Source organism: Paramormyrops kingsleyae, chromosome 1 (genome assembly GCF_048594095.1).
Source record: "Paramormyrops kingsleyae isolate MSU_618 chromosome 1, PKINGS_0.4, whole genome shotgun sequence".
NCBI lineage: Eukaryota > Metazoa > Chordata > Actinopteri > Osteoglossiformes > Mormyridae > Paramormyrops > Paramormyrops kingsleyae.
In genome coordinates, this window is record NC_132797.1 from 50,983,679 (window position 1) to 51,272,036 (window position 288,358).

At 44.5% G+C, this 288,358-nt stretch overlaps 5 protein-coding genes and 4 long non-coding RNA genes across 27 annotated transcripts; 5 read left to right on the top strand and 4 right to left on the bottom strand.

Annotated features, from left to right (window-relative positions):
- The first annotated feature begins 46,056 nt into the window (after positions 1-46,056).
- LOC140592612 (uncharacterized) lies at positions 46,057-48,796 on the top strand. The gene is made up of 6 exons (XM_072716328.1): positions 46,057-46,501; positions 46,585-46,688; positions 47,272-47,319; positions 47,818-48,003; positions 48,099-48,411; positions 48,570-48,796. Exons 1-6 carry the CDS (start codon positions 46,467-46,469, stop codon positions 48,613-48,615), a joined length of 732 nt encoding a protein of 243 aa, XP_072572429.1. The 5' UTR covers positions 46,057-46,466; the 3' UTR covers positions 48,616-48,796.
- Positions 48,797-65,050: 16,254 nt separating this feature from the next.
- On the bottom strand, positions 65,051-141,213 carry LOC111841633 (enoyl-CoA, hydratase/3-hydroxyacyl CoA dehydrogenase). Of its 2 annotated transcripts, XM_072716400.1 has the most exons (8): positions 141,081-141,213; positions 140,848-140,980; positions 137,288-137,391; positions 71,495-71,664; positions 70,991-71,102; positions 68,802-68,906; positions 67,827-68,165; positions 65,051-66,792 (listed from the first exon to the last, which is right to left on the bottom strand). In XM_072716400.1, exons 2-8 carry the CDS (start codon positions 140,919-140,921, stop codon positions 65,540-65,542), a joined length of 2,157 nt encoding a protein of 718 aa, XP_072572501.1. In that variant the 5' UTR covers positions 140,922-140,980; positions 141,081-141,213; the 3' UTR covers positions 65,051-65,539. The 2 variants fall into 2 exon arrangements, with proteins under 2 accessions (XP_072572501.1, XP_023663285.2); XM_023807517.2 differs by lacking the exons at positions 137,288-137,391; positions 140,848-140,980; positions 141,081-141,213 and adding an exon at positions 72,468-76,840.
- On the top strand, positions 124,850-127,087 carry LOC140592622 (uncharacterized). The gene is made up of 4 exons (XR_011992984.1): positions 124,850-124,915; positions 125,014-125,157; positions 126,204-126,384; positions 126,959-127,087. It is a non-coding gene; the product is annotated as an uncharacterized lncRNA (long non-coding RNA).
- Positions 130,845-131,813, top strand: LOC140592624 (uncharacterized). Its single transcript, XR_011992985.1, has 3 exons — positions 130,845-131,357; positions 131,464-131,632; positions 131,734-131,813. It is a non-coding gene; the product is annotated as an uncharacterized lncRNA (long non-coding RNA).
- A 291-nt stretch (positions 141,214-141,504) lies between the features above and the next one.
- On the top strand, positions 141,505-145,700 carry LOC111845380 (transmembrane protein 41A-B-like). Its single transcript, XM_023814769.2, has 5 exons — positions 141,505-141,933; positions 143,792-143,942; positions 144,327-144,488; positions 144,799-144,937; positions 145,030-145,700. Exons 1-5 carry the CDS (start codon positions 141,647-141,649, stop codon positions 145,251-145,253), a joined length of 963 nt encoding a protein of 320 aa, XP_023670537.2. The 5' UTR covers positions 141,505-141,646; the 3' UTR covers positions 145,254-145,700.
- A 767-nt stretch (positions 145,701-146,467) lies between these two features.
- Positions 146,468-150,834, bottom strand: LOC111845381 (transformer-2 protein homolog beta-like). The gene is made up of 8 exons (XM_023814770.2): positions 150,686-150,834; positions 148,214-148,383; positions 147,795-147,948; positions 147,348-147,536; positions 147,155-147,270; positions 146,958-147,071; positions 146,812-146,882; positions 146,468-146,729 (listed from the first exon to the last, which is right to left on the bottom strand). Exons 1-8 carry the CDS (start codon positions 150,716-150,718, stop codon positions 146,719-146,721), a joined length of 858 nt encoding a protein of 285 aa, XP_023670538.1. The 5' UTR covers positions 150,719-150,834; the 3' UTR covers positions 146,468-146,718.
- A 4,094-nt stretch (positions 150,835-154,928) lies between these two features.
- LOC111859975 (uncharacterized) lies at positions 154,929-162,944 on the bottom strand. Of its 3 annotated transcripts, none has more exons than XR_011992967.1 (4): positions 162,780-162,944; positions 162,490-162,602; positions 159,580-159,829; positions 154,929-158,930 (listed from the first exon to the last, which is right to left on the bottom strand). It is a non-coding gene; the product is annotated as an uncharacterized lncRNA (long non-coding RNA). The 3 variants fall into 3 exon arrangements; XR_011992966.1 differs by having other exon boundaries at positions 159,557-159,829; XR_011992965.1 differs by having other exon boundaries at positions 154,929-159,829.
- An 89-nt stretch (positions 162,945-163,033) lies between these two features.
- pcnt (pericentrin) lies at positions 163,034-226,487 on the top strand. 16 transcript variants are annotated; one of them, XM_072716383.1, is made up of 51 exons: positions 163,034-163,236; positions 172,208-172,339; positions 172,809-172,964; positions 178,006-178,155; positions 178,272-178,415; positions 178,515-180,458; positions 180,556-180,651; positions 182,690-182,833; positions 182,918-183,143; positions 183,426-183,505; positions 183,589-183,702; positions 183,863-183,908; positions 184,010-184,238; positions 184,319-184,388; positions 185,367-185,423; positions 195,855-196,162; positions 196,260-196,749; positions 196,940-197,116; positions 197,196-197,342; positions 197,446-197,514; positions 201,938-202,098; positions 202,190-202,335; positions 202,460-202,638; positions 202,751-202,880; positions 214,522-214,713; positions 215,318-215,553; positions 216,609-216,728; positions 216,802-216,822; positions 217,158-217,343; positions 217,426-217,593; positions 217,663-217,815; positions 217,894-218,052; positions 218,152-218,811; positions 219,080-219,229; positions 219,315-219,713; positions 219,796-219,880; positions 219,990-220,141; positions 220,223-220,390; positions 220,834-221,004; positions 221,113-221,296; positions 221,382-221,562; positions 221,645-222,041; positions 222,125-222,592; positions 222,748-222,926; positions 223,088-223,184; positions 223,291-223,389; positions 223,640-223,863; positions 223,952-224,037; positions 224,280-224,424; positions 224,497-224,588; positions 226,141-226,487. In XM_072716383.1, exons 2-51 carry the CDS (start codon positions 172,247-172,249, stop codon positions 226,191-226,193), a joined length of 10,581 nt encoding a protein of 3,526 aa, XP_072572484.1. In that variant the 5' UTR covers positions 163,034-163,236; positions 172,208-172,246; the 3' UTR covers positions 226,194-226,487. The 16 variants fall into 16 exon arrangements, 15 of the variants coding, with proteins under 15 accessions (XP_072572484.1, XP_072572451.1, XP_072572463.1 ...); XM_072716350.1 differs by lacking the exon at positions 163,034-163,236 and adding an exon at positions 163,272-164,432 and having other exon boundaries at positions 221,645-222,038; XM_072716362.1 differs by lacking the exon at positions 163,034-163,236 and adding an exon at positions 163,273-164,441 and having other exon boundaries at positions 172,259-172,339.
- Positions 226,488-244,117: 17,630 nt separating this feature from the next.
- Positions 244,118-244,857, bottom strand: LOC140592616 (uncharacterized). The gene is made up of 3 exons (XR_011992981.1): positions 244,460-244,857; positions 244,275-244,352; positions 244,118-244,186 (listed from the first exon to the last, which is right to left on the bottom strand). It is a non-coding gene; the product is annotated as an uncharacterized lncRNA (long non-coding RNA).
- Positions 244,858-288,358: the final 43,501 nt, after the last annotated feature.

The window sequence follows — 288,358 nt, forward strand, 5'->3', positions numbered from 1 at the left end:
GAAGCAGATGTACTGCCAATGCAGTGTAGTTTAGGTCTTCTCTGGGACCTGAAGAGAGACTGGTTCACCTTCAACGTGTCTGAAGAGACAAAACCCTTCACTCGACGCGGTGTCTTGTCCACCATAAACAGTCTCTATGATCCCCTAGGCTTCGTAGCGCCTGTCACAATCCAGGGCAAATCCATCCTCAGGGAGCTTGCTGCAGATAACAGTGACTGGGATACTCCGCTGCCCCCAGAAAGGAAAGAGTCATGGATTCTTTGGAGAGAGTCACTGAGTGCACTGTCCAACCTCTCGATCACCAGAACGTACACCAACATCTCACCAACAGAAGCAGCACTCAGAGGATTGTACATTTTCTGTGACACATCAACTAAAGCCATTGCAGCAGTGGCTTATTTGAAGGTAACTGATGCAGACAAGAACTGTGAAATTGGTTTTGTCATGGGGAAAGCAAAGCTAACACCACGCCCTGAACAAACTATTTCAAGATTGGAACTTTGTGCTGCTGTGCTAGCAGTAGAGCTGGCTGATTTGGTGACAGGAGAACTGGACGTTCAGCTGAATAGCACTCATTTCTATACAGACAGTAAAGTTGTCCTGGAATATATCTATAATGAGACCAGGCGCTTTTATGTCTATGTTAGTAATCGTGTAACTCGAATTAGGAGGTCTTCACAAGCAAGTCAGTGGCATTACGTCCCCACTAACCAGAACCCAGCAGATCTTGCGACACGGTTTGTTCCTGCACATCAACTTGCGCTCACTAACTGGTTCATTGGCCCCAAATTCCTGCTGAAAGACAATCAAAGTCATCTTCAAGACACCTATGACCTTGTCGAACCCAGTTCGGACACGGACATCAGACCCCAGGTCTCCACTCTGAAAATCGCAATCAGGACAAATCTACTTGGTGCCCAAAGATTCACTAGGTTTTCTCATTGGAGTTCCCTGCTTCGCGCTATGGCTCTTCTGTTGCACATTGTTCATGCTTTTAGATCAACCACAAATAAAGACGGTTCTTGTAAAGGTTGGCACCATTGTGGAACTGGAGTCACAGTGAAAGAGTTTGAGAAAGCCAAGAACAGTGTCATCCGAGCTGTGCAGGGAGAGGCATACTCTGAGGAGATCAGGTGCATTGGTGGGCAACAGGAGATTCCTAAGGGCAGTCCCATCAAAAATCTGGACCCCTTCTTAGACAACCAAGGTTTGCTTAGGGTGGGTGGCCGCATTGCTGAAGCAAATCTAAGTCAAACAGAAAAGCACCCACTCATTATTTCTGGCACACATTACGTTGCAACCCTCATTGTGAAGCATTGTCATGAAAAGACCCTCCACCAAGGCCGGCTCTTCACAGAGGGGGCTGTCCGCGTAGCTTGCTGGTGGATCGTGGGCGGCAGAAAGAGAGTGAGCTCTGTTATACACCACTGTGTAAGATGTAGAAGGTTGAGAGCCCCCCTCAATGTGCAAAAAATGTCCAATCTCCCAGCTGAACGTCTCTCAACCGAACCCCTATTTACAAATGTGGGCTTGGGATCTCCAGCAGGCACTGGGGCGGTTCGCAGCCGAGTGCGAAGCGGCAGGGATGAGGATTAGCACCTCCAAGTCCGAGACCATGGTTCTCAGCCGGAAACGGGTGGTTTGCCCTCTTCGGGTTGGGGAAGACGTACTGCCTCAAGTGGAGGAGTTTAAGTATCTCGGGGTCTTGTTCACGAGTGAGGGTAGGCGAGATCGGGAGCTGGATAGACGGATCGGAGCGGCGTCTGCAGTTCTGCAGGCGCTTAACCGGTCCGTCGTGGCTCTCGATCTATTGGTCCATCTTTGTCCCTACCCTCACCTATGGTCATGAGCTATGGGTAATGACCGAAAGAACGAGATCGCGAATACAAGCGGCCGAAATGAGGTTTCTCCACAGGGTGTCTGGGCTCTCCCTTAGGGATAGGGTGAGAAGTTCGGATATCCGGGAGGGCCGCAGAGTAGAACCACTGCTTCTTCACGTTGAAAGGAGCCAGTTGAGGTGGTTTGGACATCTGGTGCGGATGCCTCCTGGGCGGCTACCCGGAGAGGTTTTCCGTGCATGTCCTACAGGGAGGAGGCCCCGGGGCAGGCCCAGGACTCGCTGGAGGGATTATATCTCTCGGCTGGCCTGGGAACGCCTCGGTGTCCCCCCCGAGGAGCTGGTGGGGTTAGCTGGGGAGAGGGAGGTCTGGGTGCCTCTACTGAAGCTGCTACCCCCGCGACCCGAACCCCGGACAAGCGGCAGATGATGGATGGATGGATGGGCTTGGATGTGTTTGGCCCTTGGAGTATCTTTATGCGACGCACAAGAGGAGGTGTTACCCGAAACAAAAGGTGGGCTGTCCTCTTTACATGCTTGAGCATGAGGGCTGTTCATATTGAAATGATTGAATCCCTTGACACTTAGAGTTTTATCAATGCGCTCAGACGATTTTTGGCTATCAGGGGTCCGGTGAAGAGCATCCACTCAGACCGTGGCACCAATTTCATTGGTGCATGCAAAGAACTTCAGATACCTTCAAACATAAACATTACTGCAGTCAGAACTTACTTGTTGGAACAGGGATGTTCATGGACTTTTAATCCTCCTCACGCCTGTAGGAATTAATAGCTCAAATAAATGTTAATATTCTCCACCAATATGTTTGAATTAATTAAAGTTTAATTAATTATTATTTAATGCTGATTATTAATCAATTGTTATGCCGAATGGTCGGCTCCTCCAAACTCAATTGTGGTATCCCTGTGAGTCTGTTAATGTGAGACTTAAATGGGATTCACTAATTACCAGTATCGCTTAGTAACCTGGGTTAGAAGGCTCGTCCAGCGAACTGCATCACCAGGTAATGTACACGATTGGTAGCGAAGCTCCCCTCACGGCCAATGAGAGAGAGTCTCGCGATGTTTCAGGGGAGTTTGAGGTTCAGAGCGTGTAGCAAGATCGCACAATGGCAGGAACTTATTATGAGACACACAATGACGGAGGCTAAAGTTGTGTAAAAGACATGCATTTATTCCTAGCTAACACTACAACTGACATAAGACAGACATTACACCTAACACAAACAACAAACACGAAATAACGGAATAAAACAAACAATGTAATTATGAAAATGCAATGACCGGATTTAAATGAGTAACCTGAAATGGGAAATACTGTTCTGCAAAGCAAGCATAGTTTGTGGAAACACGACCCTAAAGTCTTATAGCAGGTTAAACAGAACAGCTTAAGTTGTTAGAATGAAAGGAAGTTGGTTTACTTGGTTGAAGAGTGGGGGGGGGGTCTTGGCAGTTGATGGCAGAGCTGCTGAGCTGATGGCACTCAGGAAGGCGCGGCGTTTGGAGCAGTGGAGTGGAGTCCCTTTAGATTCTCTCTCCTGGTGAAGCTTTGTCTTGGGTGCTGTTCTCTGTTCAGCTGGGCCTTCACCGGAGGGTTTCTGGTGGGCTTCTCTGCTCCCGGGCTGATGGTCTTTTCTGTACGGCTGCTGGGTGTTCTCTGCTCCGGTTGGCGGTTGTTCTGCTCCTTTGTTCTGAGGTGCCAGGATTTTTATGCTGTAAAGTCCATGAATAGGGATGACCAGGAATTCGACTCCTGGCCCAATGGCTGGCCATCCATTTGGCGGGCTTTCGGAAGGGGGTCTGTATCAGTCCTTTTGGGATTTATGGCCCGCCAGATTCTACCTTTACTGATGATTTTCATTAAGCTGTTATAACTTTTGATACATCCACTTTTATGGTAATCACTGACCAGATTTGGAATCAGGGGTGATTAACAATCAGTTTGATACCAAGCATGCCATACCAGCTTCACAGGTACATACCTCATACCATCTGTATTAATTGATTAAACAATTAATTATTTTATCTATGTGACTGATTCACATCAGTATAGGATACAGGTGTTTTGGGTTGCACCTCAACAGATGTTACACTTTGTGCAGATATTACATCAAATATTCATATTACAAACAGCACATCTTATCCATAGATAGGCATGGCCGTTAGTCTGTGGTAATATCAATATAAGTTGCACATCTGGAAACAACATATTTTGTTTGGTGTGGCTTATGCCAATTCATCTTCTCCAGAATGGATAAAATACACCTTAATTCAGTTCTTTTAACATAGCATGGTAGAAAGAAAGAAACTTGGTGAGGTCCACCAAGATCAGATAAGGACCACAAAGGAATGTTGGAAGAGAAGGGGGGGGGTTTTAACACAGAAGACTCTCTAAAAGTTAGGACACATACAAACATAACGTATCTGTATATTGAGACTAGTAGTCGTGAGTAAATCAATATACAGGGTATACAAAAGCCAAACTTAAATGAAATTTCCTTTAGGGTGTTTGTCTGTTGGGTGAGTGAAATGTAAGGCAGAATGTATGGGGAGGGGGTTGTGTGCCAAGTCGAGGGACCCCTGTCCGTGAAGTCCACTCTGCTTGTCTGTAGATCCCTAAATCTTTGGGCAATAAAAGTTGGAGTGCTAGCCTCCCTGGTTATCTGTGTGTGTGTGTTTGTGTGTGTAACCCCCCTTTGGTGCCTCTCGTACCAGGCTCGGCCTTGTCTCAGGCCACCTGGAATTTAGGCCCTGTGATATGTGCATGTGTGATCCTACACGCCTCCCATTTTGGTGGTTCATGGGAGAGGATGGTGGGTCTGGCTAGGAAAATTCTTGACTCTATGTTCTTTGAGCTCAAGACCACAAAACTTACACACGAGGTTCTCGTCACTCTTATGGCGGAGGTGTCCGCCATAATAAATGCACGGCCCCTTGTTCCAGTGTCGACAGATCCTACTGACCCATTTATACTCTCCCCAGCTGTTCTCCTCACACAGAAGGTCGACACGCTCCCAGCCCCTGCTGGCAACTTTGTTGCTTCTGATCTTTATAAGCACCAGTGGCGTCAAGTCCAGCATCTCGCCAACACTTTCTGGGACAAGTGGAAACGTCAGTTTCTCTCAACACTCCAAATCCGACACAAATGGCAGTCTACTCAACGGAATGTGAGCCCAGGGACTGTTGTTGTTCTGAAAGACATTCAATCACCAAGAAATGAGTGGCCTCTTGGACTTGTGACCAAAGTGTTTCCAAGCAAGGATGGTAAGGTACGCACTGTGGAGATAAAGGTACCTGGGTTACGAGGAAGTAAGCTATTTACCAGGCCTATCACAGAAATAGTGGTTCTTGTTCCCCCAGAATCATAAAGACTGAGATATATTGTTTTGACTTTCATAAAAGAGTGGTGACAATTAACGCCAGGCGGGGAGTGTTTTGTTCTAGTTTTACAAGTTGTAGTGTTTGAGTTATATATATATATAAAAATTGATGTATTTAATTTCATTCATTTCATTGTAATTTTTATGAAGAGAAATATTAGAAAGTGCGCCATCTACTGGTTTTTTTTAGTTTGGCCGACATAGCAGTTTGTTAGTTTTGAAACGAAAACTTTATCCAGGAAGTGAACGACGCAGTCACGGAGAAAGACGTCTCGGCAGCTCACATCGTTAGCCACTCCAGCATACATCTTGTTAAGGTTGCATCGTCAGTATGTACATGTCACGGTGCGGGGCGGGCGAGCCGTGGAAACAGGTGAGAGCAGCCAGGAAGTCAGGTAAACAGAACCCCCCCCCCAAAGGCGCGCACACCGGGCGCGCCCGAGAGGAGGCGACGGACGGGACGAGACCGGGGAACAGGACCTGGAAAACAAAAGCAAAACATCAACGAGACACCGGAAACAGGACAGAGACACAGAACAGGAACAAGGACCAACAGAAAGACAGGACCTGACAAAGAACAGGAAACGCAGACAGGCAGACAGAGAAAGGAGACACAGAGGGGACAGAAAACAGAGGAACAACAGGGCGAGGAGTGAACACAGGAGACACCGAGGGACGAGGAGCAAAGACAGGAGGGACAAAGGGACCAGAAGGGAATGGAGGAGACACAGAGGGAAGAGGAGCAGAAACAGACGGGACGGAGGGAAAGGGAGGAGGAGCCAGGGGAGCCCGAAGGAACCCAGGCGGGCGACAGGCAGCGGCCGGAGGGGCCACAGGCGAGAGGGAGGAGGGAGCAGGAGGGGACCACCCAGGGGCCAAGGGACGAGGGAGTGACGGAGGGGACACGGAGGGAGCAGGAGGGAACACCGGTGCAGGCAGGCAGGAGGGGGAAGCCGCGGCAGGCGGAGGCAGCCAGGGCCGCGGGCAGGACCGCGGGCGTGGTCGCAGGCGGGGCAGCCAGGGCCGCGGGCAGGACGGGAGAGACGGCCTCAGGCAGGGCCACGGGCAGGACGGGAGAGACGGCCTCAGGCAGGGCCGCGGGCAGGACGGGAGAGACGGCCTCAGGCAGGGCCGCGGGCAGGACGGGAGAGACAGGCAGTTCAGGAGCCGGCAGGACGGGCGAGACAGGCAGTTCAGGAGCCGGCAGGACGGGCGAGACAGGCAGTTCAGGAGCCGGCAGGACGGGCGAGACAGGCAGTTCAAGAGCCGGCAGGACGGGCGCCGCCGTCACGTGGCCAGCAAGGGGCGCCTCGGAGGGCACCTCGGGTGTGCGGCCAGCAGGGGGCGCCGCGGCGGGCGCCGCCATCACGCGGCCAGCAGGGGGCGCCGCAGCGGGCGCCGCCATCACGCGGCCAGCAGGGGGCGCCGCAGCGGTCACCGCGGGCAGTGCCGCAGGCAGAGCGGTGGCAGCTGCAGGGACTGCAGGCAGGTCAGGCAGGACAGGCGGGTCAGGCAGGACAGGCGGGTCAGGCGGTGCCGCGGGCATCGCGGCGGTGGCAGCAGCAGGCGGCGCAGCCGCGGGCATCGCGGCGGCGGCAGCAGCAGGCGGCGCAGCCGTGGGCAGATCGGCGGCGGCAGCAGCAGGCGGCGCAGCCGCGGGCAGATCGGCGGCGGCAGCAGCAGGCGGCGCAGCCGCGGGCAGATCGGCGGCGGCTGTAGCAGGCGGTGCCGCGGGCAGAGCGGCGGCAGCAGCAGCAGGCGGTGCCGCGGGCAGAGCGGCGACGGCAGCAGCAGCAGCAGCAGGCGCTGCTGGCAGGTCCGAAATCGGCACCAGGATGGGCGTCGGGCGAGCAGGCGTTGTCCCTTTAAGGGCTTTAGAGACCCGGGGAATGCCATCTCTTACGGCGCGAATTCCACCGTGCCCCAGACGCTCCGGCCGTTAAAAGTAAGCGTCCATCGGAGGTGGCTTCTCCGGATAGGAGCTGGCCAGGCGGGTAGCGGCGGTGTCATCCCAGGCGGGGAGTAAAGAGCAGGCCCCCAGGGAGACAGTCGGGGTCTCCTCCAGTCCTCTCCCCTTGCGCCTCCTCTTTTTCCGCTGGCTTTGGCAGGTCTGTTGAGGCGGGGTTGCCTCGGAGAGGGTGAGCGGCTGGAGCCGCTTCTCCGTCACCCTGTTGACGAGCAGCCGGAGGTTTTCGCGCACTTCCGCCATTAAGGGCGCGTTCCCGGACGGTGACATCTCGCTTAAGAGTGTCCCGCTCCGGCTGGCTAACTCCCGCAGGTGGGGGTCCTCTTGGACCTCCGGCAGGTTCAGCCAGTATATCACCTCGTTGAGCAGATCGAGGCGTTGGTCCGCGATCTGCCGAGGTGCGCTGAAGAGATCCGTCATTCTGTCACGGTGCGGGGCGGGCGAGCCGTGGAAACAGGTGAGAGCAGCCAGGAAGTCAGGTAAACTTGGTTTTATTAACCAAAAGACGGACATCCACGGACAATACAGACAATACAATGACAGATCTGGGGAAGACTGACTCAGACGAGGACTAAATACAAAAGACAAGCTAGACATAACAGGACTCAGGTGATCACAATCAGGGCGGAACACGAGGTAACGAGGTGGGCGTGGCACACATCAGGAGCGGACGGAGCGGATCATGACAGTACAGAGGAAATGCACATGTACTCTTGCTTTCATGTGTTTATTTATTTATTTTTAAGTTTAGTATGTATATTGATTGCTTGCAAGAAGTCAATTTCGTTTGCCTTTTTTTTTTTCTTCTTAGCATATGGTTTTCGCTAGTCATGCCTTTTGTTGATTAATATGGGGTGTCGATGCGGTTCAGAATTTGTTTATTTTATCTGTTTTCTTTTTAGTTTCACCTTTGCTTCAACGAATAAACCTGGCGATCTATATCCAGAGGTTTGAGTGGAGTAAAGCGTTTAGCTGTCTGTCAGTGAATGCACCGCACGCATAGAGGACAGAACAGTCCCTTTTAACATAAAATCATCACATTGGGTTGTTGTTGTAACAATAGGAACAATTGTTTTATGCCTGTTGTAGGAGGGGCCTGAAAAAGTGTAACACTGTTTTAGGAAAGAAGAGGCTCAGGTGAAGTGTGTATAGGACTCACAAGTTTATTAAAGAGAAGTTAGTCAAGTTAGTCTCAGCTGTCTGTCTTTATTGAATAGAAAAAAGACACATAAAACATGGTGGCAGCGTGGGCGCTTTTAGATTCTTAGTTTACAAGTTAAGAATTAGACGGCGGAGAGCTGCATCTGAACAGTTACAAGATGGACGGATTAAAGCCCCCATTACCGTTGTGCATGGATGCCGACAATCCATCCAAGTCCTGGAAATCCTGGAGGGACCAGTTTAATCTCTACTTGGAACTGACTATGTCGAACGCGGAGGAAAAGATGAAGGTCAAATTGTTTTACTATCTCATCGGCGAGAGCGGTCGGGCACTGCTAGAAACTCTGATGAGTGATGTAGCAGCGGATGCACGAACGGTAACGAACATTATCGCAAAGTTTGATGAACACTGTAATCCCAGTATAAACGAGACAGTAGAACGCTATCGATTCTTCTCACAAAGCCAGGGAGCTGAGCAGTAGAGTTTAGATCCTCTGCCCGAGCCCGAGCCCAGACCCGATATTTCCTGCCACTATCTTCGGGCCGGGCCGGGCCGGGCCGGGCTGGGCGGGGCCATGACCAAGCATTTGTGTGTGGTTTTTTTTTTTTTTAAATCATTACTTAATTAGCCTAATTGGGTGGAGAGCTATGCCATAATTATAAATGTAGCTCCCTCCCGTAAGACACGAGCACAAGAGTCCTTTGCATTTAACTGAGCCGACGGTTTATTCGAAAGACAGTGGCTTCGTTATTATCACCATCATGGCAGACGTGAGAACTAAATACAGATACGGAAACACAAAATCAAGCACATTTACTTACAATATTAGCTAACAAACATTGAAATTCAAATGAAATATAAACATAAACAACAATAAAGACAGCTTAGAGAATTCATATACAGTTAACACGAACCTCAGTTAGCATTTACATTTACATGGCTAAATACAACAAACTTAACTAAAACTTAATTAACACATACCTCGTTGGCTGCTTACGGAAGGATTTAACCTTTTTCTTAACCCTTTACTTAAAGTTCGATGCCGAGCACACAAACTGGTTCCAGCAGCAAGCGAACTGGATAAGTGAAAACGTGCTTTTCTTCTAAACGTGTCTCAAAAATCCATTCTGAATAAACAAACAATGCAGTTTACATGCTTCGTCCTTGTTGCATTTTTCATTAAGATAAATCTAAACTAATTTCTGTAGTTCAAACAACTTAGAATTGTAGTTGAGAACGTCTGTTACAACGGCTCATGTATTAAAAAATAGTCGGGTTTAAATCGGGCTCGGGCTCATAATTACAGTTAATGTGTCGGACCGGGTCGGGCTCGGACACAAGGTGCACGGGCTCGGGTAGGGTCGGGTTTAATTTTTTGGGCCCGATCTAAGCTCTACTGAGCAGTCGATCGATAACTACGTCACGGAGTTACGAATGCTTGCTAAAACATGCAACTTTGGAGAAATCAAAGACTCACTCATACGTGATAGAATAGTATGCGGAACTAACAACGAAGGACTGAGAGAGAGACTGCTTCGCGAGAAAGATTTAACACTACAGACGTGCATACGTATATGCAGAGCAGCGGAGCTGTCGCGGCAAAACAGCAAAGCCATTGCAGGTGCAGTGGTAGAAGAGGTGCATGCCGTCAGACAAGGAGCACGTCAAGATCGCTATCCACCCTGCAGTATGATAATGTGCAGATTCTGCGGTAAAGAGCATGAAAGGAACAAACAGAAATGCCCAGCTTTTGGTAAGAGATGTAAAAAGTGTGGAAAGACAAATCACTTTGCAGTTAAATGTAAAGCACAGCTGAGACAAGGAAATCATAAATCAGTAAACAAAGTGACTGAACAGGACAGTGATGAGTATGAAAACATCCTTACAGTTGATGTAGCACATCCAGAAACTGTAAATAAAAAAGAGGAGGTATCGATGGCTGCGTATGCCCATGGGCATAAGTCCAGCCCCTGAAATTTTTCAGAGGAAGCTCACGCTTGCATTAGAGGGCCTACCTGGAATATACATCATTGCTGATGATGTGCTCATAACAGGACAAGGAGAGACACAAGAATTGGCAGAGAGAGACCATGATGAAAAACTGAAAGCATTTCTAGTGCGATGCAGAGAGAAAGGTATCAAGCTAAATGCTGAAAAGTTCAAACTGAGACAACGGGAAGTCTCTTACATCGGACACCTCCTGACATCGGATGGATTGAAGATAGACCCAGAAAAGGTCCTGGCAATAACACAAATACAGAAACCAACGGATGTAAAAGCAGTTCAGAGGCTACTAGGGATGGTAAATTACCTCTCAAAGTTTTGTGCACATCTTTCAGACCATTGTGAAACCCTGAGACAGCTGACGCACAAAGACTGTGAATGGAGATGGACTGTGCAGCATGAAGAGGCATTTGGCAGAATAAAGGAAACAATCGCAAATGCTCCAGTGTTAAAGTATTACAGCCCTGATGAAGAACTTACCATCCAATGTGATGCCTCGGAGGGAGGCCTTGGTGCTGCACTCATGCAAGGAGGTAAGCCAGTAGCATTCACAAGCAGAGCACTAACACGCACAGAACGGGGCTACGCACAGATAGAGAAAGAGTTATTAGCCCTACTGTACGGGATGGAAAAATTTCACTATTATACATATGGACGAAAAGTAGCAGCACAAAGTGATCACAAACCCTTGGAAAACATCCTGCGTAAGCCACTACTGAGCGCACCCAAAAGACTCCAACGAATGATGCTGAGACTTCAGAAATATGATGTGGAAGTTGTGTATGTCCCAGGGCCAGAGATGTGGCTAGCAGACACGCTAAGTAGAGCATAGCTGCCTGACAGCTTGCCCAGTGGTGCTGTTGAAGCAGAGTTAGAGACAATTAACATGGCATGTACCGATCTCAGTGGACAGACTTGGGTCAATCCGTTCTACAACAAAAGAGGACAAAACTTTGCAGACACTGATTAACGCCATATTACAAGGTTGGCCAAAGAACAAGGCTGACATACCACAAGAAATAGGTCATTATTACCCATTTCAAGATGAGTTGAGTTACCAGGATGGCATTGTTTTCAGGGGTGAACGAGCTGTTATCCCTAAGCAGCTTTGGAAGTTAATAATGCAGTGCATACACGCTTCGCATTTAGGTGTGGAAGGATGCCTGAGGAGGGCCAGAGAGTGTGTGTATTGGCAAGGAATGAATGAGCAGATCAAAACATATGTACAGCAGTGCGACACCTGCCGCGCAGTGGACTGTAACCAGCAAAAGGAGACACTACGTCCACATGATATGCCGGACAGACCTTGGGCTAAGGTGGGCACGGACCTGTTTACCTTTGACAACAAGGACTACCTAATTACGGTAGACTATTATTCAAACTTTTGGGAAATTGATTATCTGACAGATACCAAATCTGCAACAGTTATAAGAAAACTGAAAGGTCATTTCGCACGTCAGGGTATTCCAGACATCGTCATCTCTGACAATGGCCCACAGTTTTCGTCACAGGAGTTCCAGAAGTTCAGTCACCACTGGGCATTCCTGCACAAAACCTCGTCACCTGGCTATCCTCAGAGTAATGGCAAGGCAGAATCAGCAGTCAAAACTGCCAAGAGGCTGATGCTTAAAGCATGGATGTCAAGACAGGATCCGTATTTAGCAATCCTAGACCACAGGAACACACCAACACACGGATTGTCAACCAGCCCGGCACAGAGGCTGTTAAGTCGTCGCACAAGAACGCTTCTGCCCACGAAAACCAGCCTATTAAAACCAGTATATTGTTCTTACTGTTTGGGTGTTTGTGCTGGTGGTGGGATGGGTGTGTCTTCCCTGTGCAGGCCCTGCCTACTGCCACGTGTCCTGCCTCCCAGTGGATGATCACTATATTGTTCTGGCCTCCTGTGTTGGGATGGGTTGGCTGTACATGGGACCACTTCTAAAGCCTCGTCCGACTACACCTCGAGAGAGACCTGTTCCATTGTTGTTTGTACATCTGTGTGTGAACTGACTTTTTGTGAATGACTTTCTGTTTTTCTCCTAGTTTTGGGTTAGACAGGGAGTGAGGGTAGATGGTGTATATTTCTTTTCTTTGGATTAGGTAAGTTAGTCTATTTTTCTGAATAGGTAGAGGTAGTTTTGTTTATTTTGGCCTTGTCGGCTTCTGAAGACTTTAACCACTTGGGACACAAAGAGCACTAATTAAATATACAGTAAACTTATCTCTGGTCTCATCCACTTTTGTATGTTGTGGCCCGGCCAAGACCGGCTCGTAACACTATTTACAATCAAAGCTTGTTGTGATGTTCTTTTAAATTTTTTATTTTGTCCCACTAACATTCCATCAACCAGGAACTTACAAAATCACAACTGAGAAATAAGTTTCTAGTGTGCTCCCAGTGGAACGAAATTAAGGTGTATTAAAATAACATTAACATAAACAAGGCTCACTCACACCAGGGACAGGTAAAACTGACCATACTATACAGTAAGCTAAATACATGTGAGAGTGGTGTTCATTAAATTTATTACATATGCAGATGAAATACGACAATTAACAAGAAGCAGACCTGAAACATATTACATGAATCGGGAAGAATGACTTTCTTACACATACATTGTGTTATATCTAAATCCGCATGGTGGCATGGACGTAATTAGACTAAATTTAAGTCGTGCACGATTTTAAAAAAACACAGACTGGAGTAGCATGGAGCACTACTTTACTTGTTGCTATTCAAGGAGCCTTAGTAGAATGTACCTAACTAGGTTTGAAGCTGACACAATCCTTTAAATTTGTGTTTTATGCATGTACATTTGACCTATGTAAAATCAGGCCTAATTGCGCGTTGGGGACACTATGTTCCTAACCCAGCAAACTTTTTGCTGACGCTTATTTGATATAAGTGGCACTTGTTGCTATTCAAGGAGCCTTAGTAGAATGTACCTAACTAGGTTTGAAGCTGACACAATCCTTTATTTGTGTTTTATGCATGTACATTTTACCTATGTAAAATCAGGCCTAATTGCGCGTTGGGGGGACTAGGTTTCAAATCCAGCAAATGTTTTCCTGACGATTACTTTTATGCAACAACATATGGTATAAATGTTTGTGCAGTTCTCTTACTTTTTTATCTTGGATGGTTAAAATTTACTTAAAATAAGTAAGGAAAGCTGTGTAATAAACAAAATAATTTACGTAGTTTAGGTATAAAATAAGGTAAATTTATATGTTTCTCAATTTTTTTATACATTTACTTTTATTTATGATAAAATTTGGCGATGTAAGTATAATATATCACAGCACTTATTATTATTATTGCACATAATTCACCATTCAATGGATTAATCGCCTATTAAAACCGAACTTTTATTTTGACACAATAAGCGGATATAGCGACCGGAAGTCTCCCTCTTATTCTTGCCAGCTTCACACTGCTGGTCCCAGCAATGGCCGGCCCCGGTGTATAAACTGGGAGACCGGGTTTGGTTGTCCACACAACATCTCTGGTTACCCCATGGTCATAAGCTGAGCCCGAAGTACATTGGTCTATTTCGAGGTGCGAGGGAGTGGTGTTGAGCTTGAGGGGTTAATCATATCATAATTTACTTACTAATTCTAATAATATGTCTAACATAATGCAGACATCAGATTTGGGAACTGATATTAGCCCGGTAGGACGGGGTGATCTCAGTTTGGAGAAATTGGGAACTGACGGTACGCCAGCAGGTCAGGACGACCTGGCACGAGACACGAGGAAAACAGGAACCCACCATAGAACGGATACTTATTTTTGCTTATGCTTAACAAAAGAAGGAAACACGTACTTACTGATCAATTAGGAACATGTACAGTACTCACTGGCTAACTAGAGCGAATGTCAAGATGTGTTGTCGTCACGCGAAGGGAAAATTACCGAGAAGGGGGGGGCGACACCCCAGAAGGCCTATAAAGGGACAGCCCCGATATTTATGGATTGAGCTGCTTTCTGTACATGCTGAATGTATGTCGGATGGTTGCTCCCGGATTGCAATCTGTCAGAGAATAAACTGGTGACTTGCAACTACTCCTCGACTGTGCAGTGAATCTCTTCTCATCAACAGATTCGGCGGAGCTCAGACTCCAACAATTTGGGGGCTCGTCCGGGATGAGCAGGAGATTCTCCAGGATTCAGATAAAGTGACGGCGCCTACTAGGACACCGAAAACTGAGGGCCCGAGTGAGAGAGGTGAGCAGAGCCAGTTAGGTCGAAATCTGCATATTGGAAATTTCAAATTAAGCAGTTTGAAGTGTCCAGTGGCCCGTCTGTAAATTAGCACAAAGAGGAGGCTGCGGGTACCAGGTGTATATGGGGTTTGTGTACTGTGTCGTGTGATGTGTATGCATTGTGCTTTGGGATAGTATGCAGCAAGAGAGTGTGTGAGAAAGTAGGATTTTAAGGAACGGAGGGTTTGGAACCCTGCCGTAAAATAGGATATTAAGGAATGGAGGGTTTGGAACCCTGCCGTAAAATAGGATAATAAGGAACGGAGGGTTTGGAACCCTGCCGTAAAATAGGATATTAAGGAACGGAGGGTTTGGAACCCTGCCTTAAAATAGGATAATAAGGAACGGAGGGTTTGGAACCCTGCCGTAGAGTAGGACCTTAAGGAGCGGAGGCTCCGGGACCCCCGCGTTGTCCTTGGTGTGGCAACCCCACTACTTGCTAACGAGCGGAAGAGAAGCTGGGTGTGATACCCGGGGAATTCAGGACCCCCGAACCCAAGATTGGCAAGAGGGAATAAGGTCCCCCTCTCTAAAACGGGTAGGAGACCCGAGAGGAATAGTCCTCAAAGTACCGGGTTGGAGTCCCTGGGTTAAAATCCCAAAAGTACCGGGTTGGAGTCCCTGGGTTAAAATCCCAAAAGTACCGGGTTGGAGTCCCTGGGTTAAAATCCCAAAAGTACCGGGTTGGAGTCCCTGGGGTAAAATCCCCAAAAGTACCAGGTTGGAATCCCGAGACTAGGAGTCTCATAGCAATTGCTGCTGATTTGTGTGTGAGCAACGCTGTGGGCTGTTCCTGTCTTGGGTGCTTATCACTCGCTCCCAGCTGGTTTGGCTGGGATTGAGCTTGTGAGGTGCGCCCTATTCAGGGGGAGACACGGCAGTAAGCTACGTGTGAATGCAGGCTCAGTGTGTGTGAAATTGTTGTTTCATGTATTGGTGGTGTTTAATAGCAGGACATTCCACTACAATAAAAAGGTGCACTAAGTGTGGTTGGGTGAACCCACACCCAGAGGCAAAAGCGCTCCTAGGTGAAAATACTAAAAGAAAAATAATAAAAATAATAATAAAAATAAATAAAAATAATAGATAGGAAAGATAATAAATAAATAATAAATAGATAAATCTAAAAAATAATATACCATAATAAATAACTACTAAGAATACTAATAAAATAATACTAACATAGCCGGTCCAATTAAAATGGACCACAAGTTTGATCGAGAGTTACATGACGGAGGATGGGCACCTCCTAAAAATAAAGTGTGGAAGTCCCTAGTAAGGCAGATTCAGGTGGTGAAGGAAGCAGTGACAGGGGCAAGCAGGGACAAAGGTAAGGAGAAGGAGGTGACGGATGCATGGCAGCGTATGTCTGGGGGCTCGGATGCCGAGGCTGACCCCCCCAGTCAAGTGAAAAAAGACAAGCCAGAATTACGGGACTGTACACGGGCACTAGAGCAGTCAGCGTTCTTTGACAGAGTATTGAGGGAACAACCACAGGTGGACCTACTGTTAGAGGAATTTGATGACGAACACTTAAAGGAGCGACTGATACAAGGACTGAGTAATAACTACACAGAGGGGGTGCAGGGCCCGTCAAAAAATAGATACGGCCTGCGCTCCAAAAGGCCGAAGCAGCTCCCCTTATTACAGGGAGCACGGGATGGAAAGGAGAGATACAAACCTTTTTCTATAGGAGATGTGCAGGTGTTAGCAGATAAAATGCCTCCCCCGGCTGAGGGAGGAGGACAGTGGATGAATAAGTTAGACCAATTCACTCAGGGCACGAAGCTTGCCCTGGGAGATTTCCGGGCGGTGGCAGCCCGTTGCATGACTAAACATTCCTTACAGGACATAGAAGACAGAGCAGGGACTATTACATGTGCAGACAGTGCGAGTCTGAGGACGGTGGTGATGGATTTGGGTGACGCCATGCAGGAGATATTCCCCGCCCCGAGCGGAGCAGCGATCCCAAAGTTTACATGGGATCCTAAGCTCCAACCCAGAGAATATTTGGATAAGTGTAAAGAGGATTGGACCCGTTGCACCGGGTGCCATCCAGGGAAGGATGGGATGCAGCGGGAATGGTTTAGACGGGCAGTGATGGAGGGAGTCCCAGAGGGAGTGAGGGCAGCTATATTGGACGACCCAGATCTCCCAGGAGCGGACTCACAGGTGTGGGACCGGCACGTAGTGCACCATTTGCAGAGGGCAAAGGAGGAAGCAGATAAGGAGGAGAGCGACCTTAGGGCACTGCAGACACAGTGGCTTAAGCTGCAGGTGGGCGAAGCAAGGCGAAAAGCTAATGAAACTAAAAAGAAAGGGCAGGGAAAGCAGATGGTGGCGGGGGTGTACCCAGAGGGACTACCCATATACCCGCCTGGCCTTTGGAATGGGCCACCCACCTACCGAAAGGGAAGGTGGGGCCAACAATGGAGAAGGGGCCGAGGCGGCTTGGGACGGGGCAACAGGGGCCGGGGCTGGGAGAGGGGCATTCCGCAAAGGGGACCGCTGTCAGGTGCCTGTTTTAGGTGTGGGGGGGAAGGACACTGGGCCAGGCATTGCCCAGCACCGGTCTCGGGCAAGGGGCGCAGCAGGAGAGGCCCTCCTGGGAACCGGGTGATGGCCCCAACCCACAGGCGGCTCCCACTGGAGGACAGAATCCGGCGATGGGCGAAGGGGAGTGGGACTGGGACCCCTCCTCCGCTCAGTGACAGTTCCCGCAAGCGGCCCAGGACGCAGGGGAGGCAGACCCCATGCGGTCCCTCATGGTCATGGACAAAGAACTGCCATTTTGGAAGACACGGGAGCCACGTATTCCATTCTTAACGTGGTCCCCGAACAACATCACCTGTCTACCTCAGCAGTGACCGTTGTGGGCTTCTCGGGGGGGGAACAGAGACTACCAGTGACTAAGCCGGTGAAGGTCGAGGTGGGAAAACAGACCTTTCTCCACCCGTCTTCTTCCGTTCCAGTGAACTTCCTGGGACGGGCTATGCTGGTGTGGCTGGGGGCCTCCATCCTGTGTTGTGCAGACGGACTGGGGGTTACCTTGCTGGAAGGCACTTGTCTGCGGTGTGACGCCCGGACTACGGGCTCGGGACAGTGGCTGGTGCAGCCAGTCCAGAGTCAGGCCCTGGCAGACATCTATTGGGGCCTACTGGAGCCCAGCCTGACTGGCATCCTGGCGGCCTACTCAGCGTGGCGGCCCTGGATCTCGCTCCTAGAGCCCTATGTGCCCCCACCTGACCCTCCTCATGTGACCCTTTTCTATGATAGGGAAAATATTGAGTGGTATGAGGAACTGTTTACTGAGCAACTGGAAGGCCGCCAATGGCAAGTTGCCTCTGAGAATATATACGTGGGTCCCGAAGGAGTAGCCTCAGCCACAGTGCTTTCCCCCGAACAAGGGCACTGGTTCATGATGGGGCAGGAGGCTGTCCCACATGTCTCTCTAGCCCTCCATCCTAAGCACCAGGCCAAAGATTTGGGCCCGATGGTTAAATGGGCCAGAGAGACCAAGGACTGGGTACCGACCCAGATCCCACAGATCTCCTATTCACCCTCCTGCAGTACTTATTGCATACAGGTCGCAGCACAGGACACAGCCCTCTTGCAGCATGAGCAGATAGCTAGAGATTCTGGGCGTGAAAAGATGGACCACCCTAAAGCGGCGGCCCTCTTGGCATCTTTACCAGACTCCTTGTGGTCCACCAGCCCCACAGATGTGGGCCTAATATCTTGTGCACCAGTGCAGTTTCAACTTCAGCCAGGGGAAGGCCCCCTCTGGCTCAGACAGTATCCCCATAAGCAGGCAGCAGAGGACGGGATAGCCGAGACAATAGACGGCCTTTTACAGGCTGGGGTGTTGGAGCCTTCCATGTCTCCGTGGAACACTCCCATTCTCCCGGTGGAAAAGGCCGGGACAGGGAAGTATCGGATGGCCCATGACCTGCGTGCCATAAACAACCTCCTGCTGACCCCCACTGTTCCAGTTCCAAACCCATATGTTGCCCTGACTAATTTGACCCCACAACAGAAATGTTTCACCTGCATTGACTTGGCAAATGCTTTTATCTGTCTCCCTTTAGCAGAGCACTGCAGAGACGTATTCTCTTTCACCTACAAGGGCAGTCAGCTGAGGTACACTTGCCTGCCTCAAGGGTTTGCCCTTTCTCCAGGTATTTTTAATCAGGCCCTAAAGCAGGCTTTCCAGGGATGTCCTCTCCCAGACGGTGTTACCCTCGTCCAATACGTGAATGATCTCCTGATTGCTGCCCCAACATCGGAGGTGGCCCTACAGGCTACTCAGTCAGTATTGCTCCGAAAGTCAGAAAAAGGGTTCAAGGTCAGTAAAGATAAATTGCAGGTTGCGCGGACAGTGGTGTCCTTTTTTAGGACGAATGTTGTCCAGCGCAGGCACAGGTCTCTCCCCAGCTCATCGTTCAGCTATCCTGCATCACCCAAAACCCACTACAGTAAAAGATATGTTGTCCTTTTTAGGTCTCACAGGGTACAGTCGCACTTACATTCCAGATTACACGGGGTTCACACAGCCCCTGAGGGCTCTGGTCCGAGAGCACGGCCTACAGTACGTCGCCTCAGTGCATCCCTTAATTGGGACCAGGCCTCAGAGGAGGCTTTTATAACCTTAAAGCAAAGACTAGCCCAGGCGGCAGACCTAGCCCTCCCAGATTACTTGCTCCCGCTCCATTTGGATGTTTCTGAAACGGGTGACGTGGTGAACGCCATCCTGTTTCAGAAAAAAGGGGGAGAAAGGAGAGTGCTGATGTACGTCAGTGTAAAACTTGACACTACAGAAAAAAGACATCCCGCATGCACAAGACACGCAGCGGGAGTGGCTAAAATTATTCAGAAAACAGCACACATAGTAATGGGACACGCGCTGCATATTTTGACTTCGCACAGCATGGTGGCCTATGTAAACTCACAAACGTTTACCATGACATCACTCAGGCAGCAGAGACTTAGCAAAATACTAGAAGCACCTAATTTGAATTTTTCCCATGACGAAATTAACATGGTCGACCGGATGAGCGGGGGAGAACCACATGTGTGTGAGTACCGGGTTCAGAAAGAAGAAAAGGTGAGGATAGATTTGGAAGTAGAAAAATAGAGGGGACGGAGGACTGGTTCACAGATGGGTGTTGTTTTAGAACAGACATAGGAGGGTTGCAGGCAGGATACGCAGTCATGGCCAGACAAGGTCAAGACTACGTGACCTTGAAGGCAGAAAGGCTGGAAGGAACCCAGTCAGCTCAAAGGGCAGAAGTGATAGCCGTGATTGAGGCGTTAAAATTAGCAGAGGGAAAGGAAGTCACTATACACTCAGACTCAGCATACGCTGTAGGCGCAGTGCATGTGGAACTTAGCCAATGGCTGAAAGCAGGATTTTTGACCGCGGGAAATAAGCCAATAAAACACGAAACAGAGATGAGAGAGCTGGCAGAGGCCCTAATGCTTCCTAAAAAAGTAGCAGTAGTGAAATGCAAGGGCCATGAGGGGTCAGGAACAAGGGTAGCACAGGGAAATCAGGTAGCAGACGAAGAAGCAAAAAGAGCAGCGGGATACCATGTGACCAAACAGATGGTCACGGTGGAGGAGGAAGTTAGGCTGAGTGATAGACTAACCCTGGAAAAAGTCCAGCGAGAACAGGACAAAGCCTCTCCAGAGGAGAATGCAAGAAGGGGGGGCTGTGGCAGAATAAGGAAGGAAAACCAGCCTTTCCCCCTGGGATTTGCCAGATAATTTTAACAGAGGCTCACAGGGTTGGTCATGGAAGGGTGAGACAGATGTTAGAGAATTTGACTGCTTGGTGGCACCCGTTTATGAAAGAAATGGTGCAGGGACACGTTCAGGAGTGTGTGACCTGTACCTTTCATAATTCAAGACCCACAGTTAAGCCGGAGAAAGGCCAATTTCCAACATGCACCAGGACAGGGGAAGAAATTATTATAGATTACACCGATATGATTATTCCAGTGGAAGGGTTTAGGTATGTGCTGATGTGTGTGGATGCATTCTCAGGCTGGCCAGAAGCATGGCCCACAAGAAAGGAGGATGGGGCATCCGTGATAAAGTGCTTGATCAATCAGTATATACCGCGACATGGGTTTCCCAAAAGGATTCGGTCAAACAATGGGTCCCACTTTAAGAACGAGGACCTCCGGATGGTGGAGAAAGCGTTGGGATTGAGACATGCGTTCGGAACTGTGTATCACCCGCAGTCCCAGGGAAAAGTGGAGCGAATGAACCAAACAATAAAACAAAAATTGGCAAAATCTGTGCACAGACTAAAATGAATTGGGTTGATGCTTTACCGCTGGCACTGATGTCAGTAAGGTGTTCCATAAACAGGGGGACAGGGTTCACCCCCTTTGAGCGTCAGACAGGCAGGCAGTTTCCAGGACCCCAGAGAGGGCTATCCTGGACCCCTGATGAAAAGGGGGAGCGAAATCCGAGGTCATATTATGATGGTTGGCAAGTTCTCGTTGCAGATTTCTCCAAACAGATCCAGGAAACGAGACCTGGGAATCAGCCACCCGAACCACACACGGCAGAGTGGGTCCTCCTGAAAGTCATCAAACGGAAGTGGTCAGAACCCAGGTGGACCGGCCCCTTCCGAGTTACTGAGAGGACGTCACACGCAGTTCGTCTAAAAGGCAAAGGTGACACGAGGTTCCATTGGAGCCAGTGTGCAGCTGCAGAGGAGCCAGGCAGGACAACCGCAGAGATACAGAAGGACCTCGGAGAAGACACACAGAGAGTCAGTTCGGCTGAACCAGACGCGACTCAGGTCTCAACAGAAGGGCAGAATAATCCCTTGACCTGAGCAGATCAACAGGGTAGTCTACCCCTGACTGATTGAAGAAGTCAACACATCATCCGTCGCAGATCATCAGGACCAGGATGCAGAGATTCAAAATAAAAAGGGGACTTGTGGGGGGAACCAATGTATTGTGTGTAATGCTTAAATTGTTGATGATTATATTGCTTTCCATTTTCCAGACTGGAGAAGCCGCTCAGTTCGAGTGCGTGGGATCAGGGGGAGAGGCCCCTCTGAAGCTTCAGTACATGAGAGGCACCCCCACCACTTTCGTGTTCGACTTATGTGACGTGATAAATTGCCAGGAACAGAACGCATCATACCGGAGTTATGCGGTGTGGCTTTGCTGGGATTATTACTCCGACGTGGGACCCTTACTTTTGATCCCACGGTAGATTTCCCAACATACATAGACGCCATAGGAATACCGAGAGGAGTGCCAGATGAGTTTAAATTGGCCGACCAGGTAGTCGCGGGATTTGAGAACCTTCCCATTATTGTTCCCCATCACCCCCAATAAAAATGTGTATCGGATTAACTATGTTCATTACAATGTTTTGCGTCTCTCAAATTTAACTAGAGACGCAGTGGCGGGCCTTGCGGAACAGTTAGGTCCGACCTCTCTTATGGCCGTGCAGAACAGGATGGCACTAGACATGTTACTAGCCGAAAAAAGGGGGGTGTGCGCGATATTCGGGGAAGTTTGTTGTACTTATATCCCTAAAAACACCGCACCAGATGGCTCCGTAACCAGGGCACTCGAGGGTCTCCGGATCCTCTCCACAACGATGCATGACCACTCCGGGATTTCTAACATCTGGGATGACTGGCTGATCTCCGTGTTTGGTAGATGGAAAGGTTTGATGGCTTCGATGTTAATATCCATTGCTACTTCTACTGGTATTATAGTTACTTGTGGATGTTGCTGTATTCCTTGTGTACGCGCACTGTCAGTTCGCCTCATCACCACGGTGATAGAGAAGCGTGATAACGTCTATGCGCAGATGATGCCTCTTCTCCCTCCCAGAAAGGAAGGGGAGGAAGGTCCTCCTCTTGGGATTGAGCTTTCCCGCCTGTGAGGTGATCTCCTTGCGGAGATCAAAAGGGGGAAGCAAATTTTTACTAATCATTGCCTATAATCAAGGTGATCTCCTAGCGGAGATCAAAAGGGGGAATTGAGGGGTTAATCATATCATAATTTACTTACTAATTCTAATAATATGTCTAACATAATGTAGACATCAGATTTGGGAACTGATATTAGCCCGGTAGGACGGGGTGATCTCACCCCACCCAGTTTGGAGAAATTGGGAACTGATGGTACGCCAGCAGGTCAGGTCGACCTGGCACGAGACACGAGGAAAACAGGAACCCACCATAGAACGGATACTTATTTTTGCTTATGCTTAATAAAAGAAGGAAACACGTACTTACTGATCAATTAGGAACATGTACTCACTGGCTAACTAGAGCGAATGTCAAGATGTGTTGTCGTCACGCGAAGGGAAAATTACCGAGAAGGGGGGGGCGACCCCCCAGAAGGCCTATAAAGGGACAGCCCCGATATTTATGGATTGAGCTGCTTCCTGTACATGCTGAATGTATGTCGGATGGTTGCTCCCGGATTGCAATCTGTCAGAGAATAAACTGGTGACTTGCAACTACTCCTCGACTGTGCAGTGAATCTCTTCTCATCAACGGACCCGGCGGAGCTCAGACTCTAACAAGCTGCAGCGATTGTTTTGGGATTGTTTTTTGGAGTGTTTTGAATGTATTTTGAACGTATATTTTGAGTGTTTGTGTGCTTTACCTGTTTACGTGGGTGGCTGTTTTATTTCTATTTATTGTTCTTATTTCGGTCGTCGTGAGTGCTTATCTGTCCTGTCTGTTAATTAACAGCCCGATTATTACCGACAGTGAGCTGCGGGTGTTGCGTGAGCGGCGTTTTCTGTCCGCGTTTAACTCCGTAACAAACACCCGCGGGGATATAATACATAATAATATCTAACGTCGGTATCATTACCCAGCGCCGTTAAAGGACAGTTGCTCCTGAGCTTTACTCAGTCGCCAGTCGGGGCCGGGAGGACATTTTCCACTTTTTCCTGCTCCGGCAGTAGCCTGCTGTGAGGGGGTTTTTGTGGTTTTTCAACCTCCCAAGAGCAACTTCAATTTCACTTTGTTTTTAGTTCATACTTGGTTCAGGCAGAAGTTCTTCTGGTAAGTAGTAGTAAATTTATCAGGTTTAAAATTTTAAATAAAAATAATAATTAAGTTAAGTTTTATAGGAGCTCAGCATTGCGGTGCAACTGCGCAGTCAATACAATACGGTTGTCCGAAATCGTATTGTTCTTAATGTTAACATTAATTTCATTGTTAATTTGTTAAACATGTGAAAATGTTCTATATATTATCTGTTGAGCGTTCTCTGGTCGAGGATAATCTGCATTTTTCCCCTCTCTTGTCCCGTCAGACATATGTGATACCAACGTCACCAGACATTCCAACCTGCAAAAACTCATTTCAGGGAGGTCCCCCCCCCCCCCCCAAGAAGGGAAATGACTTTATTTCACACAAGAGAATTTCTACATTGACCATATGTATAATTTTTTGTTAATTAATTTTTTCTAGTCAGCACACTAAATTTCGAAGGCTCCACTGAACCGATAACTTCGGTCCTCGAGAAGTTAGATAAAAGCCCGCCCGCACTGAAATCTGATTGGTCTACTTAGCAAAATAAACCAATCAGGATGCTGTCTGTCTAGCACGGGCTACATGAACAGGCACACACGCAGGGATCCATACATACGCACGCTCTCTCTCTCTCTCTCTCATTCCGTCGTGCGCGCGATTTTCTCAAGTGCGCGATGGACACGTTACTGTCTCGCGCGCATGCTTTTGTGTGCTTGCTCTAGTTTCCGGGACATTTTATTCAATTTGCGGGCATCAGGGAGCCGCTATCAATATGCGGGAGACTCCTGGAACTTCCGGAAGACTTGGGATGTCTGCGTCACTGTTCATGGATGCCTGTTCCTGACGAATAAAATAAATCATAATAAATCAATAAATAAATATGTCTTTCACCAAACATGTCAGTATTTCATTGTAATTCTGTATTTCTGTAGATCTCACATTCAAGCACTATTGAACTGTTTTGGTGTTATCTGATTAAATTTTCTCATATAAGCGTAGAAACGTGGTTGCCACTCTACAAGCCGTTTTATCAGAATTAATCCATGAAATAAATAAAAGAAAAAGGATATTGCAATTAAAACATCTGTTATATTGAAACATGGAAGTGCTACGTAGAAATCCTGCCCCGGGACATGTGATAGGAAGCTCGCAATTTGTACTATACGAAAATGCATGAAAGTTCCCGAGGCAGGATTTCTAAATGTGCATTTCGCCCTGTACACTGTATCCATGGGGAAGCTGCCATCCATAATCTTAAACTAAAAGTCCACGGAAGTGGCACGTAGAAATCCTGCGCCGGGATATGTCATATACTGCCGGAAAGCTCGCAATTTGTACTATACGAAAATGCATGAAAGTTCCCAGCGCAGGATTTCTAAATGTGCATTTCGCCCTGTACACTGTAACCATGGGGAAGCTGCCATCCATAATCTTAAACTAAAAGTCCACGGAAGTGGCATTTAGAAATCCTGTCCAGGGACATGTGATATACTGCCAGAAAGCTCGCAATTTGTACTATACGAAAATGCATGAAAGTTCCCGGTGCAGGGTTTCTAAATGTGCATTTCGCCCTGTACACTGTAACCATGGGGAAGCTGCCATCCATAATCTTAAACTAAAAGTCCACGGAAGTGGCACGTAGAAGTGAGGCCCCAGCACATGTGATATATTGCCAGGAAGGTCGGAATTTGTACTTTACGAAAATTCAAGATTGAAGATTCAAGATTCAAAAGGTTTATTTGTCACGTACACAGTTGTACACATACAACATGTAGTGGAATGTAACCCTGGTCACTCTGAGCAGCTGTGCATAATAAGAGAGTAACAAAATATAGAAAAAATAAGAAAAATAATAAGATAAAAAATATATGAAATGTTCAGCTGTACATAATCTATACATAAGTGATAGGTAAGAGGTATATAAGTGCAATGTGCAAGAGGCCTGAGGTATGTGCCAATGATTTGGACAGGGTGAAGCAGTACCTAGAGGCATTGAGTATTGTCCTGATTTAGGAGCATTATGACCTCGGGGAAAAAGCTCTTCCTTAACCTTTCCGTTCTGTGGTGCATTTCCCAAGACCATAGTTCGAACAAACGTTCGCAAACACTGTCCTTAAGTTGCGTATTTCAAACAACTCACGAGCTGTAGTTAGAAGCTTAGTCCCGGGTAAATACGTCAGCGATGGTGGAAAATGCATTCTAAGAAGGGTATAGTCAGTGCTTGAAGTGGGCCGGAACGCAGCGGAACGCAGTTCCGGAACTTCTGTATTTTCGTCTTTTGGGTTCCGCCACGTTTTTCTGCGTTCCGGTACTTACTGAAACTGATCCGACGCAGCGACAGTGGCCCGAGAAAATTAGAGTTCCTGCACTTATTTTTTCCCACTTCAAGCACTGGGTATAGTCACCGTGTAAGTAAAAAATTTAATAATCTTTCATAACTAATAGGGAATAATTTAGCTCTACGATCACGTATAATGTGAAGTTGTCTGAAAATGTAGTTTGAAACGTAATTGTTGTGTGGGTCTCTGGTCATAAGTACGGTAACTGTCGGTAGTGAGCAATAGGGTCACCTTGCTGGGTGATGCGGGAAGAGTCCTCTGTGTGACCCATCTGTACGTTGACATCAAACTTCAACTCACCAGTGGCACTTGCACTTTCATCTAGCACATATTGTATGTTCTAGTCACTCTTTGGCTTCTTCTCATGTTTAGAAACATGTGTGAACAGTTTTGAGTCAACAGTTTGAGTTGTATTAAATGTAGTCATTTGATAGATGGGAAAATATGGCAACACCGTGTCTGTACTGGCATGACCAAGAGCCAATTCAAACACATAACAAATGTTAAATGGTATTGCACAGCTTGTGAAGAGAAGTCTTCGCTATAAAAACGCAGCCACACTACAGTGGTATGCAAAAGTCTGCAACCGCTTGTTAATTTAGCATTTTTTCCAACTTTTGACCTTTTATTTTTAACCCCTTCGTTGAGCCAATGCATTTATTTGAAAAACAGTGTTACAGGGGACACAGTTGGCTATTAAAATCAAGTTTTTATTCTAGCTTGGCTTTACTTTTCTGAGTTTGTTAAAGTTCCCATGTCAATTGTCTTTTTGAGTAATTTGCGTAATGTACTTCTCTCGCCAAAGGTGCAAAATAAATGAGTAATACTATATAGTAGAACAGACATGCGTCAAGTTTTCTTCATGTTCGCATAGGTGGCCTTGAAAAAGGACATTTTGTGTCTCAGTGATGGCTCAGTATCTGGTGGGCCACACTTTGTTCTTGATCACCTGCCTGCACCGTGTTGGCTTTGAGTGAACCAGTTTGATGAGGTGATCATGGGTGATAACATGGTTCCAGGCTGCAATGAGTGACTCAATCAACTCATGTTTTGATTTTGGATGTCTCTTGGATATCTCCAAAGCCACCTTGTGCCACAAGTTCTCAATGAGATTCAGATCGGGGGATTGGGCAAGCCACTCAATTGATCGATGTTTTTCTGACGCTTCCAGTTGATCACCTGTTTGGAGCAATGGCACGGTGCATTGTCATCTTCAGGGGCGGATTAACGCACAGGCTAGATATGGCTTAAGCCTAGGGGCCCCACGTGTGCCAGCCTGCAAGGGGGCCCCCATTGGCGCGGAGCGGGGCTGGGTTGGGGGGCCCACAGACTACTGTAGCCTAGGGGCCTCCGTACACCTTAATCCGCCCCTGGTCATCTTGGAATAGGAACCAGCTTGTAAACAGCTGCTGCACTGATGGCACCATACACTTTTGCAGTACTGTGATGTACTTGGTCCCACTGACCATGCCGTCAACGATGTGCAGACGTCCGACGCCACTGGCAGCCATGCAGCCCCAGACCATGACCTTCAAAGGATGCTTCACAGTGAGGTTGAGGCACTCAGGCTTGAACTCCTCTCCAGGAAACCTCCTCACATAGGTGTCTGCCTGGCATGTCTTCTGACTGACTTTGCCTGAGTCACTTGCCCTTTATTGTGCTATTGTGGGTTTTTTCACTGTAACACAACTCAGTCTTCAAATGACTTTTACACATACAGTGTGATGTTATCTGTCATTGCAACCACACATCCATTCCTCTCACACTGTTTTTTGCATTATCGCAAATTAGTTCTACCCCTGACTTTTCCGGCTCAGATTCTGTGAAAACATAGCTAAAAGGCCCTTCTGTCAAAAGGGGCTGACAGATATTCGCTATAGTCATGTTAATATAATATAATATAATATAATATAATATAATATAATACAAAATTCTTTAAAACCTGTTAAGTCTAAAACTGTAAGAGTAGGTGTACTTGTTTACAAAACAAAAAACAAAAGTTCTCTTACATAACTTTTGTAGTATTTGAAGGATTTTATAACCCATTTTAAGCACAACTGTACAATTGATTAACCCTGCCCATAACAGCCTTTTACACCTAACTGTGCAGTATCTGTATAAACTGGACACATCTGGTTTGACCGCCCCAAAGAGCTTTGGTAAGTTAAAGTTTACCTTGCCTTATGTTTCTGTTACAGTTTTTCTGAATTGCTAAAAGACTAAACCTCATTCTTGGAACAAAACTTCCAATTGCCAAAACTCATTTATTGAATCAATCACTCTTTTGGTGAAACTTTAAACACAATTTGCAGATTTGAGCAAAACTCTAAACACATTCCCATTCATCAAAACACATTTTGCACTGTGGTGAACTTTGATGCAAAATAGAAAACACAGGCTGCAGAAGTTCAGCACAGCCACCATACAGTAGTCATCATTTAAACACAATGACTCAAAACTGTTCACACATGTTTCTAAACATGAGAAGAAGCCAAAGAGTGACTAGAACATACAATATGTGCTAGATGAGAGTGCAAGTGCCACTGGTGAGTTGAAGTTTGATGGCAATGTACAGATGGGTCACACAGAGGACTCTTCCCACATCACCCAGCAAGGTGTCCTTATTGCTCACTACCGCCAGTTACCGTACTTATGACCAGAGACCCACACAACAATTATGTTTCAAACTACATTTTCAGACAACTTCACATTATACGTGATCGTAGAGCTAAATTATTCCCTATTAGTTATGAAAGATTATTAAATTTCTTACTTACACGGTGACTATACCCTTCTTAGACTGCATTTTCCACCATCGCTGATGTATTTACCCGGGACTAAGCTTCTAACTACAGCTCAAGAACTGTAGTTCGAACTACGCAACTTTACAACAGTGTTGCTCCACTATGGTCTTGGGAAATGCATCCCAGAACGGACAGGTTAAAGAGGAGCTTTTTCCCCCAGGTCATAATGCTCCTAAATCAGGACAATACTCAATGCCACTAGGTGCTGCTTCACACTGTCCAAATCATTGGCACATACCTCAGGCCTCTTGCACATTGCACAGCAAAATACCTCTTACCTATCACTTATGTATAGATTATGTACAGCTGAACATTTCATATATTTTTTATCTTATTATTTTTCTTATATTTTTCTATATTTTGTTACTCTCTTATCATGCACAGCTGCTCAGAGTGACCAGGGTTACATTCCACTACATGTTGTGTGTGTACAACTGTGTACATGACGAATAAACCTTTTGAATCTTCAATCTTAAATTTTTGTAAAGTACAAATTCCGACCTTCCTGGCAATATATCACATGTTCTGGGGCCTCATTTCTACATGCCACTTCTGTGGACTTTTAGATTATGCAGGGCAGCTTCCCTATTGTTACAGTATATAGGACAAAATGGATAATTACAAATCCTGCCCCAAACACTTTTAAATGTTTTCGTAAAATACAAATTTAGCCTTTTCCACTACTATATGCCAAGCCTGGGGGACTTATTTCTACATGCTACTTCCATGTTTAAATGTAACACATCTGCTTTGCAATTTTCTTTTTCTTTCTTGTATTAATTCTGATATAATGACTTGTACAGTGCCAACCAATGTGACATTTCTATAATTCTGTAGATATTTCACATGAGTGTTTGCAAGGTGTACAGTAGCCTTACTTATATGAGAAAATGAAACCAGACAACACGAAGATATAGTTCGATAGTGTTTCGATATGAGATCTACAAAAATACTTAAGAATACACTTTTTTGGTGAAAGAAACATTTTTATTTATTGATTTATTACAATTTATTTTACTCATCCAGAACAGTCACCCACAAACAGTAACGTTCATGGTAGCTGGACGTCCAAATGCAAATTATACGCGACTAGAGAACGCTCAACAAATGATATATACTGTAGAACATTTTCAATTTTTTTTTTTCAAAAAAACCAACAATAAAATAATTGTTAAACATTAACAACAATAAGGATTTCGGACAATCATATTGTACCCTGTAATATGGATGACAAAATTGCACTGGCTGAACGCGCAGCTGCTGTGCCTTGCTGAGCTCCTCGAACACTCATTTGTTTACGTCCAGCATATACTCCACCCCTGCAGCCGACTGCAGATCACGCTCCACGTCACGTCAGCTGCAGACACACCTCGAACGCACCCCGTGATTAGGTAACGTCGCATGGGTTTCTTTCTATGCCACGTGATCTGTCTACGTGGCGTGCGTCTTTTGCGACACGTCTGTTTATAAACACGGAATCCGCTGTTTGTAAACGGTCCGCATTTTACCCTCACCCTTAAATGTGGAGCAGTGCTAACTGTTTGTTTTTTGTTTTGTGCAAATACCACTCTCTCTTTTTGAAATAAAGAACCAGTTTGTGAATTTGTATCTGTGGTTTGGATATTGTCAATCCTCCGCTCAGTTTACAATTACTTAGCAGCATATAATAGGTGACTTCTGAATTGTGTCGCAACTGTTAGCCTCTGTAATTATTAATTTATTTCAAATTCTTTTCAGAAAACACTTTATTGTCTAATACTCGGTCATGAGATATTTTAGACCACATTTTATGACCATGAAAATGTATGTATGCATTTTCTCCATCTGCAATACGTTGCCAACAAGCCTGCCTGCTTTTTTTGGCTGCCATGGTATTGGATTTTCTTTACAGGGTTAATTTAAACACCTCATAACCCTGCATAATTAGCATGCAGTCTTCCTCCGTGAAACATGGAGATCACGCCATGAGTCAAACGGTGCCTTGCGCTGCCGAACGTGCTCCATTTATGTGAACGTGCACAAACTCCAATGCAGTTAACACCGATTTAACAAATCGACTTCTTAACTGGTGTCGTAGTACTGATTAGCCCCGATTGAGTCAACCTGATTTTGTCAACCTCGCGTTCGCAAATTACCTCCAGGTTAAGTCTGATTTGATTAAACCCCCTTCATAGTACAGGCCACTGGCCACCAATAGCGCCTGGCTATGAGGCGAGTCGTCACTGCAACCCAGGGTGTCCGGAACCTAGAGAGGTATGAACCTATTGAAGGACGCAGCTGAGAAGGTACGTACGTACATGCATCCCGCGGGGCAGTCAGATGGTGGGGTCCATTTTTCATTGTACTGCTGGAGCTGATGTTCCAGATCCCACTGAATGGGCCCGACAAAGCATGTAGAAGGCAGGATCGGAGTAGGATCCTCGGACCCTTTGTGACAGGAGAAGCATCGGGACAGAGTGTCTGCTTTCACGTTCTTAGATCCAGGGATGAAAGATACCTGAAACTGAAACCTGTTTTTTTTTTTTTTTTTTTTTAAATAAAAAAAAGAGCCCATCTGACTTGATGTGGATTGAGAGGTTTAGCAGTTTACAGGTACTGTAGATTCTTATGGTCGGTGAGTACTCTGGAAGCGTGTTTAGCTCCTTCTAGCCAGTGTCGCCATTCTTCTAGGGCTCGCTTGATGGCTAGTAACTCACGATTACCCACGTCATAATTACACTTGGTGAGAGAAACGCACAGGGATGGATTTTACCTGACAGAGGCTCTCAGTGGGACAGCACAGCTCCGATCCCAACCTCAGAGGCGGTCACCTCTACAATGAAGGGCTCCTCGGGGTTCGGCTGTCATAGCACTGGAGCCATGCACAATCTCTCCTTCAATTCAGAGAAGGCATGTGCTGTTAGTCAAGGGAACCACTACCATACTAAATCCCAGAATGAAGCAACAGTAGAAATTCGCGAACCCCAGGAATCGCTGAAGTTCCTTAATGGTACCAGGTTGCGGCCACTCGAGGACCCCCTTGATCTTACTCGGGTCCATGGCTACCTCTCCCGGTCGGATGTGGTAGCCCAGGAAATTAATGGATGTGCAGTGGAATTCACACTTCTCCCCCTTGACATAGAGGTGGTGATCAGCTAGTCTCTGTAGAACCTGTTGAACATGAGTGATGTACTGGGCTGTGTCGTTAGAATATATGAGAATGTCGTCGATGTAGGTGATTACAAAACGATTCAACATATCCCAAAAGACATTGTTGATGAATGCTTGGAAAATGGAAGGACTATTTGCCAAACCATAAGGCATCGCAAGATATTCGTATTCGTATAAGAAAAGACGTTTTCCACTTAAGAACATAAGAACATAAGAAATTTACAAACGAGAGGAGGCCATTCGGCCCATCAAGCTCGTTTGGGGAGAACTTAGCTAATAGCTCAGAGTTGTTAAAATCTTATCTAGCTCTGATTTAAAGGAACCCATGGTTTTAGCTTCCACTACAATAGCAGGAAGACTATTCCATACTCTGACTACACGCTGTGTAAAGAAGTGCTTCCTCAAATTTGTTTTAAAATGTTCTCCCGCTAATTTCCACTTATGGCCACGAGTTCTAGTATTTTGACTAATATTGAAATAGTCATTTGGTTGAACAGCATCCAGACCCGTTAGAATCTTATAGACCTGAATCATATCCCCCCTTAGTCTCCTTTGCTCAAGGCTGAACAGATTCAGTTCCGCTAACCTCTCCTCGTAAGACATTCCTCTAAGACCAGGAATCATTCTCGTAGCTCTTCGTTGCACCTTTTCTAAGGCAGCAATGTCCTTCTTGAGGTATGGTGACGAAACCTGCACACAGTATTCTAGGTGGGGTCTTACCAAGGAATTATATAAGTGTAACATCACCTCCCTTGACTTAAACTCCACACATCTAGAGATATAACCCAACATTCTGTTCGCCTTTTTTATTGCTTCCCCACATTGGCGAGAGTGGGACATGGAAGCATCAACATACATACCGAGATCTTTCTCGTAATCAGCTACCTTTATTTCAGTGGAACCCATAAAATATCTGTACTGTATATTTCTGCTCCCTGCATGGATTACCTTACATTTATCTGTGTTAAATTTCATCTGCCAAGTATCAGCCCATTCGCTAATTAAATCCAGATCCCATTGAAGCCTCTCTGCTGCTAGATTAGTATCTGCTACCCCGCCCACCTTAGTGTCGTCTGCAAATTTAACCAGTTTACTGTATGTATTCGTGTCAATATCATTAATGTAAATTAGGAACAATAGTGGTCCTAAAATTGAACCCTGCGGTACCCCACTATAAACGGAGGCCCACTGTGACATAGTGCCTCTAATAACTACTTGCTGCTTCCTATCAGTTAGCCAGTTTTTGATCCAAGCTGCCACAGTTCCTAAAATTCCTGCAGCTTTAAGCTTTAACAAGAGCCGTTTGTGGGGGACAACATCAAAGGCTTTCTGGAAATCTAAGTAAATCACATCATAGGCCTTTTTGTGATCAATTTCACTTGTAGCTTCCTCAAAGAACTCAAGCAGATTCGTTAAGCAGGATCTACCTCTCCTAAATCCATGTTGGCTACCCTTTATAATGTTATTTGCATCTAGGTAATCTACCATTTTCACTTGAATTATAGCTTCCATTATTTTTCCAGTAATGCTAGTTAAACTGATTGGCCTATAGTTTGCTGGATTACTTCTATCCCCTTTTTTGAATATGGGTGTTATATTAGCATGCTTCCAATCTGATGGTACCACACCCGCAGATAACGATTTCTGGAATATTAAAGTCAAAGGTTGGCTAATAATATCCCTCATCTCTTTCAAGACTAAAGGTAAGATGCCATCAGGCCCCTGCGATTTATTTATTTTGAGTTTAGCTAGGCTTAGTATCACATCAACCTCAGTTATACATATATTGGTCATAGACGATGCTGTATTCGTATTAATTGGTGGTAAGTTACTTGTGTTCTCTATTGTGAACACCCTTGAAAAATAATCATTAAACTCGTTACCATATCAATTTCGTTATCAATTACAAGGCCCTTACTATCCTGCAAATTAGTGATTTCAGCTTTTAGTGCTCTCTTGGAGTTAAAATATTGGAAGAAACCTTTACTGTCATGCTTAGCCTCCAATGCAATTTTTCTTTCTACATCCCTCTCCCTTTCGGATTCAGATGAGATTGTAGGCATTGCGTAGATCTAATTTAGAGAAAATCTTAGCATGTTGAAATTGTTCTAGTGCTGAGGGAAGAAGAGGGAGAGGTTCATGTTGTTTCTTGGTTATAGCATTGAGCGCATGATAGTCGATGCATGGGCGAAGGCCACCATCCTTTTTTCCCACAAAGAACAATCCCGCGGCAATAGGAGAGGTGGATGGACGAATAATACCTTGTTCTAACGCCTCGGCAATGTATGTCTGCATGGCTTCATCCTCGAATCGGGAGAGGGCGTATAGGCGACTTCGGGGTAGAGTGGCTCCATCGAGGAGTTCGATGGCGCAGTCGGAGGGGCAATGCAGGGGAAGACCATATGCCTCCACCTTACTGAACACCTTAGAAAAGTGCCGATACTCCTAGGAAATCATTGAGAGGTCTTCTGGCAGGGGACTCTCTAGGGAAGACACTTGACACGGGAGAGACAAACAGGAATTGAAACATCTCGGGAACCAGGCTTGAATCTCTCCGGTTCTCCATAATATTTTGGGGTCATGCTCCCTTAACCAGGGGAATCCTAAAATTAAGGGTCTCTTGGAGAAGAAATAATTAAAAATTAAGGGTGACCGAACCAGTGTGGGGGGCGTCACTCGTCCTGACGTTAGTGGTTCTCCATCTATGCCCCGTACACACAAGGGTTGTTGTAGTGATTCCATTGGGAGGTGGTTCCTTCGGGCGAATTCTCTATCAATCAAGTTTCCCGCGGCCCCAGAATACGGCAAGACTTGACAGTGAACTCTATTATTCACCCAAAAAGGTTCCACTGGTACAGTCATTTGAGTTTGGGTTAGGGAGGAAAGAGGAAGGGTTCTCACCTGTGTCTCGCTGGAGCTGCATCGAGATGGTCGGATCAGACGGTTACGCAGCATGTGTCCTGCCTCTCCGCAATGCACACACAACCCCTTTCGCATCCTGTGCTCTCGCTCCTCCACCTACAGGGGTGCGCGTCCGACAACCATGGGCTCTGGATCCTCGGGAGTTGTCATGGTCCTCTCAGGGTGGTGTGATGACTGCCGTTGTTCCCGGATGATAGTATCGAGTTAGATGGACAGCCTCACGTACTCGTCCAATGACTGTGTCGGCAGGCCAGTTCCGCCTGCAACTCTGGTCGGAGAGCACGTCGATAGATCACCTGGAGGCAATCTGTTAGCCAATTCAACCCGGCGGCCAAAGTATGGAAATCCAGGGAGAATTTGGAAACTGTTCAATTCCCTTGGCACAGATCACCCAAGCCGGTGACCCGGTGGCGGGGTGGTCAAAGATCACCCAAAAGGCTTCTTGGAAGTCCCTGGTTGACCACAGAAGGGGATTTTGTTCAGCCCATAAGGCCGTGGCCCAGGTTAATACCCGTCCGCCAAGGAGGGATATAACAAAGTGGACACGGTCCTTCTCCGACCGGAAGTGGTCTGGGTGGTGGGTGATGTATAGTCCACATTGCATGAGGAAAGCTTGACACGCGTCAGGATCACCATCATAGTGGTGGGGAGGAGCTACCGGAACAGGTACACGAGGTGGTGAGCCCGGAAGAAGAACAGGCAAAGCTCTTGCTTGAAGGAGTTGTCCAACCAGTTCGGTCATGGATTGCACTTGTTCCTGTAGTTGGCTCATCGGTTCCTGTATGGCCATTGTTACGGTGAGGTATTCTGTTGTGACAGAACACTTGGGGTCATTCCAAGATCCTTTATTGGGAAGAAGCAAATCGTGGTCTAAATCACAAGTGGGGTAAGAGCCAGAAGTCAGTTTTTTACCTATGTGAACACTTGTGTGCACACCTGTGTGTGTGAGCGTGCTTGTGTTCATAAGGTTCCTCCATGTAAATGTGTAGTAGTGTGTGTGGGGAACCACAGCCCTGCCCCCCAGGACATGAAGCAGATATGGAGGAGACCTGGGCCCCAGACATCCAGAGGCCCCGCAGGGCCCAGGAGTCCCAGGAGGACCACCCCAGGGACAACTGCAGCCCCCACTCAGAAAAGGGCAGAGGAGAGCCCCAGAGGGGGGTCATTTGGCAGCCACAGTGCAGGAGCCCCAGGGGGCCACGGCGGTGAGCCCACAGGCTCCGCCAGCGACCGGCCACACCAGGGCAGACCGGTCCCTGGGCCCAGAGATCCAAGGGTCCCCGCACCCCCCAGCAGGGGCCGGACAGAGCCAGGAGGGCCAGGCCCCATCAAGCAATGGCCGAGAGTGAGCTAGTACTCACACGAGCATCCAGCCCCGGACATTAAAAACTACCAATGCAGCGGCAGCCAGGGGCCCCATCCACCGGCAGGGAGCATGGCAGGGGGGAATAGGGACCCACTCCTGGGGGAGCCTGAGATGTTATTTCAGGTGGAGTGTAAGATCTGACCTGACACATGCACATAGATAAACAGGCACACACATACACAAACATACGTTCCCACCCACACATTCGCCCCAACATGGAGACACACAGAAATGAACGCCGTACACACACTCACACTCCCCATATATACTCTATACTCCCAGATCCAGGCATCACTACCCCCAGCGGGGCAATCCACCCCGTCCCCGCAGCAGCAGAGAAACCCACCAGCCCAGACCACAACCGGATGGCCAGCTCATCCTCTCAGCCCCCAGCTCCAGACGGCGAACAGAGAACGGGGTGTGAAAAGACCCAATGCTCTACCTCGCCTGCTCAAATGTGGTATTGGTGCGTGTTGTTCTAAAGTGCTTTTTAAACAGGGGAAGGGCATGGCGCTAACCACCCTCTGCCAACCAACAGCTGGTGTCAGCTCGGCCCCTCCCCAGAACCTTCAATGTCTATGTGCGACTTAAAATTGAGAAGTGGGCACTGGCACCAGTGGTAAGGCTGAATGAACAGACCACCCTCTGGACGCCATTCCGTGTGCCCACCCCCAAGGCCCTATATGTATGTGTCATGAGAGAGTCAGTAATGAGAGTGTCTAAGTTGTGATGTATGATTGAAATACAGGTGGTCATGAGGGGACAGAGGAAGAATACCTCCCTGCATCCCAGCGACGCACCTGCACCTCAAAACCTAAATGTGTGTTGGTGTAATGGAGTGGGAGGAGGGAAGCATTTAGGGATTGGGAGGAAAGGACGGGGGGGGTCAAAGTACCCCCCCTCTGGAGCCAGCTCCCCCGCTGACCCCCCTAGGCTCCCCCGTTGCCCGAAATCCACCCAGGTCGGGGGACCCAGGCCCATCCAGACCGGGGCCTATGGCAGCGGCATCACCGGCCCCCACAGAGCCCGGGGCGGCCCACTGGACCACACCACAGAGGAAAAACTACACCCACCCCAACATTCAGTCAACTCTCAGACTACATAAGACAATAGACACCCAGGTTGAGTCCATCCTCCACCTCTATTGGATCCCCCCCCCCTGCAGAGTGGATACCTCTAAGGCAGGGACCACCTGCGGACAGACAGTAACAACCTCCCCGCCAGCTAAAGAGGCCCCCAGTTCCGCCGATGCGCTGAGGGCCCCTGCACCGGCACCAGGCCCCAGTGCATGCACCAACCCACAACCCCGGCGACACACCAACCAGGACCCAAACCCCCCCAGCCCAGCCGGAACCCCAGCCCGGAATGAGAGCGCCCGCAGACCTACCCAGGAGCGGTGCGGCTGCCAGGCCTGTAACCTACATCCGCCGGCACAGACTCCCCCAGCAGTGTTGCATGCAGCCACCAGAAAAACACCACCCAAGAGCCACCAAAGCGCCATCCAAGCCAGGACAGCCCCGATGCTGAACCCCCCAAGAATCCCACCCCCCAGGGAATCCCCAGATGCCCCAAGCCCATACGCCCCCCCCCACGTCAACAACATAGACCAAAGCGGAACAAAACCGTGACCCCCACCCCCACTAAGTGATGGAGCTGATCAAAGGAGCCCAGAGAGATTGATCTAATGTGGCGGCAGAAGCTGTATCAAGACTAATATGGCCCAACAAACTCTCTATATTGGTTGATATTAAGATTATTTTTATTTTTCCAGTTCATGAGGACAGTCTTCTTAGCAATGCATAAGGCAGTGAAAGCCATATGAATTGTGTTAATCTCTGTAGCGACACCATCTAGGTCGCCCAACAAGCAGACTGAAGGAGAGGCTGAAATGGTACATTTCAGACACTTTGATAAGTCCTCACAAATCCTGCGCCAGAACCTCTGAGCAGGTGGACAGAACCAAAGAGTGTGGATGTAACTGTCAGGTGTATTGCCTTGACAGTGTGAGCAGTTGTTAGAAGACGTAAAACCCATCCTGAACATCCGATGACCTGTATAGTGCACTCTATGCAGGATTTTGTATTGTTTTAATTGTAAACTGGCATTTCTAATCAGTTCAAAGGTTTTTAAACATATGAGACCAGAAATTGTGGTCCCAGCTGACTAATAGATCTGTCTCCCATTTTGCAATAGGAAGGGATATAGATTCATCAATTTTGGAAAGTGTCCTGTATTTTTTAGACAGTAATTTGGGGATTTTGAGATTAAGGAATTCTGCCACACTTGGTGGTATTTGTAATTTGATATGATTAGACTTGAATTTCCTTTTTACTTTAGATTTAATTTGTTGATACTCTAAAAACTATTCTTGTTAATCCCATATCGTTTAACTAATATGTCAAAGGGAATAAAGTCTATTCCTTTGAATATATGTTCCAAGTATTTAATACCTTTACAACTCCAATCTGGGAAGTTTATCATATTATTGTTTAGTAGTATGTCAGGGTTGTTCCAGATGGGAGTACGTTTGCATGGGATTAATGAAGACTCAGTCGTTTTTAGAAACTCCCACCATGCTGTCAGAGAAGAGCTGATACTGATGCTTTTGAAGCATTCGTGTCGTTTGATGTTTGAGCTAATGAATGGTAGATGCAAAATCCCTATATTATTGCACAGTGCCTGTTCTACGTCTATCCAAGGCTCATCTAAGAGGGTATATTTTAACCACCCTGAGATGTATTGAAGCCTGTTGGTTAAGAAATAGTGGTGAAAGTTAGGCAGATCTAGTCCTCCTTTGTCCTTGGTCTTTTGCAGCATTTTTAAGCTAATACGTGGGGGTTTATTTTTCCAAAGGAATTCTGAGATGGAGGAGTCCAGAGATCTAAACCAGTCAGGTGATGGTTTGCTCAGGATCATTGCACATAAATAATTAATTCTTGGTAAAACCATTATTTTTTACTGAGGTGACCCTTCCCATGAGTGATATGGGTAGTGACTTCCATCTAGCCAGATCATCTTCTACCTCCTTTAAGAGTGGGATGTGGTTTAATTTAGTTAAATCTGGCAGCCTAGGTGAAACATTAATACCTAAATATTTAATATCTCCAGACTGCAGTGGAGTGGAAGAATAATTCTGGAAGGAGCAATTAAATCGGAAGAACTGTAAATTTTAACCAGTTTATCGAATAATCTGAGACTTAAAGAGTTTATTAATGTAATTACCTCAGAGAGACTGACTATGTTCTACATTCTTGCATTTAATTCCTTAATCACTATAGCCTGTCTAATTGCTGCTGCTAGTGGTTCAGTAAAAATTGCAAACAGTGATGGGGAGAGAGGGCATCCCTGCCTGGTGCCCCTCTTCAGACAGAAGCTGGAGGATGTTTGGTCATTTGTCCTGACACATGCTGTTTGGAGAACTATATACGGTAATATATTTAATCAATTTATGAAAGTTTCCAATAAAGTACAATAAAGAATAATAATCCTTAAAATGTGCAGCAATACTTGTAGGGTCAGTGATCAAATTACCATCAGAGGATCGAATCTGAGAAATGACATTTTTAGCTGACTTTTCTTTTAATTAAAATGCAAGAAGTTTATTGGGCTTTTCCCCATGTTCAAAAAACACTTGTTTGGACTTAAGCAGTAACTTTTCAGCCTGGTGCGTTGATAACATTAAAATCAGACTGAAGTTTGGGTCTTTTTTTTAATAAATTTTAGGATCCGGAGAAGTTGCGTAGTTGAATTGAAGAATTTTAAGGGATAATTCCTCTAACTTCTTTCTTCGTTGTCTATTTATACAGGCTGAATATGAAATAATTTGACCCCGAGCATACGCTTTCAATGCCTCCCAAACCATAGAGGGTGAAGTCTCAGGAATAGTCTCCAAAAAACATCTAATTGGGTTTTAGTGACTCACAAAATGTTTTATCAGAAAGAAGCAGAGAATTAAATCTCCACCTTCCAGAATCAAACGTCTTATCTTGAAACAAAATAGAAGGTGTAAGAGGAGCATGATCTGATACAGCAATACTATTATATGAACAAGCTTTCACTTTAGACAACAGTTATTTGTCTAAAAAAAATAATCAATACGGGAGTAATTGTGGTGGACATAGGAGAAAAATTAATATTGTCGTGCTGAGGGGTTGAAAAAGTGACAAACATCAGTTTGCCCACAAATGTTTAGAAGTGACTTAAGTGTGATTGCAGATTTAGAGGGTTGAGTAGGTTTGGTGGATGAGCGATCCATAGTGGGATTTAGAGCACAGTTAAAGTCACCTCCCATAATAAGATAATGCGTATTCAGGTCAGGGAGTAAGGAAAATATTTTCTTAATAAAGCTTTCGTCATCATAATTCGGAGCATATATACAGTATTAGCCAATGTTACAGTTACACCATATAAAAGACCTGAGACAAACACGTATCTACCAGCCGAATCCAAAAAAGTTTGTGAAGGAGAAAACTGAATACACTTATTAATAATAATTGCCACTCCTCTAGATTTACTGATAAATTTAGAATGATATTCCTGTCCGATCCATTTCTTACAAAGTCTGGGATGGTCTGAGTTTTTTTAAATGGGTGTCTTGCAGAAAACCAATATGAGTATTTAAATGTTCTAAACGTGACAAAACCTTGCTACACTAAATTGCACTGTTTAAACCTTTAACATTCCAGCTGGTAACATTTATGCAGGATCCCCCTGGCATAACATTAGGTGTACTGGTCATTGGTTATAGCAATAAAAAAGAAAGAAAAAAGGAAACAGGAAAAAACATGCATGCTTTTGTTTTGACGTGTCTGCGTTTGAAGGACAAAAACAAACCAAAAAAACAACCCCACCCGTATACATTATGAACGTCAGCACACAACAAAAGTGTTCTCTCTGTAGAACATTCGGAGAGAGCTGCGTAATAACAATACAAGCATTAAGATAGGGAACGACAGAATTTAAAGACCATGTATAAAGATCCAGAACCTCAACGAAGTCAGTAACAAAGTCAGTAAATATTGGTAGAATAGAAAGTCAAAAGAGTTCTTTAATACCATGGCCAATTGGCCCACGTATAGTATCGTTACCTCACATACTGCAGTGAGTGGAACACTGTTCCAGATCAATCGGCTAATTACCTGTATCCACAGCGGGCATCTTACTGGACTGTTTAGGCTTAATCACGGTGGTAAGGAAGTTTTCGTAAAGCGTTTGACTCAGTTGATTGTGTTGCCCTGTGGGACCCCAGAGGAAAGGAAAATCAAACATGAGATCTCCTTCTCAACTCACATCTTTCTCCTAGACAGAAATGAGATCAAGTGAACATCAAACTGAGACATAAGGCTAAGTCTCCTGCTTCTCACATGTTTCTCCTGAGACAAAAAATGACATTCTTTTATGTTTGTCTCCTCTAAAGCTTCATAAGAGATCTCAGCTACATCACTCACTGTGCTCAGATTATTCTCCTTAGATAGAGACACTCACACTCTCACATTTATCTCCTCTAAAGCTTCATAAGAGATCTCAGCTACATCACTCACTGTGCTCAGATTATTCTCCTTAACCAGAGGCACTCACATTCTCACATTTATCTCCTCTAAAGCTTCATAAGAGATCTCAGCTACATCACTCACTGTGCTCAGATTATTCTCCTTAACCAGAGGCACTCACATTCTCACATTTACCTCCTCTAAAGCTTCATAAGAGATCTCAGCTACATCACTCACTGTGCTCAGATTATTCTCCTTAGATAGAGACACTCACATTCTCACATTTATCTCCTCTAAAGCTTCATAAGAGATCTTGGTAACATCTTGCACCATGCTCAGCCCTTACGAAACAATAATACATGGGAATATATTGAAAAATATATAATGTGACCCGATGCTAATATTTTCACTATACATCAATATATGCATTGACAATATAGTATGTATTGAACATATAAATATATTTAGAATCAAAGACTGAAATAAATCTCAGATTTGATCTTTTATTGGGTAAATTGCATATAGAGTTTTCCACATAAATGTGAATTAATTTATACACATACGTAGATATAGACTTATTCATGGAATGAGTCAAAGCAGATTTCTGGTTCCTTGCATGATTTGCATGAAAATGAATATAGGGGGAGATCTGCTAGTATTTATTGTTGTATTACTTTGAATTTTAGAAGACTTTGTGGTGTGTGTATATTCATGGAGTTACCGTGGTGCTGAAGAGTAGAGCCTGTATATAGAGTAACGATTGGACAAACACTTGTAAGATATGATATGTTTAAAAAGTAATGGCTGGGCATTTCACAGTGATTCCCTAAGTGCTTTAGTATAAGCAGGTGTGCTATTTTAAACTATATATGTTCGAAAATATAAAAAATGTATGCAACAGTTTGTAGAGATGGGAAGAAGGAGGCAGGAACCGGCGAACATTTAAAGACTTTAATCCAAATAAATAAACAAACTGAAAGTAATGCGGCAAGCCCCTCATGGACGACTGCCATGCGCACACATAATAAAAGATCAACAAAACACAACACAACATCAAATCCAGGCCTGGTCCTCTCTCGTCCTCGACTGGTGTCGCTCGTCCTTATATGCCTCCAAGCTCCCTCATGAGAGGACTCGAGACCGGTGTGACTCGCAGGTGACGCTCATTCTCAAATCACGCACCGGTCTCACTTGCTCCTCCTACAGTTACAGTACGTCTCTTGCTCGTCTACCTCACCAAAATGTATAATGTAAATGGTTGTTAAACTTAATAAATAAAAATTTCCATACATGTGTGCATATATAACATAGAGTAAATATATGTTCAATAAATTTTTACACATCCAGTACCAAATCTTATCCCATTTACATATATATATATATATAATATGAAGTATATTACTGGATATAAAATGACATTTTAAACTCCCAATCAAATTACATACATACATGATAATAAATAATAAAATCCATTGATTTTACTACAGATATATTAAACAAACAATGTTATGTAGCGACCATAAAGAAATTGTATATGTCAGGGTAGTCAGAAGGCTGGATGCCGGTGCAGAGTTAAAAGTTTATTCCAGAGCAGACAATACAAAATCGGCAGGCAATCTCAAGGTCGGTAAACTGGCGTGGGTCAGACGATCAGACAAACAGGGCAGAATAGACGAGACAGGCCAAAGTCAGAAAACGTAATCCAGGTCAATACACAGTTCAATAACCAATCAGAAGGGTCGGACAATCTTAAGGTCAAAAAAGGCAAAACGGGTCATACACGGATAAACTAGCAGAATAACAACGGCTTGGCGCAAGTATCACTGAGAAGTTAATTGTATTGCTTCGCAACTAGAGTCTGTTTGAGAGTCCCTTAAGAAGGCAGTCTGATTAAGCCAATGATTGGAGACACCTGTCTCCAATCAGAATTCCGGGGAGCTGGAGCGCATGCTCTGGTCGGCCATCTTGTTTGTAGTCCGAGTGCTCTGGGAGTTTGAGTTCATATTTGCACCAAGTTCAGAGTCCAGATTGTTGACAGTATACCATACCATACCATACCATTATTCATCTACAATTACAACAAATTCTTGTTGTGGTTATGCATTCATTCAATCAATCAATCCCTTTCCAATGTGTTTGGGAAATGTGCTGCATATGCGATGCCTGGCATTGAAGACAAATTTAAAAACATTAGTTTGCTTAAAATATTTTCAAGAACTACAACTTTTCTTTTTATAGGATTCTCAAGTAAGCTTACAATGTGAAAACAAGTTGCTCCTGTAACAATGTCCTGCTGGAGATCTAGTCCTGTGCATGAAAATTCATTCACAAAAGCAAGATGTCTCTCATGTGAAAAATTGTCTCCATCTTTATAAAAGAAAAAGAAGTCAATCTGACCGTGACATACTTCATTCCCATCATGAAATGTCACAGTGCAATTGTTTCTTCTTTTGGCTCTGACATACTGCTTTGAGGAATAAACAGTTCTGCCTATCTGAACTCTGCTAAATGCCTTCACAACATTACTATGTAAGCTATGTCCTAAAAACATTTCTAATGTAGACATGTCTGCGCAATCCAGCAAAAGATTGAAGGGAACACCCATTTCTTTCACTCTAAAGGCACCTGTGTTTGAAAAGCAAAAATGACTTGTGTCATTTGTCATCTTGGCAATGAAATCAGCAGTGGTATTACCAATTTTGGTGGTTTGAGCAATATTTGGGAGACACTGAATAAGTTTCACTGCATTTACCATTTGTAGAGGAATATTTTGAGTTCCATGAATGAGACGAAGCAAATGTCCATTTTTGTCCTCAAAGTGAAAGCAAGAATGGGTCCACAAAGGTCCAAGAGCTCTAACACTGTCTGCTAAATGAACTAATAAGTGAACATTGGCTGTCAGGTATCTGTCACCATAAAGGGCATTCATCTGAGAACAAAACTTCCACAGAAGTTTCTCAGCGTGATCTATTTGCGCAAAGGTTATGGAATCCAAAATAAGAATGAACATCCCCTTTCTCCTGTTTTAATTGTCTTGCCAGGCTGTTCACATTTTAAACATCCAAAATGTCCATTGTACTGAATAGTATTTAAAACTAAAGCTTTTGCAGGTAAATCACAAGTACCTGCAATGGTTAATACTCTGCATATAAAGGGACTATTTGATTCATAAAATTGAACAAGGACTCCATCTCTTTGTATATTATTAAGAGTGTCACACAGCGGTTTAAGGAAAGTCAGCATAGATGGTTTTGACTCACCAAACCAAAGACCTGCAAGAATCATGTTTTCTCTGTTTGTACGCTCAACAAAATTTAGTTCATTTATGATACAATAAAAAGGCCACACTGAGAATTTAGAGGACTTGAAAACAGGAATGCCGTCTGTGTTCCAGAGTAAGGAAATATTGTGGGAATCACTAAGTAACCCACCACCTGCCAAAAACTTCTGATATACTTGTCCATCATATATATCCTCTACATTGCACTGGCCCTTTTTTGTCTAATGAATCTAAATTTTAACTTTTCCTCAAAACCTTTTTTTGCGAACAATGCCTTAATTTGAGATTCAATTGGAACTTCAATGAAATATGAAGTTGATACCTTTGCTTCACAGACCTGACACTGGGCGTTATCGCTCTCTACTGACATATAACAACCGTTGCAATATTTGTGCACAATAAATGAGGGACCTGCATTATCAAAGATTTGTTTGATTTTTTTTAGATTTCCCAGGCACTCTGTTTGATGTTCTACTGGACAATGCAGGGAGATTAATTTGACCAAGTCACTCAGGGCTTTCCCTGTAATTTTGTGTCTATTAGCAAAAGCTAGTATAATGAGAACGCTTTCTGCAGTAGATACAGAAGCATTTTTGTAAAGTGAACAATCACCTGGCTTTTCCTTAAATTGAATTTCTGCATCATCATTAAGGTCATTGTCAAATAAAGTGCCATCATTCCACTCATCATCAATACCATAGTGAATAGGATCAAAATGCTCCACATCACAATCAGTAGTGTACGGAGTGTAGTCTTGTCTTGTATAAAACTCTTCATTAACATTACAAAGTTCAGGTCCGTACATCATAGAAGATCCCTCTGTCTGAGAAATGCCATTGTCCACTCCAAGCACTTCTGCACAGCAATAATCTGCTCTGTGGATTGACATGTCTCCTAAGGTTGCAGTGTTTTTTTGCTGCAAGAAAAGAACAAATACCAAAGTGTGCAAACTTTCAAAAAACAAACAAACAAACAAACAAACAATAAATTCTCACTTTGATGATTATTCTTATCTATATCTATAAAAATCTATATCTTTTGATTTTTGATTGGTCTTAATTTTCCTTCTCCAACGAGACTGATTAATGGTTATTTGTGCCATCCTTTCTCTTGTGACTCAAGAGTATATACTGTACTACTCAACCAAATAACTTGCTTACAAAATTAAAACAAACAATACTGTGGCAAGTTTATTTGCACTGCTTCTTTTATAAATTAGCCAAACACATCTGACATTGTTAGCTAAAGTATTTTGCCTCACTTGGCAGTATACTGTAGGTGTTGTACTGATTACATCAGGTGTGCAGTTCACCTGTGAGCAATGATTGCCATGAATGTCATGGTGCACTTAAGTAGGAGATGGTTCAAACCATAGATACAAATAACTATAAACACAACATTTATATTGCCCATTGTAAAAACTGGCATTTTACCACCAAGTGTAATGGCACTAAACAGTGAGGGAAGCAGAAAGAGAAGGTAAGTAGCCCACAAAGATCTTTTTATTAGGCATGGTTTATGGTACTGAGAATTTGTTTCTTATAATTTGGTCTTGTCCACAGAACAGAGATCAGTGTGATGGAGATACCTAAAAGAATCCGTTACCCAATCAAAAAAACAAAGGTCAGTGAGCCAGCCACTGCCCTACAAAATGAAGAACGAGAAGGTAAATAAGTTTAATAGTTTTGACAGTCAATTGTATTAAAGGCTTCATTTAAATTAAGTCTGTACATCAATAAGCCATTGTGTGTCCCTTAAACTTGCCTTGAACCCATGACTTTTTGAATAACTGACACTCTGCCAATTAAGCTATATGTCATATCCCGATCGTCCGCTCCTCCTGTGTGCCACGCCCTCTCGTTAACCCAGTATGGATTCCCCGTGTTTCACAGCTGTATTCAATCGTCTGTATTAGTTCGCTGTATTTAGGTCCACGTCAGAGTTTGTTTCCCGAGTTCTGTCATTGTAGTGTTGCGCGTTGTCTCGTTTAGCTCTTCCCTATGCCCTTGCGTTCCCCGATTAAACCCCTTTATTTTACCCCTATTCTGTTGTCCTTTGCCTGCTTCCCCGGTCCATGTTTTACGCGTCGTAACACTATATGCTTGCTTACAGTGTTTGGGAAATTTGTGGTGGTTGGATGTTAAATGTAATGTGCAAATATGTATTGGGGTTTATTATGAATCAAAAAGCTTCAATGTTGTATTCCTAGTGACTGTTTATTGACTTTGGATTTATTCTTACAATTACAGGACTTTATGTTCTTGTAACATTTGAAGATGGATATACTGCAAGAATTTGTAAGACCTGCGACATGCTTACAGAAAAGGAGTTGCCAATTACTAGCTTTGAGGGACTCATTCCAGGAGCTCGAGTTCTTGCAAGATGGTCAGACAACAAATTTTATAATGCCACTGTAGATCACATTGGGTTCTGTGACCAAAAGCAGGACCCGAGAAAGGGTGCAAAGAAGGACATAAAAAGAAATTATGCATCTGCTAAATCATTTTATAACCAGAATCGGGTCGCTTCTGCACCAGCTGAACATGGTCCTTCCTCTGCACTAACCCAGCCTCCGTCTCCAGGATTGCCACCAACCCAACATCAATCTGTGCAATTACCATGCCCTGTTAAGCCTTTTAATCCACAGACCATGACACCATCTGAGTATTGTAATCAAGACCAGTCAGGTTTATTAGATTTAGATGAACATCAAAGACAAACCATTACACATAATTTAACCGCAAAAGAAACATTTTTGGGGCTTCTGTATAACCCGTCTATACCTCACCCCTCAGCTGAAGTTACAATTCAGGATGACCAGCTTGGGTTAGAGCCTGAGGAGGAGTATGAAGAACCCCCAGTCAGATCACAGAACACATCCTATGAAAATGAACAATGGGAGCCATGTGAAACATGCAAGCTGGAGGTACAGGCATTACTTAAAGAGAATAAGATGATGAAAGATGTGCTGTCCAGCATGAGTAAGTAAAATTATTGCATGTAAAGGGACATTTCTGATTCATTAATAATTCCTCATCCACTGGAAAAACTTTTACTCCTACCTTTTCTGTTTCAGATCTTGAACACCTACAGGCACTCAGAGACTTTATAGATAAGATGGAAGACTACAAATCACGTGAAAGTGGAGTGCTGATGCCTCAAACCAGACCTGGCCAACAAGAACTTTACCCAGACAGTGGGCTGCTCTTGTCCTCTACCAAACTAGCAGCTATTCACCAAGAGTCAAAGAAGGACTGTCTTCGTCTTTTCCATCTTCTGTTTGATCAGTTCTTCACTCATGAAGAATGTTCAAAGTCTGTAGCGTTTGGAAAGCATGGCAAAGTCCCAGAGGGCAAGACAATTTTGGAGAAAAGTAAATGGAATACTAAGTAAGTTCCTAAATCCTTTTTATCAAATGTGTCAACTTCATGTTCCATACATTTAATCTAATGTTTGGTTAGTTATAGGCACAATGGGATTAAAAGTATAGCTACAGTATTTCCCTTGACCAGTTCATGTAACATTTCCCTTTTTTCCCCAATTGTAGCTTATGTCATGAGCTGCGGCAAATGTCATGGATGGAAACCAGTTGAAAAGTCAAAGCTGAAGAAAGCCCTTATAAACAAGTGTCGCATGAGATCAACTTAAATGTTGTAGGATCACACATGCACATATCACAGGGCCTAAATTCCAGGTGGCCTGAGACAAGGCCGAGCCTGGTACGAGAGGCACCAAAGGGGGGTTACACACACAAACACACACACACAGATAACCAGGGAGGCTAGCACTCCAACTTTTATTGCCCAAAGATTTAGGGACCTACAGACAAGCAGAGTGGACTTCACGGACAGGGGTCCCTCGACTTGGCACACAACCCCCTCCACATACACTCTGCCTTACATCTCACTCACCCAACAGACGAACACCCTAAAGGAAATTTCATTTAAGTTTGGCTTTTGTATACCCTGTATATTGATTTACTCACGACTACTAGTCTCAATATACAGATACGTTATGTTTGTATGTGTCCTAACTTTTAGAGAGTCTTCTGTGTTAGAAACCCCCCCTTTCTCTTCCAACATTCCTTTATGGTCCTTATCTGATCTTGGTGGACCTCACCAAGTTTCTTTGTTTCTACCATGCTATGTTAAAAGAACTGAATTAAGGTGTATCTTATCCATTCTGGAGAAGATGAATTGGCATAAGCCACACCAAACAAAATATGTTGTTTCCAGATGTGCAACTTATATTGATATTACCACAAACTAACGGCCACGCCTATCTATGGATAAGATGTGCTGTTTGAAATATGAATATTTGATGTAATATCTGCACAAAGTGTAACATTTGTTGAGGTGCAACCCAAAACACCTGTATCCTATACTGATGTGAATCAGTCACATAGATAAAATAATTAATTGTTTAATCCAGTGGTTTTCAACCTGTGGGCCGCGGCCCCCTAGTGGGCCGCGACGGTATTGCAGGGGGGCCGCCAATTATTATTAATAGAAATTGTAATATTGTTAATATAATAAAAAATGTCTAGTCAAAATCAAATAAATCATAATTTGATATATAATTAAATAAATTACCAGTTTATTCAATAAAGACAATTAACAGCCTTGCTTCCGAGTACTTAGTTAACCCGACACAAAAAGCGGGATCGTTTAAATTCTTTTGCAGTGGGCCGCGGAAACATATGTGTTTGGCTGTGTGGGCCGTGAGTTAAAAAAGGTTGGGAACCACTGGTTTAATCAATTAATGCAGATGGTATGAGGTATGTACCTGTGAAGCTGGTATGGCATATTTCGTGTCAAACTGATGGAAAATCACTCCTGATTGTAAATCTGGTCAGTGATTACCATAAAAGTGGATGTATCAAAAGTTATAACAGCTTAATGAAAATCATCAGTAAAGGGAGATTCAGTCGGGCCATAAATCTCAAAAGGACTGATACAGACCCCCTTCCGAAAGCCCGCCAAATCGATGGCCAGCCATTGGGCCAGGAGTCGAATTCCTGGTCATCCCTATTCATGAACTTTACAGCATAAAATCCTGGCACCTCAGAACAAAGGTGAGCAGAACAACCGCCAACCAGCGCAGAGAACAACCAGCAGCAGCGCAGAGAATAACCGCCAGCCCGAAGGAGAACATCAGCCCGGGAGGAGAGAAGCCCACAAGAAGCCCTCCGGTGAAGGCCCAGCTGAACAGAGAACAGCACCCAAGACAAAGCTTCACCAGGAAAGAGAATCTAAAGGGACTCCACTCCACTGCTCCAAACGCCGCGCCTTCCTGAGTGCCATCAGCTCAGCAACTCTGCCATCAACTGCCAAGACCCCCCCCCCCCTTCAACCAAGTAAACCAACTTCCTTTCATTCTAACCACTTAAGCTGTTCTGTTTAACCTGCTATAAGACTTTAGGGTCGTGTTTCCACAAACTATGCTTGCTTTGCAGAACAGTATTTCCCATTTAAGGTTACTCATTTAAATCCGGTCATTGCATTTTCATAATTACATTGTTTGTTTTATTCCGTTATTTCGTGTTTGTTGTTTGTGTTAGGTGTAATGTCTGTCTTATGTTAGTTGTAGTGTTAGTTAGGAATAAATGCATGTCTTTTACACAACTTCAGCCTCCGTTATTGAGTACTCACACTAAGTTCCTGCCTCTGTGCGATCTTGCTACATGCTCTGAACCTCAAACTCGCCTGAAACATCGCGAGACTCTCTCTCATTGGCCGTGAGGGGAGCTTCGCTACCAATCGTGTACATTACCTGGTGATGCAGCTCGCTGGACGAGCCTTCTAACCCAGGTTACTAAGCGATACTGGTAATTAGTGAATCCCATTTAAGTCTCACATTAACAGACTCACAGGGATACCACAATTGAGTTTGGAGGAGCCGACCATTCGGCATAACAATTGATTAATAATCAGCATTAAATAATAATTAATTAAGCTTTAATTAATTCAAACATATTGGTGGAGAATATTAAAATTTATTTGAGCTATTAATTCCTACATTAATGGTGGAGAATGTGGGTACAAGGTTCAAACTTTTTGTGAGCACACAATTTAAACTTTTTATGACCGAACGTGCAGTTGAATAAGCGCTACTGTGAACGGGTTGCAAAGTTGAGGATTAATTTAAACGGGATTATACGGGCTTATTATTTTTTATTTCTATTATTAGTAGTTATTTTCTTTTGTTTTAATTTTCGGTTATTTTATTTTAGGTTTCATTCGTTTTAAACTGCAGTAAACTTAAACCCTATATCTGACGAGATTCTCAGGTATAGCGCGTTGTTTCCAGGATCGATTTGGACGAGTTTCTCCGTATCTATAAATCCTGGCAGAGATCTCTCTCTCTATTAGCGAACAGGAATTCTTGTTAAGAGGTTCTAACCTGAATTCTGTTGCTAGGACTCCCTGAGATAAGACCGATAGCTTAGCTACCTATCAGGATCTTTCTCGTATGTGTGTGCCTGCTTTAGACAAAGCAAGTTTAACAACACTTTGCGCTGTGAGCCAAGTGTGTGTGTTATTTAGAATTTGGGAGTCTCCAGTGCTTGAGACCCGCTGTGGTTAAGCACCATTTGCGACGAGATATAGTGCACTCGCTATTTAGATCCGTCGCCGTAACGCGAGCGCTGTCTCGCTTCAGCAATTGTTTTAAGGGGTTTTAAACTGCGCAAGACACAGAAGTTAGCCGCAAGCGGCGTGTGCATACGTTAAAAGTGTATGTCACTCATCTAGCGTCGGCAATCGCCTAGCAACCGTCTTGGTTACGAGTGCAGTCAGCGAACGCCACTCTAACCACTTAAAGGTCAGAGCCCTGAAGGCCTGCCTGACGCCATTTGTTTTTTTCTCCTGGGTCACCAGTGACCCCACCCCTGAGGCTCACGTACCTGGGACCCCCCCCCCCCCCCACAGAGGGAGCAACGTCCCATTGAGCCTCTAGTGGTCAGGCATTGAACTACCACTCCATTTCGAAATTGCGCCTCTAGTGGTCAGGCATTGAACTACCACTCCATTTCGAAATTGCGCCTCTAGTGGTCAGCCATAGTAGTGTAACAACATCTGAGTTGGGTCTCTAGTGGTCAACACCGGTAATACCAACACACATAATTGGACACACAGGTTCTTGCCTGAAAGCAGGAATCAACTTCACAGACCAAATCGATTAGATCACAACACATTAACATCTAATTAGGTTATTGCTGCATAACTAATTGATGTTTACAATTAAACAATAAGAAACAATTTGGTTTGATTTCTGTTTTACCTTTTTGATTTATTTTAGGTTTTATTTCAATTTATGCTTTCATTCACTCTCTCTCCCCCAACAAGGAGACTTGCATAGAAGTTCAACCATTATTAATAACAGTAAACCAGTTACACATCAGGGAGGCATTGAGGTTTTGGACATGATCGGTTGAGCTTTTCCTGTGCTGAGTGCTTACCATTCGCTCTCTGTTGGTTGAGCTTACCTGTAGCTCTGCTGTCACTGCTTACGATCGTACAGTTTGTCAGAACCGAAGGGAAGTTCTCAGCAATTGGACGCCCAAAAGCGCGCCAGCTGGGCTGCACCCGCTGACTCATTAAGGGCAAGGTTGGCAGGTATCTCGGGAGGTCATTACAAGTTTGAGCAGGACCTCGTCTAGGGCGAAGTTCAGGAGAACAGCCCTAGCTTGGACTCTCAATCGGTTGGGTGACACCCGAGTGCCGTTGCGCCATCTCTTGTTCGAGTCAGGGCCAAAAGTGCGCCCGATAAGCTGAGCCCCACCTGGGTTGTTTCAGTTGTGCGTACAGAACACCCCCTTCCAAGTTGACAGTGCTGGGGATCGGGGGAGTGGGAGCTGGACTTGGGCCTGCTTGCCGGGGATTGAGCTTGTGGGATGTGCCCTACTCAGGAGGGACACCTGACAGCGTGCAAACCTCTCTCACTGCATGACTAGCTTAACACCGCAACACCTCATATAGGGACAAATAAAGCAGAACCTGCTAGTGGTCCCCCTTCTGGTCAAAGCGGAGTTGTACGACCGAGCCCAACCCAGGGATAATCTGATCTGCAACAGCAAGCTACGTTTGAATGCAGTCCCATTGGTTTGAAGCTGTTATTTCTCATTTCCTGTTCCCAACTTCTCCTGTGGTCTTCTGACACTGTCAATAGCCACAGATCTGCAATTTCCAGGATAAGGCTTTATCCTTTCCCCCTCACTAGGGCATCTCTCAGGCTCTAGAGTAACTCACACTGTTCTAACCTGCAACAACTTCTCCCAGGGAACAATTTTGCTTTGTTTATTTTGTCGTGGGTAACTATTCCCGTGGTTCACTACACCCGTCCAGTTACCCATTGACAGGCCCCAGTTCTACTTTATTTTATTTTGTTGGTTTTATTTGTTCGCCCAGATTTAGGTGTTAGGCCTCCCACCGAGGCAACAGCCAGCCTGAGTATAACAGATATCTGCGGCCACCCTCCTGTTGACCGAGTCACAATGACCCACATGGAAAGCCCACTGGACCAGTGGAAAGATTTTGGTATCTGGTCTGAAGATGTGACTCCCAACTTTCCGCCCGGTCATGTCGATCTCACATGGTCCAAAGAAGCTGACCAAATTGAGGACGACATTGCCGAACTTATGGACATGCCACCCACTCAGAAATGCGGGAGTAAAGAGCTAACCAAAATACTCGGCTCCCTCGCACACAAACTACTAGCCAGGCTGAAGATGAATGAAGAGGGAACGTCCCGTCTCCGCCCAGGCCCAGCATCACATTGGGAATCTGGAGCAAGAACTCCAAAAGAGAAGCTCTCCACCCCATGAGGAGGAAGAGACGGAAGAAGGCGAGATGCCACACACCAGCAAAAAGCTTCAACACGCCCTGGAAGAGCTCAGAGCTGAAGCTGACCAGCAAGAACAGCAAGCCAGAGCCACCAGAGAAAACCTCAAAGCCAGACTGGACCAGGCCGACACCCTGCTGGACAGAGCCCACGCGGAGCTCAAGAAAAAGGATGGTCAGATCCAGGCCCTGGAAAACCATCTGGCCGAGGCACAGAGACGTCTGCACAAGATGAATCACCAACTGATCAGCTCCCAGGAACAGCTCACCGATGCCAGAATGAAACATCGGGCTGACGCAGAAGAGATTGACCAGGTGAGACAGGAATTGAAGCAAGCATATGAGATGAAGTTGGAATTCGAGGCACCCTACGAATCAGCGATGGGACCGACGTCATCTCTAACAGTGCAGTCGCTCTCAAGGCACATGGGGATCTCTCATCGGGACAAGGTAACTCCCTGCCCATCACCAGACCTTGAGGAACCAAGAACCCAGAAGGTCTCTCTCAGAGAAGACACCACAGATGGAACAGGCCTACCAAAGCGAACGTTACACCAGCACCGTGCTACCACAAAGGAGCTTGATAAAGTAGCTCGGAATATCAACACGTTTACCCCGAATCCCGGAGGAGGCCACGACATTCACGCCTACCTCCAGGACATCGACTTCCACCTCCAAAGACTGGACAATGTGACCAATGAGGACAGAGTCTACCTCATCAGGATCACATCTAGTCTGGAGCTGCGCAGCTTCCTGGATCGACAGCCAAGTCGAATCAAGGCCGACTCCAAGCTGCTACACAAAGCCCTGATTCGAGAGTTCGCTGATCCTGAGTCAGAACAAGGTATCGCCATCGCCTTTGATGTTAAACAGAGCAGACAAGAAGCTCCCCAAGCCTACTACAATCGCCTTCGTCGGGCATATTTTGGGTCCAGAAATGAGCCAGACATGGAAGAAGATGCGAACTTCAAGGCTCTCTTCCTTCGGAACCTCCACCCAACCATTAACCACTACCTGGGGCTCATGGCTTGTCCCCGCACCATGACAAGTCAACAACTGCGAGACCTGGTGATCAAGGCGTACCACAAACAAAGAACAGCAGCTGAGAAGGCAACCAAGGCTCCGGCCGTGCTGAACCTTAGCACTACAGATCCCAACCTAGCGTTGGAAGGTGGTCACCCTCCTCATCAAACACCAATCCATGACCGAGGTTGGAGAGCAGCAAGCCACAGTGAGCGTTACCCTGGTGTGCCCCCACAGCAGTCAAAGACTCAGCCAGACTGGTGGGAGACACGGCGCTATCTTAACAAGGGTAAGCTAAGACCAATGGAACCATGGAACAAGTGGAGAGACCGACAGGGAAACCAGTTTCCTAAACCAAGCTCTCCCCCAAGTTCCCGACGGAATCCACCACGGAACTGGCAAGACAGAAGGAGAGGTTATGATCCAGACTCGAGGCCTGGACGAACCAAGGAAGAAGAAGAGGCTAATCTACTACAGTTGCTGCGTGATTTCTTTACTCAGCATCCCCTCAAGGGTCAAGAGGACTTTCGGAAGAAAGATCCAAAATGACTAGGACGGAAGCACAAATCACGCAGGACCCCACAACCCTCACCTGAACCCACACCAGACAATGCCTACAAACTCCCTCAGAGGTCAGCCCCAAATGACACTCAACAGTCATTGGCCTTCCCTACCAGAGATATTGGAACAACTGAAGAAGTCCCACCTCAATTAGAAAGTGCTACTGACTCATGCCCAGTAAGAGCACCTGATGTTGCCGTCACCAACACAGAGCTTGATCAAGGGGATGAGCCCCCGCTGATGCCCGGCAGCACTGTCCTGGTTGTGTGCCTTGACTCAGAGCACCAATCTGACTGTGGCGACGCCTCACCATTTCCTGGCCAGGCCCCTGTGCCACAGCTTCTGGGTGACCTGATGGAAAGGGGGGTAGCCAAGAAATTCTACCTCCATCACCCTGGAAGATGTTCTCACCCTCAAGGCCCTCATCGACACTGCAGCAGACATCACCCTCATGTCAGCCAGTCTCTTTTACCAGGTGCAGCACCTAGCCGCCCAGAAGAACAAAACCCTCCAGCCGAGGAAATGCTCTTTGGACGTGCAGGCATATTCACCAGTGGGCACCAGGATGGATCACATGATCCCCCTCAATTTGTCCATCGGCCCCATGAATGTAATGCACCCTGTATACATTTCCCAACTTGAGTCCATTCCATTCCTCATTGGGAAAGATTTGCTGAACCAGTTCGAGCCATTGTTAGACTTCCAACGTCTGAAAATTTGGGCTCAAGTTAGAGAACCGCTGCCACTGTGGACACCTGACACAGCCACATGGGAATGTCAAACCCTGGCTGTCTCCTCGGACCTCACTCCACACCATGGAGAGAACGCAGCAGGAGATCAGTGTCTTGACGCAAGAGACCCATACCAGCATCATGACCCTACCCCGGGATCCTTCTGCCCCAAGATCGGGAAATACATGTGGCCCCAAGGCATGGAAGTCACAGATGTGGTCATGACCATGGAGGTAGAAGAGTCACCAGTGACAAAAGAGACTGTATGTTACGTGGAGCTTGCTGACGACCAGCACCTGACAATCCATGCCATAACTGCCCAGCCTGACGCAGTACAGTCACCCAGCTGCCACAGCTATTCTCAGGAGGGACCAGCAGCACCCAACATTGTGGACACGCCCACACCAATGGAACTGTCGCGACACCACTACTTTGAGGAAAATGTCTGTCAAGACATGATCACCATTTATGTAGATGGGTGCGTATTCAAACATCAGGGGACCCTGAAAGCTGGAGCTGGCATTCTGTGGCTCAATGATGACCCTGTCCCACCACAACAGCTCAAGCTTGGTCCTCACACGTCACAGTACGCAGAGCTGGCAGCAATCTTAATCACCCTGGAGATGGCCTCCGAACGTGAAGTAAAGGACCTGCTGATCTGCAAAGACTTCAGCTATGCATGTCTCAGCTTCATGTGCCATCTCCCTCACTGGACACGAAATGGCTTCAAGACATCAGGGAACAAGCCGGTCAAACACAAAGACCTCCTGCATACGTGCGATGCTCTGATTACCGCACGAAACACGCAGATCTATTGGAAGAAGGTCAGCTGTCATTCCAGACTCCCAGGACTGGACAAGACATACTGTACAATGACCACACGGATGCACTCGCTGAAGCAGGAGCACTGCATGGTGACTGTCCCCTCCCACCCACCCATGCTGTCCAGGTCGTCACCCACAGCCGAGCGCCTACCTTGATGCCAGAGGCCTCACTGCTGAAACTTTCCCTTCAGGTCTCCAACTCTGACATCGTCTCCCTCCAGCCCACTGATGCTGTGCTCAGCAAGGTCTGTGATCATCTCTGCGACCTCTCTGCTAACTCGATCTCCACAACTGATCAGGCATCCCTTCCTGACCTCCATCACCTGATCATGGCTTTACCCTTTCTTCATCTTGCCGAGGGCGTACCTCTTGATGTCCCTGATGCCCACACTTCACCACGGCTCGTGGTCCCTCAGGCACAAAGGGGGGTCATGCTATTGTACGCCCACGACGCACCCTGTGCAGGACACCGCAATGCCAAAACAACCTACGAGGTACTTAGTCAAGTAGCCTACTGGCCTAACATGCGACAAGATGTAACAGAATATGTGAAAGGATGTCTGGTCTGCTGCCAATTTCAACCAGCAAACCCAAACCACAATGCACCTCTGCAGCGATGGGGTATCAATTTCCCATGGTCAGATCTACAGATTGACTGGGTAGGACCCCTGACGAGATCAGCTCGCGGAAACAAATACTTCCTCACAGTCACCTGTCAGTTCACTAAGTGGGTAGAATGCCTCCCGGCACCCAACGACACAGCCCGGACAACGGCATATCTGCTCACGAACCATGTGTTTTCCAGGTTTGGCCTCCCACTGAAAGTCAACTCAGACCGAGGCACCCACTTCACAGCCGAAGTGATGCAGGACATCTGGAAACTGTTGGGGATCAAAGCCCAGTTCCACATCAGCCACCATCCTATGGCATCCGGCCAAGTAGAACGGACCAACCGAACCGTCGTCGGTATGCTCAAGAAATATGTGGCATCCAGTCAGAAAGATTGGGATGTGAAATTGCCTCTGGTGCTCATGGCAATCAGAGCCACACCCCACAAGTCCACAGGAGTGTCCCCCTTTGAACTGAAGACGGGATGACAAATGACACTCCCTCTCCACCTGCTCTACCAACCTGGTGACAACAATCTCATCACAGCCTACACCACACAACAATATCTGGACAGCTTGCACCAGCATTTGAGAGCTTCCTTTGCATTCGCCCAACAAAACCTGCAAAGAACCGCAGAGGGCAGGAAAGCCTACTATGACCAGAAAACCTCACAAGATGAACTCCAAGTGGGAGACAAAATCTGGTACTATAGGTTTGTGCAACCAAACTCGGCACAAAGACTTTCCAGGAAGCTTCTACGACGCTGGTCAGGACCACATGAGATCGTGGACAAACTGTCACCTGTGGCCTACCGAATCCGAACCAACAAAGGCACCCAAGAAACGTGCCTCAAGTGGGTTCATCGGAATCAAATCAAGAAATACCAAGCCCAGAGAAAGCCTGAAACACCCACCAACCAGTCTTCTCAAGACGAAGCCAGCAGCTTGGAATAAACCACATTCCAACCAAAAGAAAGACATCTTTTCAGTCTGAAATCTCCCCAAACTCCCAAGAAGACCAAAGAGAAAGGGGAAGAAAGATGGTCACAGATAGGGTAGATTAAGGTGGTGGGCCTGACTACTGATATCTGGGTGACCTTTTCAGTTTTTGCCGTACTTATCTGTTTCTTTCTTTTGATAGCTTTTCATTTTATTTTGGTTGTTGTTTTTGGTAAGGACCTGGGGTGGCTCACGCGTGCCCAGGAAATTACTGAAGAGGATCCGGTTTTGCAATTTTCTTTGTCCTGTTTGTTTCTTTGCAATTGTTCTCTGGCCGAGAATTGTTGCCCATTATTTCTTTCTCCTTTTCCCTTTGCACCGGTGTGCACAACATTCAGAGTCTCGACTCACCCCCTCAATCCTAATCTGGTCTTTATTTTCTACCCCCTATTACTAGGATGATGCTGCCCCCGCTATTAGCATTGCTCTGCCTAGGAGGCTGAGGCTCCAGTCTGACACGGCGTTCCCTGGACCTCCGCCCAGCATCGTCTTCCGGGAACAGCCCGGTCTCTTGATTACCAACTGTTGTACCCACACAGAAAGAGTATTCGTCTGACGACGTCAACCAAGCCCATTACCTGCACGAGAGACCCCAAACTAGTGGGACAGGTGTCCGATGGACCCAGGATGCCCTGCATCATGCTGCCCCGGACACTACCCACAGGTTGGAGCAGACCCAAGCTGAGTCCAATCGACGGCCCAAGAGGCTCCTGAGCACCCTGCTGGGAGCTGCAGCACCTGTTGGCACCCTGTTCGACATAGGGTTCACCACTCCTCGCGGTCCCAGAAGCCAGGCGCCAGCCCCTGCGCCTCCTCCCTGTCCATCCTGTCACTGTGCCACCCAGAGTGCCAAACAATGGGATATCAACAATGCCTCGTTGCATGGTGGTGATCCTGTTTCAACTTCCGTCGCCTGAATGATGGCAATGCCATCATCAGCCGAAAGGGGGGATATGTAGGATCACACATGCACATATCACAGGGCCTAAATTCCAGGTGGCCTGAGACAAGGCCGAGCCTGGTACGAGAGGCACCAAAGGGGGGTTACACACACAAACACACACACACAGATAACCAGGGAGGCTAGCACTCCAACTTTTATTGCCCAAAGATTTAGGGACCTACAGACAAGCAGAGTGGACTTCACGGACAGGGGTCCCTCGACTTGGCACACAACCCCCTCCACATACACTCTGCCTTACATCTCACTCACCCAACAGACGAACACCCTAAAGGAAATTTCATTTAAGTTTGGCTTTTGTATACCCTGTATATTGATTTACTCACGACTACTAGTCTCAATATACAGATACGTTATGTTTGTATGTGTCCTAACTTTTAGAGAGTCTTCTGTGTTAGAAACCCCCCCTTTCTCTTCCAACATTCCTTTGTGGTCCTTATCTGATCTTGGTGGACCTCACCAAGTTTCTTTGTTTCTACCATGCTATGTTAAAAGAACTGAATTAAGGTGTATCTTATCCATTCTGGAGAAGATGAATTGGCATAAGCCACACCAAACAAAATATGTTGTTTCCAGATGTGCAACTTATATTGATATTACCACAAACTAACGGCCACGCCTATCTATGGATAAGATGTGCTGTTTGAAATATGAATATTTGATGTAATATCTGCACAAAGTGTAACATTTGTTGAGGTGCAACCCAAAACACCTGTATCCTATACTGATGTGAATCAGTCACATAGATAAAATAATTAATTGTTTAATCAATTAATGTAGATGGCATGAGGTATGTACCTGTGAAGCTGGTATGGCATATTTGGTGTCAAACTGATGGAAAATCACTCCTGATTGTAAATCTGGTCAGTGATTACCATAAAAGTGGATGTATCAAAAGTTATAACAGCTTAATGAAAATCATCAGTAAAGGGAGATTCAGCCGGGCCATAAATCTCAAAAGGACTGATACAGACCCCCTTCCGAAAGCCCGCCAAATCGATGGCCAGCCATTGGGCCAGGAGTCGAATTCCTGGTCATCCCTATTCATGAACTTTACAGCATAAAATCCTGGCACCTCAGAACAAAGGCGAGCAGAACAACCGCCAACCAGCGCAGAGAACAACCAGCAGCAGCGCAGAGAATAACCGCCAGCCCGAAGGAGAACATCAGCCCGGGAGGAGAGAAGCCCACAAGAAGCCCTCCGGTGAAGGCCCAGCTGAACAGAGAACAGCACCCAAGACAAAGCTTCACCAGGAAAGAGAATCTAAAGGGACTCCACTCCACTGCTCCAAATGCCGCGCCTTCCTGAGTGCCATCAGCTCAGCAACTCTGCCATCAACTGCCAAGACCCCCCCCCCCCCTTCAACCAAGTAAACCAACTTCCTTTCATTCTAACCACTTAAGCTGTTCTGTTTAACCTGCTATAAGACTTTAGGGTCGTGTTTCCACAAACTATGCTTGCTTTGCAGAACAGTATTTCCCATTTAAGGTTACTCATTTAAATCCGGTCATTGCATTTTCATAATTACATTGTTTGTTTTATTCCGTTATTTCGTGTTTGTTGTTTGTGTTAGGTGTAATGTCTGTCTTATGTTAGTTGTAGTGTTAGTTAGGAATAAATGCATGTCTTTTACACAACTTCAGCCTCCGTTATTGAGTACTCACACTAAGTTCCTGCCTCTGTGCGATCTTGCTACATGCTCTGAACCTCAAACTCGCCTGAAACATCGCGAGACTCTCTCTCATTGGCCGTGAGGGGAGCTTCGCTACCAATCGTGTACATTACCTGGTGATGCAGCTCGCTGGACGAGCCTTCTAACCCAGGTTACTAAGCGATACTGGTAATTAGTGAATCCCATTTAAGTCTCACATTAACAGACTCACAGGGATACCACAATTGAGTTTGGAGGAGCCGACCATTCGGCATAACAATTGATTAATAATCAGCATTAAATAATAATTAATTAAGCTTTAATTAATTCCAACATATTGGTGGAGAATATTAAAATTTATTTGAGCTATTAATTCCTACAATGTTTATGTAATTGTAGTGTTACATCAATGATGTTGTGTCATTTACTGGTCTTTTATTTTGCTGTTTCTGTATTTAAGTATCTATATGTAGCTGTGCTGCAGTCTAGTCTAGACATTTTTCTTTTTTTTTTGGAAATGCTGCTTATAAAGTGTAAAAAGAAACTGTATATATATATTTTAGTTTGATATTGTAGCAAATTTGTTTCTCTACGATTAAAATCTGTGTCTTTACAGAGATTGCAACGTATGAACATAGCTCATATGTGCAGTATCTAACACTATTTAATTTCTGTAAAAAAAAAATATTTTAAGTGCCTTGTAAAAGATTTCCATATTGTATTTTCTTGCCATTGTATTAAGCATGTAAAATGAAACTTGAAACCTACATGAGTAAAGAAAATGTTAACCTCATACTGAGCACAGTAAAAGCAGCCTAACGTCTGAGCAATAAAACTTTCTGCAAGACACTAAAGAGCTCTCTCATCTTCATTTTAATACAGTCTCATGGATGTCTTGTCTTCTCCAAGTTTACTTTAGTCTCATTTATGTCTATTTGTATGTTCCCTGGGCAATTTTATGAGTAAAATGTGAAGTGAAATCTGAAACCTAAAGTGGACACATATGAGAATCACAACCACAAATGCTGAGCTTAGTAAGAGCAATCTCTGAGTGAAAACACTTTCTCTAATGAGTCTTGAAAGAGATTACAGAAAGACAAAGAGAGTTTTAGAAAAAACATCTGAGACACTGCTGATACTACAACAAGAGCTAAATAAGAATCTCAATTAAGTCTCAGATATTTCTCATGTCTCAGTTGTGTCTACTCTTATTTCTCCTAATGGCATTTAGGAGAAACATCTGAGACACTGCTGATACTACAACAAGAGCTAAATAAGAATCTCAATTAAGTCTCAGATATTTCTCGTCTCAGTTGTCTACTCTTATTTCTCCTAATGGAGTTTAGGAGAAACATCTGATAAACAGCTGACACTTAATCAAGAAACATAGGAGAATCACAACTATGTCTCCTGAGCTTAGAAAAAGCAACCAATGAGCAAATAGTTTTTCCTCTGGGACATCCTGAGACTGGGATCCCCCCTGAATTTGCTGGACATCATGGCTGGCCTGTACACTGGTACTGTGAGTGCTGTGCAGAGTGGAGGGGGAACCTCTACGTTCTTGCCATTTCATTCTGGGGTCCACCAGGGGTGTGTTTTTGCTCCTACTCTGTTCAATGCTTGCATGGACTGGGTGTTAGGCAGGGTTGTGGGGTCCAGCAGCTATGGGGCATCTGTTGGTAAAGAAAGATTTACTGATCTTGACTTTGCCGATGATGCTGTGATCTTAGCAGAGTCAATGGAGGCTCTGATGGGGGCTCTCGAGAGACTGAGCGAGGAGTCTGAGTGTATGGGTTTGCGGGTGTCCTGGATAAAGACCAAGATCCAGGCATTCAATGACTTCTTGGGCACAGCCATCAGTAGTGTGTCTGTCTGCTGGGTGAATGTGGAACTTGTTGAGAGATTTACCTACCTCAGTAGTGACATTCATGTCCTTGGCGACTCTTCCTGGGGTCATGAGGTTGCTGGAAAGGGGTGTATGGCGCTCCAGATTTCCCATTCACCTTAGCAAAGGGGATTTTACTATCCAAAAGACTGACTAAAGAGGTACGTCTTAAGCCTTGACTTAAAAGCAGAGATTGTGTCTGAGTTCCGAACACTAATAGGAAGTTTATTCCATAATTTTGGTGCTTTGTGAGCAAATGTTCTTCCCCCAAAAGTAATGTTCTTTATTCTGGGTATGAATAGAAGACCTGCATCTTGCGATCGAAGCGTACGATTCGGAATGTAGTTGTAAATGAGATCACTCACATACTGCGGTGCAAGACCATTTACAGCTTTATAAGTTAAGAGTAGTATTTTGTAGCCAACATGAAATCTAACTGGCAGCCAGTGTAGTGAAGATAAAATTGGGGTAATATGATCATATTTTTTAGTTTTGGTGAGGACTTTGGCTGCTGCATTCTGGACTAGCTGGAGTTTATTTAATGACCTATTTGGACAGCCGGAGAATAAGACATTACAGTACTCGAGCCTGGAGGTAATAAACGCATGAACCGATTTCTCTGCATTTTGAAAGGATAGCGTGTTTCTTAACTTGGCAATATTATGCAGATGAAAGTAGGCAGTACGGCTAATGTTTGAAGCATGTACATCAAACAAAAGATCAGAATCTAGAATAACACCAAGGTTTTTAACAACAGTACTTGGTGCAATAGATAGTCCATCCAGATTGACTATGATGTCAGATAGTTTACTTCTGGTGGCTTTAGTGCCAGTAAGAAGAACCTCAGTCTTGTCTAGATTTAACTGGAGGACGCTGTCTGACATCCACTTTTTGATGTGAATTAAACATTCCTCCATTCTCTGAAGTTGCTGTCTATCTTCTTGTTTGGCCGATATATATAATTGTGTATCATCTGCAACGAAACGAAAGCTAACTCCATGATTACAAATAACTAAGCCTAAAGGTAACATGTATAGTGAAAATAGTAGGGGACCTAAAACTGAACATTATGGCACTCCATATCTGACCTTGACATGTTCTGAGAAATCACTATTTAAATTCACATAATGATAGCGGTCTGAGAGGTAAGATTTAAACCAAGAGAGTGCCACTCCCCTTATGCCTACAGTATGTTCAAGCCTGTGTAGGAGAATGGTATGGTCTATAGTATCAAAAGCAGCACTGGGATCAAGCAGCACTAGGAGCGAGGCACAACCTTAACCTGCATTGTGAAGGAGCATCAGTTACGGCACTGTGGCCATGTGGTGCAATTCCCTGAGGGTGATCCGGCTCACAGGATCCTCATTGCTGAGGACCCAAGAGGCTGGACCAGGCCAAGGGGACACCCATGTAACACCTGGCTGCGGCAGTTGGATGGCCATTTCTGGAGGGTGGGATTGGACCATGTATCTGCCTGGGGGATCGCTGGCCGGGATCCCAAGGAGTTTAGCTGTGTGGTGGGTGTGGCAATGCGCTGCATCAGCGCATGCTCCCCAACCTGACCTAACCTTAATTTTAGTTGCTTTTGTGTGTTTTTATTGATTTTCTAATCAGTTTATATTTTTATTTATTTATGTCTGGTGACAATCATACAACATAGAATCATTTCACCACTGAAATATCTGTGATTGATATGCATGTTATAGACTTATATATTAGGGTGACCAGGTAATCCATGTCAGGGAGGACACTTGGAGCTACTTCGGGTTTTACAAACATGAAAGGCTCCTGTGCTCAGCTTAGTAGATCAGTTCTTCTTGCGCTTTGATTGGTTTGTTTCCTTGACTGAAAGACTCATCCAGCTGTTTCATATTAGCATTAGTGACACATGCATGATTATAGGAGACTGACCAATTGGCACACAGCAAGAACTCAGTGCTCAAGTGAAATCCAGGTCTGTTTAATTGAAATGGTAATTTACAATTCCTGTCCTAGCTCAGAGTGTGACTTTAGTGCAGTAAGACTAGCAACTAGACAACTGTGACTATCATGTCTGAGTGTGTCTGTTGCATGTTAAATTATAATGCACCTTTTCTTAAACAGCCTTATAACAACTTGGAAAAAATACTGACAAATAACTCAGCTTCTTCCTCTCTGCCATGATGACTCTTATTTATGGAAATACTAGATGCATGTGTATGACGTGGTTAATATGCAATCAATGCGAACCCTGTTAATGTGCATAAAGGAGCTTTATCGCAAAACCTATGTAAGACTCCTGGTAGTCAGAAGCCATCAGTGCACCAGTATAAGTAAAATGTATTTATGAAAATAAAAGGCTTTTTAACAGTCACTACTTTATTGTAAGTATTAAGGCTTTACAGCTGTAGAAATTTATGTTTTATTCAGGGGCTGCCTGGGTTTGTCTAGGGCTCATAGGCGGCTGGACCCCTCCTCAATATGCCACATCCACTTGTGGATTGGGGGACTCCCCTTGGCCACCAGCTGTCTCAGCAAGGCACTGGGCCTCAGGTGTGGGATGTCTGGATGTACCCGCTGGTAGTATTCCAACCTCCCTAGGACCCTGGGCAGCCCTACTTCCCCAGCATAGTACATGGGTCCCCCTGTGTGGGCTGGCCAGCCATAACCCAAGACATAGATGACATCCAGTGCCACAGGGTCCATGACAATGCGGTCCTCCAGCACACGAAAACCCTCATTGATGAGCGCAAACAGGCAGCGTTCCAACACCTCCTGCTGGCCTATGCTACGTGGCTGCAGCCCATGCACTCGGCGGTATTCTTCCAGGAAGGCGTGCACCCAGGGATCCGGCCGTGCCATGTGTCCCCCTGGGCCTTCATACAGGTACCAGCCGCAGCCCGTCTTCTGGCCCAGACGACCTTTCTGACAGATGAGGTCAGCTAAGGGGCTATATCTGTACCCCTGCTGTGTCTGTAAGAGCTGCCCTTGGGGCACTCCAGGACCTGTAAGTCCTGCTGCTTTGCGCACTCTCCAGCCCACGTCCAGCCCTGAGAGGTCAGACATACGGAAGACACCCATGGCAAGCCCAAAATGCTCCAGGGCGCTATCTACCTGCTCAGGGGTGGCACCCTCCTCTAGCAGGAAGCCGGCCTGTTCTACGTAGGGCCTGAGCATGCGGTTCCCGACAAAGCCAGGGCAGTTGGCAACAGCGACGCTCACCTTCCCCAACCACTTCCCCAGCTGCATGGCTGTAGCCACAGCCTCAGGGGACGAGCGGCTTGTGAACACCACCTCCAGCAACTTTATCTTGTTTGCCGGGGCAAAGAAATGCATTCCTACCACCAGATCTGGTCTGCTGGTGGCAGTAGCAAGCTGGTCCACATCTAGCTGCGAGGTATTGGTGCACAGAAGGGTATCTGGATGGCACACAGATGACAGCTCGGCAAACAGCTGTTTCTTTAGAGCCAGATCCTCAAATACAGCCTCAATGACCAAGTCCACCTCACGCAGGTATCGTTGCTCTAACGTGAAGTGGATCAGCCCCAGGTGCAACCCCACAGCCAACTTCTGTACTTCTTTCTCCAGCAGTGCCATCACCACCCTCCTTGCAGCCTCCAGCTGCTTCTCATCTGTTTCCATGGCAATGACAGGAATACCTGCCAGAACCAGGCAGACAGCAATGCCTCTCCCCATGGTTCCCAAACCTGTGGGAAATAGGGGATATATTGATGTTGATTAGTGTTGCGCGGGTCGGCTTTTTTCAACACCCGCCCCAAATCGACCCGTCAGGAGATCCAAACCGCCCCACTCAACCCGCAAAAATACGCGTGGATAATGACCCAAAACCCGACCCGACCCGACCCGAGGAAAAAAATAAAACACCAGTGAGCCTGTATTGCCATGGAACCTACCAATGAAGTGTCATTTGTGACACTGTAACCCATAGATGACATAGATTTGTGCTAGTTTCGCATTGAAAATGATGACACAATTTTATGCAAGATTAACTGTGTACCAAACAACAACAAAGAAACCTAAAGATCGATTTTTACGTCGCTATTTATTGAAGGGTTGTGGAAAATTGCAGGAATTTGCATCTCTCGCACACACACAAACACACACAAGCGCGCATGTATGTAAAACACACTAGTTATCAAAACTGTAACATCTGATGTAACAGATCTGAGAACTCAGATTTGAATGAACTTAGTGAACTCTTATCAGATTTGAATGAACTTAGTAGAACTTAGGTCTTTTAACTTAATTTTGTCTAAAATGAAGTAGAGCAGAGCATACTTAACCATGATATTTCTCCAAACTAGTAGCTTAACCTACAAATTGAACACTCCAAAATTGAAAATTATATGCCGACTGCATTTATGACAACCTTTGCATCGCCCTTTCTTAACTTTTCTCTGATTAAGTTAGTCATGTCTTCATCAGAGGTCTAGGAGAGGTTTTGGCGGTGTAAACTAAAGCTACAGATAGCTTTTTTTCCTTTTATTTAACTGATTGTGATTGTGAGTGGAACTAAGTGATCCTCGTGGTAATTCGAACCCCGTTTACAACACGTTTTGATCGATAATGAAAAGCGGTTTGTAACTTTTTGACCCGCCCACCCGCACCCACGGGTGCCCTAAAACCGCCCGCACCCGCGGGTCACGGGTCGACCCTCGCATCACTAATGTTGATCATATACAACAACTAGTCCAGCCATAAAGATGCAGGGAGGTCCTACCGATGACAGCGGCCTTGCGGATGGGTCTAGCGGTGCTGTTGTCCCAGCAGGCCCCATTAGGCATGCTCCACTTGCCCACGGCCCTTTGGGAAAAAAAACAGTACTGCAGGGCACGAGCCTGAGGAGAAGCAAACAGCATGGACATCAGCTTCCCTTCTTGCTGCATGCCCTGGCTGTACGGCAGCCTAGCTGCCTGTACTGCTTGCACACAGGCCACGGGTGCCAGGGCACCTCGCCCACGCTGCCATGCTCTCGCCAGCGCCATCTGTAATATGTTGTCCAGGTCTGCAGGACACAAGGGTGGCCATGTGCTGAGGCGGCGTGAGACCAGTGGACAGTCTGAAACAAGGGTTAGAGTAGACTCCGTTAATATAATGAGAGCAAGCGCAAAGAGAATGCATAGAGCAAGAGCATGCTTTATCTGGACTGAGCAGGCTCAGTCCAGTCTAGTGCAGGGCAAGTGCAAAGAGCATGTTCAGTTCAGTGCAGTGCAAGTCCATTGAGCACGCACAGTCCAGTGCAGAGCAAATGCACAGAACACACACAGTTCAATGCAGTGCAAACTCACAGCGCATGCTCAGTCCAGTACAATGCAATGCAAGTGCAAAGAGCATACCCAGTCAAGTGCAGTACCATGCAAGCACCCATACCATGCTCAGTCCAGTCCAGTGCAGTATAAGTGCCCAGAGCATGCTCAGTCCAGTACAATGCAATGCAAGTACTGTATACAGAGTATACTCAGTCCTGTGCAGTGCAGGTCAAGCGGAGAGAGCATGCTCAGTCCAGTCCAGTGCAGGGCAAGTGCGCAGAGCATGCTCAGTTAATAAGGCCCAAAAAGTCTAGTCAACATGCTTATCATTTATTCAGAGAAAAACCTCATTAACAGTGCAGTACCCAAATGTACTTGAATTGTACCAGGTGTGAAGATGTGAACTGTGAAAAAAGCTGTGACGTTGTTTCACTGCGTTCACCTACCAACTACACTCCGAGCGAAGGCCACTGCCACTTCACCAGCATTTCTTTCTGTCACCTGGTCTACGATGCCCAGTTTCAGGGCGTCCCCAGCTGACACACGGCGACCTGATCAAGGCAAAACTGGATATGATCTGTACAGTTCCTAATTTTGGAAATATTTCTTATTTCCTCAATACACATAATAGTATGCAATTTTTCCATAAAGGGCAAATATTCCACATGTTAATTGTTAAAACATATGTTTACTTTTAAAATAGTCAGCTAAAGTCTTCTGACTACCAAGACATTTTAATATTAAATAAAAAGTATTAGTATATGTAGACTTCATGTCTCATCCTGTGTAAGGCAGCCAGTTTTGTTTGTTTCATTTTCTACTATTAGTACTGTTAAGGTGCTCTTATACTGTACTAGGTACTATACTTTTGGTACTTCAAAAAAGTAACAAAGGAAGGAGCCCATCCTTCAGGGTCCAGCAGAGGAAAGAGAACAAGAGGGCAAAATCCTAATTTACACAGAGCAAATTTTAAGATTTGAAACTCAGTGCAAATGGCAAGCAGGTGATGGCAGTTTCTGACAGCAGGATGAATGAGTGGTACAGCAGAGTAGGGCAGGAAGGAGAGATGTCACAGGCAGAAGGGTGGGCAGGCTGGATGGATGTCACAGATAGTACAGGTATTGCAGGCAGCAGGGTAGGCAGAATATTTAGATTTTTTTTGTTCTGTAGCTGGCCATAGCTATTTCTACTCTAGGTACTAATAGATATCCTGCTGCTGATTGAATTATTTAGTTTTTGTAGGAACTCTCTCTGCTGCATTTAGTAGTGGACAAAGACCAACAGTTAAAACAATTCAGGTGTGGACTGAGGAAGCCACCGCAGTCCTACAAGACTGCTTTGACACTACGGATTGGGGAATATTTGCAGAGGGAACAGAGGTTAGAGCCTAGAGCAGGGGTCTCCAACTCCGGTCCTGGAGAGCTACTATCCAGTAGGTTTTCTGTCCCACTTGGCTTCTGATGAGCCACACCTGTTCCTGGTGCTAAGTGGTTTTATTTCTCTGAAGGGATGAAAAAAACAGCTGTAAAGTTTTTTTTTCCAACATGCATTTTTTCAAGAAGTTATTTATATGTCCACTTTAGTGAACTGCAAGCATTTGACGTTAACTCTGGTGCACTTCAAATCTGTACATGTATCCTGAGGTTCCTGCTCTCACCCACATCTTCACTCCCCAGGGTTCGGGTTTTTTTTTTTTTGGAATGTACTGCATGAGTGACAGATGGCCTTTGAAGGGAATAATCTGCTCGTCAATTGCTTGAAAGTCTTCAGCTGTACACTGTAATGACCGCCATGCTGTGTATAAAGTGGTAATGCTGTGTGTATATAAGTGCTGAACGAAAAATAATTTCAGCATTGTCATCACGATGTGCATGTCAGTAATAATCATATCACATTTGTCAGCACTGCTTTGCTGCTTTTGCTGTTCTACACCAGCAACGTAATTGACACACTCTACTGTTAGATAAGTTTTGTTTGGTAGTAGTTTATCTCAGATAATTTTTCTCCTTTTTGGTTTTATAAATATTGCAATGTGATAATTGTGCAGCCCTATATATACATTTATATTTTTAATTAATTCTTCCATGTAGCACAAACCAAGTGGGTAAACAATATCCTCTCCAATCATACCATACTACTACATTTTCAAAGCACTTGATATTATGTATGTTATTTAATACTTTCACGTTGATACACTACCTTCCTTCAGCTGCATTTTCCGCCATCTTAACAACAGTGTTTAGAAACATTCATTTGAACTATGGTTTTGGGAAACACCTATATGGCTTTATCGCTGGTTCATATGATGTAAATTGCCAGCGTAGTTACCATCATAGTTGGTAGTTTTGGTTTAGGGAAACACTTGCATCACAACTGCCTTGTTCCAACTATGCAAATTGCTAATGTAATAAGCAACTATGCTTTAGGAAAATGCATCCCAGAAACCAGTGGAAAAGGGAAAGTACGAAAAGTACTGTACCAAAAGTATGGTACCTAGTGGAGTGGAAAAGCGCCCTTAAATGCTACCCATTTAACCGTGAGCATGTTGATTGCATCAAACTACACTGATAGCTACTCCAGCAAGCCACAACTCAGAGTGGAATGAAGAGGCTCTTGCTGCTGCTTTCACCGTCACCTGTGATAATCATGTCAAGAGCTGCAGGAAACCCAATGAGCCTGGGAAGGCGCTGTGTTCCTCCTGCAGCGGGAATGAGGCCCAGGGTCACCTCTGGGAGTCCAAGCTGCGCCTGCAGTTTCCCAGAGAGAAAGTGTCAGCTTTCCAAAACAGAAATGGAGCAACCCCTCCCCATCCACCCCAAGAAATCCAGGTCAGTGATCCAGAACACACACTGGCTGCTGATGCCAAACCCAGCTGTAACGGGGGCAGTGTGTGGCTCAGTGGGCTAAGTCTGTGTGCCTGTCATCAGAAAGTCACCAGTTCAGCCTCAGCACGTCTGTAGGTTCTTGAGCAAGGCCCTTAACCCCCAGCACCCCTGGGCGATACTACGGGTGGCTGCCCTTCACAAACAACTTACTCTACAAAGAGCAAGCTGAGGGAGGCGTAAAAACAATTTCCCCACGGGGACAATAAAGTATCAATTATTATTATTAACCTTCATAAGGAGGTAAACTGACTGACCTTCGAGTGGGCAATACGGTAGTGACACCCCAGAGCCAGCTCTAAGCCGCCGCCAAGTGCCATTCCCTCAATGGCAGCCACCACAGGCTTCTCTCCAGCTTCAATGGCATCAATCAGGGGGACAAGGGCTGGCCCAGTCATAGGCCTAGAAAACTCACGGATATCTGCCCCTGACATCAAAAGCAAGAAACAACGTCAGCCATGCCTTCCACAAGGTGGTGATGTTAATCACGATAAGGAAATATTCTAAATCAGTGAAGTTTGCTTTCTACAATGAGGATACTTTAAATAGGCATATTTCTAAGAGGCCGATTAGGGTTAAATATACACACTCACGCCACTTGAGCAGTCACATGAAACGCTTACTCACACACACTGCTTGCAAATATCTAAATACTACTTGCTTAAACACACATTAGGGTGGTCCTCAGCTATGACTCAAATTTTTTAAATGGCAGGTTTTCAAGCACTGACCCTTTTATCTTGGGATACATTGCAATTTTTTGTAGTTTTTTTATTCTTGTTTAGAGGTTGCTCAACAAGATTAAAGTCAGTAACTGTAAATGATCAAAATAAACAAAATATCAAACTTTTCATATTTTGAAAACAAAATGACTACAGTAATAAAGAATATTTATTTGTTTACCTGCAAAAAAATCACAAATAAGTAAGAACAAAAATGTCTGTAACCAGCGATCAATATATTGACACTATGGTTGAATATTCACGCTGGCTAAAGCCTAGGTTAGTTATTCACTGTCGGTAATACTTGTTAATCTCTTGGGTCATTCATTTTATTGTTAGCAAACATCGTGTTTTTTTTTTTTGCACTTTAGCGCCAAGGGTACCCTCTACCATATTTCTTAACATTTAGTTAATTTAACTACAAGAATCAAGAATCATTTGTCTGTTGTCGCAGTGTATGCTCCGACTGTGGTGAGTGATGTCTCGTTGAGGGAAACATTTTACTCACAACTTCGCTCAGTGGTTGATAGGTGCCCACGAGGTGATACTCCTCTGGTCATAGGTGACTTCATTGTGATTACAGGCACTGACAGGGCTGGCTATGAGGATTGTGCTTGTCCCCATGGGTCTGGAGAATGGGGTGAGAGTGGCTCCATGATCCTTGACTTTGTGAAAGGTCAGCGGCTGCAGGGTGCTGGATCCTGGTTCCAATGCCCTGAGCCACATTGTTGGACTTGGTACTCCAATCCTAGTGGTGTGGTGAAGGAGATTGATCACATCCTCGTGGGCAGATGCTGGAGGGTCCTGCAGAACTGCAGGGTCTACAGACGTGCCCAGTTTGTGAATTCTGGCCGCAGACTTCTGTTCTTGCTACTCTGAAGATTCAGCTTAGATCCAATAGGCTATAACCTACTAGGAGAATGAGGCTGGACTTGGCCAGAGTCCAAGATCAAGCTGTTTCTGATGAGTTTGCACGCATTTTGTTTGAGGAACTTGCAGACTTGGGTGCGACTGCCGACCTAATGTGATGTGGGAGACCTTCCGTTATATAACCCTAAAGGTTTCCAAGGGTTGTGTTGGTGTTGCTGGTGTTCCCAGAAGGAGATGTTCCATTTAGGAGTCAGGTGTGATCCCAACTGACTGGAAAACGAAACTCATAGTCCTTGTCTGGAAAGGGAAGGGTGATCATCTGGATTGTTGCAACTACAGGGGGATAACACTGCTCTCAGTGCCAGGTAAGGTTCTTGCGAGGGTCATCCTTAACAGGATCCATAATGACTTGCTTGCCTATCAGCGGCCGGAGCAGTCTGGTTTTACACCTAAGAAGTCTACCATCAACTGCATCCTTGCACTGAGGGTTCTCATTGAGCACGAATATTGGCAGAGATTCTTTTCAGCCTTTGTTGATCTTCGTAAAGCATTTGACTCAGTTGATCGAGTTACCCTGTGGGACATCCTAAGACTTCGCAGCATCCCCCTGAAGTTGCAGGACGTCATGGCCGGCCTGTACACTGGTACGGTGAGTGCTGTGCAGAGTGGAAGGAGAACCTCCGTGTTCTTCCCAGTTGATTTTAGGGTTTGCCTGGGGTGTGATCTTGCTCCTACTCTGTTCAATGTTTGTATGAACTGGTTGTTGGGCAGGGTTCTGGGGTCTAGCGGTTGTGGGGCATTTGTTAGTGAAGAAAGTTTTACTGATCTTGACTTTATCGACGATGCTGTGATCATCGCTGAGTCAATGGAGATTCTGATTGGGGCTCTTGAGAGACAGAGCGAGGAGTCAGTGCCTGAGATTGTGAGCGTCCTGGATAAAAACCAAGATCCATGCCTTTAATAACTTTTTAGGAACAGCCATCAGTAGTGTGTCTGTCTGTGGGAAAGATGTCGACTTATCTCGCCAGCGACATTCATGTCTCTGGTGACTCTTCCTATACAGTCAAGACAGACAAAGCTTTGGGGGTCATAAGGTTACTGGAAAAGCATGTGTAGCGATCCCGATATCTTTGCAAGGGGATGCCTGCGCAACACCTGGCTGCGGCAGATGGATGGTCATTTCCGGAGGGTAGGACTGAACCGTGTGTCTGCCTGGGCGGCTGCCAGCCGGGATCCTGAGGAGTTTTGCCATGTTGTGGGTGTGGCATCCACATATTGCACTGTTTTTAATGCATACAGGACAAGCCTGTGGACAGACACTTTGTTGAACTTGAGAACTACATGAGAACCATTCGATCCATGTGTAATGTCATCTGTCATGGGGAATTAACCAAATAGAGAGAATGTAACGCTGTACTAGAGTACTTATATCAGTATATGACAGTCATTTTACAATGATTATGAGGCCAAAGATCCATAGAAAGGGTGACTGAGATTGTTCCCACAACAATTCATAATAGCCTGTCTGGTCGCCCAAGGTATGAATTAAAAGCAGAACAAATTAACAATTGTTTGGAATTGGGATTTAATTGGCAAGGTATTGCTTCACATTTTGGAAGTGATCGACAGACTTTATTTCTACATACTGTAGACAACAGTATGTAGAAATACTCAAATACATGCCTTTATCAGATGTTAATCTGATTATATTAATTATTGTGATAAATTGTTCAGTGCCATCACCAGTATAAATTTCTGTAATAAATGGCCTGCAACTAGCCTGTAATTATTCTCAGATTTTAATGCCTGGAAAAAACTACAAAAATAGGCAGCAGCCTTTTGAGTGTTACAGATGGCCCGACATGCTTTGCCAATGTGTTCGGCATTTCTAAGAGGTTTCCAGTAGAAAGGCAATACATAAAGTACTGGCAATACATAACATTTGTAAAGATCCATCCATCCATCCATCCATTATCCTCTGCTTATCCAAGGTCGGGTCGCGGGGGCAGCGAACACCTCACCAGGAAGGCGTCCAGGAAGCACCCTAAGCAGATGCCCGAGCCACATCATCTGGCTCCTCTCAATGCAGAGGAGCAGAGGCTCTACTCTGAGTCTCTCCTGAATGACAAAGCTCCTCACCCTATCTCTAAGGGAGAGCCCAGCCACCCTGCGGAGGAAACTAATTTCGGCCGCTTGTACTCGCGATATCGTTCTTTCGGCCACTACCCATAGCTCTAGGACTCCTTCTTCAGCTTGACAGCATCCCTCACCACCGGTGTCCACCAGCGGGTTCGGGGATTGCTGCTGCAACAGGCACCAACCACCTTACGGTCACAGCTCCGATCAGCCGCCTCCACAATGGAGGCACGAAAAAAGGCCCATTCGGACTCAATGTCCCTTGCCTCCCCCAGGACATGGGAGATGCTCTGCTGGAGGTAGGAGTTGAAGCTCCTCCTGACAGGGGATTCCGGCAGACGTTCCCAGCAGACCCTCAATATACGCTTGGGCCTGCCAGGCCTGGCCGGCTTCCTTCCCCACCAGCGGAGCCAACCCACCAGCAGGTAGTGATCAGTTGACAGCTCCGTCCCTCTCTTCACCCAAGTGTCCAAGACATGCGACCGCAAGTCCGATGACACGACTACAAAGTTGATCATCAAACTGCGGCCTAGGGTGTCCAGGTGCCAAGTACACATATGGACACCCTTATCCTCCTGAGACCCAAGGAAAAAAGTGTCCTTCAATTGTAAGTTATTTGTCTTTGGAGGAAATAAGACATCTTACAATTTAGATTTTTTCAAATTTATTCTTATTTTAATTTCACAGCATGTCCTCTTTAGAGCACAACAAGAATAAATACGTTTCCCAACATCAGTGAAAAAATAAATGCAAAAATACAATGTCCACTACAATGGACATAAATGAATAGGTCGGGTCTCAGGAGGTTATGCTTGAACATGGTGTTCGTTATGGACAATCCGTGATGAGCACAGAAGTCCAATAACAAAACACGGGTTCAGATCGGGGGGGGGGCGTTCCTTCCAATCACGCCACTCCAGGTCTCACTGTCATTGCCCACATGAGCATTGAAGTCCCCCAGTAGAACAAGAGAGTCCCCAGGAGGAATGCTCTCCAATACCCCTTCCAAGGACTCCAAAAAGGGTAGGTATTCTGAACTGCCGTTTGGTGCATAAGCGCAAACAACAGTCAGGACCTGTCCCCCCACCCGAAGGCGAAGGGAGGCTATCCTCTCGTCCACTGCTGTAAACCCCAATGTGCAGGTGCCCAGGCAGGGGGCAATAAGTATGCCCACCCCTGCCCACGAGCAACTCCAGAATGGAAGAGTGTCCAACCCCCTTCAAGGAGATTGGTTCCAGAGCCCAAGCCGTGCGTCGAGGTGAGCCCGTCTATATCTAGTCGGAACTTCACAACCTCGCACACCAGCTCAGGCTCCTTCCCCATCACAGAGGTGACATTCCATGTCCCTAGAGCTAGTTTCTGCAGCTGAGGATCAGACCGCTAAGGTCCCCGCCTTTGGCCACTGCCCAACTCGCACTGCACCCTACCCCTATGGCCCCTCCTACAGGTGGTGAGCCCATTGGAGGGGGGACCCACGTGCCTTCTTTGGGCTATGCTCAACCAGGCCCCATGGGAGAAAGCCTGGCCACCAGGTGCTCACCATCAAGCCCCACCCCCAGGCCTGGCTCCGGGGGGGTCCCGGGCAAGGGAAATCGTGGATCCATTGTTTTTCTTGTGAGCCGCACTTCGTCTGGTTCCTCACCCAGGACCTGTTTGCCTTGGGTGACCCTACCAGGGGTATAAAGCCCCAGGTAAGTTAGCTCCTGGGATCATTGGAACATGCAAACCCCTCCACCATGATAAGGTGTCAGCTCCAGGAGAGGATCTGTAAAGATGTGAGTACAAATCCACAGTGTGCAATGTTTCAAATGAGAAAAGGGTGTGGTACGTAAGGAATAATTGACGACGGGCCGTTGAATTATTAGAAAAATAATGCACACCCGAGGTGGTAATGCGGCCACGACGCGAAGCGGAGTGGCCGTTACACCTCGGGTGTGCATTATTTTTCTAATAATTCAACGGTCCGGAGTCAATTATTCCGCTTATACTACGGTTGCCACACCTCAAGACATCGATCAGATGATATATTTCAAGGGATTCGTCCGGTTTTTCTACTTAAATCGCTATTGTGAGTAGGATTATTTCTTCCGCATCTCATCCAACGACTCTTTTGCTAGTTCCAAAACGTCATTAGCTGTTGTTTTTTTGGTGTTTTCTTCGTGCTTTTCTCCCTCGAGTATGTCTAGCTGTTCTTCGCTGATCGTTTTATGTCTTTTGTTGTTGCTGGTTGCCTTTGATGTCCGCTTCCGTTTATGTTGTTTTTCATCTGGACTGTCTAATACTGCTGCAGCCCAGTTGTTGAAAGTTTCATATTCACCGTAAATATTAAAATTTACTTTCGGAAAATCGTCTGTCATGTTGTTGTTTTTGTTAGTCCTGTGTGCTGTATAGGTACTGTATGCTAATTTTCGTTATTAAAGTTAACTATGCGAAGTGATATGGAACTGTAATACGGTCAAGAGAGCTGCCTGGAACTACGTTCGCCGTGCGTTTCCCTGAAAATAATTGCACACCTCAGAACGTTCGTCAGCCAATCAGATTCAAGCATTCAACGGTCCCGTAGTATAAGGTGCAAATAAAGCTGTCAAAAATAAGACAACCCCAATTTTTTAAATGTATTTTCTCTTAAAAAAACCCTGTCTTATATTCACCCCAATTAGTAGAAGAAAATGACAGGTATATTGTAATACCGTGGTTCACATGTGCATATTGAACCGTCGGGAGCATACACAATGGTTCAATAATACACTCTGTACTGTTACACTCCTACTATTCCCTTCCCTGCTAAGATTCATTCTTTCCATTCTTCCACTTGTCCTCCTCAAAAGCATGCTGCTTCCCTCCTTGACCATGGCCAGTATGTTTACATGCACACTAAGAAAATCAAATAGTTGTGTTATCTAACTAAAACTGGACTTTTAAAGTACATGTAAACCTGTTAGTCCAACTGAAATCATACTAAATCAGATTTTTCTAAGACACCCAGATAATGCGACTGGAAGTCGATTTACCCCCCCCCCCCCCCCCTGCATTTTGACCCAGAAGTAACACAAAAAACCAGTACACAGAAAAAGCTTGCATCATAGCAGAGGTTGTGTTACTGCCGCACTCCAGCTAATTAACTTCTGCACACAAGACTTCCCACTACATAAAAAAGCTTGTGCACACAATCGCGCATCTACGTCGACCACAGCTTGAAGAAATGGGAACATCAAATCAAATGAGAGACATATGGCTGCAACCAGGAGCCAAATGTTATGTGGGAGGGGTAATGTTGGAGGGGTTTACAACTTATCATCTGATATCCTAGCTGCAGTGATATATATATATATATATATATAAGTATATATATATACTTGAATCAAACTGCTGAACTCTGCTAACTCAACTGAACCGCCGCCATTTTAATTATGAGTTTGACCAGACCTGGATCTAGACTGCTCAGGTTGGAAGACAATTAGAAATTTTTGGTGGGAGCATTTCACACAATGGACTATACTACATTGCCGTAGCGACTTGTGACCAGAGAAATTGGTGGGGTACATGGACATTTCCATATTTTATGTTTGAACTATTTATGAGCTCTGCATTATGCTCTCATGGTCATCTCTCTAATCAGGAAAATTAATAATAATAAGTGATTTCTGTAAGGTGCTTTGGATAGAAGTGTCTGCTATCCAAACATAAAATTAAACATAAGCTTATCTACTAGCATACAGTATTAAACGCAAAGTTGGAACTGAAGCTCATTAACTGGTATATAAGAACATAAGAGCAGAACATATAACATGAACAGTAATATAGTATGTCTATCTTATCGTATATCTTAATACTCATTAAAGAGAAAAAGCATTAAATTATGATTACCAAACCAAACTGACTTTGGAGACAAATGTGGAAGTGACTTGCACTGCGTTGGTGCAGGGAAGGTGTAACATTACTGCCTGAACTGCCCGTAGTAGCAGCCCAATTGATTTGAAGGCACTGGTCCCCAAGCTTAGTTATTCAAGCTAAGAGCAGCTGTAACTGAACTGCTGGTAGCAAGCTTTACTTTGGGAACCAAAAATTGTTGCATGTTGTTTATGGTTGTGTATGACTAATTTACTTGAATTATAGCACGTCGTCTATCTAACCAGGTAACTTTATACTCAGCACTGACAGGGTTGCCAACTCACATGCATCTGGCAAGAAACTCACGCTATCAGATTCTAATGCAAGAAGTCTTACGGCAAATCTATATTATTCCATTATAAACCTAAAATTAGCTATATCGAAAGCTTTGGGGTAGTTTGCAAACCCTACAGACTATTTTTATTATTATTGTAATTTATTAAGGTAATAAAACTCTTGCATTCATGTAAATACGTGTGCATGTGTGTGCAGACTTGTCTCAAATTGAAAATCTCACTCCAGCCAGGTGACCAAAGTTGGCAACCCTGCGCTGATTTCAATGTTATCAAACTGTCGAGTTAAACACAGTAGTGCACCCGTACCCACAGGGGACATGTTCCAAGACCCACCACAGAGATCTGAAACCGTGAATAGTAGTGAACACTATAAATTACTTGTTTTCCATGTACTTACATACCTATCATAACGTTTAATTTATAAATTACACTGAGACCATGGTTACCAAAGCAATGGATTCAGGGGTTCCACTGTACTGTTATAGTGAGCTTGCTATCCTACAGTAGTGGTAGCTAGCTGGCTAACTATCTCAGAGTTACGTAAACCACTACAAGCAAAGATCCTTATTGAACACAATATTACAGCAAACTACAGCAAAAAAAAGATACATTTTAACAAGAAGGAGCTATATTAAGAATAAGGTAACATCCACCTCCTCTTTCATAGGCAACTGTAAATGTTCTGCAGAAGTACATCTGATGGGACGAAAGAAACAAACGTGATTCGCAGATTCAGATGGTGCAGGCTAAAACTGACTAGTTGGGTGGGCAGAGCAGAAATTTGGGTGGGCATTGTTCACCCCTGCCCACTTCTAGATCTGGCCATGAGTTTCACTGATCTAACCCATGGCCATGTAGGTTTAGTTATTAGCTTTCATTGCCACGGTCATTGCCTTACACTAGGTCAGTCTAATCTCGGTTTCTTGCAACAGAATGTGATTAGGTTCACATTTTAAACCCGTTTTGCGGAATACCCCCTGGATCACCACTTACCATAACACCAATAGGCAGCGTGGGTGATTTGTCGAACCATGCTACCAATCAACAATTGAGTTGTGCTTCTTGACTTTCAAGGTTAGGATTGGGTTTGAGTCCGCCTCTACGGAGTCTCTCCTTGTTTGCTGTGTTATTTGCATTGGGGTAGCAGAACTCAACAGATCACCGGTATTTCCCTATTTAGCTGTGTGCGTTCCCGTAATGTAGTTCTCAGCAGGCAAGCAGGTGGGGGCATGGGCGAATAAAAATTATTTAATAAATTACATAAAAGTAGCAAGAAGTGTGTAATGTAATGTAGTGGAGTATGAATACCCTGAATCTTCAAACTGTAACATCCTAACATCAAACCATGGAATAAATGGCCTTTCACTCTTCAGGAAATTTTCACACTCATTTACTTTCCAGAACACCACTTGTACGTGACCTATAACCTTAATCAATAGACCAAGACCAAGCACCCTGACGCTGCTGTTATTGTAGCGGGAGACTTCAATAAGGCGAAGCTTAAGCATGTCATGCCTAATTTCTACCAACACGTCACCTGCTCTACAAGGGGAAATTGGATCATTGCTACACACCGTTCAAACAAGGATACAAGTCAGTTTCACAGCCGGGTTTCAGGAAAAGTGACCACAACGCCATTTTTCTGGTCCCAGAATATAAACAAAAACTTGCACAGAAAGTTCCGGTGACGAAGACAGTGAGGCACTGGCCTGGTCAATCAGAGGCCACGCTACAAGACGCATTAGATGACGCTGACTGGGAGGCGTTCCGACACAGCTCGGCCGACGTCAGTGAGTTTACGGATGTAGCCGTGAACTTTGTTAGCACACTGGTCGACAAGATCGTCCCAACCGTTACCATTCGAGCCTTCCCGAACCAGAAGCCGTAGGTCGACAGATGCGTTCAGGAGACTGTGAATGCCCGCACCTCTGCTTACAACGAAGGACTGAGAACCGGGGACATGAGTCGGTACAAGACGGAGTCCTACAGAGTCCGGCAGGTGGTGAAAATGGCCAAGCAGGGGTACTGGTATGGAAGGCCAACGGGGCCAAAACATCTTAAAACTTTACGCCTAAAGACGTTAAATATTAACGGCCAGATACGTCAAATTTTCACGCCTTTAGATGTAAAAAAAATCAACACGTCGATTTTTCACATGCAAAAAAATCAACATGTAAATTTTTCACACCTTCAGACGTCAAAAACAGGCGGCATTTTGCAACGTGTGCTGATGTCGACAAAGCGACCCTTTCAAAATAAAAGCACCACCAACTCCTGTCCACAAACGTCCCTTAATTGAGTATTTCCCTCTTTTTTAATTATCCATTCATTATCCATTCATACATGCACACTGAACATAAAAAACATGGATATACTGGCTTTTTTTGCATACAAACTATCTGCTGTCACACACCTGCCTCAAGTACTTTTGTCCATTAGACAAACAATTGCACATACTTGTAACTTCCATCCAGTGACTACATTCAACATATTTATTCAGCTATCCCAGCACTGCTGGTATTTAATGGTGTCTATACTGAAGTCTTATTATCTATGTATAAATGGCTTTTTACATACAAGTTGTTGAGACCTGCGCGAACGAACGAGCAGGGAGTGGAGAATCAGACTAAGGAAGCCGTGAATATGGGTAAATGGGGTTTTATTAAAGCAGCACAGGACGAATGTTAATGACTGACCTGGGGAAAACGGACTCAGTCGCAGACTAAATACACAGGACAAGGCGAAAATAACAGGCAACAGGTGATCAGAATCGGGAATTAACACGAGGTAAGGAGGGGGGCGTGGCACACACGAGGATCGTACGAGCAGGTCATGACACAAGTCTCCAAACACAAGGACAGATCATTAAGATATTAGTTATTATTATTATTTTAATTCTTGTAATATACAGCTGTTACTTTTTCTCATCATTCGTTGTCCCACAGACATTATTTTAAAATGAGTCAACATGAAAATGTTGGAGCAAAAATGACTGCATTTTAAAAAATTTACATGTTAAAATGATGGCAGCATATTGTGCCTCTGACTACCATTTCGGGCATCAGTGAAAATGGTCGGATTGTGCAGAAAAACTGCAACGCGCAAATACATCATCCATGCAATGTCTGATCAGCACCCCTGATGAAGAAATCTGTCACATTAGTGCTTCATTCATCAAAATCGTTATCGGCATTTTGCGTTATTCTAGGCTCGTTTTCACTTTAAGTTGTAGATTTGAAGTTGTAAAACCAACATAATAAAGGCAGAATCACCTTGTGCTCTAATTTGAATAATCGAAAAGAGGAAATACGACAACATTAGTGGTAACACTTTGTTCCGTAGTTAACAGGTAAATATGCAGGAAGTAAGCAGCAACAAAGGAGTAGCGCTTCATTAACACCTAAATTGGTACTATTAACTACTAAGGAGTTATGCTTAATTACTCAATAGGTAATAGTGAACTAATTATTGTAGTAGTTCTCTATTACTTCATTAGGAACTATTGAGTATTGCTGGTCTCATTGGGAATTATGTACTAACTATGGATTATTTCTAATAACTACTAGTTCATTACTCATCAAATGAACAGTGCTTTTTTTTTGGACTAACAGGAACTTACAGCCTACTGTTCTGAATGGTTTTTGCCATTTTTTTTTCCTTTTGGAATAACAGGCTTGTTTCTTCCTACTTGTTTGTATGACATACAACTTATTCTACAAAATATTACTACCTAAAATATGTATACAGTACCTACATTTTAATTATTTACCTCACTTCAGTCCGTGTGCCAGTGTTCTTCAAACTGTGCTTTGAAATCCAACTGAAGGGATGGTCAAACAGAGACTCGTGTTTTGCCACATGCTGTGCTCCACCACATATTGTTGATATTTTCTAAACATTAAGAAATTAATGTATGCATTTTAAATAAGGAATGACGTCTTACTAATGACCTAAATAAAACTAATTGTAATTCATTAGTAATGAATGTGGCGTTACTGACTTCTTCCATAGGAGTTACTAAAGAACAAGAACAGTATTATAAAGTGAAACACACCGTAACTCATTAGTAATTAATGTGGCGTTACTGACTTCTTCCATAGTAGATACTAAAGAACAAGAACAGTATTATAAAGTGAAACACACTGTAACTCATTAGTAATGAATGTAGTGTTAGAGTAAGCTATTTCTTTCACAAACATTTACTGAGTTCTTTTTAAGCGGTTAATAAGAACAATGAATGTTAACATTATTTGTTTCACTTAAACATTTACCAATTTAGGTGTTAATGAAGCGCTACTCCTTTGTTGCTGCTTACTTCCTGCATATTTACCTGTTAACTACGGAACAGTATTGTAAAGTGTTACCACATTAGTTAACCTACATCCCTGTCAAGTGATTTGCAGTCACACCTCAACGATCCACGCGTGTACTTACATCATAGAAAAAAATTAACATATTATAAATATGTATTATTACGAAAATGGACGTTTCGTGTCGCAGCAATGAATATATAAATTATACTAATAAGCAGTGGGACGTATCGCCGTACGTGTTTAAACGTACTGTGACTAAGAGACAATGCAGGTCTTTGCCGCAGGTACGTATTTCTGCATCACTTTACGTTTTTGATTACGGATTCTTTGCGTGGTCGTGATGAGCCACAGAAGACTGTTTAATGGAGGTGTGCGTGCCATTAAACTACACTCACCTAAAGGATTATTAGGAACACCTGTTCAATTTCTCATTAATGCAATTATCTAATCAACCAATCATATGGCAGTTGCTTCAATGCATTTAGGGGTGTGGTCCTGGTCAAGACAATCTCCTGAACTCCAAACTGAATGTCAGAATGGGAAAGAAAGGTGATTTAAGCAATTATGAGCGTGGCATGGTTGTTGGTGCCAGATGGGTCAGTCTGAGTATTTCACAATCTGCTCAGTTACTGGGATTTTCACGCACAACCATTTCTAGGGTTTACAAAGAATGGTGTGCAAAGGGAAAAACATCCAGTATGCGGCAGTCCTGTGGGCGAAAATGCTTTGTTGATGCTAGAGGTCAGAGGAGAATGGGCCGACTCATTCAAGCTGATAGAAGAGCAACTTTGACTGAAATAACCACTCATTACAACCGAGGTATGCAGCAAAGCATTTGTGAAGCCACAACACGCACAACCTTGAGGCGGATGGGCTACAACAGCAGAAGACCCCACCGGGTACCACTCATCTCCACTACAAATAGGAAAAAGAGGCTACAATTTGCACGAGCTCACCAAAATTGGACAGTTGAAGACTGGAAAAATGTTGCCTGGTCTGATGAGTCTTGATTTCTGTTGAGACATTCAAATGGTAGAGTCAGAATTTGGCGTAAACAGAATGAGAACATGGATCCATCATGCCTTGTTACCACTGTGCAGGCTGGTGGTGGTGGTGTAATGGTGTGGGGGATGTTTTCTTGGCGCACTTTAGGCCCCTTAGTGCCAATTGGGCATCGTTTAAATGCCACGGCCTACCTGAGCATTGTTTCTGACCATGTCCATCCCTTTATGACCACCATGTACCCATCCTCTGATGGCTACTTCCAGCAGGATAATGCACCATGTCACAAAGCTCGAATCATTTCAAATTGGTTTCTTGAACATGACAATGAGTTCACTGTACTAGAATGGCCCCCACAGTCACCAGATCTCAACCCAATAGAGCATCTTTGGGATGTGGTGGAACGGGAGCTTCGTGCCCTGGATGTGCATCCCACAAATGTCCATCAACTGCAAGATGCTATCCTATCAATATGGGCCAACATTTCTAAAGAATGCTTTCAGCACCTTGTTGAATCAATGCCACGTAGAATTAAGGCAGTTCTGAAGGCGAAAGGGGGTCAAACACCGTATTAGTATGGTGTTCCTAATAATCCTTTAGGTGAGTGTAGATAGAGAACTTGGTTCGGAGCGCAAAGGAAAATGGCTCTTAGAAGCTTTCTTTTGAACTGCAATCAGATATTGTCAGGGTCAGCCTCCCGCTGTGGTCCTTCCGTGCCCCTTCCCCGTTTGACCAGCAGGTGGTGCTGGTCATCCCGTCCATACGTCAGTCCTTGTTTCTCCCCTATCTCTTGTCTGGTCTTGTGGCTCAATGTATTAAGCATGTGCTGTCTGTTTGCCCCTCGGTCCTGAGTTCCCTCTTGTTGTGAGTTCAAATCCCGCCTCCTCTGTTTTTGTATTTTGCTCCCTAGTGTTTCATTTGAGTTTCTTTAGTTCTTGTGTCTGATTTTGTAGTTGGTTTTGGTTTTGTCCCTTGTGCCCCTGCTTGTGTCTTTACCTGTTTTATTCCCTAGTGTTGGTTTCTGTTTCCTTGATTAATTCTTAGTTTCCCTGATTGTTAGTGTCTTTGAGTTAATTGGTTTCACCTGTGTCCTGTTTCCCTAGTCTTTGTTAATCAGCCTCACCTGCCCTGTGTTAGTCATTACCCCTGTAGTATATTAGTTCCTGCCTTTGTTCTGTTCCCCGCTGGAGGATGGACCGGAGGCTTTTGCTCGTCGGCTGAAGGCCTGGGTCCAGGGTCTCCGGTATCCAGTTACTGGCCCAGGAGAAGCCACGGCCGCCTCCGCCGCTCCACCCGAGCCCTGCCCAGGGGAAGCCACGGCCGCTTCCGTCGCTCAGTCCGAGCCCTGCCCAGGGGAAGCCACGGCCGCTTCCGTCGCTCAGTCCGAGCCCTGCCCAGGGGAAGCCACGGCCGCTTCCGTCGCTCAGTCCGAGCCCTGCCCGGGGGAAGCCACGGCCGCTTCCGTCGCTCAGTCCGAGCCCTGCCCGGGGGAAGCCACGGCCGCTTCCGTCGCTCAGTCCGAGCCCTGCCCGGGGGAAGCCACGCCCGCTTCCGTCGCCCTGCCCGGGGGAAGCCACGCCCGCTTCCGCCGCCCTGCCCGGGGGAAGCCACGGCCGCTTCCGCCGCTCTGCCCGAGCCCTGCCCGGGGGAAGCCACGGCCGCTTCCGCCGCTCTGCCCGAGCCCTGCCCAGGGGACGCCACGGCCGCTTCTGCCGCTCTGCCCGAGCCCTGCCCAGGGGAAGCCTCCGCTTCCGCCGCTCTGCCCGAGCCGCCCGTGCCTGGCCCACAGGGGGCCTCTGCTTCTGCTCTGCCCGCGCCCGGCCCACAGGGGGCCGCCGCCTCTGCTTCTGCTCTGCCCGCGCCCGGCCCACAGGGGGCCGCCGCCTCTGTTTCTGCTCTGCCCGCGCCCGGCCCACAGGGGGCCGCCGCTTCTGCTCTGTCTGCGCCCGGCCCACGGGAGGCCGCCGCCTCTGCGATGCCCCGGCCGCTCGCGCCCGGCCCACGGGGGGCCGCCGCCTCTGCTCTGTCTGCGCCCGGCCCACGGGGGGCCGCCGCCTCTGCTCTGCCTGCGCCCGGCCCACAGGAGGCCGCGCCTATGTACTCTGCCCCTGTTTCTCCATCCAAGCCCGTCCTGGCCCCATGCCCCGAGTTCTTGAGTCCGACCCCCATCCAATTGGACCGTTTTTGGCACTGGTGGGGGTCCAGCAAAGGACCGGCCTGGTTTTCTGTCTCCCGAAAGGGGAGACGGGGACATACCAAGCGGTCCAACCGCCCTGACCTAGTCCCTTCCGCATTGTCACCCTCTGGTCCCCATCCTTCATTCCCTTCTCCTTCGCCCTCCAGTCCCCGTTCCGGTCCTGTCCCTTCCTCGTCGGCGCCCTCTAGTCCTAGTTCCTGCCCCAGTCCTGTAGTCCCTTCCTCGTTGCCACCCTCTAGTCCCCATCCTACAGTCCCTTCCTTATCGCCCTCCAGTTCCCGTCCACATCCTGCAGTCCCTTCCTCACCGTCACCCTCCAGTTCCCGTCCTGCGGTCCCTTCCTCATTGTTCCCCTCTGGTCCCCATCCTTCCTTATCGTCCTCCAGTCCCCATTCCAGTCTTGTGCCCTCCTCGTCGTTCCCCAGTCTTGTAGTCCCCTCCTCGTTGTTGCCCTCCGTTCCCAGTTCCCGTCCTTGTCCTAGGGTCCCTTCCTCAGTGTCCTCCAGTCCTTCGCTCCCTTCCTTGTCACCCTCCGGTCCCTTTTCCCGTCCTGCCGTCATTGCCTCATCGCCCTCCAGTACCCGTCCTTGTTCACGTCCCACAGTCCCTTCCTTGTCACCCTCTGGTCCCAGTTCCCGTTCTCACTCCGCGGTCCCTTCCTCGTCGCCCTCCGGTCCCAGTTCCTGTCCTCGTCCTGCAGTCCCTTCCTCGCCGTCAACCTCCAGTTCCCGGCCTCCAGTCCATTCCTCATCGCCCTCCAGTTTCTGTCCCCGTCCTGCAGTCCCTTCCACCTCGCCCTCCAATCGGCCACCAGGCCCACACCCTACCCAACCTTTCCCTTTTATGTTTCCTGGCCAGCAGTCCCAAGGAGTCCCGTTGCTACCCTTCCCTTTCAGTTCATCTGCACCATTTCAGTCCCAGTCCCATGTTCCTGGTCCTTTCCCTTCTGTTTCCCCTCCATTTTGTTTTCCGCCTCATGCCCCAGGTTTTGTTCCTCCGTCCCCGCGTCCATTCCTGAGTCAGTTGGTTTTTGGTCCCCATGTTCTGTCTCCTGCTGTGTTTTCCCGTCTGGTCTTTTTGTCCCAGCTCCTGGTGTCTGCTCTGTCTATTTTCATGCCCTTCTTGTCTGAGTTTTTGGTTTTGTCTGTCCAGTTTCTCAGTTGTCGTTAGTCTGTTCCCTGTCCGGTTCTGCGTCTTGGTCCTGTCCATCCATCCTGTCTGTCCGGTTCCTTGGTTGTTGTTCGCTTGTTCCCCGTCCTACTCCGCGTCTGCGTCCTGTCTGCCTGTTCTCTGCGGCCCTGGCAGTGCCCCGGCGCGCGTCCGGTGTCCGCGCGTTAGGTGGGGGGTACTGTCAGGGTCAGCCTCCCACTGTGGTCCTTCCGTGCCCCTTCCCCGTTTGACCAGCAGGTGGTGCTGGTCATCCCGTCCATACGTCAGTCCTTGTTTCTCCCCTGTCTCTTGTCTGGTCTCGTGGCTCAATGTATTAAGCATGTGCTGTCTGTTTGCCCCTCGGTCCTGAGTTCCCTCTTGTTGTGAGTTCGAATCCCGCCTCCTCTGTTTTTGTATTTTGCTCCCTAGTGTTTCATTGGAGTTTCTTTAGTTCTTGTGTCTGATTTTGTAGTTGGTTTTGGTTTTGTCCCTTGTGCCCCTGCTTGTGTCTTTACCTGTTTTATTCCCTAGTGTTGGTTTCTGTTTCCTTGATTAATTCTTAGTTTCCCTGATTGTTAGTGTCTTTGAGTTAATTGGTTTCACCTGTGTCCTGTTTCCCTAGTCTTTGTTAATCAGCCTCACCTGCCCTGTGTTAGTCATTACCCCTGTAGTATATTAGTTCCTGCCTTTGTTCTGTTCCCCGCTGGTTCATCGCGTCGCGTCGTGTCTAAGCTATTGTCTAAGCTCGTGTCTCTGATGTCTACGGTTGTCTGTGGTATGCCCTTGTCTCTGGTTTTCCCCATGGTTGTGTCTTGCTTTTCTAGTTAGTTAGTTAGTTAGTTAGTTAGTCAGTTAGTTGTTTCATGTGTGTTATTTAGTCTGGTTTATTCCTCCCTCTTTAGTTTTGACCCCTCGTGGTCCTTTTGGTTGTGTTTGTAGTGTTTTCTGTTTTATTTAATAAACCCCGTTTTGTTTGCTGGAGCCGCAAGTGGGTCGTCCGCCCCTTCTTTGTGTACCATGCCTCGTTCCCATTCCCGTGCCGTCCGGATCCATGACAGATATTCACAGAATACACCCGGCTGGCATTGTCTAATAATGTACAAGCTAATGTAGGCACAATACTGACGAAGTAACTCATTTTTCACTACTTTAATATAACAGCTGTTAGTATGATTTATACCCTTAGCGTTTCCTTGAATATCTCTATTTTGCTATAATAGAATGACTACAATGGAAAGCAGTGTACATTGGGCAAGTGGGCGATTGATTGAAAATGAATTTGCTGATGAGAACAATTTCGGAGTTTGTTGCTGAGATTCAAACACTCACTCAGCAACAAGGTTTGTCAAGTTTATTATATTAAACATATACTGTATTAAAATCGTATATTATTACAGCATCAATTGTCCCAAAGCATAAAAAAATCACTACACACACGTGCACTGTGCTGTGGTGACGAATAATTACTCACTTTGATAAGAGTAGTAAAAATTGTTAAATACAACTACTAGTAGCAACAAGAATTGTAATTAAGAATATTATTAATACACGCATACATGCACATATTTCATTATATTTTTAAATAATTAAGTGTAAGTCCTCATTTAAAAAGAGAGAAATTCTACCTGTTTTTGACGTCTGAAGGTGTAAAAAAAATTACGTCTTTAGGCGTGAAAAATCGACATTTTTTGCATGTAAAAAATCAACACGTTGATTTTTCACATCTAAAATCATGCAAATTTGACGTCTCTGGCTGTTAATATTTGACATCTTTAGCCGTAAAGTTTTAAGACGTTTTGGCCCCGTTGGCCTTCCATATACTGGGAACGTGTAGAGTCACATTTCCACCTTCATGACTCCCATGGACTAAATACAATCACGGACTATAAGAGTAAACATGCTGTTGCTCTGAACACTGACGCGTTGAATGTTTTCTTCGCACGGTTTGAGATAAACAGCTCTCACCACCTCAGAGATAACAGTCTGATCCCGGTGAGTGAGGACAGCGGCGCTGATTAGTCTGGCAGAGCGCAATGTGCTGAAGCAGGTGAGCATCAGAAAAGCTGCGGGACCAGACGGGATTTCAGGACGTGTTCTGCGATGCTGCGCTGATCAGCTGACTGGTGTTTTCACCAATATCTTCAATGAGTCTCTGGTTCAGTCTTTTGTGTCAACGTGCTTGCATCGCAGGCTAAGGATGACATAAAAATTTTCTTCCAACATTTTAACTCCAAAAGAGCTCTAAAAACTGAAATCACTAATCTTCAGGATAGTTATGGGTCTTATAACTGAAAATGAAATTGATATAGTAAATGAGTTTAATGATCATTTTACACGGGTGTTCACAGTAGAGAACACAAGTAACCTGCCACCATTTAGTACAAATACAGCGTCGTCTATGACAAATATATGTATAACTGAGGCTGATATGGTACAAAGCCTAGCTAAGCTAAATAAATCACAGGGCCCTGATGGCATCTTACCTATAATTTTAAAAGAGATGTGGGATATTATTAGCCAACCTTTAACATTACTATTTCAGAAATCCTTATCTACTGGTTTATGGAAGTAAATTAATGACAAAAGTCGTTGATGAAAAAAAACACGTTGAATTACACTTATCGAATAAAAACGCATTGCATTAATGACGCTTTGAATTTTTGGGGACTGTAATTTAATATCTGCATACATTTAAACATTGAACATTTCAACTGAAAACATTTCAATCGTAATTTCATTGCTTAAATATTCAGTACAAAAATATTCAGCTTCCAAAATTCAGTTACAAAAGATACGTATTTTAAAGTGCATGTTTATAATGTAACCACATGAATTCAGTTAATTTAATTTCGCCTCAAAATAAATTTCAAAAGAACAAATTCAGTTGAAAATATTCCATGTGTTCTATTCGCATCTTTATTATTCAAGCAGTAACATTCAGTCCTCTTATTTCTGCTTTACAATATTCAGTCCCGTTATTTTCGCTGTTTCAAATACGCTGCCACAATTTCAGTGGTTTATAATACGATCCGAAATTCAACCCTCTACATCCGGGACTAGCAGGATGAGCCATAAATTGCCGATAGAGTTCTCTTCGGGAACCGCGATCAAAATGGAGCAAGCGATCAGTACAAGCAGGGGCGGATTGGCCATCTGGCAATTCTGGCAAATGCCAGAAGGGCCGGACCATTTTTTAAATGTGGGCCGGTCAGTTTTTTTTTTTTTTTTTAAATATGTATTGTTTTACATGCAGGCTGCTTTTATCTCTTGCAAGATGTGAATATTATGTTGATGATGATGATGATGACGATGATAATAATAGTAATAATAATAATAATAAATGTTAAGCATTTGGCCCAATCGGCGACAGCCGGCTGGTTTCGAGATGGGCTGACCCAATCCGACCCAATCAGAGGTTACGCGGACGTAATCAAAATCTGGCAAGAATGTCAAACAGTAAGTGTAACACAAGCTAATTGTCAGAGATGGACCGTAAACAATGGAAAGGCAGTGCCGAAAAGCTCAGAGAAAGCAAAAAAAAGGCTCTAAAATCAGACGCTGCCAAATGCATAAAATTAACTGAAATATTCTCCAAAGGTTTAAATTCGGCTGCTGCATCGGAGGACAGTAGCGCGGTAGAGGAGGTAAGAAGAAAACAGAAAATATACTTCTAAGTCATTATACTAAAATATACTAAGTAGTTTTCAGACCATTCACGCTACATCTGACAGTTTTTGACAGTAACCTACACTGTGTTTAACAGTTGTAAGCTTAGCGTAGAACTCCCGTACATTTTAAAATGTCATTATCAGCAGATAACGTGGGATTTAGGGTATACAGACTGCTGTATGCTACTAGCAATATAGTCTAACATGCAAAAGAACCTATAGCTATAGCCATAGTACTGTAGGCATTTGTAGTGAACTCTGAATACATAGCTAGTCTTTAAAGTAAAACATTAAATACATGCATAGGTTGCAGTATGTAATTAATCCTTTGGTAGGGTGGAACATAGACTTCTATTACAGGCAATAGTGTAATATATCTACTGTATGCAATAGTTAGACAATGTAAAATGAGACATTGGCTTGCTTATGTTCTCCCTTGACTGAATCGTGTGTTCATCTATTCAAAACTAGAATGTTTCTGGACCCAGTGCAGATACTGTAGCTCAGCTGCTGCAGCAGAGTCAAGTATCATGGAGGTAGGAAGACAGCAATGAGAGAGACACACCCTGACACAAATGCTGAGAGTTTCTTAATACTGTGTATAGAAAACTGATATAGAAACCAGTTAGGGGTTGCCAGTGGGGGACTAGTTCACCACAGATGTCTGATCAGAGACAATGAGATGCAATCAATCCAGAATTCTTTTGATTCTTTATTCTTTCCACAAAGTTTCCAACAAGTACTGAGCATGCAAGTGCTAACAATCACTTTGGGGTATCCATGTGGGTTGGTGTGTATGTGTGGTCTACAACAAATTAGAATAAACAAATTAAGGAATCAGAAAGGTGTGTGTGTGTGTGTGTGTGTGTGTGATACACATTCACAGGTTACTCCTATCATAAGTAATAGCAGACAAACGGCATAAACAGACAGCACACGGACTCTACAAGATTCACAGATTGTTTTTGTTCCAGTCACATACATTGCATGTTTAAATATCTATTACATATGGTACTGCTTATATTATTTCACCATCTGTACACCAATATAAGTAGTGAATGTGCGTGTCCGTGGGTGGGGCTGTGTCAGTGTGGTAATGTGGGCTGGTGTGGCTACAGTGCCAGGGCTGAATTTTTGTCCCAGTCCGCCCCTGAGTACAAGTACTAATTGACTTAATGGCAGCAGATTTTTGTTGATTGTGTTATTTATGTTTCTTGTCGTTTACTGGTCAATACAATAACTTATTGCAACCCCAACTAGTAGGTTTTTATGTAAGTAATTCGCTAGCTACATTAATTATCACCAAACTTATCTTGCTAACGTAAGATGCCTGCGGGCAACTACAAGGTTTACACACCCAAGAGTTTAAATCAGCGTGATAAATTTATGATATTGACAGTCAGTTATGAAAGCTGCTGGCAACAGGTATAATGGCAAGGGCACCAGCAACTGACTTATACCTTGATGGAATTTGTATAAATAGTGCATTATAACTATTATGTAAGAAAACAAATGTTTAGCACGATATTATACACTGATGACGATATGAATGTTCATAAACACGACGCGATATTTCACGGCCCAGCCCTGTCCGATGCCGTTTCATTGTCACCGTCTTTTCCTTAATTAATTAGGCATATTATACTTTCAAAGTGCTATTAAGGTCCCTTCTGGTGTCATCGCCGACGTCACGGACCTGTCAGTCCCCAAGTCGACGACTATATCCCCCTGTTCCCCTTGCAAGCTAGCAAAGTGCTATTAAGGTCCCTTCTGGTGTCATCGCCGACATCACAGACTTGTCAGTCACCAAGTCGACGACTATCCCCCTGTTCCCCTTGCAAGCTAGCAAAGTGCTATTAAGGTCCCTTCTGGTGTCATCGCCGACATCGCGCACCTGTCAGTCCCCAAGTCGACTACTATCCCATCCCAATAAGTTTTCGTATTGACCAGTAAACGACAAGAAACATAAATAACACAATCAACAAAAATCTGCTGCCAAGTCAATCAGTACTTGTACTGATCGCTTGCTCCATTTTGGTAGCGGTTCCCGAAGAGAACTCTATCGGCAATCTTTGGCTCATCCTGCTAGTCCCGGATGTAGAGGGTTGAATTTCGGATCGTATTTTAAACCACTGAAATTGTGGCAGCGTATTTGAAACAGCGAAAATAACGGGACTGAATATTGTAAAGCAGAAATAAGAGGACTGAATGTTACTGCTTGAATAATAAAGATGCGAATAAAACACATGGAATATTTTCAACTGAATTTGTTCTTTTGAAATTTATTTTGAGGCGAAATTAAATTAACTGAATTCATGTGGTTGAATTATAAACATGCACTTTAAAATACGTATCTTTTGTAACTGAATTTTGGAAGCCGAATATTTTTGTACTGAATATTTAAGCAATGAAATTACGATTGAAATGTTTTCAGTTGAAATGTTCAATGTTTAAATGTATGCAGATATTAAATTACAGTCCCCAAAAATTCAAAGCGTCATTAATGCAATCCCACTGCGCATAGTGACGTCGGAATGACATCTTTAATATGTCGTTTTTGGACGTCCAATTTTGGTCCACTGAAGGGGTTGTTTTGTAACGCCAGGCGACGTCTTTTTTTGACGTCTAATGAACGTCTAGTATTGACGGCCGTGGGACCTCCATGTATGGGCTATTTATAGTCCAAATGTGGTCGTTGTGGACGTCTTATAATACCAAAAGCAGACTAATTTTAGACATTGTGTATGTCGTGTCTCGACTAAATTCATATATAAATGAACAATTTCACCATGCTTTCAATTAAAACTTAAATTTAAATAACGTATTGCTGCGATGGGCAGATGGAGGTATCGCGAGCAGAGAAACACGAAGACTACTCTGTCGGGGAACATCCACTCAATTAATAATCCGTACAAGGATTACATCAGGCACCCAAAGAGCACCAAACATAATTATATGCAAGAAACACACAGTTGTCAGACAACGAACTGTAAGACGCATCCACGGTGGGACATTTGTGTAAGCTAATTACACACGAGGATCAGACCGGGTACACACAAGACACATATAAACACATGCGCAACAATAAGGAATTACCTATTAATTAACAATAACAGCAACAACACAACAATGGCTATTTACAACTGCACGCGGGGCATGCTGGGACATGAGCCCCGCCGGTGCTACAGTGTATACAACAGAACAGTACAGAGCTAAAGTATCATGAAAAGTAAAAAACATAATTTAGCATTAACCTGGTTTAGCAAGCTGGATGTTAATTTGTTCGACCGGGCATCAAGCTGCTGCCAGATTTTGAAATCCCGCGTTCTGCACGTGCACAAAAGTGTCCGCGAGGGACGTGGATAAAACTGTTACAGCTGCTCTGCACTACTCAGTTTTCACATGGTTTTCAGAACGAACATAAAATCATATCAGCGCAAATGCACATAAAATACGTACGCATTGGCATAATAAATCATGTTTGTTTCGAAATAATCATCTGTATTCACATTTATTATGTTGATAACAACAATGTTGATATTTGTAAATAAAACTATATTTCCTGCACCTGTCATAGTCGTCCAAATAACGTCAAAAAAATTACGTTCAAATGTTGAATGTCATATTGACGTGCAAGTTGGGTCATGGATGGACGTTCAAATTGTGGACCTAGTTTGGACGTTGTATAAATGTCCAGAATTGGTCATGGACTGACGGACCTAATATAGACATGATCTGCACGCCTATCCGACGTCCAATGTTTAGTGGGATGCGTTTTTATTCGATAAGTGTAATTCAACATGTTTTTTTTCATCAACGACTTTTGTCATTAATTTACTTCCATACTGGTTTGGTACCTTCTGATTGGAAGCATGCTAATATAGCACTCATATTCAAAAAAGGGGATAGACGTAATCCAGCAAACTATAGACCAATCAGTTTAACTTGCATAATTGGAATGGTAATGGAAGCTATAATCCAAGGGAAAATGGTAGATTACCAGGATTCAAATAACATTCTGAGGGATAGCCAACATGGATTTAGGAGAGGTAGGTCCTGTTTAACTAATCTACTTGAGATCTTTGAGGAAGTTACAAGAGAAATTAATCACAAAAAAGCTTATAACGTGATCTACTTAGATTTCCAGAAGGCCTTTGATGTTGTCCCCCACAAACAGTTCTTGCTTAAGCTCAAAGCTGCAGGGATTTTAGGAACTGTAGCAGCTTGAATCGAAAACTGGTTAACAAACAGGAAGCAGCAGGTAGTTATTAGAGGCACAATGTCACAGTGGGCCTGCGTTCATAGTTGGGTACCACAGGGTTCTGTTTTAGGACCATTATTGTTCCTAATTTACATTAATGATATTGACACGAATACATACAGTAAACTGGTTACATTTGCAGACGACACCAAGGTGGGTGGTGTAGCAGATACTAAATTAGCAGCACAGAGGCTACAGCGGGATCTTGATTTAATTAATTGTGGACCTAGTTTGGACTTTGTATAGATTTGTATACAGGGCGAGAGGGCTGATACCTGGCAGATGAAATTTAACATAGATAAATGTAAGGTAATCCTTGCAGGGAGCAGAAATATAAAGTACAGATATTTTATGGGTTCCACTGACATAAAGGTAGCTGATTATGAGAAAGACCTCGGTGTGTATGTTGATGCTTCCATGTCCCACTCCCGCCAGTGTGGGGAAGCAATAAAAAAGGCCAATAGGATGTTGGGAGTTTAAGTCAAGGGAGGTGATGCTACGATTATACAATTCCTAGGTAAGATCCCACCTATAATATTGTGTGCAGGTTTGGTCACCATACCTTAAAAAGGATATTGCTGCCTTGGAAAAGGTTCAGTGTAAGGCTACAAGAATGATTCCTGGTCTTAGAGGAATGTCTTATGATGAGAGGTTAGCTGAGCAGAATCTGTTCAGCCTCACACAAAGGAGATTAAGGGGGGACATGATCCAGGTATATAAGATTCTAACAGGTCTCGATGCTGTTCAGCCAAATGGCTACTTTAATATTAGTTTAAATACTAGAACTTGTGGCCATAGGTGGAAATTAGCGGGAGAACATTTTAAACTGAATTTAAGAAAACACTTCTTTACACAGCATGTATTTAGAGTATGGAATAGTCTTCCTGGTAGTGTAGTGCAAGCTAAAACCCTGGGTTCCTTTAACACTAGAAAGACTGACTGGGTCAATTGACCCAAATCAAACAAAATCACTGCTATTTCTCATTGAAGTTCTTGCTACAAAAATCTGAAAAAAGTTAGCTTCAGTTAGCTTTCGTTTGACAGCTCATGCATATTTTGGCCAAGCATTTGCCGCAAACAAGACGCTTGCACGTGTCACAGGTAGTGACAGTTTTGTTGCGTTTACAAGCGACCGTGACTTGACAGCTGACTCTTCTCTCAAGTTGCCCTGTCGGTGATGGTGTTATGACTATTATGTTATTGTTATTATGACTTGGTTATCTAATTCATTTGCATGACATTACGTCAATTGACCCAGTCAGTCTTTCTAGGTATATACTGCTGTAAAATACTAATTTCACCAGCAACTTCATTTGTGTTACCATGTTCTGTTCAAGAATGATAAAAAAATAAAAGTCAGATTTTTTCAGATTTTTGTAGCAAGAACTTCAATGAGAAATAGCAGTGATTTTGTTTGATTTGGGTCAATTGACCCAGTCAGTCTTTCTAGTGTTAAGTATTTTGTCTATTTATCCGCGGTCGTTACACGTCACTTCCTGTATGCCGGCGGGTCAGTTATGTGTGGACATAAGCGGCTCTGAAGTTTTCGAACTGCACAAGGAAGCAAAGGAATAATTTAGTAAGGATTTTTAGCTTCAAACTACCCTCTTAGCTCACAAGCAGGCAAAGTGGTACGTTGTACTTTGAGTTTTATCGTTGTTTGTATGTCATTTTTAGCGAATATGTAATTGATGTATTTTCTTTGTATTTGTCCTGTATCTTTAGTTTTACGGTGTTTACGGCGGTGCTTAGGCGCTGTAAATAAACATCTGTGTTCAAGACACTTGGGACTTCGCTTGGTGACTAAGAGCGGCACAGTAAAGCACTTATCTGCTTCGGCGAAAGCTCCGAGAGCAAGTCAGTGAAGCTGCGCACGAAGAACAGAAGTCTGCGAGCGATCGAGAGAGAAAGAGGCGCAGCACGCTCGGGAAAGGCCACATTTGGAACGGTAACATTTGAATATAGGAGCAAGCAGACAAGAGAAGGCTAAGCAAGCAAGAACCTTAAAGTTGTGTCTTGGAAGTAGCGCAAGTACTTGTAAACTGCAGCTAAATTTTCAATTGTGCCGTATCTTATTTGTGCTTAAAGGCAATTGTGAATATTTACGTCGTCCGTAACTAGTAAACTAGCAAAGCAACCATAAGTGCCGTATTTCTGAATTAGCCAATTTAAGATTTCTGCGTGAAACATTTAATAATTTATATAAGTTAATACAAGTGTGTCATTTATATTAACGTTGTTCTAAGGTCATGTTTAACATTTTCCACTGTTTGACCTTTATATAGTTCATTGTGATTTTCAAGTATTTAAGTCTGGCATTTGTAGTTTTGATGTGTGTTTATGTAAGGGTGTACCTAAGGCAATTTAAGTTATATTTATGCATTTATTGAAAGCCCCTAGTAACTTAAGGAAAGACACGTTTCTCCTGAACTCACATACTTAAGGTATTTGTCACAACACATTTAACATGTCAGCCACTAAGGAGTCCATCTATCAAGTAAGCCATGCTGGCCCTTCCACAGAAGATGTTAGCGATGCAGAGAACCACACCCTACCACCGCAGTTTGAACCCAGTATAGAAACTGAAGTAGCTGCTCAAGACGGTCAACCCCAGGCAGGAATAGTTATCATACAGCAGACTCCAGATTTCAAGAGGAGCCAACATACACGTAAACTAACCGAAAAGGGAAAGGAGCTGCTAGATGGCAAATTGAATAATCTGAAAAGGGATTTTGAAGGGTTGTATGGAAGGTGGAAGTATCATGTGAACGGTTTGAAAAGATCCATTAAGAATAATGATGATGCAGATTTAATTAATGAGGTTGTGAGCACGATTAATACCATACAATCTGATGTTGATAATATTTATGACAAAATCAGAGATATTACAAGTCCAGAACCTGAAATTCGGAGAAAAAATGACACATGCCATGCAATCACTAGGGTTGCCAATGAAAGGGCCCGATGCTACCTCGATGGAGTCTCTGACCTTGAAATCTTATCCTGGCCTGATGCTGAGTCAGTATTTGACACCACAGTGTCCAGTGTCATCTCTACAACTACCAGTAAGTCAAAGACTGGTTCTAAGGGATCCAAGCAATCTTTCTACAAGTTACTACAGAAGAAACCGCAAGCAGCAGCTGAGGTAGCAGCCACGCAAGAGGTAATCAAACTAATGAAGGCACAACATCAGTATGAGGAAGAAATTCGAAATCTTGAGGTGGAGCATCAAAGGTTAATGGCAGAGAGAGAAGTGGAAGAAAGGGAAATAGAAGCGGAGAAGGCAAGAAAAAGAGCTCAATTTATCTCAGGAAGCACAGCTAGAAAATTGAGATTGGAGGAGAAAAGGAAAGAAGTTGAATGGTTGAAGGAACTGAAAAGGCACAATGTAGCACTTAGGCTGCAAGTATATACCGAAAGCATTACCGGTGATGAAGAAGAATGCTTACCTTCTCCCTCTCAGCAAAGCCAAGAGGATTATCTTACTCAACCAAATTTACCAGTCTTTCTCCCTCAACCAGTTATGCCCACCAAAGTTTCTTCCTTGTATCCTCCCATGTTCACCTCAGCACCTTCCCTACAACAAAATAGATTTATACAAACCCCAACCCCACCACCAGCCACATTTGCCACCTTTCATGAATCTTCTAATGACCTTGTAAGAACACTTGCGGAAGCAATTACAGCCAATCGCATTCCAATTCCAGAACCTACTGTTTATTTAGGAGACCCTCTAAAATACAATGATTGGAAGCTGTCCTTCCAGACACTAATTGATCGTAAGAACCTGCCAACTCAAGAGAAACTGTTTTTTCTGCGTAAGTATGTTGGTGGTCCAGCCAAGAGAGCAATAGAAGGACATTTTTTGGTTGGAACAGAAACTGCTTACCGTGCTGCTTGGGACATACTTGAAGAAAGATTTGGAAATCCATTTGTAATTGGCAAGTCATATCGAGACAAGACACAATTATGGCATAAGATTAGCCCCAAAGACAGTAATGATCTACGTGAATTTGTAGATTTTCTGAGCAGCATTGAATCTGCCATGCCCTACTGTATGTTCAAGGTTTACAAGCTCTAGATGACTGTATCGAAAACCAAAGGATCGCATCCAAGTTACCAGATTGGTTGAGTTCACGCTGGAACAGAACAGTCACAAAGTTCCAGGATGAACACATGAGGTTCCCTGATTTTAAATATTTTGTAGCATTTCTCAACAAAGAAGCCCGAATTGTGTGCAACCCTATCACATCTTTGCAAGCAATGAAGTCATCGGATCATGAAAAGACCCAACGGACCCGAAGCTTCGGTGCCAAAACGCTTACCACTAATTCCTCCGAGAGAACAAATATTATGTGCATTTTTTGCAAGAAACAAGGCCACATTCTCCATAATTGTCGCAAGATTATGAGTAAGCCAGTTGAAGAAAGAGTTAAATTTGTACAAATGGAGAAGTTATGTTTTGGCTGTCTTAAGGGCGGTCATAACTCCAAAAGCTGCGCATCGAGAAGTGTATGTGAAAAATGTGGAAAACGTCACCCCACATGCCTACATCAGGACTGTGAGAAGAAGGATAAAGAACAAAGACTAAGAACCTATCAAGAACAACCAAAGATGAACCAAGAGTATAGGGAAAGGAGATCTGAACCAACAACAATACAAGAATTTAAGCAAGCAACCTCCAACAGAGTTGTACAAGAAAGAGGCAACACCCATACCTCACCAATTGTTCCAGTTTATGTTTCAACAGTAGCTGAACCAGACAAGGAAATTTTGGTGTATGCGTTGCTTGATAGCCAGAGCGACACTGCATTCATCCTCAGGGACATATCGGAGATGCTGAATGTCAAGAAAGAATGTGTGAAGCTTAGAATTTCCACTATAACTTCAAAAACAAAAGTTGTCATGCCAAAAAATGAAAGGACTTCAAGTTAGAGGCATTAAATCTGAAACAAAAATCAAGCTCCCAACCACTTATACAAGAAATTACATACCTGTAAATAGATCTCACATACCCACAAGCGAAACAGCACGATCTTGGCCTCATCTAGAACACTTAGCGGATGAAATGTCTCCTGAACTTGACTGTGAAGTAGGATTGTTAATTGGTTATAATTGTCCCCAAGCCTTACTTCCCAGAGATGTCATCAGTGGCAAAGAAGACCAGCCATTTGCACTGAAATCTGTGTTGGGTTGGAGCATCGTTGGTTACAACAATTCCAGCGATGACTATGAAGATGAAATAGGTGAGTCACCGTATCATCTCGAAGCAAGTTTTGCCAAGCATCACGCCTCCAGGCAAGCTCAAGTCTGACGTCCACTTTGTCTTTAGAAACCAAATAAAAGAAATGTTTGCTCTGACAGATATAATTAAACTCATTGAGTCAGATTTTAATGAAAGGACTAGTGAAATTTCAATATCACAAGAAGATATTCAGTTTTTAGCAAAGCTGAAGGAAGGGATCAAACAAAGGCAAGATGGGCACTATGAGATGCCATTGCCCTTTAAGGAAGTGAGGCCAAATCTGCCAAACAACAAGGCTTGTGCTGAACACCGATTAAAATGTTTGAAGAAACGTCTGATAAAGGATGAACAGTACTGCAAGGACTATGTGGCTTTCATTAAAGATATTTTAGTACAAGGCGACGCGGAAAAGGTTCCAGAGATGGAGTTAAACAATCAGCCGACATGGTATACCCTCATCATGGGGTTTAACACCCCCAGAAGCCAGGCAAGATCCGTGTTGTCTTCGACTGCTCTGCAAGATTTAAGAATACATCACTGAATGGACATCTGCTGACGGGACCAGATCTCACAAATACCATTGTAGGGGTCTTGTGTCGTTTCCGGAAGGGGAAGGTGGCCATTATGTGTGATGTGGAGCAAATGTTTCACCAATTTTATGTCGCACCACGAGATCAGGACTACCTCAGATTCCTGTGGTGGGAGGAAGGCAACATGGAAGCACCATCGTATGCCTCATATGCATTGTATGCATCGTATCGTGTTTCGTATGAAGGTACACCTGTTTGGCGCTGCCTCATCCCCTGGATGTGCAAATTTTGGCCTCAAGCATCTTGCTGCGCAGGGTGAAGACAAATTTAGTCAAGCTACAGTGAAGTTCATAAAACGTCATTTTTATGTCGACGATGGTTTGACTAGTGTGGACTCTGAGGTAGAATCTATCCAGCTTGTGAGAGAAGCAAGAGATCTCTGTAACATTGGGAGACTCCGCTTGCACAAATTCATCACCAACAGTAAAGATGTAAGTGGCACGATCCCAAGGGAGGAATGCGCAAAAGGTGCAACTGACATGAATATGGCTCTAGGAGAACCAAAAATTGAAAGGGCGCTTGGGGTCCAGTGGTGCATAGCTTCAGACACTTTACAATTTAGAGTATTAGTGAAGGAAAATCCATTCACCAGAAGAGGAGTGCTATCTACGGTGGCCTCCATATTTGATCCTCTTGGGTTTGTAGCCCCTTTCATACTGATAGGGAAAAAGATTCTACAAAGGATGTGTCAAGATAAGATGGATTGGGACGAGCCACTTCCTAACGACCTTAGGCTGCCTTGGGAAGCTTGGCTGCAAGACCTCCATAACCTGTCTTCAGTTCAGATACCAAGGTGGTATGTACCATTCACATTCACTGAAGTTCAACAGTATGAACTACATCATTTTTCTGATGCTAGTGTGTCCGGCTATGGAGGGTGTTCATACCTCCGAGCTGTGACTAAATCTGGAAAGGTCCACTGTGCTGTTGTTATGGGGAAAGCGAGAGTTGCCCCTACTAGGGTAACAACAATTCCAAGATTGGAGCTCTCGGCCGCAGTTGTGGTTGTGAGAATGAGTGATTTGCTCAAGAAAGAACTGGAGCTGGAAAATGCCCATGATTACTTTTGGACCGACTCCAAGGTTGTCCTTGGTTATATTAACAATGACGCTAGGCGGTTCCACGTGTTCGTGGCCAATAGAGTTCAGCGCATCCGGTCGAGCACAGAACCCAGCCAATGGAACTATGCTACCTCAGAAAATAATCCAGCTGACCACGCTTCTCGAGGGCTGACTGCGAGGGAACTTGTAGAGTCAAACTGGTTTACGGGACCAGGCTTTTTATGGCAAGGAGAACTCCCTGAAGAGGAAGAGACTAAGGCAGGGGAGATTCATGAAGAAGACCCAGAACTCAAAAGAGCCCACGTTTACATAACTGAAGCAGAGGAAGGGAGATCTTTATCAGATCATCTGCAAAGGTTCTCTGATTGGAAGAGGGTGACTAAAGCCATAGCAAGACTCAAACGCCATGCAAGGGTGGTAAAAATCCAATGAAGCTAGTACGCTTGAAGAAAGAATGGATGCTGAACGGTTCATAATTCGTATGGTTCAAGCAGAAGTGTTTAGTGATGAAATTAAGTCTCTAAAGCAAAGGAAGGAAGTATCTTTGAATAAATCAACCAAATTATACATGTTAAACCCATTTGTAGATGAACATGGTATCCTGAGGGTGGGAGGAAGACTAACACAAGCCGCACTCCATCCTCATGTTAAACACCCAGCCATCCTTCCGAATGGACATCACGTGTCTCGGTTGCTTATAAAACACTGCCATGAAAGGGTCAAGCACCAAGGTCGTGGAATGACCATTAATGAAGTACGCTCCAATGGAATTTGGGTTTTAGGATGCAGCAATGAAGTGTCATCCCTCATTTATAAATGCATTAAGTGCAGGAAGTTGAGAAGGGGTAATCAAGAACAAAAAATGGCTGATCTACCACCAGAAAGGATGGAAGCCACCCCTCCATTCACTTATAGTGGAATGGACTGCTTTGGGCCATTTTACGTTAAGGATGGGAGAAAGGAGCTGAAGAAATATGGGCTACTATTCACCTGCATGTGCTCAAGGGCTGTCCATTTGGAGGTATTGGATGACCTTAGTACTGATGCCTTCATAAATGCGCTTCGCTGCTTTGTCGCTATTCGCGGCAATGTAAGCCAACTCCAAAGCGACCAAGGCACCAATTTTGTAGGTGCAAGGAAGGAATTCTTGGAATTGATGAGGGGAATGGAACCGGAATGTGTGAAGGAGTTGGGATGCAACTTTGTTATGAACCCACCTGCTTCCAGTCATATGGGCGGTGTCTGGGAGAGACAGATCCGGACTGTACGGAGCATCCTAACTGCAATCTTAGACCAGTCTGCCAGAAGACTGGACAGCTCCTCATTAAGAACGTTCATGTATGAAGTGATGGCCATCGTGAACAGCCGACCATTATCTACAGAACACCTTAATAATCCGACAGGACCAGAACCCTTAACACCGAATCACTTATTGACGATGAAATCCTCAATTATTGCACCACCACCTGGACAGTTCGTGAGGGAAGATCTTTATCTTCAGAAGAGATGGAAAAGAGTTCAGCTTCTAGCAAATGAATTCTGGGTTAGGTGGAGGAAAGAATACCTTTTAAATTTGCAACAGAGAAGTAAATGGAACAAGAACCAAAGAAACACTAAAATAAATGACATTGTCCTACTTCAGGATGATGCTCTACCAAGGAATCAATGGAAGATGGCCAAGGTGGTTGAAGTCTTCCCAGGGAGTGATGGAAGGGTCAGAAGGCTTAAACTGCTGATGAGTGACATAACACTAGATAGTAAGGGCACACGCACAAGTAAACCTGTTTATCTTGAAAGACCATAAGACGGTACTATTACTTGAAGCTGATTAAATTTAAGCATAAAAATTGCCTTACGCAGTATAAGTGTGGTCATCCATTGAGATATTTTTGTATAATGTTCCTGTCAAAGCACTTAATTTAATAACTCTGTAATTCTGTTAAGAATCACACATTGTGTGATGGTGGGAGTGTGCTGACAGTTGTAAATCTTTGTTTTAAATTGTATCCATTTAGTTCCATTTTTTCAGTAGATTTGTCTGATTTTGATTAATTTCTTCTGTGTTACATTTTAATTTAATATTGCATACATTTCAGAATGGATAAGAATTTTATTTGATTAAGGGTTGTTTCCTTTAAGTATTTTGTCTATTTTACCGAGGTCGTTACACGTCACTTCCTGTATGCCGGTGGGTCAGTTATGTGTGGACATAAGCGGCTCTGAAGTTTTCGAACTGCACAAGGAAGCAAAGGAATAATTTAGTAAGGATTTTTAGCTTCAAACTACCCTCTTAGCTCACAAGCAGGCAAAGTGGTACGTTGTACTTTGAGTTTTATCGTTGTTTGTATGTCATTTTTAGCTAATATGTAATTGATGTATTTTCTTTGTATTTGTCCTGTATCTTTAGTTTTACGGTGTTTACAGCGGTGCTTAGGCGCTGTAAATAAACATCTGTGTTCAAGACACTTGGGACTTCGCTTGGTGACTAAGAGCGGCACAGCATGGTTTGTTAGTAGGTTACAATCTGAAGATTCTATTAAACAACAACCATTTTTAATGACCACAAATGCCTTCCCTTCATTTTTTTAAGAAAAAAAAGAGTGTGGAAAAATTAGACAGGATGTGGGAAACACGTTGAACTTAGTTTGATGTTGATTGGTTTAAAAATGAAGGAGTTATTACGATTTATCCTACTGCAATATTGATACTTGGTTATAGGTCACATACAGGTGGTGTATGGTGGAACAGGTGTTACGGGAAATTAAGTTCCCCCATGTTTCTCTGTCGCACGCTGATTCAAAATCATTATGTCACCCGCTATTTTATCGTTACACGGCTTCTCTTTAGTTAGACGGTTTCTTTGTCATTTTAATGTCTTTCTACTTAGTTCTTGAGGTAATCAAGCCATATATTTTAAAACATCACATGCCTTTTTGATGTCTCTTTGTTTTACAGATACTAAATTAAATTATTGAATTTGCTGGATAGAGATATTTCTTCATGAAAATGGTACTCTTGCTTGTAAGACTATATTATGCGTGACGATCTACTGTATTCACATGTAATAATGTGTCCGAATGATTTTCAGACATCATACATACCTTTTTGCCTAAATATTAGGGGAAACATTATTTCCTGACATCCAGGATATTTGGTTCCCCCTGTTAAAACAGGCATACAGCAACTCTGGACCTCAGTATTAATAAAACCACTGTATCCTCATGTAATTATATACCTGAGTGATTTTCAGACATCACACATACCTCTTTGCTTAAATATTAGGAGAAACATTATTTCCTGACATCCATTCTAAACCATTCTAAATATTGTATATAATATGGTCAGGTCAGGTCAGGTTGGGGAGCATGTGCTGATGCAGCATGTTCCCACACCCACCACACAGCGAAACTCCTCGGGATTCCGGCCAGTGATCCCTCAGACAGATACACAGTCCAGTCCCACCCTCCGGAAATGGCCATCCATCTGCCGCAGCCAGGTGGTAAGTGGGCGTCCCTTTCTCCTGGTCCAGCCGCATGGGTCCTCAGCAATGAGGATCCTGTGAGCCGAATCGCCCTCAAGGAAACGCACCACATGGACGTAGTGCCATAACTGACGCTCCCTCACAATGCAGGTAATGTGCCTCATTCGGGACTCCTCTAGCAACCGCTCATTCAACACAAAGTCAAACCAGCGTTGCCCAAGGACTCTCCAAAGAGACACAGTACCGAAGGAGTCCAGTCTTCGTCTCGGCTCACTGGATAGCGTCCATGTCTCACAGCCATATAGCAGGACAGGGAGCACCAGGACTCTAAAGACTTGGACCTTCGTCCTCTTGCAAAGATATCGGGAGTGCCACACACCCCTTTCCAGCGACCTCATGACCCCCCATGCTCTTCCAATCCGACTACTAGAAGAGAATGGGGGGGTCATGTTTATAATATAATGTATATATGTATATAATACAAATACATAATATTGCACACATATATGAACACAACATAATTGAAACCACTGGTCACAGTGGTTACATAAATCTGTTAAGCAAAATTACAAGGATTAGAAATTTATAGCTGTCTCATTAAGAACGCCTTGACTGTATAGATCCTATGAAATAATGTTGTGAGAACATTTACAGCTGTGCTTCATACAGTTATCAAAGTAATAAATAATACAGTATGTTTGTGTATGTATGTGTGTATTTGGTATCCATACATGTGTCTATTAAAAAAGTCTCTGTTGTGACTAAAACTATGTCCTAAGAAAAATGTATCTGTTTGAGGAAGACTAGATAAAACTTATATCTCTAGGTATTTTACAATATGACTGATAAAGAGACATTTAGAACATTTAAACCAGTTTACATTTGAAAGAAATTTGTGAAAAACATGTCAAGAATTTATTAACATATGCTCCATATCATTGGATTCAGGAGAACCAAGGCCTAATGAACTCCATTACATAGTCAATTAAAAAACTATTTTAAATGAATAAAACTGCAAGCAAGCAGGCAAAAAATAAAGAAAACATAATAAATGAAAGAATTAAAGAACGACAAAATAAATATAAATAAATAAATGTAAATGTATCATTACTAATAAATCTAATATATCTATTATATGTAATATTTTAATTAATGTAATAATCACTCCCAAGTAGGGCTGGGCGATAAAACGATTACGATATGTATCGCGATAGACACGTGATCTATATCAATAAAAAATGTGTTCGATATTTTTTATTCTTCGTCGGAAGAAAACAGAGGTTGCGAAGCTAGTTTGGATCCGTGCCGGAAACGCAGCTGTCATAAATGGTCTTAGCACAGCAAAACAACTGCTTTATGGAAGTTCTGCCGGTTTTTTGTGAATCACCGTGACGGTCGCCTCACCCTCCCCCAACGCCGCTCGTCTCCCGTCTCCTGAATATTAAGTTATAGGTCAGTATCCTTTCGTTTTGTATGTGTCATGTTGTCCGGTTTTTCGTGTCCCGTGTTTCGTTTCGAGTCTGCCGTGTCTTTGTTTCCCCTTCTCTCTTTCCTCTCTGTGTTTACGGCGCACTTCCGGGTTCCGGCTCCCTTCACTCCTTCCCTAACTAGTGATCCACTTTCCCTACGTATCGCGTCTTCCTCGTTAGTGTTTGCATGTGTGTCTTTTCCTAGCACAAAACCTGGACTGAAAATATACTTGAATAGTTCAACTTCAAGTATGATTAGATTAAGGAATAACTTGAAGAGTTACTTTTTCATATTTCTGCAGGTTTTATATTTCAAACAATGTTACTGTACTGTATCAGGTTTGTTTTTTTATATTACAGATGTATCTCAGTCTACGTCAGTTTTATTTATGTTTACAAAACACTGCACATATTTTAAAAACACTTTATTTACCAGAAGGTGAACAGCTAGTGAACTTCCTAGCACTAAACTTACACTAAATTCTCAGGTTTCTCTGTTTATATTTAACACTTTGCACTATTTTATTACACTTTATTAAGCATTTCTTACATTTTCTTTCATTTTGCACCTTAAATGTTGAGATAATTGTTAAGTGTTCATTGTGACTTTAGACTTATGTTTACATTTTAATTATTTGAGTTTTCCATGGTTGTTGACATGTTTAAAATAAAAATGTTTAAATGTAATATATTTTTCTCCTGGTCTTTATTTTAAATGGGTCATAAAAAATGTCAATAATTATCGATATCGACCGATATGAAACACTCATATCGTGATACAGTTTTCAGTCATATCGCCCAGCCCTACTCCCAAGTAATTTAAAACTAATAACTAATGAGTGATGCTGTAAACTACTTCACTATGCAAATGTGACGGAAATAAATGTTTCAATTTTGCCTTTCAACGATTTATGCACGTTCTGAGGGTAGTTGCGTGCAGTGAACCCAACTTTGTAGAATGAGGTTCTGATATATTTGAATTCTGGAAAATATCCAGAAAATCTGAGAAAGTTGGAAAGATATGTCATCTGACGACATGCACATTGGTATGCTGTCAAAGGTAAGCACATATAAAACCTATATTTTCTGCATATTTTTTATTTCTGAAAAGTAAAAATATTACATTAATAATAATTAAAAGTATATTTTTATTGCAATTGTTTGGTACGCTGGTCAGATTGTTCCCTTGCGCCCTAGGCTGTCTTAGAGAGGCTCTAGGCCACGCACACTAGCATGATAAAAGGATTGTTAGCACTGATTATAAGGCCTGTGTCACGCCCAGCTCCGTCTGATCCTTGTGTGCGCCACGCCCACCTCGTTACCTTGTGTTAATCACTGATTGTGATCACCTGTTACCTGTTATTTCGGCTTGTTTCATGTATATTAGTCCACGTCTTCCTTAGTTGGGTGTCCGTCATTGATGTTGGTTCGTTGCCGTCTGCCCCGTATTTCCCTTAATAAACCCATTTGTCAGCGGATTATCGCTTTCCTGCCTCATCCTTCCCCACGATTCTGACAGAATGACGGACCCGAAAGAAAGAACGCTTCTTCGGACCGAGGAGCAACGCCTTGGTCTGCTCCAGGAAGTGCTTTTCTGGCTGAAGCAGCCCGAGGTCCAAGAGAACCCAGTGGCACTAGACTTAGCCAGTCGGAGCGGCGACCTCCTGATGGAGATGTCCCTGCCCGAGGACATGCACCTCATGGCGGAAGTGCATGAAAACCTCTGGCTCCTAGTACAGCGCGTGACCGACAGGAGGCTGCTGCTGGTCACGCCGCTCGCAGCCGAAGTAAGGGAGCTGCTGCCCGTCCCTACGGAGACAACGCAGTCTCCCTCCGCAACCGTGAGCCGGACAAAAAAGAGAAGGAAGCCTAAAGAGAGACCGGAAGAAGCACCAACAATCTGCCTGGGAGCTGCCTTTCTCTCCCCAGCTTCTTTCCCTGCCAGTCATCGGGGGGAGTCCCTGATCGCCCCGGACATCACCCCCGTCACGAAGTCCCCCTTCAGGAGAACTCGTTTGGTGCTTAAAGAGGCCAGGGCAGTGCTGGACGCTATCCCGCGGGTCCCGCAATCCCTTAAAGAGACAGCGCACAGCCCGGAAGCACTGATCCTGGAAGCCCTGGCTGAGGTACTTGATCTCCTGCCTGATGCTGCTGCTCTGCCTGCGGCCCTCCTGCCTGATGCTGCCGCTCTGCCTGCGGCCCTCCTGCCTGATGCTGCCGCTCTGCCTGAGGCCCTCCTGCCTGATGCTGCCACTCTGCCTGCAGCCATCCTGCCTGAAGCTACCGCGCCTCCTGCTGCCGCACACCAGGCTCCTGCTGGAGCAGTTGCTGCTGTGGCGCCCCCTGCTTGCCGCGTGTTGGCGGTGCCTGCAGTGGCGCCCCCTGCTTGCCGCGTGCTGGCGGTGCCTGCTGAGGTGCCCCCTGCTGGCCACACGTCCGCTCTGCCCGCGGCCCTGCCTGAGGCCGCTGCTGTGCCCACGGCCCTGCCTGTCCTGCCCGTCCAGCCTGTCTCGCCTGTCTTGCCGGCGCCTGATCCGCCTGTCTCGCCTGTCCTGCCGGCGCCTGATCCGCCTGTCTCGCCTGTCCTGCCGGCGCCTCATCTGTCTGTCCCGCCTGTTTCGCCGGCGCCACCTGCCCTGTCTGTCCTGCTTCGTCCGGCGGCTGCTGTACCGCCCAGTGAGGTTCCTGCTGGGGCAGTTGCTGCTGCGACGCCCCTTGCTGGCCGTGTGTTGTCGGTGCCAGCTGAGGCGCCCCCTGCTGGCCACGAGTCGGCGTTGCCCGCTGCCACCACCACGCCTGCCTCACCTGTCTCGTCTGCCCTGTCCGCCTCACCAGCACCCCCTGCTGGCCATGAGGTGACAGTGCCCGCTGTCGCCGCTACACCTGCTACAGCTGCAGCGACCCCTGCTGGCCAAGAGTTGGCGGTGTTTGCTGTCGCCACACCCAAGGCAGCTGTGCCCGCTGCCACTCTGCCCATCCTACCTGCTCTTGCTGCAGATCCGCCCCCGCCGGCTGCGGTACCTGTGATCCGCTTGTCTGCTGCTGCCGGTACGCCCGCGGCACTCCATGCTCCGGCCCCGCCTTGGGCGCCGCTCTGCCCAAGGTGGCTCCTGCTGCGGCCACCGCTCTGCCCAAGACAGCCCCTGCTGCGGCTACGCCTGTCCTGCCTGTCCAGCCCTCAGCGCCGCCTGCAGTGACGCCTGCTGTTTTGTCTTGGTTTTTGCCCCTTTGCTTGTTTTGTGTTTCTGTTCTGTTCCCGGTCCCTCGTTGATGTTTTTGCTCTTGTTTTCCAGGTCCTGTTTCCCCGGTCTTGTCTCGTCCCTTTGGGGGGAGGTTCTGTCACGCCCAGCTCGTTACCTCGTGTTAATCCCCGATTGTGATCACCTGTTACCTGTTATTTCGGCTTGTTTCATGTATATTAGTCCACGTCTTCCTTAGTTGGGTGTCCGTCATTGATGTTGGTTCATTGCCGTCTGCCCCGTGTTTCCCTTAATAAACCCGTTTGTCAGCGGATAATTGCCTTCCTGCCTCATCCTTCCCCACGATTCTGACAGCCTGAATGGATGGTTTGATGTATAGCTGGATGGTTTTAAAATACAAATGCTGTGAACAATGTATGTTTTACCGTAAGAGACTGTAAATGGTAAATAGTGTAAATGGTGTAGTATTAAATAATTAGGCCTATGTCATATTGCTATTAATTATAATGTAGGGATCGGTATTTTTAAATGTTTGTATCAATAGTATATAATGCAGTTCTATAAAGATAATCATATTATTTTACATTTTATATTACAGATGACGTGCTGCATTATGTCCGCAATAAGAGCACAAATAAAGAGCTCCTAGTGAACGTTGTAAGTACAGATGTTCAACAGTGTTCAGCATGCCAGGGCAAGAGAACTGTCAAGCAGACAGAAACATATGTTCCTATAATTGTAATATATCATGTTAAATGTTTTTGTACATGTACGTGCAACTCTTCAAAACTCTGCTAATGTCTAATATATTTTATTTTAAAGGTAAATGAGCCGTGGGAGTTAGTTGGCATGGACCTCATAGAAAAACTGAGAAAGGAAATTAGTACATTTGTGTACTGATAGACTACTTCACAAGGTGGGTCGAGGCATTTCCATTAGTGTATAAAACAGCAGAGTAGGTCACAAGGTGCATTGTGGATTTGGTTTACCGTTTTGGAGCACCTAAGAGGATTTTAACAGATCAAGGGCGAGAGTTTGTCAATCAGGTTTGCCATATGTCTTTGGTAAATGAAAGTACACTTTAACCATATTTTCATGTTGTTCACTGTGGAGTTTTGTTAACAAAATTGTGCTTTTTCATGACCTTAATAACACCATAAAATATAACAAATGTACTAACCTAGAGTATTAATTAATATCAGACACTTGCTGTAACAACATGTAGTTATGATGTATCTAAAATCTGTGTTTTCATTCTGTTTGGTTTTTGTTTTACAAGTTAAACAAGGAAGTATGCAAGCTCTTTGGGATTTCACGGAGTCTGTGTTCCCCATACCACCCTCAGACAAATGGTCTTGTGGAGAAAATGAATGGAACCATACAGAGGTCTCATTTAAACTTTTATTTCTGCTTCACAATGACAATTATCATGTGATCTCTTCTATTTTATGTTTAGGGCGCTGGCAAAAGTTTGCCAAGACAGACTGAATAAATGGGACCTTTGTTGTTAGGTGTTTTTTTGTTCGTATGTTAAAAAGGACTGCATCCAGACAAGGTTTTCCCCTTACTTCCTCCTATTTGGACAGGAAGCATGTTATCTGTCTGAGGTCCCTGAGTCTTTTGACGTAAGTAGTCGAATTAGAACTTGTCTAGAAAAAAGGCAATTGTTATTTTTATGTCTTATTTAAAAACAATATTTTGTTTCTGTTAAAGTCAAAACCTTTAATTGTCTTTCTGTTGTTTAAGAACATAAGAACTACAGTATACAAACGAGAGGAGGCCATTCGGCCCATCGAGCTCGCTTGGGGAGAACTTAACTAATAGCTCAGAGTTGTTAAAATCTTATCTAGCTCTGATTTAAAGGAACCCAAGGATTCAGCTTGCACTATGTTATCAGGAAGACTATTCCATACTTTGACTACACGCTGTGTAAAGAAGTGCTTCCTTAAATCCAGTTTGAAATGTTCTCCCGCTAATTTCCACCTATGGCCACGAGTTCTTGTATTTGAACTAATGCTGAAGTAACTATTCGGTTGAACAGCATCCAAACCTGTTAGAATCTTATAGACCTGGATCATGTCCCCCCTCAGTCTCCTTTGCTTGAGGCTGAACAGATTTAGCTCAACTAACCTTTCCTCGTATGATATTCCCCTAAGACCAGGAATCATTCTTGTGGCCCTACGCTGCACCTATTCTAAGGCTGCAATGTCCTTTTTAAGATATGGTGACCAAACCTGCACACAATATTCTAGGTGAGGTCTCACCAAGGAATTGTATAATCTTAGCATTACCTCCCTAGACTTAAACTCCACACACCTGGAGATATACCCCAACATCCTATTGGCCTTTTTTATTGCCTCCCCGCACTGGCGAGAATGAGACATGGAAGCATCAACATACACACCAAGGTCTTTCTCATAATCAGCTACCTTTATTTCAGTAGGTCCCATAAAATACCTGTACTTTATATTTCTGCTCCCTACATGGAGTACCTTACATTTGTCTATGTTAAATTTCATTTGCCAGGTATCGGCCCAGTCACTAATTAAATCAAGATCCCGCTGTAGCTGCTGCAGCCGCTAGTTCAGTATCTGCTACACCACTCACCTTGGTGTCATCTGCAAATTTCACCAGTTTACTGTATATATTGGTGTCTATATCATTTATGTAAATTAGGAACAATAGTGGTCCTAAAATTGAACCCTGCGGTACCCCACTATGAACGCAGGCCTACTGTGACATTGTGTCTCTTATAACTACTCGCTGCTTCCTATCTGATAACCAGTTATCAATCCAGGTCGCTACAGTTCCTAAAATACCTGTCGCTTTGAGTTTAAGTAAGAGCCTCTTGTGGGGGACAACATCAAAAGCCTTTTGGAAATCTAAGTAGATGACGTCATAGGTCTTCTTATCATCAACTTCCTGAGTAGCTTCCTCAAAAAACTCCAACAGATTTGTTAAACAGGATCTACCTCTCCTAAATCCATGCTGGCTATTCTTCAAAATGTTATTTGAGTCCAGGTAATCTACCATTTTCTCTTTGATTATAGCCTCCATAATTTTACCAGTTATACAAGTTAGACTGATTGGCCTATAGTTTGACAAATTACTTCTATCCCCTTTTTTGAAAATGGGCATTATGTTTGGCATGCTTCCAATCAGAAGGTACCACACCTTCAGATAAGGATTTTTGAAACAGTAAAGTTAAGAAGAAGAAGAAGAAGCATTATTTGTCATTGCATAAAATACATGGTATGAAACACAACGAAATTTAGAGTTGCCACTCTTGGTCAGTGCTTCAATACTAATATAGATGAAAAATAACAAATATGAATAAAAAAAATAATAAATAAGTAACAGACAGGTAAAAACCCTTCCATTTCACTCTCTCACACACCCACCTTCTCAGCCCCAAGGCAGCCCACACTCACTCACTCATACACTCCCCCCAAGCCTATTCACCACTCTTCTCACCCAAAACATTAGTCCCTACCTTCCAGCCAAAACAAGACACTCCCCTGCACAAAGGTATAACATCGTAGCAAACATAGCAGCATCAGACTATAAAGTGCCTGGTGATAAAGTCCGAAGGTGATGAGGTTAAAGTGCTCAAATACAATTTCCAGAGACACAGTTAATCATTGCAGATGGTGGAGGGAGCGGGGGAGGGGGTTGGGGTGGTGGGTGGCCAATGTCTGCAGAGGGATATTGCTTTTGTTAAGTGAACGTATGGCCCAGGGAAAAAAGCTGTTGGAAAGTCTTGTAGTGCGGGCGTTTATTGACCTGAACCGCCTGCCGGAGGGAAGCGGGTTGAACAGGTGATGGGCTGGGTGGGTGAATCTTTGAGAATGGACCTGGACCTGGAGAGGCAGTGGGAGTCGGCGAGCTCTTCCAGGGAGGGCAGAGGGCGGCCTATGGTCTTTTGGGCTGTGTTAAATAATGACCCTCTGCAGAGCCTTCCTGTCTGCTGCCGAGCATCCTGCATACCACACTGTGATGCTGAAGGTGAGTATGCTTTCGAAGACTGACCGGTAGAAGGACACCAGCAGCTTCTGTTCCAGATGGTTTTTCCTGAGAATTCTCAGGAAGTGCATACGCTGCTGGGCCATCTTAGTTATTGCTTTAGTGTTGGTGGACCAAGTGAGATCTTGGGGGGAGCCAGTTCTGAGTGTGAGCGAGGGGGAAAGATGGCGACTGAGTCTCACTTGTTGTGGCCTATTGGAGAGTCTTTAATCCAAAGCGCAGGTTGAGGGGGGGAGGCCTAAATCCAGGAGTTTTTTGATCAGAATGTCCGGGTTTATTGTATTGAAGGCTGAGCTGAAAGCAGTCTTGCATAGTTACCCGGGTGGTCAAGGTGTCTCAGCGTCGCATGGAGGGTGATGGCAATGGCGTCCTCGGTAGAACGGTTTGCCCTGTAGGCTAACTGGTGGGGGTCAAATGATGGAGGGAGGTAGTCTTTGATGTGCTTGGCAACCAGCTTTTCCAGGCACTTCATTGCCACAGATGTTAATGCCACAGGCCTAAAGTCATTCAGGTTTTTGCAGGCAGATGTTTTTGGAACTGGAATGATGGTGGAGGATTTCCAGTATGGGACAATGGCTCGGGACAGGGAGATGTTGAAGATCTTGGTGAAAATTCCTGCTAGTTGGTCTGAGCATGCCTTGAGTACCTTGCCAGGACTCCGTCCGGTCCAGCTGCTTTCCTTGGGTTAACCTCCCTCAGGACCCTCCTCACCTGATGTTCCTGGAGGAGTAGCGGGGTGTTGGAAAAGGCTGGGGGGGGGGGTGCTGATTGACCATTTCCCTCGAACCAGGCAAAGAAGTTATTTAACTCCTCTGCCATAGTAGCATCGGTGGAAGGGGGTGTGATCTGTTGGCCCTTGCAGTTGGTGATGTTTTGCAATCCGTGCCACACTTGACGTGGGTTCCTGTCTGTGATGTATCCCTCTATTTTCCTTTTGTATGCGACCTTAGCAGCCCTGATGCCCTTCTTCAGGTTAGCTCTGGATGCGCTGTACAGTGCCCTGTCTCCTGACCTGAATGCTGTGTTACGGTCCCTGATGAGGTGCCGCACTTCACTCGTCATCCAGGGTTTTTGGTTGGGGAATACCCTAACGCGTTTGGTGATGGTGACCATATCAATACAGTAAACAATGTATGATAGCACAGTCACTGTAAATTCCTCCAAATCGTGGCTTTCAAAAAGACTCCAGTCCGTGGTTGTGAAGCAGTCTTGAAGCTGGGAGAGGGCGTCCCCGGGCAAGGTGTTGATCACCCTGGTGAATGGCTTGCTTTTCCTGATGTAGGGAATATAGGCGGGTACGAGATGCAGCGAGAGGTGGTCAGACTGGCCAATGTGAGGGTGTGGCTCTGTTTTATATGCATGTTGAATATTACAGTAAACATGGTCAAGGGTGTTGCTCTCCCTGGTGGCACATTTCACATATTGGGTGAATTTAGGGAGAACAGTTTTCAGGCAAGCCTGATTAAAATCCCCAGCTATTATGTGTACCCCATCCGGCTGGGCCTGTTGTTGTTTACTAATGCATCCATGAAGATAGCTTAGAGCTATGTCCACGTTAGCATCTGGGGGATATACACAGCCGAAATGGAGACAACAGTTAGCTCCCTAGGTAAGTAAAAAGGGCGGCAGATGACAGTTAATGCCTCAAGATCAGGGGAACAGTATTTATGAGTAACATGGCTTTGTGAGCACCAGTCATTGTTGATGTAAATGCAGAGACCACCTCCTCTTTTCTTACCGGAGTCACTGTTCCTGTCGTTTCGGTGAATGACGCGGCCTGCTAGCTGCACAGCGTTGTCGGGTATAGCAGGATGTAGCCAGGTTTCAGTTAGGATCAACACACAGCAGTCCCGGACGAAGTTGTTGTTTGCTATCCGTAGCTCTAGGTCATCCATTTTGTGCACGATGGATCTTACGTTTGCCAGGAAGACGCTAGGGAGCGGTGGTCTGTGAGGATCCTTCTTTAGCCTCTTTATCAGGCTGGCTCGACATCCCCGTTTCTGTTTCCTGTCCCGTCTCCGTCGTCGCTGTCTGTGAGAGCCGACAACAATCCATGGAGACCCCGGTGTCCTCGATATTTCAGGCGGTATGTTGTTGGCTTGTTGGAAATAGTCCGTGACGGGAATGCTGTTTTGAAAACCGATGCTGATCAGGTTTGCACGACTGTATACGCATTGTGCTTGGCAGAGTTCGCCATACAATTGCCGCGAAATACAAACTAAACACATTAAAAAGCACCAAACTAGAGGGCACCAAGCCGCAGCACTCACACGCGCCGCCATCTTGCCGAAGAGCAGTGAGAGCATGTCCCAGGGTCGGCAAAAAATATCCCTCATCTCTTTTAACACTATTGGTAAGATGCCATCAGGGCCCTGTGATTTATTTATTTTGAGCTTAGCTAGGCTTTGCAAAACATCAGCTTCAGTTATATATATATTAGTTATAGACAATGCTGGATTAGTAATAAGAACTGGTAAGTTACTAGTGTCCTCAACAGTGAATACCCGTGCATTGAACTCATTTACTATATCAATGTCGTTTTCAATTATAAGACCCTTACTATCCTGCAGATTAGTAATTTCAGCTTTTAGAGCTCTTTTAGAGTTAAAATACTGGAAGAAACTTTTAACGTCATCCTTAGCCTCCAATGCGATCTTCCTTTCGACGTTCCTTTTAGCTCGTCTAATGTCATTTTTTAATTCAGCCTGTAGATTTAGATACTCTTGCTTTATTCTGTCATCATCAGTTATTTTCCATTTCTGGAACAAAGCCATTTTCCTCCTTACTTTATACTTTATTTCCCTAGTAAACCACCTAGGTTGCAATTTCCTAGATTTATTCTTGCTGGAAACAGGTATGAAGTCCTCTTGCACTTGCAATAATGTGCTTTTAAAAAATTCCCATGCCTCTTCAACAGTTTTGTTATTTAACTCCATCCAGTTCACAGTTTCTAGTTTTAATCTCATACAATTGAAGTTAGTCTTCCTAACATTATATATTTTTGATTTGGACTTTGCTCTTCGGGCACTAACAGGGTTCCCGCTGGAGTTTGATTTCAATTCTACACTTTTCTTTGTATTTTTGCTTCTACTAATCAAATTCTTCACTTTTTTTCAGCATCCGTTTTTTTTAGTCACTCTCTCGCCGCTTCTTAATGAATTAATCATTAAACTCACTGAATATACATCTCTTCTGACAATCACACTGTGATTGGTCAACTAACGGCATGGGTGAGTCACGAGTCTACTTGATAAGGTTGGGAGATTCGTGAATACTGTGTAAAAATTTGCGTGCTGAAAACATGATGTATAGTACGCATTTCGGAAATAATGTTCTAATTACTATATATATAAGGTAAGCTAATACTTTCCCGGTGTTTCATAGTACCTTTGAGAGGGGCATTCTAAAACGCTTAATGTGAAAACGCTTAATGTGGTTTAATGTACCAAAATAGCGACCAATAATGTCCATATAAAGTCCACATTCCTTGTATTTCGGTTTAGATTTCTTGTCAGGTGAAAGTGTTTATGACCAGATATATGTGTGAGAAATATAGTGATTTTTGGTGGCTGTCTTGGTACTTTAAGTTACATTAAGCCTTTTCCTTATAATGGACGTCAATGGAGGGGAAAACGCTTAATGTAAAATAAAGTCCATATTCCTTGTATTTCGGTTTTGATTTTCTGTCAGGTGAAAGTCTTTATGACCAGATGTATGTGTGCGAAATTTGGTGATTATTGGTCGCTATTTTGGTACATTAAACCACATTAAGCATTTTAGAATGTCCCCACACCGATCGATAACATTTGCTACTTTTAGAACGGCCCATGCTCATTTGACATGGATGATCGACGATCGTGTGTCCGGGGCGCCGGGCCAGTTTTGATTAGGCGCTACGGATGCTACGGTTGAAAATTGGGGAAAAATGAAATTCAACTTTTCAAAAATTCAAAATTCGTCATTTGAAAATTGAATTCGCCAGAGTGACGATTTGATGCCGTTTTTCTTCGTCACCATGGGTTCCGTTTTCGTCAATGACGAAAGTGACGAGCGGCAGCGGGAACCCTGCACTAAACTTAACCTCAAATTTAACCATGTTATGATCGCTACTGTCAAGTGGTTCTAAAACGTCTAATTTACCAATCCTGTCCTGGTTATTAGAGAAAACAAGATCAAGAATGGCATCTCCCCTGGTAGGGGTGTTAACAAACTGAGTAAAAAAACAATCCTGTACTAATTCCACCATCTCCAGTTCATTTTCAGAAGAGCCAGCAACAATGTCCCACTGCATCCCCGGTAGATTAAAATCACCCATAACTACCACATCATTTTTATTGCTCATAATCCTAATATCACTGTATAACAATCTGCTTTCCTCGGCAGCTACATTAGGTGCTCTGTAACAAACACCGACAATTAGGCTATTTGAGTTTTTAGCATCTAATTTTACCCATATAGCTTCCGTAGTTTTACTTATATCAGTAAGCTCCCTTGCCTGCAAGTTTTCCTTTACATATACTGCAACACCACCTCCCTTCTTACCTATACGGTCTTTACGGAACAACGTGTAACCATCCATATTATACTCTTGTCCATCCTTTCCTCTCAACCACGTTTCAGATATTCCTATAATATCATAAGAGTCCTATGAGATAAATGCCTCTAAATCATGAATTTTATTCCTAATACTCCTGGCATTTAAATACAGACAACAAAGGGTAGGCCTATTACGGTGCCGACTTATAATATGATTTTTTGGGGCTTTCCGTTTCCCCCCACTTACATACTTAAATAACCTCCCTGCCCCCCCTTCTGACACCTCCTGCTTAAAACCCAAAAAGCCAGAGGGATCGTGACGCCCCGCTTTTTTTTAGATAAATGAAACAGTAGGGAAGGGCTACTGAAGGAAATAACAAGTCCCGCTTTGTAGATGCAGGACCAGGGGCCTCATGTATAATGACATGCGTAGAATTCACACTAAAACATGGCGTACGGACAAAACTAGGAATGTGCATACGCAAGAAAAATTGCAGATGCACAAAACTGTGTGTAAGCACAGATCTACACACATTCCCTTTATAAATCCCAATGAGCGTGAAATTTTATGCATGTGAATGAGCCCACAGCCAGTCCCCTGACCCGCCCACAATTATGTATATTTGCATATGGAAATCTGTATAAATAACCGCTTTGTTCTATGTTTTTCTTAAACAACAATGAATAAACCACGTGGGAAAAAGAAGTATTTCAGCAAGTGCGAAGTGGAGGTCATGTTAACAGAAATCGAGAAAAGAAAAGTGATATTATTTGGTGGTTTATGTAGTGGCATCAGCAATAAACGAAAGTTGACGGAGTGGCACAGCGTGGCGGAGTCAGTTAAAAGTGTTGGTTCCGAAATTCGCACAGTGGCCGAAATTAAAAAGAAGTGGTCGGACATTAAAGTCGACGTGAAGAAATAAGCCGCTCACCATAAGAGTCTTAACAGCATAGGCGGAGGTCTCGGGATTCCCGGTCTCACACTTTTATTGGGAGAGTGGGACACCGTGGTGTCAGCGCGGGTGAGTTTTTCTCGTACCATACTTGTTTGAATAACTTGCATGTTTATGAATAACAAGTAGGGTGCAGATGCGGTGTTACTTTTGTTTATTCTGTTTATTTATTCTTACAGGCAATAATACAAGAGGTGCCCCCAGTGCCGAGGACGACACAGGCAGTGATGGTGCTGCTGTGCCGAGCACATCTCTGGGCGCTGGCTGCACACAGTCCCGTGCCTCAGAAACTGGGGGGCGACCATCCGGCCATGTGCTGACTGAAGCTGTGCTGCAGTCACAAAAAGAAATCGTCAATGCTGTTGCCAATTAATTAAAACATTTAAATGATAAGCTGTGTGATACTGAAGTTGTAACGCTGTTCAATTTGGCGGAAAATTTGGTGGCTTGGGGTCAGGTTCATCTTGCCTAATCTCTTCAGATACCGGCAAGCCACGATTTTGTGCCAGATTATGCAACACGCTACATGCATGTACAACACGACACACTTTCTACGGGCTGTATAGCGGCACCCCAGCGTTCTTGTCCAGGCAGTGCCAGCAGCCTTTAAGCTACCAGACCGAGAATGGGTGTCATTATAACGCCGCTCCTGTTCATTCTGTGGGTTTGCGAGCGGCGTGAGAAGCCACGACTTCAGTGGGTACCCACTGTCCCCTAAGGAGTTGTCAAATGGTGAAATCAGACAAAGCTTACACTATTGGGCCAAATTATAAAATGGGAAAAATCTTCTTACCAAGCAGCCAGCCATCACATACCACGCCATTTTCTAGTTTGTTTCCAACACTACTGTTTCTGAGAATGAACGAATCATGGGTTGAGCCAGGCCATCTAGCCACAACATTAATGCAGGGGAGTCAAAAGCATTTTGAATGTGGGGGGGACACACTGGCATAAAACTAATATTTTATGTTAAATGTGGGGAGATTCAAAACGAATAATTATGAAATGTAAGGGAGACACATCCCCCTCAGATTTAATGGCGGCGACGCCCATGCATTAATGATACGCATGTTCAAATCGCACATAATTTGTACCTTAATAGAGTGAAAGTTATTTCTTTAATGTTTGCCTGTTCAACCACAGTGTAAGGAAATTTTATACATCTGTGTGACAAGCGGATTATGCCGTCCCATAAAGCTGGCATGGTGCGACTTGGTGTTCACTGAGAAATACCCGATCGGTCCGCAAGTTCTCCCTGAAAAGCACCTGGGGCTAAGAACCCGAGAGTGGACAGAACTTGTAAAGGAACAGGTATGGCGCAAATCCTCATCGTCTGCCGTTGTAATGCTGGCCCCAGTTCAGCACACAGCTCCAAATGGATTGCTCTTGGAAATCTGAATCGACTTAGAAGCCAGTCATCATCATGGGCCAAGAAATCACTATGATCCCTGAATACGGGCTCTCTTATAATTCTTCCATAAGCTATGTCTTCCAATAACACAAGAGCTGCCATAGTAGTAGTAATAGTTCGGTCATTTTCTGCACCGTTTTATTGCTACAAACTGATTAAAAATCAGGTGCCATACATTTGTAAACAACATACAATTAATGTCGGTGTATTGGATAAAGTCAGCGTCATGATTTAAAAAGTGAAACCACAGTAGCAATGACTTGCCACTGGGTGTCATCCATTTACAAAACCGAGCAGAAACGTGCGTACGCTCTGTCCGGAGCTGTCGTGAGAATGTGTGTAGCGGTACACCAAGTTTCATTTTTATACATCTCGACGTGAGCGTGAAAACAGACGTACGCAACATTTTCGTGCATGCGCAACGTTTATACATGAGGCCCCAGGTGTTCAACTATATTAAAGAGAACATGCAGACAGCCAGGGACAAAATTGGGCAAAGAAAGGACAAGAGTTCTGGTGCCAAGCCGTATCAATTCAAAATTGAAGATTTGGTACTCCGAAGGAATGTTAGGAGTCAACAGAGAAAAGGGGGGAAACTGGAGAAAGACCTTTTAGGGCCATTTAAGATTCTTGCAATAGAGGGGGAAAATGCAGACTTATTAGGGGAAGATGGAACAAAATTCCTGAAAATAAATGTGGATCATCTTGTTCCCTATGTGGAAGATGTTCCACGGATTCCTCACAAACTGTGAAAATCCTTCTCTATTGCCAAACAAAGTGATGGAGTTCTTTCACCATCTCCAGTCCCTCAGATCCCTCCCACTCCTACAAAGATAGCATCACGCCCACCTTCACCATCTCCAGTCCCTCAGATCCCTCCCACTCCTACAAAGACAGCATCACGCCCACCTTCACCATCTCCAGTCCCTCAGATCCCTTCCACTCTCACAAAAACAGCATCATGCCTACCTTCACCATCTCCAGTCCCTCAGATAAGTTTAGCATTTGCTGATAGTTATTATTTTTAGAAATTGACAGGTGTTGACAAAGGTTGGTCTGGAAGAGTGTGGGACAAAAAAAGTCAACTTCTTAGTAAAATTGGCCCTTATAAAATTTTCAACAGGAACATTGGACATCTTGCCCCTGGCAGCCAACTAGAAATAGAGGCCAGTTGTGTACTTATACTTTAGAAAATTGTGACATAAAATTCTGTTTAGAAAAGTTGTGTCATAAATATATATACTGTCCCTTTCACAGGTTATAAATGAATATATCTTTGCAATGGTCAGAAAACACAACCAAATCAGCAAGGACAAAGCTTTTATAACTGATTTGTTTGCTATGACCAAGGTGTGGCAGGGGTTATACAACATTCTCAGAAAGGTACCATTTCTTCTCTTGATTATATAACTATAAATTTGATTTATTTATTCTATTTATTATATCTACAAATACAATATTATATTTTAAAGAAGTGTGTAGTGCAGGGGCATCAGAAGCCTTTTGAATGTGGGGGGGGACACATTGGCAGGGTGAACTAATATTTTATGTTAAATGTGGGGGGGTCCAAACGAATAATTATGAAATGTGAGGGGGACGTGTCCCCCTCAGAATTAATGGTGGCAACACCCATGGTGTAGTGGATGTCTTAGTAATGTCAATGTCTTTTTTTGTCAGTGGAACCCCAAAGAGTACCAAATGGTGCTTGGAGTGATCGGTAAGCACGGACACTGGACTCTTGCTGTAAGTGGACAAACATATAAATTTTTTTGTATATACATTTGGCCTACCTTTAATATTACATTTATGTTTTATTATTCGTTTTAGGCAATGTATCCAACACAAAAAAAAAAACACTTGGAGAATCAAAGGCAAAGGTCGCTCGATGCCTTGATACAACAAGGTCAGAAATAATATGTCAGATTCTGTGACTATCAAAGCAAAAACGTAGAGACCTGCGCGGGACGGATTTTTCAGTCCTGCTCCTGCCCACTCCCGCAAGATTCTGTCCCGCTCCCGCCTGCTCCCGCAAAAAATATATATTATTTTCTCCCGCTCCCGCCAGCAGTATTCAAGCTTTGTCCCGCAAAATCCCGCAGGTAAACATATTAGTAGTTTTATTTTTACTGCTTCTTCCCGCTACTCTGTTATTTGTTTCACTTACTTCCCTTTTGAGTATATACTGTATAAAAAAGAAAATAAACAAATATGTTTTGTTTTATTTGAGTTTAATTAAATGGAATGATGAACATGGACACGAGCGAGGAGCTTTTCAGAACATGCCATCCCGTCCAAGCACCAGGCTGATTTCTTCTTGGGGTGTCCGGTTACGTCCCCCGGCACTCAGAGCGCGGAAATTGTAGTTTCTGCAGACGAATCGCCTGTAAATTGTTATTATTTTAATTTAGTGGTTCTTGTTGCTTTTGTGCAGTAGATAAATAATAGAGTATTTGTTTTTAATAAATTAATTTTAAGATAATTCCATTTTGCGGGAGTCCCACGATTAATTCTACTCTCCCGCAACCCGCACATACACTGTCAGAAAAAAAGGTACCGCAGGGGTACAATTTTGTTCTTAGGAGAACAAAAAATATAATGGTACCTTTAAAGGTCCACAATTGGTCCTTAGGGTACAATTATGTTCCCAAAACGAGTTATAAAGGTACAACTTTTCAGATTCAGATGTGAAAGGTACATTTTTGTTATTTTTATTCATATATTTATTTTAAGTTTAGCCCTAATTAGAGTAGATCTAACTATGTGTTTTTATTTTTTGTTTATTAATTTAATTTGTGTCAACTCATGATAAAATCAAGACACACATTAAAAGATATCAAGACACACATTTAAATATATAATTAACAAACATAATGCTAATGGAATTATTTAATAAAATATTTTGAACAACTGTTGATGTTGTTTTGTTGTAATATTATAGTCAGAAAATCTTTTTTATTAAATGTATTTTTATTATTTTACAACTTTTAAATTTTGACCTTTGCGTTATTTTTTAAGATGCTGAATGAAATTTGGAATAAGGACAATGCGGAATGGCTCAAGTAATTAGATTCAAAACTTGCTTAGGTAGACGTAAATGTTGTTGCCCCTTTAAGAAACTTTCCCGCGCTTGGCTGGAGCTGTGGGTGTTCGGACAGAACCTCGCACGGATTTCAACGCGAAGTCTGTTTTGGAGTTAATATTTCGGTAAATGCCGAATAATATAATAATATAAGCTTATTTTTACACGTGTGTCGCCATGTTCGGTTGATTTTTGTTGAACTTGGTGTTTCCTCTGCTCTAAGCCCGTTAAAAGTGCTTGCGTCAGACTGGCTGGTGTACGTTGGCCTACAGGATGGAGCTGACAATGATGTCTACCGCTCACTTAATAAAGGAGTTAATACAATTTGGTATCGAAGTCACTGAAGAGGAGAGGAAAAAATTTGAAGGTGAGTATGCTGTTATGTTTTTTTTTTAAAGTCTGGACCGTTTTCTTGAGGATTTTCCCGGTGTAACGTTAACGCACTTTAACTTTATATACTTTCCCTTTATCTCTTTAACTGCCTCTCATACCTTGTTGCTTAAATAATAATAACTTTGACCACCACGTAATATATTTGCAATATTAACACTTGTACGGCAATTAGTGATTAACATTTTACATTCTGAGGCAGTTTTTCCCGCCCATTTTGTAATAAGGCGCACTTAGAGTTGACCAACGCACTCGGTATACATAGCAATTTGTGGTGAGACGGCAAAGCAAGTGATTAATTAAGTAAAATGACGGCAGCCACGCTAATATTTATTTGTTACAAACATGAGAGTAGATGTTTGTATGCGGGGGGAGTAGTCTCCCTCACTTTTAATCTCACGTTTTTTTCCGGTAACGTTAGGTGTGTTCATTTTCATGGGCCAGTGTGAATAAATCTAGATTTAAATGCAAAGAGACAAAATCGTCAGGTCAAGCATAGACTTTTTATTCGTATCCAAAATGAGGGAATGTGTACATTATGGATTGAGCGCTGAACACTCTCATGCAGTGTTTTTTTATTCATAATCAAAGCCGGAGGGCGCTCTCCAACGGACCCAGAAGTAATAACTTGTGACCTGCCAGGAAATCCCTAATATGGACAAAGGCGTCTAGCTATAGCTGTAGCTAAACTGAATAAAAAACAGAAACATTTTGGACTGATAAAACAAATAGGCTAATGTTACTTGACAATAAATACACATTTGCAACCATATATGTTTTTTCCATCTCCAGGTAATAAAGTATAAGAATACTGCAATGCTTAATACTTAATATAAAATTTATTACAGTTTAAAAATAATTCAAGATAAAATATATATTTGCCTTATTCTGTGATTAAAGAAAATCCAACAGTGTATTTGATTTTTTTATCCAGTTAATAGAAAAAGCTTCAAAACTGGTTTAGTACATGCTTCAGTTTGATGGGTAATTAAATTATACTTTTCTTCTTTTTTACGTTATTAGACAATGACGTGGATGGAGAGACTGTTGACATTGGACTGACTGAGTCAATGATTTCATTCCTCTTTGAGGGATCATTTAAAAAACAAGCAAAATTTCATCGATTTATTCAGCAGATGAAGGAGACAGTGACATTAACTCTTGAACCTGTGCCTGTAGAATCCCAGTCATCAGCTGGAGCAAGGTAATTGCTGTTTAATAATATTTCATTTGTTTCAGTGAACTAATCTAATAACAAATCTTCAAAGTAGCTAGGTAGCTATTTCCCATGCTTCTCTACATATTGCTTTACTGTACTTCTACTAGTGCTTAGTTCATCAATTTCTTGTATCTGTAATATAATGTATTAGAGGTGCTCTAAAATTTCAGCCATTTTCTTCGTCAAAAATATCAACAAAAAATACTACTTGAGCAGATAAGATAACAGAACCTTTGACATGGACAATAAAACAGAGTGCACAGTCAGTGCAGCCAGTCTGCCCAGAATTTTTGGTGCATCACTATTATTTATGTTTACTGTATAATTATTTATTAGGTTACCACAGTGTATAAATTGACAACTAAGGTGATCAAGTAAAGGGTAGAGCACATATTTTAAATAAAACTTGTTTGGTAAAATTCTGAAGTTAGTGTTATTGTTTGTTAACGCAATAATTTGTATTTTCAGGACTGAAAATGCTACTTTACAGTATTTGTGCTATGTTATGTATACCTGCATCATTGCAGTGTCTAATTATTATTTTCTATTTTTGCCATAGTAATATCAGCCTGTCAACAGCTTTTCCTGCAGTTTTTGAAGTTCCGAAGTTTCCATTTGACGTTCAGGCCAAGTTGGACCAAAAAGAATGCCGACTAACGTCATCAGACCGAAACAAAATTATTAGAACATTGTATGAAAGCATGGCTCAGTACAAAATGTAAGTATTTCTCATTACCTATACCAAGGTTTTAATCTCTTACATTCAGTTTTATACAACATTTAATGCTACACTAATGTGTTTAAAATATTTTTGTAGGTATCCAACTAATGAAGAGTATGTTCAAGTGGCTAAAGCCCTGACTCTGAGGTATCCCTTTTTGAAAGACAAAGAGGGCAATGGATATGTAAGTAGCTGGTTTACCTTTAATGTTTTACTCTTGGTTCTTGGTTCATGCAGATTACTATTATTATTATTTATTGTTTTTTTGTTTTTTAATAGCACACTTGGCACATGTCTCTGAAACGCAAGTTTAAATTTGAGCGGACACCTTTGGCTGACATTGAAGAAGTAAAAAGACTTAAACAGAAGTTTGGTCATTCAAAAAAGTCTCTGCAACCTGAAGAAAGTAGTTCAAGTAAACAAATTACAAGGCCTTTGGTGAGAGCATATGTTTATAATATTTTTACACTTTTTACCAGTGTATTGCTCTTACATTAAGTGACGAGATGCAACATTTTCATTATTCTCTTGCCTAGAAATGCATCAGGGATGCATCAAAATAAAAATTCTTGGCCAAAATCGAAACTTCTAGATGCACAGAAATTTCCTGCAGTGAAATTAAATTCTACCTGATTTGTTTTTGTCTATGCACAAGGAGATTACTGCTTTTGGAGAGGATGCTACATCAGTAGAGGGACATGTGAAAGTCCTGCAGGACCAGTATAGAAGGACACAGCCAGATACTCGCATTGTTGAAGAGCGAATGAGGAGGCCTCTCCTGGAGCCGACACCTTATCGTGGTGGAGGGGTTTGCGTGTTCCAATGATCCCAGGAGCTAAGTTGCCTGGGGCTTTATGCCCCTGGTAGGGTCACCCAAGGCAAACAGGTCCTGGGTGAGGAACCAGACGAAGTGCGGCTCAAAAGACCCCTCATGAAGAAAAACATAATGGATTCACGGTTTCCCTTGCCCGGACGCGGGTCACCGGGGCCCCCCCCTGGAGCCAGGCCTGGGGGTGGGGCTCGATGGCGAGCGCCTGGTGGCCAGGCCTACACCCATGGGGCCTGGTCGGGCACAGCCCGAACAAGGCACGTGGGTCCCCCTTCCAATGGGCTCACCACCTGTAGGAGGGGCCATAGGGGTCGGGTGCAATGTGAGTTGGGCAGTGGCCGAAGGCGGGGACCTTGGCGATCCGATCCTCGGCTACAGAAGCTAGCTCTAGGGACATGGAATGTCACCTCTCTGGTGGGGAAGGAGCCTGAGCTGGTGCGCGAGGCTGTGAAGTTCCGACTAGATGTAGTCGGGCTCACCTCGATGCACGGCCTGGGCTCTGGAACCAGTCTCCTCGAAGGGGGCTGGACCCTCTTCCACTCTGGAGTTGCTCACGGGGAGAGGCGCCGAGCTGGGGTGGGCATACTTATTGCCACCTGGCTGGGCGCCTGTACATTGGGGTTTACCGCGGTGGACGAGAGGGTAGCCTCCCTTCGCCTTCGGGTGGGGGGACGGGTCCTGACTGTTGTTTGCGCTTATGCGCCAAATGGCAGTTCAGAATACCCACCCTTTTTGGAGTCCTTGGAAGGGGTGTTGGAGAGCGCTCCTCCCGGGGACTCTCTCGTTCTGCTGGGGGACTTCAATGCTCACGTGGGCAATGACAGTGAGACCTGGAGGGGCGTGATTGGGAGGAACGGCCCCCCCGATCTGAACCCGAGTGGTGTTTTATTATTGGACTTCTGTGCCCGTCACGGATTGTCCATAATGAACACCATGTTCAAGCATAAGGGTGTCCATATGTGCACTTGGCACCAGGACACCCTAGGCCGCAGTTCGATGATCGACTTTGTGGTCGTGTCATCGGACTTGCGGCCACATGTATTGGACACTCGGGTGAGGAGAGGGGCGGAGCTGTCAACCGATCACCACCTGGTGGTGGGTTGGCTCCGCTGGTGGGGGAGGAAGCCGGTCAGACCTGGCAGACCCAAGCGTATAGTGCGGGTCTGCTGGGAACGTCTGGCGGAATCCCCTGTCAGGGGGAGTTTCAACTCCTACCTCCGGCAGAACTTCGCCCATGTCCCGGGGGAGGCGGGGGACATTGAGTCCGAATGGGTCATGTTCCGCGCCTCCATTGTCGAGGCGGCTGACCGGAGCTGTGGCCGTAAGGTGGTCGGTGCTTGTCGCGGCGGCAATCCCCGAACCCGCTGGTGGACACCGGCGGTGAGGGATGCCGTCAAGCTGAAGAAGGAGTCCTATCGGGCCTTTTTGGCCTGTGGGACTCTGGAAGCAGCTGAAGAGTACCGGCGGGCCAAGCGGAACGCGGCTTCGGCGGTTGCTGAGGCAAAAACTCGGGTATGGGAGGAGTTTGGCGAAGCCATGGAGAACGACTTCCGTACGGCTTCGAGGAGATTCTGGTCCACCATCCGGTGTCTCAGGGCGGGAAAGCGGTGCAGCATCAACACTATTTATGGTGGGGATGGTGCACTGCTGACCTCAGCTCGGGATGTTGTGGGTCGGTGGAAGGAATACTTCGAAGACCTCCTCAATCCCACCGACACGCCTTCCAATGAGGAAGCAGAGTCTGGGGACTTGGGGGTGGACTCGCCTATCTCTGGGGCAGAGGTCGCTGAGGTGGTTAAAAAGCTCCTCGGTGGCCGGGCCCCGGGGGTGGATGAGATCCGCCCAGAGTTCCTCAAGGCTCTGGATGTTGCGGGGCTGTCTTGGTTGACACGCATCTGCGGCATCGCGTGGACATCGGGGGCGGTGCCTCTGGATTGGCAGACCGGGGTGGTGGTCCCCCTCTTCAAGAAAGGGGACCGGAGGGTGTGTTCCAACTATAGGGGGATCACACTCCTCAGCCTCCCTGGTAAGGTCTATTCCGGGGTGCTGGAGAGGAGGGTCTGTCGGATAGTCGAACCTCGGATTCAGGAGGAGCAGTGTGGTTTTCGTCCTGGCCGTGGAACAGTGGACCAGCTCTATACTCTCCGCAGAATCCTTGAGGGTGCGTGGGAGTTTGCCCAACCAGTCTACATGTGCTTTGTGGACTTGGAGAAGGCATTCGACCGCGTCCCTCGGGGAGTCCTGTGGGGAGTTCTCCGGGAGTATGGGGTGCCGGGCTGCCTTATAAGGGCTGTTCAGTCCCTGTACAACCGGTGTCAGAGCTTGGTCCGCATTGCCGGCAAGTCGGACTCGTTCCTGGTGAGGGTTGGACTCCGCCAGGGCTGCCCTTTATCACTGATTCTGTTCATAACTTTTATGGACAGAATTTCTAGGCGCAGCCGGGGCGTTGAGAGTGTCCGGTTTGGTGACCTCAGGATTGGGTCTCTGCTTTTTGCAGATGATGTGGTTCTGTTGGCTTCATCAGACCGCGACCTTCGGCTCTCACTGGAGCAGTTCGCAGTCGAGTGTGAAGCGGCTGGAATGAAAATCAGCACCTCCAAATCCGAGACCATGGTCCTCAGCCGGAAAAGGGTGGAGTGCTCTCTGCGGGTCAGGGAGGAGGTCCTTCCCCAAGTGGAGGAGTTTAAGTATCTCGGGGTCTTGTTCACGAGTGAGGGAAGGATGGAGCGGGAGATCGACAGGTGGATCGGTGCGGCGTCAGCAGTGATGCGGGCTCTGCATCGGTCTGTCGTGGTGAAGAAGGAGCTGAGTCAAAAGGCAAAGCTCTCGATTTACCAATCGATCTACGTTCCTACCCTCACCTATGGTCACGAGCTTTGGGTAGTAACCGAAAGAACGAGATCGCGAGTGCAAGCGGCCGAAATGAGCTTTCTCCGCAGGGTGGCTGGGCTCTCCCTTAGAGATAGGGTGAGGAGCTCAGTCATTCGGGAGGGACTCAGAGTAGAGTCGCTGCTCCTCCGCATTGAGAGGAGCCAGATGAGGTGGCTCGGGCATCTGCTTAGGATGCCTCCTGGACGCCTCCCTGGTGAGGTGTTCCGGGCATGTCCCACTGGGAGGAGGCCCCGGGGAAGACCCAGGACACGCTGGAGGGACTATGTCTCTCGGCTGGCCTGGGAACGCCTCGGGATTCCCCCAGAGGAGCTGGAGGAAGTGGCTGGGGAGAGGGAAGTCTGGGTTTCCCTGCTGAGGCTACTGCCCCCGCGACCCGACCTCGGATAAGCGGAAGTTAATGGATGGATGGATGGACGAATGAGGAGGACATTTGCCTGGAGGCGACAGGAGATTGCTAGTGGTATGACTGTTGAAGATGCCGTCAACAAATATCCATTCTTGAAGAGTCTATCAGGGGTTAGTGTGCAAATTACAATTCTGAAATTACACATGTAGAATGCTAAAAAAAAAGTGTATAAGATCCTCTGATTTATTTATGCTTGTCTTTTTCAATTAACTGCAGCTTTATCAAGAAACTGGTTTCCTGCATAAATGTGTTCATCTGAACCGCCACTTTCAAGAAAATTTTGGATACATTGCATCCAGTGTGCTACGGCTTGCTCAAGGGAAATCCCCTTTAGCAAAGCCGCACAAAGAAGCTCGAGAAGAATCTCTCATTGAAGACCATCTTGGTAATTGACTCCTAAACCTTATTTAGCACTTTATTAAGCCTATCAAATTCTTGCCTTTGGATAGATTTTTACATATTTGTTTATCACATCTTATGTTCCAGGAATTGATTTTAAGGCAGCACTTCTCATGTTGCCAGCCTTGTTCAGAGAGAAACTTGAACATTTCATTGTGCTTGGAGAGGTGCGTATATAGTACTCTGTTTTGTATTTCTGTGCAATTTTTAAACTGTATTTATTGTGGCCATATACAAATGGGTGAATAATAATTATCTTAGTCTTTATGCATGTCAATTTTCTCTCCATCAGTTTAGTCAACTGCTGAGAACATTTCACTGATACAGAATTTGTTTTGTGCTTTGTCATTTAGAGTGAACCATCTTCACCATATCCAACTGTTCAAGTACAGGAGACCACTGACTGGAAAACTGTGATTACAAGAAGAGTCACTGCAGTCATCAAAGTTGATGGGATTGAGATCTGCCGGGTGAGCGGTGTGGATGAATGGGCTCTTGCAGCATTTTGTGCTTATTTTGTTTTCAATTTGACATATCCATCTCATTTGAAGAACACCCTGATGTTTCTTCAGCGGTATGTGTTGAAACTTACTGTGGATGGTGATAAGCCTCTACCCACCCCAGTTACCAGAATAATCAACCTCTTACAGTAACATCAGCAAAAATGCCCTGCCATGCCGTAAATGTTCTCGAAGAACATTCACAATCATCAAGTTAATCCAGCACATTGGTCTCATTCATGCACATGAGCCAAATTTTTCAATAACTTGTGGTCTTAATAACTGTCAGAGATCATTTACAAAGTATGTGTCCTTTAGATGTCATGTTTACCGAAAACATAAAAATGCGGTGTTACAACAGACCACTACTACTACTACGACTACGACAGCGACTACTGACCCTCTGCCTCTGCTTGAGGAAGTTGAGGAAGAATGTACTACTGATGTTGCTTTTTTACCCCCAAACATGAACGAGCTGTTGCAGCAATTTAGAGAAAACCTTTTTGCCTTCATTTTGAAATGCAGAGGAAAAAATCACCTGCCTCAGTCAGTCCAGCAAGAAATTTTGGATGATGTTAATTTCCTGTTTAGTTTTTTTTAGAGAGAACTATGACGAATTTCTTGCATATCATCTAGAAAAAAATGGCTTTGATCTTGCAGCATGTCCAGAACTTCAAGAAGTGCTACAGTCCCCAGATTTTTTTTCAGAGGCCTCAAGACTCCACACATGTTAAAAGAGTTTTGTAAAGAAAAATTTGAGATGACTGAACCTGTACAGTACACACTAAGAGACTCAAGTGGTAACAAGACTGGAAGTTACTCTTATGTTCCTATTTGTGAGGTATTAAGGAAATACTGTTCTCATGAGGACATTTGGGACCAAATACAAACTGAGCTGAATGTAGAAAAAGATGAGCTTGTTCTAAATGATTATCGAGATGGACTTCATTTCAAAAACCACAAATTCTTTACAGGTAACCCACAAGCCCTAAGATTACATTTTTATGAAGATGAGTTCGAAGTATGTAATCCACTGGGGTCTAAACGTAACAAGCACAAATTGTGGAAATGTGAGTACAAAGTATTGCTCTCAGTTAAAACATATTCATTTAGCTTTACTTGTCCGCTACTGCCATGTAAAACAATTTGAATTGGATGAAATTTTGAAGCCATTGATCGATGATCTTAAAAAGCTTTCATCAGAAGGAATTAATATTCTTGTTGATGGTTCGGAAAAAAATGTTTGCGCAGCTGTTGCAGTTATATCTGCTGATAACCTTTCCTCTCACTTAATAGGTGGATTCAGTATGTCTTTTAATGCTGGTAGAATTTGTAGGTACTGCATGGCCACACATGGTGACATTAAGAGATGCTTTAATGAATCTGACTTTGTTTTAAGAACTACAGATGTCCACAGATACCACTTAGAGTGTGTAAAGGAAAATCCAGACACCAAAACCATTTATGGTGTTACGGGAGGCTGTCCTTTTGACAAACTAGAGTACTTTAATATTACAACGTCTCTACCTCCGGATGTGATGCATGATTTTCTGGAAGGCGTAGTTCCTTTAGTGTTGCAGCTTGTTTTAAGTAAAGCTCACAGAGAGAAAATCATAACCATACAAGAGTTCAACGAAGAGCTGAGAAAACTTACTATTGGACAGAATGATAAGAAAAATAAGCCTGCTCCTCTTTCTGAAAAAATTCTAAAAAACTGCAGTATAGTAGGATCTGCCTCACAGAAATGGTGTTTATTTCGCCTGCTGCCCTTCTTGGTAGCACACAGAATTCCTGAGGGCTGTAGCTACTGGCATGTCTACTTACTTTGTCGTGAAATTTCTGACATTGTAATGGCACCAGTTGTAAAAAAAGAATGGCTTCCCACTCTTGATCTCTTAGTTTCTGAGTTTTTGTCATGTACAGTTAAAGAATTTGGTGATGTTCTCACTCCAAAATGTCATTATTTAATCCATTACTCTCGTTTGATGTTATGTTATGGGCCTTTGCGTTTTTTATGGTGTTTAAGGTTTGAAGGAAAACATCAATATTTCAAACAGGTTGCCAGCACGTGTAGAAATTTTGTTAACATTTCATCCACTTTAAATAAGCGACATCAACATAGACAATGTTGGGAATTGTCTTCTGTTAATATGTTGGGGGAATATGAGAGAGTTGCTGGATGTTGTGTGAACACACCATTTCAATCTTTGCCTTTGGCTCTACAGCATTCAGTGAAAGTGAATAAGAAATACAGCCATGTAAATTTTGAAAGCAAACAACTTCAACGAGTAACAGAAGTAGTGCTTAATGATGTCAAATACGGTGTTAAAGATGTGTTTTTTTACGTTGCTCCTATAGGTTGCTCCTATAGGTTTCACCTATAGTAATGTTTTTTCAGAGCATAACGTTAGACCTTCTTATGCGTTAACATTAGCCTAATAACAAACCACACAGGCTAAGTGGCGAACTAATTTTAGAAAGGCACAATTTATTCGTGATAAAATAAGAATGGAAACATAGGGAGTTCATCTCCTTGGAAAATTACCATGATCGATTTTACCTGCCCAAATAAGCCTGGCTTAAATAGAGTACTTAGCTTATCTTGCTAGTTAACGTAACTAACATTGACTGTACCGGCGTTCTGTCCAGTTGAGCTACTTTGTCGAGGTAATCTATGGTTAGAGCTATCGATTAGCACTACGGTAGATTACCTAGGCAAAGTAGCTCAACGACAGAACACTGGCCTCAGAAGGACAATGGTAAGTAATTCAACTTATAAAGACATGAGCTTGCATCAGTAGATGAAACACTTAAACGAATAAATGAAGGTTGCAAAATAACACATTTTCAACAGGCTAGACTTCTGCTGGCTACTCACATTTACCAACGCACGACAAACAGTACCATGACAGACAAACACAACGAACAGGTCACTCAATGAGAATGAATGACGCAACCGACTGGCTGCTGCTAGCGCCAAGGTGGTTAAAATGGTACGGTCCACATTAGGGGTGACTGAAATCGTTTTACATAAAATTTTCCTACAAGGTGAGGTTATCTTTTTTTTTGTTACAACAACAGAAAAATGTTAAGACCCCCCCCCCCCCAAACTGCTATTTTTCTCTCTTTTGGGGGGGGGGGGTCTGGGTCTTGATCAGGGGGTATAGTACCCCCCGTCTTTTCTGAAGTAAAAAAACCATCTTTTCTGAAGTAAAGCTGCGTGATACTTCCATAATATGGAGAACAGAGCTGAGATTACTACATAATCAATAATAAAGCCTATAAAATCACATCTTAGCATTCCAATTAATTCCAAAATAATTACAATAAAATCCCGTTACAGTGGACTCGCTTATAACGGAATATTGTCTATAACGGACGAGGTCCGCTGGTCCAGGTGTTATGCCGAAAAAGGCATCCCTGCCTTAGAATGCATGCTGGTGTTCCGACGAGTTGAGCTTTTAAGGGTTTTTTGGGGTCAGGGGTTTTTTAGGGGTTAGGGTTAGGGTTTTAGGTGTGTTTTGGGGGTTAGGGTTTTAGGGGGGTTTTGGGGGTTAGGGTTTTAGAGGTTTTTTGGGGGTTAGGGTTAGAATTTTACGGGTATTGATTAGCACTACGGTAGCCTTACTCGACAAAGTAGCTCAACTCCTTTCAGATCAGCGACCAATTGGTCATTTAGAGACAGGCATGCATTCAACGGCAGGGATGCCTTTTTCGCCATAACACCGGCCGTGCGCCTTTACGAACATGCAGGAAAAGCATCGGATATAGTGGACTCGCATATAACGGAATTTCGCTTACAATGGACAAACATCGGTCCCCAGGGCCGCTTTTTAGCTGTAGTTCTGTTCGGCTTTAACGGACATGCAGTCGATCCGCCTACAAGGCGTGTGGGCGTGCCGGTGATATCCAGCGCAGGTACATACGTAGTCGGGATTATTAATAGTCACGCATCTGGTCAGGTAAAGTTGGATTAATATGTACAATATAATAATCTATACCACAAGTGTGTCCGCTGGGGTGTGGTGTGAGTAAATGTTGTCGTGCAGTTGTGTTCTGGGCATACAGCAACTCTGGATATAACGGACTGTTTTGCCAGGTCACTTGAAGTCAGTTATAACGGTATTTTACTGTAAAATAAAAGGTCAAACATGAAATGCGATGACTGAAATTGGAAGAAAATCTGTTAAAATAATATAAACAGGAAGATATTTTTTATATTTTTAGTCACGGTCTACTTTGAAAGTTTATTAGTGAAAAGCAAAGACAAGATATGGTAATTTGTGCAGAACATTTCACACGGATGTGATTGAAAGTATTTACGGAGATCAAATAATATTATACAGTAACAATGAAACGTGAACTCAACCCAGCTGGTTCCCCTTTGGCTATGGGAATCGAACTAGCAACTTTCGCTTTATAAGGCAGCAGTATAAACCACTGCACCGCCGTACCACGGTAACTAAGCGCACTTGTAACATTTACATAACTTATGCATTTAGTCTGTCTGCAATTCATTGCCAAGCCAACTCGATCCCTGGCTGTGTGTATGGCCATAGTATTGCCTTTTTTAAGGATTACATCTTTGTATTTTTCATACAGCTCCATCAGCAGTGTTTGTTCTGCGGCGGAAAGAAAACCCGCTCTCGTTTTACAGGCTTTCCGACTCATTTGGTCGATCTATCGGTCATCCATTCATTTGGGCTTCTTAAATATCGCGGGTGTGCGCACTAAGTGAGACTATACAAGTCTGTCTTGATTGAGCCTTGATTATAGTTAAAGCTGAACTGCGTTCGTGGAACGACCTGAGGCTAAGTTTAGAGATGGAGCTATAGGTTGAGTCTGACTTTCTTTAGCTACTTTCATGGAATACCCCCCTTCAGTTTTGCGTGAGCAGGATATTTGCGTCTTGCTTTGTATTTTCTATTCATACTACTGGAAAATGTAAAACTAATTAAAAGTGCAAAATTAATATTCCCCTCGTTTTGTTTTACAATCCGAGCCCAATCTGAAAGGAATTACTGCCATGTTCAGGAAGATACTGCCGGTATATACTGTTGGAATATAAAACCAACCGCGGTTGTTCGGAAAACGTTTTTACCGAAACGTTATGATTTTACCTGCACAAAAGTGATACTTACCTCCGCAAAGCTTCCCATTTTCACCACATATCACCACAGCTTTCACCATGGGATCCCCCAGGGCTCGGGCTACGGCATCTGAGAGCGCCTGCCGGACAGTGGAGCTGGCGGAATAGGAGCGCACGGTTTATTTTTATTTATTTAATACAGTATTTCATCTGTTTACATGGTCGTGCTGTTTCCACAGACTCATCCAGACGTTCAAAATGTGCTGGGGGGGTATTCCAGAAAGCTTGGTTAACTTACCATTTGGTAAATCATAACCTCTGGGTTGATATACCCCAAACCCGCATACCATGAGTATTCGTGCATTCCATTTGCCTCGGATTCCGATTTTCGGAATCCGAGATTACGTCACATCCGGTAAAAACTCGGAAAAACCGAGTTGGATACGTTCCATTTGCCAAAGAAGTAGCAATACCATCGACCCATATGAAAAAGCAAGATTTTTTGCTTAGCCGGACAACTTGTCGGATTTAAGGTACCTCAGTTTAAATGGCCTTTATTTTCGTTCACTTACAATTAGCCCGAACTACCTTAAATCCGACAAATAATCCGACTAATCATGAAATCCAATTCTAGACCGGTTAATTGGTAGCCATTGTTAGCCATATCACTTGATAACACATTACGCGCGGTGCTTCACGTATAAAACTCCGTAGCAACACGTCCACAGATAAGTTGGATGGTATAGTGTGTGCGACCGATTTAATGAGCCAGAAATGAGAAGTAGTGCTTAAACAGGATAAAACTACAACTTTCCCTTCTGTTGATAAAGGGCGCAGCCATCTTCGATTCTGAACTCGGGATCCTCTGCGTTATCCGAGATCATTCTCGGATCTCCGAGAAACGGGAGCGCGCATGTCGTCACTTCCGGCTTTGAAACTCGGAATCCAACTCGGAATCCGAGTTCCCAGGGCAAATGGAACGCACCATATGTCGGTTCCAAAACACCTGAGAAGAGTAAGTTCAATCAACCTCCTATTGGTTACCCAGCGTTATTACACGGCTCTCTGGAATGCTTGATTCTGATTGGTCAGTTGAGACATTTGCAGGTTCGTTCTTTTCAAATAATAACCGCTCCAAAGTAATAACGCATAGTCGGTACTACTTGTATGTTTAAAATCCCTCCGCGCCAACAAAGATTACCGTTTAAAAATGTTAATTTAAAACAAATATGCCAATAAAATGTTTCAAATTCATATTCATGTCCAGGTTTTTTCCTTATGTGGCAAGTAGCCGTGTAATAAGCGGGATAATATACAGGTAGCCGGTAGTTATCGCGAAATAAGCCCCTTCAGTGTGATACAAGACCCTCCGCTTCGCGTCGGGTCCTGATCACACTGTCGGGGCTTATTTCTGCGATAACTACCGGCTGCCTGTACATTATCCCTTACTTAATGCGCGAGCACCATGCATACATATAGACGTTTTCACGAGTCCAAATGTAAAATCGAAGTGAAAAAAAGAGAGCGGCATACTTCACAGAGGCGGAGTTGGAAGTTTTAATGCACGCATAGGAAGAATTCAAGCCAATAATAATGAAAAAAAGCAATACAGCTGCATCGGCTAAAGAAAGAGAGTTGGCTTGGCAAAAAATAACGGACAGAGTAAATGCGTGTGTATTAAATTGCAAATTTGACATCGCCTCCCCTTTTATTATACTGCAAAATAATTAAACACCGCTTCCGCATCCTTTTGACTGTTAAATCACTATGAAAGCATTTACTTGTCCAGCCATTCATTTCTTTAGGTTAAAATAACAATGTGTATCGACTAGGAATATATGGCTTCTTATTTAATAAGGTGTAATCCTTCTGGAGCCAGAAGAACTTTGAGCCAAGTCAAAATGAAACACAAAAACATTCTGCAAAAAGGTAATATTTGATTACACGATCACTGAACTATTTATTAAACACGATTTAGTATCTTCTTTCTGTCATGTAGCTAATAGAAAAAAGGCTGAAGCCCGTCTAACTGGCGGGGGCCCACCACCACCTCCCCTCACCCCATCTGAGGGCAACCAGTGGTAACCAGCATTGTACTGTCCTGTAATGATTACCTAGTGGAAAAAAGTAATGAGTTTGATGATTTTAACAAGGCAAAAAATTTAGGATACAAAATCAAGTTACCTGCACATTGATACTATGAATAGATTTCCTATTAACATAGTCTCCCTCATTTATTGAAGGAGCTTTAATAGGAATGTAGGTGTCATCAATGCACCCAATTATGAATGAATGAATGCCTTTTATTGTCACTATACATGTATTACATGTATTCCAAATTACATTTGGAAACCCTGAAACAGAAAGTCATATATAGTATCAAGTGTGTGTGTGTGCAGGATGAATACATGTATAGATATAAATAGTATGACTACATATTAAATATGCATCATAGATTTTACTACAAAGGACAAACCTACCAGTCTGTGGATTTCCTCTTTAATAACACGCAGAGCTTTATGGACAGGGAACTGTACAAACGTGTGTAAGAAGCGTTAAGTACCAGACATACTGTACTGTGCGAACGGCTCTACACACAGTTGCCTTTCCCACATGCTCTGCGTCGCCCATATTGTACAAAAAATGCCCTGACGCAAAAAACCGAAGTGCTATGTACAGAATGTTTTCTGTGCTAAGCGCAGACCCGCGGTTTGGGTTTGTGACATTTGCAATATGCGGTTTCAAGAGATGTTAAGTAAATTAACGATTCTTTTGAAAACCGATAACGCTTTTTCAAATAATCATTAGGAAATGAAAAGATATCAATACGCGGTCTTATAACTCTCTCCCGGCGAAAAAAAACTTGTATAATTTGTGCCTCCATGTCCACAGGATCGTCATCAAAAGGGCACGCCATGCTCAGTAACCTTCTGCAACAAACTGACCCTGGAACATAACCTGCTCAGTAGCAGGTTATCTTCAGAGAGTAAGCTAGCTGCTATGGTTACGTACATACCCAGAAAGTTAACCTCCGTTTTTGGAACCGAAAGATGAGGTTATCCACTAACTTACCCTTAAACTTACCCGGGTATTTCACATAACCTGCTTTCTGGAATACCCCCCTGGTTGCTTATATGCATGCTTTTGTCTGAATTCTGTGTTCGCGAGATATGCCTAGTTATAGACCCTATAGGTGTATCTGTTTTTAAAAACTAATTTTCCACAAGAAAGTTGTAAAAGTAGTGCTGATGCTGCGATGTGTCAGTGAGTAAAGTTATTTATTCAATAAATTAACATTTTCCCTGTAAGATCAGGAAAAAATGAACCTGTAGCCTACATGAAAAAAGTCTTCTATGTATTTTCGTATGTTTAATTATTGATCATTTGCTTATCTTTTAGAATGATACAATGATGTGATTGGAGTATAATATATATATATATATATATATATATATATATATATATATATATATATATATATATATATATATATATATATATATATATATATATATATATATATATATTATATCCGATAACCAAGGCCTCTGTAAACACGAAGACAGCCACAACTTAAATCGCCCGAAAACCTCTTGCAGTAGCGGGACTCACCTGAGCGCATTGACGGGCGGATTAATCAGGGTGATCAGAGCCACCGAGTGCGAAGCGACCGTGTAGTGAGCCATGCTGCCGGAGATCTGCACTCCACCGACGGCACTGGACTTTAACCGTGTTTGACTTTGAACTGTTATGCACACAGTATGTAGATACAGCTAATCAAGTGATAAAGTTTAAGAGCTATCTTTGGACAAAGATCGTGTGTATAAACACGACCTGAAACTTACATTTTAATGTTAGATAACCACACTTTGACTCCAACCCGAACCTGTGGACAGCTTATCCAGTTTTGTGAAATTCAAGTTTAATTTCTTCTTATTTTATATTTCTTATATCCGGGAACATGGTATTTATTAGGCGTCACAAAGCCACGTGGGTTATGACGTATGAAATGATCGAGTGGGTGTATTTCAAATCAAATCAAAGTTTATTTATAGAGCACTTCTAAACAACCGAGGTTGACGAAAGTGCTGTACAAATTTACATCAATGAAAGAAAAACAATGAAAGACATAAAATACGAAACATAAAACAAAGAACAACAGACACAGATAAATCTGTGAATTGAAATTGAAAGCCATCGAGAAAAGATATGTCTCCGGGGACGATTTAAAATTTTCCAGAGTCGGGCCAGATCTAACATGCTATTCTAAAGTCTAGGGGCTGCCACCCTAAAGGCTCGGTCGTCTCTGGTCTTTAGCCTGGTCTTGGGTACTTTGAGCAGAAGCTGCTGAGACGACCTAAGTTCTCTGGCCGGAGTATAAAAGTGTAGCAGTTCAGTTACGAAATATGAAATGAGTGGGTGTGTTTGCAGGACACGTGGTTTCTGTCTGTATGTTTGTATTCAGCTTCCGCTTGTCACTGCAATGATACTTCTGCCGGTGGTGTCGGGTTCCTGTGCGTCTCTTCATGGGACCATGCGCTCCGTGTTGGGCTTAATCAGCGTAGTCGCCGCGGCTACTGTGTATCTGTATCTCCTGTCCTCCTTTCTCCCCCCGGGACCACGGCAGCCAGTCAGACGAGATGAAACGGGGGGCATTACTGGTGACACGGACAGCGACATGGAGGTCAAAGAATACAGGTGACTGTCTGTCAGATGTAATGTATATTAATTTGTGCTTCACATTAATATGACTAGTTACTTTTTAATAGTTACTTTAACTTAAACTAAACTAAAAACGCGTAGTGCACTTTTTTTTTTGTCAAAGTGTCATTTATAAGTAGATCTATGTATTTCTAACCTGTGTGGGTCTTACACAGGATGCTGACATTTACATACTTTACATAAACTGCACGCACAAATACTGTCTTCCCAACATAAGTTTATGTGTGTCAAACTGCATCCATCCAGGACTGACAAAGAAACTTCTACCAGTCTTCAAAATCTGCTGAATTTGTAGGCCTATAAGTTTTTTATTCTTCCGACTTTAACTGTATGATTTATAATATGCTGTAACTGGTATTAAGGTTAACTTCATTTGAATAACTTAAGGTATATCTCAAAAGACAACATAATGACTAAATGATGTTGATCATTCTGAACCCAACAGTTAATTGAGATGCCTCCATGCCTTAGATATTACTGCTTGAATTACTAATATGTAAGTGACCAATGACTACTGATGAGTCTATAAATAAGCACAATAACCCTATACCAGTAAGAGATTGTAGGAAATGTATGGATGGAAGGATGTATAAAACTTCAGAAAAAAAAATCAACCAATGACCAATACACTTACACCCTGTATTAAGTAAAAAAGGTTAAAAGCAGAGGAACCTCCCCCTGTGGAATTATATACGATGGGGCCAGATTCCTGAACTAAGCCAGGGTTACTCGTCCCGTCAGCAGGACAGCTGGGCCTTGCAAATGAGTGCAGTGTCTACATTTCTCAACAGATGTGCGGAAACTGGAGACAGTGGGGGGGGAGGGGGGGTTTGTAACCATAACGACCAATAACATAGAAGAGCCCCAAAGAGCCAGGGCCCAGAGGGCAAACAGCCTGACCCCAACCCCAAGACTAAAAAATGAAAACACCAGGAGCGAGGAGCAAGCACCCAAATTGCCAGCAGGCCAGCAAACATTGACACTTAAGATAACTATTTAGTCACAAGACACTTTAAGACGTTAAGTACATCTTTAAAAACCTGGTTTCATTATTTTTTCCAGACTAAAATTAGTATTGCAGGATCTGTATCAGAGTGACTTACTGCGGTCTTCTATGATAGACGGGCTCCTCATACTTTCTTGGGGAAACATTTCAATTGTCATTTATGGTTTAAGACTTTCAAATTTATTTATTCAAAATGTAAACTTTGAAAATATATTTACTTTCTTTCAGTACCTTTAAGTACCTTGTTCAGAATAATGGGATTTGTCTCCAAATCAGCTCATTTAAGGCTTTTTAGCTGGTAGCTTAGCTGGAATGAAGGCAAGCATAAAAGTGTTTGAATTTCTATGCTGCACTGACCAATAGCAGAAGACTGTCTGGCCCTCTGATGAATTGGGGATTGCTTTGTGGCCCTCAAAGAAATGGGGAAGGATTGTCTGACCCACTGACCAATGGGATATGGTATTAGGCTGAACTCACTTTAAGAGAGACTCATGTGACTTTCTTGTACCCTGAAATAAGATAGCTAATGTTTCAGCAGTTTCATCCATTTTATCAGACATTTGATATTTCCCACGTCTGTAGGGTGGGAGGTAAAGTCCCATCTATTTCTGTTCTGATCACACTATTTCTGTCTTGAGCCCAAGGCGTTGCCTGAATCCTGTGGCAGCTGATGACGTTTACACCACATGCCACTCAGCGCCCCCTGCTGCCAGAAGCAGCCACACAGACATCTCTGTTTACTGACTCCATCTGCCTTCACTGACTTTATGTCTGTTTCCTAACTGCACATCTGTGATTGCTGGCTGTGTGTCTGTGTTTGTGTTGCAGACTTAAATTTCCCTCAGATCTTGATGACCTCCGAGAGCTGGCCGACACCCTACAGTTCTACAAGCAGGAGCACATCACCTACGTCATGCTGCTCTTTTGCAGCGCCTATCTGTACAAACAGTCCTTTGCCATACCTGGATCTTCCTTATTGGTGAGCATGCACACACACACACCCCAGGCATACACTTTCACACATCTGCTCAGTACATGAGTGTTAAAGAAGACCCCCCCTCCCACAGAATGTCTTTGCCCAGTGTGCAAAATACCCGTCAATATTCGGGGGGATCCTATTGTTGCACAATACCAATCTTGAGATCCCCTTTTGAAAATTTTGCTTTTGAGGCTTTCAGGGGGTCTCATGGGTTAATTGGGGGTGTCAGACCCCCCCATATTTCACACACTGTCTTTGCCCCTTGTCTGGTTGGAGGCTCCTTTACACACATTAAGCCACTAAGTCGGCTTCCACTGCTTTATGCAGAGCTGCCACAGTATTCTACTGGCTGTCTCTGCTGCTGCTATGTCTCCTCCTCTCCAGAACATGTTGGCGGGGGCTCTCTTTGGGCCCTGGGAGGGCCTGCTTCTGGCCTGCCTGCTAGCCACAGTTGGGTCCACCAACTGCTACTTCCTATCCCATGCATTCGGGAAGCAACACGTAGTGCGGCTCTTCCCTGAGAAGGTGACCATGTTACAGAGGAAGGTGAGATGTCCTGCATGAGAGCCACACTCTTTGTGGCTCTGGTTGTTCGTGTGAGATAGCCTTACTCTCGATAGCTGGTATTTGTGATGGTCATATTTGCTTTGCTCAGATTCAGGTGTATGTAAGGTACAGGGACCTTCTTCTACTGTATCGTTTTGGGATGCCGACCTCCAACTTGAGTATGTGTCATTGACTTTCTAAACTGTCATTTTCCTTCTCTGTACTACCCTCACTCCGTTATTCCATTCCCCTCTCTCTCATTCTCCATACGTCTTTGTCTCTCCTTCCTCTCTCACCCATCCTCCCTCAGGTTGAGGAGAACAGGAGCAGTCTCTTCTTCTTCCTGCTCTTCCTGCGCTTCTTCCCCATGACACCTAATTGGTTCCTGAATGTTACATCCCCCATCCTCAGTGTGCCTGTGCCTCTCTTCTTCTTCTCCGTTCTCATCGGTCAGCGCCTCCAGACACCTGCATACGTTCTGCTAGCTGCACTGAAGCCTCTGTCATCTGTTAAATGTGTCAACTTTATGTTCTTACCCCAGGTCTTATCCCCTACAACTTCATCTGTGTGCGCACGGGGGCCATGCTGTCTGAGATCTCCTCACTGAATGACATTTTCTCCTGGGAGACACTACTGCAGCTGCTGGCCATCGCCTGTGCAGCGCTGCTCCCAGGAGCACTGCTTCGCCACTATAGCCGCCATGCCCACCTTAAGCTGGATACACTGGAGCTGAACGGACACCCTCCTGACAAGAAGGCCAGATAGCTGGTCCTGCCTATTCCTAAAGCACTGCTGCCTCCTTGTGGGCAGTAGAAAAAAAACTCAACCAAATAAGTCTTAAATTCGTGAAGCCTATGTAGAATAAACATTGGATGGCAGATATTATTGGAATTTGCAGCTTGAGTAGAGACTAGTTTTTTAAATATTTTTGATTTTTTAAATTGTTTTTAAGGTATTTGTGTGATTTGAAATAGGGTTAATCTGGGTTATTATTTATCTCAAACACTGGGACATCATGGGAGCCCAGGTTTGACTCAACCTAGGCCTGTACTCTGGAGAATGAGCATCTGCCTGTCTAATAAACGTACTTTTAGCTTTCTGCAGTAAAAGCTGCGCATGGTATGGGGCATGATCGCATGCTCTGTCTAGGTCTCCAGTTAACCCTTCATGTTTTTGAGCTTAATTTTTATTAAAGAAACATGTTAAAAGCCATTAGGTTATAAAGTTAATGTATGAGCTCAAATGTGGTTGGGCCCTGAAAATCTTATCCTGCTGGTTGTGCAGGAGAGCAATTACAAACACAGCTATGGAATCACTGAAGCAGGCATCTGTGTGAGAAGCTCCCAGGCATCACTGGAGGAGGAGCTGCTCTGCTGGACCATCACAAATCGAAGTGTTCTCCTCAAGGTGATGCCATAAAACACATGGCACCTGAAAGCTGTCCAGCTTGCATTAGCCTATGCAAAGCTTGCAGTTTCTTCCTTCCTGGCAGTGAAACTTTGACCTTACAGGTTTTCTAGAAAGGGAAAAAATAAGGAAATGTCTAGATTTGCTAAACTGTAAGGGGGGGGGGGGATCAAGTATTTATGGGAAGACTGTTGTACCACACTCAATTCAGTCCATTCTTAGAGTGTCTGATATCAGCTGCACTGAGAATGATGCATGACTTTTGTCTGGACAGGGATCATAATTTGAGAGACAAATAAAATTCTTAACCCTAGAACTGGATCACAGACCTCAGCATGTCCCCCATGCCCCAGTCTCTAGACTGGGGCATGGGGGACAGGAATCCCCAGTGATTTGTTTAGCTTGGATGTTTAAACCACCCTGCTGTCAGTTTGAGGGCTGAGACTAAGTCCCAGGTGTCTTAATATCCAAGCAAGGCTCCTGATGAGAACTACAACGTCTGTTAAAAGGCACATGTCCACTCTTGGAAGTGTGGGCCATAAGCAGAAAAAAAGGATAAGCTGATCCTGCTCTGAGAAGACATACAGGCCTGTGTGTGGGTGCCGTTTATTACATGAATACTGCATAACTAAAAATGACACGGATGATGCTTGACCAAGCATTGTACACCAACTTGAATACAATTAAAAATTGGAAGACATTACAAATGCATCAAATTAACAGTAAAAATATCACGAAACTGCTCTGAACACCCGCACTTTCACCCCCTCCCACCCTATCCTGGTCCCCCTTGTATGTCCAGGTTGGAATGGAAACGGCACTCTCAGTAATGACCTAGAGAGGAAAGTGAGGCATCAGGAGAGCAACAATGGAGCACATAAACATTTAGGGTGGGACGTGGCTCTGCTGTACTCACGAGGCGAGTAGGAGCGTGACCGGGAGCGGGACCTGTATGCCCCTCTGTAGTATGGCGACGGGGACCTGCGTCTGAAAACAAAGACCCCATTCAACTGTGTGTCAGCCACTGTGCCACCGACATTCACTATGGCACTTTCTACCCACCTGTAGGACCGGTAGTACTCGCGGTCATCATAACGGTCATAGCCACGTTCATAGCCTCTTTCATAGCCACGGTCGTAGTAATCTCTGGAGCGCCGGGCAAAGCTGGGACCTCCACTGCACAGAGCACACAGAAGGTGATGCTGCAGCTGGTGGCCCCCACCCTCAGAAAGTGACCTGCTCCAGACAGATATACTCACTATGTGGGCCGGCCCATGTAAATCCCTGGTGTGGGGGTGTGCGGCCGTTTTGTGATTGAAAAATCCACTCGTATGCGGCGGCCGTCAAGCTCCATGCCATTGGCTTGCTCCTTTGCCTGAGAGCAGAGGCACAGCTTAGTGCATCCAAACCTACAGGGGCCATGCTTCAGTGCTGCTCCCCAGGCACACCAACCTCTTTGGAATCCTCTCTGTTCTCAAAGTAGACAAAAGCAAAGCCGCGCGACCTCCGGGACTGCTGATCGTACACAATGGTGACATCCGTTAGGGGGCCATATTTGGAGAAGACCTCCCTCAGGTCCCGCTCCGTGGTGTAAAGGCTGAGACCAAACACCCCAAGGCAGCAGTTAGGGTCCGGGTTTGCCTGTGGGGGGGTGGGGCTATCTTTCATAATGTGATCAACACTATAAGCTTCAATATGAACATACGGGTTCTTGAAGAGTCGACTAGGTATAAGTGTGGATAGGCTGAGCTTCCAAGGAATGCCCAGGTAAAAGTGTAAGCAGTACTGGAGCAGGAGTTACACAACTTCTTTATGGTTTTAACCATGAAGCCCTGTGGGCGGGCAGGCGGGCGGGCAGGCAGGTGGGTGGGTGGGTGGTTGGGTTGGAGAAGGTTGTACCCTGCTGCCAATGTGGCGCCGCCGGTTTGACATGGGTGAGCGGCTGTGGCTCCTCTCCCGGCGGTACTCAGCGCTGTAGGAGCGGCTCCGCGACCGCCGGTGGTGGGACCGTGACCGTGAATAACGACGGCGGGAACCTCTGTGTGACCTTGACCTGCAGGACACATCCACAAACAAACCCACCCATAACTTAAAGTAGTATTATTTCCCAACCGAGTCAATCCACATTTTTGCTCCCTTCCAGCTCTCAGCCAATCAAGAACACCGAATACCTGGTACAGGTGCATTGGGAGCTGAGAGGGAGCAAAACTGTGGATTGCCTGGGCATTCTCAAGGACTGATTTGGAAAACACCAACTTAAAGCATCAACTAAACATCACCTCCAGAAGGCATTCAATCATCCACACACACACACTCACCGAGATTTTGATCTTGAGCGAGAGCGAGACTGAGACTTGGATCTGGACTGTTGCGAGCCCTCCTTAGAATGGACAGGAGACTGGGCTGGGGAGTTACTGGCAGACTGAGCAGAATGAGCAGAATGGACAGAACCCTGAGGGCTGACACTCCTTGAGGGCGAGTGGGACTCCTAAATCAACAAAACAGCCTGAGTCACCAACACTCCAGCAAGACAAGCTTGTATAAATGCTAAGCTGATTCATTCAAGCATGATGATAGAAATAACAACCAGTATGACCCTAAAATCTAAATCAATTGTGGCAGCAGCAAAGTAAAACTATGAAGAGTGGTGCTGCACATGCTGATTTTTTAGAACAGGAACTTGAGCTCAGCAAGCCACCTTATGGTACTTTTGAGTGCAACCACCAGCTCTTATACACTTTTGCACTTTTTGTACACATACCCACACATACAAGTAAATATATTTCAGTGTTTCCATTGGTAACATTTCTCTGTGGCGGGCTGCCACACCAAAAAAAAAAAAAAATCTATCCAACCAATCAATCATCTACGGCAAGGCCTTATTGACACTCTTGGGAAGTCTGATTCCTACCCCTGCCCCAGTGCATGCATCATGGAATTCAGTAGGTTAACGGCACTAATAGACTATATTACGTTGTCATTTAGCAGATGGTCTTATAAAACTCTAATAAAATGTGCTTGTTTAGATATTTTCCAGGGAAAAAAACAAGGCAAGGTAGGTAAAGTATCGATTAAACAGTTCTGCCATTTGGTTAGGTGGGGGTGACGACGCATCTCTCTCATCACCTTCTTATACCCCATACACACACACACACACAATATGGCCTGCTTAAATATCGCTATTTCACGGAGAGGTTCTGTGGGAATGGGAGCAGAATGGTAAAGCCTACACATTATTCTATCCTCTGGCGATGGAAAAATTGTTGAGCACTTAATTTGGCAAGCGTTACAGGCACCGATGCACCAATCGATCGGCCAGCAATTGGAATGGGCTGATTTTCAGCCTGATCGGTGATCGGCTGATCAGTCTCACGTATTTCTAATTACGAACCGATCATGCGCATACGCATTAAATCATATGTGCAGTCACGCGCACTTTCAGACACGCAAAAATGTCCGTAATTTGGAAATTCTTCAGTGTGAGCAGATCCAAAATTCGCTATCTGCAGAAAATGTAAGGACCAGGTACACCGTGGGGGAACCAGTACAAAGACATTTAATACAACAAATTTAAATACACTTGACTTGACTTGACTATCTTTCGTTGGTATAAGCAGTAAAAAGATCAAAGAAATTATAAGGAAAATTACAGAATTCATGGCACTGGATGAGGTGTCTTGTTACATATTTTTCTTTTACTTGCTGCACCTATTATAATTTTAAAAGAATATATTAATGTTTAGTTGTAGTTGGGGTTTTATTTATTTGAATTTGTAAAGTTTAATAAGAGTTTATGATGAAAATAAAGGTAAAGAAAATGTTTTGCGTATATATTTTCTGTTCTCAGGGCAAAAATCGGTATCAGAAAAATCGGTATCGGCTGATCGCACATACCAAAAAATCGGTAATCGGGCCAAGAAAATTGCAATCGGTGCATCCATAGTTACAAGCAGTTATAACTGTCACGAAAAAATAACTAGCCTATATTAATTCACAGTTATGATATTAAGTGTTTGTTTAGCTCCATAGACAGATGAAACATGCCATCACTAAACAATACACATCCCTCATCATACTGCCCCCACACCTAACCTAAGAAACACTTGACAAAAACCTGAAAAACCATACTGCATGAGAACTCTGACCTGTATAAATATTCTACTGTATGTATAAAGGTCATTGACAATCGGAGATAAATTCCCCGTGTGAGAGAATTTCAGAATAAATCTGATCCAGATTAAACGTCTGGATGGAATCCACGCTTGTCACGTGGTCTAAATGTTTACTAATGTTTACGTCATCGATGCCGCGGCACATGCTCACAACAGGCCACAGCACATTTTACAAAAACGCTCGCATGACACCAACACGGGAAACAGCGAGCACAGCATATCAAAACGCGAGCTGGAGCCACTGCATATCCGCTCGCCTACCGTTCTGTGCTAATACTAAGATGTGGCGGCTGCTCCAGGCGCAGTACAAATGCTTATTAAAATGTGTTTCATATAATGCCATGAATCCCGTCTCATAATATTTAAAGAGTTTTCGTCAGACATAAAGGAAGGCTAATTCCCACTGCATACAAGTAAGAATTTTAAAACATTTTTGATTAAAAGGAAAATAACCAAATACGGCAATCTATCAAAGCATAGAACTAGAATACCGCGTCTAGGCGACGGATATCTGGCCTATGAAAGCGAGGGACGTATCTCACAGTGTCTCTGACAAAAACATAATATAAACACAAAGTGCTTCATGAAATCGCTTCCAAAAGCTTCCATCTTACGCACTCGTTCGACAAAATCCTTCTCAGCGTCGCTCATGTCTTCTTTATTGGGATTTATTTAATTAAACGAAAGCACAATGGCTGACTAATTCCTTTCCCTTGGATAAGCTACATCCACATTACCGGAAATGACGACACAAAGACTAACCCTGCTACAGTACCGCGACGATAGCAAGAGTAATGAATCTGAATGCAGATACGGGTACGACAATATTTAGAGTGTTCCTGGTGGTCTGCTTGTGCATATATATGTATGCATATATATATGTGTATGTGTATGTGTGTGTGTGTATATATATATATATATATATATTTTTTTTTTTCCGCTGGTATTAACGTATTTAATTCCAGGAGCAGATACTGACACAAGCATATTCCCATGTCATAATAGTACCACTGGTTTCTTTGTGTGTATACTGTTTGTGTGTGTCCCTGGATTTTATCTTTCAGATACAGCAACTGGTGTGATGATAGTGTCCAGCAGTAAGATGCAGAAGCTGTCCTTTTATTACTCTTTCTTTTTTGTTCTACTGTTTATGTATATTTCTCTTTCCCTGTCTCTCTCTCTGACCCCCCTCCTTATTTTATTTTTATTATGCATTTATTTATTTTTCTACTTCCTCTGTCTCTCACCCCTTTCTCTCCTTTCTCACTTTCTCTCTCTATTTTTTCCCCACTAACCCCCCCTGTCAGCTCCGGCTTTGTGGCGCAATGACATATAACCGATTAATAAAGAGTATACCTCAAGTAACAAGAGGAGCTTAAATCCGAAGCTCCACTTGGCAAAATAAAAGTGTTGGCACAATAAAGCACCCAGACTAACATCACTCTTGCTAGCAGTGTGAAGCTGGCAAGAATAAGAGGGAGACTTCCGGTCGCTATATCCGCTTATTGTGTCAAAATAAAAGTTCGGTTTTAATAGGCGATTAATCCATTGAATGGTGAATTATGTGCAAGAATAATAAGTGCTGTGATATATTATACTTACATCGCCAAATTTTATCATAAATAAAAGTAAATGTATAAAAATATTGAGAAACTTCTAAATTTACCTTATTTTATACATAAAATACGTAAATTATTTTGTTTATTATACAGCTTTCCTTACTTATTTTAAATAAATTTTAACCATCCAAGATAAAAAAGTAAGAGAACTGCACAAACATTTATACCATATGTTGTTGCATAAAAGTAATCGTCAGGAAAACATTTGCTGGATTTGAAACCTAGTCCCCCCAATGCGCAATTAGGCCTGATTTTACATAGGTCAAATGTACATGCATAAAACACAAATAAAGGATTGTGTCAGCTTCAAACCTAGTTAGGTACATTCTACTACGGCTTCTTGAATAGCAACAAGTGTCATTTATATCAAATAAGCGTCAGCAAAAAGTTTGCTGGGTTAGAGACATAGTGTCCCCAACGCGCAATTAGGTCTGATCTTACATAGGTCAAATGTACATGCATAAAACACAAATAAAGGATTGTGTCAGCTTCAAACCTAGTTAGGTACATTCTACTACGGCTCCTTGAATAGGAACAAGTGTCATTTATATCAAATAAGCGTCAGCAAAAAGTTTGCTGGGTTTGGAACATAGTGCCCCCAACGCGCAATTAGGCCTGATTTTACATAGGTCAAATGTACATGCATAAAACACAAATAAAGGATTGTGTCAGTTTCAAACCTAGTTAGTTACATTCTACTAAGGCTCCTTGAATAGGAACAAGTGTCATTTATATCAAATAAGCGTCAGTAAAAAGTTTGCTGGGTTAGGAACATAGTGTCCCCAACGCGCAATTAGGTCTGATTTTACATAGGTCAAATGTACATGCATAAAACACAAATATAGGATTGTGTCAGTTTCAAACCTAGTTAGTTACATTCTACTAAGGCTCCTTGAATAGGAACAAGTGTCATTTATATCAAATACACGTCAGCAAAAAGTTTGCTGGGTTTGGAACATAGTGTCCCCAACGCGTAATTAGGCCTGATTTTACATAGATCAAATGTACATGCATAAAACACAAATAAAGGATTGTGTCAGCTTCAAACCTAGTTAGTTACATTCTACTAAGGCTCCTTGAATAGGAAAAAGTGTCATTTATATCAAATAAGCGTCAGCAAAAAGTTTGCTGGGTTTGGAACATAGTGCCCCCAACGCGCAATTAGGCCTGATTTTACATAGGTCAAATGTACATGCATAAAACACAAATAAAGGATTGTGTCAGCTTCAAACCTAGTTAGGTACATTCTACTACGGCTCCTTGAATAGGAACAAGTGTCATTTATATCAAATAAACGTCAGCAAAAAGTTTGCTGGGTTTGGAACATAGTGCCCCCAACGCGTAATTAGGCCTGATTTTACATAGGTAAAAAGTGAGGAGAGGCAGGACAGCAGGAGGAGAGCAGGTGAGAAAGGTGAAGGTGAGGAGAGGCAGGACAGCAGGAGGAGAGCAGGTGAGAAAAGTGAAGGTGAGGAGGCAGGACAGCAGGAGGAGAGCAGGTGAGAAAGGTGAAGGTGAGGAGAGGCAGGACAGCAGGAGGAGAGCAGGTGAGAAAGGTGAAGGTGAGGAAAGGCAGGATAGCAGGAGGAGAGCAGGTGAGAAAGGTGAAGGTGAGGAAAGGCAGGATAGCAGGAGGAGTGCAGGTCAGAAAAAGTTTTACTATTCTGTAAAAAAACTGTTAGGTGGCACACCGAGTAAAAGCAATGTCCAAGTGGAAGCCATTAAACATAAATCATTTAAAGGCAAAAAGCATGCAACCTTAGAATATTTTGAAATTGCAAAAGCCATATGTTCTGTTAGGGAGTCAAATATGCATAAAGAGCTGGATTATGGATTTTGGAAAGATGTTGCTAAGTTTCTGTCTTGGCCATTTAGTCGCCCGGAAGCAGCAAAACGTAGTGTAAAGTTACTTCGTCAAATATGGAATGAAAACAGGAACGATATTCACAAACTAGTTGAAACACTAAATAGCAATATATCCACACAAACATTTGGGTTACACAATGACACATGTTCAAGTTCTACAACAGAAATTCAAAAATTTTCAAAGGAACCAAATGTAGGGAATAAGAGACCCAAAAAGAAAGTTGGTAAAAAGTTACATGACACTGATTTTTCTTCAGAGGCACTTGCAACAAAACAGTATTGTATTTGTAAATCTTCTAAAAAAAACAATCAACCCATGATCGCTTGTGATATTTGCAATCAGTGGTATCACTTTGATTGCATAGGCATTTCTAATGATAAATATTTTGATTTTGAGAATGTAGGCTATATTTGTTCTGCCACATCATGCAAATTGCAAATTGTAACTTTAAGAAAAGGGTTTATTTTGAAAAGTGAGAATGAACACAAAGACTATGTAACACATAAGCTGTTAGTGCACAGTGAAATGGAAAAGGGCAAAAAGAAACCTCAACAAGATGGAGAACATGGCAACATGCATCAAGACATGAAACACACAGAATGTGAAGCAGACCTGATACACAAGGACCTTGGAACAGGACAAAATATAGATCTCATAGACTCTGAAACAGACGTGGTACACATGGACCATGGAACAGGACAAAACATAGAACCCATAGATCCTAAAACAGACACAGTACACATGGACCATGGAACAGGACAAAACATAGAACCCACAGACCCTAAAACAGACACGGTACACATGGACCACGTAACAGAAGTAAACAACACCAGACATGGCTTTGAAACAGAGAATTACAAGACACAATTTCCTAGTAATAGCTGTGTGTCTCAATTTCAAAATTTCAGTTCATTTAACGATTTAAAAAAAATGCCCTCAGAAGAAGCTCTTATTTTAACTAAGGGTGCCATTGAACCAGTGAGAGAAGAAAACAAATTCATTTCTGAGGAAACTTTGAGGTGCATTCTTTCAAAAAATGCATCTTTTGGAGAATTTAAAACCTTTGCCCCAGAAAACTCAGATTTTACCCTTACCCAAGAGGAGTGGACATTCTTAAATGCCAAAAGAGCTGGTAAATACTTTCAAAAGTACACTTGGCAAAAAACATTTGTTGATAAAATTAAAAAGTCTAATCCTTACTGTGTAATTGTTTTTAAAAACCACATTTTAAGTCAAGCCAAAGTAAGAAAAAGAAATACCTTTCTTTTAAGAATACAGGGATACTGTGCTTATAAATCATGCACAATGGCTTTCTGTATAAACTTAGAAGATGAAACAAAATTACAGTTTACAATTACTTATAGTGGGATGATAATACACGCTTGTGATAAGCTAAAGGCACGGCCATTCAGAAGTAATGAACGAGAAGAAATAGCAGTGAAATTAGAAAATATAAAACCTTACCGAATGTATAATAATGCATTAGGAAACGCAGATCCAGATTCTTTGTCAGCTCAAAACAGATCAGGAATAGGAACCAGCACAGCAGTACTAAGAAAAATTAAATCTGAACACAAAATGAAAAATTTACTCGATTTGGATGAGATTAGATCTCTACAGATTCTAAAAGATAACCTGGAACAGAAACATACTAATGCTATGTGTATAAAGGGGTTTATTCAGGTAATACAAGCTGTACCACTTAAAGTAATATGTTTTACAGAGGGAGGCATAAGACTTTGGCATGAAATGGCTAAATGTACTCCTGTGTTCTGGGATGCAACTGGAGGGATAATAAAGTCAAACATCACTAAAAAACGGATTTTGTATTATGAAATCGTAGTGAGTAACCCAGCATTACAGCACATTACGGCACCAATTGCATTTATGATTTCTGAAGAACACACACAGAGTGCAGTACAACATTTACTTACAGCAGTTAGAGACCATGAAAGACAACTGTTTCAGAAGAACACTCTGCCAGTACAGATCAATAGTGACAGATCAATTGTTTTATTAAAGGCTGCAATGAATGTTTTGAATAATAATACCATGGAATCATTTATTACGCTGTTGGAGAATTGTCAGTGGTTGTGCATCACAGGAAGATTTAAAATTCTGTATAGTAAGATCCTGCAAAAGCCATCTGATGAGACAGGCAAGTGAAATTTGTAAGAAGCAGTACAGTGGTAAAGATAAGAGATACACTGTGGGGATGTACATATTCAGCATCCTGATAAAATCATCCTCTATGCAAGAAATTTGTTCTATTGTGCATGATGTTTGCATTGTACTAGGAAGCAAATACTATACACAATCTGTAGAGATGAGTATTTCAAATATCAAATCTAAAGTTCTAAAATTAAATGTACAACAAGAACCTGAAGACACAACATCATACATAAATGAAGAATGTTGTCCAGCTCTTGATACAGTAAAGTCCCCCTTCTTTAACTGGTTTCAATCAATTAGATTGAAATGTGAAGCTGAGACAAAATTAGAATCCTTTCAAAGGAATTTTTATTTTGGTCCCACACTCCTCGATAAATTATATAGCAATTTTCTCCCTGTTATCCCTTTATGGTCAAATTTGCTTTCTGGGGATTTGAGGAGATTTTGTCCTTCTTATAAAGTAATTCAAAGGTATGAAAATGAAACCACAGCAATATTTGAGGTAACCTTTAAAAATACAAAACACTTGTTTTTAAGTGAAGAAAAAATGAGAGTTGACGAATGTATAATTAAACTTTATGATTTACAGTATACAGAGCAAGAGAGAGAGAGTTCTGTGAAAAGGTACGACTTAAAGCACTAAAAAGACCTCTGTCATCAGAGGAGCCAGAGGAGACATGGAATAAAAAGAAAAAAATTCCGAAACATCTGAAAAAATCTTTTCAAAAGCCACCTCCAAAGCAGACAGATATTTTTAGTCTCAATAATAAATGCATTGTGAATAAGAATTCCTCAAGCGGTCAAGTGAAGAATCCCCCAGAGGCTACACTAACAGCAGACATTTGTAAATTTGAAAACATATACCAAAACTGTTGGTTTAATTCAGTTGTTCAATGTTTTCTACATATTACAATAGTTAGAGAAATATTTAAAATTTACAGTGTATCACATATTGTACAAAAATCATCAATGCAGGATCATTTAGCTAGTTTGTTACGGTTTGCCATCTTACATCCAGGGTGCACAATAAGCTCCACAGATCTAAAATGTGTCCTTAAAGAAATCTGTTCTTCTGTCTCAACTCTGCATTTCGGACAACAGAACGATCCCTTAGACTTTGTTTATCCTTTCATGTTATGGATAAATGCACTGCACATAAAAACAGAGGTCACAGTAGCATACAGGCTTCATTGTGTCAATTGCAATTGTGTAACAGTTAGAGAAATAAATTCAAATTCTATCATTTTTGTCAATGTGGGGAAAAAACCGACTTCCGTGCTTGAGCTCTTTAAGGATAAAGTTGAATGTGGTGACAACTTTGGGAGCTGTGAGAAATGCCATGGACAATTCAAAGTAGAAAAATGTTGGAAAAGTATTCCAGACATTTTAATCATTTATGTGTGCCGTGCAGGGTTATTAAAACCCATTCGTACCCAAGTTAAATCCTCACCCTTGATACAGTGCCCTTTAGTAGATGGCAAAATACAAACCTATAGGTTAAAATGTATTTCATGTCATACAGGGGAATCATCCAGACATGGACATTACTGGTCATTATTATTTGAAGAGAGTAATTGCAGAATCAGAGTTAATGATCTTAATATTTGTTTAGAATCAGTGTCTAACATGGAAGACGAAAGAAGTGGTGTATTGTACTTTTATGAAAAAGCAACCCCTTCACAGCAAACTAATTGCTTAAGTAAAAGTGTAGTTGTATATAAAAAGCAATCAGTGAGTTCTAGCGTAAGGTGTACGTCTAAATTACCAGATTCAGCACATAATGACTTTACTGAAGATGTCAATGCAGCTCCTATATTATTTTTTCTTAGATCTACCAAAGCTTTTAATCTATGTTATTGCCGACTAGAACATGCTACAGCCATGTCACCTTCTAAGCACTTGCACAATGCATGTACTGTATTGTTAAATGCTGGATCAATCAAAATTAACAACACTATTCAGCAATATAAAATATCAGAAAGTTATATCAAGAATGTGATAGGAGGTTTACTTTCACAAACACTGTCTGCAAATTTTCTTTCAGGTGATTTGTTTTATCTTCATATTTATGTACATCTTAGTTGCACAAAATGTAACAACATTCTGTTTCAGTATAGGCCAGAATATATTGTAACAGCAACAGAAATATCCCAAAAAGAATTTCTCGAGAGTGTCTGCACAAATCTCTGTAATACAGTTTTGTGCCAAAAATGTTTCAACTCTTTGACAGTGAGGACAGCAAACATTGCTCATCTTCCTCAATCGATTTTAGTTAGTTTAAGTTCCAAAAGCAGTGTAGCACCACAACTTTTAAAACTCTCTTCACTTTTTAAAGAGCATTTATACACAATAAGAGCTGTGCTGCTGTGTTCTCTGACATATCCATATACTACAATTTATACAATAGATTCAAACAATGAATGGTGCCTGAATGATAATAATATTGTAAAATATTCCTTTGATATTGTCACAAAATTAATCTCCAAAGCACATTTTTGTCTTCTGTCCTATGATGTCAGTGAAGAAGCAGTTTTAGAACAACATTATTCAACAGAGATATGCCATACCTGCACGGCTGACTGTGAACTGCAGTTTTCACTTCCAGTACATATACATATGCCCACAAAAGTCACACATCAAACAGGCAATCTTTCAAAAGAAGACATTGACATTCTTAGAGGTGGGAAATGGCTAAATGATAGAATAATTGATGCATACATGCAGCTTCTACAGAACAAAGTCATGAGCACTTTAACAGTACCATCTATATTTGTAAGTCAAATATTACAGAGCCTTTACTGCAAAGATGTTGAAATCTTGCCTAATCCACCTAAACACAAAAGTAACTGGTGGTGTTTTAATAATGTTATTGTCCCTTTTAACATAAAATCATCACATTGGGTTGTTGTGTCCTTTGACATGCAGAATTGTACTAAAAATGGTAAGTGTATAATGATTCGTGCACGCATCGTGGATTCTTTGGACATATACAAAATGGAAATAAAACAAATTCTCAAAGCACTGCAAGAATTCTTAATTGCCCAGTATCTCATACTGTACAATGATGTGATACAGTTACAATTTGAGATAGAAATTTTCCATAATTGTCCATTTTTTAAAAAACAGACAGACAGCAGCAGCTGTGGTTTATATGTTTCCTTATTTGCAAAGACATTGTTGTTCGGTGGCAATTATACCATGGTTTCTGCAGAAGACAAGAGGAAAATGATAGAATATGAATTAAGAACACATAGTATTATACTACCTGATTAAACATACATAAAGATACATTAAACGGAAACTTTTTGTTCTATTTAAATAGTTATTCACCTTAAAAAACTAAATGACTTGCTTAATGGTTGTTTTTTCAAATAAATGGCTAGACCTATTTGTTACGACCGCCAGTATATTGTTCTTACTGTTTGGGTGTTTGTGCTGGTGGTGGGATGGGTGTGTCTTCCTTGTGCAGGCCCTGCCTACTGCCACCCAGTGGATGATCACTATATTGTTCTGGCCTCCTGTGTTGGGATGGGTTGGCTGTACATGGGACCACTTCTAAAGCCTCGTCCGACGACACCTCGAGAGAGACCTGTTCCATTGTTGTTTGTTCATCTGTGTGTGAACTGACTTTTTGTGAATGACTTTCTGTTTTTCTCCTGGTTTTGGGTTAGACAGGGAGTGAGGGTAGATGGTGTATATTTCTTTTCTTTGGATTAGGTAAGTTAGTCTATTTTTCTGAATAGGTAGAGGTAGTTTTGTTTATTATTTTGGCCTTGTCGGCTTCTGAAGACTTTAACCACTTGGGACACAAAGAGCACTAATTAAATATACCTTAGTCCACTGGCTCAACGCACATTGGATAAGGCTGGTGAAGTCCCGCCCAGACTGCTCAATGGTGTTACTCTCGGTGATGTTGTTCCCAGGAGCCAAGAGGCACACAAGGTCAGGGGTGTAAGGAATACTTTCACCCTGAACCTCACGTCGAAGGACAGAAGCACTTGCCCCTAGAGTGCAACTGTAGCCAAAGGAAAGGCTCCCTTCTGGCATGAGGACGAAGCCATCAACAAGGCTTCTCAGATGGGAATCGCCCACAACCAGAACAAACTGAAAGAAAAATAAATAAAATAAGTTCGCAAAGCAGCTGATAACATATGTCACTTCAGAACAGCATGTGGCAATGTAAAATATAAATGAAAGGCACAATATAGGTAAATATATGTAAATAATCCGCAATTTCGCGTTGGGGACACTATGTTCCAAACCCAGCAAACTTTTTGGTGACGCTTATTTGATATAAATGACACTTGTTCCTATTCAAGGAGCCTTAGTAGAATGTAACTAACTAGGTTTGAAGCTGACACAATCCTTTATTTGTGTTTTATGCATGTACATTTGACCTATGTAAAATCAGGCCTAATTGCGCGTTGGGGACACTATGTTCCAAACCCAGCAAACTTTTTGGTGACGCTTATTTGATATAAATGACACTTGTTCCTATTCAAGGAGCCGTAGTAGAATGTACCTAACTAGGTTTGAAACTGACACAATCCTTTATTTGTGTTTTATGCATGTACATTTGACCTATGTAAAATCAGACCTAATTGCGCGTTGGGGACACTATGTTCCAAACCCAGCAAACTTTTTGCTGACGCTTATTTGACATAAATGACACTTGATCCTATTCAAGGAGCCGTAGTAGAATGTACCTAACTAGGTCTGAAGCTGACACAATCCTTTATTTGTGTTTTATGCATGTACATTTGACCTATGTAAAATCAGACCTAATTGCGCGTTGGGGACACTATGTTCCAAACCCAGCAAACTTTTTGGTGACGCTTATTTGATATAAATGACACTTTTTCCTATTCAAGGAGCCGTAGTAGAATGTAACTAACTAGGTTTGAAGCTGACACAATCCTTTATTTGTGTTTTATGCATGTACATTTGACCTATGTAAAATCAGACCTAATTGCGCGTTGGGGACACTATGTTCCAAACCCAGCAAACTTTTTGGTGACGCTTATTTGATATAAATGACACTTGTTCCTATTCAAGAAGCCTTAGTAGAATGTAACTAACTAGGTTTGAAGCTGACACAATCCTTTATTTGTGTTTTATGCATGTACATTTGACCTATGTAAAATCAGGTCTAATTGCGCGTTGGGGACACTATGTTCCAAACCCAGCAAACTTTTTGGTGACGCTTATTTGATATAAATGACACTTGTTCCTATTCAAGGAGCCTTAGTAGAATGTAACTAACTAGGTTTGAAGCTGACACAATCCTTTATTTGTGTTTTATGCATGTACATTTGATCTATGTAAAATCAGGCCTAATTACGCGTTGGGGGCACTATGTTCCAAACCCAGCAAACTTTTTGCTGACGCTTATTTGACATAAATGACACTTGTTCCTATTCAAGGAGCCGTAGTAGAATGTACCTAACTAGGTCTGAAGCTGACACAATCCTTTATTTGTGTTTTATGCATGTACATTTGACCTATGTAAAATCAGACCTAATTGCGCGTTGGGGACACTATGTTCCAAACCCAGCAAACTTTTTGGTGACGCTTATTTGATATAAATGACACTTGTTCCTATTCAAGGAGCCGTAGTAGAATGTAACTAACTAGGTTTGAAGCTGACACAATCCTTTATTTGTGTTTTATGCATGTACATTTGACCTATGTAAAATCAGGCCTAATTGCGCTTTGGGGACACTATGTTCCAAACCCAGCAAACTTTTTGGTGACGCTTATTTGATATAAATGACACTTGTTCCTATTCAAGAAGCCTTAGTAGAATGTAACTAACTAGGTTTGAAGCTGACACAATCCTTTATTTGTGTTTTATGCATGTACATTTGACCTATGTAAAATCAGGCCTAATTGCGCGTTGGGGACACTATGTTCCAAACCCAGCAAACTTTTTGGTGACGCTTATTTGATATAAATGACACTTGTTCCTATTCAAGGAGCCTTAGTAGAATGTAACTAACTAGGTTTGAAGCTGACACAATCCTTTATTTGTGTTTTATGCATGTACATTTGACCTATGTAAGATCAGACCTAATTGCGCGTTGGGGGCACTATGTTCCAAACCCAGCAAACTTTTTGCTGACGCTTATTTGATATAAGTGGCACTTGTTGCTATTCAAGGAGCCTTAGTAGAATGTACCTAACTAGGTTTGTAGCTGACACAATCCTTTAAATTTGATATTTTAAGCATGTACATTTGACCTATGTAAAATCAGCCATAATTTCTCGTTGGGGACACTATGTTCCAAACCCAGCAAACTTTTTGCTGACGCTTATTTGATATAAGTGGCACTTGTTTCTATTCAAAGAGCATTTGTAGAATGTACCTAACCAGATTTGAAGCTGACACAATCTTTTAGATTTGTGTTATGCATGTAAATTTCACCTAGGCTATTTGAGCTATGTGAAATATATCCTGATATGAAATTTCTGACATTCTTTTAAAATTATAATTACTATAATTCTTATTTCGGGAAGTATAACTCAAACTGCTCATTATATTTTTTCAGAACGAAATTATGTCTTACTATACCACAGAAATTATTTATTTACTTATGGGGAATACCATTTACTGAATGTTTACTTTACAAAAATCAGCTCAAAACTGGCAAAAAACAGTATGCGGAAAAGTATAGAAAGTATAAACGTGCTTTACTTAATCATTGATATTAGCTCTGAGGCTCAGGTATTTCTGCTGTAGTTTAGTGGTGAAAGAGACGCTTCACCTTCTTTCCTTCAACAATCTCCGGAATAGAGGTTTTGTGAAAAAAACCCGTTATGGAAGATCGTGGCCACTTCTCCAACTTGTGCCGGAATCCAGTCCCGTAGTCTTCCATCACTGTAGACAATTAGCCCAAAACAATTATATTTAACTTAAAATTTAACTTACAATTCCAATGTCAAATGCAAAACATTAAAAACGAAATATATTTCTTTATTTTTAATTATTAGGTAATTGTAAACGAATAAGCAAATTTAGATATAAATATGTGAAGTATATCATATAAAATTTTACCTTCAATTCGCACACGAGAAACCAGCAGACTCAATACAAAGCCGCAAGTCCACCTTGATAGCTCGTAGAGCACGCAAGTTTTTAATTTGAAAAATGCTCTGTTATAACCATGACAACGAAAGTACTTCCGGTTCATTATTCTTGCTTATTCTTGCTAGCTTCACGGTACTCTGCTTGCTAAACTGCCGGACATGACAGGTAACTAAAAAAAAAAGCGAGTAATGAACCGGAAGTACTTCCGTTGTTCCGGTGTTCTGACGAGTTGAGCTATTTTGTCAAGTTAGGCTACTGTAGTGTTAATCGATAGCCCTAACCCTTACCCCAGGGGTGGCCAATCTTTTCCGCAAAGGGCCGCTGTGTATGCGGGTTTTTGCTGCAGCTCCCTAATTATATTACTAATTAGAGGACTGATTGGCTGAGGAGTCCTCACACCTGGGTTTGAACAGCTGACCTAAAGGTAGGTATGTTACAATCTCCCGATTCCCGCTGCGCCGCTCTTCCGCGCAGGTGTGTTTATGTCATCACGAGTTTGGTGGATGCGGGGAATAGCATAGCCGCGGAAACAGTTGAACGGTGGGTTTATCTTTAAAGTTCCAGGAGCACACGCTTATAGATGACATAGTTCACATTTTTCGTCACAACCTCGTTTTCGAATTTCTGTTTTTGACCGGTCAGAAGTGTTTCGTTTTCCCGTTGCAAAATTACCGATAAATTACTTCTCAAAGGCATCGCTTCAAAATCGCTAGAGGTAAATAGATTTTTAATAAAATCCTATAGATTTGATATATCATTTATTCAACCATGTCTGTGTGAAATTTCGTGACAATTCTTAGTTGCGAAGTCAATGGTTTTGCTTGCGAACGAAAGCATTCCCAACTGAGCGGTCACGATAATGAGGTGCACCAGAGGTCACGTGACTGCTATACTGCAACCTGATTCGTCAAGCGCGTTTGTTTACATTGTAGATGACCATGTGTGTTTGTTATGAGAGATCTTTCACTGATATTTTGTGCATTCCTGCAGGGCTTTTTTCACTAAAACAGCGTATAAAACAAATTGATTAATTTTTCTGAAGATCACATAATTTATTAAATTTCTTTAAATTTCTCAACTTAAGATCACAGCCTTTGTTTAAAATACATTAAGAACAAAAGGAAAAAATGACCACTTATTTCCGTCACTATAATTGCTATAACTTCCTTATTTCTCAAGATATTTCAATGATTTTGGTGTCATTCTGTTTATCTAGTTCTCTATCAAATTCATTTTCTGTTATATGGGGGATTTGGATTTTTTTGTAACATACCTACTAAAGGTTAGCTGTTACACCTGCACTTTGCGGTTAAGATTGCCCACCCCTACCTTACCCCAAGACGGTGGGCACATGCGCAGAAAGGTTCGGTAGAACACCGGCACAAGTGGTCACGATCTTCCAGAACGGGATTTTTTCACCCATCCATCCATTTTCCAACCCGCTTATCCTACTGGGTCGCGGGGGGTCCGGAGCCTATCCCGGAAGCAATGGGCACGAGGCAGGGAACAACCCTGGACGGGGCACACTCATACACGCACACCTATGGTGAAGACTTGAACCCAGGTCCCAGCGGTGTGAGGCAACAGTGCTCTATTCCGGAGATTGTTGAAGGAAAGAAGGTAAAGCGGGTATGTGCTAATATTTATGCCACTAGAAACTGAATATGAATATTGTATATTTGAATCTGCATTTGTCGCATTACAAAACGGAATCTGAATTTAATAGTTTGAATCTGAATTCCAATAACTTGAAACCAGTGTTGGGAGTAACGGCGTTTAAGTATAATGGCGTTACTAACGGCGTTATTTTTTCAGTAACGGAGTAATCTAATTAATTATTTTTCCCATACTTGCAACGCCGTTATCGTTACTGAGAATGTTAAGTAGCGCGTTACTAAAATTTGGTTGAATGACGCGTGAGATGTCAAGCTTTGGCTTTATCAGCTGCCTGACGAGAGATAATGATGACGCCGTTGCAAATGCGATGATGATTGGCTGGGTGGGCGGATGCCATGCTCATGGTGTCTCACTGCACGCTCACTGACACTCTGACTTCCACTACCTCTGAACACACTGGACAGCGACAATGGCGACGAGCCAGGGAAATTCAAAGGTAGCGTTCCCAAACTGGAAGTACCGGCACTACTTCTCCCTCGTCGAAATTAAAGGCAATAATGTATATGTATCATGCACGCTATGCCCAGGAAAAAAGATATTATCCACGTCTACCTCAAGCAACTCTAACCTTATGAAGCACCTTACATCTACACATGCTAACACGAAACTTGTTGCTGCTGCTAACCAAACCCCAAATGCAGCTAGCGTGAGCTCCAGCGAAGGAGACGGAGACACTCCGTTAAAACAAGCATCGCTCGATTTTTTGGGTCTTAAATGCAAAGTGTGTTAACATTATTTATTTTCAATATTTCATTTGGTTACTTTTCGGAATATTTAAGAGTAGGATAGTGTTCCGTTTATTGTGCAGTAGGCCTAATATACAGTTACAGAGTAACTGCAGTACTTAAAGGCTAGATTTTCCTTTGTTTCTTTTCACCCAAGTTTACATTTGTGTGTCTTAATTTTGCACTTGAATTTTATTTTCAATTTTTATTTTTTATATGTTTTTTATTTCTAGGCATATCATATGGCAGGCTGCAAGCTAAGTTCAAATAAATACCAAATGTTCTAAAATACTGTTTTTATTCTTCAATCAGTTATTGTAAACATCTTTGACGTTAAAGATGTTATAGAACATAATAGCGCTGTAGAACATAAAAAATAATGTCAGTTATGTTGCTGAGTAACTAATTACTTTTACAGTGTGGTAACTGAGTTACTAACTCAATTACTTTTTGGCAGAAGTAATTTGTAACTGTAACTAATTAATTTTTTAAAGTAAGATGACAACACTGCTTGAAACTGAATTTATCCTACCTGGAAAAATTTCAGTTCACAAATTCAATTTCAATCTATTGAGACACACATCCGGGTCCTTGAGGAAAAGTAATCGACCGCAGGTTGACAACGCAACTCACTTCGGCGTTTACGACAGTTCTGCAGGTCGAGGTAAAGTGACAGTGTGTGCCACAGTCATCACATAAGTAATAAAAATTAAGCAGTACCTGCACTGCTATATTTTAATCTTTATTGTACCACCACTTCTCACAAGTTGCCAGTACTCTATACTACTCAGAGACAAGTGTCACGCGAGAAGTGGCGTGGCAGCGCGCGCAGTACTGACTGTTGTTGAGGCGCTTCTGTTGTTCCCAACAACCCAGCCGCCGTTCTCACGGTCAATGCAGTAGCGACACTTTTATTTCTCCACTTCTAGCACTGCTTATATAGATCACCATATTAAACGCCAGTTCAACTGATGCTCCCAGTTATTAGCACGGGACACAGAGAGCGCTGTAGACATGCAGCAGACCAGAAGCATAGCACTTCAAACAGAGTGCGAATTACCCCTCCATAATTGGGGGGTACTGCCTTCATAAGACTTCTGTGACCATTATGGTCCGCTAGCGCGTCAATACGAATAGTCACCACCAGGATCAATGTTAAGAGTGCAAGATGCACTAGGGGTGTTTACTAACATGTATGCAACACATGGTCATGGTCTGGACATGCGACAAAATGAGAATCAATACAGAAGATCTCATTATCCTTATCCCTATCCAAAAGAATTTGGTTTTGATAACTCCCAGGAATTATCCTAGAAGAAGTATATTAGTAAAAGTAATAAGCCTATACATTTACAAACAGCCTGGTCTGGTCCAGCAGTCTGGTGTTATTCCTGCCCTCTCAGTCCCCCCAACTCCAACAGCCTTCAGAAATAAATATTTGCCTATTAGGCTAATATCTGTCTTGATGATACAGTAGATCTTAAAGTACAGCCTAATTTCTAACTCACCTCTTGGTCCTATCCTCATCCTGCCATCTTCCTGCTGCCTGCTCACTGTCCTCATCCTGCCATGTCCCTTCTGCCTGCTCCTGTGCCTTTCCTGCCTTCTGCTGACCACCACTTTCCTTCATACACATTAAGTTTGCAAAACTGCACCCATACTTTTAATGTAGTGTTCTGTAGCTCTTAACACTAATATTTCCTACTTACTCTTTTTTTTTACCACCAAAAAAGTGTCTGATGTCTCCATCTTCCCTTTTCCTCATATTGTGTCTGTGAATAAAATCTAATCTATGTATATTTAACAAAACAGTATCTGGGCTATCAGAAGAAGCTTCTAAAAATGTCTGTAAATATGAAATTGTGGAATGCAGAATCAATACCACTAAAATTCAAATAATAGGGCTTATTATTTGCTAGCTAGTTTTTTTACGTTGCTCCTATAGGTTTCACCTATAGTAATGTTTTTTCAGAGCATAACGTTAGACCTTCTTATGCGTTAACATTAGCCTAATAACAAACCACACAGGCTAAGTGGCGAATTAATTTCAGAAAGGCACAATTTATTTGTGATAAAATGAGAATGGATACATAGGGAGTTCATCTCCTTGGAAAATTACCATGATCGATTTTACCTCACCAAGTAAGCCTGGTTTAAATAGAGTACTTAGCTTATCTTGCTAGTTAACGTAACTAACATTGACTGTACCGGCGTTCTGTCCAGTTGAGCTACTTTGTCGAGGTAATCTATGGTTAGAGCTATCGATTAGCACTACGGTAGATTACCTCGGCAAAGTAGCTCAACTCGACAGAACACCGGCCTCAGAAGGACAATGGTGAGTAATTCAACTTATAAAGACGTCAGCTTGCATTAGTAGATGAAACACTTAAACGAATAAATGAAGGTTGTAAAATAACACATTTTCAACAGGCTAGACCTCTGCTGGCTACTCACATTTACCAACGCACGACAAACAGTACCATGACAGACAAACACAATGAACAGGTCACTCAATGAGAATGAATGACGCAACCGACTGCCTGCTTCTAGCGCCGAGGTGGTTAAAATGGTACACTCCATGTTAGGGGTGACTGAAATCGTTTTACATAAGCTACATAAGCTACAAATGACTACAGAAATATTTTTAACAAAATGGTCTCGAATCACCTCCCATTTCCTTCTGAGTGATGCATGTAATGAGATAATCATGAGTGAGATAATTTGTGTGGATCCCTTTTCTGTATATCAGAATGGTACTGGATTGTGGATATTTGAAATCACCCATAGACAATGACAAAGTGGGAGAACATAAGGACTGTTCCTTGGGACATCTGTATATGCCTGTATTGTATCTTCAGATATTTTGATGTACCTACTGTATGACTGCACCTTGTGAAACTAAATAAAAACGAGTTCCAAAAAAAAAAAAATATATATATATATATATATATATTTGGCCACCTTCTCAGTAAGTTGTTTTAAGGCTTCTTTTGAGAAGTGTTCCTTCATTTTCCTATTGCTGCTCATAATTGAATTTTGTTTACAAAGAAGCAATGTTACATTTTCAGCATATTTTTATATTTTCAACAAATCGGTTTATTTTGGTCTTGATTTTGGTTGCTTTGGTGTAATTTTATTGATGAGTTTACAGTCGTGGCCCGAAGTTTAGAGAATGACACGTATTGGTTTTCACAAAGTTTGCTGCTTCTGTGTTTGTAGATCTTTTTGACAGTTGTTTGTATGGTACACTGAAATATAATTACAAGCTTTTCAAACGTGTCAAAGGCTTTTATTGACAATTACATTAAGTTTATGCAAAGAGTCAATTTTCAGTGTTGGCCCTTCGTTTTCAAGACCTTTGCAATTCACCCTGGTATGCTGTCAATCAACTTCTGGGCCAAATCCTGACTGATGGCAACCCATTCTTGCATAATCAATGCTTGGAGTTTGTCATAATTTGTGGGTTTTTGTTTGTTCACCCGCCTCTTGAGGATTGACCACAAGTTCTCAATGGGATTAAGGTCTGGAGAGTTAAATGGCCATGGCCCGAAATGTCGATGTTTTGTTCACCAAGCCATTTAGTTATCACTTTTTCCTTATGGCATGGTGCTCCATCATGCTGGAAAAGGCATTGTTCATCACCAAATTGTTCTTGGATGGTTGGGTGAAGTTGCTCTTTGAGAATGTTTTGGTACCATTCTTTATTCATGGCTGTGTTCTTAGGTAAAATTGTGAGTGAGCCCACTCCCTTGACTGAGAAGCAACCCCACACATAAATGGTCTCAGGATGCTTTACTGTTGGCCTAACAAAGGACTGATGGAACTGCTCACCTTTTCTTTTCCGGACAGTCAGTTCTCCGGATGCCCCAAACAATCAGCATGGGGATTCATCAGAGAAAATGACCCCAGTCCTCAGCAGTCCAATCGCTGTACCTTTTGCAGAATATCAGTCTGTACCTGATGTTTTTCTTAGAGAGAAGTGGCTTCTTTGCTGCCCTTCTTCATACCAGGCCATCCTCCAAAGGTCTTCACCTCACTGTGCATGCAGATGCACTCACACATGCCTGCTGCCATTCCTGAGCAAGCTCTGCACTGGTGGTGCCCCAATCCCACAGCTGAATCAACTTTAGGAGATGGTCCTGGCACTTACTGGACTTTCTCTGGTGCCCTGAAGCCGCCTTCTCAACAATTGAACTTCTCTCCTTGAAGTTCTTGATAATCCAATAAATGGTTGATGTAAATGCAATCTTACTAGCAGCAATATCCTTGCCTGTGAAGCCTTTTTTTGTGCAAAGCAATAATGACTTCACGTGATTTCTTGCAGGTAACCATGCTTAACAGAGGAAGAATAATAATTTCAAGCACCGCTCTCCTTTTAAAGCATCCAGTCTGCTATTCTAACTCAGTCAGCATGAAAGAGTGATCTCCAGCCTTGTCCTCCTCAACACTCTCAGCTGTGTTACCAAGAGAGTCACTGAAATGATGTCAGCAGGTCCTTTTTTGGCAGGGCTGAAATGCAATGGAAATAGGTTTTTGGTGATTAAGTTCATGTTCATGGCAAAGAGGGATTTTGTAATTAATTGTAATTCATCTGATTACCCTTCCATAACATTCTGGAGTATATGCAAATTCCCATCATAAAAACTGAGGCAGCAAACTGTGAAAATTAATATTTCTCAACAATTTTGGCCACTACTGTATAATTAATTTATATTTGCATATGTCTGGTGTGACAATCATATAACATATTTCACCATTGAAATACATAGGATAGATGTTGCTGTGATTTTCTTACGAGGAGGTTGGGGAGAAGCCAAAAAAGTACCACTCAAAGTCAGTTCTTTAATTCTGTTATAACTGGTTTCAGGAGACCTCTCTCGTTCGTTACCTACGCCACCCCCAGTTTGGCTTACAAAACGCAACCTTCTTCATGCATTTCCCCTTGAATTACCCACCTATAACCTATAAGTCATTGATTAATACATTGAGAAAGGCTAATGATTACAAAACCTATACTAAAAAGTCAGCAGCAAGGTAATATTTCAGAAACAGTGGAATGTGCAGGAAAGTATTTCCCTAGCACCAATCACGTGTTTCCGACCTCTTTTCCGATTAGTACACATAATGCCAATCAAAGATATGGGGCGGGTCGAAACAAGGAAATATATCCGAAGGCAGAAGTAACTTCCATTTGAGAACCTTTGAATGCATTGGGTAAGAGAGAGTATGTCTGTAATCTGATTGGCTCTCTCAAAGTTGACTATTCGACAAGGGCAGAGCCGAAAACTCTTGGCGGCCATGATGAAATTATAACTGGCAGTTATTCTAGAGACCTTGTATTGAAACAGTGGCATGTCATTTTACAAATCGTCTACGCTTTTTTGTTTTTACTTTGATTAGGGTATGGATCAAGAGGAGAGACAGCGAAAGATGAAAGCTGGACGAGCGAAGGTGTGTGTAGTCAGTGTATTCTTTGGCAGGTAGCTAATCTGATACCTGCACAGATGAGAAGTTTGGCTCGTATCGTGCTTGGGCTGTTACCATCTGACCGGTAACTAGATTTTGTAGTTATTTACAGCATGTTTATGGCTGTTTAGGTTCTTAAACTCCTAATTAGTCGTTTCTTTACTCCGTAAACTGAATTTGTTTATCTGAGTACAGGGTACCCGCGGTCATGGAAAACCTGGAAAAGTTTTGGAATTTTTAAATAATTTTCCAGGCGCTGGATAAGTTTTGGAATTGTTGGATAGCGAGGAAAAGTTTTGAAAACTAGCCTTGTTAATTTTTGTTTCCCGCTTCGTTCCGCACCGCGCTAACGGAAATGTACGAGCGGAAGTCAATAGTTAACTGCCTTATACAAATACTGTTCTACCTACTTAAGTTTTACAAACTTGTGGGTTTTGGAAATTTTTCTTATGGTACTGGAAAAGTCATGGAAATTTATTCTGCCAGAATTGTGGGGAACCCTGTGAGTAGTTCACGAACTCCAATCACGGACGGGAAATGATTGTAATCGGCACTTTTTTTGAAACGCGTGGAAAGTGCTAGGGATCCTTGTATGTAAACTAGTTAGCTAGTTAATTGAAAGTGGTTATCCGCTTGCCAGTGCATGAGGCTCGCTTGATGGTCATGTGAATGAAGTGCAGGACCGTGAAAGTTCCCTTTCAGGGCTGTCGCTCGAGGTGGTGTGCCGGCTGGTTTCCTCGGTCCTTACTTTAGGTACTTGACGCAGTTCAATGTAAGATTTGCACCTGCCGCCGGGATTTCTGCCTCAGATACACAGCACAGGAACAACAAAACAAGTGGAAGTAGGGCCCAGCAGTGAGAGACGCTAAACATGATCAGCGTATCTTTTTACTCACTTAACTCGTATACTGAATGAATATATGTTTTAGTGTGTGTGTGTGTGTGAGAGAGAGAAAGAGAGAGATATGAACGAGACAATAAAACCCTTGTGGCCTTGTAGTTACACATTTTTACGGTTTATTTAGCGGACGCTTAAAAAAATACAGCGACGTAAGTTTGTTAGAAAGCGGGAATAGACAGTTCCTGTAGCAATTAGGGTTAAGGGACTTGCTGAACGGTGTGAAATCACTCAGCTGACCTTGGGGTTTGAACCAGCTACTTTCTGATCACCGGCACAACGCCCCCCTCATGGTAGTAGTAAATATGTTTGGTTGGGGAAATACTTATCTCAAAGCACTTCTAATGTATCAATGTTTGTCTTGCCTGCCATAAATGGAAGGTCCTGAGATTGGTTTCACAAAAACTGTAGCATGATGCTGCCTATCTTGCCCATTAAACGGTTATCTGCTTTTTGAGGAGTGGTTCAGTTTGTAACTCTTTGGAGAGACAACCTTAGTATGTGCCGTCAGAAAATCTCATGGTATCCTTAAACTATTTTCTGTGCTTGAAATTTCTATCATGTATGGCGGATGCTGATTTTTCTGGTTCCGGCTCCCTCACCTACTTTGCTCTTTACATCCCTGACAGCTTGCTTGCTTTAGAAGTAGTAAAGCCAAGGTTGAAGGCATGTATTCACAGAATGAAGTGTGGAAGAGGAACACCAATGACCTTCCAGCAGAGGGGGGAGAGCCAAACCAGGGGGATATGATAGATACACAGGTGAGTATCTGTGCTTTACTGGAGCTGCACAGATGGGCTCATATTTTAGGTCACATGCAAAAATTCCCTGCCACAGCCATTTATGTGGAGAATAAGGCTGGCTTCACATTTGTACATATTCTATAGCCAAATGTGCCCATTTTAATGGCATATTAAATTAAGATTTCTTTATTCATGTATGCCTGGTTTCGCATAGATTGGTTGTGTAAAAACTGGCCTTTTTCTTAGCTACTGGTTGGTACAAAGCTAAAATGTTTTATGGATCTATCTTCCTCGTATCCTAGTTATTAGATTGGGGGATTATATTTGAGTAGAATGATTGGGGCCAACTGAAAGCTTTTGTTTGTAGAAAAATATTTGTAGGAGAAATGAAGAATTGAAGTTTGTCATTTTCTCCTCGTGTGCCCTATGATTATGGGGGTACATACAACTATATGGACTGAGTCTGCTGTTGGTTCTGACCTGGTAGGAAGACCCAGAGACTATTGATCTGGCTGTGCTAAAGGACAGATGGCTAACCAGTGCAATGGAGCATAGCATGCTGGGACATCAGGCAGCTGGCAATACCTGTGGAAAGGTGGAGGAACTTGAAGCAATGGTGCCTGATGGGCACCAGCAGCTACAGGTATGCCATCAGCACTGAGATGCGAGGAATCCTTATGGTTTTATTTCCTTTTTCAAAGTATGTTTGTGATCTAAAGTAGGGTTGGGTGGTTTTTCCAGAAAATCATAAACCGTCTTTATACCGCACAATCGTAATCTATGGTCTGAATTGCAATCATTCTTCCCAATTTTAAAATTTACTGTCAAGAATACCCAGACCTGAACAAGAATAAGGACATATCTATTAGCACCATTTAAAATGCAACATTGCATTGTTTTCAAAATGGTAATTAAATGATGAGTTAAATTTATGTTTTTTCAATTTTAAAGTTGTTTTGGATGCTTTCTTTTAAAGTGGTTGAATAGATTTGTTTTATCTCCGGAAGTGCCAGCCATGGGTCGACAAAGTTTCCAGATAACTTAGCATTATGAAATAGTTGACTCGATATGCCAAATTTGTACCTTGCAAGTCATACAGCACATTTTATGACTTGAACCATGTTTCACAACTTTTCCATCACCCAACCTGTTCCCATTAATATTTCTTTTCACTACATCAGGTTCATTTTACAGATTGAGTAATCTCCACCAGTCTAGAATAGGATATTAAGCTCAATATTCTAATTGTGTATTCTTTGTGTTCTTTCTGTTTAATTAAAGTTCTGCATAGCACCTGTACTTGTGTCTGAGTTTATGGGTCTTGTTAGGTACCGAAGTCATGGTGGGGTGACTAAATAGTGCACTGTTCAGTACTATATATACTCAGCAAAAAAAGAAACGTCCCTTTTTCAGGACTGTGTATTTCAACAATAATGTTGTAAAAATCCAAATAACTTTACAGATCTTCATTGTAAAGGGTTTAAACAATGTTTTCCATGCATGTTCAATTAACCATAATCAATTAATTAACATGCACCTGTGGAATGGTCGTTAAGACCTTAACAGCTTACAGAAAGTAGGCATTTAAGGTCACAGTTCTAAAAACGCAGGACACTAAAGAGACTTGTCTACAGACTGTGAAAAACACCCAAAGAAAGTTGCCCAGGGTCCCTGCTCATCTGCGTGAACGTGCATTAGGCATGTTGCAGGGAGGCACGAGGACTGCTGATGTGGCTAGGGCAATAAATTGCCATGTCCGCACTGTGAGACGCCTAAGACAGCGCTACAGGGAGACAGGAAGGACAGCTGATCATCCTCGCAGTGGAAGACCACGTGTAACAACACCTGCACAGGATCGGTACATCCGAATATCACACCTGCGTGACAGGTACAGGATGGCCACAACAACTGCCCGAGTCACACCAGGAACACACAATCCCTCCATCAGTGCTCAGACTGTCCGCAATAGGCTGAGAGAGGCTGGACCGAGGGCTTGTGTGTTCCTGGTGTGACTCGGGCAGTTGTGGCCATCCTGTACCTGTCACGTAGGTGTGATATTCGATTGTGCATGTTAATTAATTGATTATGGTTAATTGAACATGCATGGAAAACATTGTTTAGACCCTTTACAATGAAGACCTGTAAAGTTATTTGGATTTTTACAACATTATTGTTGAAATACAGTCCTGAAAAAGGGACGTTTCTTTTTTTGCTGAGTATAGTAATGTACTTTCTTATTACTGTATTAAGTTGGTAATGTTTTACTGTGCGTAATTAAACTTTATCCTATGTACAGTGGTACCTCAGTTCTCGAACTCATTAGGACTCGAATTTCTTAAGTCGAACCAACCAGTTTGAAAAAAAAAATTAGCTAGAACTTGATCTGAATCTCAGAAGTCAAACTGTGAATGCTGACCTAAGAGAACTTGTAGGCGCGGGGAATTGAGTCACGCGGCACGTCTCTCAGCAGAAACAATGGGTAAAGCTTCAGTCTCAGCCTCGCATGTGCTGTGATAGCACCGTGCGTGTTTACACTAGCTGAATACATATATTTAGACAGTAGAAATACATTTAGACAATGACAGACAGTAACAGTAATTATTATATAATAAAATACATTTAAAAATAAAGACTTAATTAATTTAATATTACCAATAAACTATTAATACATTTAATTATAATAATATTGTCGTGCCGAGCAGGGACGGAACGGAGACAAAGGCGCAGATGTCAGGTTATCGGGGAATACGGTGTTTAATTACAGGTAAGGCAGGCAAAATGCAGACAGACAATACAATGACCGGACTGGGGAAACAAACTGAAACGCGGACAAAATACAGAGGACTAATGACAACCAGAAACAGCTGATCACATGGGGTTAACGAGGGGGCATGGCACACGGAAGGAGCGGATGATCGGGGCAGGACAAATTGTTTTTTTTTAACTTTACACATTGTTTGGGTACATTTATTTTCTTACTTTACAAAATACTGTTTTGATAAATGTGCTTTGATGTGTTTAGTGCAGTATATGCTGCTCTTGTTTTATCCGGTTTGTGTTTAAATGCTAAAAAAAACATATTAGGTGTAATTTTTTGGGGCCGGGAACCAATTAATTGGTCTTCCATTATTTCTTATGGGGAAAATTCGATCACAACTTGAACTTTTTAGGATTCGATCCGGAGTTCTGAATGGATTAAATTAGATTTCTGAGGTACCACTGTATATGAAAATCATGTTACACAGTCCCCAGATTATGAACAAGTTCTGTTCTCTAAATTTGTCCTTATATCAAATTTGTAGGCAAGTCAGAAAAATAATACAGTACACGATATTAAATAATAAAAGTAACCACATAGGGTACTGTACTGCTCGTTGAGTCGACAAACCACTGCAGCCGTGCAATGTTTTCTTTAGAATGGCAGTGCTGTGCGTGCATTTGTCTTAATTGTATCAAACCCAGATTTGTAATGTGATAGGCTTTTTGGCAGTGAGGTTTGTAAGTACGAGTTATCTGCAAGTTGGACGTTCAAGTTGGACCACCTGTATATATGGGGTTCGCAGATGGTTCACTATTATCCATGTTTTTGGCTATTCATTGTCTTGGAACATATCACTCGCGTATATGGGGGTACTACTGTACTTTTATAAAGTTGCATTAACTTAAGTCTTGCTTTTAAATGATTTGGGGGAAAATTTAGTATTGTATCACATTTCAATAAATATACAAAAAGAAACCGGCATGGAACTAATAATTGGTTTCGTTTTGTAGTGCTGTTGTGGGGCTTAACATGGCCATCTCCTTTTATAAAAAAAATAAAAATAAATACTGAATGTTTGTGTAGAATGTGAATAATTTACTTTAAGAAATTCTGGGATGCTGATTTTTTTCCCCCTTCATCTCCTTCATACTTTTTTGCCCGTATAAATGGGATTTGGGTCTTAAATTGCAATCATAAATGGTCTTGAAAACATATTAATGTATTACATTTAACTTGTTAGCTCACACAGATTTTCTGCAGATTATCACCATGGCGAGTGAGGAAGTGTGGTATGGATTGTGTAGTGACATGTTATTAATGGCCATTGAAGTATTATGTTTAAGTTTGGAAATAGGACATAAAAGATCACAATCTCTTCGCTTTGCAAGAAAAGTAGATCGTGGACATTTGCTCATGATATAAAATCATTGAATCACCTATCCCCAATCTAAAGTATCTTTATTGTAATTCATGGGTCACAGGCCAAGATGAAATTACGATTTCGTTGGTCGTAGCGCAAGAAAAAGTGATATCATTTATACTTATTTTAAACACTGACAATCTGGCAATTTAAACCCGGAATCCTGTGACATGACATTGAGAAATACAATAAAAATAGTTTTAAAATGGTTGCAAATTCGCATGAGTTACATGGGCACTTGTGCGTGCGTGTGTGTGTTTGTGAATGTGTATATATAGCACCATTTTTATGGTGATGCTAGTAGATGTATGTTCATGATTAGAGGTCGACCGATATTGAATTTTACCGATACCGATAGCTAGGTTGGTCCGTACTTGCCGATAACCGATTAATTAACCGATAGTTTTTAAAATGGATACTGGATTAAAAAAAAAAAACTAAATTAAAACACAACACTACATGTAAAATAGTACTAAACTTTATTACAAAAACCAAACAAAAAAACAGTACTGAATCATGAAAATGTGCTATATGAAATAAATATGAATATATTAATAAATATTGAGGTAAATTAAAGACATGCTTTCAAACTGAAAGAAAAAGTAACACTACAAATAAATAAATAAAAAGTTACATACAAAATGAATTATAATAATAATTATATAATATTATAATTATATATAATATTAATTATATAAATGTATATTATATGTGTAGTCTCCCACTATATTTGCTTCTATTTTGAAAACTTTTTTCTCTCTCCATAGGCAGAGGTTGACCAAACTGTTTGTGTAATCTGTTAACAACGCTCATTATATACCCGTCTTTTTAGGCAAGAACCAGATAATGAGAATACGAAGGGAGCTGTATTACGTGATAACAAATTTAATAAAAACATCGTAAGTTAGGCCTATAATAGTAATGATTTCATTTCAAACAACAAATATATTATATAGAGAAGGTGAGCAAAGTATCAACAGAGCTTTTTGAAACTCCGAATCAGTAAAACACTGCGTCGCAAAAAGATTCACTGTTTCGAAGCGCTCCAGTCAGATCCCCCCATCCCCCCGGCAAATCGCACCCTGTGCCTGAAGATAAAAAGAACTGAAATCGAATGCATTCCTGATGGTAACAATCATGACATTAAACATTTGGGTCGGACTTGCGTGTATTTTTGCCACATTATTTTAACCGCTTGATGTACTGCTAATGTTAGCGTCCTCTCAGCCTTGTCGACAAACATACTGCTGTTCTTTCTCCAATGCAGAATCTAATCAACAAATGAATTACTTTATATTGAGATGAAAACATGTACTGTAGTGTACTGTATACATACCTTTTCGCTGTCTGTGTTTTAAACGTGCATTTGAAGTGTCAGCGTTGTCCGTGCACCGCGCTCTCTCCAGGCAGCTTGCGCTCTCCTTGCAACTAACAGTATCACGTGTCAAAACAAAAGCATGTGCTTTACAGCGACCTCTATTCATGATAGCCTCCTCTTCTCAGGAGCTTCAGTGGGCTATGCAGAAGCACAGTGAGATTATCTTGCAGCTCAGCACCAGCCTGCAGGTGGTCCTGGCAAACCGACAGCAGCTGCAGCATCAGGCATTGCAGCTGAGTGACGAAATCCTTATCTTACAAGAGCAACTTCAGCAGGTGGCTCCTTTTCGATGATGTATCACCATTTATGCCAAACTGCAGGCAGTCAGGGCTTTGGGGCCCTGGGGCTGTGTGACGTGGCTTGCAGGAGATCTGAGGAGTTTGTCTTTCAGGCCAGCCAATTGCTGATGAGCTGCACTTGCGGCTGTGTGGAGCTCAGCCAGACGCAGGAGCAGGTCTCCCGCTTCCTGCTCCGCCTGCGAGGCCACCAGTGCCAGCTAGATGGGCTGCAACAGCAGCTAGAGGAAACCCATCAGGTAGTGCTGTGTCTCTGACTGGCTGCTGTCTTGGGGATTTTGGCTCATTATAGTCCATTGGTTTACCTCCTCTAACACCTTGCCCTTAATTCTTGTTAGAGTACTAGAGACCAGCAGCAGCTTCTCACGCAGAAGGATGGCATAATCTCAGAGCTGGGGGAGAAGCTGGCTGATGCAGAGAAGGCTTTGTCACTTTTGAACCAGGAGCTAGTGGAGCTCCGGCAGAGCACCTGTATGGCTGATGAGGGCTGCTGCTGGGATGCAGAGCTGCATATGTTGATGTCGGAGCTGCAGAAGGGACGAGGCGACTGCCTTCGGGAGACGTGGCACACCGCAAATCTCCCTAAAGCCTCTGGGAAGGAGCAAAGTGGACTGAAGGAGCAGCTGGCTTCTGAGCAGCCTGCAGTGTGGGCCCACAAGACGCAGCAATGCCCGACTAAGACTCAAGAGCTGCACACAGAGATTTTTCGGCTGAGCATCTTAATCCTGGATCTCCAGCAAAAGCTGGAGCAAGAGGAACAGTCAGGCCAGGATCTTAAGTTCACAACAGGCAGATCAAATGGTGGATTGCAGCTGCGGGTGCTAGGTGAGGAAGGGGCGATTGATGTTGCTAACTTGGATGGGGCTCATGAGACTGCCTTGCAGTGCCTGAGAGAGGAACATAGGGACAGTATTAAAAAGCTTAAGGAACAGTTGACAGCTCTTCTATGCTACAGAGATGAATTTTGCCAGACTGCCTTAGAGGGCCCAGCACCAATCCCCCGTGTAAAGTCAGGCAAGACCCGCGTAGCTATGGAAATGGCCACTGGTTGTGACAGAGATCCAGTACAGGAAATCCTGGGGTCGTCTTCCAGTGAGAACCATCTGATGGAGAAGTATCTTTTCATCTCAGAGAAATGGGATTCTTCCTGTTTGGAGAGAAGCAATGATGGACTGAACCTTCTAGAGCAGGTTGGGAATTACAGATTTGAGTTTGGCAGTGAGCTAGAACTTGAGAGGTCGAAGTCTGTAAACTCTGATCTAGAGCACACTGAACAAGATCATGATGACCAAAGTCTAATTCCAGAAGCTGGGGGAAGATACGTCAGCTCAGCTATGCATGATCCTTCTTTGCGCAGGCTGTCAGAAGGCTCTGAAGCTGTTGATTTGGGAAAAGTTCTGATCATGCAGCAGTGCAGGGATTTGAATGAACAACTTGCAAAACGAGATGAGCAGCTTCGCGCTTTGCAAGAGGAACTACGAAAGTCAGCAGTAGAGGTTCAAGAAGCTTTGCAGAAGTGGAGCAGTGTCACAGAAACTCTGTACTCTGTGCAGTGTGAACTGGAAGAAGAGAGGAAACGGAGGATCCGCTACCAGGACCACTTGAGGAATGAACTCTACTCCCTTGGGAACCATTCAGAACTTGACAGAGATGTGGGCAACCTGATCCAGAAGCAGAAATGGCCTGGTGTCTCTCTCACCAGTGATGTTCGCATACTTTTTGGTCACCAACCTGCTACCCTACAAATGCAAAATAATGAGCTTCAAACCCAGATAGACATGGATATGGCTAAGAATCAGACTGTTTCTGAGTCCCTTGCACAGAAGACACTAGTCTCCATTGAAAATGGTCTTCATCTCCAAACAGAACTGGAGAAATGTAGAGTTTATAAGGCTACAAAGGAGAAAGCAGAGCTGGAGTCTCAGCTGCTTTGCCTTCAGCAGAATTTGGCTAATACGGAGACGTCTCTTGGCCAACGTTCCAAGGAAAAGATGGCTCAGGAGCAATGCCTAATGGGATTGGAGTTCAAAGCTAACAATATGGAGAGCATCATGGTGTCTCACTCTGAAGAGTATAATAGTCAGCTCAAGGAAAAGACATCTGATCTGGAAGTGCTTGAAGAGGGCAGAATGACTGAGGAGAAACATCAGCAGAAGGAAGCAGAGTTAGTCCGCAGGAAGTGTCTGAGAGAGCAGGAGCAGCTGTACAAGGAAACTCTGGAGAAGTTTTGCAGCTCACACCAGGAGGAGAGACTAAGTCTGGAACAGAAACACCAGCAAGTAGTGAGTTTCAATGGGGTATCTACAGCTGAGCTGTTCTGATTATTCAGTTGGGTAGAGTTTTGGTGATGATTATATGCCATGCCATGTCTTATACCAGGTAAAGAAGCTGCATGAAGAAATGGAGAGCAAGCCACAAGAACTGAGGCACACAATGGAGAAGAGACAGAGAGAGCAAATCATGCTCATCAAAAAGGTTCTTGAAGTGATGGCTTCAGTATTCTAGTCATCAGTGCAGTACATTTAGCACCAAATTTTTTGCATATCCCAGAAGTCCTTGCAGTCATGTAGAGTAAAGCCCAATCCCAAACTGGTCCCTACACACTCCCCCTCACCATCCCGCCTTAGTTTGCGTGTTCCCGAGACCTGTCGCCATGTTGAAGTGTGTCTCAAAGCAGCAAGGGCTAAGGGGGAGTGGTCGATTATGCCCTCCTGAAGCGAGTCAGCAACGATGGTGGCTCGCGCAATTCCACTTTCATATCCCACAATTCCTAGCGCACAGGAAATGGAACAGCGCGAAAAAAGAAAAAAAATACACAATGTCATGTTCTTGATAATGTAATAATTGGATTCTAACAGCACTGTAAAATACAAATAGAAAGCCTGTTACATGTTATAATTAATCTCTGCAGAAAAAAAATTAGGAAAGCAGCTATTTGTAGCTGGTCAGTACAGATTTTATCGTGATCTGATTAAGCAAGATTTCGTGTACTTGTCAAACTAGAAACCATGCGAAGAAACGTTTGTACGCAAACTCGATCAACATCACACCAGCAATAACAATTTGTTTCATATTTGCCTGTTTTTTTTCCTCTACAGATCTGATCTGGTATTTGGTACAGAAGTAATGCATAATGTTTTGTGTGTAAACTAAGTTAGCTATGGTAGAAATTGTACAATCGCCAATGACACGTGTACATACTTCAGATTGCTCAGTCAGTTCAATAAGACAGCTTAGCCATCTTCTCGCATTAGATAAACTGTGTGCTTTTTTAAATACAGTGGTACCTCAGTTCTCGAACTCATTATAACTTGAATTTCTTAGGTCGAACCAACCAGTTCGGAAAAAATTACGTAGAACTCGATCTGAATCTCAGAAGTCAAACCGTGAACGCCGACCTAAGAACTTGTATGCGCAGGGAAATGAGTCATGTTGTACATCTCTCAGCAGAAACAAAGGGAAACGCTTCAGGCTCAGCCTCGCTTTCACTGTGATAGCATCGTGCATGTTTACAGTAGCTGAATACATATATTTTGACAGTAAAAATACATTTAGACAATGATAGACAGTAACAGTAATTATATAATAAAATACTTTTAAAAATAGATTTCTTATTAATTATTTTAATATTAATAATAAACAATTAATACATTTAATTATAATAATATTGTTGTGCCGAGCGGGGACGGAATGCAGACAAAGGCGCAGACGTCAGGGTATCGGGGAATATGGGGTTTAATTACAGGTAAGGCAGGCAAAATGCAGACAGGCAATACGATAACCGGACTGGGGAAACAAACTGAAACGTGGACAAAATACAGAGGACTAATGACAACCAGAAACAGCTGATCACATGGGGTTAACGAGGGGGCATGGCACACGGAAGGAGCGGATGATCGGGGCAGGACAAATTGTTTTTTTTTAATTTACACAATGTTTGGATACATTTGTTTTCTTACTTTACAAATTACTGTTTTGATAAATGTGCTTAGATGTGTTTAGTACAGTATATGCTCGTCTTGTTTTATCCGGTTCATTTTGTGTTTAAATGCTACAAAAAACATTTAGGTGTAATTTTTTGGGACCAGGAACCAATTAATTGGTCTTCCATTATTTCTTATGGGGAAAATTCGATCAGAACTCAAACTTTTTAGAATTCGATCCGGAGTTCTGAACGGATTAAGTTCGAGTTCTGAGGTACCACTGTAACTGATATGTCATTAAAGAAAATACAATACAGCTTCTTCATTTTTGTCAAATCACTACGTAATACATTTCCTCTTTCCGGTAAAGAAGACTGTAAAAAGGCGCTGCGAGGGCAAGTCTGTCTCAAATCTTTCTTGTGACAATTTCCTTCAGTTTAAGTGCATAGGGTTGTGAGGGTGACTGTTGTGAGGGTGACTCAGCGGGAGTGTGACTTGAAATGAAGGCGGAGTGTTGAGGGTATAGTTTTGGATTGAGCCTAAGTTATGTTCTGGTTTAAACTATGCATTTATGTGCTTTTTAACTTGAGGCCCATGTGCGGAAACATGAGAGGGAGTGGGTGGAGCTGGCCTGCAGACAGGAGGCGGAGTTGAGCCACCTGTGGGCAGAGCTCAGCACTGAGCTGCAAGAAAGCCTGGAAGCTGCACACCAGGCAGAGTTGCTCCTGGCACAGGTTAGCAAATGTGCCAAGTACTGCCTCCCTGTGAATATACTGGGTACTGCAGGCATTTATAGTGCTGAGAGTGAATCTTTGAAGCAGGAGCAGCACGGTCTGGAATTGGAGGCCCTGTGGCTGAGCCTAGGTGAGCAGCAAGTGGCCCAACTGGAGCGGACTCAGGATGACCAACAGCATGATAGTGTGGTGGTGCTCAGTGAGCTGCAGGCTAGCCTGTGTGCTCGCTGGGCTCAGGAGAGCACCTTGCTGCAGACATGTCACCAGAGGGAGCTGGTAGCCACTGGCGAGGATCACCAGCAGGAGCTGGGTCAGTGGCTCTGGGTAGTATGGGGGCCCTGGGTCTGGTGAGTGCCCATGGCAATACTGAAGTATGGGCTTTCTAGCCTTAATCGGAGAGAAAGGCTGAATGATTATGCAGCCCAGGGCCACACAGGAGTACAGGGGCCCGACTAAAATGAACCTCTGTGGGTTTCTTCCTAGACACACTCATGTTCATTCTTCTGATGTGATTAAGTTTCTTCATTAAAGAAGGAATCAGTGTTTCCCTCTAGGTTGTTGTATGGTCAAGTGGTCTTTTTGACACCTCCAGAGGGGATGAAATGGGCGTGGGAGGCCAAGCTGTCCAAGCAGGAGGCTCTGCTGGAGAAGCAACACACCACTGAGATGGAGGTAAACCCAGACGAGCTTCCACAGATCGTCAAAGTGTGCTTTGTCAGGGTGCAGAGTGGTTATGCAGCGTTTCTGGTTCCAAGGCCTTGAAGCAGAATGAGGACAGGGCCAGGGTTGAGCTTCAGACCTCCCTGCATGACCTGTTGGCATCCCGGGAGCAGGAATTTGCAGAGAAAGAGCAATGTCTGCAGCAGCAGGTGAGAGCAGAATTAGATTATTTGCAGCATGCTGGAACCAGGCTGCACTTGGGTGTTTTTCCCTCCAGTTTTTACTGCTGATCTCTGGCTTTCAGTGGTTTCTGTAGTTCTAAGCTCTGGTGTGATGTGGCTCACCTATTTGTCTCTGGTCTTGTGGCAGGTGTTTCTGAAGTCTGGCCTGGAGCAGAAGCTTCCCCGGTTGGGAGGTGAGGGTCATTCTTCATGCTAGTAATTAATCATAACCACATTAGTTGATCTTACTTGTGGTAAAGCTTCCCTTCTTATCACTGCTGTGGTCTGGCTGCAGAGCTGAAGGTCCTGCCTCTAGCTTGCTCCTCCTGTGTGGAGGTTGTGGTGAACCTGAAGCAGGAGTTTGCTCAGCAGTGTGAAGCCATCCAGACACACAACAAACAGGAACTGAAGAACCTGTGCATCAGTTTTGAAAAGCATCTCCGCACCACAGAGGATAGCTACCAGGAGGAGATGGCTATGCTCCAGCTTAGGCTGTTGCAGCAAGCCGCTTCTTCATGTGGCAGGTTTGAGACCTCCCCCTTGTTTCAGTAACCATCACTGCAAACAAGCTGGATCTGACCAGCCATGCTCTTATGTTCTGCAGCGTCGACTCTGATGGGACGCTGGAGGAGAAGGACCCCATGGTGGGAAATACCACCACTACCACCAGCAAGGTACTGGAAGCTCAGCATGGTTGTAGACCCCCTTAGGACAGAACTATACAGTTCAACATATGTTGCATGTGCTCCGAAAAAATTGGGCTGTGCAATGAATGAATTTACTGCAGTGGCACTAGTGCGATTTACTGTCTGTGTGCATCAGACAAAGCTGCTTGTTTGTAGGGCTGTGCAATATGACGAAGTTAAAATGTCTATCGTTTCATATTATGATTTATCATTTATTTCATGGTTCGTCACAATAGTTTTGCGATCCCAGTACACTTGCCCAATTGCTCTTTGCTGCAACCTGACCGCAGGGATAAGCCTAAATAATAGACATTTCCTGTAAAGTGTGCTTTAAGCATTAATCTATGGGGGACAATATATAGAAATTGTACACTCACCTAAAGGATTATTAGGAACACCATACTAATACGGTGTTTGACCCCCTTTCGCCTTCAGAACTGCCTTAATTCTACGTGGCATTGATTCAACAAGGTGCTGAAAGCATTCTTTAGAAATGTTGGCCCATATTGATAGGATAGCATCTTGCAGTTGATGGAGATTTGTGGGATGCACATCCAGGGCACGAAGCTCCCGTTCCACCACATCCCAAAGATGCTCTAATGGGTTGAGATCTGGTGACTGTGGGGGCCATTTTAGTACAGTGAACTCATTGTCATGTTCAAGAAACCAATTTGAATTGATTCCAGCTTTGTGACATGGTGCATTATCCTGCTGAAAGTAGCCATCAGAGGATGGGTACATGGTGGTCATAAAGGGATGGACATGGTCAGAAACAATGCTCAGGTAGGCCGTGGCATTTAAACGATGCCCAATTGGCACTAAGGGGCCTAAAGTGTGCCAAGAAAACATCCCCCACACCATTACACCACCACCACCAGCCTGCACAGTGGTAACAAGGCATGATGGATCCATGTTCTCATTCTGTTTACGCCAAATTCTGACTCTACCATTTGAATGTCTCAACAGAAATCGAGACTCATCAGACCACGCAACATTTTTCCAGTCTTCAACTGTCCAATTTTGGTGAGCTTGTGCAAATTGTAGCCTCTTTTTCCTATTTGTAGTGGAGATGAGTGGTACCCGGTGGGGTCTTCTGCTGTTGTAGCCCATCCGCCTCAAGGTTGTGCGTGTTGTGGCTTCACAAATGCTTTGCTGCATACCTCTGTTGTAACGAGTGGTTATTTCAGTCAGAGTTGCTCTTCTATCAGCTTGAATCAGTCGGCCCATTCTCCTCTGACCTCTAGCATCAACAAGGCATTTTCGCCCACAGGACTGCTGCATACTGGATGTTTTTCTCTTTGCACACCATTCTTTGTAAACCCTAGAAATGGTTGTGCGTGAAAATCCCAGTAACTGAGCAGATTGTGAAATACTCAGACCGGCCCGTCTGGCACCAACAACCATGCCACGCTCAAAATTGCTTAAATCACCTTTCTTTCCCATTCTGACATTCAGTTTGGAGTTCAGGAGATTGTCTTGACCAGGACCACACCCCTAAATGCATTGAAGCAACTGCCATGTGATTGGCTGATTAGATAATTGCATTAATGAGAAATTGAACAGGTGTTCCTAATAATCCTTTAGGTGAGTGTATATAAAATATATGAATATAAAGCTAGCTTCACCATGGTTTTGGAGTTAAGGTTTTAACCTGTTTTCTGGAATATTTCGGTATAGTTCCGTATATCCCCACATACACTATATTGCCAAAAGTATTGGGAAACCTGCCTTTATGCACACATGAACTTTAATGACATCCCATTCTTAATACATAGGCTTTAATATGGAGTTGGCCCACCCTTTGCAGCTATATCAGCTTCAACTCTCCTGGGAAGGCTGTCCACAAGGTTTTGCTGTTTATGGGAATTTTTGACCATTCTTCCAGTAGAGCATTTGTGAGGTCAGGCACTGATGTTGGACGAGAAGGCCTGGCTCGCAGTCTCCACTCTAATTCATTGCTAAGGTGTTCTATCAGGTTGAGGTCAGGGTCTGTGCAGGCCAGTCAAGTTCCTCCACACCAGACTCGCTCATCAATGTCCTTATGGACCTTGCTTTGTGCACATGTGCGCAGTCATGTTGGAACAGCCCCAAACTGTTCCCACAAAGTTGGGAGCAGAATATTGTCCAAAATGACTTTAAATGCTGCAACATTAAGAGTTCCTTTTACTGGAACTAAGGGGCCAAGCCCAACGCCTGAAAAACAACCATAAACCCCTCCACCAAACTTTAAATTCTACACAATGCAGTCAGGCAAGTACCATTCTCCTGGCAAATGCCAAACCCAGACTCGTCCATCGGATTGCCAGACGGAGAAGCGTGATTTGTCAGCTAATCTGAAGGCCACCTGAACTTTGGAGGTCTGTACCTATTGACTCTGCAGACAGTGGGCGACTTCTGCACACTGTGTGCCTCAGCATGCGTTGTCCCCACTCTGTGATTTTACCTGGCCTACCACTTCATGGCTGAGTTGCTGTTGTTCCTAATTGCTTCCACATTGTTATAATACCAGTAACATTTGACCGTGGAATATTTAATAGTGAGGAAATTTCACGAATGGACTTATTGCACAGGTGGCATCCTATCATGGTACCATGCTTCAATTCACTGAGCTCCTGAGAGCAACTCATTGTTTCGCAAATGTTTGTAGAAGCAATCTGCAAGTCTTTTACACCTGTGTCTATGGTAGTGATTGGAACACCTGAATTCAATGATTTGGAGGGATGTCCCAATACTTTTGGCAATATAGTGTACGTCATCAAGCGAGAATTGCAGGGAGGTATAACCGAAAGTGGGTTCGGGTTTAAACCTTACTATGACTCCACAGTAAAGTTGGCTTTATATTCAGTTTTCTGTAATATCCAATCAAAAGCAAGCTTTTGGTTTTCCAAAGGTCTTTAGTACAGTTAATAGTAACGAAAAATATTAATGGACACAGTACAGTAATTAGTAATGGAAAAGTATTGCGAGGGAATGCAAAACTATTTCAAAAAATATTTTCCCACCCAGAGCTCTTAGTGGCTTTGTATACTGCAGCTGATCTGTGGGGAATCAAAATCAAAAATATATTACTATTCATAAATATTTATGTAATTTATGACCTTGATCCATATTTGCAGATTTTTGTCCAATTACTACTGTAGCTGATCTGTAGAAAAATACAATAAATACGAGGTGCAGCTTTGATGTATATCATTATTAGGATATGAGATTAATTGTATCGGGATATGAGATTTTGGTCGTATCGCACAGCCCCTCTTGGTTGTGTGCTTGTGTGAGTCAATCGAACATTTATGGCGTCACATTAGAGTCAAAACTACCACACGTAAATATGCCACTCGCGAGCGCAAAGTCAAAACTCACACGTGTAAATATGCCACTCGCGAGCGCTAAAGTGAAACTCGCAAGCACAGGACGAAGAGCTGCGTGCGCATTCATCATAATATCCTTTGGTTGCTCTCTGTGCTCGAGGGAAATTTCTGCGTTCGCATTCTGCCGGGAGGAGATTTTGACAGTTTGGGGGCGGAGTCATGCCGTTTCTGACAGCGAACGCTATTGGCGGATGAAGTCTATCTATGTTATAAATATAATTTCACCAGTTCTCATTGCCCCCTTGCCTGTTTCCCCGTCAATATAAAACAGATAGTTACAGAATGCAGCGACACACGTTATTGGGATGCTGAGGTAGGCATTAGCTTCGGCATCTCCATACGGTAAAGTAACGTTATCATGTGTTACGAGTTTCCATAGACCATACATAATTACTACACCTCGTCATGCAACCACTTACGATGAGAGTTACATTTTGTATTTTGATGCTTTCAGTTGCTATTTGAACATTGTGGGTTAGACTATTCTGTTCTATAGTACTGCAATTTAATGCCCCTTTGGGAATTGATTTATTAAAAAATATCTTCACATGGGGACACACTGAATTGTCCATTAATCACAGTTAAAATGTAAGGGTATAACTATAAGTTACGAAACCTGTCAAAAGGCAAACTTTGACAGTATGATCGGATTGATTGAAAACTACATCGGAGGATGTAGGAATAATCCCCCTATAATGACGCACTACAACAAAATCGAACGCGACATGAAAAGTTTTCGCCTGTTTAATAGGCCTCTTGACAAAAAGGTCAGGGTCCTCTACGACAAACGCAGATTGTTGACTAGCGGGGAAACTCTGCCTTTTGGTTACTGAAATGTAAAACAGTCTTTAAGATGACTTGTTAAACGATAAACATACCTTTTAACATTATTCAAAATTATAAGAAAGAATTTCTTGTAAACTTTTCTTCATTGCTTTAAATTTTCAAGAGATTCAAACCTGGCCATATTATCCTCCAGTCTGCTGCATGAACTGCCTGAGGCAGCAGACGTGGTTGGCTGGACCTGCCTCTTGACCACTTCTTTTCTTTGGCCTGTCTGCTGCTTTGTCCCTGGGGGTGTTAACATATGGTCTCTCTGAACCTGAGCTGCATCTACGTTATCCGTTTAACAATGCATCTAAATGTCTAAATGATTACCTGAAAGTAAATGAATAAAGTCAGTACTAAAAACATTACACTAAAGTCTTTATCTGGAACTAGTTTATAATATCTGACACCATGGAGACAACTCAGTGTGTTCAAATAGCAACTGAAAGCATCAAAATACAAAATACTACAACTACGTTAGTAATACTCATCGTAAGTGGTTGCATGACGAGGTGTAGTAATTATGTATGGTCTATGGAAACTCGTAACACATAACGTTACTTTACCATATGGAGATGCCGAAGCTAATGCCTACCTCAGCATCCCAATAACGTGTGTCACTGCATTCTGTAACTGTATCTGTTTTATATTGATTTATCATTTATAGTAATCATTTATAGTGATTTGCACACTTTTTTATTTGTTTTGAAATTTGTACTTCTAATTTGAAGGATCTCCTTCACACAAGGGTTACAGATAGAAGAAATTGGAAGGAAGAATGTGAACCTTTGTGAATAATACTCCTAACATCAGCTGTGGTGACTACCTAATCCATGCCTGGGGGACTGTTTGAGCCAGGACTGTTTGAGCTGTTTGCTGATGACACCACTGTGGTAGGACTGATGCGCAATGGTGAGGAGTCTGCCTATTGGGACATGGTCAGCAAACTATCAAAATGGTGCTACATTAACAACCTGGCACTCAACACATCCAAAACAAAGGAGCCTGATTATCAGCTCTATATATCAGAGGAGACACAGTGGAAAGAATGTCTGGAAGTCGTTAGATATATTAAGTACTTCTTTAAACTTTATTCTGCTCTCCTCTCCTCGGACTTGCGGTCAGGGACGTTGCAGTTCCCAAAACCAGGTAGTGATACATCTGGTTAGGACACACTCAATAGTTCTCCTGTAGAATGTGGTGAAGATTGGGGGTGGGAGGCTTGCCGCCTTCAGCTACCATAAGAAATGCAGTCACTGCTGTGCTTTCTTGGCCAAGAGGTGGTGTTGGATGATCTCACCTGGACCCTCATCAGGTGAAATTTGGTCCTGACATTAATAGCTTCTTTCAATATTTTAACTCCAAAAGAGCTCTAAAAGCTGAGCCCTCGATATACAGTGGAGTGTACAGCACGAACTTTCCTGAAGTCAGCAATCATTTCTTTCATCTTATCCAAGTTCAGAAGCAAATTATCTTTACGTCAGTCCGCTAGTTGCTTCACTTCTTCCCTATAAACTGACTCACCGTTGCTGTTGAAGCCCAGCACTGTGGAATCATCAGCAATCTTGATGGTGCTGTTAGAACTGTACTGTGCAGTACAGTCATGAGTCAGCAAGGTGAAGAGGAACGAGCTGAGGAGACAGCCGGGGGGGATGCCGGTGCTTAGTGTGATGGTCCTGGAGATGGTGCGGCTGTGTACTGACAGGCGTCTCAGTCATTGTCTGCTGTGGGATAGTAGTGTTGAAAGGTGAACTAAAGTTCATGAACAGCATTCTCACTAGGGCTGCACGATTTATTGATTTCAAATCGAAATCGTGAGCATGACTGTCACACAGGGAGCATGGCATGAATTTGTAAAACTATTCTCACAGCAGTTTTAAACCCTGGGTCCGACGTGCTGTATAATGTATATCCTAAATCGCGATTTTTGCGATTTGCTAATCGCGTTGTCTCAAATCGCGATTTTGGATATACATTATACAGCACATCGGACCCAGGATTTAAAACTGCTGTGAGAATAGTTTTACAAATTCATGCCATGCTCCCTGTGTGACAGTCATGCTCACCAATCAGAAGTGGCCCAAGAAGGCGTACAGGCCCACAAACAGCAAACACGTGAAACCCAAGGAAAATGTTACATTCGCGGTATGGAAAAATACTGATTCCGCTACTGAGCTATAAGTGAATTGCCTTCCTATTTCATGGTCCGAGATTGTTTCAGAAAGGTCCTATCATCAGTAGAATCGGCGAGCTCCTTTTAAACACCAGCTGCAATATACTTATCATACTTTTGGTTTTTGTTAATAGGCAATAGCATTAGTATACCGCTAACCCATCAAAACAACAATGAGACAGTCAGTAATTCTTTCAGCAGTGGAGTCGGTGACCCCCCAAAAAAGCCATAAAACCCATAATACAGTGGTGTTTATGTCATATGTTTTTGTGCTTATTAAAGTGTTTCGAAAGATTAATCCAACAACAGTAATAAAATAAAAGTCTTGCTTTAACATAAATACTAAAAGAATAGATCGCTTTAATCGCTATTACAGTTGGGTATGGGCACGCGGTCTTATTTAGAAAACATACAAAAAGCGACGCATATAATGTTTAATCATTTGTTTTGTATTTGTCCGAGTAACAATGCAAAGTAATGATAAGCTGCTTCAGTCGAAAACTGCATTTTACTTCTCATTTAAAATAAAATGGCGGGTTGGAAACTTGGGTCAGCTGCATGGAGTTAGATTTTCTGTTCTCTGTTCTGCACACACATTTACACGTATGTAAGTTTTATTACCTTGTAAATAGTCTGTAGGGTTTGCAAACTTATGGTTTTTTGAGTGTTATTAGTGTTAATAACAGCAGCTAACAACACAATAGCGCAAACAAAAGGGCTGCATACACCGAAGTAGTTCTTGCTTGTTCATTGGCGTGGGAAAAGGCGGTTATAGTGTTATTAGGAGGGTAATAAGCGTTACCTGCAAGATCGCTATTTTTCTTTTTGCTGCAATTGTTTTCATTATTACTTTATTTAACTTGACACATCACATCTTTAAATTCTCATCCTTGCATTAGAATATAGACCAGTTAATACTGATGGTATCTCATGCTGCGTCATATGTTTTAAAATTACTACACACTGAATGCTGAACTGAAGCTTGACATTAAAAAAATTTAATCGCAAATCAAATCATTATCGCAATTTGTCAGAAAAATCGCGATTCGATATTTTCCCCAAATCGTGCAGCCCTAATTCTCACATATGCATCCTTTTTCTCTGGGTGGGTGAGAGCCACGTGTAAGGTGGATAATATGGCATCCTCCATGGAGCAGTTTGGGCGGTAGGCAACCTGAAGTGGTTCTGGTGGGGCAGACAGTCTGGTTTTCGTGTACCTCATGTCTAGCCTCTCAAAGCACTTCATGACAGGTGTCATGACTTTATTTGGTCAAACTTTATTTGGCAGTAGTTGTTGAGACACAAGACTGTAGTCTTCTTAGGCACTGGAATGATGATGGTAGCCTTAAATCACCTAGGAAGGACTGCTTGGCTCAGGGAGATGTTGAAGATGTCCGCAAGGACATCTGCCAGCTGGTTTCCATACTCCCTGAGTACACAGACTGGTATGTTGTCTGACATCTGCAGTGGAGAGACATGGCATCAGGTTGGAGGATGGTCTTCACAAATGTGTCCTTTATTGCAGCAAACTACGGAAAAGTTATTCAGCACATCAGGGATAGAGTCATCACTGTCACAGGGCTGCTTTGGGGTCTTGTAATCAGTGATAGTCTTCATGCCCTGCCACATGCGCTTTGTGTCACTGAAGTGCCTGTGGATCCTGCACCCAAACGTGCACTTTGCATCTCTGATGCACCGGGGCAGGTTTGCCTTCGCTGTCCTCAGAAGTGCATATCAGATCGGTATTGCCACTGGTCTGTACCTATTGGCCATATGTGACAAATCCATGTCAGACTTATTTGGTTTTCAGTAGTATGTAATAACATTACTTCTATTTCTTGTTATATTGATTTGTACAATCACATCACATGACAGACAGACAGACAACCCATGATAGAGGTTCCCGTACAGTGTCTTGCCTACCTGATGCCCAGGTAGGGGACCTTCCGGATTGTGTGCACAGGCTTTTGGCCCCAGCCGGGGTGGATCCAGTGGCTGTGGTGCATATTGGCACCAACGACATAGGCACGGCCAGGAGGGCTGATCTGTAGGAAAAATTTATAGAAGGCGCAGATAAGCTTAGTGAGTTTTAGAAAAGTATTATTATAAGTATTAGAAAGTATTGTTAGAAAATTCATGATCTAGAGGCTTTTATTATTATTATTCAGACTCTTATGACATTATAGGAATAACAAACATGGATGAGTGTCAATGATGGAGAAGAGTATAATATGAATGATTGCTTGTTGTTCTGTAGTGACCGGATAGGTAAGAAGGGCGGTGGTGTTGCAGTATACAGTGGTCCCTTGCTATAACGCGGTTCACTTTTCGCGGATTTTTTTTAGTGCAATTTTGCATGCGTCCTGCGGCGCCAGAACGAAGAGGCGCGGTCAGAGGAACTGTGAAATACTTGTGAGTCACTATTAATTTGTGTCCAACCTCGTAGGTTGATCGTTAAAATTAAATTCGTTAGTTCTAAAATCCATCATTATTATTTATAGGAAAACGTTTATATTTCTATTTCTCAAACAAATGTTTGGGCCTGAAAACAGGTTTTGATCTTTGGTTTCATTCTATAATACTGGACTTATTTTTCTATGAAGGTTTGAACTTTGAGAGTGTTTAAACGAGAGAAAAGTGTGAAAATGTTAATGCCTGTCTGAGAAAAGTGTATAAAGTGTGTAGTGAGGGGTTTTACAGCCTTAAAACATCTATAATAATTATAAAAAATAAAGCTCACTACTTCATGGATTTCGCCTATTGCGGGTTATTTTTAGAACTTAATTCCCGCGTTTAACGAGAGACCACTGTACATAAAAGAGAACTTGCAGGCAAGGGAGCTCACTGATAAAATTAAAAGTACAGAAGCTGTATGGGTAAAACCAGAGGCTGAAAACTCAAATGGCCTAATTGTCAGTGTTTGTGATAGAGCACCTAATGTAGTTGCAGAGGAAAGCAGAATGTTATATGACGATATCAGTATTATGAGTAGGGGTGCACCGATTGCAGTTTTCTGGCCGATCAACGATCACCGATCCTTAGGCAACCTTACCTGCCGATCTCGATTTTTTTTTGCCGATCTTGTTTCTTTCATAACTAAAAGACAGTTACTTCAATGTTTCCATTTTTATTGAGTAAATTGATATGAATACTCACAAAACATGAGGTAGTGTCCTCAAATATAAATGAACATATAAATGAGCATTGCTGTTTGAACTACAAAATCATATTTTTTCTTCCAGACTTTAATTTCTCTAATTTTGTAAAAAAAAAATATATATATATATAGCTGTTATGACACACTTGTCCAAAAAATAGGGAGGGAGGCAGCCTGCACTGCACCTCTCTCGGGAATGGGAGAAAAGGCTGATTTAACCCTCTGGGGCCTAGCGGTAGGAAATACACTTTCACTGACTGGGGCATGATCACACATTTCATCACACTTAATTCATGGCAAATAAATTATTTCTTATATATTTGTTTTGCCATTACACTCATCTTTATTTTAATATATATTGTAAATATGTCAGATTTTTGTTAAGTTTAAAATTTGACATCAAAGTATAGACATTGCAAAATGCAGTTTGGAACACTTGCAGAAACATTATAAAAGTACATAGTAAGCAATGCTGGCAGTTTGTTTTGATCCCAGATATCTGATCACCAAAGTCTTGGCTACATGAAGATGACTAAATGGTGTAGATGCAACATTAATTTGGATAAATAAATAAGAAAAACCTAACTCATGTAACTATTTCTGGCTCCTTTCATTGAATATGTAGCAACTTTCATGTGTATGAATGAGCCATTGTCACCTGGCCACGTCCCCAACCCCCTTTTTATGGCGCTGAAGGGGATGTATCTGGATCGCGTTTCACCGTTGCGCTGTTAATCAAATTACCATGCGAATGCGATTTGAATACGCGCTAATGCGGCTATTTAGAATGTGAATAGCGATCTTCGGGTGAGAGCGGTACTACGCGCCCCCGATGCAGGTAAAACAAAGTAAGATGACATGGTTTACTTTTTTGCCGATTTAACCTAATTAAAAAAACTTTAATACTTCCGACAATGGACGTTTTGAAAAGAAGACAGATTACGGATTTAGCCAGCGTTTTTTTTTCATGATTATACATTAAGATTTCAGCGAGATATTTATAAACTGAAATAGACGCGAAAAGTACGCGATGTCGTCGACGACATACTCGACCCCAAAGAGTTAAAAGCATATAACTAAGATCGGTGGATCTCATGGGAATATGGTCGATTTCTGATCCCCTCAAATTAACGTGATCGAGGCCGATCGATCGGTGCGCCGATCGATCGGTGCACCCCTAATTATGAGTAATAAAAATGTGGTGGTTATGGGTGATTTTACTTTACCTGGGATTCAGTGGCTCTTCTGTAAATGAACTTGAGATGGTGGAATTAGTACAGGATTGTTTTTTTACTCAGTTTAACACCCCTACCAATCTTGATCTTGTTTTCTCTGAGCAGGATAGGATTGGAAAATTAGAGGTTTAAGAACCACTGGACAGTATTAATACAGGGTTCCCGCGGGGTCTTAAAAAGTCTAAAATTCAGAAAGTTAAATGTAAGGCCTTAAAATGTCTTAAAAATGCACAGATTTTCATTCTAGGTTTTAAATTTAATTTACCCAAGTCTTAAAATCCGTACCTCCCTTCATTCCCAAGAAGCGTTGTCCGCAGAAAATAAAATAGTAAAACGCTGTAAAACGAATCCGTTTGTTGTATTTTCTGGTCTGCACCGGTGTCTGCATGGTAATAAAACTACAAATTGGACAGGGTCCAAGCACTGGCGCAAGAACACAAAGCATATCTAGTCCAGGTCAGCAGGGAGGCTGACCACAGCCAGGTAGTCTTAAATAAAGTTAAGTATGTGGAACAAGTTCTCAGCAAAGTACAGTATTGCAGAAAGTAAGCTTGAGAATATTTGTTTTAAGCTGTTTATTGCTGAGATTTCAGTGTGACCTTAGTATTCTAGTGTTGTAAAAATACAAGACCAAACCATTCTTGCTTGCGTCAAGGTGCCTGACCTCATTGCTAATGGCGTTGTTGTTGGCAGCTGAAGCAGGATTTTGAACCGGGTGTGGAAGAAGGAGCTCATGGGGAAGAGCGGAAGAATGCAGAGTGCCATCTCGTCCAGCAAGAGGACCTACAGAAGGATGCTGCAGAGGAGCCTTGGGTCCAGGAGCAACACTTGGAGAAAGAATGGACCGGACATGCCCTGCAAGACCAGCTTGATGATGAGTACAGTCTGCAGATCTCTGCCATAGCACAGAAAATCTTTGGCCAGCTGCAGAGTGAGCGAAAAAACATGATGCAGAAGGTGAAGAAGCATGTGTCTCTTCGTGAGAAGCAGACAGAGGCCAGGTGAGGGGCACCAGGCTAGCAGGGAGGGTTAATTGAAACCCCACATCACATTAAGCTGACTTTAGCTCCTGGGTTTTGTTAATATCTTTGTGTGCAGATTGAAGGAAGAGCAGAGACAGCTAGCCCAGCAGTGTGAGCATGACCTCAGTCGTCTGAGGAAGACTCACAGGGAGGAGTTGGAGGTGTTGAGGTCTCTGCTGGAGATGTACGTGCTTAGAATGGAACAGCTGGAACCCAGGCTTTGTATCAGACTTAAGGGAGAGCTTGAGTTGCTGGAGGTTGACGTGAGTAGCAAACACCAGGTGGAGCTTGAGTCCCTAGAGACGATTCTGCAAGAACCAAACATGGTTCAGTTGGAAACATGTGAGGCAGAGCTACATGCTGAACATTGGAGAGAGGAGGAGGTGCAAGGCAGACTGCTGTCTAACATGGAGGCGCTGGAGTCAATCTGTTGTGAGAAGGAGGCCATGCTGCACGTGGAGAGGAGCAGCCATGTGGCCAAGCTGGAGGAGCTTAGGCGACAGTTGGCCCAGGCCTACATGGAAAAGTTTACCGGCATGGCAGTGGAGCTGGGCCAGGCTCATAAAGTGAGGACCTGCTGCATGAGTCATTGAAATAACAGGCAGAGACAGCAAGTCCAGAAAACTTGTATGTTGAGAAAACAGCTGCATAATTTTGTATTGAAATGTTTAGATGTATTTATAAAAGGTCTGTTAAATGTCTCTGCAATTGCTGAATGTCGATAACTTATGCTGAGTGTGAGACTACCTGCTGCAGGTCGAGCTGGCAGGGTCCCTGGCTTCCCAGCGACAGGCCCTGGAGGAGGAGTGTGTTGCAGCTCTGGGGGTGCTGCAGCAGGAAGTGCTTGCCCTGGAGAACCAGCATAGCACCACCCTTCAGGAGCTGAGGCAGCAGGCAGAGGTACAAGCCCCACGGGCACAGCAGCAGCTGCAGGTCAGTGGCAGTGTGATCTTGTCTTGACCAAAATTTGCTCTGCGTGCCTCCTGGTTAACATTGTGCCCCCTTGTATCAGGAGCTTAGTGGTGAATCAGCCCATGAGCTGGAGGCCCTCCACAGGGAGCTGGAGGAAGCGAGGCGTCAGAAGGAGCGTTTCCAGGTGGAGATGGAAGTGTTACAGTCCCAGGCACAGGAGCAGAAGCTGCTGGTCTCTCAGCTGGAGGTAAAGGCTTCTGCTCTTCCTGGGGAGATGTGGTACATGTGGGGTAGCCTGTAGCCATGTCAGCTGCTGTGCTCTGTGACCTCACAAACCTTGTACTGTGCAGAGGCAGCTGAGCAAAGAGCACCAGCAAAGCCATCAGCCACAGCAGGAGGTGGACCTGGAGCTTTCACAGGTACCACACCGAAGTGCCTCTAGCTCAGCTTCACCTGAGGGGGCTTTTTCACCGCACCAAGTACAAATCTTTTGGTATGGTTCTCTTGGTGCTTTCCCTTTTCTGTTGACTTTCTGCCAAGTACCAGTACCAAAAGTGCCAAACCAACTGGGGTACTTCTTTGGTACTTTGTAGTGGGACTTGAAATGTTATCTAGAAGTGTACCCAACATGTTATAGAATGTGTAAAGTTGAAATATTACATGCTATAAACAAAAAAAGGTGTATGTGCATTGTCAATGTCAAACATTTAATGTGGTCTTATAGACAATGCTAAAAGAAATATTTTTATATATAATAAATATTAACTTGAGTAGAATGTGTAAACATCATATGAAGTCCAAATATCAGACAGCACAAAAGATGTTTGGTGTTATGAGACACCACAATGCACAGCTACCTGTGGAAAAGATTGCTCTGCTACAAGTATAAGCTAGCAGAGAAGTTTAGATACAGAATCTGTAAATTATTCCAAGTATCAGTCAGTGTGAAAATAGGTGTGAGTGTGAGAGAGAGAGAGTCAGTCGATTTAAAGTGGTTACTGGAAGGGACAAATTTAATATGTAAAATAAACACTTCTGTAAAGTCATTTCTAGCTTCCACACTAATGCTAACTGCTGTGACACACACCCAAGGACCTTCCTTCTTACATGTTTACATGTGAAATGCACTGTGGCATTATTTTATGGCTATTATTATTATTTTGTTCTTACTTTTGTTCTTACCTGTACATCACACTTATGTCACGTTAGGGTAATTATAACGACATGCACAAATAATTCAAATAAGTCTTTTAGTACTAACTTTTACAACTCAGTACAGCGGTACCTCGGTTCTCGAACTTAATCCGTTCCGGACTCCGGATCAAATCCTAAAAAGTTTGAGTTCTGATTGAATTTTTCCCATAAGAAATAATGGAAAACCAATTAATTGGTTCCCGGCCCCCCAAAATTACACCTAAATGTTTTTTTTTTTTTTTTTTTTTTTTTTAAGCATTTAAACACAAAATGAACAGGATAAAACAAGAAGAGCATTTTTTTCTTAATGGCTTCCAAAACGATAAAGATCTTATCCCAACATTACCCCTGTCCTGCCCCGATCGTCCGCTCCTTCCGTGTGCCACGCCCCCTCGTTAACCTCGTGTGGGATCCCCATGTGATCAGCTGTTTCTGGTTGTTGTCATTAGTCCTCTGTATTAAGTCCGCGTTTCAGTTTGTTTCCCCAGTCCAGTCATTGGGTGCGTTCGACTTGCTTACAGCGCTGGCTTAAAGCAACGCATTCTGATCCTGACGCAATGCATTGCGACTTCTCACCCGCCTGCACAAACTGGAACCGCCTCCGTGACGACACATCTTTGCCCTTATTGGCTGAAGAGTTTAGTTACACCCATGATGTTTGTATCCCAGGCAGTTCCGATGCGTAATCTGCTATTTCTCCCGATTATCACGTAAAGCAGTGAGAACTGGTTTTCAGTTAATTTACCTGGTAAAATAAAGTTTAAATAAATGCTCTAATATTAACACGTAAGTTAGTGGTTTATTTATTGTGAGTTACTGTAATGTTGCGCTGCTTTATTTGGTTAATCGTCCAGTCTGTGAAGAAGGCATTCAAGTAAGAATTGCATTGTAGTATGACTCATTTCCTGGCGCGTACAATTTATATTAGGTCAGCGTTCATGGTTCGACTGATATTCAGATCGAGTTCTAGGTCAAGCTGGTTTGTTCGACTTTCAAGAAATTCGAGTTCTAGTGAGTTCGAGAACCGAGGTACCACTGTAATTGTTTCTTGTAACTGCAAATGTAAGGAATAGATTAATGACTTTCTATCTGGTAGCTAGAAAAGAGTGTTTAAAAGTGGTTAATTATTGTTCAGCTCACCATTATTAGATCAGATGGAAATTAAACTATACAACTTTTTTTGTAGTGTGTATCTGAACAAGAGTGTAAAGCACCATATATATCAGTGAAATTATATGCACTGCAACATACAACCATATCCAAAGGATGAATGCAAGATCATAACACCTTGTTCCTCTACACACAGTACATGTTAATCACTGCATGACACCATTACAATCACACAACTTGGAACACTTTTCCTGAATGGGTTGAAAAACTTTGAATTGATTCTTGGAAATTTAGCTTGAAAGTCATGGAAATTTGTTGATCGAAGAGTGTGCAAACCCTGAAGGGTTTTGTTTAATATACTATGACAGCATGCAATCAGTTATGTGTTTTTTTTTTGTGAATATAGCAATGTGAATTTGTTTATGAGAAATTTATGAAATTTTTGCTTTAAAAAAATACCCCAAACCAGTCTAGATTTAAACAGCAAGGATGAAATGATTGTGGTTCTCAGACAACAAATGCGGCACTCGTGCAAAAGCAGCGAAGGTAAATGCCCCATGACAAAAGAATTGTTTTAGTGAAACTTAAACTCCCTGTGCTATAATATCTGTACTGAATTGAAGGCAATTAAAAAGAGGGATCTTAATTTAGCTGACTAGTGATGTAAGAATTGTGTATGACGTGATATTAGTTTTAATATCGCACATCGTCCAGCCCTGTAACAATACTATAGCCATTTTTCAGATTTAGTACAAAATATCCCACCTCCTGTTGTGATGTCATTCGGAACTGCTACCAGTTTTTACACCAGTGGGAAACTGGCACTTTCGAAGTACCAAAAAAGTCGCTACATGATACAGTGAAAAAACACCCTGACGCATATGTCCGCTTTAGGCTACCGCTGTGTCTTTCCCCCCATGTGGTGTCTGGTCAGCTGGGGTGTGATCTGTTCAGCCCGGGGGGACAGTGGGCTCTGCGTGGAGTGTTGGCTGCGGGGTGACCTGCTTGTTACTGGGGGTGGGCCATGCTTAGTGTTGGCTGGGGTATTACTCTCGTTTTTAATCCCTTTGAGTCAAATCAGGAGTCTGAAGACACTTGTGTAGAATTCCATTGTCAGTCTTTTATTGCATCCAAGCCGGTTACATCCAAGCCTGGACAAGCCTGGAGTGTGTCCCATGGTGAATTACACTGATTTTTTTTGTTACACTTTTCATGTCTTATCAAAATATTCCCAAGCATCATCTTTTCTGGCCCATTCGCTATCATTGTGCCCCCCCTTCTGGGGCTAGCATATTCCTCCCCTGTCTTTTTTGGGGACAAAAATTTGTGCCCCCCCCCCCCCCCCCACCCGATAAGATAGGGCTGCCAACCATTTCCTTCCAGACGACACAATCACAGCAAAAATGGCCTCCACAATGTTTTCTATATGATGGCAGAGAGCCTAAAAACTACCCAAGAACATTATGATTGAGGTCCAGGCAAGACACCCAGAACTACCGTGAGAACCCCGGTGTTTCTTTAGTTATGGATGGTCACAATCTTGGCGGTTTCAGTTGGGCACGTGTTGCTTAGCTACAGAGCCAATTATATTCTTCGGGCTTCAACACAGTTAGGCCTGCAGCTTATTCCTAAGGCACGTGTTTAGGGCACAAACTTCAAGGCTGATATCAGAGGCAGAAACACTTTGTTATGCAAGTTATGTTGTACAGTATTAATTGGTCTACATTCTCTAAAGCATGGATGTCAAACGCCAGTCCTGGGGGGCCGGAGCCCTGTGTAGCTTAGATGTTTCTCTGTTCCACCACAAATGATTTAGCTTATGAGCTCTGTGGTAATTAGCACAAGGAGTTGAATCAGATGTGTTAAATTAATGTAACCCAAAAACTGTGCAGGGCTCTGCCCCTCCAGGACTGGAGTTTGGCACCCCTGCTCTAAAGCCACATATCTCAACCACTGGGCCGCGGATACAGATGGGCCGCGAATTTAAAATCGAGACTAGCCAATAGTCCGTATAGGGCTGCCAGCACCACACTTAATTGGGGCTATAAATATAATAAAAAAAATTGTAATGTAAAGTCCCTACAGTTTTGAGACTGCTAGTTAGCTTTTGAGTTACGTATAAAATATATAAAAGTTTTCTGCAGTACCCAGTATGTTGGTATATTTTTCTGAAATGTAAATGTTGTTTTTGTGTCAAAGAAATTAAACTTTTTATTAAATTTTAATTTAATAAAACACTTGGTTATTAAATATCATCTATCGTGGCCCAGGGGGCCTTGGAAACATGCTGTGACATAGGTGGGCCTTAATGTTGAAAAGGTTGAGAACCATTGCTCTAAAGGTCACAAGGTTACATTATATTCTGTCAGTTAAAGAATTTTTATTGTCCTAAGGATTGCATTGATTGCACTCACTAAATTTTGTACAGTGCTATGTAATATTTCATATGACCTGCTCGGTGCTAGGGGGTGTGGGCTCTGTGATCTGACCTCCTTAGGCCTGCTCACCGAAACATGCTCTCTGTCACCTGTGCCCCAGCTACGTGTGCAGATTTCCAACCTGAAGGGGGAGTTGGAGGGCAGGTGTTCAGAGATAGCCATGCTGGAGACCCTTCTGCAGCGCCATGAGAGGGAAAACCAGGAGGGCTGTCATTTGTTGGCTATGCTGAGGGCAGACCTAAATGTGGCTGCTGAGGACAGGTGAGATGGGCAGGGGGTGCCGCCCACACTTCTTTGTCTCACTCTCACCTGGGCTGCCAGTCCTTGGCTCTTTCTGCATAATATCCAATAGCTGTGTAAACTACAGGAAGGGCCTGCAGGAGGTGCAGGAGCGGCTGCTGAAATTGCTGCTGGATGTCTTGAGAAGCATTGTAGCCACGGAGGACCTGATCAACCAGAGTATCAATAAGGGAAAACCTGGATCGAGCCCAGTAAAGGGTGAGCCAGCCTTGGAGCCTGGAAAAAACACATCTCGATTCAGCGTTTCCCCTTTAAGGCTGAATGGTGAGCCTTTTATGGCTCCATAGCATTGCTACATGGTGTTAACCTCTGTCATCTCTAGGAGAGGATTCTGAAAGCTGTGACTCTGGGCCAGATAGTTGTCTGTGGTCCACACTGACTGAGGGTGGCCTGGAATTTTCCCTTCTCTGTGGTCCTGAACAGCTTGTACTGGAAGCCTGTGTCCGGCTACGCTTAGCAGTGGGCAGGCTGCTGGAACTGATGGCACAGTCTGACAGAGTGGTATGCAGGGGGTATCACAGAGACCTGAGCCCAGCTTCCCTGCTGCTGCAGGAGAAGATCCCAAAAGAATTTTCTTTCAGCTGACCACCATACCTGATGATTTTGTCTCCAGGCAGTCCAGTCCTGTCATGGCAAAGATGATACAGCCCAGCTGATCCTTCTACACCAGCAATTGTTGGAACAACTGGATCTGGAGGCCATTGTGAAGAAGCAAATGGAGCTGGAGCTGCACAAGGCAGAGGGTGAGCTGGCTTAGGCTTGGAGGAGGTGGAGGATAGGCTAGTCTCCTGTGAGTGCTATGACCACACTGCGGCCCACTAAAAAGCTGGACCTAGCTACATCAGGCCCTGATGTAGACACTCAATACAGTCAAACACCAGTATCTGCGGGGATAGGTTCCAAGACCCCCTGTGGATACCGAAAACCACAGATGGTAGTGAACACCTTATATAATTGTATTGTGTACCTTTCGAGGCCATACGAGATCTTTTACGAGAAAGATCTCTGTATGTATGTTGATGCTTCCATGTCCCACTCTCGCCAATGTGGGGAAGCAATAAAAAAGGTGAACAGAATGTTGGGTTATATCTCTAGATGTGTGGAGTTTAAGTCAAGGGAGGTGATGTTACACTTATATAATTCCTTGGTAAGACCCCACCTAGAATACTGTGTGCAGGTTTGGTCACCATACCTCAAGAAGGACATTGCTGCCTTAGAAAAGGTGCAACGAAGAGCTACGAGAATGATTCCTGGTCTTAGAGGAATGTCTTACGAGGAGAGGTTAGCGGAACTGAATCTGTTCAGCCTTGAGCAAAGGAGACTAAGGGGGGATATGATTCAGGTCTATAAGATTCTAACGGGTCTGGATGCTGTTCAGCCAAATGACTATTTCAATATTAGTCTAAATACTAGAACTCGTGGCCATAAGTGGAAATTAGTGGGAGAACATTTTAAAACAAATTTGAGGAAGCACTTCTTTACACAGCGTGTAGTCAGAGTATGGAATAGTCTTCCTGCTATTGTAGTGGAAGCTAAAACCATGGGTTCCTTTAAATCAGAGCTAGATAAGATTTTAACAACTCTGAGCTATTAGCTAAGTTCTCCCCAAACGAGCTTGATGGGCCGAATGGCCTCCTCTCGTTTGTAAATTTCTTATGTTCTTATATAAACATTATGTATTGTAGATGGTTTGGCATTGTTACCCAGACTGCCACAGAGTGTTTGAGAGCTGATATGCATTTGAAAGGCTTGTCTAATGAACATTACATGCAGATATTGGCATTACAGAGGAAAATATTGCATTAATGATAATGTCAAGTACAACTTTGTCACCCCAAACATATTTACACAATGTAAAGTGACGTGAAACAATGTTCTCCAAACTGCGATGCTACATGTGTATAAGATACTTGTACTTCATAATCAACTGCCAAAAGCCTATTTTGTAAAAACTTGAGTTAATAGTTTGTAGTTGAGTTAATATTTGTAATATCGAACGGATGCACTACTTTGACACTCATGAAAACATTGCTTAGCTTCAGTAAGAGTAAGTTTTAACCTATAATCTTTTTTCTATCTAAACTGTTTTAAAAATTTTGTGTTTTATACAGTACTGTATACCAACACACATACACTGATTTGCTTTTCGTTCAGTACAGTACCATATGTAGTGCTTTTATAATTACTTTATTATGTACTGCATTATGTTTAAGATTTTAGTTTTATTTTAGATATTTTTCTTACATATTTATATAAATGTAAAATATATACTAAGACAAACATTTAACTGACGCTAAATAAGAACCAATTTCGACTTGGCTACAAATTCGGACCTCGATTGTAACCTGGTGACTGGCCTTTATTATGAAAGGTAGCTCACTTGTAGACATAATGTTGTCATAGTAATTTAGTCTGCAAGCCTATTCTGCTCCAAGGAGGGTCCTGTATGGTGAAGCAGGAGTTCTTGCTTAGCCAGATAACTTATGGGACTTGAGGTACAGTCAGTCCTGGTACAGCGTAACTAATGCATTCCTGGAAACCTTGCATTCACTAAAATCGCTTACTGAAATAAACATATCTATTGGGAAAAACATGGTTGAGCAATGTGACTCCAAAACTTAGTAGCTTATTCCAAACAATGAATTAAATACTAAAAAGTGATTCCAATGACCAATAATGTAATTATGTGCATTATAAACAAGAAATAATACATTCATTATGTCATAAACATCTATGGGCAAAATACAGTACTGTAGCTTAGAGGAAAGCAGCTCCAAAACTTTCTAAGTTATACACAACAATGAATTAAAATAACAATGGACAATAATACATGTTATAGTAAACTAGCTGTGTGTTTTTATGTTATTTTTAGAATTAGAACTTTGATCTATGCAATGCAAGGATGTACACTCACCTAAAGGATTATTAGGAACACCTGTTCAATTTCTCATTAATGCAATTATCTAATCAACCAATCACATGGCAGTTGCTTCAATGCATTTAGGGGTGTGGTCCTGGTCAAGACAATCTCCTGAACTCCAAACTGAATGTCAGAATGGGAAAGAAAGGTGATTTAAGCAATTTTGAGCGTGGCATGGTTGTTGGTGCCAGACGGGGCGGTCTGAGTATTTCACAATCTGCTCAGTTACTGGGATTTTCACGCACAACCATTTCTAGGGTTTACAAAGAATGGTGTGCAAAGGGAAAAACATCCAGTATGCGGCAGTCCTGTGGGCGAAAAAATGCCTTGTTGATGCTAGAGGTCAGAGGAGAATGGGCCGACTGATTCAAGCTGATAGAACAGCAACTTTGACTGAAACAACCACTCGTTACTTCCGAGGTATGCAGCAAAGCATTTGTGAAGCCACAACACGCACAACCTTGAGGCGGATGGGCTACAACAGCAGAAGACCCCACCGGGTACCACTCATCTCCACTACAAATAGGAAAAAGAGGCTACAATTTGCACAAGCTCAACAAAATTGGACAGTTGAAGACTGGAAAAATGTTGCCTGGTCTGATGAGTCTCGATTTCTGTTGAGACATTCAAATGGTAGAATCAGAATTTGGCGTAAACAGAATGAGAACATGGATCCATCATGCCTTGTTACCACTGTGCAGGCTGGTGGTGGTGGTGTAATGGTGTGGGGGATGTTTTCTTGGCACACTTTAGGCCCCTTAGTGCCAATTGGCCATCGTTTAAATGCCACGGCCTACCTGAGCATTGTTTCTGACCATGTCCATCCCTTTATGAACACCATGTACCCATCCTCTGATGGCTACTTCCAGCAGGATAATGCACCATGCCACAAAGCTCGAATCATTTCAAATTGGTTTCTTGAACATGACAATGAGTTCACTGTACTAAAATGGCCCTCACAGTCACCAGATCTCAACCCAATAGAGCATCTTTGGGATGTGGTGGAACGGGAGCTTCGTGCCCTGGATGTGCATCCCACAAATCTCCATCAACTGCAAGATGCTATCCTATCAATATGGGCCAACATTTCTAAAGAATGCTTTCAGCACCTTGTTGAATCAATGCCACGTAGAATTAAGGCAGTTCTGAAGGCGAAAGGGGGTCAAACACCGTATTAGTATGGTGTTCCTAATAATCCTTTAGGTGAGTGTATATAAAGTTCAGGGGGGTGTGGGGGTGGTTTTTACCACATTGTGGAGACAAAATGGCCTTGTGATGTGGTGAAAGTGCCACAAACAAAAAATAGACATTTTTCAGGTCCTCATAATAGAAACCTCAATTTTATAACCAATCTGTGAATCCTAAATAAATTAGCCAAAAGTCTTGTATTTTGTTATGGTTACTTATTGTCATGGTTAGGGCTGGGTAGGGGTTAAAGTTGCCATAGTGGGGATTTGGGTTTTGCCCGTTAAAAAAAAGAAAAAAAAGAACAGATGATCCCCATAAAGATATGAACACCTAATCTGTGTGTGTGTGTGAGTGATTAACATGCACCCTTCAAAACCTGTTCAATCTCACTTTATAGTATACACCTCAGTTTTGATAATGTGAAAAGTTGTTTCTCTATTCATCTATCTATCCCACAGGATGTTCAACAATTGGTGTTAAAGTAGCATTTGTTGGACCTTTTAATCACTGTTTGTACCTTTTTTTAGTCACTTTAGTGTAAATGTATGGGTATTGATTCTGGTAAAACATATCCGCTTACGGTTTGGTCTTAAATTTGGCTTGAAATGGTATTGCAAAGGTCAGAGATGCTTCACATCAGGATTTCTACAGATACCCTGATAAAGTACACGGTTAGACAGGATGCAATGAGGGAAATAATTACAAACAAACAAATTTATTTTTGTATAGCGCATTATCACAACATTACATCGTCTCAAAGCACTTTACAGCATCCCCACCCAAAGCCCCCAGTGAGTAAGCCATAGGCGACAGTGGCAAGGAAAAACTCCCAAGAAGAAAGGAAACCTTGGGAGGGACCAGACTGAAAGGGGGAGCCCATCCTCCAGGGGCCGGCAGGGAGAGTCAAATACAGTAAAATTTGAGACACAAATGGGGAGCAGGGGAGAGATGACAAGCCGGTGCCAACGCTCCCTCCAATCGCCAGGCAACCAGAAGGCAGGCAGCGGGTCATACATGGAAGATGACACAGGCAGAATGGCGAGCTGGACGCACGGACGTCATTGGTAGTGGCGACGTCACGTTGCAGGGTGTGCTGGACATCTTGATAGATTGAGGTCTCCAGGCAGCACCCCCCAGGAAGAGTAGGGGAAATAAAATATGCAATTAGTCAATGTAGGGGAGACTATAGGCAGTGCTAAAAGTTAGGTGAGTGCAATATGAAGTGCAGTGTGCAAGCTCCGGCAGATATGGTTATGGCAGCATAAGTAGGAGGGAGAGGCAAGTGGGAATGCAGGCATGGGGAGTCCCTGAATCCCTCCAATCAGTCTAACTTATATAACTGGTAAAGTTATGGAGGGTATAATCCCATGGTGATAAGGTTGAAGATGTAGACAGGTTAATGACTCAAGAATACTATTTAACAAAGTAATGCCATTAAGAAGGTAAGAAGGGAGGTGGTGTTTCAGTATATGTAAAGGAAAACTTGCAGGCAAGGGAGCTTACTAATATAAGTAAAACTACGGAAGCTATATGGGTAAAATTAGATGCTAAAAACTCAAATAGCCTAATTGTCGGTGTTTGTTACAGAGCACCTAATGTAGCTGCCGAGGAAAGCAGATTGTTATACAGTGATATTAGGATTATGAGCAATAAAAATGATGTGGTAGTTATAGGTGATTTTAATCTACCGGGGATGCAGTGGGACATTGTCACTGGCTCTTCTGAAAATAAACTGGAGATGGTGGAATTAGTACAGGATTGTTTTTTTACTCAGTTTAACACCCCTACCAGGGGAGATGCCATTCTTGATCTTGTTTTCTCTAATAACCAGGACAGGATTGGTAAATTAGACGTTTTAGAACCACTTGACAGTAGCAATCATAACATGGTTAAATTTGAGGTTAAGTTTAGTGCCCAAAGAGCAAAGTCCAAATCAAAAATATATAATGTTAGGAAGGCTAACTTGAATTGTATGAAATTAAAACTAGAAACTGTGAACTGGATGGAGTTAAATAACAAAACTGTGGAAGAGGCATTTTTTTTAAAGCACATTATTGCAAGTGCAAGAGGACTTCATACCCGTTTCCGGCAAGAATAAATCTAGGAAATTGCAACCTAGGTGGTTTACTAGGGAAATAAAGTAAGGAGGAAAATGGCTTTGTTCCAAAAATGGAAAATAACTGATGATGACAGAATAAAGCAAGAGTATCTAAATCTACAGGCTGAATTAAAAAATGACAGACGAGCTAAAAGGAACGTCGAAAGGAAGATCGCATTGGAGGCTAAGGATGACGTTAAAAGTTTCTTCCAGTATTTTAACTCTAAAAGAGCTCTAAAAGCTGAAATTACTAATCTGCAGGATAGTAAGGGTCTTGTAATTGAAAACGACATTGACATAGTAAATGAGTTCAATGATAGTTTTGCACGGGTATTCACTGTTGACGACACTAGTAACTTACCAGTTCTTATTACTAATCCAGCATTGTCTATAACTAATATATATATATATAACTGAAGCTGATGTTTTGCAAAGCCTAGCTAAGCTCAAAATAAATAAATCACAGGGCCCTGATGGCATCTTACCTATAGTGTTAAAAGAGATGAGGGATATTATTTGCCGACCCTTAACTTTACTGTTTCAAAAATCCTTATCTGAAGCTGTGGTACCTTCTGATTGGAAGCATGCCAACATAATGCCCATTTTCAAAAAAGGGGATAGAAGTAATTTGTCAAACTATAGGCCAATCAGTCTAACTTATATAACTGGTAAAGTTATGGAGGCTATAATCAAAGAGAAAATGGTAGATTACCTGGACTCAAATAACATTTTGAGGGATAGCCAGCATGGATTTAGGAGAGGTAGATCCTGTTTAACAAATCTGTTGGAGTTTTTTGAGGAAGCTACTCAGGAAGTTGTTGATAAGAAGGCCTATGATGTCATCTAGATTTCCAAAAGGCTTTTGATGTTGTCCCTCACAAGAGGCTCTTACTTAAACTCAAAGCGACAGGTATTTTAGGAACTGTAGCGACCTGGATTGATAACTGGTTATCAGATAGGAAGCAGCGAGTAGTTATAAGAGGCACAATGTCACAGTGGGCCTGCGTTCATAGTGGGGTACCGCAGGGTTCAATTTTAGGCCCACTATTGTTCCTAATTTACATAAATGATATAGACACCAATATATACAGTAAACTGGTGAAATTTGCAGATGACACCAAGGTGGATGGTGTAGCAGATACTGAACTAGTGGCTCAGCAGCTACAGCGGGATCTTGATTTAATTAGTGACCGCTCCTCGTGTGTGCCACGCCCCCCTCATTACCTCATGTCGAATCCTGATTGTCGTCACATGTTCCCTATTCCGTTTGCTTTGTCTTATGTATTTAGTCCTAGTCTCAGTCAGTCTTGCCAGATTCGTCATTGATGTATTGTCATGTTTCGTTCCTTGTCCGCCAGTCTTCCCTTAAATAAACCCCGTCTGTCCGTATTTGCGGCTCTGCTTGCCTGCTTTCCGGCTCGCTTACCCCGGAGCATGACAGCCGATACCTGGCAGATGAAATTTAACATAGACAAATGTAAGGTACTCCATGTAGGGAGCAGAAATATAAAGTACAGGTATTTTATGGGACCTACTGAAATAAAGGTAGCTGATTATGAGAAAGACCTTGGTGTGTATGTTGATGCTTCCATGTCTCATTCTCGCCAGTGCGGGGAAGCAATAAAAAAGGCCAATAGGATGTTGAGGTATATCTCCAGGTGTGTGGAGTTTAAGTCAAGGGAGGTAATGCTAAGATTATACAGTTCCTTGGTGAGACCTCACCTAGAATATTGTGTACAGGTTTGGTCACCATATCTTAAAAAGGACATAGCGGCCTTAGAAAAGGTGCAGCGTAGGGCCACAAGAATGATTCCTGGTCTTAGAGGAATGTCATACGAGGAAAGGTTATTTGAGCTAAATCTGTTCAGCCTCAAGCAAAGGAGACTGAGGGGGGACATGATCCAGGTCTATAAGATTCTAACAGGTTTGGATGCTGTTCAACCGAATAGTTACTTCAGCATTAGTTCAAATACAAGAACTCGTGGCCATAGGTGGAAATTAGCGGGAGAACATTTCAAACTGGATTTAAGGAAGCACTTCTTTACACAGCGTGTAGTCAGAGTATGGAATAGTCTTCCTGATAACGTAGTGCAAGCTGAATCCTTGGGTTCCTTTAAATCAGAGCTAGATAAGATTTTAACAACTCTGAGCTATTAGTTAAGTTCTCCCCAAGCGAGCTCGATGGGCCGAATGGCCTCCTCTCGTTTGTATAGTTCTTATGTTCTTAAATGTGAATGCTGGCTTGGTATCTGTTTAATACTTAAGTACTGCTTTTGTTGTGTTAGTGCACATGTACTTGGCCCAATTTCTTGCTGGCTTGTAGGGGATCAAATATTTATTTCCATAGATAAATTACAAACTGGTTTGTAACTGTTAAATAATGATTTTTTTTCTTGTTTTGTTGAATATCTATCTTCTGAAGTTAAACCTACCAGTGAAATTATAGACTTCTCATTTTTTTATAAATGGATCTAGAATTGAACAGGGGGTCAAATAATTACAGTGGTACCTTGGTTCTCGAACGCTGACCTAATATAAATTGTACGCGCCAGGAAATGAGTCATACTACAATACAATTCTTACTTGAATGCCTTCTTCACAGACTGGACGATTAACCAAATAAAGCATTACATTAAGTTAGTTACATTACAGTAACTAATTAAATAAACCACTAACTTATGTGTACTATTAGAACATTTATGTCATTTATTTAAATTTTATTTTACCAGGTAAATGAACTGAAAACCAGTTCTCACTGCTTTACGTGATATTCGGGAGAAATAGCAGATTACGCATTGGAACTGCCTGGGATACAAACGTCATGCGTGTAACTAAACTCTTCAGCCAATAAGGGCAAAGGTGTGTCGTCACGGAGGTGGTTCCAGTTTGTGCAGCCAGGTGAGAGGTCGCAATGCATCTAACCGTAATGCATTGTGTCAGGATCAGAATGCGTTGCTTTAAGGCAGCGCTGTAAGCAAGTCGAATGCACCCAATGACCGGACTGGGGAAACAAACTGAAACGCGGACTTAATACAGAGGACTAATGACAACAACCAGAAACAGCTGATCACATGGGGATCCCACACGAGGTTAACGAGGGGGTGTGGCATACGGAAGGAGTGGATGATCGGGGCAGGACAGGAGTAATGTTGGGATAATCGTTTTGGAAGCCATTAAGAAAAAAATGTTGTTCTTTTACCCTGTTCATTTTGTGTTTGGTAAAAAAAAAAAAAACATATTTAGGTGTAATTTTGGGGGACCGGGAAGCAATTAATTGGTTTTCCATTATTTCTTATGGGAAAAATTCGATCAGAACTCAAACTTTTTAGGATTCGATCCGGAGTCCGGAACGGATTAAGTTCGAGAACCAAGGTACCACTATATTTCCCTCACTAAGTGAGGGGGGACACAATGTAAAAGTAATCACTGATGGAATGTTTGAAATAGGTGTAGGAATTATTAGCTCAGGTAATGTTTAATATCTCCACCAATATGTTTGAAATTAATTAAAGTTTCATTAATTATTATTTAATGCTGATTATTAACCAATCGTTATGCCGAATGGTCGGCTCCTCCAAACTCAATTGCGGTATCCCTGTGAGTCTGTTAATGTGAGACTTAAATGGGATTCACTAATTACCAGTATCGCTTAGCAAACTGGGTTAGAAGGCTCTTCCAGCGAGCTGCATCACCAGGTAATGTAAACAATTGGTAGCGAAGCTCCCCTCACGGCCGATGAGAGAGAGTCTTGCGATGTTTCAGGCGAGTTTGAGGTTCAGAGCGTGTAGCAAGATCGCACAGAGGCAGGGACTTATTGTGAACACTCAATGACGGAGGCTGCAGTTGTGTAAAAGACATGCATTTATTCCTAGCTAACACTACAACTAACATAAGACAGACATTACACCTAACACAAACAACTGTAGGAATTATTAGCTCAAATAAATTTTAATATTCTCCACCAATATGTTTGAATTAATTAAAGTTTAATTAATTATTATTTAATGCTGATTATTAATCAATTGTTATGCCGAATGGTCGGCTCCTCCAAACTCAATTGCGGTATCCCTGTGAGTCTGTTAATGTGAGACTTAAATGGGATTCACTAATTACCAGTATCGCTTAGTAACCTGGGTTAGAAGGCTCGTCCAGCGAGCTGCATCACCAGGTAATGTACACGATTGGTAGCAAAACTCCCCTCACGGCCAATGAGAGAGAGTCTCGCGATGTTTCAGGCGAGTTTGAGGTTCAGAGCGTGTAGCAAGATCGCACAAAGGCAGGAACTTATGAGACACACAATGACGGAGGCTAAAGTTGTGTGAAAGACATGCATTTATTCCTAACTAACACTACAACTAACATAAGACAGACATTACACCTAACACAAACAACAAACACGAAATAACGGAATAAAACAAACGATGTAATTATGAAAATGCAATGACCGTATTTAAATGAGTAACCTTAAATGGGAAATACTGTTCTGCAAAGCAAGCATAGTTTGTGGAAACACGACCCTAAAGTCTTATAGCAGGTTAACAGAACAGCCTAAGTTGTTAGAATGAAAGGAAGTTGGTTTACTTGGTTGAAGAGTGGGGGGGGGGGTCTTGGCAGTTGATGGCAGAGCTGCTGAGCTGATGGCACTCAGGAAGGCGCGGTGTTTGGAGCAGTGGAGTGGAGTCCCTTTAGATTCTCTCTCCTGGTGAAGCTTTGTCTTGGGTGCTGTTCTCTGTTCAGCTGGGCCTTCACCGGAGGGCTTCTTGTGGGCTTCTCTCCTCCCGGGTTGATGTTCTCCTTCGGGCTGGCGGTTATTCTCTGCGCTGCTGCTGGTTGTTCTCTGCTCGCCTTTGTTCTGAGGTGCCAGGATTTTATGCTGTAAAGTTCATGAATAGGGATGACCAGGAATTCGACTCCTGGCCCAATGGCTGGCCATCCATTTGGCAGGCTTTCGGAAGGGGGTCTGTATCAGTCCTTTTGAGATTTATGGCCCGACTGATTATCCCTTTACTGATGATTTTCATTAAGCTGTTATAACTTTTGATACATCCACTTTTATGGTAATCACTGACCAGATTTGGAATCAGGGGTGATTAACAATCAGTTTGATACCAAACATGCCATACCAGCTTCACAGGTACATACCTCATACCATCTGCATTAATTGATTAAACAATTAATTATTGTATCTATGTGACTGATTCACATCAGTATAGGATACAGGTGTTTTGGGTTGCACCTCAACAGATGTTACACTTTGTGCGGATATTACATCAAATATTCATATTACAAACAGCACATCTTATCCATAGATAGGCGTGGCCGTTAGTTTGTGGTAATATCAATATAAGTTGCACATCTGGAAACAACATAATTTGTTTGGTGTGGCTTATGCCAATTCATCTTCTCCAGAATGGATAAGATACACCTTAATTCAGTTCTTTTAACATAGCATGGTAGAAAGAAAGAAACTTGGTGACTGTCCACCAAGATCAGATAAGGACCACAAAGGAATGTTGGAAGAGAAGGGGGGGGGGTTTTAACACAGAAGACTCTCTAAAAGTTAGGACACATACAAACATAACGTATCTGTATATTGAGACTAGTAGTCGTGAGTAAATCAATATACAGGGTATACAAAAGCCAAACTTAAATGAAATTTCCTTTAGGGTGTTCGTCTGTTGGGTGAGTGAGATGTAAGGCAGAGTGTATGTGGAGGGGGTTGGGTGCCAAGTCGAGGGACCCCTGTCCGTGAAGTCCACTCTGCTTGTCTGTAGGTCCCTAAATCTTTGGGCAATAAAAGTTGGAGTGCTAGCCTCCCTGGTTATCTGTGTGTGTGTGTTTGTGTGTGTAACCCCCCTTTGGTGCCTCTCGTACCAGGCTCGGCCTTGTCTCAGGCCACCTGGAATTTAGGCCCTGTGATATGTGCATGTGTGATCATACATAGGTAAGGAAGGAACAGCAGAGTGGTATTGAGGAGTAAATTAGAAAATATTAAAAACAAATACAGAATATGGTGCAATATTGGGGCAGAAGTGCAAAAAAATTATCCCTAACTCAACTGTCGGAGCACAGTGTACTGCAGGCTTTGCGGGATTACCCTTATCAGCTCTGCTTGGTTGCTGGTGTGGCAATGAATCTGGGGAGCCCTTTTGGCTCATGGCTGCTTACCCCGCTGTAGGGCTGATGGAGGGTTATGTGGTGGAGAAGGCCACCCTGGAGGAGAGTCTGCAGCAGAAGGAGAGCCAAGAGCAGAAGCTGGTGGAGGAGCTGGAGGCTATGCAGCTTCATCTGCTGGAGCTCAGTGAGGAGAATGGCCTGCTACTGCGGCAGAGAGATGCCCTCAGCGGTGTCCTAGGGGAGCCGGAGAGAGGTGAGGGGCCAGGAAACTGTATGGACAGGAGAGGGCATCGGAGTGCAGAGGGGTGGAGGTAAGGGACAGAGCTGTCGGGACAGGAGGGGGAGCTCTGTGGGGACAGGGCTGTACTGCACAGTGTTGCCAGAAGCAAAGGGGCGGGGGGATGGGGGTAGGGCTGTAGTGCAGGCTTTCAGCTGATTGTATCCAACCTGCCGAAGTGCTGAGAGATGGGGTCTAAAGGGGGAATGCTTTACTGGCTGACATGAATGCTTTACTGGCTGACAGGTAACGGTCAGGTGACCTTTTGGTGACCTCTAGGAGGTCAGGAGGCTGACATCACCGGTTTGTATGTGTTCATATCTGTGCTTTTTTCTGTGTGTGTGTTTGTGTGTGTGTGTCTGGTCAGTGGCTCAGGATTTCTTAACTGTGCACATTGAATCTTTGACATTCTTCTCTTTACTGTAACCTGTTCACTTTTGACTTTCCTGCTGGTTCTCCTGCTTGTAGGTACCCAATCCTTACTCTCTCCTGGTTTGCAGTGCATTCTGCTGCTTTTTTTTTTTTCCTCCTGTGGTTGTCAATGCTTCACGTCGTGTTAAGTTGGGCCTCCGCCATCCAGCAGGTCTTCTTGACGAGACTCTGCGCTTGGCTCAGGAAAAGCTGGATGTTCAGCGACAGGCAGAGAAAGACCATGGTGGACTGGTGTCACAGCTCCGCCGTCTGGAGACTGAGCTGGAGGAGCAGACAAACTGCAACATGGAGCTGGAGCAGCAGCAACAGGCCCAAAATGAGGACCTCTTGCAGCAAATCCAGGCTCTGGAAAAACAACTGAAGCATCATCGACATTTCATTGATGTGAGCCCCAAGCTCGCTCTCACCTCCTTTAATGTACATTCAATTGCCAAAAGTAAAGAGACACCTGCCTTTACACACACATGAACTTTAATGACATCCTATCCACAAGGTTTAGGAGGTTTGTGTTTATAGGAATTTTTGACCATTCTAAGAGTACTTGTGAGGTTAGGCACTGATGTTGGATGGCAGTCTCCGCTCTAATTCATCAGGTATTCTATTGAGTTGAGGTCAGGGCTCTATGCAGGCCAGTCAAGTTCCTCCACACTAGACTCGCTCATCCATGTCCTTATGGACCTTGCTTTGTGCACTGGTGTGCAGTCATGTTGGAATAGGAAGGGCCCATCCCCAAAGTGTTCCCACAAAGTTGGGAGCCTGAAATTGTCCAAAATAGCTTTGAATGCTGCAGCATTGAGTTCCTTTCACTGGAACTAAGGGGCCAAAAACAACCCCACACCATAATCCCCCTCCACCAAGCTTTAGACTTAGCACCATGTAGTCAGGCAAGTACCATTCTCCTGGCAACCGCCAAACCCAGACTCATCCAGACTGATAAGTGTGATACGTCACTCCAGAGAACATATCTCCACTGCTCTGCTTTACACCACTGCATCTGACGTTTTGCAAGGCACTTGGTGATGTAAGGCTTGGATGCAGCTGCTCAGCCATGGAAACCCATTCCATTAAGTTCTCTACGCACTGTTCTTGAGCTAATCTGAAGGCCACACAAAGTTTGGAGGTCTGTATTGACTCTGCAGACAGTTGGCGACTTCTGTACACTTCGCCTCAGCATACATTGTCCCTGCTCTGATTTTTATGGTGCCTACCGGTGTGGCTCAGTTGCTGTTGTTCCCAATTGCTTCCACTTTGTTATAATACCGCTAACAGTTGACCGTGGAATATTTAGTAGCGAGGAAATTTCACAAATGGACTTACTGCATAGGTGGCATCTTATCATGGTACCACGCTTGAATCCGTAAATGTTTGTAGAAGCAGACTGCGTGCCTAGGTGCTTGATTTGGCATTATAGTGTATCTGATGGTGAGAATGCTCCACAGTGCCAGGCAATGGAAAGGGAGCATGAGAGAGAAGAGTTCCAGCAGGAGATCCGCAAACTGGAGGCACACTTGAAGCAGCAGAACCGGGGCTGTGCTGGGGATGACTATGCTGGACGCAAGGTAGCAGTCTGCAGTGTCCCGTTTAATCTGAGACCTTTTATAGGCGCATGCTTTAATGCAACTACTTTTTCAGGTGGAGGATTTGTCTCAGCAGGTACGTGATCTGAGCATATTCTTTGTGCTGTGCCTCTGGATGTCTTGCCTTTGTGATGACCTACAAGCTGCTCTGACACCAATTCCTGCTCAGCCTGTGTGTTACCTGGGGCGAGCAGAGCATGATCTCTGCAATACAGTAACCACTTTAATTGGCAACTAATGGCTTTTCCACATAAGTGAAGGGCGAGGGGTGCAGCTAACATTTAACCGGTTAACAAACCAGGCAGGGCTTTTGCATGCACCTCCATACCCATTATCGTTGGGGGGGGTGTTGTTAAAGCCCTTCAGGCTGGCAGATCACCTTGCTTGGGCCCCCACTGCTGCTGTGTACAGGTCGAGAGCCTGCAAGCGTCTATGAAGGAGAAGCTGGATGATTATAGCACTCTGCTGCTGGTGAAGCAGAAGTACCAGTGCGAGGTCGCTGAGCAAAGCGAGGAAATCGACAGGATGGCTGGCTGCATGCAAGAGCTGGAGCAGGAGTTGGACAGGGCCAGGAGGGCCCAGCTGGAGCTGCTGCAGGTGAAGCTGGGGCTCCATGGTGAGGACTTGCATGTGCCAGCTGCAGGCGGCTCCCTGCTCACACAAAAGCTGCCTCTTGCAGGACAAGGACGCCCTTCAACAGCAGCAGTACTCGCAATGTATGCAGATATCTGCGCTGCAGTCTACGGTTGACGAGGCCCGACATCGGCTGCCTGATGCTACGCCAGACCCTGAGCTACAGGCGGAGCTAGAGGCTGTACAACAGGACTTGTTGAGCAAGGAGACACAGGTGTGTGGCATGGCATCCGGGCCAGGAGATGCAGGGTGTTGGGTTTAACTGCAGCTTGTCTCTCCCCAGGTGCAAATGCTGTCGGGGCAGTTGGAGGTGTTGCAGAGGGAGTTGACAGTGAAGGATGAGGAGGTCTCTCAGCTGAATCTACAGCTGGATCAGTTCACTAAGCAGAGCTCCGCCTGCACTGTGCAGCTGCAGTGCGAGGTCACAGCCTTGCAGGTGGGGCCACCATCTGCTCGCTTCCAATTGTCACCGAAGTGTACTGGGGCTGACTGGTGTCCCTCTTCCCCGGAGAAGGTGAGCTCCCTGCACAGGGAAGACAGAGGGGACAACAAAGCCACATCTTCACTGCAGCTTCCTTTGGATCTGCTAGTGGAGAAGAATCAGGACACTGACCACCTGAACCAGCAGATTCATCAGCTTCAACAGGAAGTGGGCATGTCTCAGGATAGCAAGGTTTGTGGTTTGTCATGGGGGTGCAGTGAAGCCATGAGGGGGGGGGGAGTAAAAATAGTATCTGTCTGAATGGCCTTCTGACTTGCCCCCCCCCCCCAGATGGAGGTACAGCTGGAAGAGCTACGGTCCCTGATTGATCATCTCCGCAATGAACAGCAGCACCTGCGTCGGCAACATGAGGAGGAGGAGGAGGAGCAGCTGCACGGGGTCATCCATAAGCTGCGGGAGGAGCTAACACAGCTGGGACCCAGCTGTCTGGAGGTGGGCGAACTCCAAGAAAAGTACAGAACCCTGGCAGTGGGCTGTCACACTTCCAGCCATGACCTGCAGAGCCAACTGAACCTGATGCACAGCGAGAAGGAAGCTCTGCAGCTCCTGCTCCGCAGCCAGGGGGAGACCTTCAGGAGCCAGTTAGAGAGCTTGGGTCACAGCCTGAAGGAGGAGCAGCAGTTAGCAGGGAAGAAGGATGAGGTTGCCTTCCTCAAGGAGAGTCTGTCCCAGCCACAGGTGCAGGTAGAGCAGCTCAGCGCTTCTTTGCAGGAGCTGGAGGAGCATCAGGGACAGGAGAAGCTGTCCGTGGTGGAAAAGGAGGAGCTGACGGCAGAGTGTCAGGAACTGAAGCAGCGTGAGGGCTGGCTGCAAGAGGAAGTAGAACATCTGAAACAGGAAGTGGTTTTGGCTGGTGCGCAGATTCAGGAGTTGAACTCCCAGCTCGAAGCTGGGGAGGTGGGGTACGCAGAAGCTCACAGAGACGTTCTGGTGAGTCTGATATAGCAGGCTTTCTGCAGAAAATCCAGCCTTGATAACCTCCCATGCAGCAGAGACCTTTGGCTGCTGGAGCTTCAAGATTAAACTATCCAAGTAGTTTTAATCCCTGTGATTGGAGGCATAGCAGGGAGGGTGTGGCTGGGGGTTGCTGCTGGGCCGCTTACCTCCCTCCTAATGTGAGAAAAGCTTGGACTGTTTGGCAGATGGTTGTTTGACTTCTTGAGGCTGGATAGAATACCTGTTGCCCTGTTTCCGTCAGACGTATGCAGAAACAACCCTTGCCAAGGCGGAGGGTGTGCTGCGAGACAAGGGGGCAGAGCTGGAGGCCCTGAGGGTGGAGCTTGCTGCTGTCAAAGAGGCTCTGAGTTCCAGCACTGACAGGGTGGAGAAGCTGCTGGAGGAAGGCCAGGTAAATGGAGGGTATGGGAACTTGATATGCATGTAGCACAGGCCTTGCATCACTTGCTTGGGAATTCTCTCTCTCTCTGTCTCAGATGAAGGATACAGCTCTGACTGAGCTACATATTGTCAATGAACAGCTGAAGGCTGAGCTCAGGGGCCTGCGGGGGAAGTGGCAGCTGCAGGAGCTGCATGGGCAGTATGACCTGCAGGCTATGCCGTCGTACTCACAGGAAGCAGCAGCAGGAGGCAGCCTCCCATTGCTGTCCACAGGGGTGTCTGTCCGTTCCCCTGAGCATCTACGGTGTCAAGACCGCAGCATGAGTCATGGTTCGCGCCTGTCAGACTGCAGCAGCCTGGAGCTGTGCAGCAAGGAGCCCTCGTTGCCCCCAGAGAGCCTGCAGATGGACACAGAGCTGCTAGGCAGCTGCTCGCCAGGGCCCCTGTCTGATTCCAACACAGTCTCCATGATGGAGACTCTGCATTTGGAGCAGGTATGTGCCATACGTTTGCCTGCACCGTACCGTCGCTCTCAACCTGCAGATGGCCTCAGTTGTCATCTCTAACCCCACGTAGGTGGAGGGGCTGCTGCACCTGGATCTGACCCCCCCCAGCACCCCCGGTGGCCTGGTGGACTTTACCAGTGATGGCTATGGCAGCAGTAAGTCTCTGGGGCCAGTGACAGTGCTCCTAATGGCACTGGGCCTGTCAGATGGTCAGAGACCAGCAGAGCTCAGGCTGACCCCAGGCTCATTATTCCCTCTACCCAGATATGAGGTCAGAGCTTGGTGCTAGGCTCCAGATGGAGCTGGAGGCCACAGAGCGCCTAGATGCCAACTTCCTGGAGTACCTGCGACAACGTGGCTTGACCGTGGCAGACAGTGTGGTCGCCAGCATCAAGCTGCTTTCACCAGAGGTGCAGGTAGGGGGCAAGTGTCTAAGCCTGAGCCAGAGAGTGTCTTCTAGCTTGTTTCCAATTGTAGTTTGTCTGTCCACCATCCAGGGCCTGTTGAAAAAGTTGAATCAGGAGGCCTGCCTGGTGCTGGCCCTCTCTCAGCGCCCATGTGCTGATGCAGTACTCCCAGGATGGCAGGGAGAGAAGCGCGCTCTACAGGAAACAGTTCTGTCCCTCAGAGAGCTGCTGTGTAGGATAGCTGAAAATGGGCCCAAGGTGCGTATGTGTGCTGCAGCCTCCTGAAGTCTGGCTTGAATGTATGGTCTAAGGCTGCATGTATGTGGAGAGCATTGTGGGTACCATAGGCTAACTGACTGCATGTGTGTGGAGAACAGGTTAGGTACCGTAGGTCTACACGCTGCATAAGAACATAAGAAATTTACAAACGAGAGGGGGCCATTCGGCCCATCAAGCTCATTTGGGGAGAACTTAACTAATAGCTCAGAGTTGTTAAAATCTTATCTAGCTCTGATTTAAAGGAACCCAGGGTTTTAGCTTCCACTACACTAGCAGGAAGACTATTCCATACTCTAACTACCCGCTGTGTAAAGAAGTGCTTCCTCAAATTTGTTTTAAAATGTTCTCCCGCTAATTTCCACACACATGTGTGTGCAGAGAGTATTGGGGGTTCTGTAGGTTGACAGGCTGCATGTGTGCAGGGTCAGAGCAACGAAGCTGACTGGCGTGCAGAGCTAATCCGAGCAGTGAGCACCATGTTAGCCAGTGAGTGGCACTGGTTGCGCTCGGAACTGACCACCATTATGGCTGCCCATGTGGCCTTGGATTCTGATCCTCTCACAGACCACTTGGAGCAGCTGCTCAAACAGCAGGTCAGTGTTTTGGAACCTATGTTTGGGTGGGGAGGGTTTTCTGAGGGGGTGGCTGCTGACCTTGTGCTCTGTGAGCGGCTGTTGAAGCCTCATCCACCTGTCCCTCAGGATGAGCACCAGCGGTCATCACTGCAGCAGCTACTGTCTGCAGAGCGCCGTAGCCTCCTCTCTGAGCTGCAGAGCCTGCAGGCTCAGCTACGCATTGCAGGTCTGCAGAATCAGGAGCAGCTGCAGCAGCTGCAGAACTGTCTGAGTGCTGCACAGGGGGACGGAAGCCAGCTGCGCAGACAAGGTCAGACAATATACTCATTCCAGCTGTGATTCTTGTGGTGACTCCTCTGACTGCAAGCCTCACACACACTTTTGTGTGGGCATAGTGGAGCTGCTGGAGTTTCGGCTGCAGCAGGAGCAAGTTCTAGTGCAGAAGCTGCGCAGTTCCCTGTCTCTGGAGCAGGATATTGCAGCCCAGCTGAGGACAGAACTAGAGCAGAAACATACCCTACTTGAAACCACTGCCAGTAGCCAGCAGGAGCTGCACAGCGAAACCTGCAGGCTGAGGTACAGCAGCCCAGCAGCTCTCAAAGCACATTCCTGCAGATGCAGACCTTGCAATACATTAACCCTTAACCCTCCACATCAGGGTGCAGCTGGAGAGCCAGGCCGTCGTGTGCCTGTCCTGGGAGGATAAGGCAAAGCATGAAAAAACCAAGGTGCAGGAGCTACAGCAGCAAGTCCAGCATGGACAGGCTAAGGTGCAAGATTTCCAAGAGGAGGTGCAACTTGGACAGGCCAAGGTGCGGGAGCTCCAGGAGGAGGTGCAATATGGACAATCCAAGGTGCGGGAGCTCCAAGAGGAGGTGCAGCGTGGACAGGCCAAGGTGCGGGAGCTCCAAGAGGAGGTGCAGCGTGGACAGGCCAAGGTGCAGGAACTCCAGCAGGAGGTGCAGCGTAAACAAGCCAAGGTGTGGGAGGTCCAGCAGGTGGTGCACAGGGAGCAGCAATGCAGTCAACACAGACATGTGGCACAGAATCAGGTGGTGTGTAGACATGGTTTGGAATGGGGATTGGAAACCTTGTTCAGTGGGGATTCAGTGACTAAACATTCTTAGTTTTTCTACAGGTACTTCAGCATGCCCTGGAACAGGAGCGCGTACAGTGCAGCAACCTCCGCAAGGAGCTCCAGATCGAGATTTCCCGTTGCGAGGCACTGATTTTGCAGGAGAGCAGAAGAGCCAGTCAGGCAGTACAGCAGCTGGAGGAACTGACCAACTCATTCACTCAGGAGAAGCAGGATCTCACCGTGAAGCTGGAGGAGGCGTGTTCTCTCTCTGCTCAGCTGACTGCCTCCCTCACGCAAGAGAAGAGAGAGAAGCAGGATCTCACCCTGAAGCTGGAGGAGGCAAGTTCTTATAGTGCTCGGCTGACCGCCTCCCTCACTCAGAAGAAGCAGGAAAAGCAGGATCTCAAGCTGAAGCTGGAGAAGCAGCAGGGTTTCCATGACAGACAGCAGCTAGGCTCCGACAAGCAGGAGCTGCGGGAAGAGAAAAGGGACTGGCAGAACCAGCAGGAGCGGAGGCATCAGAGGCTGGTATGTCAGTCTGCTGGGTAGGGTGGAGGCACCTGATGATCTGCAGAGATCAACTCAACTTTTCTTCCACATTATTCCTTAGTGAATATTTCTCCACCACCAAATGCTGACTTTCTTTTTGATGAATGTGCATGACTACCACCCTGTGGCCCTAGCTGGAGCTGGAGGAGCAGCGCATCAACCACGTTCAACAAACGCTCCAAGAATTGCAGGGGATGTCAAGCCATGCAACTGCCTATCCACAGAGCCAGCAGCAGCAGCTCCAAATTAGCCAGCAGCAGCTGCAGTTGGCCAGGGTTCGAGTGACCAGCCTCCTTCACAGAGCCCACACCAGGTGCGGTGTAGAGTCACTGTGACTCACTGATTAGCTTGGGCTCTCCATGTTATTCTTGCTGGGGGTAGCTGGGGAGTGTGTGTGGGTGTTGCTGGGATGAGGCAGTAATGTGGAGAGGGTGAGGCATGGGCATGCCTTTACTTTTCTGTTGCTGTCTTCAGCTGCGACAATGGGTGGCTGCAGCAGAAACACGGCTTGCAGGAGCTGCTCTGCACTTTGGCTGACTTGGAGCAGGACCTGCAGCAGCTGAACTCCCAGGTGAGGATTGGGGATCAGTGCATGTAGGGCAGTAGTAGTAGAACTTTCGAGAATGTAACTTCAACCAGGAGGCCGTAAGAAGCTGTTTCACATGCCTGTTCCCCAGGGGCTGTCTGCGGAGAAGGCTTGGCACACTGAATGGGCATCCCTGCCAGAGGTGGTTGGCCCTGTGATAGTCACTGACTGTGCAAAGCTCAGGGCACAGGTCAGCCATTTTTCCTCCACCTCTGGGTTGCATTTTGGATTTAAGGCCTAAAAGTGAAATTGTGCTGCCAGTGTTGGTATTCAAACCAACGACCTGGACACAGACTCTGAACCTGCTGGGTGATTTTGGATTTTGGGAGTTGTGTAATTGGCACTTTCCTTGAATTGTGGGTATTAATAAAAGATCTTATATGTGGAAAATGCAGCAGGCCTGTAGGGGGTACTTCTGAGTGGATCTGTGTGATCCACAGGTCCAGCGGCTCTATTTGAAGTACCTGCGGGCTGAGAGCTTCCGCAAGGCACTCGTCTACCAGAAAAAGTACCTGCTGCTGCAGCTAGGGGGCTTCCAGGACTCCGAGCTGGCCACCCTGTCCCTCATCGGCCTCATGGGTGCATGCCCCTCCCCTGCTGCTTTCAAGACCCGCCCCACTAATCGCTTTAGGACCACTGTCTGTGTGATAATCGCCATTTCACGGTAAGGTACCCTGAAACCCATTATGGAGCATGGTTTCCCTGCCCTGCAGCCTCGCAGCATTCCTGCTCTGCATCCCCTGCTGTTCCAGGCTCCGTTTTCTGGTCAGGAAATGGCACAAGTCCGTCACAAGGGGGGCAATGAATCCGGCCTCAAACGGACATGGACCCAGCGTCAGTGAGTGACCCCCGGCTCCACAACCTGCGTACCCCGTCATTCCTACTAACCCCATCACATTGTTCCCCTTGCCCTGTTGTCCCCTCTAACCTGATCGCTCTTGGCCCTTCATTCCCCTTGCTCAGTCATCCTTGCTCAGTCATCCCTGCTAACCCTGTGCCTCCTGTTCTGGCATCCCCACTATCTGTGCCCCATGCCTCCTGCCCCATTGTCCCCACTAACTGTGCCCCGTCACTTCGCAGGCAGTACTACCCGCGCAGCTTTACCAGTGCGGCGACAGCCAAGTGGCATCTGTTTCCCACCCACACACAAGCATGGCCCTGGCCAGAGGATGGCACTTTCTCCTGTCTTTCCTCCTGCAACATCAGCCTTTAATCTTCAGCACAGGTAGGCTGCCTTCTGGCTCTTTATGTGACATCAGTATGTTTTTATTAGTGTTAAAGCTCCCTGTGTCCCCAGGCCACCCCCATACCCGGACCCAGAGCACTCGCTCAGCGAGTACATCCAGCACCTGGAGGCTGTACAGCAGCGCCTGGGAGCCGTTCAGAAAGGTGAGTTTCTAGAACCATTGGAAGCCATATTGCCAGTGGGGGGCCATGGTGATGCAGGGGAGCAGCAAGCACCGCCTGTGCTGGAAGACAGGAATTATACCAGAAAGCTGCTTTTGGACTTCAGGTGTGACTTTGTCCTGCCTTGTCCCTGCGGCCCTAAGTGATGTCACCTTACTGGATGTGCTGGCCCTCCCTCCCTCTCTCCGGGCTTGTTAAGGTGTGTCTGCCTTGGGCTCACACCTGGGACCAAATCCACAGACTTGTTGCAGCTCTGGCTTCAGCGCAAATATCAGCTTCGGTAACTGTTGGTGTGACTCTGAGCGCCAGGCTTCAGCCTTCATGTGCTTGTGTGCAGCCATTCATAGAGTGTGGCTGTAACTTAAATTTACCCTGATACTAACTGCCTTGTTTACATGATGGTCTCAGGGGCAGCTTGCCTCAGTATTAGCCCCCCCCCAGGCTCTTAATGCCCCTTTGGACACACCGTCCATTGTAACCCAAGTGGTCACCTGTGATTCCACATATTCCATCCACTCATCCAGCATAAGGACAAAGCTGGGAACAGCCAGGTGCCCAAGTACCGTATTTTCCGCACTATAAGTCGCACTCTAAAGCCTTTGATTTTCTTAAAAAATAACAGTGCGCCTTATAATCCAGTGTGCTTTAAACGTGGATTAATTTCTGTTGTGCATACTGAACTCGAAGCGATTTGAATGTTTTAGTATTGAAAAGTGAGTGTATTGTGTAGTGCTATTATAAATTAACAATTTCAAGAGTTATTATGAATACGCTGACTTTTGATTTAGCGGTATAGGACCATATTATAAGTGTTCAATTTTGAGTTATTATGAATACGCTGACTTTTGATTTAGCGGTATAAGACTCTTGTTTTTTTACGTGTTAAAGAGTAGTGAAGACGCTCATAAACGTTTGAACAATGTTGACAGTCATTGTGAACACGTGATGTAAAATAAATTTTGGTTGACTGGCTTATCTGACTGTTTTGTTTTGCTTAAAGCGCCTTAAAGTCCGGTGCGCCTTGTATGTGGAAAAAGTTTGAAAAAAGACCACTGATTGACGGTGCGCCTTATAATGCAGTGCGCGTTATAGTGCGGAAAATACGGTAACTCATGTTTCACAGCCTGCTCTGTGTGCTGATTGGCCTCTTGGCCTCTGACTGAATACAAGGACAGTGAAGGTGGACTGAGCCTACAGGTAGTCGATTTAACTGTTCATTTTCACTGTCCCCTGGGTCAGTCAGAGTGCCCTGAGAACAGATGGTAGAGTCACATGACTTGTGCTGCAGATATGGTGGAATATCAGTAGAAGTGACTGCTTGAAAATAGAAGCCGGTTGTTTTTGAGTTGCCTGTCTCCCCTGGTGCATCATAGGTGAGTGAGCTGCATCCCTCCCCACCCCCATGAGGCACCAGTCTGTCTGTGAAATCATTCACCAAGGCGAAGCACGGCATGGTGCATGAGGGGGTGGGCTCTGGGCTGAGGTCTGCAGGCCTTCATATCTTACACTCACATGTCTGTCTTTGTGCCTACAGGCTCAACGGTTGCTGTTTCATTCCTTGCATCTCCCCGGCAATCTGATCCATAGTGGCAGTCTGCTTCAGCATTTTATGTTTCTCCATTAATCGTATGAGGATTATACTTATGCTCATGTACCAACCTCAACATGAACGTCACTTATTCACCTGATTCATTGTAGTTTGTTGAAGTGCTATTTTTAATGGGATTCTTCTAATGTTCTGTAAGCATTGGCACAGTTTGACATTTGTGGTCATTTAAGAATATTCTTCACTGGAAGCAATGCTGGAAAAAGTCACTTAAAATGCACACGTGAACACAGGCCTGTTTAAATGACAGCATTTATTAAATTATTTTAATCTGGTGTCTGCCTCTGGTTCACATTTTGTTGCACAGCAGCCTGGGGAGGGGCGAGTTGAGCCACCACCTGCCTCAGCAACTGCACCCTGATCCCCCCCAGGAGTGGTTCTGCCTGGTGTGTATCATTGCCCACCTGGGAAAAATGTACCATGTGACCTTCACCACAAGGGCTAATGAGCCTTCATTTGTTCAGACCCGCACTATTTGTGCACAAATCCCAGTGCCTGTGTGAATTTGTGATACTGAACGGTGAGTATACAACCCCTGGCATAAATTATGGAATCACCAGTCTTGGAGGATGTTCATTCAGTTGTTTGATTTTCTAGAAAAAAAGCAGATCACAGACAAGACACAAAACTAAGTGAATTTCAAATGGCAACTTTCTAGCTTTAGAAAACATTAAAGGAAATCAAGAAAACAACTAGTTATTCAGTAAACGTCTCCTTTTTTAGACCAAGCAGAGGGAAATAATTATGGAATCATTCAATTCCAAGGAAAATAATATGGAATCACCCTGTCAATTTCCTTCCCCACCTGCACCAGATCTTCTTGTTAATCTGTAGTTAAAAAGGAGTGATCACCCCTTGAGAGCTGTTGCACCAAGTGGACTGACATGTATCATGGCTCCAACACGAGAGATGTCAATTGAAACAAAGGAGAGGATAATCAAACTCCTTAAAGAGGACAAATCATCACGTGATGTTGCAAAAGATGTAGGTTGTTCCCAGTCAGCAGTGTCTAAAATCTGGACCAAGTACAAACAGCATGGGAAGGTTGTTAAAGGCAAGCATACTGGTAGACCAAGGAAGACATCAAAGCGTCAAGACAGAAAACTTAAGGCAATATGTCTTGACAACAGAAAATGCACAACAAAACAAATGGGGAACAAATGGAAAGAAACTGGAGTGAACGTCTGTGACCGAACTGTGAGAAATCGCTTAAAGGAAATGGGATTTACATACAGAAAAGCTAAACGTAAACCGCAATTAACACCTAAACATCAAAGAACAAGGTTACAGTGGGCTAAGGAAAAGCAATCTTGGACTGTGGATGACTGGATGAAAGTCATATTCAGTGATGAATCGCGTATCTGCATTGGGCAAGGTGGTGATGCTGGAACTTTCATTTGGTGCCGTTCCAATGAGATTTATGAAGACAACTGCCTGAAGAAAACATGCAAATTTCCTCAGTCATTGATGATATGGGGCTGCATGTCAGGTAAAGGCATTGGGGAGATGGCAATCATTACATCTTCAATAAATGCACAAGTTTATATTGACATTTTGGACACTTTTCTTATTCCATCAATTGAAAGGATGTTTGGGGATGATGACATCATTTTTCAAGATGATAATGCATCTTGTCATAGAGCAAAAACTGTAAAGAAATTCCTTGAAGAAAGACACATAAGGTCAATGTCATGGCCTGCAAATAGCCCGGATCTCAATCCAATTGAAAATCTGTGGTGGAAGTTGAAGAAAATGGTTCATGCCAAAGCTCCAACCTGCAAAACTGATCTGGCAACTGCAATTAGAGACAGTTGGAGTTGGATGATGAGTACTGTTTGTCACTCATTAAGTCCATGCCTCAGAGACTGCGAGCCGTTATAAAAGCCAGAGGTGGTGCAACAAAGTACTAGGGGTGTGTTGCGGTCTTTTTTGGTTTGTTTATTTTCAATGATTCCATAATTTTTTCCCTTTGCTTGGTCTAAAAAAGGCAACTCTTACTGACTAAATATGTTTCTTTCTTGATTTCTTTTAATGTTTCGTAAAGCTTGAAAGTTGCCATTTGACCTTAACTTAGTTTTGTGTCTTGTCTGTGATCTGCTTTTTGTCTAAAAAATCAAACTGAATGAACATCCTCCAAGACTGGTGATTCCATAATTTATGCCAGGGGTTGTAGTCATCAGTGGTTCACGCAAATGGGAATCTGCACTGTGCATCAAGAACCTGAAGTGGGGGACATCTTGGACATCATGCCCTCATTGGAAGACAGTCATGAAGCAAAGTCCAGTTCAGATCCTCTTGACCTGCTGTGGGTGGTTCTTATACTAAGATCAGGACAAGGATTCTACTTACGAAAACAAGTGATTTCTGAGAGCTTCCAGGCAACCCATTTAGCAGTTACGGATCTTATGACTTGACACCCATGGTTGGGATTCTAGGTCTGATCACTCAGTGCTATTTTAAACCTAACCTCGAATGTTTTACCCCCAATGCCAATCTTCCTTCAAAAACAAAAATAAGTAAGCCCCAGGTAAACTTCCATCCATCCATCCATCATCTGCCGCTTGTCCGGGGTTCGGGTCGCGGGGGTAGCAGCTTCAGTAGAGGCACCCAGACCTCCCCCTCCCCAGCTAACCCCACCAGCTCCTTGGGGGGGACACCGAGGCGTTCCCAGGCCAGCCGAGAGATATAATCCCTCCAGCGAGTCCTGGGCCTGCCCCGGGGCCTCCTCCCTGTAGGACATGCACGGAAAACCTCTCCGGGTAGCCGCCCAGGAGGCATCCGCACCAGATGTCCAAACCACCTCAACTGGCTCCTTTCGACGTGAAGAAGCAGTGGTTCTACTCTGAGGCCCTCCCGGATATCCGAACTTCTCACCCTATCTCTAAGGGAGAGCCCAGACACCCTGCGGAGAAACCTCATTTCGGCCGCTTGTATTCGCGATCTCGTTCTTACAGGGACCGGATCGCCCACAACATTGGACCCCGGACCCCATACTCTCGAAGCACCCCCCACAGAGCACCTCGGGGAACCCGGTCGTAAGCCTTTTCCAAATCCACAAAACACATGTAGACTGGATAGGCAAACTCCCAGGCCCCCTCCAGTACCCTTGCAAGGGTATAAAGCTGGTCCAGCGTTCCACGACCAGGATGAAAACCGCATTGTTCCTCCTGAATCCGAGATTCGACTATCGATCTCACCCTCCTCTCCAGTACCCCGGAATAGACTTTCCCAGGGAGGCTGAGAAGTGTGATCCCCCTGTAGTTGGAACACATCCTCCGGTCCCCTTTCTTAAATAAGGGGACCACCACCCCGGTCTGCCAATCCAGCGGCACTGTCCCTGACCTCCACGCACTGTTGAGAAGGCGTGTCAGCCACGACAGCCCCACAACATCTAGAGCCTTCAGGTACTCCGGGCGGATCTCGTCCACCCCCGGGGCCCGGCCACCACGGAGTTGTTTAACCACCCCGGCCACCTCAGCCTCAGTGATGGGCAAGCCCCCCCAAGCACCCTCGGGCTCTGTGCCCTCAGATGTCTCAAAGGCAGTATGCGTAGATGTATTTGAGGCAGGGTTGAGGAGGTCCTCAAAGTATTCCTTCCACCTCCGGATGATGTCCCCAGGTGAGGTCAACAGCCCCCCCCCCCACCCCCACTATAAATGGTAGGAACCAGGAGCTGCTTCCCCCTCCTGATACTCCGTATGGTTTGCCAGAACCTTTTTGAGGCCGACCGAAAGTCACTTTCCATGGCCTCACCGAACTCCTCCCATGCCCGGGTTTTTGCTTCTGCGACCGCCCGAGCCGCGTTCCGCCTGGCCCACCGGTACCTGTCAGCTGCCTCCGGAGACCCCCGGGCTAATAATTCCCGGTAAGCCTCCTTCTTCAGCTTCACGGCCCCCCTCACCTCTGGTGTCCACCATTGGGTACGGGGGTTACCGCCACGACAGGCACCGACCACCCTTCAGCCACAGCTCCGTACGGCCGCTTCCACAATGGAGGTCCGGAACAGTGTCCCCTACCTCAATGTCCCCTACCTCCCCCGGCATGCAGTCGGAATTCTGCCGGAGGCACGAGTTAAAGCTCCAGCGAACAGGAGCCTCTGCCAGACGTTCCCAGCAGACCCTCACTATGCGCTTGGGCCTACCAGGTCTGACCGGCTTCCTCCCCCGCCACCTGAGCCAACTCATCACCAGGTGGTGATCAGTTGACAGCTCTGCCCCTCTCTTTACCCGAGTGTCCAAGACGGAGGGCCGCAGATCAGTTGATACGATTATAAAATCGATCATCGACCTGTAGCCCCGGGCATGTTCGTACCATGTCCACTTATGGACACCCTTATGCTCGAACATGGTGTTCGTTATGGACAAACCAAATTGCACAGAAGTCCAATAACAGAACACCACTCGGATTCAGATCAGGGAGGCCGTTCCTCCCAATCACCCCCTTCCAGGTCACACTGTCATTGCCCACGTGAGCGTTGAAGTCCCCCAGCAAAACGATGGAATCCCCCCGCGGCACGCCAAATAGCATACCGCTAAGGGAATCCAAGAAGGCCGGGTACTCCGAACTGACATTCGGCGCATAAGCGCAGATGACAGTCAGAGACCTATCCCCGACCCGAAGGCGCAGGGAAACAGCCCTCTCGTTCACCGGGGTAAACTCCGGTGTTAATGCACCGAGCTGTGGGGCCACCAATAACCCCAGCCCGGCGTCGCTCACCCGCCGCAACTCCAGAGTAAAAGAGCGTCCAGCCCCTCTCCAGGAGATTGGTTCCAGAACCCAAGCTATGCGTTGAGGTGAGCCCGACTATATCTAGTCGATACCTCTCAACCTCACGCACAAGCTCAGGCTCCTTCCACACCAGAGAGGTGACATTCCATGTCCCGAAAGCCAGTTTTGTCAGCCGGGGATCGGACCGCCAGGGCCTCCCTTGGCCGCCACCCGATCCACAATGCACCGAACCCCTGACATTCCCCTTGTGGGTGGTGGGCCCACCTGGGGACAGTCCCGCGTGCCTCTTTCGGGCTGTGCCCAGCCGGGCCCCACGGGCCAAGGCCCGGCCACCAGGCGCTCGCCAACGGGCCCCTCCCCCAGGCCTGGCTCCAGGGTGGGGCCCCGGTGACCCTAGTCCGGGCGAGGGAAACGGGACTTTAGTTTTTAACTTTTTCATAGGGTTCTTTTGGATTGCTCTTTGTCTGGCCCCTCCCCTGGGACCTTTTTGCCTTGGGAGACCCTACCAGGGGCTATTGCCCCCGACAACCTAGCCCCCAGGTTCACGGAGGCACACAAACCCCTCCACCACGATAAGGTGGCAATCCAAGGAGGAGCCCAGGTAAACTTGACTTTTCAATAACTAAAAACTGCCCTGATCCCAACTATATTGTTACAATCAAGACATCTAGGTATGTAAACTGAGTATTTAAATTCTTGTTTTCACTGAACCAGTGCTGAGTAATTTACTTTCAGTCAGACATGTACATGTGTTGATCTCTCTGCTCACCATACTGCAGTGAAAGAACACAAGGCTCAAGCATAAAGCCAGGAAACAGGTTTTCACACCGTGGTCCAGAATGGAGGGTGTGGGTATCATATCTTGTGAGGGGCAGGTAGGCTCGGCTGCCATCCCCTTAATAATAAATAGTGCTTGCAACTGAGCTCCCCAGGTCTCATGTATAAAATGTTTGTATGCACAGGTTTGATTTTACTTTTTGTGTATAGTCAAATCCATGCCAAAGTTCAGATTTATAGAAATGGTGTTTGATGTGGAAAAATACCCGCATCAGGTTCAGACTTGGCATACACCCTTTTCCTTATGGCAATGTTGGGGTACTGCAGGTAGTCAGAAATCTGAGTAGTAGTAGATGCAGTTGTTTTATTCCCAATTTGAACACATTGACGTTATCTGTGATGGTCTGCACATTAACTGCACATTAGTTATCAATAAAATAAAACATTAGCTAAGCTAATTGCAAAAAAATAATACAAATACATTGGTTTTCCAAAACCCTATTAGTGTAATTAACTTTACTTCAAGGATGTGTCATTTAATAGGCTATACAAGATTCAAAAGATTTATTTGCTATTTAAAGTAGGGGTATAGGAATTTTTGTGCAAAGCTCGTAGACTCAATAGTAAAGAAGAGAAATGTCTTCCATGCTAGATATTCCACGGTGAAATGTAAGTGGTATTATTTCAGAGTGGAAACATTTACGAACAACAGAAACAGTGTTTTGTGGAGTGACACATGCTTCTTGGTCTCGCAGTCTGATGGATGAGTCTGGGTTTAGTGGATGCCAGGAGAACCTTACCTGTCTGACTACATTGTGCCAACTGTAAAGATTGATGGGGAAGGGATAATGGTGTGGGGTTATATTTCAGGGCTTGGACTAGGCCTCTTAGTTCCAGTGAAGGAAACTCTTAATACTTCAGCGTACCAAGACATTTTGGATAATACTATGTTTCCAACTTTGTGGGAACAGTTTGGGGAAGGCCCTTTTCTGTTCCAACAAGTGCACAAAGCAATGTCCATAAAGACATGGTTGGGTGAGTTTGGTGTGGAAGAACTTGACTGGCTCCCTCAGAGCCCTGACCTCAACCCCATGATACACCTTTGAGACGAGCTAGAAAAGGGATTGCGAGCCAGGCCTTGATGTATAAGATTAGTGCCTGACTTCACAAATGCTCTTCTGGATGAATAGGCAAAAATTCCCACAGGCACACTCCAAAATCTCTTGGAAAGCCTTCCCAGAAGAGTGGCAATTGTTATAGCCACAAAGGGGGGGGGAGGACCAACTCCATATTGATGCCTAAAGATTTAGAATGGCATGTCAAATATTCCTGTAGGTGTAATGGGCAGGTGTCCCCATACTTTTGTCTATATAGTGTATGCTGTCGGGAGCAATTGCCCCTGGTAGAGTTTAGTGTTGGGAAGATTACATTGGAAATGTAATTTGTTACAATTACAAGTTACTCTATTTAAAATGTAATAGTAGTGTAACTATTTCAATTACTATATGAAAGTAATGTAACTGATTACATTTGATTACTTTTCTAAATTATGAATGAATATTCTCAACCATTTATAAATAAAACCTGGTAGTGTTTACCTTACAGCAGTACTAAACACGGAGTACTGTCAAAACTACACTCACCTAAAGGATTATTAGGAACACCTGTTGAATTTCTCATTAATGCAATTATCTAATCAACCAATCACATGGCAGTTGCTTCAATGCATTTAGGGGTGTGGTCCTAGTCAAGACAATCTCCTGAACTCCAAACTGAATGTTAGAATGGGAAAGAAAGGTGATTTAAGCAATTTTGAGCGTGGCATGGTTGTTGGTGCCAGACGGGTATTTCACAATCTGCTCAGTTACTGGGATTTTTACGCACAACCACTTCTAGGGTTTACAAAGAATGGTGTGCAAAGGGAAAAACATCCAGTTTGCGGCAGTCCTGTGGGCGAAAATGCCTTGTTGATGCTAGAGGTCAGAGGAGAATGGGCCGACTGATTCAAGCTGATAGAAGAGCAACTTTGACTGAAATAACCACTCGTTACAACCGAGGTATGCAGCAAAGCATTTGTGAAGCCACAACACGCACAACCTTGAGGCGGATGGGCTACAACAGCAGAAGACCCCACCGGCTCCCACTCATCTCCACTACAAATAGGAAAAAGAGGCTACAATTTGCACGAGCTCACAAAAGTTGGACAGTTGAAGACTAGAAAAATGTTGCCTGGTCTGATGAGTCTCGATTTCTGTTGAGACATTTAAATGGTAGAGTCATAATTTTGCGTAAACAGAATGAGAACATGGATCCATCATGCCTTGTTACCACTGTGCAGGCTGGTGGTGGTGGTGTAATGGTGTGGGGGATGTTTTCTTGGCACACTTTAGGCCCCTTAGTGCCAATTGGGCATCGTTTAAATGCCACGGCCTACCCGAGCATTGTTTCTGACCATGTCCATCCCTTTATGACCACCATGTACCCATCCTCTGATTGCTACTTCCAGCAGGATAATGCACCATGTCACAAAACTCGAATCCTTTCAAATTGGTTTCTTGAACATGACAATGAGTTCACTGTACTAAAATAGCCCCCACAGTCACCAGATCTCAACCCAATAGAGCATTTTTGGGATGTGGTGGAACGGGAGCTTCGTGCCCTGGATGTGCATCCCACAAATCTCCATCAACTGCAAGATGCTATCCTATCAATATGGGCCAACATTTCTAAAGAATGCTTTCAGCACCTTGTTGAATCAATGCCACGTAGAATTAAGGCAGTTCTGAAGGCGAAAGGGGGTCAAACACCGTATTAGTATGGTGTTCCTAAATAATCCTTTAGGTGAGTGTACTTTCAATACATGAATTAACATGATTATAACTGATCAATTTAATTGATCCATCTATTGGGGGATCACACTCCTCAGCCTCCCTGGTAAGGTCTATTCGGGGGTTCTGGAGAGGAGGGTCCGCTGGATAGTCGAACCTCGGATTCAGGAGGAGCAGTGTGGTTTTCGCCCTGGCCTTGGAACAGTGGACCAGCTCTATACTCTCCGCAGGATTTTGGAGGGTTCATGGGAGTTTGCCCAACCAGTCTACATGTGTTTTGTGGACTTAATTGTCTCTCGGCTGGCCTGGGAACGCCTTGGGTTTCCCCCAGAGGAGCTGGATGAAGTGACCGGGGAGAGGGAAGTTTGGGTTTCCCTGCTGAGACTGCTGCCCCCGCGACCCGACCTCGGATTCAGCGGGAGATAATGGATGGATGTATGGATAATTGATCAATTTAGTAAAGATACCAAACATACTATACAGGCCTAATAATGATTTTAAACAACGGGTAAGAATAGATCCTCGCTTCATACTCAATGAAAACCCAAATTCCCTCAGTGTAACAAGTCATAACATTAATGTTACATAAAATATACCTAAAATGTCAATAAAAATTGTTAAAACCCAGCCATCAGTTATTAAATTCTAATTTGTGTCCATAATATAAACTTTTTGGGAGTCAAAACAAGATAAACTTCGAGTGAATTGACCACTCTGTGACGGTTCAGAATCACATTATGATACAAACATTTTATATGCCTGCGAAAATAAATGGTTCCATTTTACTTCTCATCTGAACAGTTCTTGCATCAGACAGGATATGAAATTTCAGCTGATTGTGTAATAACTTACTCTGTTTAAGTCAATTTTTCAATCACAAATCACGGAGTAGCCTAAAACAGTGTCTTCGCAGCACTGTAAAATAAAATGGGTTAGCAGAGTAGTAATGCTGCATTGCCCAGGGGTTGGTTAGTTCAAAACTCAATACGACATAGCATGTCGGTAGTGCTAGTAACAGACCTAGGTAGCATTCCCACATGGGCCAAAATATGGGGCCCATCGAAATCTGCACCCGAGACTCAAATGGGCCCCATGTGGGCCAGCCCAGAAAACCCAAATGGGTTCGGTATGGGTTATTGCTGGGCCCCACATGGGCCACATTACCTGGGCACAATGTAGGGCCAGCCCATATGGGCAAAGTTGTGGGATTTATCTGGGGCTCATCTGGGTTACATTACCTGGGCACAATGTGGGCCAGCCCATATGGGCAAAGATGTGGGATTTATCTGGGCCCCACAGGGGCCACATTACCTGGACACAATGTGGGCCAGCCCATATGGGCAAAGATGTGGGATTTATCTGGGCCCCACATGGGCCACATTACCTGGACACAATGTGGGCCAGCCCATATGGGCAAAGATGTGGGATTTATCTGGGATATGCAAAATCAACAGTTTGCAAGTCTGATTGCATGTTTTTGATTACACAGTTAAAATTACAAATTTTGCATTTTGCATACTCAAAGAACATATTACGTTTTACAAGAGAAAGTAATCCAGAAAATGTTGTAAGTGTTTTCACAATCCTGCTAATTTAAACTGTGGCATCCATAGTACAGTAGCTGGTATTTGGAATAATCGCTATAAAAAGATCCTACTGGATTATATTAAGATTATTTACACATGGTAACTAAATTAAATTGAGCAAACAGTGATAAGCTATGTAAACTGTAAAATAACTTAAACTGTGGCTGAACCAAAAGTAAAGAAGCAGATAGGCCTAAAATCAGTTTTATGCAATATTTTAGGGCTGAAAGATTTGGGGAAAATATCGAATCGTGATTTTTCTGACAGACATTGCGATTACGATTTGATTTGCGATATAATTTTTTATGTCAAGCTTCAGTTGAATATTCAGTGTGTAGTAAATTTAAAACATATGTTGCAGCATTACCACATGAGATACCATCAAAATATTAACTGGTCTATATTCTAATGCAAGGATGAGAATTTAAAGATGTGATGTGTTAAGTTAAATAATGTAATAACGTACAAATGCAGCAAAAAGAAAAACAATAACGGTCTTGCAGGTAATAACACTAGAACCACCTTTCCCACGCCAGTGAACAAGCAAGAACTGCTTCGGTGTATGCAGCCGTTTTGTTTGCGCTAATGTGTTATTAGTGTTAATAACAGCAGCGAATCTAACACTCGAAAAGCTGCAATGTTCATAACAGAGTGGCTGTTCAGTCCTGAAACTATAAAGCTGGAAATTTTTGAAACGTAGTATGCATTTTATTAAATGTCGAATAGACGTAGTTTATTGGTGGTCATGTTGGTCTACGTTCCCGCTTTTTAACAACTGTGTAAGGTTATTTTTTATACAAATCAATTCAGGGGAAACAAAATTTAAAATTAAATTTAAATAAATTCAAATTTTATTTATCACGTACACAGTCATATACAATATGATATGCAGTGAAATGCTTGGACGACTGCCCGTAACCTTAAAGTAAGAGACGAGTAATAAGAAATAGAATAATAATTAAAAAAAAAGAGATTAGTAATATGAAATAAATATGAAAAAGAAAATAGAAGGTAAATTTGACTAAGAGAGAATAAAATATCTGTACAAATACAAAATATACAATATAAGAAAAATATAAAAAATCTTTGTGTGGGAATGAAGTGAATATAAATAGAACATAGAAATGTCTAGGGGGTGTGCAAATATGCCTGAAACAGTGCAAGAAGCATATGTGTGGATGTGCAAAATGGATCAGTACTAATGTACTAATTTAGAGACCGTATCGCCTGCGGGAAGAAGCTCCTCCTCAGTCTTTCTGTATTGGTCTTCAGGGAGCGGAATCGCTTTCCAGACCTCAACAGAGAGAACAGTCCATTGCTGGGGTGGCTGAGGTCCTTCACGATCTTCCTGGCTCTGGTCCAGCACCGCTTGCTGTAAATTGAGTGCAGGTCAGGGAGCTCTGTGCGGATGATCGCACCACCCTCTGTAGAGCTCGTCTGTCCTGCATGGTGCTGTTTCCGAACCAGGTCGTGATGTTTCCGGTCAGGATGCTCTCTATGGTGCAGGAGTAGAAATTCCTGAGCACTCTGGAGGGCAGTCTGAAGTCTCTCAAGCGTCTGAGGTGGAAGAGACGCTGTCGGGCCTTTTTCACCATGGTGCTGATGTGACAGGACCATGACAGGTCCTGCGTGATGTGGACACCGAGGTATCTGAAGCTGTCCACTCTCTCCCCTGGGCTCTTGTTGATGACGGGGGTTTGGTAGTTCCTCTCCTGCTTAAGATTTGTGTGTTCAGGGTTGCAAACTCTCAGGGGTTTGGGTAACACACTTTCAGACTCTCACGCAAGAAATCTTATGGCAAATCTGAATTATTCCATTAATTGTCATGCCCCGATCATCCGTTCCTCATTAACCCCATGTGGATTCCCCGTGTTTACCAGCTGTTCCCAATCATTGTCAATTAGTCCATTGTATTTAGTCCGCGTTTCCGTTTGTTTTCCCAGTCCGGTCATTGTTATGTCAGCCCATTTTGTTGCCTGATCCTTTTGTTGCTGCCTCTATTAAATCCCGTGTTTGCCCCGACTTTTGGCATCCAGCGCCCTTTTTTTACGTTCCGTGCGCCTTAAAGCGTGACAGAATGACCGGACTCGCTAAACACAGACCAGGCACTTCGCCAGCGCACCAGCTGTGGGAGGATCTACCCGGGGTTCCGAGGATGATCCCAGAGAACTATTCGTTCTGTGACCCCAGCCTGTACTGGCCGGATGCTGACCGGCGACTGAATCCGGCTCCCGGGGTGCCTGGATTCGCAGCGCCAGCGCGCAGAAGGAGAAGGAGACAAGGGAACAAACCGGAGGATGCATCAGACGCGCTCTTCATCTGGTCCGTCTCTGTTTCCGGTGCTTGCCCTGCTGCACGTTGGGAGAATCCCCTCCCGATTCTCAACCAGGCGGTGTTCACGGGTGACGTCACCGCCGCTTCGCCAGAGCGGACGCCCGAAGACTGTCCGCCCGCCGTTTCGCTGCCTAAGCCAGCAGCAGCTTGCCCCTTTTCTGGGACGCGCCTGGTCCGTTTGGGACTCCATCCCACATGTCCCCAAGTTCCCGAACCGGGCAGCGCCCCCTGTGGTCCCGGTGCCTGCGGCCGCTTCCCCTGTGGACCCAGTATCTGCGGCCGCTTCCCCTGTGGTTTCTGTGTCTGCGGCTGCGCACCCAGTGGTTCTCGTGTCTCCTGCTCCTGCAGCGCCCCCCGAGGCGCCCGTGTCTCCTGCTCCTGCGGCGCCCCCCGAGGCGCCCGTGTCTCCTGCAGCGCCCCCGTGGGCTCCGCCCACGCCCGAGGTCCCGGCCCTGACTCCGCCCACGCCTGATGTCCTGCCCTGGCTCCGCCCATGCCACGCCCGTCGGCTCCAGTCCCGGTGGCCGACGCGCCGACCCACGAGGGTCCAGTCCCCCCGGTCCCTGCTCCCTCGGCCTCAGTCCCCCCGGTCCCTGCTCCCTCGGCCTCAGTCCCCCCGGTCCCAGCTCCCTCAGTCCCCGAGGTGGTCCCTGACGACCTGACCCCCGCTCCTAGCTCCACAATGGAGTCAGAGGAGGAGATGGAGTGGGACCCCTCGGGGATCACCTTGACTGTGCCCGTGGACCCCTCCAGGGGGTCACCACCACCACGGGCGTTTCGTCAGGGTGGTTCACGGCCGGGTAGCCACCTCTCGGAAAGGAAGGGGGCACCGACGTCGTGGTAAACTCCCGAAGCCCCCCTTCCTCCCCCAGGGCACCTGGTCAGCCGGCCATGGCCCGACCGCCACCGTCTCCTCAACAGACTGCGGGTCACTCTCCCGCAGCTCTCCCCTCGGCTCCCTCCTCGCCATCTCCACCACCCCCTTTGCCTGCATCCTTGCCACCTCCAGCCCCTGTTCCTGTCCCGCAGAAACCTGCTTCCCCAGCATGCCCTACCTCACGCCCTCCGAGGGTCCCCTCTGCTCCCCATTGCCCTTAGCTTCCTTGCCCCCCTGTGTTTCACCGTCATTCCCCTTGAGTTCCTTTGTGCCCTCCATGTTTACTCCTCGTCCCTCTGTGCCTTTCCTCCCCTCTGCTGCCTTTGTGCCCCCTGTGGTTCCCCCTCGTCCCTCAGTGCCCTCTGGTCCCTTTCTGGCCCCCGTATTATCTCCCCATCCCTCTGTGCCTTCATCTTTGGTTGGTCCCTTTGTGCCTCCTGTGTCTCTTCCGTGTCCCTTGGTGCCCTTGTCCCCCTTTAGTTCCTTTGTGCCTCCTGTGTGTCCTTCCCGTCGTTTTGAGTCCAAGTCCCCTGCTAGTCCCTATGTGTCTCCTGTGCATGTGCCCCCTGGTGTGGTCCCTCCGTTGTCCCCTTTAGTGTCCCCGGGTCCCATGTTTCCTTTTTTGGTGCCCCTGTGTGTGTCTGCGCTCCCTGTGGTGTGTCGTCTGTTGTTCGAGTTGGTCTCTTTGTGCCAGTTTTGTGTGTCCATACTGTTACGTCCTGCTGCTGTTCGCTCCGCCCCCTCCACCAGGACCACTCAGCTCGACCCTTGCTCCGCCTCCCCGTCTGGACCCCGCCCACCTTTCCCCGCAAGCCGGCCGTCACTTCCGTCCGGCGGAAGTGAAAAGCCGGACAGAAAGTACCCTCGAGAGCTCTGCTCATTTTTGGATTGTGTTTTGGTTTGCTTATTTGAATGATTATTGTGTATGACGGTTTTTGGTTTCTCGGATTACGATTTCTCGCTTTGCCCTTCTCTGTACTTCTGCCCTGGTTTTGTTTGATTTCTGGTTTTCGATCTTTCGCCCGGTTTTTGGTTTACGACTTCGCGCGCCCCTCGGACTTTACGCTTTGGCTTGTATGTGTGTTTGTGTATGTGTCTGGTGCGTAGGGAGTGGTTGCCGTTTTGTTTTGATATACTTTGTGTCCACTAATTTGGTTAGGGAGTTAGGCATAGGTTTTGTTGTTTCTGTGTTCTTTGGTAGTTCAGTTAGATTTGGGTTTCGTTCGGTAGTTGGGGTTTTGTTTATTGTTTTGGCCTTTATCACTCCTGAAGCTCTTGCACCAGGTTTGCTGTTCTGTGTCTGTCTTGCGTGAATAAAATATAAAAAAAACTATAAAAATATCCCCTTTGTCCACGTGTGTTCCCTTGTACACCACACCCTGTGTTCCCCTTTCCCCATTCCCTTCCTCTGTTACACCCTAACCCCTAGACAGGGTCGTAACAGAATTGGGGGCTCGCCCGGGATCCCATTGTCTGGGAATTCACTGTTTTGCATCATCCCTCTGTGTTGTCACTCGGTTGCTGTGTGTTTTTCGGGTTTGCTTGGCGGTTTACCTGTGGTAGGGATAGTTTGTGTAACTAGGTTTAGTATGGCTACGTTCGACCTGCTTGAGTTTACGCTGCACCCCACAGCGGAACAATTTGAGGCTTGCAGGAAGTCTGACCTGGTAGCCATAGCGGGATTCTTCAACGTGGTGATCCCTGTCGGTGCCTCGAAGCAGGTGATTAAGCAGGTCCTGCAGGACGAGTTGGTTATGCAAGGAATCCTGCCAGAGCCTGGAGATCTCTCGGGTGTTGCACCTAGCCCAGCCCGGTCGCCTACGACGGCGGAAGCCGGAGGCCCGGTGCCAGGGCCTCGGATGGATCCCAAGAATCTCGGCTCGTCTAAGGAGGAGATCCTCCTCACAATTCGGCTGAGAGAAACCGAATTGGAGATTAAGAAGCAGGACTGCCAAGCCCAAATCTTACGAATTAGGGCTTTGGAGATGGAAGCAGAGCGGGACGCTGCCGTGCAAAGGGCGAGGGTAGGCCAGCCACAGCCTGTTCCTCCGCCGCGGAAGGTAAGCTCGCCCCTTGAAACTGCTCGCTCCACCGCTCGTGCCGGTGTAGGTTCGCCGGACGAGAACGTGCGTCCTAATCCTCAATCTCCACTGGGTTTAACTCGAACTCCTGAAAAGGAGAACATTGGATTTGACGTGAGTCGCCATATTGGACTCGTGCCCATATTTAGAGAAAATGAAGTGGATGCATATTTCCCCATCTTCGAGCGCATCGCGACCACTTTGAATTGGCCCAGGCACGTTTGGTCGCTTTTGCTTCAATGCAAACTCGTAGGGAAAGCTCAGGAGGTATGTTCGGCTCTTGGATTAGAACAGAGTCTAGATTATGATGTGGTGAAGGCCACTGTCTTAAGGGCTTATGAGTTAGTGCCCGAAGCATACCGGCAGAACTTTCGGAAACTTTGTAAATCCGCCCAGCAAACTCACGTGGAATTCGCTCGGGAGAAGCCACTCCTCTTTGATAAATGGTGTACCGCTAGTGGTGTGACTGACTTTGATCATCTTAAAGAGCTGCTTTTGTTAGAGGAGTTTAAAAACTGTGTACCTGATCGTGTGGTTATATACTTGAATGAGCAAAAGGTGACGTCTCTTGCGGAAGCCGCCACCCTCGCTGATGAATTCATACTGACCCATCGAACCGTGTTTGTTCCTACCCCTATGCCTCGTAAACTCCACCCTAGATCGGTGTCGACTCCTGAAACGGCTGTTTCTACCTCACGCGTAGAAACCAGGGAATGTTTCTATTGCCATGAAGTTGGTCATCTGATATCTGTTTGTCCTGCGCTTCGGCGCAAGAATACCCGTTCGGCTGTTAGGAAGGTAAATGTTGCTGATTGTGTTATTGATGTCTCGCCGCCAGCCCACTCTGTTGAACCTGCCTTCCAACCATTTGTGTTTTCTGGTTTTGTTTCGTTCGATGATGCCGATGTACATACCCCTGTAACCATTTTGCGGGACACTGGAGCTGCTCAGTCTTTTATACTGGATAATGTGTTGCCCTTTACTGACTCGACATACACTGGTTGTGATGTTCTTGTGCAAGGTATAGAGTTAGGAACGGTGAGAGTGCCTCTGCACCAAGTGTATTTGAAAACCGATGACTTCTGTGGTGTTGTTAAAGTGGCTGTTCGACCTCGTCTCCCTGTTTCGGGTGTTACGTTCATTTTGGGGAACGACATAGCGGGAGGAAAGGTAGTTCCACTACCCGAGGTAGCGTCAGAGCCAGGGTGCTGCTCTGACAACTTGGATGTTGAATATCCTGCTGTATTCCCCACTTGTGTTCTCACTCGGTCCCAGGCTCGGAAATTTGCAGACATTGAGCTGGCTGACACCTTTATGGCTGATCAGGAGATCACCATTTTGCCCCCGTGCTCTGGTCCAGAACCTGAACTAGAAGAACTTATTCCACCCCAAGCCACTGATAGCATGTGTACACGGGGAGAGTTAATCTCCGCTCAGGAAGCTGACCCCTCCCTGAAGGAGTGCTTTGATTCGGCCGTGGAGAAAGCAGACTTAGCAGACCACTCAGTAGCTTACTTCTTGGATCACAGTGTGCTAATGAGGAAGTGGACACCTCCTCAGAGTCCCAAGGAATGGGCTACGGTATTTCAGGTGGTTGTTCCATGTCCCCTTCGACCTCAAGTATTAGCCTTAGCTCACGATCACCCGTGTTCAGGTCACCTTGGAATTAGGAAGACGCTCGCCCGCATAACCAAGTGCTTCTATTGGCCAGGAATAAATTCAGACATAAAAAGATACTGTCGTTCGTGCCATGCCTGCCAAATAGTCGGAAAGCCGAACCAAATTATTCCCCCCGCTCCCCTGCGCCCAGTCCCAGCGATTGGGGAACCCTTCGAACATGTCTTTATTGATTGTGTGGGTCCATTACCCAAAACTCGTTCAGGGAATAGTTATCTCTCTACCCTAATGTGTGCCACCACCCGTTATCCCGAAGCAATACCTATGCGGAGCTTAAAAACAAAAGGGGTTGTGAAAGCGCTAGTTAAATTTTGTACCACCTTTGGTTTACCGAGATATGTACAGTCCGACCAAGGGTCGAACTTTACTTCTCGGTTGTTTTCGCAGGTATTACGTGAATTGAATATTAGACATCAGGTCTCCAGTGCTTATTACCCGGAGTCCCAGGGTGCCCTCGAGCGTTTTCACCAAACGTTTAAGACAATGTTGCGAACTTACTGTTCAGAGGCAGGAAAAGATTGGGATGAGGGAGTACCTTTGCTTTTATTCGCAATTCGGGATACAGTACAGGAATCCACTGGATTCAGTCCAGCTGAGCTTGTTTTTGGGCATACGCTACGTGGTCCCTTGAAGGTACTGCAAGAGCAGTGGTTGTCCCCGAATCCACCTCCTCAGACTAGGAATGTGTTAGGCTATGTTAAGTCTCTGCGTGAGCGCCTTGGTACAGTCAGGGACTTGGCCAAGCGCTCGTTAGGTTCGTCACAGGAGGTGATGAAAACTCGTTTCGATAAAACAGCTAGAGAACGGTCGTTCCAAGAGGGAGATCGCGTGTTAGTCCTTTTGCCCTTGCCTGGCTCGTCTCTTCAAGCCCGGTTTTCAGGTCCTTATAGTATACAGGAAAAAGTAAGTCCCACAAATTATATCATTGAGACCCCAAACCGCAAGCGGAAAACTCGCCTGTGTCATATAAACATGCTAAAACCTTACGTTGATCGTGCTGACCCCGCTCCTTCGCCAGCTTCTGTTTTGCTCCCCTCTGCTGTGGTTACTGTGCCGGTGCGCGAGTACTCGCCCGAACTCGATGAGCTGCACCTCGGGAGAAATTGTTTACCATGCGCTCGCCTACCAAATTCAGAAGCCCTTAAAGTCCTCGAGAAAAGGCTTGCTCACTTACCCAGAGCCGCCCAATCGGATATCCAGGCCCTAGTGCGCAAGTTTCCGTCGCTATTCTCCGACACCCCTTCGCAGACCCCTGTGTTAGAACATGACATTGATGTTGGAGATCATATCCCCATTAAACAGCACCCCTACCGCGTTAGTCCTCATAAGCGGGAGCTATTAAAGAAGGAGACTGATTACCTGCTGGAAACGGGTCTTGCCGTTCCTAGTTCCAGTCCCTGGAGTTCACCCTGTTTGCTTGTCCCAAAACCCGATGGTACGTCTCGTTTCTGCACCGACTATAGGAAAGTCAACGCGGTAACCAAACCCGACGCCTTTCCGCTTCCTAGAATGGAAGATTGTGTGGACCGCATTGGGTCCGCTCGGTTCGTAACCAAGCTCGACCTCCTGAAAGGATATTGGCAGGTACCGTTAACCCCTCGTGCTTCGGAGATCTCCGCCTTCGCCACCCCAGACACCTTCCTACAATACACGGTTATGTCCTTCGGATTACGTAATGCCCCAGCCACATTTCAGCGACTAATGAATATAGTACTCGGCGATGTTAGAAATTGTGAAGCTTACTTAGATGATGTGGTTGTCTACTCTGACTCGTGGGTACACCATATGACGGTGTTAGACCTAGTTTTTACTAGATTAAAGGAGGCTTTGTTAGTGTTAAACTTGGAGAAGTGTGAATTCGGACAGGGCACTGTCACTTACTTGGGTAAACTGGTGGGACACGGAACAGTCAAGCCTGTGGACGCAAAAGTCCAAGCTATTACGTCGTTCCCCATACCAAAGACAAAGAAAGACCTTCGACGCTTCCTGGGGATGGCGGGTTATTACCGCTGTTTCTGCCGAAATTTTTCGGATGTCGTTTCACCCCTAACCAATTTACTCCGTAAGGACGCCCAAGTGAATTGGTCTGCTGAATGCCAATCTGCTTTCGACTCGGTAAAATCTCTGCTTACTAGTTCCCCCGTGTTAGCTGCCCCTGACTTTGGAAAGCCTTTTAAATTGGAGGTAGACGCCAGCGGTACTGGAGCCGGGGCTGTCCTTCTACAAGAGGACGCCGCGGGTTTAGACCATCCGATTTCATATTGGTCAAAGAAATTCGTGAAGCACCAGTTGGGATACAGCACGATAGAGAAAGAGGCCCTCGCGATGTTACTCGCTTTGCAGCACTTCAAAGTGTACGTAGGTGATAGTCCCCAACCTGTGACCGTTTTTACCGATCACAACCCACTTGTGTTTTTAAACAAAATGTGTAATTCCAACCAACGACTAATGCGCTGGTCCCTCATTGTACAAGCGTTCAACTTACGGATTGTCCATAAGAAAGGTGCCAGTAACTTGGTGGCTGACGCCCTCTCACGTATGTGACCCTTTTTGTATATACTGGGGGTAATATACCCTGTTGCTAATTAACTGTGTTTTGTGGAACCTATGAGGTTCACACTTGTGGGGGGGGGTGTTACGTCCTGCTGCTGTTCGCTCCGCCCCCTCCACCAGGACCACTCAGCTCGACCCTTGCTCCGCCTCCCCGTCTGGACCCCGCCCACCTTTCCCCGCAAGCCGGCCGTCACTTCCGTCCGGCGGAAGTGAAAAGCCGGACAGATAGTACCCTCGAGAGCTCTGCTCATTTTTGGATTGTGTTTTGGTTTGCTTATTTGAATGATTATTGTGTATGACGGTTTTTGGTTTCTCGGATTACGATTTCTCGCTTTGCCCTTCTCTGTACTTCTGCCCTGGTTTTGTTTGATTTCTGGTTTTCGATCTTTCGCCCGGTTTTTGGTTTACGACTTCGCGCGCCCCTCGGACTTTACGCTTTGGCTTGTATGTGTGTTTGTGTATGTGTCTGGTGCGTAGGGAGTGGTTGCCGTTTTGTTTTGATATACTTTGTGTCCACTAATTTGGTTAGGGAGTTAGGCATAGGTTTTGTTGTTTCTGTGTTCTTTGGTAGTTCAGTTAGATTTGGGTTTCGTTCGGTAGTTGGGGTTTTGTTTATTGTTTTGGCCTTTATCACTCCTGAAGCTCTTGCACCAGGTTTGCTGTTCTGTGTCTGTCTTGCGTGAATAAAATATAAAAAAAACTATAAAAATATCCCCTTTGTCCACGTGTGTTCCCTTGTACACCACACCCTGTGTTCCCCTTTCCCCATTCCCTTCCTCTGTTACACCCTAACCCCTAGACAGGGTCGTAACAATACTGTTCCCTGTGCCACGTTGAGGTTGTTGTGTTTTTGTCTCCCCAGGTGCCGTCGTGTCCCCGGTCCTCCTGCTCCCCTTAGGCACGCCTGGAGTGCACGCCTTTGGGGGGGGGTCCTGTCATGCCCCGATCGTCCGCTCCTCTTGTGTGCCACGCCCCCTCATTAACCCCATGTGGATTCCCCGTGTTTACCAGCTGTTCCCCTTCTTTGTCAATTAGTCCATTGTATCACAGCTAAAAAGCCCAAGTTCTTAAAAACGAGAAAAAGCCATAATCAGTTTAACAGTTTATTTCAATTTAAAATAGAAAAAGCACGAGAAGCACCTCATCCGTCGAGCCTGCAGCATCGGGAAGGACTCCTTTCACCCCTCACATGCACTGTTCTCCCTCATGCCATCTGGCAGACGGTTCCGAAGCATCAAAACTCTAACTGCCAGACACTGCAGGAGCTTCTTCTCACAAGCAGTCAGAGCTCTAAACTCACTGCCACCACCAAAGAACTGATCAAATCACACACATGCTAAATCTCAGACAACTTTTTTTTTAACAAATTTTAGACATTGCACAATTTTACAAACTCTATAAATATGCACAATTCTAACTCCTGCTAAATATGCACAATTCTACCTCCTGCTAAAGTTGCTCATGCTTACATTGGTCATCTAATATTTTTGCACATTTTTTTGTGTTGTACTGTCTTGTTCTGATTTGTCTGTACAATATCCTGGAAGCTACTGTACAATGCACAGTCACTTTTGAAACGTCTTATGTCCTCCTGCTGTCCCTGTTTAATGTACAGAGATTTTTACAGTTTTTATAGGTATTTAATTTGTGTACAGTAATTTTTTATTTATTTTTTTAGCTCTCAAGGTACTTAAGTGTGTAATCTCTGTTTATATTTTTCTATATTCTATATTTCTATGCACCATGGGGATGGCTGGGTGAAACGGCATTTCGATGCACGATATACCATGTATATTGCTGTATTGACAATAAATCCCTCTTAAATCTTGAAAGTTTTTTATACCTTTAAACATTAACAAAAACAGTTAATGTCTTCAGTAGCTGAACCCCGTTCCCCCACTGCGACCATGCATTAGCTGTCTGGCATATCAAAACAAGTGAAACAATGCTAGACCGTATAATTTCAGTAATAGCTGGCTATGCTTTTACTGACATAAAATAGCGCATTTGCTTAAAATAACAAAACACAGCTAATGTTTTTACCATTTATAAACGCAATACCCTCTTTCATCTCTAGCCAGAAAATTTTGACGAGCCCCAGAGCACGGTTAAAATTACGCTGCTAAAAGTTTTATTATCCTTAAAACGCATTTAAACCAGTACATTAATAAACATCTGTGTAATGTTTCTGTCGCCGTCACTCTTAGTGTCTAGCACCACAAAACTTCATCCCAGGCTGCAAGTTAAACCAACGTCTTTATTCCTCCGACCTCCACATTCACATCCGGCTAATCCTATACGCACGTTACGTCACCCGTACGTGCCTCTCAGATATTACATCTCCCTTCTTAAAACAAATGACAATACCTGACAGTGCCATCTAACATACAAGGATTAGTAGAACATGTAACCAGTGGATGATATGGCAATTTCGTGGCATTTTGTATTGTAACATTAAGGGAGACGGACAGAACATTATAGGACATAACAAAGTTTCATTAATAATGAAACTAATGCTTATCTTACACAGCACTTCTCTAGAACTTCACAGGGATAGGCATTTAAGTTACACCTGGTGGGCTGGAACAAACAATTAAGGTGTAAAGTTCAGAGGTTGAGTATGTCTCTGGGTTTTATTACTCTGCCAGACCTGGTAGTGATGGTTTGAGAGGGGCTAGAGCCTATGGCTGTGCTCTCTGTTGTTTCGGGTTGCTTGGGTGGTGGTTCTGCAATATCAGGCGTGACCTTTTGGGTATCTGCCATTGAAACACTTTCTTTAGTTTCCAGTAAGTGGTGCCGATTACACCTGAGTGTAGAACCTCCATGCGTCTGCACATAATATGAACGTGGTGTAGGATCACGCAGGCCCCACAGCCAGTATTTTATGGCCGCTGAGGGAGTGAGTCGGCCATGCTAAGATCTCCCTCCGTACCTCTTTGACCCAGGGCCCCTCTCCAGGGAAGCCGAAGCCCGCATTCCAATGTTTATGGCCCTCAAACGGAGGACCCAGATAGTGGAAAGGGGGGGAGATCCTGCATCTCTCTGGAGTGGCACAAAGCTAAAATCATATGCCATCTATTGTGTATTTGACTGTGTGTTATCCTCACTATTATTTGGCATCATTACTGTAAACTTGGTGGATGTGTATGTGTCAGTCACCATTGTCTTCTATTCCTCTTATGAATGTCCCATTGTATCTTCACCACTTGGACAATTATATACATATATATATACATATATATATATATATTAATATGCACAGATAGGTAAACACTGGGGTTATCCAACCATGTGCTCACACCTCTCTCAGAGAATAGGGGAAATGAGTTTAAGTGGTGTAACCAAGTAGGTAGAAATGTTTGAGCACATAGTTATTTAGTTAATAGAACTAAGGAAGGCCCCCACCCCTCACCAAAAGGGGGGGGGGGGAAAGGGGTAGAAATGCGGTTGCTTATCTATGCCTTACAGTCGTAAATCAGAGATAGAGCTCTTTTTCTGCCTCCCTTTGTCTGAAAGAGACTATGCAATGTATGTGAAAACTTGTGTACTGAACCTTTTTTTAATAGCCCGATTTGCTACATTTTATAATTTGGCAATGTATAATCAACACTGTTCTTTTACTGAAGTAAAGAAAGTTACCCCAAGCCATCCTTAATTAGGACACACTGTATGCAATAGGGTACAGCTTCAGTAAAATATACCTGAACTTGTCACAGCTGTGAGATATGCCACCTAGCCATGTATTCTGTACATTGATGGCAATAATAAGCATGCACCTCATAAGAGGAATTATAAATTAATCAATGAAAATTAGCAAAGGTTTGGATCGAAGGTGGAATATCATGTTTGGTATCGATGTCATCCTAAATTATGTCCGAATGTGAATCCGGGGACGGATTATTACACAATTGAACCTATCCAAAGCTAAATTACTTAATTAAAATCAGCACAAAAGTTGGCCAGAGACCACCATAAATCTATGGGGACATTCGGGGAGCCTGCAACCGGCCCCTCAGATCCAGGTACCAATTCTCATTGGGTATGAGTTGGACCCTGGGTCATGAATATTCATGGGACCCATGGGGCATAAAAACCTCACACCCAGAGAATCAGAAAGGGAGGAGAAAACATCAAAAAGAAAAGAAGAAGAAAACGCGAAGCCTCCAATCCAAGACTGCGGGAGAAACTACGCGCGGAGAAGATTAAATCTACCATCGAAACTACGAAGCCTCTTCGCCGCGAGTTTCAACAAAAGACAAAGCTGATCCCCGCTGCAATCACGTAAACTCACCGTCAACTCTTTCATAGGCAACTAGTACCGGCTGATCTACACTGAAATCTGGGTTGCCTGTTTAGATGCTAGGCTTGCCATTGCAGAACAGTATTTAATCAAAGCTGATCACTGTTTCCTACTGTAAATCCATTTTCCGTAATTTCGTTATTGTGTTTGAATGTATTATGTTATGTGTAATGTTTGTCCTGTTTTAGTGTAGTATTAGAATAAACGCATGCTGTTCACATTTTAAATCTCCCTCTCTGTGCTTACAATAAGTCACTTTATTGGTCTGAATCCCGTTACTGAGCTTGGAAGTCCCACTCGCGTCCTCAAGTATCGCAAGACTCTCTCTTTGGCCAAGAGCTGAGTCGCTAGGTTACAGAGAGAAGCTGACCCGGTGGACGGGCAGCTATCTTAGACTGAGTAGTGATATCAACGAATGAATTCCATTCACATTCTGGACTTAAATCATCCAGATCTTTACCAAGTGGGACTAATATAAAGACTGTGATATCGGAACAACAACTCAAACCTAATATTCCCTATTTAATTGTGTATGAATTAATCATTAATTAATTCATAATCAATTCCCCTGAACATTGGTGGAAAACCACCCCCATTTGAGCTGTTAAATTCCTACAGTGGGGTACCCGCCGCTTCCATGACTGTCGCGGGTTGCCAACGCCCAGATTGGTTCTGTATACGCACTGCGACTCCAGCAGGCAAGGTGGACAGTGGTTTGACTTGTCTGTCGTAATATTTCTTCTGCCTCGCCTGGCACACTTCCCTCCTGGCACGAACTGTGCTTGAACACACAACGTCAGGCTGCAGCTGCTTGCTAGTGGTTGGAAGAGTGGAACGCAAACTCCTGCTCAAAAGTAGCTGTGCTGGTGACTTCAGACCATCAATGGGCGCATTCCTGTACTCCAATAGGCTGAGATAATGATCTGACCCCTCAGCATGTGACTTGCCCAGGAGTGCTTTGGCGGTTTGGACAGCACGTTCTGCCAGCCCATTGCTTTGTGGGTATGACGGACTGCTTGTGACATGGGAGAAACCCCATGACTGAGAAAAAACTGAAAACTTACATGAGCTGTAGCAGGGGCCATTGTCACTTATAATAGTTTCGGGTATCCCAAATCGCGCGAACATGGCTTTGAGCTTCATGATGACTTCTACAGACATCTGACTTGCTAACTTTTCCACCTCAAAAAAACGGCTATAGTAGTCCACGGCTACTATGTAGTCTGCACCATTCCAAATGAACAAGTCTGTGCCAATTGTCTGCCATGGCCTCTCAGGAACAGGGTGTGCGATCATAGGCTCTTTGGGGTTAGCATTACGGCACTCCAAACATATGCTACCTGTCCCCACTAATTCTTCTATCTGTCTGCTCATTCCCGGCCAAAATAAAATGTCCCTGGCCCGCTGCTTACTCTTTTCCATGCCCAGGTGACCCGCGTGTAAGCGAGAAAGCATCTCTGCTCTGAGCAAATGCGGTATGATTATTTTCTCACCTTTAAGAAGGATGCCGTCTGCCTCCGTGATCTCGTCCCGGTGGTTCCAGTACTCTGCTATCAAAGGGGGGCATTGCTTTCTTGATGAGGCCCAGCCTCGGTGGATGGTTTGTTGCAGTGCAGAGAGTTGCGCATCCTGGGCAGTGGCAGCTCTTATCTCAGCCATTTTGCGGTCACTTACAGGTGCATTACTGATCACTGTATGGATCTGTGAGTCCATTGCATCGCTGAGAGAAACATCACAGCATACAACTGATTTCCTGGACAATGCATCAGCAACTGGGATGTCTTTCCCAGGCCTATACCTGACGTTGATGTCATATTTTTGTAGTTGCAGCATCATACGCTGTAGACGGGGTGGAGCTGCTGCCAAGGATTTCCGCAGGATTGATTCTAGCGGCTTGTGGTCCGATTCAACGATTACAGGTCACCCATAAATATATTGATGGAAGCGCTTGCATCCGAAGAGTACTGCATAGAGCTCTTTTTCAATTTGGGCATAATTTTGCTCTGTGTCATTTAGGGCTTTTGAGGCATATGCTACTGGTCTTTCCTCCTGCAGTATCACGGCTCCTAAACCATTCATGGAGGCATCAACTTGGAGTGTCACTTCCTTAACGGGATCAAAGTAGGTGAGGACGCAACCTGGCTCCTGAGTAATGAGGTCTTAAACCTGCTGGAAGGCAGCATCATGGTTGGAGTCCCATACAAACTCAGCGTTGTCTTTCAGCAGCTGACGAAGTGGGGAAGTCGTGTCAGAAAGCCTGGGTGCAAACCTAGAAAGGTATGTGACCAACCCAAGGAAGGTCTGGAGCTCTGCCTTGCTGTGGGGTGGCTCCATGTCCTTGATCACCCTCACTTTTCTTGGGTCGGGTTTGAGTCCATCCTTTGTCAACTTGTATCCGAAGTAGCACACTTCCTGCACACAGATGGTGCTTTTCTCCGGGTTAAGCTTTATGCCTCTTTCTCTGGTCCTCTGCAACATGGCTCGCAGGTTGGCATTGTGCTCCTCCCTACTGCGGCCATATACCAGAATGTCGTGAACAATGGCAGACACACCCTGGAGCCCTTCATATGTTTCGTCAATGCGCCTCTGGAATTCATCTTGGGCTGATATTATCCCAAATGGGAGCCTAAGGAAACGGTACCTCCCAAAGACAGTGTTAAACGTTGTTAACATCGACGACTCATGGCTTAATTTAATCGCCCAGTATCCAGACCTTGCATCCAGTACACTGAAGTACTGTGCTCCTGTTAATTTTGCTGTGATATCTTCTAATACCTGGAGCGGATAGTGTGGACGTTGGATGGCCTTATTAAGATCACGTGGGTCGAGGCATATTCTAAGATTACCTGTGTAGGAATTATTAGCTCAGGTAAATTTTAATATCTCCACCAATATGTTTGAATTAATTAAAGTTTAATTAATTATTATTTAATGCTGATTATTAATCAATTGTTATGCCGAATGGTCGGCTCCTCCAAACTCGATTGCGGTATCCCCTTGAGTCTGTTAATGTGAGGCTTAAATGGGATTCACTAATTACCAGTATCGCTTAGTAACCTGCGTTAGAAGGCTCGTCCACCGAGCTGCGTCACCAGGTAATGTAAACAATTGGTAGCGAAGCCCCCCTCACGGCCGATGAGAGAGAGTCTCGCGATGTTTCAGGCGAGTTTGAGGTTCAGAGCGTGTAGCAAGATCGCACAGAGGCAGGAACTTAGTGTGAGTACTCAATGACGGAGGCTGAAGTTGTGTAAAAGACATGCATTTATTCCTAGCTAACACTACAACTAACATAAGGCAGACATTACACCTAACACAAACAACAAACACGAAATAACGGAATAAAACAAACGATGTAATTATGAAAATGCAATGACCGGATTTAAATGAGTAACCTTAAATGGGAAATACTGTTCTGCAAAGCAAGCACAGTTTGTGGAAACACGACCCTAAAGTCTTATAGCAGGTTAACAGAACAGCTTAAGTTGTTAGAATGAAAGGAAGTTGGTTTACTTGGTTGAAGAGTGGGGGGGGGGGTCTTGGCAGTTGATGGCAGAGCTGCTGAGCCGATGGCACTCAGGAAGGCGCGGCGTTTGGAGCAGTGGAGTGGAGTCCCTTTAGATTCTCTCTCCTGGTGAAGCTTTGTCTTGGGTGCTGTTCTCTGTTCAGCTGGGCCTTCACCGGAGGGTTCTTGTGGGCTTCTCGTCTCCCGGGCTGATGTTCTTCTTTGGGCTGGCGGTTATTCTCTGCGCACCTTTGTTCTGAGGTGCTAGATTTTTATGGTCTAAAGTTCATGAATAGGGATGACCAGGAATTCGACTCCTGGCCCAATGACTGGCCATCCATTTGGCGGGCTTTCGGAAGGGGGTCTGTATCAGTCCTTTTGGGATTTATGGCCTGACTGATTCTCCCTTTACTGATGATTTTCATTAAGCTGTTATAACTTTTGATACATCCACTTTTATGGTAATCACTGACCAGATTTGGAATCAGGAGTGATTTTCCATCAGTTTGACACCAAATATGCCATACCAGCTTCACAGGTACATACCTCATACCATCTGCATTAATTGATTAAACAATTAATTATTTTATCTATGTGACTCATTCAGATACAGGTGTTTTGGGTTGCACCTCAACAGATGTTACACTTTGTGCAGACATTACATCAAATATTCATATTACAAACAGCACATCTTATCCATAGATAGGCGTGGCTGTTATATTGATATTACCACAAGCTAAATTGCACATCTGGAAACAACATATTTTGTTTGGTGTGGCTTATGCCAATTCATCTTCTCCAGAATGGATAAGATACATCTAAATTCAGTTCTTTTAACATAGCATGGTAGAAACAAAGAAACTTGGTAACCGTCCACCAAGATCAGATAAGGACCACAAAGGAATGTTGGAAGAGAAGGGGGGGGTTTTAACAAAGCAGACTCTCTAAAAGTTAGGACACATTGGTTACACTCACTTTCCAGATTCTTCTGGTATACCATGAGAACATACATACAATGGTAGCTATACCTATCTATTTATTTAAATTTATATGTGTTCAAGTGCAAAGGGGTGAAATAGGTGATACTCCGTGAACATGGTTATAAGGGTGGCACACAAAACACTAAGATTGTCTAAGGACACATACAAACATAACGTATCTGTATATTGAGACTAGTAGTCGTGAGTAAATCAATATACAGGGTATACAAAAGCCAAACTTAAATGAAATTTCCTTTAGGGTGTTCGTCTGTTGGGTGAGTGAGATGTAAGGCAGAGTGTATGTGGAGGGGGTTGTGTGCCAAGTCGAGGGACCCCTGTCCGTGAAGTCCACTCTGCTTGTCTGTAGGTCCCTAAATCTTTGGGCAATAAAAGTTGGAGTGCTAGCCTCGCTGGTTATCTGTGTGTGTGTGTTTGTGTGTGTACTGTAACCCCCCTTTGGTGCCTCTCGTACCAGGCTCGGCCTTGTCTCAGGCCACCTGGAATTTAGGCCCTGTGATATGTGCATGTGTGATCCTACACCTGTCCTGGGTTTTTCTACAATCGCCAATGCATTTACCCAGTCTGTTGGCTCTGAGACTTTGCAGATAATAGCTGACCTTTCCATCTCGTGGAGTTCATCTTTGAGTCGGCTGCGGAGTGCATGTGGAGTGCGCCTGGGTGGGTATGCCCCTGGTACTGCAGAGGGTTTAAGGCGAAAACTACAGCCCGATTCCTTTGAACACGTCAGCAAACTCGTCCATAATGCTCTCAGGTTTCTTTGGCTGCGCATTTATAACATGGACCAACTTGACCATGTTCAGGTCTAGGCATGCTCTCAAGCCTAGAACAGGGGGGGCCTTCGTGTAGACTATGTCAAAGTCCAGCATCACTGTGCTCCCTTTATATCTGCAGGTCAGCCTGCAGGATCCCTTTACATTGAGGACGTGCCCATCATATCCAAAGAGCTTGCTAGACGGTGGGCCTAAATTTACAGTGCCATACATTTGGGAAAATGCGCTTGCGGGAATTATATTAGCTTGTGCACCTGTGTCTATTTTAAATCTGAGTTTATGTTTCTTTTGTCCCACCAGCACCTCAGCAAAAGCTTGTTCTCTCGCTGTATCTGCATGTTGTTTTATGACTGAGTCAATTAACAACTCCTCTATCTGCTCAGCCGCGACGGAGTGTACCTTTTACTGTCTGTGTTTTACTGGGTGTTGCATTTGGGTTCTGCACACTTTGGAGAAGTGATTTAATTTCTTGCATTTATTGCATTGCCGTCCGCGCGCTGGGCATTCTTCTGTACTGCCGTGTTCTCTCCCACAGGACCCACATTCCGTGCCCTGCTTGGCAACATCGCTAGTATTTCTGAGTGGCCTGCTATATTTCCGGCGAAGTACGGTTGCATTTTGCGGGCGTTTATTCACGGTATGGAGGACCTGGCCAGCTGTATGACCCCCGCTGGTCACCATCATTTTTAACTGCTGCTGTGAGACCTCATGTGAGCGAGCGATATCAATCGCTTTTTCCACAGTCAAGTCGGGGCCGTGGCTTAGCAGCTTCTCGCGTACTTTTGGGGAGTTTGTTGCAAAAATTATTCTGTCTCTGACCATCTCGTCGCTATTCCGGTAATCGCAGTCTTTCACTAAGAGTTTTAGTTCCGTCACAAACTGGTCAAAGGTTTCACTTGGACCTTGCAGTTTTTCATGGAACTTATAACGAGCGAAAATCGGGTTTGCTTTAGGCATTACATAGCCCTCAAATCTATCATAATAAGTTTTCAAAATTTTCGCTTGTTCTTCCGCCAGCAACCATGTAATAAAAACATCCCTACCTTTCTCTCCAATCCATAGCAGTAAATAACTACATTTCTCCTCTTCAGATTTCGCATGGAGAGGACCGCTGAACATTAATTCGGCGTGTTGCCGAAACTTTCGCCATGCGTCGGGGAGTTTAGAAGAGTCCCAGTCCATCCGCGGTGTAGGTACTCCTAGGGATTCCATCCTCGCACCCAAATGCCGGACTCTACCGTTTTTTTTTTTTTTTACAAGCCAAGCCTTTCTGACACCATGTAATGTTTCTGTCGCCGTCACTCTTAGTGTCTAGCACCACAAAACTTCGTCCCAGGCTGCAAGTTAAACCAACGTCTTTATTCCTCCGACCTCCACATTCACATCCGGCTAATCCTATACGCACGTTACGTCACCCGTACGTGCCTCTCGGATATTACAATCTGTAGTGTATTTTATTCTTTTAAAGACTAATGACCCCCGTTTTGCTGGCATGTACTGTACCGTATATGCTATGGCTACGGGCGGCCATGTTGCTTCATCGCGCGTCCCCCGAAAACATCGCTCACGACATAATAGAGAGCTTGCGGCCATTTGTCGCCTGACATGTCTAAACATGTTGGCTGTGTTTTTACTAACATAAAATAGCACATTTGCTTAAAATGACATGTTAACAAACAACTATTTTTAATTTTTTACCATTTAAAACCGCCAGACCCTCTTTCGTCTCTGGCTAGAAAAGATTGATGCGCCCAGAGCACCGTTACAAGAACGTTGATAAATGCTGTTATCCTTAAAATGCATTTAAAATGATTCGTTAATAAATACCTGTAATGTATTTTATTCTTTTAAAGACTATATTGACCCCGCTTTGGTGCCATATGGTTTTACTTTGTAGGTCGTAGGACAAGGCTATCAGTATGGTACATCTGCCTAGCGATTAATTCTAAATGCAGCTTACTAGTTCGTATTAAATGTAATTAAATTATAATGTCCACCTTCTTTTAAATAATAAAAAACAATATCCTAAATTCTTGACCTGGTTGGTGACCTGCAATATGCAAATAGCCACCCCGCTTCTGGGATAATGCCGTATGCTCATTTTAACAAGGATTGTCCGCGTTATTCAACAACAAAACAAACAACAAATTTATTTTTGTATAGCGCATTATCACAACATTACATTGTCCCAAAGCGCTTTACAGCATCCCCACCCAAAGCCCCCAGTGAGTAAGCCATAGGCGACAGTGGCAAGGAAAAACTCCCTAGAAAGAAGAAACCTTGGGAGGGACCAGACTGAAAGCGGGAGCCCATCCTCCAGGGGGCAGCAGGGAGAGTCAAATACAGTTAAATCTGAGACACAAACGGGGAGCAGGGGGGAGATGGCAAGCCAGTGCCACCGCTCCCTCCAATCGCCAGGCAGCCAGAAGGCAGGGAGCGGGTCATACAAGGAAGATGACACAGGCAGAACGGCGAGCTGGATGCACGGACGTCATTGCTAGAGGCGACGTCACATGTAGCAGGGTGTGCTGGACATCTTGATAGATTGAGGTCTCCAGGCAGCACCCCCCAGGAGAAGTAGGGGAAATAAATGCAATTAGTCAAAGTAAGGGAGACTATAGGCAGTGCTAAAAGGTAGATGAGTGCAATATGAAGTGCAATGCTCCGCAGATATGGCTATGGCAGCATAAGTAGGAGGGAGAGGCAGGTGGGAATGCAGGCATGGGGAGTCCCTGAAATGTCAGCACTCCAATCCCACAAGCAATTGTGAAGCTAGAGTGACAGCACTGTCAATTCAGTTTATCCAAAGCCAATGGCACCGATCCCCACCCAGCTCTACACCTCACACTATAGGTTTAACTGGGAGTGAGAAGCTAGCTAGAGCTAGAACTAGCGTCCCTATAAGCTAAACTAAATAGGTGTGTTTTTAATCTAGATTTGAATATTGAGAGTGAGCCTGAAACCCGCACATCCGGTGGAAGACCGTTCCACAGCTGAGGAGCTCTATAGGAGAAAGCTCTGCAGCCTGCCGTAGCTCTTTCTACCCTAGGTACTAACAGATATCCCGCACTTTGAGATCGAAGCAAGCGTGGGGGATTGTATGTGGTCAGCAGATCACTAAGGTATTCTGGTGCAAGGCCATTCAGTGCTTTATAGGTTAATAGCAGTATTTTACAGTCAATCCGAGACTTAACTGGTAACCAAAGAAGGGAGTATAAGACTGGTGTGATGTGATCAAATTTTTTAGTGTTTGTGAGAACTCTGGCTGCTGCATTCTGTACCAGCTGAAGTTTATGTAAGGAACCAGACGGGCAACCAGAAAGGAGGGCATTACAGTAGTCCAGTCTGGAAGTTACGAAGGCATGTATTAATTTTTCTGCATCACAAAGTGAGAGCATCTTACGAAGCTTGGCTAGATGATAAAACGCAGTTCTAGTAATACTTCTTATGTGAGCATCAAAACATAGATCTGAATCTACTAGAAGACCAAGATTTCTAACCACTGTGTTAGGTTGTGTAGGAAGGCCACTAATGCTGAGGTGGTGAAAGTTATTTCTTGCAGCCTTGGGACCAATCACCAGTACTTCTGTTTTTTCTGTGTTTAATATTAGGAAATTTTTTGCCATCCAGCACCGGATATCTAACAGACAATCTTCTAACCGAGATAGGAGTGATGTATCATCAGGGTTAACAGATATATATAACTGTGTATCATCTGCATAACAATGAAACCCAACACCATGATTTCTAATAATGTTACCAAGCGGTAGCATGTATAGGGTAAACAGTAGTGGGCCCAGTACTGATCCCTGTGGGACACCGTATGTGACTTTGGTGGCCTTGGATGATTCGTTGTTCACATGTGCATACTGATAGCGATCAGTTAAATATGAGCGGAACCAAGAGAGTGCTGTCCCTGTAATGCCAACTACACCTTCTAACCGGTCCAAGAGGATATTATGGTCCACAGTATCAAATGCTGCAGTTAAATCTAGTAATACCAACAGCGATATAAAGCCACGGTCAGAAGCCATAAGTAAATCATTCATTACTTTGACTAGAGCAATTTCTGTGCTATGGCTTGGTCTAAAGCCAGTGTCACGCCCTGCTCTGTCCGCTCCTGCTGTGTGCCACGCCCACCTCGTTACCTCATGTTCAGCCCTAATTTGTGATCACCTGTGTCCTGTTACGATTAGCTTGTCTTCTGTATTTAGTCCTCGTCTGAGTCAGTCTTCCCCAGACTGGTCATTGTATTGTTAGTGTAGTGTTTGTGGATGTGCTTTCTTGTCTGCTTGTCGTCCTGATTAAACCCCAGTCTACCTGACTTCTCGGCTTTGCTCGCTTGCTTTCCGGCTCGCCTGCCTTGTAGCCTAACAGAATGACAAGTCTCCCCAACGCACCTCCGCGGATCGATGAACAACGCATCGACCTGCTCCGGGAGGTGCTCTACTGGCTTGACCAGCCGGAGGTCCGGGAGGACTCCGGCTTACTGGAGTTAGCCAGTAAGAGCGGGACCCTCCTGGAGGAAATCACCCGCTCACAGCAGAGCGCATACAGGCGGAAGTGCGCGAGAACCTCCGGCGGCTCGTCGACGGGGTAACGGAGAAACGGCTCCAGCTGCTCACCCTCTCTATGACAACCCCGCCTCAATTGACTGGCCCCGGCCGGAGAAAGAAGAAAAGGCGCAAGGGGAAAGCACTGGAGGAGACCTCAACCATCTCCCTGGGGGCTTGCTTTTTCCATGCTGCCTCTCTCCCCGCTGAATGTCGGGGGGAATCCCTCCCAACATGGAAGCCAGCGGGGACCTCGGCATCCGCGCAGTCACCGTCACCAGCAGCCTCCATATTCCAGGGTGGCTTCCACGGATCCCCAAGGCCCTTAAAGGGGCAGCGCCGATACGCCCAGCGCCGATCCTGGCGCCGATCACGGACCTGCCGGCTCCGTTAGTATCCGCAATACCTACTGCTGCTGCCGCCACACTGCCCGCGGCGCCACCTGCTACTGCTGTCGCCGCTCTGCCCGCGGTGCCGCCTGCAGCACCAGATGCTGTGGCCGCCGCTCTGCCCGCGGCGCCACCTGCTGCTGCTTCCGCCGCACTGCCCGCGGCGCCACCTGCTGCTGCTTCCGCCGCACTGCCCGCGGCGCCACCTGCTGTCTCGCCTGTCCTGCCGGCGCCTGATCTGCCTGTCTCTCCTGTCCTGCCGGCGCCTGATCTGTCTGTCTCGCCTGTCTTGTTGGCGCCGGAACTGTCTGTCTCGCCTGTCTTGTCGGCGCCGGAACTGCATGTCTCGCCTGTCTTGTCGGCGCCGGAACTCCCTGTCTCGCCCGCGCCTGAAATACTTGCCTTGTCGCTGCCTGAAATACTTGCCTTGTCGGCGCCCGAACTGCCTGTCTCGCCCGCGCCTGAACTACTTGCCTTGTCAGCGCCTGAATTGCTTGTCTTGCCTGTCTTGCCTGTTCTTGACCTGTTTGTCTCGCCAGTCCTGCCGACGCCGGAACTGCCTGGCTCGCCTGTCCTGCCCGAGATGGCCACGGTTCTGCCCCCCGCTGGCCGTAGGGTGGTGGTGCCCCCGGCTGATCGTGTGAGGGCGGCACCCGCCACGACGTCCCCTCCTTGCCGACGGGTTATGGCGTCCCCCGTGGCGCCCCCTGTGGGCCAAGTAAAGGCGACCCCACCAGCGGCCGCCCCTCCCGTCCTGCCTGCGGTCCTGACTGAGGCCGCCTCTCTCGTCACGTCCACGGCTCCGGCTGCCCTGCCTGCGGCTCTGGCTGCCCTGCCTGTTGCCTCATTGGAGGCCCTGACTCCTTTGCCCTTACCCCGGCAAGGCCGACACCCTCCGGGACCCCGCCTCTCGGTATCCCGTAGGGGCCGGGGACATAGGCGTAGGGCCCGGGTCCCGCCCGCCCTGCCCCCTGGCTCGCCCGTTCGGCCCCTGGCTGTGGCTAGGTGGCTGCCTGCGGGTCCTCCGGCTCGGGGTCGGCGGTCCCCTCCGGGTTCCCCCCTGGATCCTCGGTGCCGGTCCTCGGTCCCGCCTCCGGGTCCGTGTCGGCCGCCTCCGGGCCCCCCTGCTCCTGCTGGGTGTCGGACGGCGCCTTCGCCGGCTCCGGTTGCGCCTCTGCCTGCCGCGGCTTCCCCCTCCTGCCTGCCTTCACTGGTGTTCCCTCCTGCTCCCTCCGTGTCCCCTCCGTCACTCCCTCGTCCCGTTCCCTTGGCCCCTGGGTGGTCCCCTCCTGCTCCCTCCTCCCTCTCGTCTGCGGCCCCTCCGGCCGCTGCCCGTCGCCCGCCTGGGTTCCTTCAGGCTCCCCTTGTTCCTCCTCCCTTTCCCTCCGTCCTGCCTGTTTCTGCTCCTCGTCCCTCTGTGCCTCCTCCGTTCCCTTCTGGTCCCTTTGTCCATCCTGTCTTTGCTCCTCGTCCCTTGGTGTCGCCCTGTTGTTCCTCCGTTGTCTGTTCCTTCTGTGTCACCTTTCTCGGTCTGTCTGTCTGCCTTCCCGGTTCTTTGTCGTGTCCTGTCTTTCGTTTCGTCCTTGTTCTTGTTCTGTGTTTCGATCCTGTTCCCTGTCCTCCGTTGATGGTTTTGGTTTTCTTTTAGGTCCTGTTTTCCCGGTACTGTCCGTCGCCTCCCCTTGGTGCGCGCCTGGAGTGCGCGCCTTTGGGGGGGGGTCCTGTCACGCCCTGCTCCGTCCGCTCCTGCTGTGTGCCACGCCCACCTCGTTACCTCGTGTTCAGCCCTAATTTGTGATCACCTGTGTCCTGTTACGATTAGCTTGTCTTCTGTATTTAGTCCTCGTCTGAGTCAGTCTTCCCCAGACTTGTCATTGTATTGTTAGCGTAGTGTTTGTGGATGTGCTTTCTTGTCTGCTTGTCGTCCTGATTAAACCCCAGTCTACCTGACTTCTCGGCTTTGCTCGCTTGCTTTCCGGCTCGCCTGCCTCGTAGCCTAACAGCCAGACTGATATAATTCATTAGTATTATTTTTTTGTAGGAAAGAAGACAACTGACGAACTACAACCTTTTCCATGATCTTTGAAATGAAAGGAACGATTTGAGATCGGTCTATAGTTTCCTAAAACACTAGGTTCAAGATTTGGTTTCTTTAGGACGGGTCTAATAACAGCCATTTTAAAAGGTTTTGGAACATATCCAAGCTTAAGAGATGAGTTTAACACATTTAACAGGGTATTGCTAATCTGCGGTGCAATTTCCTTGAAGAATTTTGTAGGAATTGGGTCTATGAGGCTTGTAGAGGATTTACAGGAGGAAATTAAGCTCAGGAGTTCTGGGTGTTTTATAGGAATGAAAGATTCAAAAGTCTCATTATTGATAGGCATAAGACTAGCAGGAGTCTGGCAGTCATAGGTAGCTAAGGACGTGCACTGGATGGTCTGTCTGATCTTAGTTATTTTACCATTAAAGAATGTAATAAAGTCATTACTCTTAAGAGATTGTGGGACTTGCGAGTTTAATGGAGAATTCTGTGTTAACCTAGCCACGGATTCAAATAGGAGTTTTGGATTGTTTTTGTTCCCGTCTATTAATCTGGAGAGATACACAGACCTAGCAGTCACTAGTGCTTGTCTGTATTTAGACAGGCTCTCTTTCCATACAGATTTGAAAACTTCTAGTTTAGTTGAGCGCCATTTGCGCTCTAGCTTGCGTGATGCCTGTTTGAGTTCACGTGTATGATCAGAGTACCAGGGGGCAGGTTTCTTATCTCTATGCTTTATCTTCTTAAGTGGAGCTACAAGATCTAGTGTGCTACGAAGGGATTTATCCATGTTTGCAGTCGCCTGTTCAAGTTCATTTATACCCGATGCTTCAGATGTAAAGCTGAAGGATTGTGGAAGTTGTTTCATAAATGTCGTTGTAGTTAGTGAGGCAATGGAACGTCTGATTCTGTACTTTGGAGCTGTGGTCAACGGGAGGTTATACTGGATTTCAAACGTTAACAAGTAATGATCTGAGAGCAGAGGACTCTGAGGCATAATAGATACATGTTCCACCAAGATTCCATGACTAATAATCAAATCAAGGGTATGGTTACAGGCATGAGTAGGCCCGACTACATTCTGACATACACCTAGAGAGTCAAGAATAGCTGCAAACGCTATTTTTAAAGGATCACTATCTTTCTCCATATGAATGTTAAAATCACCCACAATAACAGCTTTGTCAGTACTGACCACCAGCTTAGTTAAAAAATCAGCAAACTCCTTAAGAAAATTACTGTACGGCCCAGGTGGTCTATAAACAATAACAATGGTGATTTGGGGTGAAGAGCAAGAAAGAGATGAGCCAGCGAGACTAAGAACAAGAGTTTCAAATGTGCTGAAACTCAGACCACATTTCTCAGTCACTCCTAGGCTAGATTGAAAAATTGCAGCAACACCACCACCTTTGCGATTTGGTCGAGGGTTATGCTTATAACTGTATTCAGCTGGAGTAGATTCATTTAGTGCCATGAATTCATTTGGTTTAAGCCAGGTCTCCATGAGGCATATGGCACCAAGACTATAATCAGTAATTATTTCATTTATGCCTTAGGAGCCAGTGATCTTACATTCAGAAGTTTAAGTTTAAGCCCTGCATCACAGCTGTTTTCTAGTAACGGATTCATTGTAATTTTTATTAAGTTATTATGGCACACACTACGGTGGATGCGGGGAACAGACACAGTCTCAATAAAATGTACCTTAGGTGACGACTCTAGGCGACTAGCAGGTGGTCGGTTATGCTGGTTTGCCTGCCACCTGGGCTTGGCTCTAGTTAGTCAGCGATTTGCCTGGAGACTATGAGCTATGCTTTTAGACAAGAGGTCAGCACCAGCCCGCGAGGGGTGAATATCGTCCCTCTTCAAAAGGCCTACCCCAAAACATCCGGCAGTTGTCTATATAACCCACACCATTTATCGGGCACCATTCCGACAGCCAGCGATGTAGTGACGATAATCTGCTGTACATTTCATCACCATGTCTAGCAGGGATGGGGCCAGAGCACGTTACTGACACACACATCTTCTTCGCAAGGTTGCACACCTCTATAAAATTTGACTTCGTGATCTCCGATTGCCTCAATCGGACATCATTAGTGCCGACGTGGATAATAATCTTAGAGTATTTACGTTTACTTTTAGCCAGCACTTTTAAGTTTGCCGAGATTACGGTCGCTCTGGCACCAGGGAGACAATTAACTATGGTCGCTGGAGTCACTACTCTCATGTTTCTTAGAATACAGTCGCCTATTACTAGAGCACTTTCAACAGGTGTCTCAGCGGGAGCTTCACTGAGTGGCGAGACCTGTTGGAAACGCGAATAGGCGAATGGTGCCGGTGTGAATTATGGTTGGATTTACGACTATGCCGCCGGGTCGTCACCCACTCGCCTTGCTGCGAAGGCTCTGCTGCCGGAGCGGGGGGGAGACTGAATACCTAAGAATCCTTGATTCTTGTTGTCGAAAATGTTTAGGGCGCTTTACTTTATTATTCACATTGGCAGAAAAGTGCTTCATTACTTAAAAAACGTTATGGTTAAGGGGTTTATTTGAAATAACAGGTCGCTCCGTTTGTTGTCGCCATTTTGAAATGCGTGTCTGCGTCAGTGCGCTTGCGCAAGCTTCGGATCCCCTAGGTCGTCATTTCGCCCGCATTGTTCAATACGGGGCGTACGCACATGGTCGAGCTGCTGGGGATCATAACTGCCTTGCTACACTGACGGAACCCAGAGCCGCTATCGATGGATCTTCGCGTTTGGTGAAAATACTTTTTCTATTTTACATTGAAATAAACTGTTAAACTGATTATGGCTTTTTCTCGTTTTTAAAAACTTGGGCTTTTTAGCTGTGATTGTTTAAAACTTAGCATTTGCTCTTCTGACAGTGTTTCGTTCGGGCATGTTTGTACTTGTTTAAAAGTTAAAGTTTGGGACTTGTGGCGTTTGTGCTTAAAATACGGTGTTTTATCATGACCGTTTCGCTCAGGCATGCCTGTACTTGTTTAAATCCCGCCTGCTCTGGCTTTTCTTTCTTTTCAAAAGTTAAAGTTAAAGTTTGGGACTTGTGCCGTTTTGTGCTTAAAATACGGTGTTTGCTCTTTTTCCGCTCAGACATGTCTCTACTCGTTTAAAAGCTAAATTGTTTAAACATTTCTGTTAAATATAATGATTTAACAATGATTTAATGATTTAATTAAACATAATTTTCTTTTAAAATACAATGTGTATGCACTAGCTTACATTCAGTCTACTACACGCTTTATTATTCCTTAACACGTAATTAGTAAATGTGACCATTGTTTTCATACAAGCTTTAAGTTGCTAATTTAAATTTTAGCTAGGTTGTGGGGGAACGGGGGAGCGGCTGGCCCTGTCAATCATCGTTGGGGTGCGGGTATGCAGCTGGACATGTCAATCATTGTTGGGGTGGGGGTCTGCAGCTGGGCCTGTCAATCATTGGTGATGACGTCATAGACCTTTTTTAATCTCATACCGTGCTCCCTATGTGACAGTCGTTCTTACCAATCACAAGTGCCGTGCTCCTTATGTGACAATCATGCTCCCCAATCAGAAGTGGCCCGAGGCGTGTACACGCCCACAAACAGCAAACACGTTGCATTCGCGGTGTGGAAAAAATACTGATTCTTCTACTGAGCTTTAAGTGAATTGCCTTCCTATTTCATGGTCCGAGATTGTTTCAGAAAGGTCCTATCATCAGTAGAACCGGCTGCGATATACTTGAGCGTATCACACCTTTTGTTTTTGTTAATGGGAAATCACATTAGCATATAACCCATCAAAACAACAATGAGACGGTCGGTAATCCTCACAGCAGCAGAGTCTGTGACCCCCAGAAATACCATAAAATCCATAGTACAGTCGTGTTTATGTTATATGTTTTTGTGCTCATTGATTTAAGTATTGATTTCCATAGATTAATCTTGTGAAATTAATCTTAATACCACAACAGTAATAAAGTGAAAGCCTCTCTTTAACACAAATACTAAAAGAACAGATCGCTTTAATTGTTATAACAGTTGGGTATGGGCATGGTCTTATTATTTAAAAAAGATATAAAAAAGTGACGTATATAATGTTTTCTCCTTCGTTTTATATTTGTCAGAGCAACAGGACAAAGGAATGATAAGCCGCTTCAGTCGAATCTTTGGTCAGCTGCCTGGAGTGAGGCTTTCTGTTTGAGACGAGTCTGCACATAAATTAAGGTGTATGTAAGAGTTTTATTACCATGTAAAAAGTCTGTAGGGATTGCAAACTGCCCTAATGTTTTTGATGCAGCTAAGTCTAAGTTCATAATTGTCACGCTTTAAGATGCACGGAATGTAAAAAAAGGGCGCAGGATGCCAAAAGTCAGGGCAAACACAGGATTTAATAGACGCAGCAACAAAAGGATCAGGCAACAAAACGGGCTGACATAACAATGACCGGACTGGGGAAACAAGACCTCCAGGCGTGCCTAAGGGGAACAGGGGGACCGGGGAAACGACGGCACCTGGGGAGACAAAAACACAACAACCTCAACATGGCACAGGGAACAGTATGGACACACAAAACTGGCACAAAGAGACCAACTCGAACAACAGACGACACACCACAGGGAGCGCAGACACACATAGGGGCACCAAAAAAGGAAACATGGGACCCGGGGACACTAAAGGGGACAACGGAGGAACCACACCAGGGGGCACACGCACAGGAGACACATAGGGACTAGCAGGGGACTTGGATGCAAAACGACGGGAAGGACACACAGGAGGCACAAAGGAACCAAAGGGGGACAAGGGCACCAAGGGACACGGAAGAGACACAGGAGGCACAAAGGGACCAACCAAAGATGAAGGCACAGAGGGATGGGGAGATAACACGGGGGCCAGAAAGGGACCAGAGGGCACTGAGGGACGAGGGGGAACCACAGGGGGCACCAGGGGCGGACTGGGACAAAAATTCAGCCCTGGCACTGTAGCCACACCAGCCCACATTACCACACTGACACAGCCCCACCCACGGACACGCACATTCACTACTTATATTGGTGTACAGATGGTGAAATAATATAAGCAGTACCATATGTAATAGATATTTAAACATGCAATGTATGTGACTGGAACAAAAACAATCTGTGAATCTTGTAGAGTCCGTGTGCTGTCTGTTTATGCCGTTTGTCTGCTATTACTTATGATAGGAGTAACCTGTGAATGTGTATCACACACACACACACACACACACACACCTTTCTGATTCCTTAATTTGTTTATTCTAATTTGTTGTAGACCACACATACACACCAACCCACATGGATACCCCAAAGTGATTGTTAGCACTTGCATGCTCAGTACTTGTTGGAAACTTTGTGGAAAGAATAAAGAATCAAAAGAATTCTGGATTGATTGCATCTCATTGTCTCTGATCAGACATCTGTGGTGAACTAGTCCCCCACTGGCAACCCCTAACTGGTTTCTATATCAGTTTTCTATACACAGTATTAAGAAACTCTCAGCATTTGTGTCAGGGTGTGTCTCTCTCATTGCTGTCTTCCTACCTCCATGATACTTGACTCTGCTGCAGCAGCTGAGCTACAGTATCTGCACTGGGTCCAGAAACATTCTAGTTTTGAATAGATGAACACACGATTCAGTCAAGGGAGAACATAAGCAAGCCAATGTCTCATTTTACATTGTCTAACTATTGCATACAGTAGATATATTACACTATTGCCTGTAATAGAAGTCTATGTTCCACCCTACCAAAGGATTAATTACATACTGCAACCTATGCATGTATTTAATGTTTTACTTTAAAGACTAGCTATGTATTCAGAGTTCACTACAAATGCCTACAGTACTATGGCTATAGCTATAGGTTCTTTTGCATGTTAGACTATATTGCTAGTAGCATACAGCAGTCTGTATACCCTAAATCCCACGTTATCTGCTGATAATGACATTTTAAAATGTACGGGAGTTCTACGCTAAGCTTACAACTGTTAAACACAGTGTAGGTTACTGTCAAAAACTGTCAGATGTAGCGTGAATGGTCTGAAAACTACTTAGTATATTTTAGTATAATGACTTAGAAGTATATTTTCTGTTTTCTTCTTACCTCCTCTACCGCGCTACTGTCCTCCGATGCAGCAGCCGAATTTAAACCTTTGGAGAATATTTCAGTTAATTTTATGCATTTGGCAGCGTCTGATTTTAGAGCCTTTTTTTTGCTTTCTCTGAGCTTTTCGGCACTGCCTTTCCATTGTTTACGGTCCATCTCTGACAATTAGCTTGTGTTACACTTACTGTTTGACATTCTTGCCAGATTTTGATTACGTCCGCGTAACCTCTGATTGGGTCGGATTGGGTCAGCCCATCTCGAAACCAGCCGGCTGTCGCCGATTGGGCCAAATGCTTAACATTTATTATTATTATTATTACTATTATTATCATCGTCATCATCATCATCATCAACATAATATTCACATCTTGCAAGAGATAAAAGCAGCCTGCATGTAAAACAATACATATTTTAAAAAAAAAAAAAAAACTGACCGGCCCACATTTAAAAAATGGTCCGGCCCTTCTGGCATTTGCCAGAATTGCCAGATGGCCAATCCGCCCCTGGGGGGCACAAAGGCAGCAGAGGGGAGGAAAGGCACAGAGGGACGAGGAGTAAACATGGAGGGCACAAAGGAACTCAAGGGGAATGACGGTGAAACAGGACGGGGAGTGAACACAGAGGGCAAGGAAGCTAAGGGCAATGGGGAGCAGAGGAGACCCTCGGAGGGCGTGAGGTAGGGCACGCTGGGGAAGCAGGTTTCTGCGGGACAGGAACAGGGGCTGGAGCCCATGCAGGATAGCCCACGCTGGGGCCTGCAGCAGTTTTGCCCTTTGCGGCCACTATGTGGGTTTTCTGTGGGCAAGCGACAGCGAAAGCTAATTAAAACAATTATTGATCATCCCTTGATAGCCACATTTAAAGGCACTCCCTGTGAGTATAAATGTTACGTTAATATACATGTTTAACCGCATTCAGTTTAACCGCAATTTTGAGTTGTTGAAAACCACAATGAATGTTAAATTGCTCCGTTCTTGTCAGTTCAATGCGTATCCGCTTGATCGGCTAAATATAGGTTATAGGCCTACGTAAATATAAGGTAAGATATTAAGCATTACTTTATATATGCATATCTACATTGACGCGCAGAGGTAATGATTTAGGCTACCTTAGAATATATGTTCCAGTACATTTATTGGAAAGACACTTTCTAAAATTAAACAAAACTAATCAATCTCTCCTCCTTGGATTGCCACCTTATCGTGGTGGAGGGGTTTGCGTGCCTCCGTGAACCTGGGGGCTATGTTGTCAGGGGCAATAGCCGCTGGTAGGGTCTCCCAAGGCAAAAAGGTCCCAGGGGAGGGGCCAGACAAAGAGCAATCCAAAAGAACCCCATGAAAAAGCTTAAAACTAATGTCCCGTTTCCCTCACCAGGACTAGGGTCACCGGGGCCCCACCCTGGAGCCAGGCCTGGGGGAGGGGCCCGTTGGCGAGCGCCTGGTGGCCGGGCCTTGGCCCGTGGGGCCCGGCCAGGCATAGCCCGAAAGAGGCACGCGGGACTGTCCCCAGGTGGGCCCACCACCCGCAGGGGGAATGTCAGAGGTTCGGTGCTTTGTGGATCGGGTGGCGGCCAAGGGAGGCCCTGGCGGTCCGATCCCCGGCTGACAAAACTGGCTTTCGGGACATGGAATGTCACCTCTCTGGTGGGGAAGGAGCCTGAGCTTGTGCGTGAGGTTGAGAGGTTGAGAGGTATCGACTAGATATAGTCGGGCTCACCTCAACACATAGCTTGGGTTCTGGAACCGATCTCCTGGAGAGGGGCTGGACGCTCTTTTACTCTGGAGTTGCGGCGGATGAGCGACGCCGGGCTGGGGTGGGGCTATTGGTGGCCCCACAGCTCGGTGCATTAACAACGGAGTTTACCCCAGTGAACGAGAGGGCTGTTTCCCTGCGCCTTCGGGTCGGGGATAGGTCTCTGACTGTCATGTGCGCTTATGCGCCGAATGTCAGTTCGGAGTACCCGGCCTTCTTGGATTCCCTTAGCGGTATGCTATTTGGCGTGCCGCGGGGGGATTCCATCGTTTTGCTGGGGGACTTCAACGCTCACGTGGGCAATGACAGTGTGACCTGGAAGGGGGTGATTGGGAGGAACGGCCTCCCTGATCTGAACCCGAGTGGTGTTCTGTTATTGGACTTCTGTGCAATGCATGGTTTGTCCATAACGAACACCATGTTCGAGCATAAGGGTGTCCATAAGTGGACATGGTATGAACATGCCCGGGGCTACAGGTCGATCGATTTTATAATCGTATCATCTGATCTGTGGCCTTCCGTCTTGGACACTTGGGTAAAGAGAGGGGCAGAGCTGTCAACTGATCACCACCTGGTGATGAGTTGGCTCAGGTGGCGGGGGAGGAAGCCGGTCAGACCTGGTAGACCCAAGCGTATAGTGAGGGTTTGCTGGGAACGTCTGGCAGAGGTTCCTGTTCGCTGGAGCTTTAACTCGTGCCTCCGGCAGAATTCCAACTGCATGCCGGGGGAGGTTGGGGACATTGAGTCTGAATGGACACTGTTCCGGACCTCCATTGTGGAAGCGGCCGTACGGAGTTGTGGCTGCAGGGTGGCCGGTGCCAGTCGTGGCGGTAACCCCCGTACCCGATGGTGGACACCAGAGGTGAGGGGGGCCGTGAAGCTGAAGAAGGAGGCTTACCGGGAATTATTAGCCCTGGGGTCTCCAGAGGCAGCTGAAGGGTACCGGCAGGCCAGGCGGAACGCAGCTCGGGCGGTTGCAGATGCAAAAACCCGGGCGTGGGAGGAGTTCGGTGAGGCCATGGAAAGTGACTTTCGGTCAGCCTCAAAAAGGTTCTGGCAAACCATCCGGAGTATCAGGAGGGGGAAGCAGCTCCTGGTTCCTACTATTTATAGTGGGGGGGGGGGGGGGGTGCTGTTGACCTCAACTGGGGACATCACCCGGAGGTGGAAGGAATACTTTGAGGACCTCCTCAACCCTGCCTCAGATACATCTACGCACACTGCCTTTGAGAGATCTGAGGGCACAGAGCCCGAGGGTGCTGGGGGGGGCTTGCACATCACTGGGGCTGAGGTGGCCAGGGTGGTTAAAGAGCTCCGTGCTGGCCGGGCCCCGGGGGTGGACGAGATCTGCCGGGAGTACCTGAAGGCTCTGGATGTCGTGGGGCTGTCGTGGCTGACACGCCTTCTCAACAGTGCGTGGAGGTCAGGGACGGTGCCGCTGGATTGGCAGACCGGGGTGGTGGACCCCTTATTTAAGAAAGGGGACCGGAGGGTGTGTTCCAACTACAGGGGGATCACACTTCTCAGCCTCCCTGGGAAAGTCTATTCCGGGGTACTGGAGAGGAGGGTGAGATCGATAGTCCAATCTCGGATCCAGGAGGAACAATGCGGTTTTCGTCCTGGCCGTGGAACACTGGATCAGCTTTATACCCTTGCAAGGGTACTGGAGGGGGCCTGGGAGTTTGCCTATCCAGTCTACATGTGTTTTGTGGATTTGGAAAAGGCTTACGACCGGGTTCCCCGAGGTGCTCTGTGGGGGGTGCTTCGAGAGTATGGGGTCCGGGTTCCGCTGTTGTGGGCGATCAGGTCCCTGTACGAACGGAGCAGAAGCTTGGTCCGCATTGCCGGTAATAAGTCGGACGTGTTCCCAGTGTGTGTTGGGCTCCGCCAAGGCTGCCCTTTGCCATCGATCCTGTTTATAATATTTATGGACAGGACTTCTAGGCGCAGCCGGGGTGTTGAGGGTGTCCAGTTTGGTGGCCTCAGGATTGCCTCGCTGCTTTTTGCAGACGATGTCGTCCTGTTGGCTTCATCTGCTGGGAATCTCCAGCATGCACTGGGGCGGTTCGCAGCCAAGTGCAAAGCGGCGGGGATGAGGATTAGCACCTCCAAGTCTGAGACCATGGTTCTCAGCCGGAAACGGGTGGTTTGCCCTCTTCGGGTTGGGGAAGATGTACTGCCTCAAGTGGAGGAGTTTAAGTATCTCGGGGTCTTGTTCACGAGTGAGGGTAGGCGAGATCGGGAGCTGGATAGACGAATCGGAGCGGCGTCTACAGTTTTGCAGGCGCTTAACCGGTCCGTCATAGCTAAGAAAGAACTGAGCCAAAAAGCAAAGCTCTCGATCTATTGGTCCATCTTTGTCCCTACCCTCACCTATGGTCATGAGCTATGGGTAATGACCGATAGAATGAGATCGCGAATTCAGGCGGCCGAAATGAGGTTTCTCCGCAGGGTGTCTGGGCTCTCCCTTAGGGATAGGGTGAGAAGTTCGGATATCCGGGAGGGTCTCAGAGTAGAACCGCTGCTTCTTCATGTCGAAAGGAGCCAGTTGAGGTGGTTTGGACATCTGGTGCGGATGCCTCCTGGGCGGCTACCCGGAGAGGTTTTCCGTGCATGTCCTACAGGGAGGAGGCCCCGGGGCAGGCCCAGGACTCGCTGGAGGGATTATATCTCTCGGCTGGCCTGGGAACGCCTCGGTGTCCCCCCCGAGGAGCTGGTGGAGGTAGCTGAGGAGAGGGAGGTCTGGGTGCCTCTCCTGAAGCTGCTGCCCCCGCGACCCGAACCCCGGACAAGTGGCAGATGATGGATGGATGGATAATCAATCTCCGCAGAAGCAGTTCCTCTCACCATTAAACCGTTATGAATTTCTTTCACATTATCTTTTTATTTTTGATGTGTAGTGTTGGTCATACATATAACATCTACATAGAGTGGGGGGGCAGACGGACACCGACAGGATCCATGGTGTTCATGTGTGTCACGTTCAGCTCCGAACGCTCCTCGTGTGTGCCACGCCCCCTCATTACCTCTTGACGGAATCCTGATTGTCGTCACCTGTTCCCTATTCCGTTTGCCTTGTCTCGTGTATTTAGTCCTAGTCTCAGTCAGTTTTCCCCAGATTTGTCATTGTGATGTAATGTTGCGTTTGATGTCCAGCCTCCGTTTCCCTGCCTGTTCGTCGAATAAACCCCGTCTATCCTGATCCACGGCTCCGCTTGCCTGCTTGACCGCCAGCTCGCTAGCCCGAACGTGACAATGTGTTTCTTTTAATGACAGCAGTCAATATAACTACTGAACTAAACATCAGATAATTTCTTGACCTTCAAAGGGGGGCGGGAGGTGCCATTGGGGAGGCGAGGTGCCCTCCTAATATAATGGTAGGAGAAACACTGATCTACATACATTGTTTCGTATCATATAAAACAATATTGATGTAGGTGCTCAAACACGATTCATCTTGTAAATAGATAATATAAACGGTATCTGTACAGTACTTTCTCTCATGATTTTCTTAGCATTTTCTTTTCTCTAGATTGTACAGTACACCTATATACACTCACCTAAAGGATTATTAGGAACACCATACTAATACGGTGTTTGACCCCCTTTCGCATTCAGAACTGCCTTAATTCTACGTGGCATTGATTCAACAAGGTGCTGAAAGCATTCTTTAGAAATGTTGGCCCATATTGATAGGATAGCATCTTGCAGTTGATGGAGATTTGTGGGATGCACATCCAGGGCACAAAGCTCCCGTTCCACCACATCCCAAAGATGCTCTATTTGGTTGAGATCTGGTGACTGTGGGGGCCATTTTAGTACAGTGAATTCATTGTCATGTTCAAGAAACCAATTTGAAATGATTCCAGCTTTGTGACATGGTGCATTATCCTGCTGGAAGTAGCCATCAGAGGATGGGTACATGGTGGTCATAAAGGGATGGACATGGTCAGAAACAATGCTCAGGTAGGCCGTGGCATTTAAACGATGCCCAATTGGCACTAAGGGGCCTAAAGTGTGCCAAGAAAACATCCCCCACACCATTACACCACCACCACCAGCTTGCACAGTGGTAACAAGGCATGATGGATCCATGTTCTCATTCTGTTTACGCCAAATTCTGACCATTTGAATGTCTCAACAGAAATCGAGACTCATCAGACCAGGCAACATTTTTCCAGTCTTTAACTTGTTACGATCCCCGGTCTAGGGTCAGGGACCGCCAGAAAGGTAAGGGATAGGGAAAGGGGAAGACAAGACAACCAGGGAATAAGGGAACGGGAACAAGGGACACAAGAGGTTCTTTTTTTTATGGTTTTTTTATTTTTCACAACACGTTCACAAACACGAGGTGCAACGAACTTCGGGAGTGATCTATGCCAAAACAACAAACAAAAACAGCTAAACGAACACGTCCCAACTAAGCTAATACCTAAGTGAAAACAAGTAAACAAATGACAAATACTACGCCTGACTCCCTAACCAAAAACACACGATAACCACGATCCGCAAAACAAAAGGCAATCACTCCTTACGCACCAAAATGAGACAAACAAACAGCCAATACACAAGGACAAGAAAACACGGTATCCGAGGGGGCGAACAAAGGAGAATAGTCGAGAGCCGGGCGAGAGATCAAAACCAGTAAATCAATAAACCAAAGCGAAAGTACCGAGAAGGGGAAAAAGCGAAAGCCGTAGTCAAGAAAGAAAGCAGTCATACACAGTAATCCAAATATCCAACAAACAATCCAATAAACAAGCAATGAGCAGAGCTCCTGGGATTCGTCGCCGGCCGGCTCTTCAGTATCCGGACCGGAAGTGATGCCTGACGCATCGCAGGAGACGTAGGCGGAGTCGAGACGAGGGGGGGCGGGGCCAACTCGCAGTCGACGAATGGGGCAGAGGCGGGAGGTCCGGAGAGTCGGCAGGGCTCCTCCTAGAACTTACGGCACGTAACACCCCCCCACACAAGAGCGAACCCGGCAGGTGTTCGCAATCACAAATTTCAAAAACCAAGACACCCCACTTTCGGCAAACAAAGATAAAAATCAAGCACGGGAGAGCGCGTCGGCCACGAGATTAGCAACCCCTTTTTTGTGCTTAATTGCCAGGTTGAAAGACTGAACAATCAGAGCCCAGCGCATAAGACGCTGGTTTGTGTTACACATTCGATTCAGGAACACTAAAGGATTGTGGTCCGTATAAACGACCACCGGTTGGACGCTGTCACCGAGGTACACCTCAAAATGCTGTAAGGCCAACAAGAGGGCGAGGGCCTCCTTTTCGATAGCGCTATACGCTAATTGGTGCTTCACGAACTTCCTAGAGAAGTAGCATACGGGATGATCGAGACCGTGGCGATCTTCTTGCAGGAGGACGGCACCGGCACCTATGCCACTAGCGTCCACCTCCAGCTTGAAGGGGATAGAAAAGTCTGGGGCAGCCAACACAGGGGAACTACTTAATAGCAGTTTCACAGCCTCGAACGCAGCCTGACATATAGGAGACCAAATGAACTTCGTGCCTTTGCGAAGCAACTGGGTAAGTGGGGAGACAACATCAGAGAAGTTCCGGCAGAAACAGCGGTAGTAGCCGGCCATTCCCAGAAACCGCTTCAATTCCCGCGGTGTCTGTGGGACGGGAAATGAGCCTATGGCCTGGACTTTCACGTCCAGGGGCTTGACCTTCCCCTGGCCAACCATCTTCCCGAGATAGCTGACCGTACCTTGACCGAACTCACACTTCTCGAGGTTGAGCACTAGTGAAGCCTTCCGTAACCGGGTGAATACTTGCTCCAGCAACCGAATATGCTCCTCCCACGAGTCCGAATAAACAACCACGTCATCCAGATAAGCCTCACAATTAGGGACATCAACAAGAACTTTGTGCATAAGCCTCTGAAAGGTAGCTGGGGCGTTTCGTAACCCGAAGGCCATCACGGTGTACTGAAGGAAGGCGTCCGGGGTAGCAAATGCAGAGACCTCAGAGGCGCGGGGCGTAAGGGGAACCTGCCAATACCCTTTTAACAAGTCTAACTTAGTCACGAATTCCGCAGAACCAATGTGATCAACACAGTCCTCCATACGAGGAAGAGGGTACGCATCCGGTCGAGTCATGGCATTAAGTTTTCGGTAATCTGTGCAGAAACGAAAGGTGCCATCGGGCTTGGGGACAAGTAGGCAAGGTGAAGACCACGGGCTTTTGCTGGGAACAGCGAGACCAGTGTCTAACAGGTAGGTGGTTTCTTGGGACAACAGAGCCCTTTTCCGAGGGTTGACGCGATAGGGATGTTGCTTAATAGGGAGATGATCACCAACATCGATGTCGTGCACAATCACAGGGGTACGCGAGGGAACATCGGCAAAAAGGGACCGGAAACGTTCTATCAAAGACGTAACATCACTCTGGGCGGACCGAGGTAGGTGGCTGAGACGGGACGGGAGGTTTTTCAGAGCCTCTGAATTAGGGAGGCGAGCACAGGGAAGACAGTTCCTACCGAGGTGTAAATCGTCATTCTCCGGAGAATACTGACTCAGAGACACGATGCCTGCAGGAGTGGGGACCGGAGCAGAGACAGACGAAGGAGCGGAACCCGAGCGAACAAGGTAGGGTTTTAACATGTTAACATGACATATACGAGATTTCCTCCTGTGATCAGGAGTCTCTAACACATAATTAGTGGGGCTAAGTTTTTCCTGTATTACATATGGACCCGAAAAACGAGCGCGCAGGGAGGATCCGGGCAGCGGCAGAAGGACTAAAACACGATCCCCTGGTTGAAAGCACCGTGTCCTTGCGGACTTATCGAAACGGCCCTTCATCTTCTCCTGCGCGATTCCGAGAGACCGACGAGCTAACTCCCTAACGGCTGACATTCTATCACGTAGGGAGGTGACGAATTTGGACACGTTATGCAATGGGGGCGACGCATCTGGGGACAACCACTGCTCCTGTACAATTTTTAAGGGACCTCGAGCAGTGTGACCGAATACTAGCTCGGCAGGACTGAAGCCGGTGGCTTCTTGCACTGCCCCACGTATAGCGAATAGAAGAAGGGGCACCCCCTCATCCCACTCCTTCCCTGCGTCCAAACAAAAAATACGCAACATGTTTTTAAAAGACTGGTGAAATCGTTCCAACGCCCCCTGGCTCTCAGGGTGATAGGCGCTGGAAACCGTATGGCACACCCCCAATTCACGGACCACTTGAGCAAACAGCTTGGACATAAAATTCGAACCCTGATCTGACTGTACCCGCCTAGGAAGCCCGAAAGTGGTGAAGAACTTAATCAAATGCTTGACTATAACCGGGGTACGAAGACTGCGTATAGGGATGGCTTCCGGAAACCGAGTAGCGGTACACATGAGGGTAAACAAATAACAATTCCCTGAGCGAGTCTTTGGTAAGGGGCCGACACAATCTATGAGAACATGTTCAAAAGGTTCTCCTATGGCAGGAATCGGACGTAGAGGAGCTGGGGCAATGGTCTGGTTTGGCTTGCCTACCACCTGGCAAGCATGACAAGACCTACAGTATCTCTTCACATCAGCGTTCACTCCTGGCCAAAAGAAATATGCCAGAAGCCGAGTTAACGTCTTCCTAACCCCTAGATGACCCGAACACGGGTGATCGTGAGCGAGGGATAACACGTAGTCCCGATATAACCCGGGGACTACCACCTGAAATAACGTAGCCCACTCGAAAGGTGAGTCCGGAGGGGTCCACTTCCGCATCAGCACTCCGTTGCGATGATAATATGCGGTGAGGTGGTCCTTTAACTCGCCCTTATCTACCGCAGAAGTACGACAAGCCTCCAAGGAGGGATCGTCCGCTTGAGCCGCGATCAAAGCATCAGCAGTGGAGGGAACCTTAGGGGACACAGCAAGTTTCACAGGAATCGGAACGTAAGGATCAATATCAGACGAGGGAGTTGGCAAAGCGGGGTCAGACATAAACGTGTCTGCTAAATCAATGTCTGCAAGCCGGCGCCGCTGAGCGCGAGTAAGTACACAGGCAGGGAACACCGTCGGAAGCTCTACCGCAACATCATTTTCACATACGGCGGGGTCTGGGTTGACCTCAGGAAGAGGCACAAGCCTCCCACCTGCAATGTCGTTCCCTAATACAAGCGTGACACCGGACACAGGTAACTGTTTCTGAACCGCGACACGCACATATCCTGAGAAGTCAGGGGTTCTCAGGTACACAGTGTGCAGGGGAACCGTGGTCACACAGAGGGCGATACCTTGCACTAATACATCAGTACCACAATATGTCGAATCATCTAAAGGAACAATGCCTTCAACTAGGAAAGACTGCGCAGCACCCGTATCCCGCAGGATAGTTACAGGATGCTGTACCTGGGTTTCTCCGAGCGAGACCGTGCCAGGGAACACAAAGGGCTGAAAGGTGGAGTCAACCGTAAGAGCTGGCGAAACAGCCTGGTCGACACAAGCAGCGAGTTGTACCTTTCGGGTAGCAACCCGAGCGTTCTTCCGCTTCAGAGCGGGACAGACCGAGATGATATGACCCACCTCATGACAATAGTAACATTCCCGTTTCTCCACAGAAGGTGGAGTGGCAGCTGAAGACGAAGGAGGTGTCAGAGGACGGAGACCAAGTCTGCGAGGCATAGGGGTTGGGGTGAACACAGTCTTATGGGTCAGAATAAACTCATCCGCAAGGGTGGCAGCTTCAGACAACGAAACGGCTTTTTGTTCATTCAAATACACCACCACACGATCAGGGATACAGTTCTTAAATTCTTCTAACAATAACAACTCCTTAAGTTGGTCGAAATCAGACACACCACATGCAGCACACCACTTATCGAACAACACAGTTTTCTCGCGGGCAAACTCAACGTAGGTTTGGCTGGCGGATTTACTCAGGGACCTAAAGTTCTGCCGGTATGCCTCAGGAACTAGCTCATAAGCCTTCAATATGGTGGCCTTCACGATCTCATAATCGAGACTCTGATCTAACGCTAGAGCTGAACAAACCTCTTGTGCTTTCCCCACCAGCTTGCATTGCAAAAGCAACGACCAAAGATGCTTGGGCCAGTCCAAAGTCATAGCGATACGCTCAAAAATAGAGAAATAGGCGTCTACCTCATTCTCTCGGAAAATAGGAACAAGGCCAATATGGCGACTAACATCAAATCCAGATTGTCGAATTTCAACGCTGCGGGGAGCCGGCGAACTCACAGGAGAACACGGACGAGGGCGAGGAGCGTCTTGGGCATCAACAGAGTCTCGGGGTGGTAGGCCAGCCTGAGGGGTCGTATCTGGTGAGCGAGCCTTCCGCGGAAGGGGCACAGGCTTTTGGTCAGCCATGCTCATCCGAAGTAACGCCACCTCCTTCTCCGCTTCCACCTCCACAGCCCGGACATGGAGAAGCTGTGCCCGGTACTCCTGCCGCTTAATCTCCAGTTCCAGCTCCCGTAGCTTGATAGTGAGCAACAGCTCCTCCCGAGCCGAGCGAGGATCGCCGAGATCTATGCCGATCCCCAGCCCTAGGTCAACGCCGCTGGCCTCCGCTGCAGTCGGCAACCGCAGGGGTGTGGACGCAACACGCGGCGAACCGCCCAACTCGGGTAGGATACCTTGCTGCATCAGAACCTCCTGTAGGACCTGCTTAATCACCCGTTTAGCAGCCTCAACGGGGACAGACACATGGAAAAACTCCGCTATAGCCAGCAAGTCATCCTTGCGGCACCTATCGAATTTCTCGAGCGTGGGGTGCAGAGTGAAAGCTACGAGATCGAACTGGGCCATATTTGCTACCACTAACACAACCACTACCGCCCCCCCACAAAAAAAAATCCGCCAGACAAACACCAGAAGGAAGAAAGAAAGGACAGGACGAGCCCCCAATTTCTGTTACGATCCCCGGTCTAGGGTCAGGGACCGCCAGAAAGGTAAGGGATAGGGAAAGGGGAAGACAAGACAACCAGGGAATAAGGGAACGGGAACAAGGGACACAAGAGGTTCTTTTTTTTATGGTTTTTTTATTTTTCACAACACGTTCACAAACACGAGGTGCAACGAACTTCGGGAGTGATCTATGCCAAAACAACAAACAAAAACAGCTAAACGAACACGTCCCAACTAAGCTAATACCTAAGTGAAAACAAGTAAACAAATGACAAATACTACGCCTGACTCCCTAACCAAAAACACACGATAACCACGATCCGCAAAACAAAAGGCAATCACTCCTTACGCACCAAAATGAGACAAACAAACAGCCAATACACAAGGACAAGAAAACACGGTATCCGAGGGGGCGAGCAAAGGAGAATAGTCGAGAGCCGGGCGAGAGATCAAAACCAGTAAATCAATAAACCAAAGCGAAAGTACCGAGAAGGGGAAAAAGCGAAAGCCGTAGTCAAGAAAGAAAGCAGTCATACACAGTAATCCAAATATCCAACAAACAATCCAATAAACAAGCAATGAGCAGAGCTCCTGGGATTCGTCGCCGGCCGGCTCTTCAGTATCCGGACCGGAAGTGATGCCTGACGCATCGCAGGAGACGTAGGCGGAGTCGAGACGAGGGGGGGCGGGGCCAACTCGCAGTCGACGAATGGGGCAGAGGCGGGAGGTCCGGAGAGTCGGCAGGGCTCCTCCTAGAACTTACGGCACGTAACAAACTGTCCAATTTTGGTGAGCTCGTGCAAATTGTAGCCTCTTTTTCCTATTTGTAGTGGAGATGAGTGGTACCTGGTGGGGTCTCTGCTGTTGTAGCCCATCCGCCTCAAGGTTGTGCGTGTTGTGGCTTCACAAATGCTTTGCTGCATACCTCGGTTGTAACGAGTGGTTATTTCAGTCAAAGTTGCTCTTCTATCAGCTTGAATCAGTCGGCCCATTCTCCTCTGACCTCTAGCATCAACAAGGCATTTTCGCCCACAGGACTGCCGCATATTGGATTTTTTTCCCTTTGCACACCATTCTTTGTAAACCCTAGAAATGGTTGTGCGTGAAAATCCCAGTAACTGAGCAGATTGTGAAATACTCAGACCGGCCTGTCTGGCACCAACAACCATGCCACGCTCAAAATTGCTTAAATCACCTTTCTTTCCCATTCTGACATTCAGTTTGGAGTTCAGGAGATTGTCTTGACCAGGACCACACCCCTAAATGCATTGAAGCAACTGTCATGTGATTGGTAGATTAGATAATTGCATTAATGAGAAATTGAACAGGTGTTCCTAATAATCCTTTAGGTGAGTGTATATATGTGTGTGTGTGTGTGTGTGTGTTTTTGTTTGTTTTTTTTATGTTTTTTAAACATGTAATGCTAATGGTTAATGACACAGTGAAAGGGCTTACCTGAAATAGTTCTTGAATTCTTCGAGCTTCTGCAGTGATTCTCAAGTATATTTCCTCTCGTTCATCATCAGGAAGGATGGGCAAAGCTTTGAATCTTGGATCGAGTGCTGAACATACATACATGGTCTTTTTCTGCTGATCCATGTACCTCTTGCTGTGGTACTGCGCTTAAAAAAGGTGGATATCCGTCTAACACGTCCCAATAAACGAGCGACAGCAGGAAGCTTCAGTGCACGCTGCGAGGCCAGGTTTAAAGTGTGAGCGAAGCACCTGAAATGCAACATACCGGCAAGCTCCGCTGCGATTGAATCCTTATTTGCGGCATTGTCAGTCACAATAGCTGGGTCTTTGGATACGAGGTCCCACTCCTCCAGCGCCGCTTTCAGTAACTCTGCAATGTTTGACCCCGTATGGCTCTCGTGCATGGCTCGCGTTTGTAAAACGTGCGACATCAGTTCCCACTCCTCGTCAACGTAATGGCAAGTGATTGTAACAAAAGCTTCCGTGGCTTGCGATGTCCACCCGTCACAAGTCAGTGCCACTCGTGGGGCAGAACTCGGGGCTGACTTAACATTGTCTTTGACTTTGTCATATATTCTCGGTACTGCTTTGTCGGTCATGTAGCTGCGGGTAGGGATCACGTAACGGGGATCTAACGTGTTGATCATAAAGCGAAAGCCTGTATTCTCGACAACACTGTAGGGACATAAACCTTTGCAAATATAATGCACCACAGACTCCGTAATATTCTGTGCACGGACTGAGTTAGATGGAAGCTTGGATGTTGCGTTGTCCAAAGTAGTTTGCGTGGGGTCCTGTGTTTTTTTGGGCTGCGGCGAAGCTAGCTTGTCTGCATGGTGTCTTTGCAGGTGGGCGCGCAGGTTAGTTGTATTACTGGTGTAGCGTATAGAAGCCTGGCAATGCTTGCAGATTGCATTTGTTTTATCGATCCCTTGGTTTCCTTCCTTTGCTTTAAAACCAAAATGTGTCCAAACATCTGCCTTTAGGGAAACGGCGCTTCTAAAATCTTCGACATTTTCCATGAGTTTTTTGAAACTCGCAGGCGCCGATACTAAGGGCTAGAATGTCGATACTGTATCTTTTTTTATTATATCGGTATGTATCTAAGAATTGATATTTTGAGCACACCCCTATACACCACCCACCTTGGTGTCGTCTGCAAATTTTACCAGTTTACTGTATGTATTTGTGTCAATATCATTAATGTAAATTAGGAACAATAGTGGTCCTAAAAGGAGCAGGATATCTATTAGTTCCTAAAGTAGACAGGGCTACGGCAGGCTGCAGAGCATTCTCCTACAGAGCGCCGCAGCTGTGGAATGGTCTCCCGGCGGATGTGCGGGATTCAGGCACACTCTCGCTTTTCAAGTCTAGATTAAAAATGCACTTGTATAGCTTAGCGTATAGGAAACCTAGTTCTGGTTCCAGCTAGTCCCTCACTCCCAGTCAGACTAACAGTATGAGGTGATGAGCTGGGTGGGGATCGGTGTCATTGGCTTTGGATAAACTGAGGCGTCAGTGCTGTCACTCTAGCTCTACACTAGAGTGCTGATGTTCAGGGAGTCCCCATGCCTGTGTTCCCGCCTGTCTCTCCCTCTTTCTCATGCTGCTATACCCAGATCTGCCGGAGCCTAGACGAATATTGCACTCGATCAGTTTGCTTGCACTGCCTCTAGGTTTCCTCAACTGTGACTAATACACAATTTTTTCTTACTTCCTCCCTCACCCCTTCTGGGGTGTGCTCCCTGGAGCACAATGTCGTTGAAGAATTTATGCCTCTGCTGCCTACAAGACAATTACCTCCACCACCGGCAACTACCCTCCAACCTGCCTGCCCTTGGCTCAACACGATGCCTCGCCATCCTTCCCTGCGGCTGTGCCTCTATTAATCCTGCCATCGTGCATCAAGCACCACGTGCCTGCACCGGTCGGCCGCTGCATTGAAACATATATTTCAACCCCTGTATTAGCTTAGTCATTTCATCTTGTTTGTTTGACTCATCTGCCGGCCCCTGGAGGATGGGCTCCCCCTTTGGGTCTGGTTCCTCCCAAGGTTTCTTCCTCTTAGGGAGTTTTTCCTTGCCACCGTTGCCTATTTAAAGGCCAATAGGATGTTGGGGTATATCTCCAGGTGTGTGGAGTTTAAGTCAAGGGAGGTAATGCTAAGATTATACAATTCCTTGGTGAGACCTCACCTAGAATATTGTGTACAGGTTTGGTCACCATATCTTAAAAAGGACATAGCGGCCTTAGAAAAGGTGCAGCGTAGGGCCACAAGAATGATTCCTGGTGTTAGAGGAATGTCATACGAGGAAAGGTTATTTGAGCTAAATCTGTTCAGCCTCAAGCAAAGGAGACTGAGGGGGGACATGATCCAGGTCTATAAGATTCTAACAGGTTTGGATGCTGTTCAACCGAATAGTTACTTCAGCATTAGTTCAAATACAAGAACTCGTGGCCATAGGTGGAAATTAGTGGGAGAACATTTCAAACTGGATTTAAGGAAGCACTTCTTTACACAGCGTGTAGTCAGAGTATGGAATAGTCTTCCTGATAACGTAGTGCAAGCTGAATCCTTGGGTTCCTTTAAATCAGAGCTAGATAAGATTTTAACAACTCTGAGCTATTAGTTAAGTTCTCCCCAAGCGAGCTCGATGGGCCGAATGGCCTCCTCTCGTTTGTATATTTCTTATGTTCTTATGTTTGGCTTACTCAATGGGGGGTCCTTACGAGGCAGAAATGTAAAGCGCATTGAGACAATGTAATGTTGTGATAATGCGCTATATAAATAAAATTGAATTGAATAAAATTGAACCCTGCAGTACCCCACTATGAACGGAGGCCCACTGTGACATTGTGCCTCTAATAACTACTCGCTGCTTCCTGTCAGTTAGCCAGTTATCGATCCAAGCTGCCACAGTTCCTAAAATCCCTGCAGCTTTAAGCTTTAGCAAGAGCCGTTTGTGAGGGACAACATCAAAGGCCTTCTGGAAATCTAAGTAAATGACATCATAGGCCTTTTTGTGATCAATTTCACTTGTAGCTTCCTCAAAGAACTCAAGTAGATTCGTTAAGCAGGATCTACCTCTCCTAAATCCATGTTGGCTATCCTTTATAATGTTATTTGCATCTAGGTAATCTACCATTTTCACTTGAATTATAGCTTCCATTATTTTTCCAGTAATGCTACTTAAACTGATTGGCCTACAGTTTGCTGGATTACTTCTATCCCCTTTTTTGAATAAGGGTGTTATATTAGCATGCTTCCAATCTGATGGTACCACACCCGCAGATAACGATTTCTGGAATATTAAAGTTAAAGGTTGGCTAATAATATCCCTCATCTCTTTTAAGACTATAGGTAAGATGCCATCAGGGCCCTGCAATTTATTTACTTTGAGTTTAGCTAGGCTTAGTATCACATCAACCTCAGTTATACATATATTGGTCATAGACGATGCTGTATTCATATTAATTGGTGGTAAGTTACTTGTGTTCTCTACTGTGAACACCCTTGAAAAATAATCATTAAACTCATTTACTATATCAATTTCGTTATCAATTATAAGGCCCTTACTATCCTGCAAATTAGTGATTTCAGCTTTTAGAGCTCTCTTGGAGTTAAAATATTGGAAGAAACCTTTACTGTCATCCTTAGCCTCCAATGCAATTTTTCTTTCTACATCACTCTTGGATAGCCTAATGTTATTTTTTAACTCTGCCTGTAGACTTAGATACTCCTGCTTAATTTTGAAATCATTAGTTATTTTCCAATTGTGGAACAGAGCCCTTTTCCTCCTGACTTTATTCTTAATTTCCTTAGTAAACCACCTTGGTTGTCGTTTCCTAGATTTAGTTTTGCTGGAAACAGACATGAAGTCCTCTTGCACTTGCAACAATGTGCTTTTGAAAAATTCCCATGCCTCTTCAACTGTTTTGCTATTTAACTCTGTCCAGTTTACAGTTTCTAATTTCCGTCTCATACCATTAAAGTTAGCCTTCCTAACATTGTATACTCTTAATTTCGACTTTGCTCTTTGGACACTAAAATTAACCTTGAATTTAACCATGTTATGATCACTACCATACAATGGGTTTTAAACCTCTAATTTTCCAATCCTATCCTGGTTATTAGAGAAAACAAGATCAAGAAGGGCTTCTCCCCTGGTAGGAGTATTAACAAACTGAGTAAAAAAACAATCCTGTACTAATTCCACCATCTCAAGTTCATTTACAGAAGAGCCAGACACTGTGTCCCACTGTATCCCAGGTAAATTAAAATCACCCATAACCACCACATCATTTTTATTACTCATAATCCTGATATCATCATATAACATTCTGCTTTCCTCTACAGCTACATTAGGTGCTCTATAACAAACCCTGACAATTAGGCCATTTGAATCTTTAGCATCAAGTTTTATCCATACAGCTTCTGAATTTTTATTTTTATCAGTGAGTTCCCTTGCCTGCAAGTTTTCTTTTACGTATACTGCAACACCACCTCCCTTCTTGCCTATCCGGTCTCTACGGAACAACGTATAACCATCCATATTATATTCATCATTGTCACTCATCCATGTTTCAGTTATTCCTATAATGTCGTAAGTGTCTGAAGAAATTAAAGCCTCTAAATCAGGGGTGCCCAAAGTGGGGCCCGCGGGCCAAGGTTGGCCCGCCGTACTATTTAGATTGGCCCGCCAATGAATATCTAAAATTTTAAATTATACTGTACTAAAATTTGTTTCAAAAATTCTTAAAGCAAGAATCCCAATGTAGCTATCAGTGCGTTTACTTTTTAGTGTACGTTGGCCTAACTAATATACAGTCGAACCCGGTTATGTCGCCGGACTAGGGGGTTGCCAAAAAGCGTCGAGATAACCGAAAACCAATATGGCGGCAATATACTGTATTAAGATATGCTTGAAATGTATTTATGTGCGTTAATAAATTAGAATGTACATGCACGGGTTTTTGGCGTTGCCGTGATTTGTTTGATGACGCGATCGGCATGCTATAAAAATGCACATACATGTCGGCTAACAACAAAAGGCATATGTGCACCAACTAAAAGCGGAGATTTACCAGTATACAATAAAAACCACCGTCGATTCTCGATACAAACCTTTAATTATATTATCCAACACTGCAAACACAAAGATCGCTCACAAAATCACAAAAAAACCTGCGGGGTGTAATTCGTTGTTACAAAAAGCAAATCTGCAGTGTCAAAATTACATTCACAAGTCATTTCGTTCTGACAGCTCTGAAATGTATCGTACACGCAGTTAATATGGTTTCTTTACAAAGTCTAAAATGCTTAGTTGCTTTTTGCCTTTAACAGTCTGCTTGAAAACAAATGCTTTGATATTATTTATGCTGTCTAAAACAGTCCATCCCCTACAAAAGAACCATACTGTCAAATTTTTTGTAGCATTTCTATCACCTCACCGGCAGAGGGAATTGGTTCCAAATCTTCGTCCGCATCTTCTTCATCTTCGTTGTCATTGCCGCATGCAGATATGCTTGGCTTTGATTTTGATGGGGATTTACCTAGATCGCGTTTCACCTGCGTTGTTCAGCGAATTACCATGCGAATGCGATTTGAATACGCGCTGTTTAGCACTTGTGATACATTTTAAAAAGCCGGCGATTAGTTACGGGGATCGAGATAACCGATGTTAAGTGGCGATTTTGGCCCTCTTTCGTGCTCGAGATATTAGGGTTCGGCGACATAAAAGAATCGACATAACCGATGAGAAATGCTATTGCAATAAGGGAATTTGGCGGTTCCACTTCAAAAACGTCGACTTAATAGGGTTGGCGGGTTAGCTGAGGTCGAGATAAGTGGGTTCGACTGTATATTATACAGTCCTCACTCATGGTGCTTTGATTACTTTTGAAATATCTAAGACTAAAATTGAAATACAAGCAACTATAAGGGTAATGTAGAGTATATCTGTGCACATATGTACATTTCCACACTTCATAAATAGTCATATTTTAACAATTTACAAAAAGTCCCATGAGTCTTTGCTTATATTGTTGCTACTGTTGTTGTGTTGCTGTTGGACATGCACTCTTTGACATTTTGCACTACATGTGATTACAAAAGTTTAGACGTGCTCTAAATGCCTATATATGACTTATTTGTCATATTTTGTTTAATGTTATTTACACAGAAAGGAAGGTTAGATAACTGTTTGATAAATAAAAGTAGCCTACTTTACTTTACTATTAGTGTTTGTATTTTGTGTAAAATATTACATTTGGCCCGCGGTCCTCCGATAGATTTTCATTTTGGCCCACTAAGGGAAAATGTTTGGGCACCCCTGCTCTAAGTCATTAATTTTGTTTCTAATACTCCTAGCATTCAAATACAGACCACTAATGGTAGGCCTTTTAGAGTGTCTACTTTTAATATTTATTTGGGCTTTCCGTCTCTCCCCACATAAATTCTTAACTGACCTCCCTGCCCCCCCAGTCCCTAGTTTAAACATTCCTCAACTATCCTGCACATACGCCTCCCCAATACCCTGGTTCCCCTATGGTTCAGATGCAACCCGTCCGGCTTGAACAGGTCCCACCTGTTCCAGAAGGTCTTCCAGTGCCCCATAAACCTGAACCCCTCTTTCCTACACCACCATTTTAGCCACGCATTTAATCCCCTTATCTCAGCTAACTTTGCCTGGCTTGCACGTGGCACGGGAAGTATTCCAGAGAATACCACCGTGGATGTTCTGCTTCTAAGCTTATCCGCGACTTCTATAAATTTATCTTGCAGAACAGCCCTCCTGCCCTTTCCTATGTCATTGGTGCCAACATGCACCACGACCACTGGATCCACCCCGGCTGGGGCCAAAAGCCTGTCCACTCGATCTGGAAGGTCCCCTACCTGGGCACCAGGCAGGCAAGACACC

Bases quoted from the DNA above. Each gene is read 5' to 3' on its own strand.
- LOC111841633 (XM_072716400.1), bottom strand. From the start codon at position 140,921: ATGGCTCACTACACGGTCGCTTCGCACTCGGTGGCTCTGATCACCCTG. The intron at 68,907-70,990 runs GTGACGGTGAAA...TGCCTTGATCAG, and splicing joins TCTTGACATGATTATCACAG to GTCGCCGTGTGTCAGCTGGG. The intron at 66,793-67,826 runs GTAGGACCTCCC...TATTTCCCACAG, and splicing joins CCGCAAGGCCGCTGTCATCG to GTTTGGGAACCATGGGGAGA.
- LOC140592612 (XM_072716328.1), top strand. From the start codon at position 46,467: ATGGCACTAAACAGTGAGGGAAGCAGAAAGAGAAG. The intron at 46,502-46,584 runs GTAAGTAGCCCA...TCTTGTCCACAG, and splicing joins GAGGGAAGCAGAAAGAGAAG to AACAGAGATCAGTGTGATGG. The intron at 48,412-48,569 runs GTAAGTTCCTAA...CCCCAATTGTAG, and splicing joins AAAAGTAAATGGAATACTAA to CTTATGTCATGAGCTGCGGC.
- pcnt (XM_072716335.1), top strand. From the start codon at position 164,301: ATGGGCACGAGGCAGGGAACAACCCTGGACGGGGCACACTCATACACG. The intron at 218,053-218,151 runs GTTTGTGGTTTG...CCCCCCCCCCAG, and splicing joins GCATGTCTCAGGATAGCAAG to ATGGAGGTACAGCTGGAAGA. The intron at 219,230-219,314 runs GTAAATGGAGGG...TCTCTGTCTCAG, and splicing joins AGCTGCTGGAGGAAGGCCAG to ATGAAGGATACAGCTCTGAC.
- LOC111845380 (XM_023814769.2), top strand. From the start codon at position 141,647: ATGAGTGGGTGTGTTTGCAGGACACGTGGTTTCTGTCTGTATGTTTGT. The intron at 141,934-143,791 runs GTGACTGTCTGT...TTTGTGTTGCAG, and splicing joins ATGGAGGTCAAAGAATACAG to ACTTAAATTTCCCTCAGATC. The intron at 144,489-144,798 runs GTGAGATGTCCT...ATCCTCCCTCAG, and splicing joins TGACCATGTTACAGAGGAAG to GTTGAGGAGAACAGGAGCAG.
- LOC111845381 (XM_023814770.2), bottom strand. From the start codon at position 150,718: ATGAGCGACGCTGAGAAGGATTTTGTCGAACGA. The intron at 148,384-150,685 runs GTGCGTAAGATG...TTGTTGATTTAG, and splicing joins AGAAGGATTTTGTCGAACGA to GAGTCCCACTCGCCCTCAAG. The intron at 147,072-147,154 runs GTGAGTATATCT...TGCTCTGTGCAG, and splicing joins TACATGGGCCGGCCCACATA to TGGAGGTCCCAGCTTTGCCC.